At 44.8% G+C, this 204,274-nt stretch overlaps 2 protein-coding genes across 3 annotated transcripts; both read left to right on the top strand.

Moving 5' to 3' along the window:
• The first annotated feature begins 59,562 nt into the window (after positions 1–59,562).
• On the top strand, positions 59,563–161,045 carry SYNPR (synaptoporin). Of its 2 annotated transcripts, XM_038149051.1 has the most exons (6): positions 59,563–59,721; positions 59,811–59,876; positions 133,416–133,540; positions 149,794–149,992; positions 157,990–158,181; positions 159,188–161,045. In XM_038149051.1, the coding sequence occupies exons 1-6, from the start codon at positions 59,704–59,706 to the stop codon at positions 159,452–159,454; spliced, it is 867 nt and encodes a 288-aa protein (XP_038004979.1). In that variant the 5' UTR covers positions 59,563–59,703; the 3' UTR covers positions 159,455–161,045. The 2 variants fall into 2 exon arrangements, with proteins under 2 accessions (XP_038004979.1, XP_038004980.1); XM_038149052.1 differs by lacking the exons at positions 59,563–59,721; positions 59,811–59,876 and adding an exon at positions 119,454–119,675.
• Positions 161,046–165,111: 4,066 nt separating this feature from the next.
• SNTN (sentan, cilia apical structure protein) lies at positions 165,112–169,802 on the top strand. Its single transcript, XM_038149230.1, has 4 exons — positions 165,112–166,505; positions 167,109–167,143; positions 167,924–168,063; positions 169,466–169,802. The coding sequence occupies exons 1-4, from the start codon at positions 166,300–166,302 to the stop codon at positions 169,622–169,624; spliced, it is 540 nt and encodes a 179-aa protein (XP_038005158.1). The 5' UTR covers positions 165,112–166,299; the 3' UTR covers positions 169,625–169,802.
• The last annotated feature ends 34,472 nt before the right edge of the window (positions 169,803–204,274 follow it).

Genomic DNA, 204,274 nt, shown 5'->3' with positions numbered 1-204,274 from the left:
CACAGCTGCACCCTGCCAGATGTGGGCTTGGCATCAGGATCTGGATTTGCATCCAGGTGATTCTTCACTAGGCTGCATCTGCTCAAAGATTGCTTTTATATATGTATTTGCATGTGTGTATTCACACAAAACATCCATGCACACATGCACATATTTCCATTAATATATTTATGCACTTATAATTCTATTAAAATATTCATTTCATAAATACAATTGCAAAATTTTGGACTAAATATCAAAACCTGGCCATAAGTCTTGGTGAAACTAGGCAAATTGTTTTGTTTAATAATTTAGGTTATTGAAAGCATTCAATTTCAGGATCAGCCACTATTTAATTTTAATTGAATGAAGTTGAAGCTTGTAGGGTGAAGTTCAGGATTTTGTACACACAGCAAACATCAGCACCAAAATATTTGGACACTTCCAGGCACTTTTTCCTCTGTTTTGAGCTAAGGAATCCAGCAACTGGTCCATTCCCACAAGCAGTCTAATGTGCAAGGACATATTTCCATGGAATATATATGTTTATTCAAGGTAGTATATGTAAAATTATGCATAGTATAATTAAACCACAAATTTAATGTTCAGATTTAACTTTAATCTGAAATTTGAAAATTGAATACAAAAACTCAAACACGACTTCTTCTGCAATAGCCAGTAGGACACCTACAAAGGAAAAGCTTTCTCGCTTTTTTTTTCAGCCCTATCATGAGCCAGGAGTGAAGAAATGAGTAAATATACACAGTTGTCTGAACACCATCGTGCATACAGAAATGCCCGATTTTTCAGTGATACAGGGAATGACTCATTCCTGCCCTGCAGAGATCAGAAACCCAACACAGGGAGCAGGAGTCCCTCTGCTGCTCTAAGCTCCTCTTCATCCCTGGGATGAGAAATGTAAGCCCATGGGGAATGTTTTCCTTAAATCTCAGCCTCCATTCAATATTGTGGTTTATCCACTTCTGAGGAACTGCCTGCTCTGTTCTGGGGCACTTGACTGAAGCATGACAGGACTCCCAAAACAGTGTAATTTAAAGTACAATTTTGGCCAGTCAGTGTCAGATTTCTATCTCAGAGATTATTAAAATGTCTTCCTATCTCTTATTTTCTAAGGGCTAAGAGTAACTGGCTGTTAGTGCATCTCAGAAGCTGTTGTGTGTCAGGGTCCCCAGCTCAGGGGGAAAAACACAACAGAACATGCACGCAAACACACCCTTGAATTTATATTGAATATACAGTGAAACATCTTCACATCAAAAACCTGCAGTCATGCAATATGGGTGACACAGGAATACCCCAGAAATGTTTGGTATTCAGTCTGGAGCCACAGAAAATTGATACTCACATATTAAAAAAGTCTGCAGTTTTGAATACATGGAATGTACCTGCAGATACCTTTGGGGCAGTAATCAGTCAGCTGGGGAAAATCTGCTCTGTTTACTGCTTTTTGCATCCTGTATCACAATTTAACATTCAGATGCCTAGGCATCAATTTAGGAACAGAAATTTAGCTGCCAGTTTTCAAAAATATTTCTCTAACTCTTTGTATGGGAAGGTCTCTGTGCTGCTCATTGCGTCATCAGTTCTGAGGACTCCACAGATTCTGGGATGAGCAGAAGCTCCACTTGCAGTCTTTCAGACACAGAGCATTCACATTACTGAGTTGAATTTCAGGTTATCCTTTTTTTTATTTTTCCCTTTCATCTGAGTTGGGATGTTAGTCATCAGGGTTGTGCAAGCAATGCAGGGAATTCACAAGCAGCCATATGTCCAGAGTGACGTAGAAAAGATGAAATTCAGAGAATTATTAGTAAAGCAATAGTTAGTATCTACATAAATGTGACTTTCAGCCTAACATAAGTAGCTGATGGGTATTATAAAGTTGTTGGATTTCTTTTCTTTGCAATATACCACATGCTTGAGATAATGTGATTAACCTAGAATTACATACAAATCCAGCTATGAAGCACATTCAGCATTGCAGAGGTGAATGTCATTTGGGCATTGTTAAGCATTTCATTTCTGCAGAAATTTTGCTGCCAGAGGCCATAAACATTACCTGACTTGGCAAAATCCATCTGTGTGCTTTCCTCCTAAATGATCTTTTCAATTCTGGTAGTTCATCACGAATTTAAACACAAAATTCTGGAAACAATTTTGTTTAATAGTGTTCCTGGTAACTTGTTTGATGGTGGAAAGAGTCAAAGTCATTATGCACAGCAAGTACTCATTTCTGCAGTCAGTTTTACAGGAGCTTAGAATACAATATGCAAACACTACCTTTGCAAGTAAAACTGAGCATTTACAGAATCTTTGGAAATATGTGTGGAATTGTCCAAAAGTACAGGTCCTTTCCCCACTGGAAACCCCTTTTGTCTCAGGACCCCAGGTGTGTACTGTGTAGCTGGTAAACACTGGGGCTTGTGCCAGATGCATACAGGACTCTTGGAGCTTCCCATTCCTCTATTTTTGTGTAATTAGAAATAATAAATAATTTGTTGATACTCTGCCATTCTTTCCCTGTCACACCATCATGCACAGCACATCAGTTGTAAAGTTAGAGAGAAATAGCCCTTTTCATGAAACATAAATAATTTTATTGACTCTCTAGTTAATATCCCCCTACAATCTTGGGCTTCTGTGTGCAGGTAGTATGATGTACAGTTCAGTGATTTGACTTCCTCAGAAAGGTTTACTTTGCTCATAGGTCCTACCAGCCTGATGGTCCAAGGCTTAAAATAGAGCTGTCAATACCACTTTCCTTGGAAGAATGCAATGCTGTTAAGCTGTTATTCTGTGTAAAAAGGATAGAACTTCCAAAGAAAACATTCTGCTTAATTTGAAAAAAAATAGCACAGAAGCTATGGAATCAACAAACAGGCTTCTCTCCCTTTGCCTGGGCTCCTGCTGTGAGCTAGGCTAAGGGAATCAGCAATGTCCTGACAAGAAATTGTTATCCACCCTTGCCCTCCTCAAGCAAAGATGATTTTCTCTGATTTTTAAAAATACAAACAGCATTATTACTGAATGGATATTGAAGATGTTTTCCTGCCCTGCAGCCTCTGAGGCTGGGTATCAGCTCCCTAAAGGAAGCGAGAGCCTTGCCTGCGTGTGAGTCTGCTTTCTTTAGGGACTGGGTCTGTTCTCCCAGAGAGCAGATGAGCAGCCAGACATGCATTGACCTCAGGGAGCTGCAGCAGGGCCGTGGGTTTGGGGCAGTCTCCATGCACTCACTGCAGCCCCAGCTGCACCTACAGGTGCTGTTGCCTCTGCCGCCCCAGGTGTGTCCCAGCTTCCAGCTCCTGAGTGCACAGAGGTACAGAACTGGCACTGGCACCGGGCAGCGTCTCCCTGAAGCCCTCTGCTGGCAGTTCCCTCTTCCATTAGTCTCAGCCAGCTACTGAAAAGGCTCAAGAAGGTCTTCTTGACATCAGCAGGCTGGAGTGGGAGCAGTTTATGTGAAATGGGGATGTCAGCCCAAAAGCAGTGTGCAGAGGTGCACTGAGCAGTCACTGGAACGAGCAGCTCGCTCTGCAGCTGCATCAAACAAAGGCACCCGGGTGCTTCACAGAGATAATTGCAAATTAGCTTCCTTGGGCTGAGGCGTTAAACCCAGGCACAGCTGCCCCACTCCCAGCTCATGACTTGGTTTATATATTTACGAGCTGTCCAATGGTTATTAAACTTAGTGCCCTTGCTATTCAATGCTGAGTTGTTATAGCATGTCACAAGGAAAGAGTACTGGAAGAAGAATAATACACTCTGGTGTTGTGAAAAAGGGATGAGCTTCCTGGGCTCTCTGCAGAACCATGCATGCTGCAGGTGAGGAGCCAGGGGTGGTGGAATGGGCCCCTCCCTCACTGCCTACCTGGGCTGGTGACTGTCATTCTGTAGTGGCGTGGCTGCGTCAGGGCAGACAAAACAGGGAAGTTGTTTGCAGGGAGAGTCATAGCAGAAGCAATTGCTTTGTAGAACAAAAACCTGGAAGGGGCTACTGATGGAAGGCTTTGCAGTTGGGCAAGCATTGAAGAAAATGATGGAAATCCACCACGGTTTGTTGAAAGCTTGCAGCAACATAGAAGGAGGGACTGTACTGAGCAGAACATCTGGAAACCTTGACCCAGGAGATAACGATGTTGACTTTGCTCATTGTTGATTGGCAATTTTTTCAAGAAGAATCGTGAAAGAGGAGATTGTGGTTGCTAAGTAAAATCTGCTCTTTCCAGAAAGTTCTATTTATCTAGGATTTATGCAGTTTTTAGCATTATTGCCTTGTGTTTTGCATTTGGAATAGATTCTTCTTTCAAACATGCTGAATCCCACTCCAGCATCCCAGGCCACAACCTGCCATGTGAGAGGTATTTTAAACCCCTAAGTCCGGACAAATAGACTTGTCCTTGCTCACCCAGATCCTGTGCATGACAGATTTTTGGATTTTTCTGAACATGAAAAGGGCTCAGAGTAAATACCTTGTCTCAGAGAACCTCAGCATATGGTGGTCCCAGCACTGCACCACGTACCAGGGGCCCTCTTGCCCACGTTTGAATGAATGACTAACATTTGCTTTAAATTTTCTATGCTAATGGCAGCAGCAACAGTGAAGATTGTTGAAAGTTTCATATTTTGTATCTGTCTAGAGGGTTTTTGGTGAATCATTGAAGTGAAGATCTTTGTGTAAGATCATTGCTAAGTTATGCGCATCTTAGCTCTCCCCAGCAAGCCTCTGACATTTCTCCTGAACAAACTCCATCATTAAGGTGATATGCACCCTCACAGGCTCAATGAGCAACCCTACCCCCAAACTCAGCCCTAGAAATTTGAAAATCTTCCATCTGACTGTTTTTAAGTGAGCTAATGCCTCACGTAGCACGCTTTCTCTTGCATATTGCAATTCTGTTGAACACTTCATCTGGCACTTCACATTGTTGTCTTCAGTTCATCAGATTTTTTTTCTCATCTTCACTTTTCTAGGAACTTGAGCCATTTCTGCCATTGAGGTTTCTGCATGGGTGCAGGAATGTGTTGCCTTTACGCCCAGTGATGGTAATGTTTTCATGTCAATTTGGAAATAGACTGTCTACATTTCAAATTCTGAATTAATTTTCATTGCTTGAATGTTCCTGTACAGATCTCCTCTGCAACGAATCAACTTTGCCACCAATTTTGTGTCTGACTAGGTTGTTTATTTCAGTGCCTTGTTTTGTTCAGTCTTTCTGCCATAGCAATATCTGCAGTGCCCTCCTTACATGGCTCTCCTCAGTTGTTACTCAGCCATCAGAGAATCACCAGCTGGGATTTTTCTTGGAGGAAATGTGGACCAATGCATTTGATTTTCGCAAGGTCACTAGAATGTGATCACAGTAACTGGGAGGTCACCAAAATATCCATTCAGGACTTTGATCAAAAGGTGGGACAATACCCCTTTGTATGCTAAAAGTTGCTAACTTAAAAGATATTTTGTAAACGTTGGCAAATTTGTGAAAGTGAGGTACTTTTGGCAAGGAGGAAGTATGTAACTTTCTACATAGCATTAAATGCTCAATTTTAAAACCTTACAAATGATTTCAGTAAACCCCCCACAAACCCCTGAGCCAACAAGGGCTTTTGAAAAGCAGGCTCAGCATGGCACTGGACACAGATATTGAAACTGTTGCTTAATACTCCTTTTCCCTGTGTTGTAAATAAGAGAGACAGATACCACAGGACAGGAAATCAATTGGACATAGAAGGATGAAAAGTTGAAACGCTTTCACTGCAGATAGTGAAAAGCTGAAGCACGTTTGGTCTTGTTGGTTGGTCCTGCAAAGTACTGTGCTTCATACCAGATAAACATTTTGTTGACCCACAACTGCTCACAACAAGACACAGCACAGGGATCTTCTCTCCCACATACCCTTCACTTCCATCATCATTTAGAATAGTGAAGAATAAAATTTCCACTAGACCTCTTCATTTAATTTGTCTTATTTTTTTGGTCACTTGACAAGAGCTAAAACAATACATGAGCTTATCCAAAGATTGCCTCTCCATCAGAAGAGTGTGGCATCCATCCAGATAAGGGACAGGATGCTCCATGGGGATTGGGTATAAAACAGTTGCTCCTTGGTGATTAGCTGGCTCAATGCAGAGAATCAACCAGCATTTATTTAGCAGGTCGAAAGTCTCTTTGTGAGACTGCTGTGGCAGAGGCAGTTCTCACCATTTGTTTTCCATTAAAATTCAATTTGTTATCTGTCAATAAAATGCACTTCTGTTCCCAAACTAACTGCTCCCAGAAGTCATGTGAAACTACCTGTTCCACACATTAATTTGTGCCCACCTTGGGTGTCTGTGAAGCATATGGGAAAGGCAGAATATCAGGGCTCAGCCAGCAAGCAGCAGGGGCTGAGCTGTGGGTGTTCAGCTGCCTTCCTGGGAGAGATAGAAGGGAAGGAAGGTACTGAATGCACTGCTTTGGCTTTCTCTGACCTCATTCTACCTGATCATTTAAACCAACCTGCTGATGAAATGAAAGTGGGCCTGCCAGATGGTAACTGGAAGCTCTTTTTTAATATACTTCAGGGTATGAAATATACTGAAACTAAATTATGATCACTGCTAGTGGGCCAAATCTGCTTCTTCTACGAGGGAAAAGGAGAAGAAAAACACAGCAAGACTAAATTTCTGTTCAAACTTCCAGAACAGTTAGGATAACTGTTTCCAGGGGGCAATGACCATGTAAGTGACACGGGTTGTTTGAGGAAGTGCCTGTGGGAAAGGCTCTGACAAGGGGCAGTTGTCACACGAGGACACAGATGGCACTTCTAATGTCTACAGTGATTTCTACATGTGAGTGCATCATCACTCAGAGTGTAACCCAACCAACTATATGAGAAGCCAGAGTATGAAGCCTACAGATTGCAGGGCTTTTGAGGTTTTCCAGCTCTGCTGTTTGTCACCTTGGAGAGGTTTTTAACCATTTGCCTGCTGGTGGCCAATAGGATTCCTTGACCACAGGCTCTCCTGGGGCCTGAGGGCCAGCACAGAGTGCTGCCAGGGTCTTGTCCAACAAATGTGGCTTTCCACACTCAATTGCTCATCTCTCCTGTGTTGCACGCTTTCTGGGGAACAAATTGTCACTAGTGCTGGTGAGATGTTCACGTGCAATTCCTCTAGATGAAAAGGACAGTTTGGGTGAGTAGAATGGTAATTTGTCTCTGCTGGGAATAGTAAAAGCAACATTTGGCACCTGGGTGTTTGTCCTTGCTTTCTTTTCAAAGGACTCTGTCCTTCCAAGCACCTCACCTTGTTTGTTTTTCCACCGTCTGAAAAATGGAGCTCCATGGAATGATGCATATCAGACACAAAACAGAGCTAATCTGCAGCAGGAGAGATGCCCTCCAAGCTTGGAGCAGGTGTAACCAAGACTTCCTGAGTGACTGCTGCATTCATCCAGGAAGGCTGCTGTCTGACAAATGTGTTTGATTTCTCTGAGTACATCGGGGTGTTACTAGAGAAGTGTGTGATAGAGGACATCATCCATCATGATTGCAGGGAGGCATGTGACAGTGTTCCACAGAGGGAGCATGATTTACAAAGGTATAAGGAAACTATTGATATCAATTAAAAATCAGATGGGCAGTTTGAAGGAGAGGATAGGGATGAGACATGAAACAAAAGCAGAAGGCTGGACAAAGCTGGAATTCTCTGAATAATGTTCAAGGTAACCCTAATCTAATCTCCCTGACTACTTCAGACAATGAAAAAAGAGAAAGCAAATGTGTAGAAGCACAGTAAGCCTGACTAAAATGAAATTACATACTGTTATTCAGCAAGGCAAGGGAACAGAAAGAAAAAGCCATCAGGAACCATACTCCACGAGCCATTTATAAAACATAATTTGGAGAGCGACTCATCAGAGCAGCCTCCCACAGGACTCTGCAGCCACTCTGCCTCAGCAGCAGAAGTGTCCTGTCCCCCTAGGAGTAGCCTGGCCAGCTAATACGGACAGAGTCAGTACATTGCTCTTGTAGAGTACAAATCTAGCACAGGCTTACTGCAAGGTGTGTAAGGAAACCTTCCAATAAAATGGCTTTACTTGAGTTTCTGACATTTTGGCTGAAGGGTACCTGCATGACCCTGCTGCACAGAGGTATTTTGCACAAAAACCTCTGCCATGAGCTGGTCCACTCACAGAGTCCAGCACAGGAGAGGGAGGTGTTGGTCAATGTAAAATGGTGGGATTTATCCAGAGTCCTTATAGCACTGTTTGGGGAGGAAGGATCTTTTTTCCTATCAGAGGGATTTAAACACATAATAGCCCTCATAATCATTGCATGATCTCTGCACCCTAGTTCTGGTGGACTGAGGTGAACACCCCATGCTCAGTATCACAGAGAAGCTTTCCTGAGCTTCTGCCCGGGCAGGCAGCAGGGAAGCATCACTGGATTTGTTTTGGCTGGAAACAGTTGGTCATTTGGACCAGCATGTCTTACAAGAAACCATCACTTGGAAGAGGAAGGCAGAGCTGCACATTTCCTAGGATTTGTAAGACATCCAGATGGGGAGTTTTTCATGGCTGCAGCTCAGGAAACCTGGATCAGCTCCACAGTCCTGCCTCCTGCATCTCCTTCCTCACCATCCTCTCTTTGGGCCTCAAGATCTCTAGAGATGAACTCTTTCTGGGGTATTGTGCCACAATTTTGCAAATGGACTCCTGACCCTTGTGGCTGCTGCAATGCTACCAAGAGACACCCTCCCTGATTGGTTCTGGTGGTCCCTCCTTGCCCCCTTGCAGGTGGCTGGCCAGGGGCAATGCTGCTCCCTATATATGCTGTGGGTGGGTGGCAAATGTTCACCTCCGCCAAGAGCACACATCCCAAAATGGCAGAGGGAAAGGCACAACAAGAAATTTCCTTTTTTTGCTCCTGAAAGGCTGAGGGTGTGAAGCTTGAAATTTGTGCTTGTTTTCTGTTTTTTTCCAAAGCCTGATTATGGCCAAGAATTTTGTATAGACACAGCAATTTAGTTAGATTGATGGCCCTTGTCTCCCTTGTGACAAATGCCACGTCTGCCAGACTCTTGGCTCTAAACAGCCTTTACAATCATTCTGCTTTTTCTAAAGTTTAAATGCCCACTAGAGAAAAAATTAGTTTGTGATTTAGACTGGCCTTGGCTGAATTAGTTCATTCCTAAACAAGTGTAAAACACAAAATGAATACACTACTGTGGGAGGCATGAGAGCTCCTCATAAAGAACAGCTAAAGGGTGGATTTAAATTCACATCAAGAAAAACAATTAGAGAAGCATTTGGGGCAGGAAGGTAGTGTTAGAAAGCAGAAATATCCAGCAAGTGTGTTGTGAGAGTCCAGGCTGTGTCATGAGGACAGTGAAAGACAGAGGGAGGTACAAGTGAGGCAGGGAGGGATGAAACCTTGGTTTTCCAGCAGTAATCAGGAGCAGTGTGACAGAGTCTCTCTGAGGTGCTGCATCAGCATCAGGCTCTCGTGAAGCTGTGCAGTTTGAAGAGAAACATTCTCCTTGGTTCAAGGACACCAGAGTATAAATCACCTGTGGAAGCAGGAGCCGTGTCTCACCATCCAGGCTTTATTAGTGGGAAAAATTGACACTTGTTTTAGAGCATGCAGGATCAACTGGAAGGAACTTTCTTCACACATCAGAAATGTTAATTGCTGATGCCTCACAGGAAATTGTATTTGAGATCCCTGATTTTATACTTTTGGGGGAGAAAAAGTGCAGGTCATCCACCAGAGCCCCATGGTAAGGCATGTTGACACAGAGGCTTCCCAGGGTGGGGTCTCCAGTTAGCAGCAGAAGCCACCCACACATCATGCAACAGGTCTGAGTTACAGCTGATCCTTTCTCCTCCGTCCCTGTGCCAGGCACTGATGCCTGACACCAATCTCTCCTGTGGCTTTCACCCTCAGTCTGCTGCCCATGGTGCTGCCCACAGCCTGCTGCCCTCTCCCTTCTGCCACAGACAGGGCTGGGCAGTCTGTGCTGGAGCCATCCTATCCCAGGGAGCTGCCTGCAGCATTTTCTGCACAGGCTTTACTGGGCAGGAGGTTTGAACCAGTGCTCATGTGGAGCGATGCCTTGAGGAAATCTGTCACATCCAGCCAGTTGTACCCCCAGCACAGGCTCATCTGAAGTGAACGAGCTGGTTTCAGTCAAGCCCTTGATGAGCCAGAGCAAAGTCTATCCCTTACATAAAAACAAAACTAGATGGTTCCCCAGGGGGCAGAAAGTATTTGTTACTAGGAAAAGCACTGCAACATATCAATTTCTAATTCCCTTTGTTTTTATGAATCCTTCAAAACTCCTAACTCTACACATTGGAAAATACTGTTCAAGAATTAATCTCCTCTTAGGTGACACTTTAAATATCAACTCTGAGCCAAGAGCAAATATTCACAGGCAAGATATAAAACTCTGAAAACAGGATTTAATAATGGTAATGCTGACAAAGCCTCTCCTGCACCAATGAGAGTAGGTGCCTGTTGTATACCCAACAAACAGTTGGGCTTAAAAATAGATGGGGGAGAGCAGATTTATTATTACCTGGGTGCACTCCTGAAAGCTTCATAATTCAGAGACCTTCTTTTTCAGACTGATAAAAGTCTCGACCTAGAGATAGATTAATGATTCTAATTTCTCCACTTGTATTATTTTATTAGACTCACTGTGGTAAAGTGGTATTTTAATGGGGCCCATGTACCTATTTCTCCATGTGCCACAAGCAGCATGTGTTCCATTATGCCTGCCAGAATAATTTGGTTAAAAATGCTGAAACTGAGCCTGTTATTCCTCTTAGTACGAGAGACATGGAAAATACCTGGCAGGAGCTGAGTGTGGAACAAATAGGAATTTACTTAGAAAAGGAACTTACTTAGACTAGGAAAGTACCCTCAGGTCCATGTTTTATGCATGTGCATAAAGAAAGGAAAAATTCATCGATTTGCTTCAGAAATACTTTATGTCTTGCTGGAGCACAGCATGTAAGTTTCTGCTGAAGTCTATTCCCATAAAGTGCTTAAGCAGCTGCCTGTGTCCCACTAATGATAAGATTTAAGAGTCAGAGCTGATGTTCTCAGAAACTTTGCTGTGCTGAGGCCTGATGCATGTTGCTGTACTCTGGACACGGCTGGTCACGCAGGCTAAGGATGCAGAAAAGAAGAGCAGAGTGGTCATTACCTTGTGATCATTACATGATGGCTTGCTCTAGCTAAAGCTCCGGGGATATATTTTAAGTGTTATCAGCATATATACAAGGGGATTTATTTTCAAACCTTTCTCATGCTCTCAGTCATGTGAGTAGAACACCATCCCCAGAACCAGCAGAAATTTGCATGATCAAAACTAGCACGGGAACATTCTCCATCACAGTGATGGCTGTGAGAAAGCCAGCACCAACTCCTCTGAGGTTATCCAAATCTCTCATCCTTTTTTCCTCTTTTTCATCTTCAGTGGTCTGAGAAGGGAATTTTCTCAGACATACTTGATCTCCAGAATGCTTACTGCAGCTTGGTGCTGTTTTCCTGGCAGTGCCACAGAGCAGTGCTTTTTATGGGTGGGAGAGGAGGGGATAATTGGGCTCCTCCTGCTTGTGGTTGTAACATTCCGTGGTGTGGTGTAAATGAGGGTAAGAGCAAGGGAAACTCTAAAAATATTTGGCATCATATTTGTAAGACTGTCTTCTTTGGGAAGGAGGCCCAAGCCCCTGTGACAACCTCAAAACCAATGGTGTTTTGTACAAGGGAATGAGCCTGGCAGCATCAGGGAATTTGTGCAAAATTATTAATCCCCCACAAAAAAACCAACCAAACAAAAAACCCCCCAAAAACCAACCACTAAAAAAATATGGAGTGCTAATTTGGAGGATGAATGTCCCCTTATGTTTTCATTTACAATACCCATCAATGAAAACTGTCTGCTCCCGCAGGGTTCAATTTTCCAGCTCTGACAGGGTATGCAGGGCTCAGTCCTGCTTGGGGCACATCACAATGGTTATCCTCACCCCTGTTTCCTGCTTTGTCCCTAGGAATACGTGGCTTGGCAGAAGCAGCACCTCTGAGGGTCTGACCTGCATGCTGATGGACATACAAAGTCTAGAACTGAACACTTTGGTCTCAGAAATGAACCTAAAACAACAGCTTTGGGAAAAAGTTCTTGCTTTTTCTTTCTCCCATGCAATCGGTGCAGTTATTAAAATTTACTGTGGTTGCTATTTCCAGAGAAGATTTGGGAGCTGAACTGAGGGTTCCTTTTTCCAAGTGCTTTTTAGTGTTGACAGTGCGGAAGAGTCATCTGTGACAATTTTGATTTTTCTGTCATTGCTGCTTCCTACATGGGATTTATTTTTATAGACAGGATCCTTCAGAATATTTCTTTTTTTAAATTCCATTTTCATTTAGCAAAGTGGCTTCTGTGGGTTGTCCCCACTCAGATATTTTTACACCCTCTAGAAAGCTGAGCTTCGATGCTGATTATGGACATGAATCGCCATCTTCTGTGTTTTGCAAAATTTTAAATCCATGTTAGCATTGTGGATTTCAATAGCAATTCTGCCATGGTCCTTTCCAATGTCAGTCTACATGGATATTTCAGTTGCACACGATGCAACAATGAGGTTTTCTCTGGGGCGTGATAACCATGGATAAGTGGACTGTAAAATTCATTTATCAGATAAAACATCATCATCTTTTCTCTTCCTTCCAAAGATCTTTGTCCTCATCTTTGTGTCTATTTTTTTATTTTCATGTTACGTTAAAATTGTAGATAACTTGGGGCAAGGAACACTATGTTTTATTAGTAATACTGCAAGACATTTCTAGTAGAATTTATGTATTAATGCAAATATTTAGTATTTGTGAAAGAGAATCAGTAGTAGCAAATTTAAGCATTGAGCTGTCCAGGAGCTCATCAGTCCTCTGTGCTTCCCTAAATCAGATTAAATGGTGAACACCAGTGAGCCCTCTGATCACACAACAAAGTTTTCCAAGGGCATGGGATTGCATGTGCCATATGTAGTACAAGGCTCTGGGGTGGTGTCTGCCATTATAGTTCAGATAATAAACAAATGAAAAAAGAAATATTTCCATAGACACTGTAATGTGTACCAAATACTGCCTTTAAGTATGCAAATATATTTTCTAATATAGCCAAATTGATCTGTTACTATATTCTAAAGAAGATTTTGGTGCCATTTATGACACATAAATACCAATCACATACATATATCCCAATCCCTGCATTTAAACTACTGTTTTTACCTTTGACTGTTGCATGACCCTGTGAACACAGCATGATTTGGTGAGTACCAATGGCATGGGGCTGGCTGGACCCCAGGATCCAGACTAAAGCACTTTCAGGGAAAGGGAACAGGTTTGTGCAGTCCTCGACCCCCAAGGAACTCAGAGGAATCCGAGTTACTTAAAATTAGAGATGTAAAAAGAAATGTCACGGCACAGGATTAAACAGCTAATGGGAAAATTGGAGGGACTGTGAGTGTCTGCTGCACTGGGCTCTGTTGTCTCTGTTATTCCCAAGCAAATCTCAAGTTTTAAATCATTGTCCCCTCTTATCTTTTTCCTCATAAAAAAAGTGCAGTCACCATGTGCCTTCTCTGAAACCCTGCAGATGGAAATGTTTTCTTCTTCCCAAGGGCAAATTTATTCACATTTGACCAAAATGAGAACAATTACCACTAGTTGAATCAATTAAAGAAAAAAAAAAAGAGTATACCTGAAACTTCTGTTTTGCTTGAAATGGAAAGCTCTGATTCACTGTAAACAACTTAATTATTTTCTTTCATTAAAAATTCAAGTCATTTTTTACAAGAAAAAAAAAGCTAGTCTTTCAAATGAAGAGTCTGATATCAGTTTGAAAGTATTAAAGCAAAGTTCTCTAACCTTCCAAAAATATTTATTTTGGAAATTGCCAAAGCATCATATTTCCCCTTATTTTATTCTCCACTCCCTCAGTTCTTTCCAGTTGGAAGTTTCACATTTTTCCCCATTTGAAATACACCTTGTGCAGAGATTTTAATGCTTGTTTCAGTAAGATCATTATCCAAAAGACAACTTTTACTGCATGCAAAGGGCCAAAACATTAACAACTCCTACCATGTAAATGGTTTTGGTTTCTCACTTACAGCCCACGAGTTCTCCATAGGCTGAGACAATATCTCAGCCAGTTTTGATTCCTGACCTTTGTTACATTGAAATAATCCACTCTAGATGGATGCTGCTCCTTATTAATCATACTGGTCTTTCTAAACATTTAATCATCAATTTGACTGGGAAAAAAGGAGGATAAGAGTAAATTATTTTTTTTTGTTGGAAAGCATACATTTTTTGCATTAAGAAGTTGCATAAGATTTCAGCTAAATTTACTTACTAATTTCTAAAATGATTAATTCTACTTTAAACAGATGTTTGGGTTAAAAATCCTTGATTTTTTTACCAGGTTTTAGTTCAAAATCTCCCGTTTGAAGCTAAAGTTAATAATTAATGACAGCGAGCAAGCATGGCATGTGAAAGCACTGCCCCAAATTACAGCTTCAAAGTCACTGCCTTTTAAGGCACCTGCAGTCACACTGCTGCATCACTTTTGGGGGTTCAAAGGCAGGGAGTGACCTCTTGTCCTTCTCTGGAACCTTGAAACATTACATGAATCCCTTACACGAGTGCTTAGAAAATAAACCTTCAACATAGGCTGGCTACTGGCTGTTTGCATGCCATTTTCCATGTTTGTCTTGCTTTTATTAACTATTATAAAATTCAGTCTCTCAGGTGCAGCAGTACAGAGCATCCTCCAGGACACCTGGGCTTTGCTGTAAATAGTCCTGCAAGCTCCTCTGCAGCACGCTGTAACTGAAATAATCAATATGTATTCTAATAGACAGAGGCAAAGTGTCCTTAAAGTGTAAATAGGGCTGTGTGAAATACAATAAAGTAAATTTAACTACTAAACTGTGTTAACTGTGGCGATTTTTCTGCACTTGGGAAAGATAATTAATGTAATGATCCTTGGAGCTGTTGGACTTTCCACCATAGATCTTGAAGGTCATCGGCTGAGCTGGGATATTAACCTTTCCAAAGGTAAAGATAATCTTTTCTATTGGATTGGACCTCATTATTAATTTCCAAACTGTTCTCTCCTTGCAGAGCTGGTGCCACATGGGCTATTTCTGCAGTCTGGGTGCAGCCCCAGCATAAAACAGGACCTGCAGCTCCTGAGCACCAGCCACCATTTCTCCACGTCCTCAGCTCAGGGCTGGTTTTCTCCACAGCAGATGTAGTAGAAGAAAGAGTTTGGGAATGTAGCTCCCTTCCTCTAGGCTGCATTTGCCAAAAAAGGTTGTATTTTTAGGCTAATAAATAATTCCAAAGTAGCTGGTTTCTGATTAGAAATGCTATTTTCAGGGAGAGTGGTTTCAGATGAAGTTTTGAAATTTGAAATGAATAATTTTGATTTACTCTTCTTTTATTTTTTTGAGTCAAAATGCTTTATTTCATTACAGTTCAGAGCTGTTTCACTGAGACCTCGGTATAGTAGAATACTAGCTGCAATAATAGGATAAATACTAGACTATAGCTTTTTTCCTTTTCATGTTATTGAAACAAAATATAGTTCTGTATCACAACAACACGATCCTGTATTAATGAAAAGAAATACTCCCATGTTCTCAAATAAAATAAAACAAAAAACCCCCTATGTTTACAGGAAAAAAAATAGGTTGTTTTCCATCTGGGTATTTTTCCATTTAGAATGAAAACAAACCTCAGAATATTCTTCAGAGCTGAGAACCTGACCAGTGTCCCCTGAGATTGCCACGTTGACTGGCTCAGCTGCTGAAGCCATGCTAAATGAAAACACAAAATATCTTACAAGAATCAGAGTCAGCCTCTACTCTGAAGGTGGCCTTTTGGGGCCTTTCCTCTGAATTGAATCTGGTCAGGGCTGTGTTAATTTATGGTGCTCTTTATCGTGATAGTCACACAACACAAGCAAATCATAGGCTGGTAGAGAGAAACCTTATTGCAATAGAGAAGAAAAGATTTTGTCACCAGGATGGACAGTGTGGGTAAACATCCCATTAATTTGGAAGTAATAAACAGCAACAGAGATAGAGGGAGAAAATTTGCCTTACAAAATAAATAAATTTAAAAAATTAGACAAATCATTGACTCTGAAAAGGAAAAGGCAGAGACACTCTCCCTACAAATAGTGATCCCACAGGTTTACAAACTGATGTCCTCACTGCTGCTAAGGCCTGAAGAGCTTGTTGATCTTTAAAAAATATTTTAATTAGACTAAATAATTGGTCAAATAATACTTCTGAAATTATCTCACTGATTTCTGTAAAGACCTGAAGGAATTAGCTGTGTTGTACCAAATCCTGGGAGCCAGCAGCTTCTAAGGCTTATCTCTTGGAAAAGTGCCATGGTCTCACATAGTTTCATATTCACTTTTTAAACCATGGCCCAAGTTTCTGCCCAAAGTGATCTTACCCTGTGATAATGGAGGACATGTACAGTTTTGCAGAGGAGCAGGGATGCTCTAAATAACCCCTGCCAATAGCAGGATAGTTCACTGCCAGCTCCTGATGCTTTTTTAAATCAAGCAGTGCAATATTGATGGCCTCTGCCCAAGCGCTTTCACTAATTGCCTGCCACTGTGAACTCTGCAAATGCATGATAAACCCAAACTTCTACCAAAGATAAGGCTGGGATAAAGTTATGTTTTGTGAGAACAGGAAAAAGAGAGGAAACAGGAAATTGTGACAATTAAGGGTTCTTAGGAAGATGTTTTCATTGATTTCTCTGGATCTTGAAATGCATAATTTACCATCCTTTGCTTTAACTCATATAAAGAAGCTGCCAAGTGCTCATCTTCTTACCCACATTTTTAAGGCAGTCTGTAACACTTCCAGAGGAGCTGTGTTAAGGATTCAATGTTCTCTGCTCCTTTCCATTATGTTTACTATGCAGTTGCATTATTATGTTTCTGCTATTTCTCATACTACAGTATGTGATATAAAGTTCTCAGATCTTCAGCACAAAAGCCTAAGATATCATCTACACAAATGACTAATTAATTTCAGCTTCTGAAATTTGTGTTAAAATTGGTATTTAAGAGGGATAAATAACAGAAATATGAACATGGCTGAAAGCTGGTGAGATATATTCTAACATTACAGAGAGTTTGGAACCTGATGGAAGACTTCTTCACAATTGCATGCTGTTTCTTATAGGAAATAAGCATTAAACAACCTACAGATGAAAAGGACGAGGTATTTGAGCTGACATTTTTTTACCATCTGAGTTAACTGCTCTGTTCTTTAACTGTGAAGAAGATGACACTGCTTTCAATTACACACTTTATTCCCTGTTCCTGAGAGTTGTCACTAATACTAATTTGTCCTTGGAGATGTTCAGAACTTAGACTGTGCTGCAAATTATGATGAACAAAGCTAAATCCTTCTTTTTTATCCTTTTATTTTTCTTAATGGACATTTCCACTCAGAAGCTTTTTTGTGCCCTCTCTCCGGTGCCTTCAACATTTTCAGCCTTACAAGGAAAAAGTGAGAGGAGTTCTTCTCTTCCAGTAGCTTCACTCCATTTGGAGATATCAAAGCTAAAACTGCTGGAGAGGTGGAGGATGATGCAGACAGCTGCAGAGAGGGTCAGTGTGGGGCTTGGGTTAGATGGTGCCTGCTGCCCATGAGGAGGAGTATGAACCTGGCAAAGTGTTCCCTTAGGACAGCTCCTTGGGCTGGGAGAAGCTAATTTACAGCCTTTTCCCTGGAGAGATGGCACAAGAAAAAGCACACAGCATGAGCACCAGCTGAGGGCCCCCAAAGTGCCAACTGGAGCAAACATCAGGGAAGGGCAAAGAAGGTGAGGGTGGTCACTGCAGAGGTGTTTGCAGAGGGGGATCCATCCTGAGCTTGTGTCTGAAGCCTGTTCTCAGAGACAGCCCCTGAGCAGCACTGCAGGGACATGGCAGCAGTTTAGCACAGAGAGCACCGTGTTCCCCAGGGCCTCCCTGGCCGTGCAGGACTCACTGCTGCTGCTGAACATCAGCCCCCTCCCACCAGGCTGCAAATGAACAGGAGGAGACTGCTCTGATGTTGTGGAGGTGTCTGCCACCTCTGAGCACTCAACAATCCACTGTCCAAATGTGCTTGCTCATGTTGCCCCTTCCAGTGCCCAGACTCATCCAGAGCATCCATCTTTACAAATCTTCTGTGCTCTGGGCAATCTGCCCAGCTGCCCTGGGGTCTGGCTGCTTAATTGCATTAAGGGACAGTAATTTCCTGGTCAGACAGCCAGCCATCTCCCACATTTCTAAATTTCTGTTTAATTTCATTTTCTGTTTAAATTAATGGTTTTTTCTCTATGCATGTCTAATAGCAATTTCTCTCCCAACAGAGGCTCTTTGGGTTTTCTGCCTCAAGCATCAGCTCTGCAGCTTTTGGTGGGACCTCAGGTCCCTGGGTGATGCTGCCAGAAGATGCATGATGGGAATGTCCCTCCATCCCTCTCCTTGCTGCACCTGGAGAGTCAGAGCATCAGGACCTTGGCTTTTACTGTGCAAGATGAGGGAGGTTTTGACAGTGAGCAAGGGCACACTCCTTCCCAGAATGTCCATGTTGGGATCCGAGAGGATGGCAAATCTGCTTTGCCTTTCTGTTTCCATAAGCCCTGTGTTTGGAGCAGAAAATCCTCATGTCTCTCATGTAGAAGAAATTATAGGACCCTTCCTGCAAGGGTGAGCAATTTTCTTATCCTAAAACCAGAACTGTCATACAATCACAGAATTGAAAAATGGTTTGGGTTGGAAGAGATATGAAAGTCACCTAGCTCAAACCCCCCTGCTATAGACACATCTTCCACTAGATCAGGTTGTTCCAAACCCAATCCAATCTGGATTTCAACACTCTCAGGGGTGGGTCAGCCACAGATTCTCTGGACACCCTGTTACAATGCCTCATCATGTCCATGGGAAAGAGTTTTCCTAATGACCAGTCTAAACCTACTTTTTCAGTTTAATGCATTTCCCTTTGTCCTGTCACTACTTCACCCTGGTAAAAAGTCCTTCATGGACCCCCTTGGTTACATTTCCCAGGGATTCCCAGGTGCCACCCAGGGTGGTGGTAGGAGAGATGGATGCCCTCTCATTTGTGTAGAAGCTGTGGGTGAACCTTTCAAGGTGAAGGGCTGTCCCTTCACTCTTTCTTTTTAAGCAAACAACTGCAACATTTTCTGATCAGGGAGAACAGCCTGGCTTCACACATCTTGCCTTCACTCCGTGACTTCTCAATTTCTCAGAAACCCTCAGTGTTAACCCACCTTTGTAAAGAGCCTTTGAGATGTTTGGCTACAACAAAGGGATCTGCGTGTTTGCATTAAGCCATATGGGGAGCCGTAATCTTCATTTTGCAGAAACCACTCAAACCACTCAAGAATTAGAATGCAGTGCTAATAGGGCTTTCAAAGAGGGTCAGTTCATTGATATTACTGGAAGTCTCAGAGGTCAGCCTTCCAATGCACTCAACACTCCATGGCACAATTAAAATTGCTGGATCTCCTGCAGGTATTTTCCATTTTAATTTACCAGTGGAGCAAGATGAAGAAAAACTTAATGGACAAAACAGTGGGTTATGCAGTGCTGTGATATTTCCTCAGCCCTGTGAGATGCAAAATAAACTTTCCAGCAAACAATTTTAAGCATGGCTTTGTGTTTAGGACTAACAGGTTTATATGGAATGAGTCATGGTGCCATATTCTGTTTTTAAGCGCCGTGACGCATTCAGCATAAGCCTTTCTGAAGGTACAGCTCAGGACCTGCCTGCAAAATGCAGCTCCTCGCTGAGAGGGGGGGTCACCTTCAGGCAGGCACAGCCTTGCCTCCCTCCAGGCACTGAGAATTTGAGGGGCTCTGCCAGGCCAAGGGCTGGGGTGCATCAGGGGCAGTGCCAGCTCCCATGAGTGGGAATGCTGTAGTGATGGCGTCTTTGAGCAAAGCATTAGGTTCCCTACTTTTGGGGTAATTTTTCAATTCATTGGAAGTATGATGGGGTGGAAGAGTCACTTTTGGAAGTGAGAGGGGGCCGGGTTCCAGAGGCCCTGGCAAGGTGCCCTCACATGTCCCCTCCCTGTTTGTCCACTCATTTTATCTCTTGTTAAACATAATGGGAACAGAGACCAGCTAAATCATCTTAGGATTTTCTTCAAGTGATTCAGCAAAACTGGAGCCTGCAATAAAAAGCTTTTCTAACACAAATAATGACAAGATGGCTCTGTAGACACTGCAGTACTGCATTTGAACAAAGCACAACTTTGATTTTAATTTTCAAAAAACATTCATGCTTCAAGTCCACGTAATTTATCACCTTAGTCTTCTCCATGCAAAGGTGTTTTCGAAAGTATTTCTTTTTTAGCAAAAATGTATTAAATCACTGGCCCTGAGCTGACTTCTGCTTTCAGCTTGACAAGCCAAGAATGTTTCCATTTGGATAAAAGCTTGGAAAATGCCAGGAGATGGAGCAAACTTCCTGTCTTTCATCAACGGGAATCACTTTGTCCACTCATTTCCCTCCCTATAAGCATGGGGTGAGTCACACTGAGGTCCAACTCCCACAGTGGCTGGTGGCAAAGTGCCAGGAGGTGATTAGAAGAATTAAAACGGATGAGAATTGATCAAGCAAAAGGTAAGAAAATCCCAAATGCTTCTGCATTTGCAGCAAATACCATCAGCTTCTGTATTGTGCCAACTTTCCTGAGAAGTACTTAGAGATGCAATAAGGGTTTTTTTTTTTTTGTTAGTAAAGTCCATCACAAAGGCATTGAAGAGCAAATGGATGAAAATAAGTGTGTGCTTCCCACTGTAGCCGGGCCAGGTCCTTTAGTCCCCTGTAATTGCTGGTGTAGTTACAGTTCTGTGGTGCTGTTGCTGGGCCCTCTGCACTGGTGTTTTCTCCTCCACACACAAGAGCAATGAATCACAAAGCTTATTATTCCTTATCCAAGTTTTCCCTCCAGGGAATTCAAATGAAATACTGGCACGGGGGAAAGCCGGCTCACTGCTGGGGGAGGATGTCAATATCTTAACATCAATTTGGAAAGATAAGCTCCTCCAGATTTAAATCCCAAAAGACCTGTGACTGAAGTGCAAAGAATGATCCTTATGCCAGTAAAGACTGAGCAGGTGCCAGGCCTAAGAATCAACAAATTTTTGTTGCACCATCTCCATTTTTAAGAGAATTGTTTCAAAATACTGCAGTCAGCACCTGCCTCAAACAACCACTGTAAAGATTACCTAAAGCTGAAGCAATGCCTTGAAGTCAAATCATACGTAGGAAGGCTACTTATAATTAAGGTGTTACTAATAAGGTTATTTTAAACTCAAACTAGGTTACTGAAGCAGTTTCATAAAAAGCCCCTGCGAAACACAGTATTAGAACAATGCTAGCTGAGAACAAAGGACTAGCAGTCTGTAAGAAAAGCTGTAGACCATGAATGAGGCAGTGCCTTTTAACAGGCACTGTGCAGGAGCTGCCATGATCCAGTGAGGTCTGTGCCAGAGCCAGCCTGTGTGATGAGCCTGGTCCTGCAGCCTTCAGAGCCCTTCCTGTCTTATTTTCCCTCCCAGTCCCAATTTCCCTTTCACCACATCTGAGAAAATCCCTCTGGCCATGATAGATCTATCTTTTGCTTTTTGGCTCTGTGCCCTGCTGGGGAGGGGAGGAAAGCTGTGAAGGCCAAGTTGAAGCACTCTGTGGTTTCTATACAAAATGGAGTGGGCTGAGGGGTTAGGTTGGATTATAAAAAGTTTTATGTAAGGCTGAGTCCTCAGTCATGGTGCTGTCCCAGAGCTGGGTTTGGCAGTGCCACCAGATCCAGACCAAGACTGGATTTTCTCCCTTCCCTTGTGCAAGGTGGTTCTGACAGCAGCTCAAAAGCTTGCCAAAGGTTGTTGTCACTGGTCACTGGACAGAAGAGTGTTGGTGTCCCCAAACCTGGTGACACCATGGTTTTGCAGGCACCAGCTCCTGGCCTCAGAGACACACACCTCGGGAACCTTCCCCTGATCCAAAGATCATCACTTTCACACCCTAAAGATTTGGAATCCTGACAAATGGGGGTGAAGGTTAAGCCAGATTGGTCTTGTCTAAACCCAGTGTATTAAATGCACTGGATACACAGCTAAGCTACACAGTATGTTTTCTTTTTGTCTACCTGTCTTTCCTGAGTGTGGGAGACTTAGTTAGCAGTAGTGGAAGAGCAGCAGTGAGGATCAGACCCCCTGGTGGGGGTCCAGCATCATCATGACCATGAGGAATCATCTAAATTGCTCTTAATAGCAAAGTAAGCCAGAAATGTGAACATGGGGATAAAAAGCAACCAAAGCAAAATGAGCTTCCTATACTTTATCAGCTGTTTCCACACTGCAGTTGCAGCTGAGCTTATAGGGGATTTTAAATGAGATTTCAGGGCATGTGCCAATATTAAAATTAGTTTTCATGTAAAAGGGCCACAATTATCTTTGCTGATCAAGATTCTCTCTCCACCCCCCAGGCTCTGGATCCCTCAGGTGTCACCGAGGTCCCAAGGGTATGCACTCCCACAAGCCTCCTCTTATCCCAAGCAAGCAGCTGATCCTGGGACAATTGCTGCAGCTGTTAGCAAAGAGCATGGATCAGGTACATTACAGACATCATGATAATAAATGGAGGGTCTCACTAATCAACACTGGGCAACGACTCCCAGAAAATGAGCCAGATGTTGACGTTGCTCTTCAAAACTGGGAAAAGGATGAGCATTTCAGCCCATCCTGGGTTTTTCAAAAGAATGCATTTGAAGAAGAAAAAGGACCTTTTCCCCCTAATTCTCTATGCATGAAGCTACCTAGTTTCTCACAGGCAACCTGGGCTTACTGTGAAAGCAAACTATTCTAGACCAGGGCATTTGGAGATGAAGGCTGAAGCTGGGTGAGCTGATGGAGTAGCACAAAAATGCGGCTGCAATGTGCAGACCTGGCTGATGAGGGGCTGGTTGGGGTGCTTGATTGCAAACATTTGCCACAAAAGAGACCTGTGGCAATATTTGCCACCAGACTCTACTCTGGGAAGATGCATAATTAAATTCAAGTTAAAGTCCACAAGGTCCTGTGCAGCACTCTGTCATCTGTTTTAATCAGACTGCAGCAGATAATAAACCCCTTTGTCAGGGGTGCAACCTGAGGGAAGAGCAGACTCATATCTGACAAAAAGACAAAGTGCAGGCTCATGCTAAGTGACTGATCCACAGCAGCCCCTTGGGCCATGGGGGCTACTGGCTTTTTTCTTTAAAAATGGTTATTGCTGCAGCAAAAGTTGACTTCTGGATCTTGGAAGGCTTCTTTGGCTAATTCATTTTGGCCTTCTAATATTCAAATATTTGTCCATGACTGTACTCACCTGTAAATAAATTAGGCTGAAATATTATACTGCACCTGAATCAACTGACTTCATTGCTGGCAGTAAGATACTCATTTTTCTAAAACCCAGTGCAATAATCACTGGGTTTTTTTAAGTTCAGGTGAAGCAGCATTCTGGATCCCCTTGCTACCCAGTTTGTTTTATTCACTTCCCTTCACCCTCCCTAAAGTTATGTCTTAAATGAGAGCCCCAAAACTCTCATCAATTCTTCTTGTGAGCTTTATTTAAAGTTATGCACCCATGTAGGACCTAAGACTATTTATTTCTGTAAATAATTATTTAAACCAATTTTTATTCCTATACATGTACTGTCTGAAAAGTTAAATATCATGAAATATTTGGTTTATGATGGGTATTAAAGAATAAACATTGGGCCAGATAATCCAAGAAGGTGCCCTGTGTTGTTCTATGTTTCTATGAAAACAACTTACAAAGCCTTTGTAAAACCAGAAATGAGGAGGACAGGTTTTTCTTTCATCCATTCCTATTAGCCTGAGAAGCATGTTGAACAGAAGTTTCTTTCTATGCAATATAATTTTAAACCTAATTTTCATTTTAAGATGCAGTAATTAACAACAAAATCACTACTGATTGGTGTGGCAGCAGCCTGGGCTAGGTACCATGAGGACAAAGAGAACATGAGGGAATGCCACAAAAAATTTGCCCTAAATTACATGAAGCTGCTAAAAATTTAAAGCTTTAATTATTAGCTCATAACACCAAGTGAGAAAAGAAAATGCTGCCATAGTGACAAGGTGCAACACCAGCACTTCTGCACTTCTTAATCACGTTTGTTAATTATGGTGACACATGCTGTTGAGGGTCCAGCAGGCAGAAAGGCACTCACAGGCAAAAGCTGCTGACAGGCAGAGGGGAGGGCCCAGAAGGGACAGGGACAGGGACAGGGACAGGGATGGGGACGTGGACAGGGGTGCTTTACCTCGGGGCTGCTGCACAGGCAGAGCATGGAAGTCCCCCACTTACAGTCAGTAGGGGAGGGGCTGCTCTGTTCCCATCTGCCTGGTTTTGGGGTGCACAATACACAGGGAGAGCCAGTTTTTGTCCAGTTCTTATTCAGGCTGTTCCGTGCACCCACTGCTGTGTGTGGGCATCACAGGAGCCAAAGCTCCAGCACAGGAATGCACCCAGCTCTGCCCCACTGCCTGTGGGGAGAACCCTGCTGCCCAGAACACCCCAGGGACCTCATGGGGACCCCTTCTGCAAGCACTTGAGATGATATTAGGAAAGATGCTGTGTTGTAATACATACCTGGAATCTTCACATTTGCATTTCACTCTCATCCATTCACTCATATCGACCTTTTCCCAATTAGCTTCACTTCTGCCTTGACAGAACCAAGACAGCACGAAATATCCTGAATGTCAGGGACTTAAAATATAACCTCTTCAGATCACAGCTGAATTCTGACCACAGCTGATGTATCTAAATGACACTTAAAGGAGATAAATTATATACTAATAGATAATAACACATGTAAAGTTTGTCATAATTAAAAATGCAATTTACCTTCTTAGCCAGAGGCTATATATGTTGTATTTTGTTCTTTGCCATTAATGGTCTACCAGTTAATGTACTGGGTTTCTATAATTATCAACCCTCCTGCCATTATGGCTGTTTGAATGCTTGGAGATACACACTGACCCCTCGGCCCACAACTTGCCCCTTAATTTATCAAATAGTGGCAGCCAAGGCTCTGCCTATTGAATAAAGATGGAGTCACTAAAGGAGCTCTGCAGATGCTGCTGTTTGCAACAGAAAAAATAAATATCTGCAGCTTTGATCTGAGCAGTTACCCCTGTGCACAGCACACTCATTAATTACATCTCATGGCACGGTGCTGCGGACAGATTTTAAGAAACTTTTTAACCAAGTTTGGGAGCTGATTGCTTGTAATTTTGTGATCTGTGCATGGGGCTAGACAGCTCCTGGAAATATGTAACATATCCCTGAGATCTGCTGAAATATCCCCATGGCGCTGGCTCTGACGTGTCCTGTGGCAGGGCTGAGCACTGCTGCCCACACACCTGAGACCATCAGCAGCTGCAGGGCTGCCTGGCTCTGCCCCTGGCTGCTGCTCCCTCTGGGCCAGGAGCACCCTCCCCCATCAACTTGCTATATTGAATGTCAGACAGGTGTCATCTGTGGAGAAAACTGCACTAAGATCATTTATCTAGAATCTCTGATATTCCCCATTTTTGTAATATGCGCTGTGCATTTGTTATACAAAAGGAAATCTAAGGGTGAGTCATTTACAGAAGTGTAGTGTCTAGTTGCAAATATTTTAGACAACAGGAAGGGTTTTGTTGCATTGCATATTTCCCCAAGTTTTCTGGATATTTTGCTGATGGAATTTATTTCTTGGGATGGAAATTATGGCACTTTCAAAAACTGATGGCCCCTCTTCCTCAAATATATTTTAAAACTAAAGATCACTCCAAAACCCTGTAATTTTTTAATTAGATGCTAATTTTCAGCCATGTTAATATCTTCTGCAATGCTGAATTTTTCTTTCTCCTTATACCCCAAGCGAAGATTTTTACATTTTCTATCTAAAGAAAATTAAATGAAGTATGTTTGGATGTCGGGCATTTGATTCCTCTTTGGTTAGATCACAGAATCATAGAATTGTTTGGGTTTGAAGGGACTTTAGAGATAACTGTTCCCACTCCTCTGGCCTCAGGCAGCAGCAGGCACAGCCCTGACAAAAATGAAGGAAGATGAGCTTCACCTGCAGGGCAGAATTTGTGTCCTTATCCTCAGCAGTGGCAAAAAACACCATCATAATGGGGACCTCCATTATTGTAGGAGCTCATAAGATAATTAACAGCAAAAATAAAACCAGTGAACAAATTGATCCAAAGCAAAGAGACAGAGAGGGGAGCTGTCATCTGTCAATTAGGAAAATACCCTGTTATGTGCAGGGTTGCTGTTTTTAAAGCAAGGCAGAAGGAGCCAGGAAACCACCACAGCAACATAAAGGTGGTCCAGATGTTAATGGCAACCTGAATAGCTGTGTGAGCAGAACTTGAAATATGAGATAATGTTACTGTAACTAGGAAGTCTCGAAATACATAAGGTAAATGAAAAGAGACTTGTGGAAGCTGGGATGCTTCATAATTCAGAAAAAGAACTTAATAAAAAGCCTGAACGAGTGGGTCACATCTTTGGAGTGAGGAGCTGTGCTTCACAATTTTTACAAGTGGTTTGAAAATTGCTACATGAGTAGTGATTGCAAAATAAAAACATTTACTGATAAAATAGCTTGCAAACTGTACATTTACACAGGAACTAGGGCCAAAAATTCCACAAAACTAACTGTGAGAACAAAGAGGTTTTCATTTGAATCCAGAGTGCTGCCAAAGCACCCCTTGCTCACAAGGGCTGTGTAGAACACTCAAGAGAATGAAGTTTGTGTGTTATAAGACAGATAACCTTACATTTCTCCTGAAATTCAGCTGATGTAGATCCTCCATCTGCTCAGCTTTGCCCTCTGTGAGAATCCCTGCACTGCCTTGGATTGACAAAGGTGTGTGGTCCATCAGATGGGAATGTCCTCTGGAGACAGGCTGCCTGCAGAGCTCAGGGCAGGGACATGGGGCAGTGTCCCAGTGCCCAGCCCCTGTGACACGCTCCAAACTCTCACACACCTTCCTCCCTCACTCCTCTTTCAGATAAAGAAATAAAATATGAGTCAGGTTGTAGAGAGCCTCAATCACATCAAAAATGTGCTTCTGGAATAAAAATCCCCATTTTTTAGTAATTATAGTACTTAAATCCTAGTACTTAAATCCCCACCCAAACATTATTGCCAGGAAGGGCAGGTCTTGCCTGGACTCCAGCACCTTACAGCCTGGGCATTTATTTATTTCTGGACAGTGTCTGGTGTGTTTTCTGGTTCTCTTGTGTCTCTGAGATAATGCCCAGTGCAGCCAGTTGGTCTGAGAAAGCAGCTCCGACGGGGAGCCAGGGACAGGCTGGGAGCCATCTGGGTGCATGGATATCAGTAATGCCACTCATGTCCCAGGGTGATTAAGGCAGAGATAATAAGCAGCCAGATTTGCTGCTTTTGGGGATGTGGCAGCTGCCAGCAGGGAGGTGCAGACTGTGCAAACCTGAGAGCATCACCAGAGCTCTCGTCTGGCGCCCATCCCCTTCAGGGACCAAACTCTTTCTCCCAGGAAGATGAAAACTCAGACAGAGCTGGGCAGTGAAAATCAGCCTCTGGAAGACATTTTGTCTTTTCCTGAAGATTACGAGGCATCTGCTGTGCTCTGGGTTTCTGAAATGCTGCTAATGCTGGCTATCTCAGCTTGTAAATGGGGGTGAGCATCCTGTCAGGCTTGCAGGTGGATTGGGCTCATTTTCACCTGCAGACTTATGAGGAGGCTGCATAATCTTTTCATAGACCCTGAAGACTGTCTTGGCTCTTTCACAGGTTGTGGGAAAAGAGAGCACAGAGCAAGTCTGAGAAGAGCCCTGTACATTTTAATCACCTGATGTAACTGCAGATTTCTTAAAATGTCATGAAAGTGATGGTGAATTTTTAAAACTAAATCAGCAGCACTCTCTGTTCATAAATAGCAACTATCCCACCATTGTAAATTTTAAGAACATGAAGCGTAAAAAAATGCACTTTGAGGGGAAAAAGCAGAGAGGTATAAGAAAAAACTACCAAAATAAATTAGGAGTACTTTTTATAAAACACTGCTGCTTTATTCATCATAAACGTCTGATGAAGGCTGCTCACCAACCTGACAGGAGTCACCAGCACCACCACAGCCTGTGGATGCCTCTGTGGCCTCTGGGATGACGCAGAAGGTTCCCATTTCTTTGCCCTGTGGTGCTTGTGGGCTCCCTCAGCAGCACAGTGCTCCAGCATCATCACATCACAGTTTGGTTTCCAGGCTTTAGAAACAGCTCATGCAAGGAAAAAAAGCCCTTAGCCCAATTCTGCTTCACGAGGGTGGGAGCCTGAGGAAAGCCCAAGGACTCAGCTCCCCAAGCAGGTGAGGGGAGCACAGTGCCTGGAGTCTGGGCTCATGCCCCAGTTGATGTCTGCAGTGGATCAAGCACCTTCATAGAATCTACACCTCTCTACACAGAAACTTTTGACCCCAGAGAGTCCTCAGGTATTCCCACTGCCTGACGTTGTCTGGAACAAATATCCTCCAGCCCGGGAAAGTTGAGAAAGAATCAACTTTTTATGGGAAAATGTGCTTAGAAACAAACAAGAGCGTCATGACCTCAGCTGATTGTCCCCCTGCTGCAGGGATGTCCCTGACTCCTCTGGGACACCGAGGTTCCACTCCCCACCACCACAGGCATCCCCTCTCACCTCAGCACCCGCCATGCCAAGGCCAGCAAAGCCCTCAGCGCCCTCACACGAGAAGCCTTTGCTCTCCCAGACCATCTCCTGCCCGCTCCTGCTTTGCTCCCACTTCTGCCTGTAGTTTCGAGTTTTGGGATTTCAGCAGCGTCTGGCAGCTCCCAGCAGCAGCACCAGCTCAGCTAGTAGCTGTCACCACTGCTGTCACCCCGATCTGTCTGCCGGCCACGGGGAGCGGGAGGAGCATTGCTGGCACCATGTCTGCCCCAGAGCAGCCGGGAAGGGAGAGGGGCAGTTCATTACAGCCGCGCTTCCTTCTGCCCTCTTCTCTGCCTCTTCTATGAGAAACCCCCCAGTCCCTCTCTGGCTCGCTGTTAATCTTGAGAGCCGGGCTGTGCGCTCCCGAGCAGCCTGCAGGAGCAGCTCCCGGCGTGTGACTCTGCGGGGACAGGGAGGGCACAGCCTGGGTCCTGCCCATGCCAGACTGCTCACGGCTTCAGGCATCTCTCTGAAACTGCTCTCTGCTTAAACCCACGGTTTTCATGAGCTGAATCCCTCTCCCGCACATCTTAACACATCTGAGCTCCAAGAGGCTCACTACGCTGCTAAATTAATGCGAGAAAAAGAGCTGTCATATTTAAACTCTCCTTCTTCTAAAAACATTTCCTGAAAATGTGTAAGAGCAGGAACCTTCTAAGATATTTGTTAAGTGGAAAATACTGAAGTGACTTAATAACACCTTTATCTTTTCTCCTTTTCTTCTCAGATACATTCCAAGCTGCACCCATTGTATCAGCCTTCCAAAGATGCAGCCAGGCTGGTTCTGTTTCACACACGAAGCTGTCACACCTCCATCTTGTCAAGTGCAATCATCCAGTTAGGGGAGAATGTTTCTCCTAGACACTGGTGACAGGTGCCAAAGTCCCCTTGGGTTTGAAAGGTCCCCTTGGGTGCTGTGTGATCCTGTGTTACATAAACTCCTGCCCTGATCTACACCCTTGGTTGTCAGCCTGTGAAGGTTCAGGGTGCCTGAGCATCACACGGGCTGGGACAAGGCCTCGCTCGTCTTGCATGGCTCAGCAGTGCCAGCAGCAATGGGCAAACTGCTTCTCTCACCCTTCTTTCATTATAATAGATCTCCTTTTTATTACCCTTCCAAGCAGTTCTTATCATCTCAGACATCCTCATAATTTCTCGGAGTATTTTTAATGCTTCTTCCCAAGTTCCCTTCAGTTGTCTTTCACATGTCATAGCTCATATGGCTGGGGATCATTGGAGTGCTGTGTCTGTCTATTTGCTTCCTAAATCCTTGCAGATTTCTGGGGTGGTATTTCAGTATTTCTGAGCTGTCTTCTGTTTGTACTGTAATGTTTTATATGAAAATATGCTGATCTTGAGCTCAGTCAAGAAAGAGACAGTAATATGCCCAACAACTTGGGAGAACAACAACAACATGTGAAGAACCAAGTATTCAGAGAGTTTTGGGACATGAAAATCCAAAGAAGCAGAGAAGTCACAGGTCAAAGGCAATGTTGGTCCCTCCCTGGGCATGTGAGCTTCTGTAACATTATAGGCTGCTCTGTGGTGTTGAAGAGCCCAAATGTGCCTGAATGTGGGTTATTGCACAACAGATCTTTTCCTGTGAAACTCCCCACTTAAGCTTGTTGAACACCTGCATATCTCAATAAATACAACAAAATTAAAACAAACTAAAAGGCCACAAATGAATTGTGCTCCAAATGGAGTAAATGTATTTCTTGAGTGAGGCATAATAGAACCAAATCTGGATTTTCTGAGTCTTCCTATTGCATTTGCATTCTGGTAAACAAACAAACAAACAAAAAAGTAGTTTGCAGATGTGAGAGAGAGACCCTCTCCTCCACTTCTGGTTCTTTCTACTTCCCACAAACAAATCATTGTTTAAAATCAATGCAGTCTCCATATGGACAAAGAATTTTCCCTTTAATTTAAATATTACTGTTGCTGTTAATTTAAATATTACTGTTGCTTCAAAGAAGCAACTCGGTGTCTCGTGTCAACTCTTTAGAAGTCCCCTGCTCCTGATTTCTCTGTAAAAACTGGGCTTTCTTAGAAGGTACTTCAGCCTGTGTTTTGTGCAAAGCAGGCATGAGAATCTCTTTGATAGCAACATGAAGGCAGCAACCTCCTACCAAAAAACCCAGAAGGGCAGACCTGGTTTTCCTGGAGACAAGTCCGGGGCAAAGCTCTGCAGTGCCCTGATGCAGAGCCATTCCCACATCCCTGTCAAGGACCCTGCAGTCAATCAGCCAGGGCACATCAAAAACTGTCTTGAAACCAAGCTGCCTTCTTTGAAATAAGACGTGAACCTCTCCTGACAAGCAAATTTTCTTGGAAATTTTGGCAGGTTTCAAAGCAAAGAAAGACTTTTCTCTCTGAGCACATGTAGACTTTCACTGAACTATACTCTCAGAGACCAAAAGAGGCCTACTTCAAAATGCTGACAAGTGTCAAGAGGTGATTCCAGACTGATGAGGGAGCAGAAGGAAACACAAACCAAAGCAGAGTAGAGAAATGGGTCACACTGATGCTATTTATGTCAGGATACTATTGATTAAGCAACACACTCAAGTAATGCCTAGACAAGATACAAGCTTATGTTGTCCTGGCTTTGTTAGTGATGGTTCATTAAAATAGTGAGAAATAAAACACATTCCTGTATGAAACTCTCCAAACCCTGAAAGCATTGCATGATTTAGGTTGAAGGAAAGAAAATTTGTGCAAGCTGTCAATGCATTAGTGCATAAAATTTTCATCTTGTTGAACTCAGCACAATGTTACTGCAAATAGTTGGACAATGTGCAAATATTTGAATGGTGTGTGTAGAGAGAATTCTAAAATATCCCACTGCTACTTTTTGCTCAACTGCTTTTGAGCACACTCAAAATCAATGGGACAGTACTGTACACGACAGGGTACTTAAGAAATATCCAACATTTATATGATGGTGAATGGAAAATACGGGACTTTGTATTCAGACAATTAGCACAGGATCATCAAAAGAGGAGCCCCATGTCCAGCTGACAGCAATCCCCTTCGCTGGCATCAGCCACACAAGGTTGCCCTGCAGTGGTTGATATTTTGCCTCCCAGAGAAGACTGGGCCTTTTAGGAACATTTCAAAGTAGGGAAGTTGCAGGCAACTAAAGGAAGCCACAAGCAAAAATGCTAAAAATTTTAGAAGTTTCTATACGACTAAAAATATCCACATATTTAATTGGGGTAGGGATAGGGATAGGGATGATACAGCCTTTGTCATTAAACACTCTGAAAGAGCTCAAGTTCCCCTTGATGGAATGGGCCTGAGATTTGCTCTCATAAAAATCTCCCCTCCACAGGCCCCTACAGTCTTGGGTATGCTGCCCCAGAGCATTATAAGCCAGTCAGAGACCTGGAATAACACAGGACCAGCTACTTTCCAAAATGTCTTAATTTCCATGTCAGCCTCAGTTATGCTACCAAGAAAATCGTGTAAAATATGTAAAATAATCCTTTGTTTCTGAGGCAAAGGCAGAAGAAATGGAAAAAGATTATTATTAAGACTTTCTTTCAAAGTGGGGTCCCCTGCTAGCTCTCTCAAGCCCAGAGAAAATCAAAATGACTGGGGATGAAATGAATATGTATGGCTGGTTCTGTGCTGCACTGATAAGAGCCTCTCCAGCTCTGCTGGCAGCACCATCCGGCCTCATCCCTGCATCCCTGCTTCCCAGAGGCAGCACCCAGCCAATGGCAGCTGCCTGCACACTGAAGAGGAGTGTGAGGAGGAAGGAGCAGAGCCAGCATCACCGTGCAGGGGCTTGGGCTTTTGGAAGCCCCCAGGCAGTGCTCTTGTAGCCGGATGTGAACACACAGCCCTGCTGATCCCTCGCGGGGCCTTTCCCCTCTCAGCCCCACCATCTGAAGGGAGGGAGGCACAGAGGGACCTGCACAGCAAAGTGGTGGTCCCAGCTGCCAACACAATGGGCATCTGCAGGCTCGACAGGGTCCCCATCCCTAGGGGTGGAACTGAGGTGTCTGCAAGAGGCACTTGCCCTACCCCTTCAGCTGCAGCAATCTCGCTGCCCTAGAAAGTTAATCAACCAAGCATTGCTCTTCATCCTTAATGTACAACTGCTTGTTTTGGCCACTTATCCCAATCTCTCACTCACCCCTGCCCCCCAAACTGCCAGGGACCTCTCTGTTGGACACACAGTCCCATGACCAGCAAAGCCTTCAGGTCTCAGCATCACTCAGAGCTGTCCTCGGTGGGGCCAAGGGAGGTGGCATGCCATGCTGTGTCCCTCTGTGCCACACTGCTTGTCACCAACCACATCACCTGCTGAGGCAGCGAGCTGTGCTCTGAGCTAAGCAGGTCCCAGTGGCACTGTGCCACTTACAGCTGGGGCTTCTGGGCGAGGTCCTTCCCTTAAACACTGTACACAGCCTTTGTTTTGAGTGGCAAAAGCAGCTGAGTTTCCTCAACCTTTCTCTTACACCCCCAGCACCACAACATCCCCACTCAGGACATCTCTGTTTGAGATCAGGGCTCACCAGTGTCCCATTAGATCCATGTTGGGATTACAAGACACTCTCTGCTGCAACATCCTTGGTTCCCATTTTCATCATACATAGTTTATGTCCCTCAGCCTGTTAGCAGCACATAGATGGAGAGCAACCAGTTCCACAAAATATGCTCTTGACTTACAGCAGAAGTGCTCATTAAAAGCATTACCTGGTGTTTTGATTCTACGTATTTATGTCCCATATTTATACCCCAGTGGGATATTATTATTTATTATTTGTTCATTATTTATTTATTTATTTATTTATTTATTATTTATTCCCCAGTCAGATTTTCTTTGAGGTGAAAATGCCTCAAGCTTTCTTTCTTTGCTAAACTTCATAACCTTACACTGTTATCAAAGGCTGTGAATACATGGAGCAGGCTCAAGCCTGCACTGCTCTTTGAGGAACAGCACCTTACTGTCTCTTCAGCCTGCTGTTGTGCTAAAAAGAAGCTGGTTTCTCATGTTTAACTAACTTTTAGAAATCATCATCCAGTTTTCACATAATCATGTCTTAACTATCATAACAAATAATATCTCCTGGAGACACCATCACAAAGCAATTTGTGGATGTACAAATCTGTTAAACATGCCACATTTCACTTGTATCACAAATCAACTTTGAGAGAGATATAGAGTCAAAGAATCACATAATCATGGAGTTGTTTAGGTTTGAAGGAACCTTAAGGATCTTTTTGTTCCAACCCCTCTGCCATGGGTAGGGACACCTTCCACTAGACCAAGTTGCTCCAAGCCCTGTCTAACCTGGCCTTGAACAATTCATGGAATGGGGGACATCCTCAGCTTCTCTGGGCAGCCTATGCCGGAGCCTGATCACATTCACTGTGAAGAATTTCCTTGTACCATCTAATCTAAATCTCTCCTGATTTAGTTTAGAACTGTTCCCCCTTTTTCTATCACCATCTGCCCATGAAAAGGTCACAATTCACTGTCGAGTAACTCAAAGTAATAAACTTTGGTGAAAGCAATTAGAAGCACTGGTCTGCAAGTAGCTGTGATCAAATAGGGGAGGAAAAAGCCTTTGATTAACCCTTCCCCCACAAGCTGCTGTCCCCTGGCCCAGGAGTGCTGTTCCCATCCTGCCTTGTTCCTCCTATGGGCTGGTAATGAGCTGCAATCTCTGAGTTACCACGCAGAGATGCTTCTGGTGTATAAAAAAAGCTCTGTGTTTAAACTCATCCTCAGAGTTGATGCAATTTAGCACCACTGCTTTGCCTGCCAGCAGACCATGTTTGTGCAATATCAGGAGTTTCTTTACCAACAGCAGAGCATTAAGATGGTGACGTTGGCCCCGTTGGTGCTCCAAAAGCGATGCCAACTGATGAATGGGAATTTTGAAGACCTCACCCTCAGGCAGACCAGGAATGATTCACAGCCTGGTAACTCTGGAGCATGGAACTGCAATAGCCTGCAAGCCTACACCCCCGACCCGTGCAGAAACACTGGTTTACTTTCTTTTTTCCTTCATGTCCTCACATATTTGTTCTTCATGAACATATTTAACTTTCACATATTTGCCAGTTCAGCCAAGGACATTCCAGGTTAGAGCACATATAATGAAATACTGGCTTTTTTGGAGTATGTCTGAGCCTCAGCCACCAGCTCAGACAGAGGTAATTCCAAGTGCCCTGGTGCCATTTCTGCAGCCCCATTCTCTGAATGTGTGGCTTTCCTGGGGCACCAGGTATAGCTGTACAAGGCTTCAGTTTGGATTCTCTTATTTATCTTGACACACTCCTTTCTTTGCATTAGTTCCAGAACATGCAAGGCCTGTGGTCAGCCCAGCTGATAGCCTGAAACTCCACAGCTGTTTGCAAGAAGGGAGCAGGACACAACAGCTCCTTTTAGCAGCAACCCCAGCACACACACTACAAGATGTGCTGTTCCAGTACATTGCCCCTTAGGGTGTACCCCAGACCTTGGCATCTCAGCAGCTCTCCAAGAGCCCCTCCATTGTTTTTCCATGTCCCTTTTCTACTGGTAGAACCCAAACTGGATGTTTTGCATCCAGGTTCTTTGAGGGAAGGAAGAAGATTACTTCCCTTCTGCTGGGAAGGATTTCATGAATGGTTTTGAACGTACTCAGCAAGTAAAGTTAGGAAAACAATTTCCTCTGGCTTCTTCGGGGAAGTCAGATCCATGCATTTTGTGAGGCCACTTGACCTGTCCAAAAGAGCCAGATGCTCCACACCAGCCCTTTGCCGTTAGCTGCAGGACAGGGACCACTTTTTCCTCGGGCAAAGCAGAAGGATTTAGAGAGCAATTTTATGTGCAGCCATGAAATAGCACTAGAAGGAGGCTGGGGAAGCACTCAGAGATTTGGGAAGGCATGACAGACTCCCAGTGTGGTGATGGGTTCGATGGTCCTTATTTATCACCACCACCACCCACCGGCCTGGCCGCTGCCCGGCGCTCCCTGCGCATCCCCGGCCAGGAGAAGCGAGAGGCTGCTGCTGCAAAAGGAGACGTTCGGCCCCATCAAGTGGCAGCTGAGCAAATTGCAGGAAAACGCAGCTCAATTGCGTGGACTTTGGCATTAAATATTTATGAATTTTCCTACTGCCCTGTCACAGGCAGAGTTATGTTCTTTGGCAAACAAAAAGGCTGCTGGCCACTAGTAACAGCCCTGATTTAAATGGTTACACTTGCTCAATGGCTAACATAAGAAATACTCACTTGCTTTGCAGTAAGAAGTTCAATTAATGTAAGTATTAATTGTTTTTTTCCCAAGTACCGACTTTTATAACAGCTGTTCTTCCCTGAAAGTGTTGCCAGGTTTGTGAGGCTGTAGTGTAATATACATGCAATTATGTAGAGTAATTCTTAGAAATGTAGCTATGATTACAGTATGTGTCTCTTCTCACACAAATGAGTGTACAACTACCCCATGTTCTGCATAATTGGGTTACAAATTAAACTGTTTTGGGAAAGGCTGGGTTTAGTGCCAGTAAAGGCTGCAAATCACCCCTGACCCTCACAGCAGCACAGCCCAAGCAGGGACACAAGTGCAACCCTGCAAACACAGTTTTCCCACTGTTAGAAGCTCAGCACAAAATGAATTCTGGATTATTAGATGCATTTCCCATCACATGAACTACAGGCTTAGAAACCTCCAGTGTGTATTTCAGCACTTGAACATTGTCACAGCAGTAAATGGGTATGAAATGATGCTGTCACTGGCATTGAAGCGTTGTCCAGGGTTATGAATCCCAGGGCTTGTCATCAATCAATAGTTGAGATGCTTGACATCCTGCTTTCTAACGCTGCCTATACAGGTAGGGAAGAGCAGAGAACTGCTGTTAGCAAGTCTCAGCAGCACAGCTCAGCTCAGTTTCAAGTACACTCAAGAAATCTTCATGGGACAGAAAGTCATAAGAAAGCTGATGAGACTTGCACAGGAGGAACTTTCCAGCAGTTCTTGCTGGAAGGGTTCACAAACCACAGCTCACAGTCTTTCTCTTCCCTCCTTCACATCCTGATCCATCAATATAATGGTTTCTTGGCATGGTTAGAAGGGATCTGCCCTGCTGGGAAAGCAGCCCCCTCTCCAACTAGAGGTCCATGTTTCAAACTCAGCCAACCTGGGACCATTTGTTATTACCATCAGGACACTCAAAATCTTCCCACTAGTTAGGTATTTTCTTTCTCTAGTACCTCTGAAGAGCCTTGAAAGCAATTCTGTGATTGAATCTGTTAATTATTTTCTCTCCTCCTCACCTTCTGTTATATTCATGCAAGGAAATAGCAATCTAAACCCTCCTTCTTCTGTGCAAATGAATGCAGACCCTCTCAAGAAAACATCAGTTCCTTTGCACCTGCCTCAGCATGAGGTATCCTACAAGAACACTGTGCACCTCTGCTACTGAAAACCAAAACCTCACTTTTGATGAATATTGATCTTGACAGTCTTGCTGCTTTTGGACTCAGAGCACAACTTTTCTGATGGATCACACACATGGAAAGCCATCACGGGAGCCACACAGCTAGAACCATTCCCATTGCCTTGGACTCAGTAGCTTGTGCTGGCAGCTCGGAGATTTAATAGAGGGCAGGGAGCCGGCCTGAAAGCAAGGAGGCTCCAGCATCCTCCATTGAAATTCAAAATAATTCCAATAATCTGCTGAAAGGTCACTGAATAGTGAGTAATTCAGCAGGCAGCCGATAGCGTTCCTGGCAGGAGGCCTAGTCATTCTCACAGATAACTTGATAAGTGGGGCCATTTTCCCTGAAAGGCAAAGCTTGGGCTAGAAACACAGCCCTCTCACTGGGAGCTGGGATTTTTGGTTTAAATTCCTGGTAGAGGATTTCTAACACCCCCAAGGCACCCAGATGGATCCCAGAAAGAGAAAATGAGTGGATTTGTGCTCCTAACTGCTGCACCAGTGAATTACCACGCATCTGAAATAGCAGCCAAAAAACAATAGCAGTGCTGGGGAAAGCACTTCTCTGGAGGGAGGAAGCAGGGCTCTATTTCTGGGAGCATTTGGGCAAAGAGAGAACGTGCTCAGAGGGTGCTGGGGCTCAGAGACTCCCTCCTGCACTGCCACAAAGCCTGCCTGGTGCTGCCACCTCTGCAAGGTGCCCCCTCCTGTGCTGGCCTGTGGCTCTAGCAGATGCCTGATGCTCAGGGCATGCCCAGCCAACCAGGGGGTTTCCAGGTGATCCAGGCTGCTGGCTCTCACTGTCCTCACTGCTGGAGAGGCTGGCACTGCCACCAGCATCTCCTGAACACCAAATAATTTCTCTCACAGCACATGGGGTGATGCCTCCTCCTCCTCCAGGGCAGGGAAAGCAGCTGCTCTCCAGGCCAACTGTAGTTGACTGGGTTTCTGTGGGACATTAGGGGTCAGATTCTCAGCCAGCAACAAGGACCTTCATTCCTGAGGTCAGTTTTTGGATGAGGACCAAGTTCAGGTTGGGAAAACAGCTGAGTTTTGTGTTGAGGCAGGAGAAATATGCAACTGCTGCTTTGGTCTAACAAACTCACTGTTCTTTACATTCCCAAGGATCTCATACAAAACCTCTGATCTGCTGTAATAAATAGAGCATGAAAATCAGGTTTGGGCTGCAATTTTATCCATGACATTAGCTCTGCCTTCATTTTTTTTCTCCTGCAGGGAGAAGTCCTAATGAAAAAGGCAAAAGTCAATGCTGATAATCTGGGTAGTATTTTTCCTTCCTTTCTTTCAAACCTGAGTCAGGTGGATTTCAGCAAGTGGATTTATAGTTCAGAGCTCTCCCACAAGCCCTCATTGCATGCTGGCTAAGTCACCGCAACACTGACATCTCCTAGTGCAGCACCTTCCAGTCCCCAGCACCGGAAAGGATCCGCCTAACTCCCAATCTCACCTCTTCCTGCAGCAAAATGGCTGATAAAAATTAAAATAAACTCCAGTGATCAACTTCTTTCCTACCAAAAAGCTCAATTTTCTCAGAAAGGGTGCATGGGCATTATCTATATTTGATTGTTTTACGAGGTTTCTGGAGCCTGGGAGACCACTGGTGTTTCAGGCCCCAGGTTTGGGTCACTCACCCAGGATTTATGTCTTGCCCCTTTCACATCCTCTCCAGGCAAGGCTTTTCTTAGTCTTTTCTATACAGGCTGATACCCACCCTGAGGCATTTTGCCTGGGAACTCCTGGTTTTGGGACGCACTGGGAGCATCCCTGACCATACCCAGCTGCTCAGAAGCAAAGGGGATGAATTCATAGCCAGGCCTGTCCGAAGCTGTGAGGAGCCTGCTGGACTCATCCTGCTGAGTGCTTTGCTGTACTCACTGATCACAGCAGAGCATGGCAGCACGGTGGCTCCTCCTGAAGGGGCCTGGCAGTGAGCATGGGTGGGAACGGAGCCGTGGCTCCATCAGATCATCAATCATCCCTTCAGTGGGGCCGGGGGTGCCGCTCGCTCACGGAGTGAACAACCCTCACTTGCCAGAAAACCACGTGGCCCAAGCAGCTGCTGAGCGCTCAGCCAAGCAAATGCCAGGGATGGCGAGGGGAGAAGCAAAGCCTTCAGCCACTATTCCCAATGAAGGTAAGAACTACATTTAGGTTTGGTGGCAGGCTTGGTTATTACCCCCAGTGTAACTGAAGAGGGGGTTTCATCCGGGATGATTGGCTGACAAATGCAGCCCCAGTGGGAAGCTGCCCTGAGCTCTGCTGAAGCAGAGAATGGTTTCCTGAAGTGCAAAGTGCTGTGGGAACATCTGTGTAAATCCAGGCAAGTTCCTGGCTTTACAGAGATATTTGTTGTAGAGATCAAAGTAATTTTCTAATTCAGGAGAGAATTACTTAACTAATATTGTAGTGTGTTGAATGAATAGTGCCTGGAGAGTAAAATACTCCCTGGCTTGGCAGAAGTTCCCCTATGATGCTTATCTAGACAAAGTCAGACTACTTTCCAGAAATTCATAAGCAGCAGTTCCTTTGCATCATAAAAGTCTCCTGTTGCTCCACTAATATCTTCCAGAGGATTATTTTGGAAGAACTTGCAGGATCGAGGCCTTTGTGTCACTGCACGGTCCATTTGCTAGCTACAGTCCTATTAGTGCTCCTTTCAGCTCCACATGCTGTGGGAAATCTTGCCTGTTGCTAATGCTACTGACCTCCCAAAAGACTCTGAGGTCCAGCAGTGTCAAAGAGATTATAAAAGCAAGACGTTATTGCAATTAGCCAGAGTTGTTAAGTGCATCTGGCAGGTAATGAGTACGTGGCGTATGTCTGCACACCAATTCAGCAGTGTAAGAGTGCTGAGAAAGAGCTTGTGTTCTCTAAATGCTGTAGGTTTTATAGAAGGGAATGAGGCCACAGCTGCTTTTCAGAGAAGAGCCACGTGAGAGTGAAGCTGAGAGCTGCTGAGGCTGTGGGAAAGGACAGCCCCAGCCGAGCATCTCTCCCCATCGCTGTCATCCAAGTGAGGAAGTGGGGGCTGTCCTCTTGTGAGTGTTTGCCCCTTAGGGGGACCTTTAGGTGACAAATCCAGCCACCCTGGGGAGGTTGGGGCATCACCGTGGGAGGACGGCAGGGGACCCACACCTCGAACATGCGTGTGTGTCTGTGCCCAGCCACCACAAAGAGCCAGGTTGTGACGTGGGCTTCTAAAAGGTCCAGGACTGAACCACAGTTGTGAAGTGTCATCAGCTCCTGCTGCCAGCACAGAAGTCCCTGCTGGCTCCTCCTGCACATCTCCTGTCAGCAGCAGGAAACCCTCCTCTCTGGAGCTGTTGTGTCCGGGTTAATCCGAACAGTAAATGTACAGCTTGAGTGTGAATCAACATCATGATTCATCCTTCCTGCAATGGATCCTTTCACTATGATTAAAGAGCTATTCTGTAAGACATGAACTTCACTTAAGACTACATGGTTTATTTGGGTTTGGGAATACAGATGCGGTCCTGTTCAAACTGCCATGCCCGGGAGCCAGTGACAGAATATAAAAATAGCTTATGCTGTCAGCATGGCTTTTTCTTATTTGTATTCTGAGTATCATCACTTTGGCAGGCACAGGAAGCTCTTCTTGTTTGCATTTTATTTTGCCTGCAGAAAATTTACAGTTCAAATGACTTCTCTATGCTTCATCAGACTAATCGGATGACAAATTGGTTGAGCTACAGAGAAGAGACCTCAGACAACAGAAAATTGTAATGGAAGAAAAAATTAAATGCCTGCTTTAGGTAGGGGCAGAGATTTTGCTTTGTACCAATCTCAGTTTTCATTTTTCCCTTCTATGTTAGCGCAAAGCTTTGTGAAATGGAAATCAGATTATTTAATCTCATTACAAGGATCTACAGGCTTGACCTCATCATTTTCTTCAGTGACACAGAGCCTCAGAAATACTGTCCTTCCTTAACCAACAGAAACAACTACAGCCTCTATTTAATGCTGCACTTCCTACTGCCACTGAAGCCTCGTGAAGCATTCAGAACAAGGCTTATTTTGTCCTCATCTTATTTATCATTTTTGATGTCTTGCTGCTACCCAGAACAAGCAGCTTAACAGATACCCAAAGATCTCTCCCTTTTTCAGAAGGGAATGGGGAGATGGGAAGAGTTTTCTCTTCCTTGCTGTGCTGGCTGACCTTGCCTGGAGTGACACAGAGCAAAAGCAATGAAGATACATTGCCCTAGTTTTCAATAAGAGACTTAACACAGACTTAATGTCAGGTTTGGAGCTCTGAACTGCCCCTGAAAATAAGTTTGCTCTTAAATTTCAATGAAATATTATTTTCTGTGCAAGGACTCTCTTCTGGGCTGGCGCTCATTTCACAGGCAGAACTGTGGCACCATCTTCTGGATGACTCTTTAGACAATAAATAACAACCCACCTAAAGAGAAGATGTATCTTTATCATCCCTAACAATGAGAACAGCTTGAATATTCATTGACTGTGCACTCCTGATTACAGCAGGCTTTAAATCATTTAATTATGCCATTCATTTTGGAAGTACTAGGAGCTAGTCAAACTCTTGATTGCTGAATTTTGTTGTGAGGGAATTCAGATTTTGCATTTGAGAGGATATTTCTACCCACAGAGCAATAACAAGAAGTGCCCCACTTACTAAGCACAGGGGCATTACTGTTCCTGCTGTGAGGTTATGAACTCAGGCTATTCTCTGGTGAACCAGGAGTGAATTACTCCACCTCAGATTGTTAGCCATGAAAACTTTTCATTTTTGTAACAGGCAAATGGAAGAAAGAGGTGCAAAAGAACCTTTGAAGATTCCCAGCCTGGGAATGCCTGTAAATGTAATGCACAACCCAAGCCACCTGCTACTGCCTAACACAGGACTAAGGAATCAGAAAACTTTACAGACTCCTTAGAATCACAGCTTTCCTGAACACAGATTGTAGACCAGTAATTACAGTGAAACCCCTAAGGCATCCAACTACCTAAGGGTAGCCAGCAGCGCCTTGGCGCTAGGGAGTTTTAGGAAAAAATGCTGATGCATGGCAGCTCTGCTGCCCCTCAGCTGCGAGATCTGTGCACCCTTCCAGTGCAACTGATTTTCAAAACCTGTACTTGCATAATTTTATTTGGTGGTGACCACTGTAAATTCTGTAGCAGGTGAGATTATCTCTTGGATAGTTATTGACTGTGGGTATCCATCAGTTTTTTCCTCTTTATTTCTTATAACACTCTGATACTGGTTTTGATTCTTTTTTATTTAATAAAAATGTCTTTGGATTGTGTTTTGATTGAAGATAAGGAACTAAAGGCTGCAGAAGCTTTTTACCTCCTCTGGCAGTTACATCCTGAGAAATATGAAGCAAGTGGGTTGCAATTTTCCTCCTTTCTGTCTCCCCTTCATATCTCAGAGCTCTCTTGGGAACTCATTGCACCAGTATTCACCTAACTTTTGCCTGAAAGGTAAATCCAAATACCCAAACCATAGCCTGGGCTCCACAGCTTCAGAGGTGGCAGTCAGATACTTCTGTCCCTCCTACCTCAGGTGAGCTGCTTTTCCTTGCTTCAGGCTATATTTACATGTACTATCAGTCCTCATTCTTAAATCCAGAGTACTAAAGCATTGGCCTATCTAAAGGATTCTTTTTTCTCTCTGCTTGAAACCATGCCCTGTAATGAGGAAGCACAAACCACACTCCCATCCAAACAAAGCCAGAGATCCTGGACTGTGTGAGCTGTCTGGTGCTCTGCCTTTTGATACCTCTTGTATGTTATCTGTGGTCATTATAATCACACCATTTATCTTGAATTAGGGATAATTGGGTTGTTGTTCATAGTTCCACATCATGGCATGCACAATCATTCCAAAGGAAGGCCATGACTGGTGCAGCCTGACATTTACATGGTGCAATGTCAGGATGGAAATCTGCTGCAGCTCCCAGAACCAGCAGCACATTATCACATCAGATGAGATCTCATGCTGCTGTATCTATAAGCACAAGAGACAACATAGGTTGTCTCCTTCAGAGGCAGCTTGAAGATGAAATGTCTGGCTTGAAATGTGCAGGGAATCAGAGACCCAGCCCTGCCCCCAGGAAATTCACGAGACTCCTATTGCCACCAGCAATAGTTTCTGGAACTGTTCTCACACTCCTATAGCATCCAATACTCCATCTCTGCTGCAAACAGCAGCCACAGCTGCCCAGCTCACTCTGGTATGATGGGTAGGCCTCTGGCCACCCCCCACTCACTGTGCAGCCCTGCTCCTGTGCAGAAACCAGCTCCTGGAACTGCTCCAAGGTCCTCTCTGGTCACTTCGTGCCACTAACCCTGCACCACTGCTAATCCTATCAGAAGCAGTTCCTCACTCAGGTGTCCAGTAATTGAAAGTACTGGGAATTTTGACTTGCATGCTGTGTTATAGAAAAATATTATGGCAAGGCATTAAACTCTTGCTGTGAAATATAACACATGCTGGAGGAGAATGTCAGATATTCCTGCTCCTTTGGCTATGAGGGAATGCACAATCAGGGTACAGCAAGGCTTGGAGAAACATGGGCAAAAGGTGCCCCTCTCAGGTGGCAAAACAGGTATGAACTTGCAGGGAACAACCTCTGTCTCTCTCTCCCCAGACATAACTCCAGCTATAGAGAAGAGCACACTCCTGTTATAAATAACTATGAAATTGTTGGCTTTCATTATTATATGTTGACTTTTGCAAATTCTTATTAATCACAATGATTTTGATATAGTACAGTTTGTAATCACTTTTAACTGCTTTTGATACAGTATAATTTGTCAGCTCTTTGTGACAAATGCCCTGGCCACTGCGTAGCTTGTATTCTCAGAACATCATTTATAGATGATACTTTAGTTTGTAAACAGTGTGATAAACAAATATTATAGTTTTGGCTTTCACAAAATATTAAAATGGATACTATGTGTTGTGCATTATAATGTTAACCTTTGCAGAAGTAGCTGTAGTTGTGAAATAATAATTAATGCTTTTATTTTTGTAACTAACTGACAACAATGACAATAACTCAGATATTTTTGTGAAATAGCTAATATTGATTTAAAGTACTTGTGGAAATAGCTAAAACTGTCTGCATGGTCAGATAACATTTAAGACATGGATGTGATAAGGGCTCCTGCCATTGACCCTTTGACTATCAATGACTGTCACCTGCTGAAACCAAGGAACAGGGGGCTGTTGTAAAGAAGTGACACACAACTCTCAAAAAGACAATCCACATTACTGCATGTGTCCTGAAAAGGTGGATCAGGGGTCAAACTAAGCTAAAGAATTCCTGGAACATGCAAACGAGTTCAACAAAATGTTTGAATGTGTATAATTTTTATAAATATGTATTTGACCAATGCAATGAAAAAAGTATATAAGAGTTGTTGTGGTTAACCAGTGTGCCTCTGGCTATGGCTACCACCCAGTGCTGTTATCCCTATTATCCCTATTAAACTTCTAAAAATTTTAAAGAGTGAAGCCTGTTTCTCACACTCCTCTGCTTCATTTCTCTCTGTTCAAAATTAAACTCAAGCTATGTAATGGAACACAGATGTCTTCTCCATTTCTCTCTTCCCAAATTAGTCCACCTGCACAAAATAGCTCCAAAGAGAGCTTTCCATGTCATAGCTATAACATGTATTTGAGAAAGCATATGCATAGTGTCATTAAGGAATATGTACAATGAAAAATTGTGTCTATTTTAGCCACTTGCTATCCTTGGTGTTATTTTGATGTCTTTCTATGCCTGAATTCAAAGCAAAAGGAGTTCATTGGAATATACAGGTCCTTTGCTCTTCCAAGACTAAAAATCAGAGGTCCTGATGCTCTGGTGCAGGTTAGAGTGGGACCAATGGTGTGCAGATGATTTGCAATCTCCAAATCTAGTCATGTTTGGATCACCTTCTCTCTTTCACTTTCTTCACAATAATGTGCATGACAGGGTCTGACTGCACAGACATTCAGGAAGAAGCTTTTATCTGTGCAAATTCAAGGGCTCCTGCACAAGAAAATGTATTCTGGTCTGTACAGAAGTCCTTACAGAACCATTTCTTCTCCCTCAGCAAAAATACAATTACCTATGAAGAAAATCAGATGTCAAATCTGCTAAACATCCAATATGGACCTAGTTTTCTTAGCAAAGCTTTCAAACAAAGTGTTTTTTTTCTCCATTCCCAGAGATTACAACACATGACTAAGAGGGTAAAGTACTCTCCAATATAAGTAATAAACCCTGTCTCTGCTTCACTCTGAGTTAAATGCAATGAGCTTTGAAAATCTTATGCTCATCAGAACCAGGCAAGGTTTTTCTTCATTGTGGAAGAAAAGATGAATTGCCCAGATAGCAGCTTTGGACGGTATGAAGCTTGTTTACTCACGTCCTCTGGGAGAGGCAGAGACATGCCAGGGAGGAACCTGGGACTTCAGGGTGGTGTGGTGCTGTTGAAAACTCTGTTTAATAGGAGAAAATAGTTTATGTGTGGCCAGCACCAGAGCAAGGAATGAAAAGGGAGATAAAAAACAATGATCATATTTGTCTGAGAGATTAAAAGGGGCTGCTCTGCATGCTCTGGTGCTGACAGACATCATTATTTAATCATGAGCCTTGAAATACTTTGGGATATTTTAGATATGTGGTAGCTTGAGGAAAAGCTCCAGGTTTTTTTTAATTAAATGAAAGATTTCACCCCTACGACTGTATAAACTATTGATCCCTGTGTATCCTAAATTTGACCATGAAGATTCTAAGTTTTATTTCAGCAAAACATTTTTTAAAGTGCCAGAACCTTAGAAACCTGCTTAGGAATAATGAAACTGAGCTTCTGAAAAAATAAGATAGACAAACAAAACATGCTAGCTGTCTCTCCTGGATCCTCACGCTGAAGCTGAGGTGAAGCAAGAGCCCAAGAACAGCCTGGAAGGTGCAGACAGTCAAACCCGCTGTGTGCCGGCGCCGCAGCGGCTGCAGAAAGTGACATCTGGTCTGGGATAATCTGCCTCTCGTACAGGGGCTTTATGCGAGGGAAGCACCGCTGATCCCGGAGGACTTGTTCCAGATTTAGCTCCGTGTGGGATCACAACGCGACCGAGCCCGCCTGCAGGCCCCGAAGCACGGGGGGATGCACCGGTGCTGCAGCGCTGGATGCATTCAGTGCCTCACGTTGCGCTGGAATGGATGCACCAGCCAAGGAATTCCTCATCCCCAGGCAGAAACTGGGCTTGCCCCAACCTCTTGACACACGTCACAGCCCCGCACAAACCACATCAGGAATGGCCTGTGCCTTGGGGTGACTGTATGATGCTTTTATCCCCAGTCGTCTTGCTCTGTTTATGCTGAATAATAAGTTGAAACCTTCAAAACTTGTTCCAGAGAGTGAAGGGGGGAGAGAAGAAGTGCACAGTTTGTTTTCAGACACTGCACTCACTCCTCCACATTCCTCCTCCTCGACTGTTGTTGTCTGCGGATGGACAGACAGCGGGACAGAGCTCTCCTTTGTTTTAGTTAGTTGTAGCTAGCTGAAGCAAAGAAGTTCCCTGGACTGTGGTTGTTTTTCCTTTTATTTGGACCTGTTTAAAGCTGCTCTGGCCTGAACACCCAGAGCACCACTGGAAGCTCACACCTGTGGCCAGCATCTCCACAGCATCTCCAGCACCGGAGGGACTGACGAGAGACTGAGTGAACCGAGCTGCAGCCCGGGGAGGGGACTTTCTGACTTTGTCATCTCTTTTGGAGCAGCAAGAGGTTTTATTGTTTAATATTGTTTAGGTTTTATTGTTTATTAAACAGTTTTTTTCCACTTTTCTCTAAAGAAGTATTTTCTCCCAGTTGAAAACAGGGCTAATTAAATCTGCTTTTCTAGAAGAACCCCATTTAGAAGTTGTCTCCCAAATGTGCCCTAAACCAAGACAGCCTGCGAGAAGAGGGGCAGGTTACCCACCAGACACCGGGGCTCCTGCTCAAAATTTTGGTTTCAAGATCCTTCTCTCCAGAGCTCACACCACCCATTTAAAGCCTTTGGGTAAAAACTTTCTCACCTCAATCCTTTTATCAGTATCTGGACACTGTTTTTGTTGGTTTTTGGTTTTGGGATTTTTTTAATTTGGTCTTTTGCTATCCCAAACCCATTAAGAATTTCAAAACCAGAGGAGGATGAAAGCCCCCTTGTGCTCTCTGGCTCTGGCACAAGCAATGGAGATGGTAACTCCATTATGTGTAGCCAGGCAAGTCAAGGCATTATGATAGCAACATAGAGTTAGTTTGACTAAATAACATCCTCCGTGACAAATTGCCCAAAAAAACAAACAAAAAATAGTAATATTATTAAAATAGTTAGGCTTCCCTGATTTTCACTTTGACTTCTTTCTTGCAAACTTAGATGAATGTGTAAATATCTATATAATTAGGCAATTACAGGCAAAAATGATCCTGTCACCATGGAAAACAGGCAGGCTCCCTTTTTGATATATTTTAGGTAAGGGGTCTGATTCTCACTCATACTGCATTCTTCATGTTGTGCCAGCAAAGTAATCTTAGTTTTAGGCCCTTTTTGTTTTACTGAAAAGGTGTAAAAAGGCTTTTGTATAGGTGAGGGTTGAGAATGAACTGTTGTTTTGTGAATTAGAATTATATTTCACCTTAATTGCAAAAGATAGAAAGAAATAGCTCAAATACCAGAGAATTAGCCCATTAAAATACAAACTTCATGAATTTTAACATGTATTACTGACATGTTTATTGCTTATCAATAGCTGTCAATTTACGCTTTCCCCCCATGACCTAAATGTTTTGCTTTAAAAAAAAACAAAAAAAACCCCATGGATTTCCTCAAAGCAAAGTGAACTGGTGTAAAAGAATTAGATGAATGACAACTAAATCACCCCAAACCCTGCAACTCTTAGATTCACATGAAGCAGATTTTGCATTGAATGTCCGGCTTGGGACCTGTGAAAATAGTCCTAACAATCTATTTTCCTTCTGTTATGTGTGCGTGGTTTTCATTACTGGTAAGGGTTGTAGCAAAAAGAAAATACCCTTTAAAAACAAAAGAATGTTGTTCTGTTTTTGTTCATCCAGTGGCTTAATTGCATTCTTCCTTTGGTGATATGGTTGTTTGTGGCAATAGAGATTTTACTCTTTAGAGAGTAAGATTAAAAGAGCTTTCTCCCTGCTTTCCCATCAAAGGGAGAAAAAAGTATTATTAAATAATTTTTGATAAGCATTGAAATCACCTGACTTCATATTTTCAAATCAATCCAATTGTTTGAGTTGATAGAGTGTTTAGTATGACACTGTAGATATGACCCTGGTTCTAAATGAACAAGCCGCAATAAGATATTTAATATCAACCTTTCATGGTAAATACCGTAATTTTCTCTTCTGAGATGTAGCTGGCCTTGGTCCTGAGGGCTCAAACCCTTCAACAGTGAGTAAAAATGGTGAGGGATATCAGTCCTTCAGCTGGGGAAGTCCTGCCATTTGCTCCTTCAGTCTGTTACCTGCCCATGATTGATTTTAGAAAATCCTTTCCTCCAGCACAAGAGGACTGGATCAGGTACTTTTACACATGCATGTGTTCATCCTCTCTGGTTAAGACCTCATTAATATTTTAAGATTAAAAATTCCTTGTTTTAACAAATTCCTCAGAACTTATTCTTATTTTCCTTCATTCCATGTGACATCTCATCCCTCCATCCCTCCAAAAATAGCCTGGAGCCATCATTCACTGCCTCTCCCTAATCTGATCCCCCTCAGGACAGCAACAGGACTGTGGAGTAGAACGTGTTGGATGCCACACTCCAGTTTTCTCATGCCCAGGTTTGGGTTTTGAATTTCCAGGGTTCCTGTGTTAAAATCAGGAGGAGAGGAAAGAAACTGTCCCGCAGAGACTCATGAGGCTTTTGCTTTATTTATAGAGCATCCAAACCTAGAATATTAAATACTGCTGAGGAACGAGTCTGGGCACAACAAGACAGATTTTGGATGTGTTCCTCTCCATCACACAGGAAAAGATGTTGTCAAAACACAATTGAGCTCTCAGTCTAAACACTACCAGCACTATCAGATCCAGCCTCAGACAGAAACCACAAGACATCCTACATTTCAGTAGAGGATCTTAACACTCTCGCAAGAGCCCCCCTCTACCAGGATCCCACTCAGCTAGATTTTGTTTCAGGTTTGAACCAAAACCCCAGCACTAAACTCCCACTGCACTGCCACCATCTCACAGGGCTCTCTCTCACACCAGTGGGAGCTTCTGGAGAGTCAGGAGAGAAGAAACCAAAGAAGAACCACAGGCAAGCTCCCTGTCTGAAAGTACCAACATTTGCCCCTTGAAGCCTGATTTGCCCTTTTCTTTTCTATGCTGACATCTCCCACACCATGGTACCTACCCAGGGAAGTTGTAGGGATGCTAACATGGCCCCTTGGATGAAGGACCAGCAGCAGACACTGGAAAATGCTGTTCCTGGCCAGAGAGACTGAGCTTGAGACTTTGCCTTTCCATGGCCATATACACCACTGACTCAATGCTGTTATCCAACACATGAGCAGCCAGCCCCTGCCCTTCTAGTCACATTTGCTTAAGGCCAGAGCAGCTGGATTTGGTCATTTGGTCATTTGGTCATTTGGTCATCACACACAGCCCTTTTGTGGCTTACAGTGCTATGGGGAAACACTGCCAGTGAAGTCACTGCTCCTTTGAAGTGCTAGGACTGTCACCACTAAAGTATGGGGCACAAATATGCATCTCTGTGTATATATTTATATTTATATTTATATTTATATTTATATTTATATTTATATTTATATTTATATTTATATTTATATTTATATTTATATTTAGTTATATTTGTACATATTTATATCTATATCTATATTTATATTTATATTTACTTCCCCATCCCTGGAAGTGTTCAAGGCCACTTTGAGCAGCCTGGTCCAGTGGAAGGTGTCCCTGCCCTGCCATGACAAGGGTGTCTGAACTGGAGGGTCTTTAAAGTCACTTCCAACCCAAACCATTCAGTGATTCTCTGTGCCCACATGGAGATCCTCTACAGATCTCCAGCCTCTCCAGGAAGTTCTGGTAAACAGAGGTCATTGAAACAAACTCTATGGCCTTCATAAAGATCAGACTGCTCTAGAAGTTGCTCCTGCCAGGGCAGATTTGGAGAAAAGCAGTGCAGTATCACTACACTGCCTTTTGTTGACAATAGCCTGGGGGTAAAATAACTTTTTTTATTTCCTTCTCCAGCCTCCCATTCTTCTATAGGCCTGGCAAATGCTCTCAGACAGTCTGAGAGCATTTCTCCCAGAAAAGTTATTTCACAGACTCAAGCCTTTGTTTTCCATCCCCCAGAATGACTCTGTGAGATCTGCCATAGCCCCCAGCTCCCTCTGCACCTGAAGAGATGTCCTTGGAGGACTCCAAATATTTATGAAAACTGAAGCAGGAAATGTAGTCAAACGCCAGAGCGTGAGGAAGAGAGACAAGAGGTGATAACATACAAGCAGGAGAGCAGAAAGAAAGAAGATGCTGCATAATTCCCTTCTGCTACTACTTTTTTAAGGTCTCAAAACTCAAGATTTTTGCCGTGTCTAAGAAAAATTACCTTCAGCAAGAAAATAAAAATTTATGGTTTTGGGAGGCACATAGCTATAAAGGTGACCAAACTAGGAAAAACTCAGCAGTTCTACCCAAGTTTAGGAACAGCTCTGTCCATAACCCACTGCTGCCTTACACAGAGCTCTATTTACCACTCATCTCCCCTCCAAAAAACAGGCAGCAGTCCTGCTGGGGAACTATCCAGAGCTTTCCCCACCCTTTGCTGATTGACTTAACACAATTTTGAGAGGAGCAAACACAATCCCTCTCTCCAGCACAGCCCTCTCTACCTCTGCTCAACTGCAGCTATTCGGGATTTTTGTGATGGGCTGTGTCTGCTTTCTTTTTAATTACTGTTTTGCTTCTATCTCTAAGTTTTAAATTCCTCTTTGTCATTTTTCCATCCATATTTTTCATTTCATATTTCATGCTGCTTCTTCTGTTTGGTAACACCCTCTCACTGGGGGTTTTGTGTTAGTAGTCCCTGCCTGCTCTCTGTCCTGCAGGGTCTCCTGATGTTTCTCTTTCCAACAATATAGTGGGGTCTGAGTTCTTCCAAAGAAAACCAACAGTCACCTTCTCTGCAGCATCAGGGACTGATGGGTGGTTGGACAAAGGGTGTTTCTAACCAGATGGGAAAGCTAATTTACCCTCATGGAAACTGGGTGTTGCTTGGTAAGAAGGAATAATACCATGGCTGGCTCTCTGTGTTTTACAGCCCTTAAATAAAAATGTTAGGAGTATTCCTAAAAAACAGAAACAAATTGAGAGCAGGATCTTTCCCCTTTCACACTGTCCCTGGAGCAGAAGAGATCCTGACCAGGGTTTGACTAATGGTGAGGATCCAGTCTCTGCTCCACTTTTGTGGGCACCTGTGAAGATGTTGTGAAGCCCTTGGTGGGGAATTAGACTTCAGTGCAGCACAATGTGGGCTGGGAAGAGCTGGTTCTGTGCTGGGTGATCTGCACCCCTCCCTGTGAGTGCCTTGCAAGGCAAAGTGAACTCAAAAGGCTGTTGAAATGACCAGGAAAAAGTTTTTTCCTTTTTTTTTTTTTTTGTACTTTCAATGAAGCCTAAAAAAAGCCTTGATTTTTTTAATTTATTTTTAATTAGTTCCAATTTGGTGAAACACAATTTTAAAAACACACTATCCTGGGAGCAGAGAATGGATTTCAGTGTTCTCAACATTTCTATAAATAGTACGTCAGCAACCAGCATGACATGTACAACAGCTTTAGCCAGATTGCAAATCTGAAGGAAATTCAGATAACATTTAGCATGAGAAAGGGTTGTTATATTCATTTTTATGGAAAAGAAGGTCCCCAGATAATTTTTTTATTATCTATTGTTGTAAAAAGTTTATTTTATGACATTAGTAAGTTCCTGTTTTGAGGTGTTACCAATAATGACTTCAGCACATGCTGACAAATGGTTAGCAAAATTTCCAATTAGATGCAGAGACCACCTTATTAAAACCTGGAAATTTACAGCACTGCTTCTTGCTCAACCCCGGAGCCTGAAAAAGCACTTGGGAAAACTGTAGTCAATGCGAGGAAAGCAAAGATAATGTGTGAATGGCCTGCAAGGAGGGCAAGAGTGGGGGCTGATGTTCAGGGATGTTACAGGCAGTTTTTTGAGGGCTGGAGATTCTTTCTTTCCCATAAATTACACTTGTGTAGTTCATTTTATGTTTCTGGTTCCCAAAAGCAGGATGTCGAGGACAGCTCATTTCCTAAAAGTTTATGGAAATTCTATTGCAGATGACAGGAACTGGTGCTGTGCTCGGAGCTCCTCTATCCACCCCTCAGGTATTAATCAGGTGCCTTTGACAAGAACAGCCAAGCAGGTCACTGTCTCTAATGTCTTGCACACCCAAGGTTTCACCAGTGGAACCTGCTGAGTGTTTTGATCTGACTGGGAGCATCCCCCTTGCTGCTGTGACCTTGCCTGGGCTGCACAGCAGGTGATGCTTTGCCTCCCAGCCCGGCCTCATCTGCAGCCCTGTGCTTGGGGCACCCTCTGCAACGTGAACCTGAATTTTCCCAGGCTGGAGAAGAGGCTGAATTTTCCCCTCATGGTTTGTATGAGAGCTCAGACCAGCAAGCAGCAGTTCTAAGGAGAAAGAACTGCTGTTCTCTGAAGTGATGGGGCACCAGCTCCTGACTCCAGGCTGTGGGTGCACGGGGAGTTGGATGGATATCCCTGAAGAGTGATGGTGCTTGGGGTGTTTCCTCTCCTTTGCATTTTTATTAGCTGTCTTACACATCCAGCTGTGAAAAACACTTTCCAAGCTGCAGGGCTGTGCTGGTGTGAATTTGGTGATCTTGGTGAGTTTGTATTTTCCACGTTGTGTTACAGGAGATTTGCACCTACCACGCTGTCAAAGCTTTAATCCAGACTGAAGAAGGTAAATAAATGCTCCCCTAGCAAGGAAAGGACAGTGAGATACCTCCTGGGATGCAGAGATGTGTATGCAGGATGCCGACCTCATCCCTCCTTAAGGATGTAAGTGCTGAATGTGCTTTATACCAGTACTGGGGAGCAAAGTTTGGGTTTGGGGCATTTCTCCTTCAATCCTGGAGCTGGCAAAGTGAGTCCCCCCCCACCACCTGGCTAGTCCTGACCTTCTAATTCCTTATCCTGAACAGAGATTTTTCTCATGGAAACCAGCAGCAAGGTGGGTTAGGGTTTTGTTGTTGCTCTTGTGCCCTAAACAGGCACTGGGCCAGGGCACAGCTTGGGGACATCTCCCTCATGGGGCTGGGACAGCTGAGGGCATCATCTCCATGCAGGATGTGGTACAAGCCCCTTCCTCTGTGGTTAACCCAAAGCAGCTCTGGTGTCTGCAGCTCTTCCAGTGCACTGACTTCCTTCCCCCTCTTCCTTTAAGGAAAGAAAAAAAAATCTAGCACTTAAACATTTGCTTTGGTAAAGGATGAAACGGAAAAGTAGGTCAGATTTGAAGGATCCCAGCCCTGACAGTGTCCCTTCCAGAGCTCCAGACACAGGTTTTGGGGGAGAGACTGAATATGACTGCAGCAGTGCTTCTCATGCTCATTTGTGCTCTTCATGTTCCTGTGTATAAAATCACCCTCAAAATGCCCAGGACAAATTATATCTGATGATTTTAGGGGACATATTTGCCAGTTGCCAGTGATATATTTATGAAGTTACCCCTGTTCAGCTCCTTTGAAACTTAGCCGGGTTTTACCATGAAGCAAGGTTATTTTATTTTTTTAAATTTTTTGCTTTTAAATAGTCTAAGCTAAATTAGCTGGAACTTAATTACAGAATGCTTTTGATTAAAGCCAGACAATGTGCTCTGGAAGCCAGGATCAAAAATGACGAGACAGGATGGCAGCGAAAGATTAGGAAGGAAAAGAAAAATGACTGATTAGTTTTTAAAATCAATCAGGATTGCCTTTTGTACATGGAACAAAGGTTGCAGCCAAGTCAGGCAAACCTTTTGGACTAAGGAAAATTTGACTTTCAATCATATAATTTTAAATTTTATTTCCCAGGCATCTAACTGAAATCCAAATAGAAAAACTAAAGATTGTTTCTGCATCTGTTCTTAGAGATCAGGAGGGAAATAGTTACAAGCCTTGTGTTAGTTGTAGAAATCTTATGAAGATAGTTTGACTTGTAGACATGATACTTTTGGTCAACATCAGCTGTGCAGCCAAACAGCTGGCTGCTCTTGCCTTAATCACTGAACCTTTAGAAAGTGCTCCATAATTATTTTCATGCCATGCTCTGAAAATAACCCTGTTTAAAGAAATTGTGCACATTGCTAGAAAAACAAATGCTGATTCAACAAAGCTCCTTTCAAAGATACTTTTGTACCTTTAGCTTTATAATGAGCAATAGCCTCATTGCTCTGCTGGTTTTAATCCTGAAGACTTTTTATTGTCTGGCAACACATTGAGATGTGCATTTTTTTTTCCCAAGCTATTTTGCTCTAAAACAAGCATATGTGGGGTTCTGTATGCAGACTTTATTCAGCCTATGAGTGTAGAATATTCTGCAGTCCTGCAGCATTTCAAGTTATTTACCTTAGCATACAGCGAGGGGGGATTGATGTCAGTGCTTGGCCCTATCATCTGCACACAGGGAAAACTGAGAAATGAGATTCCCTGAGGAATTAGGTTTTATAAGGCTTATTTATAGCCAGGGGTGTACACCTAGGATTTGAAAATGCAATGGGGGAGGGAGTTTACGGGTGTTAGAAACTGTGGTACAGGACCTGGCTGGGACCTTAGGGTCTGGTCTCTCCCACGGATCACCATATGTGATTCCTGGCCACATGGGAGGCAATTCTTGGCTATCCCAAGGCCTCCTATTTTGTTTCTCTTCTGTTATTAAATTTGAGAGTGAACACAACAAAAAAAGTGAAGCCAAGCCATGAAATGACTGGCAATTGGCTTTGGGATGGGTGAGTGAACTATGTGCCAGGAAAAGGTGAAAAGCTCCCTAGTGCAGAATACAGCCCCAGGGGAAACTACTGAAACATAATCAAATAACTGGGAGATTTAAAAACAACTGAAAGATCCAAGAGATGGCACCAAGCTCTCCTTTCTAGGAGATAATGTATTGCAAACAAATTTGATGGAGACCCCGAGAGGATGAAGTGACCCTCGACAGTGTGGATCTCGAGAAGAGTGACAGGTAGAGTGTGAGACTGAGGCCTGGCTGGAGCTGGGAAATCTGGTGTGCTAAGTGCCATATGGTCCTCCTAGCGCGTGTGCGAGACCTCATTTCCACACCCAACTGCTCACAAAAAAATTGCACTGGTGCTATCACCAGTTGCCTTAAATTCGCTTCAAACTGGGTGACCTCACCATCTGGCCCTGGCTGCTGCAGCTTGGATGACCCATGGCTTGTAGGCTTTGTGCTCTGCCACATGCAAGGAAAGAGACTTTTTACTATTTACCCTTTGTGCACACACCTGTGTGCAGATACACCTGGCTTGCATTTAATGTCCAGCCTAGGAGAACAAGAGATTACCCTTACCCTTTCCACAGCAGCAGGTGGAAGTAAGATTTAAATCAAAGACATTCCAAGGAAAAGAAAAAAGCCTCAGTGTCCTTTCCATCCCCTCAAGGCTGGCTCCCAGTGCTGCAGTCCTGGACAGGGGCAGGAGCAGTACCATCCCTTAAGATAGTGTCCCCATCCTGCATGGCTATTTCTCCATTTCCACAGGGAAAATTTGATCCAGAGCCACGTGCTGAGGAGTGGTGCTGGCACAGTCATGCTTCCATGGATCTGCTGCTTTCCAGCCCCATGTGATCTGCAGTCCATGGGTGTGCAGCAAAAGCCTGAATTCACTTGGTCTGGTGATTAGACTACACTGTGGGAAATGATGAGAACACAGGTTCAGGCAGCCTGGGAGAAGTCTAACACACATGTCTTGGCAAAGCCCTTTGAGAAAAACCTTACCAAGGTAGAAATGAGGAGTAGGTGCATATTGATGCTTTTCCTACTGACACATAACATCTAACAGATGCAGTTCTCACACTTGCAATAATCAGGGAAGATTCCCACCTTCTACCCAAATGAAAAATCAAGGTATGTGCTTCTTAGAAACAGGGAAGAAATCGCTGCCTGTAGCAGGACAAAATGCTAATCCTGAAATTAGGACTTTAGCTTTTAAACTTGCCCTATTAGGACTTGGGCCAATTAAATTAATTTTTTTTTGATGAGCACTAAAGCTCCACCAGTGTCCCACAGAAAACTTTGGCCCCCAGCAGGACTGGCATGGCTGCTTCCCCTTAGAGCACTGCTGGAGCCTTTCCAAGGAAAGGAAAGGGCAGGAGCCTCCTGTTTGTGAGATTCTGTGCCTATGAAATACTCGGAGTCTTTCCAGCCTTTTTTTTTATTCAGCATGGAGATTTGTAACTGCACCTCTCTGGCTTTTATTGATTCCTGCATGTCAAGCCCAGCCATGCAGGTGTGAGAAGAGGGAATACAACGTAGTGTCCTGGGGTACAGCTTCTTGCTGTACCACCAGTAATTGCAGACCTATCATGGCTGCTAAGCTGAACAGGCATTTCAGAGTGCGTATTATTAGGTAGGATCAAAAAAGTGTGGAGCTTTAATGTCATTTTTGGAGCAAGGTTTGTACTAGGACACTCAAGAATGGGGATGGAGGTGCTCTTACTTCTGAGCTGACTGGAATAGTATTTAGAGACAGCAGCTGTGGAAGCCAGAGACACTCTGCCATATCCAAGAACAAATGCTAACAGCCATCTGGAAGAGTTCACAATGGCAAGAAGAGGCACTGAACACTGGCTATAAACCCAGGTTCCTGCCATGGTTCTGCAAGGATTTCCAGCCAGTGGGGGAGATGAGGTGGGCATGGCCAAGCACTGAGGAGCACCAAGATGAAACACAGCTGGGATGGTGGAGAGGGAATTAGAAAACCCCCCCAAAAACAGCATGAGGGAGCTCCTGCATCTGCTGAAAACCCAAGGGTGCTGACCTAGAGAACAGTGGGGAAATCATCCCAGTTTGCAACCTGCCAGTAGAAAAGGTTTTAGGAGTATCTACTTTTGTTTTCCTTTCTTTGACAATTTTTGAAAACTGAAGTTCAAGTGCTACTAAAATCTCAAGCTTATAATTGGAGGTAATTAATAAAGGGTTAGTGAATTAAGCTGCCAGTTCTCTATGGCAGTCAATGGAGATGGGGCAGATTTTTTTTCCAACACACTACTGATAAAATTAAGGAAAAAAATATTCTTAACATCTTCCCCAGTCTACTGCTATGTTATGCTTTTACTAAATGTTTCAGCATTTTTTTTCACTCTCTCAGGAGGTTTTTGAACTGCTTCAATACATCCACAGCTGTAAGTCTCTCCATGAAAGAAACCTATTAAAGGAAACAGCACATGAGAGTCACAGTAAACAGCAAGTGATGAAACTTCCCACAGCCAGGGGCTTTGTTGGTGGGAATACCAGACACCAGATCTCTGCAGGATGGAGAATGGTTACTCTGCTACTCTTGGGGACCAGGCTAATTCACACTCAACGATCCTTGTGGGTCGCTTCCAACATGGGATATTCCATGATAATTTCTTCTTCAGGCACAAGAACTGAAGGCAGGTGGCTTGCAGTGACCTGGCTCTGCATCTCTGTACCAGTGGGAGAAGTTCTGGCTGAAAGTCAGAAGGATGATTGTGCATCCCTGCCTGCTTGTGCATCTTGGAGATTTATGGATGCTCTGTCCTTCTGCCTCCGTGAGGGGACTCTGCCTCCCACAGCACCAGGCCACCAGCAGGCAGTTCCTAGAATTGCTGAGAAGTGTTTCATATTTCCTAGAGGATGTTATATAAATAAATAAATAAAAGCGGACTTGATAATATTTTGTAAGGAAAATTACCCATTTTCCTTTCCTGTTTTTTCTCCTAGGGTAGAAAGAAAGGAGCACAGAAAATACTAGAATTTTTAATTGAAAAAAATTTAATTTAATTCTGACCTGAAAGCTGGTTTTGATATGGCTAAATTTTTTTTTAAAATTTAAAAAATCTGGACCCAGTCCCACTGCTGCCAGACTTCAGCTGAATTCGTTCCAGAAATGTGAATTTGACACAAAATCGTCTGCCTCAAGTTCCAGTAAAAACTTCATAAATTCATCTTTTTCTGACTCCCACCTCACCCCCCTCCCCCCGTCTTGTTTACTCCAAGAGTGCATTTAGATTATTGTTTGGGGTTTTCATAATAGAGATGTAGTTTGAGCAAAACTAATTGACTTATTTAACTTCTGCAGATGGCTGATTCCTTACAGGGAGTAAAAGCTTCAGGTATTTTTTAGGCACATCTCTGACCTACTTATGGCCGAAATCCTATTTGAGCACTGGCGTCCTTCTGGTGGCACAACTGCTTATCAGGGTGGCAGTGAAACTGAACATACAAATGTTTGCAGATTCGGGGTCTCAGTCTAGAAGCTGTTGTGCTCTTAAACGGGTTGATGGATTTGTGTCCCGAGCCTTCACTGGGGCGGGAATTTGCTCCATCGGAAAATCCTCGCAGTGCCGTTTAAACGTCTCAAGGAGCTGGGAATGCTGTCGGTGAGCGTGGATGGACACCGGGAGCCTCCGCTCCTGCCGGGCTGTGCCGCCCGGGATGCATTAGAATTGTTAAGGCTCTGCTGGGAAATGAGGCCAGGACAACAGCAAGGCAGAAAACGCTGTTCTGCTGTCAAGGAAATGCTCGAAAAAGCAGGAGGGAGCGAGGGCTGAGAGCAGAGCTGCAGCCCTGCGGCCGCGAGGGAAATGAGCGAGTTCGTCCCGGGAGGGGCCGAGGGGACGGAAGAGCGCAGGGCAGCGGGTGCCATATATTGAAATATTAATATTTCCGTGCGTGCGCTGAGGAGGCAGTTTGTTTCCTTTCTTTTCTATTTTTTTTATTTCATTTTTCCCGATGCCTTCCTCCTCCTTCCAGCCAGAAATAAAATTTAAAAAAAAAAAAAAAAAAAGAAAACAACAACAACAAAGAAACAACACTAATTTCCAGCAGCATAACGCCGCTATAAAAAGTGCCGGAGCGGCGGCTGCCGGGGCGGCCCGGCGGGGGCAGCGGGCGGGGGCCGGGGCGGCTCCGCGGGGCGGCGCGGGGGGCGCGGGCCCCGCCCGGCTGCTCCGCCCGGCCTGCGCGGGGGCAGCGCCGCGCATCCCGGCTGGCGGCGGGCGGGAGGCTCCGCTGGGCTCCGCTCGGCTCCGCTCCGCGGGGCTGCGGCGCCATGGAGGCGGTGGACCAGGTACGCGGAGCGCCGCGGGCGGGGGGCGGGCTGAGGCGCGCCGCGGGGCGCGGAGCGGGCGCGGTGCTGACCCCTCTCTCTGCCCGCAGCTCGCCTCCGCGGGCACTTTCCGCGTGGTGAAGGAGCCGCTGGCCTTCCTCAGGGTGCTCGAGTGGGTGAGTCCCGGGCTCGCAGGGCTTGCGGGGGGGCTGTCGCCGAAGTGCGCGCCCGGCGGAACAGGTGGGAGCTGGGCCGGGCTGAGGGACAGGGACACGGGGGCTGGGGACGGGGACGCGGGCGAGGGGCCGGGGTCTCGCGTCCTACAGCGCTGTGGCCGGCGGGGCGGGCTGGGTTTGTGGGTGACCCCCCCTCCATCCGTGCGCTGGCTGTAAACGAATTAAAAAAAAAAAAAAAAAAAAACGAGGAAAATAAAATCCTCGTTATGCATTTAGCAAACTTGTTTCTGGGCCGAGCGGTGAAGGAGGCAGATAATTGGTGTGCGGAGCAATGTCACTGTGTGTTGCTCTGATGCTCATTCGTAGTGAAGTCTGCAGGTCAAATGACATCCATCGCCGGTAGGTCTGCGGGAGCAGAGAGCCTCTCTGAACGGAAAGTTCAGAACATGTCATGGAGGATTAATCACATTCCCCTAACGCCGACTGGCTGGGGAATTATGTAAGGCGTGTATTTTGGGGGGCGCATCCCTGTGCGGGTGTGTTTATCCACATGCTGGCACCTGCAACGTGCAGCCCGGACCAGGGTGCCTCTGAGGGGATGTTTTGGTGTGCTGGGGGCAGCTGCTCGCCCCAGACTCTGTCCCTGCTCACCAGAAGCAGCTCCTCTTCCCCGCTGGGCACCTTGAAGCGTCAGGTCCTGTGGAGTTGGGTGATGGTGATGTGGTGGTGCCGTGGCCTGGGCCAGGGTGGCCCCAGGGTGGGGTCACCCGCACGCAGCAGTGGATGGACAAGGTCCCTTGTGCTCTTTGCCCAGAGCTCTACAAACCCACCCGGCGCCACTGCTCCTGCCTGAAGGAGAAGTCAGGACATCCAGGGGCTGAGCCCCAGGCGCTGGTCTGAGGGTGCTTCAGCCGCTCTGCAGCGCTCACTGGGGGGCAGAAGAACGGGGAGCAGAGCTGTTCTGTGGCAGATAGCTGCTGGGAGCGTGGTCCTTTGGATGTCTGCCTGATGAGGCTATGTCTGATGGAGCTTGGGAAGCGAGCCCTTCTGGGAAGGACTCTGGGCTGATGGGCATGGGCTGTGCCATGGAGAAAACTGTTCCCGCCGCAGCCAGTGTGTTGGCATCCTTGGGACAGCGGGTGGGAACTCTTCTCTTGGCACTTTCCTGGGTCTGTAACTTCTTCCAGCAGCCAAATATAAAAGCTGCCTTTGTCACGGCTGGAAGCCACAAGTAGAGCTCTTCTGGCTGCTGCAAGTGCACGTTGCCTGTGTGTGTACACAACAGGCACACGCGGCTGTGTGTAAACAGAGCTCTTCTGACACGGCCAGAGTGGGCCAGCCCTTGGCAATAAGGGAGTACAGGAAAAGGGTGCAGAGTGTGGTAACATTTGAGATGATCTAAGAAATTACTTTCTCTACATTCGACATTTATGTATAAGTAGAATTAAGCACTGCTTAGTTTATGGTATTTCAGAGTGTGGAGGACCTTATTTTTTTTAATATACTTGAAAGGCTTTTTGGATTACTGGAATTCCATCTCTGTTCAATTAATCTTATTCTCCCATCTTCCTTTGCTTCTCACCATGCCTCCAAACTGCTGTCCACCTCTCTCTACCATTTCCAGTCCCAACTAATTGTCCACCTCTCCCTCAGACTCATTTTATCAGCCTAGCCATAATTTTAAACTTTAAAAGACCAAATGCTCCAGTCAATTCTGTGTCCTCTTCCATGTCCGCCAGCAGCCTCACAGACCTTGTTGCACTTGATCAGAACAGTTAAATTACACTCCTTAACACCTCCCACTTGAGTCCTAGATTGCATCTGCAAGGGAATAAAGTTCATAACCCAGCTGGTGACGCAGGGATTCTGGGTGTTGGGTGGCTCTCGTGCCTGGGGGGAGGCTCTGTGGTGTCGCAGCACAGATGGCAGAGCTGTGGGAGTTCCTCAGAAAGTCTGGTAGGGTGGAGGTGGTGCAGGCTGAAAATGTCCTCAGCTTGTCCATGCAGTCCAGCCTTGAATTGTCACTCATTTGGGTGGTTTGGGGTGGCTCATAGTGACTCTGGGGTGAGCACATCCTTACTCGTGAACCTCTGCTGCTGAAATTCCTGTGTTGTGGGTGCACACATTTGTGGGTCTGGAGGCAACTGAAGTGGCTGTGGGTTTCTCAGATGTGAAACTGTAACTGCTGCAGAATTAATCTTTAGGTGTGCAGATTCCAGTTTACCTGCAATCTGGCTCAGACCTGGACTTCTGTCTTGAGGAGCAGACACCTTATCTGACCTTCTCAATTTCCTACTTTGATGGTCACCTAACACCCAGAGAGAAGCTGCTGAGATAAGGCTGAGTCTTCTGAATATTCATAGCACTGTAATATGTTTTCATTTGTGTTTCCCATGTACACTGTAATCTTATTTTCAGACAAGAAATTGCATTTAGAAGCCATTAAGAAACAACATTGGCTCAGGCCTGGGAAAGGTTAAGAAAAAGAAAAGAAACCAAGAAATCAACTTGTAGCAATTAAGCAAGAGTTGCATTTTTTGAACTCTACCTTGGCAATAAAGCATGTGGATCACAAATCTGAACTTGGAAAAATACAGCTGCACTGGGTGAGGCCTGGGTGTTTCCAGCTTTGAGTCAACTCGTGACATGTGCTGGGGGCAGGGAAGAACTGTATAAAAGCTGTATTTGTTCTTGCTCATCTTTAGTCCCTTGGCTGTTACTCCACAGATCTTTGCAGGAGAAGAATGTTCTTCTGAAGCTTATTTCTCAGACAATCCACTGTGGCGCTACAACCAGTAGCAATGTCACAAACACTCTTACAACTTCATTTGAAAAATAACTCTCTTGTACGTGCACCTGACAGTAATGAATAAGGAAGGAAGAAAGAGAAGAAATACGTTCATTCATCTCCCTGGATTAATTTCAGTCCTGTGATTCTCTGGATGTGTTTAGACTGCTTTTATTGGGGTCTGCAAAAAGTGAGCAAGACAAGCAAGTTTGTCACTTTCGGTGTGTTTGCTTTGCACTTGCTGCCTCTCTGGAGCCCTAGAAGAGGAAATTAAATGAAAAGCAAAGCTCTCCTCATGCAATGTGATGGAGCTACCTGCTGTACTCAGGCTGTTACTGGCAAAAATATTTTTGTAAAAATGGGAACTTTGTATCCCTAGGCTGTGGGGGAGCAGAGAGGGCGTGGGTGGTGGGGGGGGTGTGTGGGTGTGTATGTTTAATTACATTGTGAATTGCAACAAACAGCTTTCCTTCTGCAAACCCAAAGCAACCTGACACTTGTCCAGTTTCCTGTAGAGTAACAAGAGCTACAGTGCTGTCCATAATGTCTTTCCCTGTATTCCTCCATAAATAGCAGGGATGCCGAAACTTCACTGTTGTGCCAGTCAGGAGATGATTGCTTGATGGTTATCTAGAGGTTGTTGTTTTAAAATACCTTGCAGGGAGCTCCCATCTCCACCAACTTGCAGCTGTGTCTGAGTTGCTATGGGCAGGGGGTATTTTTGGCACAAAGGCCAGGCTGCAACTTTGTGTAAGCCAGTGCATCTTTTATCAGGGCACTTGTGAATCGTTCATGTTGCAGGACAGATCTTGTGGATGCTGTGGCTTTTCCTAACAGGACAACTTGGAAGTGAATGTTGGGATGTTCAGTGGACTCAAATGTGTCTGAGTTGTTTTATTTTTTGCCTTTGTGCAAAGAAAAAATATATTGCAGGCCTTGTATGACTGGCTTTCGTCACTGCTCATGAGCATCTCCGTGGGATGTACCAAAGAGTTCAAAAGCATTGGACAACAAATCTCTGGGGGGAATTGGATGAAGATTGTTTGAAAAATCTGTGTGTGGTGCACATGGACCGAGCTAACCTTGCTTTGCTTCCTTGCCTTCATGCTGTGATCACTTGACTGGTGAGCCAGGAAAAAGACCAGGCTGTTGCCTTCCTGGCAAGAGTCAAGCTTGCTTTGATGGTGTAGATTCTGAAAGGGTTAGCACCTCTTGCCTTGCACGCAGATGTGTGTTCAGAAGGCAAAGGGAAGCTGAATCTTGAAAGACTGATAATAAGTCTCGTCTTTTGTCCTAGTGCTGATTGCTCATCTGGCCGTGGAGTGCTTTTGTTGGATTATATTTGCATGCATATGAATGGACATAAGTAGCTGCGTGCTTTCAAGTGTGCCCTAGAAAAGCCTAGATATCTTGAGATGCTGAAAATAAATGGGAAAGAAAGAAGAAGGTAATGCTTGCATGAAGCATGTGTGATTAGCAGTTTGCTCTGTTTAGTGTATTATGGGCCTGAGATGTTTTATAGTTGTTTGAGACTTTTCATCACATTTGTATACATGTCTTTGGCTTTTGCTTAACCAGAAGGCTGCTGGCTACTTTGGTATGAGCAGATACTTAGTTGGTGGAGCAGGGTTATCTGGCTGAAGCTTAATGCTCCTCATGGATGCAGGGTGGAAGAGTTGAGTATTTGATCTTCTCTACCCACATATTGAAAGAAAAGCCTTAAAAAAATATATATATTTCTTATTGCCTGGTGTTTTTGTATATACAATGTCAGGATCAGGTGCTGCATATAGTGCTGGGCCTATCCATCTTGATGTGTAAGAAGCACATGCACATGCTAAAAATGTATTGTCAAATCTTTTGATGTCTGCCTGGGGATATAAGTACTTAGCTGTTCTTGTAAACTGGGTCCCAGTTGCTGCCTCAATGGTCTTGTATGTGTAGTGTCAGGTCAGTAAAACATGTGCCAAATCAAAAAAATGTAAATCCATTTCTATGGTATTTTAATATTAGAAAGGTAATTACCGTGTAACTAACCCTTCTCTGTAAGCTGTCATTAATTGGATGATTTCTTATAGGCAGCTTAGCATAATGCATGCAAAATACACTGCAGCTTTGGGCAGGCAAAAATTGCCACGATGAACCAACAAGATGTGAGCATGCAGGGTACCTGAGCCCTGGGAACAGGCTTCATTTGTCCTTGGCTTTGGGCCTGCAACTTCTGAGCACTTATTGGGGTAATCTGCAGCAGGGAACTCTGTCAGACAAGTTATTTTTATTAGGAAGAGCCCAGGAAGTGGGTTTTGCTGTCAGACATCAGGCTCTGTGGTGTGCAATAGGAAGGATGTGAAAAGTTGTTGTAGTCTCACTGGAGGCAGATGTGGAAGCCATATGTCACTCTGCCAGTGGGACTGGCAGAAAGGCAGCAGAAGCACTGGCAGTGCCCACGTGGTGTTTTACCTTGTGGTCCTCAAGTCTCAGCTACTGTGAGTCTCATGATTCTGAGACCTCTGGCTTTGATAGAAGATACAGTTTTAAATCAAGGTAGCAGAAAAAGATGGGAGGTCTAAAGACTTAAAACCCAGAACACAAAGAACAGAAAATCTGCCTTGTGGTCCCATGTTTTATGCAGTCTGCAGAGAGCTGACTGCTTTGCTGTTCACATCCATGATTATCTGCATGCATATCTGGTTGGAAACTGAGAACTGTGCTTATCAGCAAGTTGCTGTTAAAATGGTACAAATGCTGATACAGGGGAAGAGAAAAGGTCAGCAGTGCCTGACCACATTGCAAATAAATGACATCTTTCATCTGGAAAATGCCTACCATTTTCCATTTTAGGACCATGTTGTGATCACGGAAGAGCTGATTTTAAAAGGTCAGCTAATAGTTCATTTAAATCCTGATGTTTCTCAAGCAGCCCAGAGTGCAACCTGGTATAAAATAATTATGTAGGATTAGCACATATGGTTGAGAGACAGGGCTCCAGGAGCAGAACTTTCTGGAGTTATTTGCTGCTGCTGTGGAAGTTCCTGGGACAAAATGGTAAAATATCATGGCAAGCCATTTCAATGGCTGCTCTTACCCAAGTGAGGCTGTTTGAAGCATTAGGAATAGGAGATGAGGAAAGAGACTCATTAATGCTAAATTTGATTATATATGCAAACCAGGTTTCTATGAAAAGAAGAACAAAAATGATCTGACTTTCAAACTAGCAATAAGATGTGTGGAGATAGAGGGTTCTGCTGTTAGACAAACACAGTTAAAGTCTCCTTGACAATTTCTATGAGGGCGATGTTTCAGTCATCACTCCTGTAAATCAGCATCTGCATAATTGGAGCTCCGGGTAAAAGCCCTGCATGTTGACATCTCTGGATTCAGATGTTGCAGTTGGGAGAGGACAGGCTTGGAGATGCTTCTGATAAAACCCTTTTTATCATTTGGATGCTCAGGTCCCTGGCTAACCTGCATTCATGGCACTGTGTGTGGTCCCAAGGGGCAGGAGATGTTGCTTGGTGAAGTTCTCCACTCTGCTTCAGGGGAGAGGACCTTGTCCTGAGCAGGGAAAGAAGAGAGGCAGACAGCAGGTGGCACTGGGCTCTGCACAGGGCTGGCTGTGGAAGACAAAGCTGCACCTCTGCAAGCCCAGTTTTCCCCTTGGGCACTGAGTAAAAATGCTTCTTAGCATGGGCCTGGGGTGCAGTGTGGAAAACAGCACTTGGCTGGCTGGCTGTCCAGCCCAGCGTCTGCCAGAGGGGTCTTCATGGATTTTAATCCCAGGGGGGTCTACAGAGTGCTGTTAAGAACATTATAGAAAGGAATATACAGTGTGGGGATGCTGTGTTTAAGGTGTTTGTTCAAAGTGGCATATGTGCTGCAAAGTGTGACATTGTTGCTAAGGTGACAGCTTGCTTGCTTTTTGGCAAAAGCAAAAGAATACTGAATATAGGCAAACTGTAAGCTTTTGCTTTAATCTGCACAGTTTAATCTTCTGGCCATGGTAGAGACTTCTCAGGTTTGTGTTTGAAAGCATTGTTTTCCCATTCTGAATATTTCACTAATATTTCACTCAGTTAAAAAAGCTAATAGTGCTTCCCATTCTTAAAGAAAAGCCCTAAATCACATAAAATTACAGGGATTCCAATTATTATAATTTTAGGTATAATTTATGTCATTGAAAGGCTTTGATATATAACATTTATTGAAGCAAGGAGGCATTCTCTAAGAATATTTTATATGAACAGAGGTACTAGGTGTTGTGTCATTAGCAGTCTATGGATGCAGGCCCATCCATGAGTGAATGCTCCAGATTTTTGGATATTAGGGCATTTGCACTCATTTGCAAGTTCTCAAACCAAAGCTGGAATGTTTGGTGTGGGGAGAGCTCCTGTGGGTGAGGCTCAGAGGTTGGTTGTGGTGGGAGGAAGCACAGTCTTGTGTTGGACAGCCTGGGTTCTGCTGTGGTGAAGTATTTTCACAGTGCTGCCAGGGGAGAAGGATCAGCAGAGGATTAGACTGGTGTGGCCCCTAAGGAGAGAGGGTTTTCCAGATGAGCAGCCATCTGTGGCATGAAGCAAATGTTATGGACCTCAGTGTTGAGAGCAAAGAAGAAAGGTCTCACAAGATGAATGTCAGCTTTGGCCCTTAAAGCAGAGGGGTAGGGACATGACCCAGGAAAAAGGCTCAGGAAAGGCTGAAGTAATGTGCTCATTGCCCTTTATTGTTTTACCTTTCCTTCTTATTTTTTCCAATGTTCTAATGGATAGATAATTGTGTTTCTCTGAGCAAGCTGTTCTGTCTGTGCCTTTTCCAGAATGCCTTAGCATCTGGGAGAAGGCTGTGTTAGAGGCAGAGCCTGTGGGAGCTGCTGAGCAAATGCTGTGGGGAGCAGAAAGTGCTGCAGCCTGAGGCTTGGGATAAACACTGTGGGGAGCTCTGGGGGCTCCAGGTCCTGGAGAAGTGCTGGTGCAGATGTTCCAGCCCAGTTTGGCAGGGTCATTGGGAGGCAGAAGTTAGTGAGGATGTTTTCAGTGATCAGACCATGACACAGGGGGCTTTTGCTGGATTGGAGAAGCCACTTTGATAAGAGGACCCCATCCTAGTCACTAAAATGTGCAGGAGGGACGTAGTGTTAAGGAAGCAGGAGAAAAACTGAAGCAGGAAGATTTCAATGAAGTGTTATACATTTTCAGAGGAGAGGTGTACAGCCCCAGACCTGCTGTCGGAAATAAATCTGATTTGACTCTTGCAAAAGTCCCAACCTGTCAACTTGATCTTTATTCTATGAGAAATACCAGAGCCTGCTGTGAACAGCCTGACTGAATATTCACTAGAAGTACTCAAAACTCTGAAGTATTGAGGGTGAAATTCTGCTCAGAAGATTTCAAAATGAAATGCTACCCAACATCGGCAAGATCATTGATACATCAGGAAGTAATTTATAGTAACAGCTCTACAGTAGCTCTTTGAATTTCAAAGAGAAATTTATTGTTTGCCCTCAGTCTTCTCATTTCCTCATGTTACTGCTCTGCCCTCCTGTGTAATTTCTCAGGTGATGCAAATCCAAAATATCTAGCTTGAAGTGATAAGCCCCAGCTCAAATCCTTTGTCACGTACATGTTGGGTGCTTGTATTGGGGCCCCATGTTTGACACTGCATCTGACAGGCTTCATATTAGGTGAAAAGCCTCTCTGGCATCCCAAATAGTATTAAAGAAGTAGCAAAATCTTCCTTTTTAGGTTCCCAAAAACCAAGGAGACATTTGGCTTCTTGGTTCAGCCTCCCTGAGGCTGTATGGTCTATGGCTGCCTTAAGCATTCAGCCCAAAATACCCCAGGAAGCCAGGAAATATCTTACAGCTATTGAACAAGCAAACTTGAGCATTGCTTGAACTGTTTTCAGAGTAATCTTCTCCCTGGTTGTGTGCTGGAGGTATGCTCAAAGCAAAACCAAACAGGACAAGGCCCCCAGCTGCATGCAAGTCTAAAACCACATCGTTGTATACCCCTGCTCCTCCCCACACAAGGCATGTTGCACACAAAACACTTCTTTGCATCAGTTTTCTACCCCATTTCAAACAGCCTTTGTATGGAGGGAAGAGTGTCTTGAAGTGGTTGAACGTGGCAAGGTCACACCTCCCTGTTGGGACTGTGAGGGGGAATGATGCTCTTGGGTGTATCTTGTGCCCTGCCCAGGGGGCTTAGGTTTGATACTGGAAATTGGCTTATTATTGCAGAATATATATATATAGCAATAATTACTCTTCAAAGCTGAATTTCACTTTCTCTTAGTGTTTTTTTAGGGACTGTGCTTGAAAGCCAAAGCAAGCGTGGGATTCCCCCACCACCAAATCCAGAATCCAGCGACTGATAAATCCGGCAGAGCTCTCCTGATTGCCATCTCCAAGGGCAGTCAGCGTGCTGGAATGGAATTAGGACCCGGTTTGAAGGAAGATGCCTGCCAAAAAATTAAACAATGGATGCCTTCCTGTTTCATTTTAACATTTTAATTAAATTCTTCGCTGCTGTGTGCCTTTGATCTTGGTGAGCTGATGCACATGGTGTGTGCTGTTGTGTCATAGCAGCATTTTGTTCTAATCTTTCACGCTGATGTAAGGATGCATTTGAGGGTGGATAAAAGTGCAAAAGCTGCTCACTGCCAAGTGCTGAGTGCATTGCAAGCTGCCTTTTCCAACTGGTGACCCACGGGCATGTGGACAGAGGGATTACTCACAAGTATGGCTCAGTTGAGTTTCTCTCTAAACATATTCACTCTCTTTTCTTAATCTTCTGTGAGCAGTGCTACAAGAAGAGTTTCCTTGATGGAATTACTCATTGAGAGGGTTGATGCCAAGAGTGAAGATTTTATTGTGAAAGGAATTTAATTTTAGGTGGAATAATTAATAAACTTTGATTTTTCAGTCAGAGAGCAGAAGCAATGCTGTATGTTGCACATTGGGCACATCCATCAATTAATCCCAGCCAAGTGCCCAGTTTGAGAGCATTTGGCAGGCAGCTGGCTTTCCTTGCAACCAGGCACAGAGCAGCAGGAAAGGTATTGGAAGGAGTTTCCTGTGGATTATAGGCTGGGGCAGGTGATTGAGGATCATGTGGAGTATTTGTCCTTTATGATTTGGGTTGTACCTAAGATGTCAGGGAAGAAATTGTCGTTGCTACATCAAAAGGAGTCATTGGTAGAGCTGCTTTGGGAAAAGAAATTTCATTTACTTGAGGGAAAAAATAATTCTTAATCTCAATTTCCTTTGAAAACTGGGACTTTGGAGAGAGCATAAACAGAGGAATATTTGTGATAGAAACAACAATATTTCAACACAAAATATTTCTGTAAAGAGATATTCTCTACAGAAATGGTTGTATTCTCCTCTGCACACCTCACTGAGATGCCCTAGGCTCAGTCCTTCTGGGGGAGTCAGTGATGGGACCCTTTTGCCCATTGGAATGGTTTAGTCTGGCTGTGGCACCTGATTTCCAGAGCAGGCACAGGGTGAGAGACCAGCCCAAACTCACTGAAGGCACAGCACTGGTGTTCCCAGGGTAAATGTTGCAAGCCCTTAGCACTGGCACTTAGAAAAGTCAAGACTTTTTTGAGAGATAACAACTCTTTTGGGAAAAGTGAGTCTAAAGTGCAGAAAATCGTTTTGGTTGAAAATTGTCATCTGACATGTGAGTCCAGGAGTGCATGCTGCTGCTGTAGTCTATGCATATATTGTGTGCCTAGCCCTTTTTCGGGCCGACAGTGGAGTTTTTCAGAGCTGTGCAGGGGCAACACAGTCCACTCAGCAGAGCATCAGCATTCCTAAGCCCCCGTGTGTTGCTGCGTTGGCTGCATGGGCTGCCTGGTCCTGGGGCTGCTGTGGCAGCCTGTCACTCGTGGCAGGCAGCTCTGTGAGAGGGCGCCCGTTCCAGCACAAAATCTGTGCCTGTCCAGATTGTGAGGCCCTGGCAGGCAGCAGGAGCTGGCTCCACAGCGGGCTGACATATGCAGGGGATGCTGGCTGTGCCACGGGGTATGAGCCTCCTGCCACTGCTGCTTCCCAGGCAGGGATGATGCCATGAAAATCAGCTCCTTGCCCGTGGTCCTCCACGGCCCAGTGGTGGTCCCCACTGCAGGGACCAAGTGCTGTCACTGCTTTTTTTTTTTTCCCCTTCTCTTTTTTTCATCCTCTCCACCATGGCTTTCACAGCAGAATGACAGCAACAGGAGATGGAGACGGGGTTTGGGTCTCATGGCAGAACTGATCCAGCACAGCTTGTGTTGCTGAGAAATCAAATAGAAAAGCTCTTTCTGCCATGTAGCTCACCATGGCATAGTTCACTCATTTCTAAAAATGGCTTTCCCTCTTCAAATTTATGTGCTCGTTAGTGCTGGCCACCCATGGGCGCAGCGTTGTTTGTTCGTGCAGCTGGAGGGGCTCTGACAGAGCTCATAAATGTTCTTTGTGCAGCTTAGTCCCCCAAAAGTAGTGACTCAGCAGTGATCAGACATCTCTCATGGGACAAACAGTTCCCAGCTATTCCCAAATTGCACTGAAACCCATGTGTCACTGGGCTGCCAAGAGGCAGGGCTTGAGTACCCCACATCTGTATTGCTTCTGCACAGAGAGATTGCTAAGCATGTCCTGGGTTTTAGGACAAGAGTATTCTTGCTTCGTTTGAAAGAGAATTTATTTTTTTTCTGGGGATTTTTACACTCCACCCCATGATGCACTTTGGGATGCATTCAGCTTTCTCTTCTGAATAGGGCTCCAGATGATGGAAATAAATTATCATAAATTAGAATAGATTGCACTCTTCAGCATCTCTACATCTGTCATTATGTTTCTTTAACAGTTCAGTTTAACATTTATACACACTCTGACAGCAGCTACTGGTGTGTATGCTATAAATATTGGCTTGCAGAAGACATTAATGGAGTTTAGGTAAACGTTTGATGCCGCTGAGATTCTGTTCCATATGGTGGTATGCAGAAAAATCAGATTCTACATGCCACATATAGTGGTCACGTATTCCTATGGACTGGCCTCCTGGCATTGCAGCAGCTCGCTACCCCACCAAGAAAGCTCAGGTGCCTTCAAAGAGGAAGGTGAGATTCTTGCAGTCTATTCTGGTTTTTGCCACCTGTATTTATCTGGGATATTTAAAGCCAACATATAGCATGTAGAGATGGGAAGTGCTTATGAAAAAGAAGCATCTCACAGAAGCAGCAATCAGGCAACAAGATGTGGGAATGCTCTGCTTTGAACATATCCAAAGAAAACCATGGGATTTTCTGGCCCAGGTGCCATTTTGTTAGTCAGTAATTGAGTGGCAGGGTGAAAACTTTATGCATTGGCTGGTCACAGTTGCTAAACCTGTAATTTTTTGCTCTACCCCTGATGCAACTGTCACCAAAACTACATGGAAGGAGTGTGGCTTGGCAGTTTGGGGAATCTGGCTTGCATCCCTCTGACTTAGAGGAGGACAAACAGCTGGGACCATCATGACAAGAGGCAGGAAGAAATATATTCTGGTTCCTCTAGTGTTCCTTCTGCAGTTCAACAGAATTTGGGTGTCTCCCATAGGTTTGGGGCTTTTGCTTTGTTGGCTTGGTGGTTTGTTGTTGTTTTTTTTTCTGTTTGCTTTGTTGGTTTTCTTTTGTTTTGCTAATTGCCACACTTTGGTTAGTGTAGCCTGCTGATGTGGCTGTGTCCTCTGCAGTTTCTCTGATTTACCCCACTTTCAGACTAGAAGGAAGGTCTGTGCCAGGCTCAGCACTGCAGAGGGGCAGTTGGGGTAAAGCAGCCCAGCCCCTGCTCCTGATGTGGGGCCCTGGGAAACATCTGGCTCGTGCTGGCCCTGGGGCACATCTGCTGCAGAGAGCAGTGCCTGCTGCATTTGCCCCTGTGTAATGCAATGCGAGGAATGAAGTAACCATAGTGTACAAACTGACTCAAAGCAGGGCAATCTGAGGAGAAAGTGCTCTTCACACTGTAAATTGCTTAAGGTCTTTGTGATGCCAGTGAATTAAAAATCTGAGAAGAAAAAACCCTCCAGTGCTGTAAGTTCAAGATGAATCTTTCAAAAGCTGCTGGTGGGGAGGGCAAGAGATAACTTATCTGAATGGAAATGTATTTAAACTCTGTATCTTGTACAGTTCTGTGTTGCTGCTAAGCAAACAGTGTGTTCCCTGTCACTTGGAGAGCTGGAGACATTTTTGTATAGACTGAATAGGTTTCTGTGTTGATGTTACCCCTTTTGATCATAAGCATTAGTCAGGTTTTCAGTCCTTTGCAGGTTATTCCTTTTAAAAGGAGTTGCTTCAGATGATTTGGTGACTCTCTCTTGTTTATTCATACTGGCAGTACAGAGAAGCCTGGTGTGCTCCTGCATCCTGTGAGCGTCTGCAGCCACCTTCCCCCTGACTGGGCAGAAAACCCTTTCTTACTTTTGTAGTTTCCAGGTTTTATTTTTGTTCTGTCTGCTTGTGTGGTTCTTCTGCCTCAACTTTCTTCTGCTCTTTTGGTCCTGCAGAGGAAAAAAAAGTTTTGTGAAACCATTAGCAAAATCTTTCTGCCCAGAGCAAAACCTTGCCCGTGAATTTCCTTTGAATGCTTACTTGTGTCTGAGCTTGAGGCTGGCATTTAGGTCTCTTGAATGGTGTTTCAAAGGAACTAAACTGTACTTAAAGAAAAGCAGCATTTACATTGGCCTGATGCTAAAGACATTTTAGCCTAGCCAACAAGATTTTATGGTGAGCCTTGGTCCAGCAAGGAGCCCTTCAGCCTTCTCCAAGCTGAAAGAGAAGCTGGACTCCGGGGAGCAGTTTCAAAGCATTTAAACTCTTTTATCATTGTTTGTTGTGTTTGTTTTTTGCATCTTTTGATTGTTTGTGGACTGGACAATTTAGATCTGCAGTCTGGGTGTAGCTAGGACAGGTGTGAGTTTCTCCATGATGCCCTAATATAAGCATGCAGAATTTGGGAAGGAATGTGCAGTGAGAGGAGATTCATGTAAACAATCTGCATTGGATCACTTGTCATGAGGATATCTCTTTGAATTATGTATTTAATTAACTGCATTTAAAAAAAATAGCTCTCATCTACATTGTAAAGATAATTTTGGCTGGAGAAGAGAGAAAGGAGCCTTCATTCTGGATGAGTTTTTCTGTTTGTTTTCAAATACACATTATGTTCTCATAGGAAAGTAGTCTGTGTACTTCTTTTTCATCAAATCTTTTAGCTTTCACATATGGCTGACATTCATAAATTCTAAAGCTGTTTTTTTTAAGCTTTCTACCCCCATTGTAAACCTGGAGATGACCTGCTCCCAGTTCCTGCTGCCACCTGTCCCTGGCTGAAAGGCCCTTTGGGGTAGGATGGGAGAAAAGTCACACTTTTTGCATTCCAATCAGTGCTGAATCTCAGAGTTTAAAAATATCACAAGTGAAAAACATGGATGTGAGTCATACAGAAAGCACCCTTCATTTCTCAGGAAGTAAAAATATCAGAAAAACACATTCTTCAGATGTTTCCTCCTGTTGAGAGGTAGCCTCATCTAAGATTTCTGTTTGAAGTGTTGAATCATAAACATTGGTTCCCTGCTGTCACAGTGACCACTGGGTATAGGAGACGCCTATTAAACATTAACAACTCACACTGTGCCAGAGCTACATCAGTCACGAGGGTCTGGGTGAGCTTTGCATGAGGAGCAAAATGTGGAGAAGGCTGCGATGTCATTTCTTGGGTCAAGAAACTCCAGTGTTCCATCCCAGTCTGCAGTGAATGCCCCACTTCTGGAAAGTTCTGTGCTCACTTTGGACCTAAACACTCATTCACATCTAACACATGTGGTGTCATATTCCAGGGCAGCATATCTGCATGTTGGGGGACTGATCTCTTTCTTTTTGGTCATTGCCATTGCCCCTCAGGGGCTGAGAGACCATGTATGTGTGTATGATATGTTTTGTATCAGCTTGATTTAGTTGTATTTGTGAAGCAAGCATGTTTTAAAATGCATATGCATTTCGCTCTCTTTTTACAAGATTAATATTTGAAAGGCTATTTAATACAAAAATGCCTAAAATTGTTTAAATCTGAGGCATGCTGGAGAGATCAGAGAACTCTTATCAGCTGAATTAGTAATGTTGAATTAGAAATGAGAAAATCCTTTTCAATTTAAGTGGCTTTTCTCAGAACTTTTTGCATGTTTAATATCCTCATTCATCCTTCTCATAATTGTTCCAATTTCAGCACTCCCTGAGTATCCATGCAGATGTGCACAATGCACACTGTTCAGGCCCTGATCCATTCAGCCAAGCTTTACATCCCTGAGGACCACCAGGAAGCCCCCAAACCATTTGTCTAACGTTTTCCTCCTGTGGATGCAAAGATTGAGTCCTTCATGGATAGTGTCATACTTGTATTTGAAAATCCTGCTTGTGCTGCTCTCTGAGAGATTGAAGAGATCATGAGTGCTCTTCAGTGTAGACACTTTACCATTATCTTCCAAGAATCTTTAAAAAAAAATTGAACTGGAAATAACATTTGCGTAATATTTTGTAAGAACACTACCATGAGGCTCTTCGGGGGAATTACAAGTACTGCTGTTTTTTTTCTTCAAAACTCTTGGAAGGGGTCAGCCTCTCTCCAGTGCCCCTTGATAACAAGCTGCTGTGAGAGCTTAGCAGAGCAATGTGTGTCCTGGTCACACCAGATGGATCTCATTTGTGTTGCTGTTCAGAGTCATGATAGGCAGCAAATGGAGTGCAGCCTGAGGCAGCACTTTGCTGCCTGAATTTGATGCCTGATGAATTAGGGAGATAAATAAGGCAAGAGTCCACCTTTGCTTTTCCCTTTGAGTGTGCACGTAAGTGTTAGGTGGCCCACGTTTGAGAAGACAAAGTGAAATGAGCTTTCAAATATTTCCTTGAAGTTGTCTTAATTATTTCATTATAATGGTAAAGAACAAAGCAGAAGAATCAATACGCCTAATTATTACATCTAAATGCAAGAGAAATTAGTCAGTGAACTCTCCCTTCTCTGGGGAGGATTAATCTTCCTATGCTCTATTTCAAATGTCTTTCAGAAAAATGAAAGGCTTATCACCTAGGAAACACGCAGTCCTAATCGCCCAGGTCTGGCTCTTGGATTTATAGATGGTGAGAGGACTCTTAGTTGGTCTTCTGAAGCACAAAATTATGTTGTTTTTGCTTGTATGTAACCATTGTAGTTGAATTTTGTAGCTGGGTGATTTGAATGACGAGCGCAGTTGGGGCATGTGCCCGTGTCACCCCAGCAGGCCTTGGCCAGCTCCGGGCGAGCTGTAGGGACCAGCCCAGCACAGGCAGTGCCATGTGGAGGGGTTGGATCCCAATGTGTGCTGCCAGTGAGGCAGTGCTGATTAGCTCAGGTTCTCAGTAATAAGTGGTGTACTGATGAATCTGTAATACTTACAGAGCTATCCCACTGCCCTCTTGATCACTGTGTGAGACTCCAAAACAGGCAGCGTTTGGCTGTGGCCTGGTGGCACACAGCCACAAGATGATTACAGGTGATCCTGGCAGGACCTGATTCTTTACCCCTGAATTAGTCACTGGATTGAAATAGCAATAATGTTTCCTGCATACAGGGCTTGGTATGGCAGTAAATTCTGGTCCTAGCTCCTTGCTGTTGTCTTGTGCCAAGCCAATAGCATTTTGTGATACTTTCTGCTAGGAAATAAGAATTTTAAGCTGTGACACAGATGTAAGATGATTTCACATGAAGTGTTGCATTAATAAATGAATCTTCAGCCTCTGCCCTACGTAAGGTCTGACTTTCTTTAGATTTTGTCATTTGCAGTCATGTGTTGTGGTGGTGGGAATACAAGTCTGGAAGTACTAAGATGTGCTTCCCTAAAATAATTCCAGATTTTTTGCATAGGCAGATCATGCCCAGGAATAGAAGGCTTGGGTTTATTCCTTGCCTGCAAACCCAACTTAGTGTAAAGAAGACTCAGTAGCTGAAATATGAAGTCTAAATACAAGAAAAAAAGGGCCACTTCTTTGCATAACGCTGGGGAAATCAGCCTTACAGTTCACAAACTGAGATGACAGCTTGCTGTAGGGAAAACTTCAGTCCATCATTATTTTGCCTATTTGGGTTGCTTAACTCATGGCAGTTTATTAATTACTTTCTATTTTGCACTCTTTCTAAAAGAAAAATATCCAACTCATTATGTATCACCCTTGCACCTTTCTTTCTTCTCAAATTACTCTGCATCGTGGTCGGTTCCCATCTTCCCTGGCTGTTGAGTTGATTAACTGGGTGATGCTGACTGGAGGGCATGGGATGGGCCACTGATGCACCACCTGATTACGTGGTCATGGAAACCCCTGGAGGTAAGACCTCTGTTATCAAAATAAATTGGGATTTTCTGCCAACTAATGGTTGGCGAAGCCTGCACTAATGCTAGATTCTGATGGATGATGTGCTATGGAAGCCAATTAGCCTTTGCTGATAAGCTAGACTTTGATTAAGCTCTTCCAGGCTTTCTCATCACAAGAAACATGTACTACTCATTGAACATGCAAATGTATTTGCAGTGTGTAATTACAAAATTTTCTAAAGGAGCGACCTATTTTAAACAGGGCTTTTGTTTCACTCTTATTCCTTCGTTGCACTCACCAACTCAATCACACAGGCTAATTCAGCAAACATAATTGACTGGTTTTAGGAGTTAAAATATCCTGCTGTTGAATGTTTTGTGCTTCAAATATCAACTATAATGAAGACCTCTGTGGTGGGTATGTAGTTGTGCTGCCTCTCCGAAAGACTTGCCCTTTGCAGTGAGCCTTTGGGATGCAGAGAGCTGGCAATGCTGGGATCTGCAGCCCCAGCCAATTTAAAAGTGATCTTGTCCCAATACTGCTGAGAACAAACTCTTTCTCCTGCCATAGGCTGCTGAATATGCAGCTCTTTTCAGTTGTTGGAATTCAGTTATTGATCCAATTAGCTCCTGACCTGTTTACAGGGTGATTGTTATAATTAAAATTGATTATGGCTATGTATCGTGACTTTGATCTTTGATGCTGGGTAGTTGGATATTATGGCCTGCCATTATGTAGCTGATAATGGATTGTGAAGAGCATCAAGGAGTTAATGTATCTTCACACTCCTCAGGGATACATTTTCAGTGTTAGATTCTCCTTTGTGGTGCTGTTAACTGAATGACAGTATCACGTTGCTTACCCAGGCATACATATTTTGATAGCTTTAGTCACTTTGTCTGAGATTGTGTGAGCTCCTCTATCTGCCTCTGTCCATACCAGGGTGCTTTAGGAGAAAAACCTAGGAAATGGACATTTGGTATCCAGGTGTAATTCACAGATGTAGCCGTCAACTGAACCAAGGGCATTCCTATAGCTATCTGCATGTACCTCCTAGTTGTGATGCCTTTAGTTTATTGCATGCCTAAGAGCATGAAAATCAGAGTTGTATTCTGTGGTACACTGATGGATCAAAGTTTAGCACAGTTACAATTTTCTAATAGAAATGCCTTCACAAATTCTCCAATCGGAGCAGCAGAAACACAGAGAAGTGGGCAGTGCAGTGTTCCATCTGCACTTTCCCTGTTGTACATCTCATCTCCTGTGGTGTGGCTGTGGGGTCAGAGGGAAGGAACAGAGCAGGTTCCAGATGCACCATCTCCTTTGGCTTCTCCTCCAAACTCCCAGTGCTGCACTGACACCTGAGGTAGGTGTAGTGGTCTGTCAGGGCATGTCCCTCCTGTCACTGACCCTCTGAGATCTGTGGTTTTTAGGATAGAGAAAACCAAGGATTTGACTGCTGTACAAACCTGTAGTTGAGAGTGTGATCCTACAGGAATAATCTGTATGACGCAGGTTTTTACCCCTTTTGCAGATCATGATTGATGACTTCCCCTTATGATGCCTTAGCACTGGGGCTGGTGGGTTCAAAAATGCTGGGTACAAGGAGCATGGTTGTTCTTCCCTTGTGAGGCTTTGCTCCCCCAGTCTCTGCCCTCTAGCTAAACCAGCTTCCTCTGCTCATCATGTGGATACTCCCAGGACTTCAGTTAATGACCACATAGCACACTTCCCACTCTAAAATCATGTGCCTATCCTCTTCCAAATTAGCAGTTTTCAGATATCCCACTGGACATTTGGCCTAAAACAGTCTGAACACTTCTACTGTTTTATGGTCATCACCACCTTTCGTGATGGGCTCTGGTGAGGCCACAGTCTGAACACACACCATTGCAGCCTTTATTAAAATTCCATCTATGGTAGGAGCGTTGCAAGAGAAGGTTTCAGGACTAATGTTTGAGTGTAAATATCTGAATTATAAATTAAATTCTGCAGCATTTTGGGTTAAGAAGAATTTTTATGAAATCTTGAGAATTGTCATTCTTTCCCATTCTATCAATAGTAACTGCAAGCTTGAGCATATGCTGCAAAAGGCATTGAGGTGAAGTATTCACTTAGAGAGAGAACACAAGAGCCTTTTTCATCTGAGGCAAATTAGCAGAAAAGGAGACAACTTCCAGCAAACTGTGGCTTCCGATCTACAAGCTGATAAAATCTGCATATTAGTCACAAGTTATTTTTCCAGATTTCTAGTTCATTCTGTTTTCTGAATTAAAGATGCTGAAATTCCCTTTCAGTCTTTCAGTCTGTTTCATAACTAGTGTACTTGGTGGGGAGGGGAGAAAACAGAATCATTACCACCACCATTATTATAGCTCACATCTGGCAGGTTGTGAATTGGCTGGGGTTTTTTGGGAGTAAATCTAATGCAATCTTTATTGTAACCATGTTCTGTAAAAATTGGATTTTTCTCAAAGAGAAGGTGTTACTTTATGCCAAAAATCTGTTGGATTATTAAATCCAAACCCTTCCAGTTACTGGGGCATGGGTTTGGGACTCAGCATCCCAGCACATCCTGTATTAGCACACTGGACTTTTTAAAATCTGAGGTAGGTGTGCACATTGTGTGCAAGTGTGAAAGCACAGAGCCATTCTGAGTCTTTGCAGTGCTGGATGTGTGTCTGTCCAGGGCTTGCTCCATACTGAACTAATTGCTGTGAGGATTAATGGTACTTCACTGATTCCACTTGCCTGTCAAGGGGTTTAAGTGCCATGAGCTTTTCCCAATTGCAGGAGACATCCCTGGCTGGGAGAAGGGGTACTTCATCCCTTGCCTCATTTTGTAGCAGTGAAATCAAGGGCTTGGGGGAGGCAATGGTTCTGTATCAGAAAATACGTCCCTTTTTTGTGCAGCAGTCATCAGAGAATCAGCTTTCCTGCCAGGAGTAGCAACCACTGGCTACAGCATGGGCATTGCTGCTTAGGATAATTCATAAGAGTATTTTGGCTGCAAAGCTTGGCTTTTTACAACTTTGTAGCATTACAGGGACTGAGGACATTTCTTGAGCTTCACTTCAGTCACAGAAGGTGTTTTCTGCACTGTTTTGGCATATGCTACTTTGTGTAAGAGTTGCTGAGCCCGAGTTTTTGCCTCATCATGACCTCTGGAAGCATATTGCTGTTCTCAGTGTTGCCCGTAGAGCAGCTGGCACAGTCAGAGCAAGTGCCATAAAATGAGTTGTCTCTCATGGTTTTTAATACTCCTCTAGTTTGGTGCCACCTTTGGTTAGTGTATGTAAATTTGTGATTGGCTTTTACTGTGCTGTGTATCCTAAATTTAAATTGTATTCACTTCTGTAGCGTGAAAGAATGCACAAGGGGGAGGGTGCATCAAAGGTTATCAGAGAACATGTACAGGAGTTGCAGGTTGGGAATATTGGCCTACAAGCAGAAGACAGCAAAGGCCTGTGATATGGTACAGCTCATGGTTCCATTTTAATTGGGTTGGTTTGTGGCAGAATATGGTTCCACTCTTTTATGCATTATTTTTCCATTATTTTTCTGCACTTGTGCTTTTCACTGTCTGTCTTTTCCCACACCTCTCTTGTCCCATTTTCACTGCCCTCAGCCTGATCACTGCCTAGAGATGTACATGCTTTGGTCCATCACTCATGAGGAGGATTTTTTTTGGTTGAAATAAGTCTTCCCTGAAGGGTTAACATATAATATTTTATTCTTCCAATTCACTCTGATTGCTGTAAGAGTTGAAGTGAATCTGCACATTTAGATACAGCAAAGACTGTTTTTATCTCTGATGAAAAACTGAAATGCCATTAAAGCAGAATGTTTGCAGTAATTTTCTGTGTATATGTGCATAAAGGCCATAAGGAGAAGTGGACCTTATCGATTTGATGGCACTCATTATCCTAGAGCTATTTTTTCACAGGGTCCTTCTACCGTAGTTCTAGACTATTTTTCTCTTAAAATTTGCTCTGACATGTTTGTGTTTTGGAGGAACTTTCCCTCCACAAGATGAAACACCATCCTGTCACCTAACTTATTTCTTTGGTTTTTTACTTGTGGCAAATTCATGGAAGTTAAATGCTGAATTCATGGTGGGCTTGGAGGAATGTGTGATTGCCTTAACCCTTGTGCACTGTTGTATACTGAAAATGTCCTCCGTTTATTTTCTGTTCAGGCAAACTAATTGATTAAGCCATGCAAGATTTTACATCCCCAGTGACATTCCATCAATAAAGACAATGTTTTCTAACATCTATATCATTGTGGGTTTTTTAAAAATTATTCTTATTATTTTCAGTTTGATCTTCATGTTGGTTTTGTCTGTTGGTAGGTGGAGCAAGTAACGATGTTCTGCAGGGTTAAAATGTTCTCTAACACTGCTGGGGTATAAATTGTGATATTGTTGCATGGAGTATTGAGGCAATGGGTGATTTCCATGTTCCCAAGATTCTGCTCTTCTGGAAGACCAGTATATATGTGAAACATCTCGTGGCTGAAGGAGGACTTCAGGAAAAAAACATGTCAAGACATGCTCTACAGAAGCACCTATGCTGGAGGAGTTGGCCTAAACAAATAGACTTAGCCAACACCTTGGGGTCTGCACCCACAAAATCCAGGGGGAAATCTTGCTGGGTGGAAATCTTGCTGGGCCAGGTACCCATTATCTCTGAGTCATTCTTACTAGGTGGCATCACCACGGTCATGACCCATCTCCCTGACCTTGCAGCAAATCTGCCATTGGCAGTGGATAAGAGTTTATTTTTCTCATGTTACTGTGATAAGAGATTTACAGTCATGGCTCTGGATGCATCCAAGGCAGAGACTGAGGGATGAGTGTGTGTGCCCAGCATGGAGCTGGGCTGGTACCCATCACCTGGGCAGGATCCACGCTGCTTTTTGGAGCAGTTGCAGCTGAGATACTGCTGTGCTGGAGTATTTTGATCTCTGGAAAATATTTGGTTGCCATTCAGTTGGATTTCCTACAAAAATAACCCCAAAGCATTTTGGATGATGGGAGAAGCTTAAGGCATAGTCCACAGGGAATCATCTCCTCTGGAACTGAGCAAAGGAGGTGAGATAGCCTGATTTGGTGGTGATTTTGGCATGTGGCCTTCCCCTGCATCTCCTGGAATCAGGGAGGCTTCTGCTTGGGTGCTGGGATTCAGGAAAGCCTGCAGGAAACCTTCCCTAAGCTAGGGAATTACTGTGCCCATTTTAAAAATTAATCCATATATTCTTCATTTAAATTTATCTTACCTCTCACATGCTTAAAACTCCTCTACCTGAAATGTGCAATGGAGAACCATTCTGCAGGGATCTGTAGGTTAAAAAAAATTTAAAAAAAAAGCAACAAAAAAGGTATTTCCATGGACACAATAATTTTTATTTTCTAAAATTAGAGACTGTGATTGGACTCTGTGTCCCCCAGGAACTTGTTTAGAGCAGATATACTCTCTAAAGATTTAATGACCAGAAGCATTTTCCTCTTGTTTCACAATTACTTTTTTTTTTTAAGTGAATACTCATAAAACATGGGCAAAATGTAAAGCTGAAAGGAAGAGAAGCCAGGAATACTAAAGAGAGAGAGAGAGAGAGTGCTTGCTTGAAAGTGTTGGCCAAGCAGCTGTTCATGCCTCCTATTTAGCATGAATGGAAGACATAGCCCTGATTAAAAATGGTAGGTAGCAGCTGCACAGCCTGGGCTAAGGATTACCAGATGGTTAACTCTGATTGACTTGTCTCCATGGAGCTCAGTGGGGAGGGAGGAATGGAATATCTGAAATGTGATGAACATGCTAGGTACACAATTTTTTTATAATGAATGTGCCAGATTTGTTTACATGCTTCTTGAATAAAATATGGCTGCTAGTTTGACTTAAGACAGACATCTTTAGTACATGCTATGTTGCAAAACCTTGCTCTTTTGATTGTAGGTGTGATGATTCCCCCTCATCTCTCCCCCCCACACCCCGGTGCTGTGATACAGCATAAAATAATTGGTTGACAGAATGTTGATTCTGCAGCACGGGGAGAATTTGCACAGATGGGAGTCAAAATATGTCTCCTTGCCTTATGCTAATGCCACCACAAAGGTTAGGGAGAAGTTCAGAACTGAATGTGGAATCCTTGTGCTGCTTTAGCTGTTGCAAAGTGTTTAAAGTCAGTACCTGGAGGAAGAAGATCTGGATCCAAATGCTCTGTGTGTCTGCTCCCTCTGTTTTACAGCAAAAGGGTACCAGCATTTGCTACATATTCATCATATTATGGTGCCTGTGTGGCTGCTTTCCCTTGGCGTGTGCCCATGGTGGCCAAAGTGGGATTTTTTTCCTACCCTGGAAAGGTAGTCACAGATATCTCTAAAAATACTGTGGCAAGAGGATGATGCATCAACATGATTCCAAACAGCATTTTCTTCAGGGGCTTGGCCACATTTCTCACAAATGCCAAACAATTGTCCCTTGTTTAAACATGTTCTGCAGAGGCTGTAGCCATGTGCAAGGTGGTGAATTCCTCATAAAACTGGCTTTTGGGCTGGTAGGAGAAAGTGGGAGTTGGTCATTCAAGGGCCAGAATGGCTCACCCACCTCTTCTGGATGTCCCTGGGAAGCAGCGGCCCCATGACTTGGTTTCCCTTCCTCTCCCTTTGATCTCAGCTCCTTTTGTTTGGGCAGCAGCTCTCACAGTGTGTTTTTGGAGAAGTCCTGGAGCTGTGGCACCCTCAAGGCCATGGGTTTCATGGGCAAACTCCCTCACGCTTCAGCCTTTATTTTCATGTGACTGCCCTGACTTGAACAGGAGATGAAAAATTGCAGGTAACTAACAATAGAGGCTGGTAATTTGGGAAGTAATACTTTGGCATGTAAAATCAGTAATAACAGTGAATAATTTAGAAATGCCAAGATAAATACCATGTTTGAGGCAATGTGTCGCCTCCAGCTGTGGGGAGTAGGAGACATTGATCGTGTGGTTCTTTATCCTCTGTGTTGAACATTTTTGCTTTGTGTTTGCATTACTTTTTAAAAGCAAAGTACAAATATGTCAAAAAGATGGAGCTGTAGGTTGTGCCAACTCATTTCCTCACATTTGAGTATGAACGGAATTGTGATGCTGATTTTTCTTCATAAATGCTTTTTACCTAGAAAACATTACTTCTGAACCTGTGACACTTAGTACTTTATTATTGGTCTCACCTGAATGTTGTCACTGTATACAAACACAAATAAAATGCTAGTTCAAGCTACTGATATTGATAAGCAAGTATGGGATTTTTTGTGTGGTTGCTTTTTTTTTTTTTAATTTTGGCAACATCAGAGCTTCCCTTCTTCTTCCCAAAATACAAAACCAAACCAAGATGCCATCTGATTTTCTTGAAAGTGGCAGAGTCTTAAAAGCAATGATTTAAAGTCTCATTATTCCCAAACAATAGTGCCAAAGAGGGGAGGTTGGGCAGGGGATGGTGGCCACAACCTCTACCTCTTTGTGGGATAAAATGTTTGACTGTGGGTTTCATGATCCTAGTGTGAGGAGCATCCTGGTTCCAAAGGCACCACAGCATTTTCTACATGTTTCAAGTGCAGAAGGAAAAGCTTATGAGGAAAACAAACCCATTTTTCCCAGCTGAGCATGAAGACTGTGAAGTTTGTGGTGGATTTTGTAAGGGCTTTTGGTGTCCCCTTGGGAATTGAGCCATTTGGATGCTGGAATGTGGTGGACACCCATGCCTGGCTCTCTGGAGATAGCAGGGTGGTTGTCAGGTGTCCTTGTATCTCCTTTCTCCTGCATGCTGCTAGAAGGCTGATTTCTGGGGAAAACTCATCTTCAGCATGGTCTGCTTCTCAGTGTAAACAAACTGGATTAATCTTAAGTGTCATGGGCCAGGTAATAGATGAAGGTGATAAATCTATTAGTCGCCACACTGAAAAGGCTGAAATATTCTGCTCTTGTGGAGGTTAAGCACTGTTTGTGAAAATACACATTTGTGGTTGGGCTGCACCTTGCAAAAACAGCAAAAGATGTGGCCAAGGAGAACTGTCCTGCCTGGTGTTGGATTTTAAATTTTCTGATAACAGGGAAAGGTATGGAAAAGTGCTGGTGTGATGAGAAACTGCTGAACAAGAGGGAGACAAAAGAGGTTTTTCAGGTGTAATGGGCACATTTAAAAATAACTCGGCTGTTTTGATGCATGAAGGGGAAAACAGCTGTTTGAGCTAATGAGCCAGCTTGGTGTGGCTGCAGGCACCCTCAGAGAACTGCAGCCTTTGGGAGCACAAAGCTCCTCTGCCAGCCTGGAAGGGGGGAAGAGAAGCAAAGGCAGTTTTGTGAGAAACTGAGGGAATTGATGAGAGGTGCTGGTGCTGTGCTTGCTCAGCAGCATGAGTCCTCAGTGACCCTTGTGATGCTTGCAGCCCTCTGAGAGCCAGGAGGACACAGGGGGATGGGATGGGGCCCTGATTACACAGCTGGGCATCTCCTCGTGTGGCCACCACCATGTTCTCAGGAGGCTGTCTCAGAGTGTGTGCCATGGGAGGAGAAAAATCTGCCCTCTCCTCACACATGAGGGTAATTTCTGCCTCAGTGATGCTTGGCAGAGCCACGTGTGAAACAGCCTTCACGTCTCACTGAAAAAAGACAAGACTGCCAAAATTTTGTCTGTTTTGAGTCAGGAAGGAATGTTTAAATCTTGAAAGTCTGTTTGCCTTGAAAAAGATACCAACACCCCAAAACTCAGATCTGGTCAACTGAAGTGCTTTGATTTTGATGCGTTACGCTGTCTTTCTCGTGTGTGTATAAATTTTGTAACACGGTATTTTTCAAGCAAAACTGTTCATTTTGAAAACTCAGAGCAAGGATTTTGACAATGTAATAAATTTCTGTAGAGAACATGTCATCCTTCCTGTCTACAATTATGTGGGAAAAATCAAAGCTTTAAGGGAAAAACACACATGCGCAATAATAGTTCTTTGGGACTTTCCAGCTGCATCATTTAATACATCATTTCAATTTTAATAGAAAAGGAAAGGGCTAGTATAGACCAGTGTATTTTGAGTATCAATGGCAATTCCTCTTGGGGCTCAGTCAGCTGCTCTCTTGTTGGTGGGAGGGGAAGATGGACCTTCTGCTGTCCCAACAGCATTTGGGGGAATTCTCGGGACCATCTCCCACCACTAACCCCACTGACAGGAGCCTTCAGAATGATGTGGCTGATGTCACTGTCACAGTCCCAGTGGGACATGTGGCTTTGTCTGCTAAAGGGTGGAGAAATGTAGAGGCATTTGAATGCAAAGACAAAACTGAGGAGGCAGCAGCTCTGCAGCCTTGGCTCTGTGCAGGCTCCTCATTGCAGTTGGAAAGGTAAGGAAGGGGCACAGGTCAGGCTGGCAGCTCTTGGGAAGAAACTGGATTCACAAGGTGATTTTGGAAGAAATGACAGGTCTTGGATAGTACAGGTTTGCACAGAGCCTCCTCATGGGTGCCGCTGTTTTCCTCCAGAAGCAGCGGGCACCTGTGTATCAGCTACAGGGCAGAGGGGACAGGAGTGAGTGCACCCTACCAAAGGTGTGTTCCCAAATGGAGAGGAGCCTCTTGTCCCTTGGGGGGAACATGCCATGTGCAGCACTGTGTTCAGTACTAGTGTTGTAGCTACTATCCCTGAGAGAGCAATCTGGCCATCAGAAGGGGGTCAGAGTGTGTGGGGAGGAGGGGCAGAGCTGCAAATGTTTCTGAAGCTGCCCTTGAAGATAAGTGTTGGGGGTCATGGGTTTTTGTGTCATTTACTGCTCCATGTTGTAAATACCAATAAATGTGAAGAGAAGTGTTAAACTATGTTGGTGTGGCACAGTGTTGTGTTTTGGTGGTACAAGGATGCTTGATGAAGTCTCTGCTATAAAATATTTTCATTTTATTGAGCTACACATCAATAACTGATTGATGGCAAACAAAAATTATCTGACTGCTGCTCATGACTCCATGGTAAATGGAACAGATGCAAGTGGGTTTTCATTTTAGTGTTGTGTGCTGAGCTTCAGACTTAGAAGAAGCAGTGCCATCCAAACCTTTTTGCATTCTGTATTTTAAAGAATTCATTAATAATCATTTACTCTCAGCAAAAACATGTCGTCTCCATGTCATTCTATCACTGATAACTCATTGCTTGACATTTTCCCAGCAATATTTATAAGGAAACGTTTTGTCCCCAGTAGCATAAACACTGTGAACTAGGATTTATGTGTTGTAAATCAAGGCCTGGTACTCTCTACTGAGAATAACATTTTCCCTTGAATAAAAGCTCCACATATCATATGACTGCAGCATCCTGCCCTCTGCACCACAGGATTTGTCTTGGAATGAGCATGATGAATTAATTGTTTGGAACTCAGCCTCTATGTGTGTAGTAGTTTTATGGATGCTTGGGTGACTCCCTAATACTCATGCAATGTAAATCAAATCTCTCTTGCTGGCTGAGTGGTACCTTGAATATAGACAGTAACAGAATTTGTCTTCTTAGAAACTGCCTTGTTTATTAGCATAAATTGACTGTTAAAATGAATTGTTTGCATGGATATAGAAAAATGTGACAATCAATCAGTTTAAGACAAGTAGACATTGATTTTGTGTAAATCTAGTCCATATTTTGTGATTATAAAGCAATACAGAGTTGGCTGAAAAGAAATTGCCTCTTTAATGTGTGTTTGCCTTAGCCATATTAAGTTAAGAAGTAAAATCTTGCCGTTGCCCTGCTGCAATATAGGATACATCTATAAATAGATCCGGTGGCTGACATCCCTGCCCATGGAAGGGGGGTTGGAACTAGGAGATCTTTAAAGTGCCTTTCAACTGAAGCCATTCTGTGATCCATTATATGTTTTTTATGTATATGTGGGGAGAAGATGTGTGTATTTACTCATATAGGTGCATGCACGCATACAGAAATTAAGCAGAGAGTGCATGTGTAGGAATGGCTTTGAAGTGTCTGGCTTTGAAGTGTCACCTCTGAGTTTGACATCTGAACCAAACCTTAACGCCACAAGATTTCACTCTGCTGCAGGTGCGTGGATGTGCCAATAGTAGGCTGCATTAGATGAGGCTGGATTAAATCTCATCAGTGCTGTACAGGTCATGAGCAATATGGGTTGGCCTTGGTTGCCCTCCATGCCCCACTATTCATGTTTCTTTTTGCCTGGATGCTTCCTTGCATCCAAGCTTTGAATGCAAATCATCAAGACCCTTTCTGACCTGGCTATAGAGTGAGCCAGGGGTCATGCATCATGGACATGTGCAGACATCCCAGCATTGCTGTCATGATGTCTTGTGATCCCTAAAGTTCTGTATTTAAAGCTTGGGTAGCCCGGGGAAGCTGGGCAGCAGGTTTTACATGCATCTGTGCCTTGCATCCCTGCATTTTGTGTACAAAAGCAGCATTACCTCTGTGGACTGCTTCTGCAACATGGACTCCAATACTGGTCCTGGGGCTGTGTGGAGCCACACAGTACTCAGGGCCATTTGCAAATGTGGAGAGGTGCCTCAGCACCTTGCTCAGGGCCCAGATACGTTGTCTTTTCTTGTGGTACAAAAATCTCATCACGGGGGATTAGAGTGTTTAGTTCTTCATTGTGTGGTTGAACCAGTTAAGCTGCACTTGGTTTATCCACGTGCCCAGATATCTTGATGAATTCATCCCGCCCTACAGCATGTGCATATTCTGCTGAGAATTAGATTTATGTTTTTAAATTTCTGAAAAAAAATCCAAGTAAACAGAGTTGAGCAATTCATCTGGATTAATGGGGACCAACTCTATTAGCCTAATACAACACTAATCTGATTCCAAACTGTTAACATATTAAAGCTGCTTAATTATATGTTTGTTTGACACAATGTGGTAATCCTGTATGATTTAGGGTATATTGTCACAGCTCTTGACTTGCAGTGCCTCACCATTGATAAAAACACAGTTAAAACCCTTTAATGTGAGTTAGGCACTAACTTCACTTCACTCTTTGCTGTATTGAAGCGTGGCTTGTTGTAAGGGCTGCCAAGCATCCTCCTTGCTTTATAGAAATGCTCACCACCTCTGTTCCATGCATGAAAGCAAGGGGCAGGAAAGGCTGCTGTTTGCTTATGCAAGGAATGGGTGTCTGAGCTGGGAATTTAATCCAGGGTTCCTGAGGAGGACGTCTGGAATTCCTTCTAGGTTAAATCAGTAGGTTAAGGGCTAAGAGCATATAGCACTTTGATGTATTTGGGCAGTTCTCTGGTGTTGTGCAGTATTTTCTATCTGGTCTGGATGCAGCAATGTTCCAAAAAGTGAAAAGCTTCCTCACATCTGCTCACTGTGAAGAGTGGGATAATGAGATGCAAAATCAAGGCAGAGCACAAGCCCTCTCTGCTTGTTTGAGCCAGGCACTGTCAGAGGAGGAGATGCCTTCCTGGGGAAAATGGCTCAGCCCTTTCTGAGGCTCCCTGTGCAAAGGGCCTGATCTGGGCTCATGCAGAAGCTGCTGCCCTGGTCCATGGTGGGAGCAGGACCAAGCCTGGGACATTTCTGCCTCACTCACTGTGCATTTCTGGCATGTTTTATGTTTTTCACAGCAGAGTCCTTGTTTGGAATACAGCATCTGTGTGACTCCGCAGAGAACCAGAGAGGGGAGAGATTTGTGACTCCTGGTGGTAAATGAACTAAACACACCAAGGTCACTTATTATTGAAGATTGCACTGGAACAGTTCAGCTCATTTGCCTGTCATAAAACCACAGGTAGCACCACCTCTGCTTTTCAGGCTGTGAAAATCTCTGCTGTCCCAGATTACAAGGTTTTTTTGACATTTTGTACAATACTCTGGAGATTTTTCATTGCTATTAGGCAAGGTTGGTCTGCAAATTTTACGTAACATCACTGAAATCAATACAGATTGGAGGCACTTTTACTTGCTGCTTTTCTTTGAATTGTAATTTTTCAGATTTTTAAATGCAGTTGAAAATCTTCAAGCATTTCTTGCAGCTTTGGTATGATAATTTTAACTTAAACTTGATATGGGGCTTTGGTGGCCATGCAAAGTGAAAATATTCCTGATATGGATGCCATGTAAAGTGACATTTCTGGTTTTGTGTCTGTCTCTTGAGTTCAGCATCTGCAAGGCCTAATCTGGAAAAAAAAAAATCATCAGATTCCAGGGATTAATTTATATAAAGATAAGGACAACATTCTCTTTGATCCTAATGGATAGTGTGTGCTGTGATGGTTCCTTCAGTTGACATTATAGTGACAATCTGAAAGAATATGATGACATGAGGACCTGCCAGATGGATGCTATGAGTTCTGAGGTGTTTGACAAGGCTCTGGCATTGGGATGGATAATCAGAGGGAGAGAGAAGAGGAACAGAAAGTCCTGATTTTCATATGATTCTGAAGGTTTCAAGGCCACTAAATTATTTCACTCAGCAGGGCTTTGCTTGCTTCATGGAAGGACCTGGGGCTTATCGACCAGTAAAGAAGGTCTGTTCCCAGTTAGAGACATTTGCAGCATGGCAGCTCAAATCAGAATAAACAGAGAGTTTTGAGTCCCTCGGGGAGTGTCTTTCATATGCTGAGGCAGTGTCCACATGCTGCAAGAATATTTCCTCGTTGATCATCCTCAAAGTGTGGCAATGTCTGTAGGCACCAAGCACAGTGGCAGCATTCCCAGTGCTGGTGCTGGGTGCTGGTTTTGTGTATCCCTGCTCCATGCATGACATTTCACTGAGAGCCTGGGATAGATTGTCTCCTGTGATAACATGTTTTTTTCCCAAAAGTTCTGTAACTGATGCAGAAGTATTAGTAACTCATGCTTTCTCTCTAGTTCTTAGATTGATTGTTAAATGTCATGCATGTACATGAAGATGGAGACTGGAAAGATGATATTCCCCATCTGAGTAGGTTTTATTTCTGTTGCTCCCACTTTCTGTGCAGCACCATTTGCTCGGACATCAGGATAAGTAACGGTGCTTTTCAGGGCTGTCACTTACCTTTTTCCAAGATACTCTTTAACTTTCATGTCTTATACCCTGTTTTACACATCTGGGCGCTAACTGTTCTTCAGCTGAAATGGTGGAGTTGACCCAAACCATTTTCCCTCTGGAAATCTAGACCACAACTGCTCAGTGCATTGTTTTTCATGGTAAAGCAAATGGTAATTTGCTTTAAAAAACAAAAAAAACCAGTAAGTTTCCCTATGGGCTGGGGCAGGCTTGGGTCTCCTTGTTCAGAGACAGCACATGGCACCCTCAAGCCAACACATCCTTCATGGGAGGAGGGCTTAAACTTCTCAATTGGTTTGGGTTCTTTTTTTCTGTAGGGTGACAGAAAAGAGACAGAGTGACTGTAAACCCAGGGGAGTTAACCAGAGACGCCTGAACGGGAGCACTGACAAACAGCATGCGGTTTTGGAGGGGAAAGTGCCGGTCTTTTCTGGTTATATGGGTGGTGCGTGTGACAGTGGTCCCCGTGAGTGATGAGCAGGCTGGCAGAGCGGCATTTTGGGATCAGATCTGCGTTGATCAAGAAGTTGGTGACACCTGGTGGCGGGCGCTGGCCAAACCCGGGCTCCGCCGCCTGACCCAGATTCTGTCCTTGCCCTTCGAAGGGGCTGCTGCAGAATTAACGCTGTTTGCTGACCAGGGCAAAATGCTCCGCGTCAGGGTTTTCCCTGGTTTTGCGGGGATAAAACCCGTGAGAAGTAGTTGTGTGCAGCGGCAGGAGCATCCTGACTCTGCCGTGGCTCCGTGTCTGCCCAGACAGGATCCTGCCCCTGACACCATCCATGCCTTTGCCTTGCTGCTTGAATTCAGCAGATCCCCTCGTCTCACATCACCTGGAGTGTGTTACCTGTAAAGGATGAGAAATTCTGGGAAGAACAGACTGTAACAGGGGTCAAGTTCAGCTGGCTTCTATCTGGTATATTTTGGAGAAAATAAATGCCATTTCTACATATCAGAATTCTTAGGTTTCGTATCACTGGTATGTGCATCATCTTACACAGGGAACCAATTAAAAATAATATAATAGCATGCTTGCATTAATCCATACCAGCTGTACTTTCCAGTCTTGGAAGAAAACCTCTGCCTGGTTTTTTGGAGTCACTGACCCTTTTTGTTGTAAGGGCCCTTCCTGCACCCAGATGGAGCTGGCCAGGATGGTGCACGCATGGAGCAGTGCTTTGGGATATGCAGCCACCACTGTGCAGGGTGGTGGTCACCCCTGCAGAGCCAAGGAGTGCCAGGCTGCAGTTGGTATCCTTGTGCATCTCAAAGAGTAAAATGTGCTGTCCCAAAACTAGGTGAAATGAAAACCAATTAAAAGATCCTTGAAGATTTCTTTAAAGTGACTTTCCATCCTTTATGGTTGCATCTTCAGAAGTATAGCAGCATTATATCAGAGAAACTACATGAAAGGGTTCTCAGGAAGGTAATATTACTGCTATCCTTCCCCTGTGATGACTTTATTGCAAGAGATGAACTATAAAACACCTTTCTTGGACAGCCTAAGATGCCAGTGTTTTAAAATCACAGAAGTGGAGACTTTTCCAAAATCCTGTCAGTTCAGTTGTACTAAGGTGTCTTTTCAGACATAGTTTAATATTTTGGAAGAATTTCATGCTCAGTTTAATTAGTTTCCTCCAATTGAATTTGGATTTTTCTTGTTGACTAAGTGATTCTTTCCCAAACTGCCTGAGGCATCAAGTTGATCTTGACAGAAATGCTGAAGTAAACATTATTATTTGGTAACTGTGACTGTTTAGAGCTGCACCACTGGTGCCAAACTGTTACTCTCTATGACAGCTCATTATCTCCCTGTTTCCCAGTTCTTTACATATCTTTTTGTTTATTCTGGTGGGCTGAAAATTGATGTGTGTCCATTTTTTTTTTTTTTTTTGTATTGCTGTTTTCTGTACTGCAGTGAAACCATGTTTATTAAATGCACAACATCTTGTGTGATTTTAGTGGTGCTGAGGGCACTGGGGAGGCATGTCCTGGTATAAGCTTATTTAGTGAAGCCCAGGCTATTATTTATATATCTATCAATATATAAAAACCATAAGGTATGAGCTATTTTGTTTGTTTGGTTTTTTTACATATATACACATTTATAATAGTGTGTGTGCAGCTGAGCCTGTGCATGGATGAAGATGACCACTGATTCCAGTCAAGGTCAAGTCTGTTCATACCTGCCAGAAAAAGTCAATAAAAAGCATTCCTGATCTAAACACTTAGAGATGTCTTTTTGAGCTCTTCTGGCTTCTGGACAGTAACATTTAGTAACATTTTCCACTCTAGGTGACTTTTTTAATCACACACTGGCCAAGTGTATCTGCTGTAATCTATGGGTCGTTGTTGGAATTGCTGTAAATTTTTTGCAACTGTTCTAAAGATTTCTTTCTAATGCTTTTAATCTCAATAAAGATGAAAATACTAAGCACTGAAACTTGTTAGCACTGCAGCTTGTTTCTATACAGTATTATTCAGATGGAATATGAAGATCTAAAAGCCCATGTTTAATTGGTAGTTTGTCCCAGTTTGGTTTGGAAGATGGCCTTTCAGGCACACATGTCAGGAAGATGGAGCAGAGGGAGAACTGTTCTTTCCTTCTCTGGTTTGTGTTTCACTGTGCATTGCTGCAGCTGGGGCACCTTGGCAATTGATCTTATTTTGAATGGGAGTTTCCTGATTTTGCCCAGGTAGCTGTATTAATTTTGGATCCCATAAAATCTTGACAAAAGCAAACAAAAAAGTGTTAGTTCTTTTTTCTTACATATTAGGGGGAACAGTGATGGGATCATAATTGCAGAGACTTTTCCAGGTCATGTGATTGTACCACGTGGATGGAGGACTCCAAATACAGGATGTATTTTTCATAAAACATTTCTCAGCTTGAACAGCTCATGCAACATCACCAGGTTGAGGAAAGTCAATATTTTAATTACTTTTAAAATATTTTAAAGGAAAGATGTTGCCTTTTTGTCTGTGACCTGGGACAACCTTGATTCTGATTTTTAACCAAGCAAGCAGCTATTTTTATGCGTAAGCAGAGTCTGTAATCTGCATTACTCAGATCAACAGATTATGGCATACTTGGAAAAAGAACCAAAGCAAACAAATTGAAAAACCAGATATCTGGCCTTATCTGGGCAACAAACTGCCTTGCCACCCTCGTGAGAAGTAGGGACAGAGCCCTGGAGGGCTGCAGGTCCCTGCAGGTGTGGTTTAAAAACCACTTTGGAAAGCCACTGGTTGTGGCAGGTGCTGCAAAATGCCACTGCAGGGCAAGGATGTGCTGCTCTCAGGGCATCCAAATATCTCTGCCCTGAGCAGACTCCAGATGCAACAGGTTGCTCTTGTCTGCCAAGCCTTGATCAAAGGGATTCTGCCCTTGCAAAGCACTGGGCTGAGAAGCTCCACTAACGGGATCTGCCTGGGTCTCGAGCCCTTGCGGTGATGCCTTTTGAAGCAGTAACGTAATTTTATTTATTCAGATAGGAAATGCTATTTATCTCAAAGCTCCAAGATAACAAATGCACAGCTCAATGTGCTACAGAAGTGTGTGATGGTGAATCAGGGCCTTGGAGAGCTTCCAAACAGCTTCAGTGCTGGTGGTGATGCACTACACGAGCTTGTGACAGAACCCTGTTTTCCCTGAATACCTGGATGGAGTGAGAATGGCAGGGAAAGTTCAAGGGGATGTCTCCAGGTTCCTAAGAAACTTATCTGCTTCTCCTTAATTCTGTTTTGTTTATGTTTATTTGCAATAAATTTCACCAGGGAAGGAAATAATGAGTAATTTTATGAAAATGCTGACAGTTATTCCAGACCAGAATATTTTTCTCCTAAATCTGATTTTCTCAGAAGTGCTGGTTTTTTTCTTCAACGAGCCAGAGTCATTATATTCTGTATGTATCCACTGTCATAAAAATGCTGACAAAAGAATTTGCCAAAATAGCATTTGCTTGCATAAATTTAGCATATAAAAACCTACTTGTGATGAAGTTGAATACAAGGAAAAGCTATTTGCTATGAGGAGCACTGGCCCCCATTTGCTGTGCCATCAGTTATAGCTCCAGGATCAGAGACAACCAAAGGTGCTCTTGTGCATGGATTAGTGAATATTTATGTGCACTGTATGGCAAGAGTGGTATTTAATGATATTTTAAATAGTGTGGAAGGGGTCTGTGTTGCTGCAGTGAGACACTGAGATGCTGAGGAGGAAGGTCTGACTGCCAATCTCCTCTCTTCTGGGATACTCCTCCCTGCTGGATCAAACTCCTGTGCTTGGCAGCAGCTGTGGAATCATAAGGATTTTAGAAGATTTTGCATGGTTTTGTCCTGTAGTACCCAAAATGTGGCAAATCGCTCAGTCCCCATTCCTTTGCCTGTTCACCTACTGCCACAGTTTATTATGCCCATCCCCAAAGCACGTGCTGTCCATGGTGTAAGAATATGGAAAAGGAAAAAAAAAACCAGCAAAAAAGCCCCAAAGTCCAAACTAAAACAACCAAACAAAACCAAAAAAATTTGGGGAAGTTTAAAGGCTCAGCCTTATATTGAGTGTGCACAGCTCTCAGACTCATTTCAGTCCTCTTGCTCCTGTCACAAGGGGAGCTGTGCATGGGGGATAATTCCATATGAAGAGAATTTATCTGGAGAACTTCAACCACCCTGATAATTAACGGCAGGTACAAGGGGATCAATGCAGATGTTCAGAGGTGAGTGAGGAGGAAGCCAGATCTTCTTCAGCAGCGAGGACTGATGGAAAATGAGCAGCTGTGGGTAAAAAGCAGGATTGTGTCCAGCCATTCCTCAACACTGTGTATATTTGGAGTGATTGTGCTCGAAGCCTGGCCCAGAGGGGACTGTCTTCATGGATGGAGAGTAGAGAAAGAACAAATGTGTTTTTCCCTGATCCAATGCTGTTTTCTCAGAGAAATGCTCTAACAGACTGAGCTCAGCTGCTGGAATGGCTGCTGCTGCTGTGAGGTAGGGATAGGTTAGAGAAAGTCAAATTCTTCTAAACTGGCTCTGCCCCAGCATGGTTCACAGCTTTGAGGGTGCTGATGTCCTGGGCAGAGCACACAGGCAATGCCTTTTCCTGAGAGCTGCTCATGTTGGAAACACCCAAGAAGAGCCAGGTGTACAGGCAGCATAGACAGGAGCTGGAGGATAACTCTAGAGTGGAATTGACACAAGGAATGTTTGCAGAGAGCTCTTTAATGAACTTTACTGTCTGTCCTTCATGGGCTTTGCAGTGACTGCAGCTTTGTAACTCATTTAGGAGACTTCCTTTGCTTTTAATAGACTTTCTGTGCTCTTTGGTGTTCCAAGCTATTCTATTACCCAGTTCTCTTCAGTGCCAGGGGAACAGTGCAAAATCAGCTGCTGTCAAGAGGTGAACAGTGACATTTCTGGGCACAGCAAATTATCCCACACCAAGCTATCTCTGTGTGTGCCAAAAGCACCTCATGCTGTGCACATTGTGAGAGTCAGAAAAGTCAAAAGTGAGTTAAAAAAGATACTTAAGAAGGCCCATCTGGAGTCCATCACAAGAAAAGCATCATTCTGGTGTTCCTCATTTGGTGCTCCTTTTCTCAGCAGGTAAAAGGGGGGTGCAGGCAGGGATGGTGCAGCATGCCCCTGGTCTGGCAGGTAGCATGACACCATCTGCATCCCAACTCTCACAGGTTTCCTCTGCAAAACTCTCTGTCACTGTTTCATCTTCCTGGGCTTTCCATGGTAAGTGCCTCTCTGCATTGCCAGCTTTTCGTGGCTGGACTGGCAAAGCAGTGCCTGGGGAGGTGCTCCCTGAAGTCAGACTGGTGCTGCAGGAGGCCTGCATATAATCCCACACTCACACCTTGGGAAACTTGCCCCTGGATATTCTGTATCAATTCAGGTTAAGGGAATTATAATTGAAAATATTTTTCCTTGTTACCTGTGTTTTGACATTGTTCTCTATAGTTTCATTTCAGTCCTCATAGTTATTAAAAGCATTTTAGTCTGTTTTCTCAGTGAGTGCACAAATGGTGGTCACTTACAGTAGAATTTAAAGCAAAGCATTTTTTTCTTTCCATGTTTGTTTAAGCAACTGTGACAAACTCCCTGGCTTTTCAGGTGCACTCCCTTCTCTCCTGGAGTGCATCAAATGAGTTCTCTTGTCACTGCTGATGATCAGAAAACTTCTATTCCTCTCCCAAGTGCTACACTCCTTACCTTGCCTGTGAATCCTGCTGTTGCTGTCTGGCACCTGTGGGTTGATCTGGGCTGAGGAGGTGTTAAACTGAGCAGCCACCCCAGAGGTGAGGTGTGGCTTTGTGACACACTTCAGTCTCCAATTCATATGCCACCCAGATAGATACACAAAATAATGTGCTTGGTAACAAATTCTGATTTATTGAAGTAGAACAAAACAGCAGACTGATAAATGGGCAAAGCAGTACAGCGATTGTAAAGGATTTTTTTTGTTCAGCATCACAAGTAACCTTCAGTTCTTCCCTCTGAGTCAAGCTGGAATCTCCTTCCCTTAGTTTAAGATGAAGCTTCTTGCTTGTATTTTCTAGAGGTTGCAGCACCTACCTTCTTCTTCTGAATGGAGAAGGAAATTACTGGGACAAGAAAAAAAACCCCAAGTCCTGCATCATCTCCGACAAGAATGCAGCACTTGTACCTCCTTCAGAGTTTTTCCTGCATTTGTATATTGAACAGTCCTGGCTTCTCACTCTCTCCTCCCCTTTCCTTAAGTGTCACCTGGCACAGATCATCTCTGAGAGGGAAGAGCTTGAGATCATTCCATCATTGGGGTGGAACCTTGGGCAGACCCCATTTGCCCTGCGGAAGGTGCCCTTGGGTGAGTGCTTAGTGCTGTGCCATGATTGTCACATTTCTCTCCAGGTTCCAGCACACTGCTGAGGTAGTGCAGAGCAGTGTGAGGCATGGGTGTGACATTTATGAGGTGAGACAAATTCATCTTGCTATGGAATTATACATTTCACAGACACAGAGGAGTGTTTTCTTGATGAGGTAGATTTAATTTTCTTGTATGGATTTGCACTGTCAGGGCATTTCTTCCAGCTTTCCTTTGACAGGGAGGACGTGTTCTTGATGCTGGACTGCCACTGAGAAATCTGGGCTCAGTTCTTGGCTGGGTCACAGACTTTGTGAGATGCTGGCAAACAGTTCCTTCTTGTGCCTTGGCTGTGAATGGGAAGATCATTTGCTCTTCTATCAGGAGCTCAAGGCTTTTCCTTTTAATAATGCACCAGCCTCAATGCTATGATGTAAATAAGGCTTTCTTTTGCATATTTCTGTGCAGTAGTTTGATGCCTTGGGAACCTATAAATTAACACACACTTTCAAGGTAATATTAGTATAGGAGGTAGTATAAAGGTTGGAGGCCTCCAGGGGCAGATATGGAAAATGTCCACAAAAGCCCACCCCACAGGGTGAATATAAATTTAGCAAATTAGCATAATTGACAAGAATTCCCAGTTAGAAGCACAGGTGATGAGGTAATTCCCTCTTCTGGTTCAACCCTTTTCTGGAGGCCCCCCCTTGGTAATGGCTGTTCTTTGTTCATGAAAAAGGATCTTGAAGAGCTCTTCTCAACCTTGGTAGTCAGATCCAAGAGAGAGATGGAGAAGAGAGAACTAAGATAGGATAGGGGCCCTTGGAATGTGTTTTGTGTATCTGACTAGGGAAAGAGCATGAAAAACTACTGGGAAAACTAGCCAGTAATAAATAGCCAAAAATAGGCCACAAATATATGTGTAAAGAATACAGAGAATATATAAAATAAAAAGGCAAAAAAATCAGCATGGCATAAGTTTGATCCATCACTTCCAACAATCTCCAGATTTTTCATTCTATTTTTTTTTTATGAGCAGCATTATCCAGTCTCACGTTTTCATTCTCTTTTGCCTAGCAATGATAAAGAAGAGATACACGTGGTTGTAAAGTACTTTCAGGGTGAGCTGGGGTGAAGAGTTTATCTGTTACAACTCTCCTCTTTGTAATCCTGAAAGGTTAGTTGGAGCACTAAAAGAGCTCTTTCTGAATTATATTGGAGGCAGTGTTCAGCTCATAAATATTTGTGTTTCATCACCATATCAATGAAAATCTGGAAGGCTGTTATACCCTGTTGGTTCTGTCCTCATTGACTGTAAAATTTTAATTGGTTTTACTTCTGGTGCTTGTTAACCCATATGTAATGTTGAGTTCCAGGGGAGATGAAATCCCTTCCAAAATTTTGGAAATAATTGTTTAAATAGAGGCATGTTTTTTGTGATTAATTTTTTCAAGACAAACTGTTTTCTGCTCTTTTCAGGGGAAAAGCCTCCCACTGCCTTTATCCATATCCTTAATTCAGCCAATGTGTTTACAAAGATTGAGCTTTAAAATCAAAGCACCATCGGGACTCAGCTGTAACTTTGCCTGCAATGACAACATTGCTAAATAACTGTTGTGTTATTTGTGCTGTAAGCTCTGTGGAAGTGTCAGCCTTTGCTCTTTTTTTCTATAATTCCACCTGCTCCAAAACGTGCCCCAGCTGACACATCCACCCTGACCTTCCTGTGGGAAGCTCAGGCTGGCTCTATCTCCACAAGCCCCAAACTGGGACCAGAGTTAATGAGAAGCCTGGGGAGAACAAGTTGGCTCTGCAGGAGGGGCAACTGATGAGCAAAAAAGGCTCTGGAGGAGACTGTTGTGCACCACAGGGTCAGAATCATCTAATTTTGCAGTGCTGTGGTTATTTCAGAAATCATGTGCTAATGGTCCATTTTCCCCATCACCTCCCAGCCCTTAATGCATGTAAAATTGTGGGCAGAGTCTGACTTCCATTTGATTTCAATGCAGTTGGTTTTAGTCATAAATCAGTGTTGATTCCCTGAAAGCTGAGCGAAAGCAATCATTTTGGCACCCCTCAGTATCCCTGTCTACAGAGCCTTGTTTAAGCCTGTGTATGTTTGAAATCATGGACTGCAGAATATTACTGAATTTTGTCACTGACAGTCCCTGTATGGAGAAGCCATAAAACTCTAGTTAGAAATAATGGAAACAAATTTTAATAAAATAGTATACTAGTACTATGTGATTGGCTGAATTAAACATATAAACCTGTGGTTTTTTCCTTATTTCTCATTCTTTCCTTTTCTGGGCACTGCTGGTTATTTGCAGTTTGAGTTACTCTAGAACATGAGCTGTGGTGTCACCTATTGTGTGTTGATTTGGCACAGCCTGGTTTTTGGCAGCAGGAGAGGGCCACAGGGGTAGCTTCTGTGAGAAGCTGCTGGAAGCTTCCACCATGTCCAACAGAGCCCATCTCTGATGGCCCTAAACAGGGACATGCTGCTGGCCCAGTTAGAGGGATAACTGGATAGGAAGGAGGGAAGGGGCTGGGGGGACAAAAAGTGTTTTAAGGACTTATTTTACTTCTCATTGTCCTCTGACTGTTAATAAATTTACTTTATGTCTTTAAATTTGAACCTGTTTTGTCCTTAGAGTGTTTTTTCCCAGTCCTCATCTCAACTTATGAGCTCTTGGTTAATTTTTTTTTCCCTCTCCTCTGCCCAGCTGAGAGCAAGAAATGGTGAGCAAACAGCTTTCATGGGTACCTGGTGTTTGGCCAGTGTCAAACCATGACATAATGGAATGACCTGGCTCATAAAACATCCCTAACCCAAAATTGTCCAGTATGAACAACAAGATGTGACCTCCAAACTGGGTATTAAAATCACACCTCAGGTAAGAGGCAGCAGTCTGTTTACAGCTGTAATTATTAGTCTTAACTGGAACTGGCAGGCTGGAAATGTAAAGGTCTTTCCTGAATTAAAACCTCTTCAGGCAATGGTAGAACCTTACAGAGCTCTATAAAACCTATTGTCTCTTTGATCTCAGTCTCAATTTTAGGTTTCTACAAAATTAAACAAAACTATGCAAATATTTTTTTAAAAAACCAATTAGTTAGATTACAAATAAAGCAACTTCTTTTTCTTTCATATAGAATGTGCTGTTTATTAAAGCTTGTATTCCTGAACTTAAAAATATATATACTATAGTCCTCTATACTTTCATGATAGAAGAAAATAGATTTGTTTACTATCTGGATTTGCAGATACAAGGTGATTGTCAGCTAAAATGTCAGCTGATAAGATAATTCTTTAAAAATACTTGAAGCCTTGTGAGATGAAGTGAGTTGCAGGTGCAAGGCAGAGGGATGATCAAGGGAGTGACCCGGGGGCTCAGGGAGAACAATCCATCATCTGCCCAAAGGCCCAGCCCCTCTGCATCAGAGACCCCGAGCTGGATCCCTTCCCTCCCTGCCATGGGAGGCAGCACTGCCTGCATCCACAGATTCTGGGAGAGACAGCTTCTATGGGCATGGGAAACACCACATGAAATGGCACCTGCACAGCTCCTCCACAGGGTCCTCCTGGATGGCCAGCTGTGCCAGAATATCACAGCAGTGTGTGTTAGTGGGGGGCAGCCCTGCCCATGGCAGAGGGCTCGGAGCTGGGTGATGCCTAAGGTCCCTGCCAACCCAAAGCAGTCTGTGATTCATTCTGTGATTCTGTAAGTGTCATGTTTAATATGGTAGTCTGTATAGTCAAATGCACACAGAGATTTGTCCTTTGAAAGGTTTGAAGACTCTTGTTTACCACTATTGATTTGTGCCAGCCTTGCTCTTATTTTAAATCCATCCAGGCCTTGGTGTTCTTTGGCTTTGATGGTTCATACTCCTCAGATAGCAACTTCATTTATAACCTCATGATAGCCCTTGTGTTTCCCAGTAACAAAAAGGCTGTTTTACACTTAAAGTGATTAAATTGTCAGCTTCTGAGCACACATTGAAAAATTATCTATGTCAATTGTCTGTTCATGGTTTTCATGAGAATTTGCAAATCAGATATTTTGTTGCACAAACACATCTAAGTTGTTGTAAATGCATCCAGGCAGGTTTGGCAGGTATGTTTGGGCTAAAGAATTACTAAAATATGCTAAAAATCTGGAGGGTGGCTGAGACCAGGTTCAGATTTGGTCACTGACATTAAAGAAATGTTGATTTTGTAATGCTGCTTAAACCTTCTTTGGCTTAATTTCATTTTATGGAAGGGTGTTAGTATTTTGTGTTTTACTTGGTAGGGAACAAGTCCTTTTATGTGCTTTATATTGTTTCTGATTATTACTCATATATATGTACTGTTTATCCCTTTCAATTTTCATAAGCTCTTTTTTTTTTTCCCTGAGTGATCTGTACTTCAGAGTCAGCATCTATGAAAGAATTGTTTTTTTCAGGCTGGTCATGAGACTTTGCAGCAGACCTCACAGATGAAGTGTGAATTCAATGAGCCCAGCACAGTCCTCCAACACCAGTGTACATGATAGCTAGAGTCACAGTTAGAGGATGATCATGAAGCTAGAGAAAAAAATACCTCTAATATTAGTATCCTACTTTAATTTGTTAGTAACTATTTGAAGAATAAGAACAGTATCCATCTTAGTTCTCTGCCCAGCTGTATTTAAAGGCAATAAGTACATGCTAAATTGTTGACAGAGTGAAGATATTTTATCTGCAAACCTAAATGTTGCTCAAGTTTTACACAGCCCCAGAGTTGCTCTGCACAGCCTCTTGGTGAGTCCAGCCAGTGTCCAGAGAAGGAGCAAGGAGCAGTGATTGATGGGTTGAGGAAGAACCAGCCACACCTGGGGTGCACTTGGATTTGTGAGCATGGACATAATCACCAAACCCACCGTGTCTGAGGTCAGTGCAGGTGATCTGAGGTCAAAATCACATGCAGCCATTGCTTTTAAGGGAGGGAAGGAGCAGCAGTTTTGACCAAATGGTTGGTGCAGGTGTGAGCTGAGCAGGGGATGTGCTCAGGTAAGCCAGACCTGCCTGGTCCTTGCTGTTGATTTCTCTACAATTCCTGCAGATCTGTGGGGCAGGACTGAAAACATGCACAAGGTAAGTCAGTGAGAAAGGGGATCCCAAAGCATCCCTTGGGAAGGTGCAGGAACAGCTCCACAAGTCCCCTGGAATGGGACTCTGCAGGGAGGGGATTGGTGAGGACAGGGTGCTTCACAGACTGGAAGTAAGTTTTCTGCAAAGTGACCAGGTTGTAAGTGGGACTACAGCAAACTGGGAGAGCTGAGTGATGGGCAGGTGAGGTAATCTTTCCTGTCTTGCTCTGGGAAAGCATCAAATTTTGGGCTTCATCCTAAAAGAAAGAGATAGTTGGGAAAACAGAGTTAAGAAAGGGATACTGAAAATGAACTGAGAGTAGAAGCTGTGGGGAGAAAACTTGTGGGGTTCAGGCTATTTACTGTGGGGGAAAAAAAGAGGTAACTGGAAGGAGGGAAGATCATTTTTGAGTTCTCCTGGGCTGCTTCAGAGAGGAGAGGAAGGGAATGGGCAGTTCTCTTGTCTGTGCTGGTTGGGAGAAGAAGACATGCTATTAAGGGATATACAGTTTTAAGCAGCAGATGGAGAAGCACTGGGGTAGTTTTGCCCCAGGAAGTTGTGGAGCTGCAGTCACTGGGAGTCAGAAGTTAGATAAACATCTGCCAGAATAGATAGAGCTGCCTGGCCTCTGCTCTGAGGGTCCTTTCAACCCTCTTTGCAACGATGACTTTGAAATCAAATTCTGCACAGAAATAAGACAATGCACGGACTTTCCTCTGCAAAGAAGAAGATGCAGGGTGTGCCCAGGAGGAAGAGATGTGGAATAAAGTGGTTGTGGCAAGGGACAAAAACCTGAAACCAGTATTATTTCCTTCCTTCTCTTTAAATATTAATAGACCTTTTTTTTTTCATGCTATTAAGATAGCCAACATTATTCTAAGCTGTTGCCCAAGCCATTAATGCACTGTGCTCTGAGTTATACTTTGCAGGTATTTTCCTTGTCCTCTCAAGAGATTTTGTTATGAAGTACCCTCATGGGCAGCAGAGCTGGGATATGATGCAGTGTGGTACTTTGTGAACAAGTTCCTTAGACTCTGGAAGGAACAGTGAATTTCTGGGGCAAGACCCCTTTGCTTCCTCACTCAACAGTAAACAGGCCTGCAGGATGACTGATCTTGATAATAATAAAGAAAAGCACACTTTGTGCACTGGGGAAATAATAAGAAAAGGATTTATGAGTGATTTGGTGTGGAGTTCTTGGGGCCATAATTCTCATCCATGGGAGCTCTCAGTACCAGGGACACTCTGAAAAAGTCTGTTGAAGTTAGCAAATATATACCATCCAAAAACCTTTGCATGTAACAGCACAAGAATGTCAATTTTGGGAATTACAGTCCGTCCCACCTCTCCTGAGCCAAGTGCAGTGAGCTGAGGTCCAGGAGATGTAGTGGTGGCTGTTGGAGGTGCTCTCTGGAATGTAAATCCTGTGGTTCATGAGGTAGATGTGCATTCAAGCAGTTCTGTTTGCCCACCTACAGGGGTTCTCTCAGCCTCTGGTCATCTGCTTAGAGCAAAAGCTATAAACTTGAAGGTTTCACCTGCTTGGAAGCACTTTCCATCTGTTGAGATGCTTAGCCTGGACAGCAGAGTGTCAGCATGGTCCATGATTTCTGGACTCTGTGATCAAAGCTTCCTGATGAGTAAAGCCTTTTTATCTGCATCAGTGATGGGAAGAGAACAGGCTTTGTTACCCCCCACTGCTGTCAAGGGACCTGTGTTATTTGTATTGCCCTGTGCACCCTGGAATGCAGAGAGCCAGGGCAGGCCCAGGCAGACCTGCTGCTGCCTTGGCAAGAGGCTGTCACACACCTCCAGGTCTTCAGTCTTAGGAAAGACAGAGCAGGGAACTGCAGGCTCTCGGTTGGCTCGTTAATGCCTGTGCTTGTCACTCTGAGTGCAAATATACTTGGTGGCTTTTGTGTATTAGCAGGCTTTTGGTGTTGGATAGGCCTGTGGAGAATTCAGAAGCTGCCTGAAAGTCGTGGGTTTTTTCCCTCGTCTCAGATATGCTGAGGGTAAACAGCTCTGCCCTCTAGTGCCATTTGCCAGATCTGGTAAAGCTGAGCACATCAGTGAGCCAGGGAACACAGAGCATCCCTTGGAGCACTGACCTGTGCTGGTCCAGGCTGCTCTGGGCATCCCCAGGAGCAGCTGGAACAGGACAGGAGGGTTTTACCCCATGCCAGGCAAGAAGGCATGGCATGTATTGGCATACCTGCTGCACAGCACCCCCACGTTCATTTCTGAGCTCTCCCTCCAACAACCCTGCTTAGTCTGATATTTGCTTTCCCATTATGTTTGTTATGCCTTTGGGAGACATGCAGAAGAGCTAAATGATTTCAGCAGCTTTGCTCTTTCAGCCCCATAAATAATGAATTCATCAGGGTGAGAAAACACATGCAGAGCCCTGCAGAGGAAAGGGAATAAAGACAGAAGCTTGAGATCCAAATGCAGAGCCCTGTGGCTGTGAACTGGGAACTGCTCTTTGGAGTGAGAAGGTGTCAGGGGGTGAGTATGGGGTTAATTGCCTCAAGAAGAGGCTAAAAGCAATTAGGAGTGCAAGTGAGTGCTAGCTGAGGTTGGAAGTGATAAGCTGCTACCCGCTTGGCTTTTGGAGAGGGCTATTAGTTTGAAGGAGATGTTTGTTTTATCACCTGTAAGTCCTGTCTTCAACTTCAAGCATCAGATGAAATAATTTGGTTGTGGCTGGCACCCTGCAACATGGCAATGGGTACAAATACATTTTGAACCTGCTGGACAGCCTCAACTTGATGGGGTAGGATAGTGGGGTTTCAAAGAATCTGCATTTCTGGAAGTTTTATAAAAGTAAAAAAATAAATGGAACTTCTCAAGTCCCACACTGCCCCTGAGTACTGAGAGTACTTGCAGAGATGGTGTATGTTGCAACTAGACACCAGAGAATCCATCCATCCCTCCTCCTCTGCTGGGTCAGTTGAGAGCTTCTGGTGTTTGTAAGAGCTCTTTCCTTGCTGGTGCTTTGAGTGCCCTTTCCAGGAGAGAAAATGTGCGGCTGGATGTGTGAGCCTGGCTGGTGTGGAGAGCCCAGCTGCCCAAAAGCCAGGTGTCTGCAAACCTGGGCTTCACCAGGAGGGTAAATGAGGTGCTAGAGGTTCACCTGGGGAATCTTAGCAATGTTCTGCTGGCTGGAGATCTTTGTGTTAACTCTGTTAAATTCTTTTCTGGAAAAATGGCTAGGAAAAATACACTGGTTTGCAGTTAGTCCTTAAAACTTGAGTGCTCTTGAACAGCCAGGGAAGCACATGGGCAGCTCTTGAGTTGAGCAAATGCTGGTACTTAAATTCTCGGATCCATCTTAGCTTGGTTTGCACTGATAAGAACTAGGGCATTTTCATAAAATTTGGTCCTCTGCCTATAGCCATATCTCAATAGTTTTATAGGTCAGCTGCCAAGATAACCTAATCTTTTGTGGAATTGAAAATTTGTTTGGGGAAGTCTGGACAATTCCATGTGGAGGCGCTTTACTGCTCAGCAGGTGATGAAGAGGAGAGAAATTTATGCACACAGCCTGAAGATACTGAATTTCTGACCTTAACTGGTGCTTGGAGTTCTTTCCTTGGTATCAACACCATAACTACTTGACTTTTGCATAAATAACCTTCCAATATGCATGCACTGATTTATTTTTTTCCCCTTGGCACTCGGGCCATCTCTGACAACTCTTAAGACCTCTTTTGACCTGTTGTATTTTTCTCCTTGGTCTCTGAAGCAAGTGACATCTACAGGATTGTGCTGTCTGAGTTCCTTCCTTCTCCCCACCGATTTTGAACGTCATTAACTTGTCTTACCCACTTTGACTGGGGGTAAACACTGTGTCACTGTGGGTTTGTGAACCCAGCTGGCTGTGCTGAGCAGAGGCCTCTTGGTGCCTTCAGAGATTCACCCTAGAGCTGACAAATTATAGTGGGGGCGAAGGGAAAGAAAGAGGCGTTAGTAATTCCTGAGTTCAGGAGGAGTTCAGCCAAGAGCTTCCCCCAGTAACTGTCAGTTTCCTTCTCATCCCCCTTTATGTATTTAGTCGTAATGATGAAAGTTCAAATATGAATGCAATTACAAGATAATTTTGCAGATCGTCATTCCTAGGAGTGCTACAGTCATTACAGGCTGAAATAATACAAGTAGAAACATAATAGCAAAGAGAGAGAGGAGTGAACAAAAAAAGAAAATAAGATTTTAGGTGAATTTTGGAAGGAAACAGAGCTAATGAGTTGGAGCTCTAGATGGCAACAGCAGGCATCATTTTTCCTAACAAGAGGTGATGCATGTCTGAAAAATGAAAGTGAATTAAAAAGTTGCCTGATGAGTGATATGGGGGTGGAAAGGGCTAGGAGTAGACTGAAACAACTAAGGTATCATGAGATTTGCATGTACTTCATTTTATTCTGAGTGACTGATACCAGGCGGTTCATAAAAGCAGGCTGCTATATCTGTGTAATCCCTAGCTGTCTTTATTTTTAAAATAGTATCAGGGTTGAGCAGTTTTGTTCTGTTGCTGCAACAGAGTGGCCAAGGAAGGAGAACAAAGGTGGCAGCAGAGGGTTTTCCCCAGCCTGGAGACCAGCACCAGGATGTGCCAGGCTTTTGGACCACTGGTGTGCCCACCCTGACCCCATGTCCTTCTGGAAGTTAGGTCCACAGCATCAAACCAGAGGCGTGTGCATTTTATGGGCTCATTTATCCTCCACCCCATCCTATCAAACCCAGAAGTCCCTTGGGGTGGCTGCAGCCTTTTGCAGCTGCTGTGCCTTTCTTTTTTCTTTTTTTTCCCCTTTTTTTTTTCTTTTTTTTTTGTGAATTGTGGTGAAGCAGGCTGACAGAGCCAGGAGCTGTGTAATTAGTGGGAGCAGGTCCCTGTGTTTGCACGGGGCAGTTGTTAGCAAGGCTGTTCCAGGCTGAGCTCACCAGGCTGTGCCAGACGGAGCCGTCGGTGGAAACGGGCACAGGTGGGCTGCTCAGTGAGATGGAAAATAATTAGGAGAGCATTAGTTTTAGGTTGAAATAAATGGATTGTCCAGCTGTAGCTGCTGTAGAGAGGAAGCTGAATGTTAATTAGACGCCACCAGTAATTATGGTGATTATGTATTTTTTGAGTGGCTGTTGGGAATAGTTCAATTCACTTCCACAGGGTAACGTGAATGACATTTCTAATCGGTTTAAGGAAGGGAGAAGGTACTTCTTTTGGTTTTGTTGGGATTTTTTTTTAAACAATGACAATTGCAATAAAACAAAGCTACTGGAGGGTGCAAAAAAAGTAAGTTGTTTGATGTAACTGCTCAGAAAAAATGATTGTTCATTGAAGTAGGAGAAAATGCTTTGTTTGCTGCAAGAAATACATCCTACTTTTCTACAGAGAAAAATTAGACTCTGGTAGAGATGAGACTTAAACCTGTTTTTCCATCTCATGGTGCATTTTCTTAACTGTGAGACAAGCAGACCTCTTGAAAATAACTCTGAATTTATTTTGATGGCTTTCAGGCCTGTTTGATGCTTCTCTCTCCTTCTTGCACAGATAAAGGTGATGCTAGTAAAATTAATTGAAACAGTGATTTTGTAAGAGACCATTACTTATATTACTTGCCAAGGGCCAATTTTAATATTTAGATCAGAAAACTTATTTTACAGGCTTGTCCATGCACAGGGCCTCTCTGAAACAGTTGCTCCATACATATTTATGTAGGCATTGTGATAAATCAAGTGCCCACATGCGAATCTGTTCAGCAATATCTGTTGTGCTCTATATTCAATTTTTCTTTCAGTTTTTTCTTTCAGTTGTAGATCATGCCTCTCACTTATACCCACTAGTTAGGACGTGAACGCATTAACATGCCACCCACTGTGTCTGATAACCTAACTAACACCTGTGATCTCAGACAGCCTCAGCTCAAATTCACTCTTAGCATTATTTGTCAAGATTCTTTGTAGACTAGATTTGCATAAATTGCCCACGAGCATGTACTGAACACCCAGACTTTTGTGGAATACTTCAATGGAAATGGCTGGTGGGGGAGAATGTTGTCTTCCATGTAAACCAAGTGCTGCTTCCGGGGGGTTCTCATTTCAAGAAATAATAACCAATACTTGAATCTTACACACACAAAATGTGCAAAAGCCCAAGGACAGTGAGCTGCTTTGCACAGAAAGCCTCTGCTGGTTGGACAAGGACGGTCTTCTGCCATCCACAGGGACGGTCAACCTAAAGCACTTGTGTGGCTGCCTAGTGTGAAACTTAAAAAATGCACCATTCGCCTTCGTTCACAGGGGAAATACAGTACCTCAGCCCCTGACCTTCCTGAAGCTGAAGTCTGGAAGAGCCTTGCTGATGGTGATTCAGGTAAGACATTGCCTGGTGTTTGCATTGGCTGTGTTGCTTTCTATTAGGGGCACAACTGATTTTTCTGAGCACCGGGACAATACAAGATACCCTGATGACACACAGTAGTCAGCGTGTCTCAGACAGAACTGAAGATGTCCCCAGCACAGCATCCTACACTTGCACTTTTGGGGACATCAGTTGGAAAGGTTTAACCTTTCACCACATGGCCCAACCCTTGCTTTCCTTCAGCTTTGTTCTCCATGGGGGGTTTCTTCAGTGGTCCCTGGTTGTGTTACAAGGGACCGCCTACTTCTTTAGGTGTGACTAGAAGCCCATCCATTACAGAGTTGAGTGCAGTGTCCTGCAGAATGAGCTGGGCACATACAGACACTCCTATCCCCTGTCTGCTGGCATAGGGGGAAGTCTGTGGTGTGCCCTTCTTAGAAGCAGCTGTGTTTTGTTCTCTTAATGGATGCAGTTATGTAGGGGAGAGGGATTTGCACATCCCATGGAGCTGGAGCAGTGGGTGGGTTGATTGCTGGAGCAGTAGAGAGCCCCACATCTGGGAAAAGCCTTGGGCTAACAGCTGGCTGAAAGCTTTTGGTGGGTTGGATGCATCTGGGAGCATATGATTTGCCGAGGGGAAGGCTCCTGTTTCCACTGCAAACACAACAACAGCCTGTGCTCTCCTTAATTACTTCCATCTAGGAAAGTTGATGGCTTCTTTGATTGAACTATGTTTAATGAAAAATAGGTAGCAAGATGAATGTTTTGCCCTTGTGTCTAAAATCCACTGATAATTAGAACTTATGGAAGCAGTAATGTACTTCCTTTTCATTTTTCCCTGACCAATGAGTCAATTGAAATACATTTTCATCCTTTTATCCATAGTACTTTAATTTGGGGAATACAGAGACCCTTGCACATGTTTTCTTGCATGTTTGGATCACTGTGCAAATGGGAAAGTTGGGCTGGCCATGATTTACCTGCTGCTTATACAGCCTGTGCTCTCCTCTTCCAGATTCATCCTGAAGAATCTACTGCTGTTTGATGGGAATTCCTCAAAGCACAGTGTCACTTCACGAGGAGAGTAGGACAGCCTGGGACTCTCGTTCCTCTTCTTTGAGGATGAAGTGTTGACAATTTTAAATGGACATACCACAAGCAGTACAGTCAAGAAAAGACGAAGAAAGATTGGGAGCTCTGGCAGGTTTTGAATCTTTGAAGAATGAGACCCCAAGGATATTGATCTTGATATTAAGGTGTTTATAAGAGTGATTGCTTTGCCATGTTCTCCTTGAGGACTTGGCTGAGCATCCAAGGAGGGGACATTGATTGTCACCTCCACTGAGGCAGGCTGGCTCATGCCACCGGATCTGTTTTGTCACTGTGAGCTCCTCTGTGTGCTGTGCCATCACCAACACTTGTAGGAACAATAGGAGATTTTGCTGCTCCTGTGCCTGGCAGCCTCAGTTTTCCTTGTTTGTCCTTGACTCTCCTGCTGTACTTGGACACAGGAATAGTTCTCAGTCACACTGGTGGCTTTGCTTCAGGCCTGGTGTGTTGGTGCTTCCCTCCTCTGTCCTTGCCATGCCTGGCGCAGCTGAGGCTGTGAGCTCTGCTTGCTGGCAGGGAGGTGGCACCTCATTGACAGTGCCACCACTAGGGTGACTTTGGCCATAACCCAGTTTCTCTGTGTCTTTGCAGCTTTCTGAGCAGGGAGGTCTGTCAGCCTGATGGTTCATTTGCACAAACACCATGGGTGAGAAATCTAACACTGTGTTGGGCCATGTTTATTTTAAATCTCAGGGCTGCTGAGAGCTCTGTCAGCCAAGGCAGTCCCCCAACCCTTGGGAGCACCAGGGCTCTCCAGGCTGGACGTGGTGGGAGCTCTCCTGGTTTGCCTGGGAGCACCGTGGTGCTGCTTTGGCAGCTCAAGCAATGACAAAAATGATTTTTCTGTCTTCTTGTCTTAAAGTGAAGCAAGTTTAGTGATAGTGGGGAGAACAGAGTAATGCAGCTTGGGAAGAGCTGTCTTCCCAGAGGGCTCTGACAGTACACACAAGGGATTTTTAATCCTGGGACCCCTCTGTACTTCTAGTCAAGGTGTCTCAGGTTTGCACAGGAAGCAGTAGTTTCCTGTGTGGCTGCAGAGCATTGTGCTTGAGCTGGTCCATCCTTGCTGTGGGGTAGGAGAAAGGGTGAGCAATTTTGTTTTTTATACATTTTTAAACTGGTGCTCTGTTTCTCTCACTCCTGTGTTGATGGACATTGCTGTTGTCCATCCCAAGGATGGCTCCAGGAGCAGGCTGAGTGAAGGTTGGGATGCTGTACCCCTGTCTCTGGCTGTAGTAGGTGGGGTGGTGGTTCTCCCAGGAGGAAAAACACCTCAGAAGAACCAGTCTCCCTTGATTCCCACATGGACCTGGTGGTGCAGTGAGTGTGCTGATGTGCTGTGCTCTTGTCTGTGTCAGTCCCAGCACAGGCAGGGGCTCTCCAGGCAAGAAAGATGACTCTGGAGCTGGTCCAGGTGCATGCAGAACCCTGGCACTGGGTCCCTCCTGGCATGGGCACCTTCCTCTGGGACACCACTTTGGGAAATGTGTTGTTTCCCATCTTTTCCTTGCCAGCTCTCAGCAGTTTCTGTGTGTGCCCACAAGAGAGCAACCCCAGCACAGGGTTGTTGTCTCCAGAGAGACAGATTGTAGGGATGAGTGTGAGGTCAAATCTGTCTTCCCTCACCCCTTCCAGCCCTACCACCTCATCCCAAACCTGAGCTGAACAGTGAGTTTAGGCTCTCTATCTCCTGGGCAAGAGAAGTATCCCACAGGGAAGGAAGGACATGCTGGAGGAGAGACCAGGAGACCCTGGCTGTGTCTTCTACAGCAAACCCAGTGCCATCTCCAGGAAAGGACCATGCCATGAATTAGCAAGGGACATCAATCCAGGATGTACAGGAAACAAGTAAGGCTTCAGACAGAGCTTAACTATTTGGATGGCTGAAAATCTGGTGCTTTTTGCAGTTTCCTATAAATGCATAGACAAATTGTACTCATCTTGGAGAAGCACAGAATCATTTAGTCTGGAAAAGACCTTTAAGATGCTGGAGCCCAACAGACATTTTAGTGTGTATCTTTGATGCTTGAACAGGTAGCTGGGTGTCTCGCTGGGGTTTTTTATGTGAGACTCTGTCCCAGTGTTTGGGGAAGGAGCAAATCTGTGGTTTTTGGCTTTGTGAGTGTCACCTGAACCTCAGGGCTGGGAGGAAGTCCCAGGGTAGGCAGGCACAGCTGGGCTTGGAGGTCAGGTTCAACTATACAGCATCAAATACCTCAATTGAACTGCCTGGGTCAGGAGGGAGAGATGGGCAGGGTTGGCCTTTCCTGGGATGGACACAGCACAAGGGACTGAATCTCCTGCTGGAAGGACCTGTCCCTCCCCTCTGTGTTCCTTTGAGTTGTAGGAGCAGCGTTCACAGGCCAGGGGTGGCACCTTGGCAGCTGCAGCCCCAGTGCCTGCAGAAATGGGCTTTGAAAGAAAGCTGAGGCAGGAAACAACTCCTTGCTATTTTTATCCTTGCACCAGCCCCCGGGGATTTCAATTGACAGGATTAGTTATGAAGCCAATATTATGAGTTTAACTATGAGTGAAATAACACAACTTCTGTGGGAAGGAGAGTAAAAGAGGCAATTATACAGTAGTTTAATAAAAGCACTGCTGGCTGGGCAGCTGAAAACTTACAGTTGACAGTAATTAGATTTTTCCATTCTTCCTGTTAAATAGCTATAAAAATTACAACAGAAAATAATCCGATTCTCTTTTATTTCGTGCTGTTTTTATCATCCAGTCAGTATCCATTTGGCCTTCTGGTTGTTCTTTATATGGTTTTAGTATCTGGTGTTTAAGACATGCAGAAATGGGAAAATGTTCAGAAGATGCAGAAAGCACTAGGAATGAGAGAATGGTAATAACACTTTTCTGAGCATGAGGAATCCAGGGCATGCTTGAGTGGACTGTGAGGGCTTTCCAAATTAACTAACTCTGAATAACAGTTGGACTTCTAACCACAGGACTTATTCCAAATCATTTAGAATTACAGTAAAAAATGAGATGTTAGGAATTAAATCCCCATTTACGTGTCTGTTACTGTAATGTGCCAGGTGTAGATAAGCAGGAGGGATGGAGGGAGGTGCTATGGCACATCAGTCTGCACTGGTTGCTTGCTGCCTTCATCTCCATGCTGGGATGGGAGCCCATGCTGTGATGTGGTTCTGGGCTTTGCTCCCACCTTGGGCTCCGTGCTGGGATGGCAGAGTGAGTAGTGGGGGTGTTTGTTGGCTGGAAAAGAGCTGGACTTGGACAAAAATCTGTGATGTCCCTCAGATCTGCAGGGCATCTTCTCTTCCCAGTCTTTGCTGCTCTTCCACAGACCTGCAGTGCTGGGATTTGTGCCCTGCAGTGCTGGGGCTGTACAGACATCTCATGTCCCTGTTGTTCACATCCCAAGTGATGCTTCCTTGTCTGCTGCCCTCCTTTCAAGCACTGTCCATTTTTTTTTTCTCTGTGTCTAGACAGCAGTAAGTTTTCTTTTATGGCATTAAAACGTGAATTACTTTAGAAATACACAGTTGTTAAACTTGCAGGGTGAAACTTAATGAGCCAACAAATGTGTAGTATTTGGCTGCTTATGATCATAGCTTGAAAGTGCAGCACAGCACAAAGGGAGGCTCTCTCAGGTTTGCTTTCACCACTGAAAGCTCAGGATGGGATATTTGCTTGGAGATTAAAAGTATTCTTCCTTTTACTCTCCTTTACCTTGTCATGTAGAAGATCCAGGTATGAGAAATGGTATCCTGGTTGTGATGTTGTACAGGGAATTTAATGCGAGGTGGTGTTTTGCAGCTCTGGTGCCTGGGATCTCTGACTCTCAATAAATACATTCTGTGGCAGCACACCTGACCTCGCAGCACAGCATGTCTCTGGTTTTATTGCTTTTACTCTGTCGTGGCAGGAGCATCACAGTTCAACTTCACACATGTGTTTCAGTTTTAAAGCACTGTGAAGGTGCCCAGAGCTGATAGCAGGGCAAAGGACACCTCCAGGTTTGCCTCTACCCTGTTTACTTCTCCGAGTTGAAGAAATGTGCCGTGCTTTTGGCAGATGCAAGTGCTCCAGATGGTGCTGGGAAAAGTGCAAATGAAAGACTTGATTTCGGCCCTTCCTCACTTTAATAAAATCCTGTTCATCTCTCCGGTAGAGGCTTTTTTGAGGGGCTTTTAAAAATGTATCCCCTCTCTTTTTTGTTTTCTACCCTTACCTCTCAGCCTGTGACTTTCAGCTCATCCCTGTGTCACTGGGAGTTGTTCTGCTGGTTGTTGCAGTCTGCCATCCAAAGTGGGTACCTTCCAGCATGTTTTCTGGTGCTATTCTTTAAAAGGTGGATATAATCCATTAACAGTGTCTGACTTTCTGTGTTGGGGCCTGTTGCCAGGTTGAGCCAGGTGGATAAGGTAGTGAATAGTGCGTGGGGTCTTGACACCTGGACATGTGCTGGTGAAGTTCAGACTTCTAGTGTGTGCTGAAACAAATAATCCTGCGTGTTCTGGGTTCCTGCTGGCCTTTGTGGCAGGGACGGGGGCTGCTCCAAACAGCTGGTGCTGCTCCTGGACTGTGTCTGCTGCCCCTATAGGCATCATCCTTCTGCAAAGCTCTGGTGGAAGAGCAAGAGGCTGGAAGGAGTCACCTTCTGGGGCTGGTCCAACCCGTGGGCCACTACCTGGATGTAATTTTGGCTTGGGGGGACAAGGGAGAGGAGAGCTGTCATGTCCCCCCTCAGTCCCATCTGGAATGGCATGTGTGCTCCCAGGCGTGTGCTGTGCTGATGCTCACACAGTGCCCGAGTCACCACCCTGTATTAGCTTATTCCAGCACATTTCCTTGCTACAAAATTAGATCCATTTTGCACATTGCTGCTGCACTAGGAATTGAATTGAAGGGGTATTTTTGTTGGTTTTCTTTCTCTTCTCCCCCCCACCTTTTTTTTTCCACTGGAGTAAATCAGGAATAAGTCAACAGAATCAAGCCCTTAGTGCTTTCAGCAACATGCTCATTTAAATTGGATGCAAGAGGGTGTCTGTGTTTACATTTGGCCTGCCAAGAATCTCTGTTTCAGAAACTGGCTTACATAATATGTCAAAATTGGTTTACTCATTAGCATTGCAAACTGCGTGAAACAAGCCGCAGATTGATAAACTCGCAGCAATATTTGCATCCGGATCTGAGTGGCACAGGGGGAGGGGAAGTTCATTAGGAAATGTTCCATTTCCACAAGAAAAACAAATGGTTTCCAGTTATAGATCTCAGACTTTGTTAATTTTCTGTCTTTCCAAATTTAAATAAAGATTGAGAGGGAAATGTGAAAATCTCTGTTGGCAATCGGGCAGCCTATCTTAATATTCCCTGTACTGGTGTGTTGTTTACAGCAGCAGCTCCAGGTAGGCTGACTATCCTCTCCCAGCTGGGGCTCCAGCCCCTCTGTCAGGCTCCAGCTTTTTTGGACACCACTACAGCCTTGATTGATGCTTTCTCTGCAGCACAGGTGGGATGGACACTTTAATATTATTAATTAACTTTTCCAAATGTGGAGTGGCCACCAAAGCAGTAGTGTGGTCCAAGGCACCTTTGGTGGTGCTGCCTGTTCCTGGCTTTACCTGGGCTGGGCAAGGGTGCCATCCAGCCTTGGGCAGAGCTGAGGACTCTTGATGTGGAAAAGCTCCAGTTCGGGTGCTCCATGACTGATGAAATTCCTTCTCCACAGTGCAGTGTGTGATTGTAGAGGTGTCTGTAACTCTGCACACACACACAGGAGCAGGCATGAGCAGGGGTTCTGGGATAATGTGACCAAGCATGTTAAGAATAAAGCAGTGGAGCAATGAGAGTCTCTAAGGGTAGTTAGTGCCTTTGGGCTTCTGCTATGTTGGATACTCCATGAGTATTGGGACATGGTGGGAAGAGGCAGCAAAGAGTGGTGGGGAGCCAGATATTAGTCAAAGTTTCTTCACTGAAAGGGTAGCCAAACATTGGAATAGGCAGCCCAGAGAGGTGGTGGAACCTCTATCCCTGGAAATGTTCAAGCAATGTGTGTGTGCTGCTTTGGGATGTGGTTTAGTGGTGGACTTGGCAGTGCTGCATTAAGTTGGGCTCAGGGATCTCAGGGGTCTTTTCCAGCTTTTGTCAGTCTGAGCTGTCCTCATGCAGATGGCTCCCCTGAGTCCTGCTGTATCTGGGGACAGGTCTCTCCCCAGGCTGCTGTCTGTCCTGTTGCTGGTGTCACTGCATCCCTTTCAGCAACCCTGGCCAGGAACCTTGCACAGAGTTCCTGCAAATCTGTTAGATGTATATTGCTTTTCAGTGGTACCTAAAGTAGTTTGGGGCTTAAATCCCAGGATTTTTTTTAGTTTGCTTTGAAACTCCTAATTCAAAAATCTGAAGTAAAAAGCTCTGAAGTAAAAAAGTAAAAGAAGTAAAAAATATAGCACAGAGACATGGCATAGCAGTGCTGGTGTTGGCAGCAGCTCTTCTTGTGCTCGGTGATGCTGTGTGCCCCATCCAGTATTTCAGATGAATTTTTGAAAAGGAATCTGATAAAGCTGGAGAAAGGACCAGGCTGCAGTGCTGCAGGGTCTGCTGCAGCCTGACAAGTGTTTTGCCTTGTCAGCAAACACCAGCACGTTCACTTTCAGCAGTGTTAGACCTGATCCACAGCATTCATGGTGCGTTACCAGTTAGGGAAAAAAAGCAGCCCTTGGTTTCTGTATCCTGTGGAGTCTGTGTTACAGTGTTGTTTGGAAGAAGTGTGTGCCAGGACAGGTCCTCATCTGCTGCAACCCATTGTGCTAAAGCTGCATCCCTACATCCCACACAGGTGCACAGATATTTTAGAGGGCTGAGACATGGCAGCTCTCAGCTCAGCAAAACTCTTTTAATGTATGTTTTTCGAAGTTTTCAGAAGACTTTAGTGAATTTAAATAAGCAGTTGTTAGCTGTGGGAAGGGAAAATAAATTTTCTTACTGGAAAAGGAAATGAGAGGTGTTTGCATTTCACTTACTCTCACACCTTGCAGCAAGAGGCTGCTCACCACAAGATACAGCACATTTGAGTGCCAGCTGGAGAACTGAATGCAGTGAAGAAGGCCAGGAGCAGTGAGCTGCAGCAGCTGGGGAGCTGAGGCAAGCTGAGTATCCTCCTGCCATCCTCCACCCATGTGCACCCACAGGCTGGAGAAAAGCTCCCAGGGCTGTGGGAGAGCCAGCATCACTCTTTGTGCTGATGCAGTGGGTGGTAAGTTTTGTGTGGTCCTTGGTCACCTTTGACCACGTGGAGGTGAACGTGACTGCAGCCTGCAGCTCCTGCCTGCATTTGTAAGGCATCAAAGGGCTGCTCACAGTGCAGGGGGAGGCAAATGCTGCCCAGTTCTGCAGACCAGAGTCACTGTGGTGTTTAATCTTCGTGGCTGGGGCTCAGGCAGTGTGCAGGTAGCTGGTGAACGTTTTTGTGTAAGTTAAAATGCACCACACAGCAGAGCAGTGCTTCAGCCTGAAGAACTCTCTGGGCATCACAGCATCTCCTCATTACAGCATCCGCCAGCATCAGGCTGTGTCTGCTGGAAGTGCAGGGCCACATCGACAGCAGTGACATCTGTCAGCCTGGCTGTGCAGCTCCTGCTTGTGGGAAAGGGGCCTGGAGTACTATGCTCATAAAGGGTTGTCAGAGCCTCCTCTGTGCCTGGATTGTGCTAGAAGTGCCAGCCCCCCACAGATAAACTCTATTATCAGATGAATTCAGCCTCCTTTGTTTTTTTGTCTTCAGGATTTTCCCTGTGAATTCCAGCATTTACTGTAAATCACAAACCACTGGGGAAAAGCAATTGTGCTCCAATTTTGCAGTGCAGAGAACTGCTGTCACCTCACAGGTGTATCTGTATACCAGCATGTAACTTCTGTCTCCTAATAAAAAGGAAATTTGCTTTATGTCACATGTATTTGTAAATGTTTGATTCTGTGGCTAGAAAAGAGGATAAACAGTGATCAGCTCAGCACTGATCAACAAACAGCACAGTATGGTTTAGTCTTGGTTACACTGAGTGGTGTTGGGGCACAGGTAAGTGCAGAGCTGACACCTTTCCAAAAGGGATCCATGGATCCCTTCCTGCTCTTCACATGCTGATGTCCTGAGCACAGAGCAGGGAGACGTGGGACTGGCCTGAAGCCCCTCTTGTGAGGAGGTTTGCTGTGACAGGATGTGGGGTCTGTCTCTGTTTAGCTGCTGGGGGGAGCAAATGTGGCACCTTCCCAAAGAAGTGATGTTTGGCTGCCACTGATGCGTCTGGCTCACAAACAGGTGCCTGAGCTCATGCCCTGATACATCCTCCTCCTCCCAACACACATGTGGCATGGCAAAGGTTTTGTTTGGGTGGATTACTAGCACAAGAATTTTCCCTCTTGGTGCAGGGCAGCCTATGGATTTCCCACTGGTTTTCTCTGATACACAAAAGGGGACAAAAGCTCAGATTCCAGGAGGACGCTTTGGAGGTCTGGTCCTGTGCAAGCACAGGGTGAGCTCAGCCCACATGGAGGTATGGGAGACTTGAGAAGTCTTTTCCCCTTTCTGCATGGGCTCCTTGCTGCAGCTGCAGGGCAGCTGTCTGAGGTGCATCTCAAAATGTAACAGAGTCCAAACAGCTCCCAAACCCCACAATGAAGAAGCACTGCTCCAGTGACAGTTTGGAGGATCTCCAAGCTTTTTTCAACTTTACCCCAAAACTGTGGGCTGATTCGTTTCTGTGGAGCACACACGAGGGCCAAAGCAATGCTGCACTAGCAGTGGGTGGGAAGGGGCTGCATCTCCCAGCCCACCACGGTGGTACCTGCACCACCACCAAGCAATCAGCCCCTCGCAGAGGGGAAGCAGTTTCTCCACTCAGGCTGTGTGTAGTCAGTGTCTAATAATATGAGCATTTTGCCATCCCTCTGCAAACAAGTCTGAGGCTGCTGCCTGATTGGTATATCATCTCACTTTCTCTCAGCATTGATTTTCTTGCTCTCCTTATTTGCTTCATAAAAAGCGAGGCAAGGAGCTGATGCTCGCTTGCTCCCTCCCTCCTCTCCCTCTCTCTCTCTCCTGTGAGAAGCTTTTGGGAGCCTTTATTTTTAGTATGAGACAAACCTTGCTTTATTTCAGGAGACGCAAGTTGGATTATAAATCCTTTTGTAAATGTGTATGGTGATTTTTGCTCCGGTAAGTTATATGCATCTCTATTTATTTGTGTAACTGTACTGGCTGGGGGAGAAGTGGGGTATTTCAGGAATTGTGAAGCCCACAAAATTGTGTTTAGGCTTGGCTTCTTTGTAGTCTCATGCTGAGCCAAATTGTTCTGTGATTTTTAGATATGTTGAAATATTTTCAGTTTGTGTTTGGCTTTGCAGAGAGGGATGCCTGCTTTGAAAACTTGTTTTGCACTTCATTTTACTGCAGAAACATGAAGAATGATGATTAAAAGGAAAAAGAATTCTTATTTATTGTGTTCCTTCTGGCATTTTAAATCAAAGATGCCTCCAAAATAATGCTGCAATATTTGATCGAAAAAAAAATCAGTAAGAGCTATTTAATATTGATTAAGCTGAAGTATGAAATCTGACTGCCTATTACCTTAGATCAATCTAAAGTATGACAGCTTGGCAGCAACATGCTCCTCATCAAAATACGTGAACGAAATAAAGAAAATCTTTAATTAAGAAAATAGCTTGCTTTTCAGAGTGTAACATCATTAGTACAGGTCAATAGACTGTTGCTCTGACTTTCTGCTGCCTGCCTTGGCTTTTACAGCTCAGCAGCCTCAGCCCTCTTGGTTAACTTGGAGACCTCCTTGTTACCTGTGAATAACAGCGAGGTGCAGTTATTTCTCTCTTCCCATCACAGCTCCTGGTGAGCTTCCCAGGCAGCACAAGTCAGGGACTGTAACAGGCTGAGGAAAACAAGATGTATAGCTTTAATTCTTTCAGACTACCTAATACTTGAGTTTGCAGCATTATACTGATTAATTTATTGACACTTTAATTCTCTCATACTTGAACCGTATCCATGGGAATCAATAGCTTTGGTGCTCCAGAAGTCTTTAAGAACTCCAGCTGTAGAACAAGTTGGAGCTGCTATGAGAACGTTTGAGTATGTATCTGCTCAGAAAATCAACAGATTAAACCTAGAATAGTCTGCTACTCTCATGATACCAGAGTATGCTAATAGATATATAAAGTGTACTTTAATAAGATGTTAGAAGGCTGTAACTGAGTTTATTAAACCCACAGGAGAAGGTAAGGATGTTGTGTAAGCCCAAGCTAAACTCTTCTAAAATCAGAGAGAAATTTCAGATTGGCAATAACTGCTTAGTCATTTTAAGCTGCTTTTGGACAGCTTTAATTATCCATCCCCCCTCCTTTTTTTTTTTCTTTTTTTTTTTTTAAGTAATAGTTCATGTGCCTTCTCACCTGTTTGAAGAGCAGCTGTTGGGAATATTTGGTGGTGTGCTCCCCAGCAGTGGCTCGTGGGCTCTGCTGGGACTGTGCCCTGGCTGAGCTGATGCTGGTGCCCAGCATCCCACAGGCAGCCAGGGCACTCCACAGGCGAGCCCATGTGCTTTGTTCCTGAACATGTAGTTAATAGGCACTCAGTTCAGAGGCTTTCTGGTGTTTTTGTGATTGCTGTTTCATAAGGACCATACATATATTTAGAGGCTGCATAGCTTGAATGCGGGTGCTTGGCACAGAAAACGTGGTGCATGAAATGTGCCACCATGTCAGAGAACAAGGAGCGTAACAATAATTGTCTTTTTCGCAGTCCTTTAGCTCCTCAGGTGTGGAGGGTGTGGGTGTCTGAGCAGTGCACATCTCACACGCTTTCTAAGCATGATCCTGCTTGCCTGAGGACAGCGTTGGGCATTTCTAGCTTTGCTCAGCCCTGGTATCTGGCTCAGTGCAGTCCTTGAGGTGAGCAGGGAACGTGTTTGGGTGACCCAGGAGGAGAGGGGCCTGAAAAGCACAGCTCCTGCTCCTACCCTGCAAAACTAAAGGCCTGGTTTTTCTGTGCCATGTAACTCATCATAGCAGGGGTGCCAGACTGTCCTGAAGCCAGGTTGTGGTTTATTAAGGAAGGCAGTTGATCTCATCCTAATAGCTTTGAAGCAGGAAAAGTGGCTTGAAATGGCTGGTTGGACTGCAGGCAGGGGCAAGTCTCATCCCTGTCCCTGAGGGCAGGTTGCCAGCAGCCAAGGGACTTAAGGCATAAAGTGGAAATGTGGTTAAGTATTTTGCTGCAAGACTTTTTCTTGGCAGAGGAGCTTTTGGCTGAGCAGAAATGATCCCATCAGCCCTGCATCTCTACAGGGTATGGCTGACACAAACTCAGGGGGACAGGAGAGCTTGCCCTGCTCATCATGTCATACATACAGAAATCTTCAGTGTCCATGGGGTTTTGTCTCTGTCCTTTTGCCCATCCTTGTGCTGCAATGTGTGGTGATCCTTCATCTCCAGCTACTTGGTGGTAGCAGGTCTGGGGGCAGCTGCTCCCCAGCCCAGTACCAAAAGCACCCCTCAGCTCTCAGACCTTGGAGCAGCCTCCATCACCTCCCCAGGAGTGTGATACCACTCTGCAAGATGACTTCAGGCTGATGTACAAACTAGGCTTGATGCAACTGCAGGGACAGGTTCACAGCATGGTGCTTTGCAAGCCTTGGGACTGAAAATGTGAGATTTGTGCCAGTGGGATGGAGACATCACTGTCCCCTGCTAGGAGGTGTGTCAGGGTTTGAAACATTATTTTAGGGGTGTTTGGATCACAGGAGCTTTATTTCCTTTCAGACCTGTCTTTCTGGCTGCTCCTCTAGCAGCTCAAACAATTCCTAGAGAAATTCCACAAACCCTTTAAAAAATTGATTTCTTAAATATCTGGCTCCTTCTGAATGTCTGATACTCTTTTTAGCCAAGTCCTTGGATGTAATGAGTACTTTCCTCACCTCTGTTGATCCTGTTCAGATCAATAGAAACTGTACAGGGGGAAAGGTATTTGTATTGATATTGGGTGGCAGCTGCCTGTCAGTGCTGGTGATTGCAGGTGGTACTTTATTCTTCATGTTACTCTTGATTAAGAGTTCCTGTAGAATTACATGAGCATTTTTTCCCAGGGAATTTTTCCATGAACATAGGATGATTGATGACAGCCTAACCTGGAGTTTGGTTTTTCCTGATTTTGCTTGTGGGCCCTCTTTTCCTCAGCAAGCTGAGCACAAGTAATTTCAAACATTGTGAATTTGACTCATTTGTGCATGGTGGGCTGGAGACTCAGCCCAGCTGGTCTGAGCAGAGCTGGGGTCTCTGGGTCCCTCCTGAGCTTGGGGTACCACTGTGGGATGCAGGCATTTGAGCTGTGCCATGGACTGGGAGCAGGGAAGGGCCAGGTTTCTGTTCAGTGCATCCCTGCTCCCTCATCCAGAGCCAGAGCAGGCAGCCTGCTGTGAGATGAGAGATGGAGCTGCTGCCTGCCAGCGCTGCAGCCGTGTCTGCACAGGAGGCAGGATTGCTGGGGAGCCCAGGGGACACAGAGCTCCTCGCTCTGCCTCTGGTGGCACAGTGCCAGCCCTGAAGGAGCTGGAAGGGCCCATGGGTGTGTCTGGGCTGCAGGCAAGGTTGGGGCTGGGGACACACCCCCCTGTGGAACCCTGGAGTTTGCTCAGCCTTTATTTCCTTCAGTGTCCAGTGCAGATGGAGGGTCTGGCTCTGCCTGTCCTTAGTTTGCAGATGTGACCAAAAGGTTGCAAAGAGCCCTTGCACCTGCAGTGAAACTCTTTGGTAGCTGAGCTCTGAGGCCAGAGACGTGACAGTACTGTGAAACTCTTCAGCAGTCCTCCCCTGTCGTGTGCCATCTCTTATTTTGGAGGGGAAAAAAAAGGCAAGGAAAGAAAAGAAAACGAGAAAGATGTGCTGAGCTTATCTGTAGAGACAGAGACAGGTGATCAGCATGGGGTATCTGCAGTGCTGTGCCTTCCCTCTTCTCTCTTTTCCAAAGTGCTGTGTGTGTGTCAGGGCTGTCTGTCCATCTGTCCGTGCACAGGCTGGGTGGGTGGCAGAGCCCTGTGCCACCTGAAGGGCTGTGCAGTGCCTCATCTGTCACCGAAACTCCCCGGCGCCGTGGCAAAGCAAATATGCTGCAGCAGGCTGGAAAGCTGTAAACATATGGGCACTAACAACAGATTAAGTGAGTGATTTAGTCTAAGGGGCTTGGTAGATTACCATAAAATGTATCTTAATTAGAAAAGCAATCAAAGTTGCACAGAGTCAATGAGGATGAAACGTCTCTGTTGGCAACAGTGAACGTTCTGTCCCCCGTTGCAGGGGATGTGGATGGCAGTGAATGCAGCTCGTGCCCACTTTGGGGGGTTTCCTGGGGTTTGCCCCGTTCAGCCCAGAGTGCAGGCTGCCTTCATGCTGAATTATTTGTTATTTGACAGATGAGACCATCCTGTGAGCTGCTCAGAATGAGTCTGATGGTGGGCTCAGGTTCCTTTAAAAGCATTAACAAACCAGAAGCTGCTGAAGGTGAAGGAAGAGACCATTTGCACATTTTCCTTTAAACTCTGTACCACTACCCAAGATACATCTAAGTGTTCGCAGTGTATAGTACAGCTAGTCCCAGATAAAGGATTGGGGCTTCTAAGTGCTACCATAACACAAATAATTAATAAGTCTATCTCCCTCACTGTGTCCTTATCTTTTCAGTGAGCATGGCCATAATTAGCTTTCACCTGATTCTAAGTTTATAGCATGTTCAATTGCTTTTTCCATTCTGCTTGTGTTTTCTCTGCTTCCTTATTTTAGTGGTCCTGGCTTTATTCCACAGGCCAGAGTCTATAGATTAAAAAAAGCTGGATATTCATCTCCAGTAGAGCAGATGTAAAGATTGCAACAGCGGAAAACATATTGATGCATTATTGGTTTTGTACTAGTGTCTGTTTCTTTTCTGGGGTCTGGGAGGATTTGAAGTACATTGAGAAGTGGCACAGAAAATTTGCAGCAGCTGCTGGCAGCTGAGAGAAAGGGAAGGATGACTGGTTGTCTCAGAATTAAATATTTTGAACCATGAAGGAAATGGAGAACATTCAGTCAAGAACCTGATTTTTGAAAACTTTTTGTGTTTGGAAGCAGGTATAGGTACAGATTTCATGGAACACGAATTAAGGGGTGTGAATAAAAAGAAGACAGGCAAGAGGTGTGAAGCAGCACAGGAACAGGAGGATGCAGGGGAACAGGACAACTTAACCTGTCCAGATGAAGTGTTTCAGAGCTAGTGAGATAAGGACAGTGTTGTTAGCATTTCCTAAGTATGTTGCATTCAGGTGTTGCTTTTTATGATTTAAGTGTGGGAAGGAGAGCAATATCATCTCTGGGGACAGAGTATAAGAGGAGTGGCAGAAAAGAAGAGGAGAGGGAGGTTTTAATTTTAAAAATGTTTCTTGCTCAAAATGTTCCCTGTGAATTCCCAGAGCTCAGCAAAGCAAACCTTCATTTATAGCCCATCATCTTAATTATTAAAAAATAAATTATTTTTACCATGTGGGCTGATATTTAGCCAGGAGCAAATTCTTATTCCAGCCTTTTGCACAGAGGTGGGTGCTGAGGTCAAAGCCAGCTCCAGTGGATTTTTCCATCCAAAACTGGTTTGAGATGAGGCAATAGGCCCCATGTTTGGAGACAGAGCCAGGGCAGGCATGTAGGACAGCAGGTGACAGGCAGCAGATGACACCAGATAGTTACACTGGAGCCTAAGGAGCTGAGAGGAGCTACTAATGGCCTCTGATGAGCATGGACGTGATAATAATGAGGTTAATGCCCTTTCATTCACCCAGAAACATCTTCAGGAATGTATAATCCCTGCTAGTCAATGGGCAATCATTAGGTCATAAATAATACAGCGTGATTGAAGGACAAGAGCCTTTCCTGTAATAATCATTTTCCGTCAGTGCTGACCCAGGGAGGGTTTGGTTGCAGCCCCCTGACTGTGCCACGCTGCAGGGACCCAGCTGTCAGAGCATTTTCTGGTCAGAGGAGTGCTCCAGCCTCTCAGTTCTGCTCTGTCACCAGAGCAGGAACACTCTCCTCAGGAGCCCGGGTCCACGGAGTAGTGCTGGGAAAGGAGCTGAAGCTAATGGGAAGTACAAAGGCACAAATTAGGCGAGGCAGCAGTTCCAGGAGCCATCAGGGAATGTTGCCAAGGGACAGTGATGCCTGGTGGTGATGCTGGGAGAGCTGGGAATGGGGCTGGGCTCCCTGGCTGGGAGAGGTGCCTTGTTCCTGTCCCAGCCCCAGCCCAGGGCAGATGTTGTGCACACTAAGTACAACATTGCCTTTGCAAGCTGGGTTGGTGGTCCCTGCCATCCAGTGCTGCAATGTGGTGTAGCCTTGGCTGTGGTTGAGTCCCTGTGCCTGTGTTGGCCAGCCAGGCTTTAAAGACATTAAGTTCAGGAGCACTTTCCCTTCACAGAGTGCTTCCCATGTGTGCATGTCACTCAGCCATAATGTAAATCCCTGTGGTTATTAGAGGGAGTAAATCCTGCTCAGTAATAACTTGGATCCTGCTCTGTATGCATTTATATTACATTATGGGCCATTTTAAGCCCAGATGCTTTTGAACCCACCAAGCAAAAGAAGAAATGAGCAGTCGTCCAACCTTTTTTATTTTATAATATTTACACTTGTTACACAATAAATCACATATAATCAGGCTGTAAAGTCTGCACAAAACCTGTTGTTTTCTGGAGGGAGCAGAAACAGAGTTATATTTATGCATTAACCTGAGTGTTTGGTGGGTTGTTGCACATTGCCTGTTAGTAAAATGAGAATTGACTTGACCTATTAGAAAAGCTCTCTTGTACCTCACCGAGGCTTTCCATGGTTTTGCCTGTGGTGGTCACATGTGGCTGGGGCCAAAGCAGCTCATGAGACAAGAGGAAGGGGGCAAAGAGTGGGAGTTGCTGCTGTCCAGGACTCTGGGCACTTGCAATGCTCTGGGCACTGTCACAGTGTGGATCCTGGTAGAGACTGCCATGGTTGTTTGTTTTTTGTTTTTGCTGGAAGTCTGGGACCAGAAAAGCTCTCAGGCCCAAAAAGGAGCACGTCTCTGCTGCAGTGACATATGTCACAGCATGAGTCATTCAGGGATTATATGTACAAATCCAAACATATCTGTCCAACTTGTGCTCCCGTGTCCTTAAATGAAAAGGGCACAAAGGGGAAGCTGTGGAGGCTGCAGAGGAAGAGCCAGAACTTCCAGGCTGTTCTACAGCCAGAGGGGAAAGGGCTGCAGGTATGTCTGTGATACATCCCAAATAACCCAGTAGTTACCCCAGGTACCCCTAAGGCTGTTTGCAGCACCTCTTGGTGTCTTTTGTTCCATGGAAGACACGTCACCAACGTGTCAATGTCCATGTGCTGAAAGCAATTTATACAATAAATTTTAAAAACCCTCAGGACCTAGTGAGGTTTGGTTACCTCAAACCTTTGACTAAGGGTTAGAGGTGATTGTGTAGGTTACTTGTGTGAGTACCTCTGTACTTCAAGGCTTTTCACTGAGTCCAAGAAGAGATGCTCTATATGTGCCTCTGTTTTCTGCCTGTTAACTCTTCCATGCATGCTGCCAACCCAAGCATTAGCTTTCAACTTTGTGGCTGACCCATTAAATACTGGATGAAACAGCTTGCATTACATTTTGAACTTAATAAATAGGAAAGGCATTACACAGATTCTGTCGGGCCATCTGGAGGAACAGTGTTCTTTACCCCAACGAATGGCTATCTAATCCTCTCATATACAGTTGGGCTTTATTCTATTAAAATATAATGAGAAAAGACTACCATATCATTATTTGGTGGAGCTAAATGGGATTTTTAAAATAATCAATGGAAGATGAATGAAAAAGATAAAGGTTTCCTTCAAAGCAAAAGAGAGAAAATTGTCTCCTTGGGATTAAAGTATTTTATAACCAAGTTATTATAAGATGATCTTTACTCACTAAAAATACCCCAATTTCATTTCCATAAATCTTTCCATTAAGAATCAAATCAAGTTGTTGGGTTTTGGTTTTTTTCATTAAAAAAAAAAAAGCTAAGCATTAAATGAAGTGTTGTGCTTCAAACAGAGGATGCTGTGGGGTTCCTGCCTGCTCTGGGGTCAGGTCCTTCCATCCAGCTGGTAACATCAAGAGCTGTTCTTTGCAGGTGCTCTAAAATGCCAGACAGAGGTTTACTGCTGTAGATGGCCTCATGAGGACCCCCACAGACCTGTGGGGAAGTCATGGAGCAGATTGGTCTCCTCCAGGTGGATGACAGTGGCATATGTGGTTCTTCATGCCTGAACTTTGAGCTGCTCCCTCATCCCCGGGGTTTTCACTCCACACAGACCAGGGCTGGGTTAGGGTTAGGAGGCACAGGAGCTTTCTTAGCAATGCTGCTGTTTATTTATAAGGTGAGGACACTAAATCCCAGCAATCAGTGAACTGTGGCTTTAGGGTTTGTTTCTCAGCAGGAGCAGAATATATTTCAGCTTTCTCCCTGTGTAGTTGTTGAAGGAAAATGACTCCAGCTAGTTGTCACCCCCCGCCCCCCCAGAACTGTGTTGGCTGCAATGCTATCCACCTCCAATTCATCAACCAGTCAAGTTGATATAATTAGGAATCCCAAAGTCAATAATCTGATAATCTCCAGTGCACAAAGGCTTGTATGTAGGAGAAGTGATTCCAGGAAGTCTGCAGCTCAGATCTGTGCAGGAAAAATGCCAGATTTTAAAAAAGAAACAGGCAGAGACCCAGAGGAGAGAGTGCTTCCTAATCCTTCACTGGTGACATATTTTGGGCCATCAGTTCCGCAGTAAATGTTTCCCATACAGTCATTTAGTGCCTTCAAACCTTCCCTTTACAACCTTAATAATAATGTTCAATTACTGGTTCTGCCCTATAAATAAATAATCTCAGTTTAACGAGGCACTCTGCTGGGTGAGCGATGCCGGCTGCGGGGGGATGTCTCCAGAGCCCTCCAAGCAATGTGCTCCCTCCTCACTCCACACACACTCCTGGCCACTGTGGGACGTGTAAGGCAATGGAACATTTGGCAAAGGTTTTGCGGTCTCTCTGTTATGGTGGTAAGGAGAAAGGGAGGTCTCAGATCCAGAAATGATGCCAGAAAAATAGGTCTGCTTTTAAAACACACTGAACATGTAAAGTGACTAATAATAGTGCAGGTGTTTTGAATATTTCAGGTTGCTCTTTCAAAGTGTCAGGAGTTCCCCTCAGCTCTCCGGTGTTAGGGCAGGAGTAGGGGACTGGGGGGACCTCTCTGGGGAAGCATCCAGCAGGTTCATTCCCATTTTCCTTCCTTGGTGCCAAGAGAAAGCATTGGAGACCAAACCACGTAGTGAACTGCATCCTTCACAGCCTGTTTTTGGCCACCACAGCTCCAGGCAAGACTAACACTTTCTTTTTAAGATCTTGCCCTCCTGGAGGACCCACCAAGGAGCCCTCAGGCAGAGCAGGTCCTCTCTTTTACAACAGGATCATTTTGAGGTGCACCCCCAGCATAGCTTCATCCTGTCAGCCAGCAAGTTGCCACAGGCTGCTGCACAGGGCAGATGTTCTCCCACAAAAAGCAAGTGTTTTTTATGGAAGTTTCATCAATTTTAAATGACAGTGTTGTCTTCCTACAGGGATGTTTCAGCTGTAACACGCGCCGCATAAGCCTTTCAACTCGCCTTGTCAGGAACTGTTCTGCCTTCCCCTGGTGTGCAGAGCGAGCCTGTTGCTCAGCAGGCATTGAGGGGAATTGTCACAAAGCCAAACAGGGAGAAGCGATATGAAATCATCCTGTTTTTCCCTTCCACGGTGGGATGAGTGATGTCCAGGGTCACATGCTGAGGCACTACCAACTGTTTAATTCACAGCTGGGACTTGGGCTCCCTCAGGGCACCTCCCACCCCAAGTCCCTGGCTGCTGGGTTGGGACAGGAAGGAACGAGCCTTGAGCCTGGATAAATGACAGCACCTGAATGCTGAATTACAGGATTCACTGCCACTGCATTGAAACCTGGCATCAGAAAAAGGGAGGTGGTCCCATAAATCATATGATGAACCTTTCCCTGCCCTGTGCTGGTGTGAGAAGCAGTGCTGTGCTCTGCTGGGTATTACGTTGCTATTTTTTTCTCAAAGTGCTAAGGAACCAACTGGTCTTTAAAACATGCTTGTATGATTTGACAGGGAAGGCTGGTTTATTGTTGCACAGTACCATAATAAATATAATTTCTGTTGGTTAATTTGTATTGTGGGATTGTACTTCTTTACAAAAATATACCTATAATCCAGGCCAAAGCTGGAATATCGTCATAACAGGATCTGGGAATGGTGCTAATCACTTTACAGAAACTCATTGCCTTAGCAGCCTTGCGTCTGAGATCATGAGGAAGAAGGCTAGACTGGACATGTGAGATGTGCATTGCTCCAGGCTGTGCTGAGAAGCACAAATAATGCTCCTTGCTCTCCCTCCCTTTGGTCTGTGGCCTCACTGGGTGGGTTGGTGACTGCTTCCACAGCACACACAGAATTTGGGGGATGCTTGGTGTGTTATCCCACGTGGAATGTGGAGCACTGATCCAGGCTGGGGACAGGCATTTTCTGTTTCCCTGCAAGGGCCCAGGCACATGTGAAGGCACCAGCTTCCCCACTGTATAACAATGGCCAGGCAGTAGCTGCAGCTGCAGGAGGGATGGGAGCACAGGAGAAAGCAGGGTTTGCCCTGCTCCCACTCCTGTGGGCAGGAGCAGCCTGGCACCGCCAGGGCAGCAAGGATTTGTTGCCTCAGTGGCACCAAGTTTCTCCCATTCCTGCTGCAGGACTGGCTGTCAGGCCTGAGCCTTGGCAGGCAGCAGCCATGGGATAACCAGGGGTAACTGCGTGGGGAGATTTATCTCATGTCAAGGGGAGAAGCAGGATGTGTGCACACTTGCAGATAGGCCTGGTGCTGAGTGTGGATTTATAGGCAAAGAGTAAATAGGAACATGGGGAAACACTTTCCCTTTCTCCATAAACTTTTCAATTTCAGAGCAGCCCGATTCAATAAAATTATCTCACAGATGGAGGTTTTATTGAGTCTGGCCCATAAAGCTCCCATTATGGGGTTTACAACTGCCTTTTACACAAATCCTGCTCTAATAAAATACAGTGGTGTTTACAGTATTCCTGAAATGGCCGCAGAATTACTGTGTGCTCAAAAAACCAGCTAGTAATTCTTGGCTTATTGCTCTGGGCACTCCTCTGACAACATAAAGCAGCACAACTTGGGGTGGGGGGAAGGGGAAATGCAGAGGTAGGAGGAGAAGAGTTATGCTGCTGCTTGGCCACAATACCCCAGGGAAATACCATTGATTTACAGCCCTCACTCTGCATTCCCTTGATGGAAACTGTAAATATGCTTCCTAAAGGTGCTTGGTGTCCTCAGCATGCAGCTGTGGGGACTGGCTGGGCATTACTGGCAGCTGGGTGATCCCAGCCATCACCTGATCCAGCCTCAGCAGGGAGCCAGGCTTGAGCTGGCTGAGGCACTGCTGAAGCTTGGTAGAAAAGCCTGCAGCATGGTCCTTTTTCTTTCCTACCTGCCTTGTGGGTGCTGCCTGATGCTTGGAGCAGAGTGTGTGCTGGGTAAGGTTGGGAGCTGCTGGTTGTGCCTGGAGGGGTTTGCTGAAAAGCTTCTGATTAAGAGCTGGTTGTGGGGCTAAAGTAGAGGCTGGATGCTCTCCACAGGGGAGGGGGAAAACTGGGAATTCTGGAGGAGATACTTCCTGGGAAGGAATAGCCTGAGCTGTGGTTTTGGGCATGGCTCTGTGCCCTTGGTGAAAAAAACATGATGACACCCCTTAGGGTGATTTCTAATGCATGATTAAAGGAGATGCATTTCAGTTGCACCTTTTTCCTCTGCTTGTCCCCTTGCTGAGAGTGTTAGCTGAGAGGTGATGGCTCTTCCTTTATGGCAGGTCTCACACTGCAGGCTTTCAAGCTCCCTCCTTATTTATCACTGTTAATCTTTGTGCCTATGTACCTGCAAAACATTTGCATTTGCAACTCTGTTAATTAGGCCAGAAAGCAGGTCAGTGTTCTCTCCTGTTCTCCTTAATAGATTGTCTCCTTCTTAATATATTTGTTTTCACAAATTGACCTGAGGTGATTAATGCTGATTTTCAGTGCTGTGATACATGTAAGGGCAGAAACTTCTCGTGTGTGCAGAGGAAGTGTCTCATTTAGGATGAAGGAACACTATTTAAGTTGTAGTGAAAACATTTATTTTGTGGCACATATTTAACAAGTCAATTCATAGTGAAGTTCAGCTTTCTTCTTTTGCAATGAGCACAGCAAAAAGAATTGATTCAATCAAAATTTTTATTAACTTTTCTTGTCATTAGGTACCTAAATACCTTTGCAGATCTATCCTCCATATATGATATGCCGTGATCACATTGGAAGTGAGTGGCAGGGTGCAAACTTGCTTTATTCTCCTGTTGCTCCCTGTGCTCCATCTTGCTCAGCACATCACTCTGCACCCAGGGAGGGGCTCCCTGCCCCAGTGCTCAGGTGTCACCCCTATAATCTGTCACTCTCCGGGGAAAAGGTGCACATGCAAAGCTGAATTCCAAGGAGGCTGGTGAAACTTGGGGCTTTGTTTATGCTGCACATTGGGAGAACTAAGATTAATGGCATGTTTTACAAAGCCTTGTGCAGCAAGAAATAAGATCTAGTTTTTCTATTTATTATATTTTCAGTCTGTTATTTTGCCATTACATCTGCTTGCTGGATTATTTTTCAGTGTCCAAAAACGTGGTTTCTTTCCCAGATGTGAACACTCTTTGTTTGCTCTGGGTTGCTGATTTTAGCTGATTTAATTGTGGCTGGGATTGGGCATTTGCTTGCCATTTCCCTGATCTCCCCTTCTACAGATCTCACAGTAACTCTGTTAAAACTAATGGAGTACTTCAGGGCTATAGTGCTGCAATCAACAAAATCTAACCTGTCCTTTAATTTAAATTACAACTGCATAAATAAACTGTCCCCACTTCTACTTGGGGTCTTCCAAGGAAGCCTACATCAGTGATGTTTGAAGACATGCCTGCTTCCATTTCCTTTCTTTGAACCCTTGCTATAAAAGCTCATGTGTCTCTGCCCTACATACTCCCTTCTTCATTATTTTTCTCCTGGAAGACTAAGATGTGTTCTAGGTTTGCGTCAGAACCACCCGAGCTCTTTCTTCCTTTCCAGTTTGCCTGACTCCAGCCAAAGTCAGGAATTCCTTTCTGCTTTGCAGTCAGTTTATTTCACCTCTATGTCCACTTTAGATTATGGTAGTAATTTAGGAAAAGTAATTAATACCAACACTGTGGGTTTTTTCTAAGTCATAAATTAACTGGGGGAGGGGCAGCTCAGGTCTGTGTTTTGCCACATAAAGCGATGGCAGCTGTGTGAACTGTCTGGGTCTGCTGTTGCTGCTTCTGGTTGCACCTTTGAAACGCTTCTGCCAGTGTTTTGTTTGGGTTAAGAATCACTCATTATGTTCAGTCAATATCCATCCTTCTCTTCTTGTCCAATCTCACCTGTCAGTGGGGTGATTTAAATAACTGCTTGGGTTGTGAATCCCAAATAGGGTTCAAGACAGAAGGGAAGAGCTGAGATGGCTGGCGTGGACAAATGGTGATGGGTCTGTCTGTGTGGCAACAGAGCTTCATGTGTCATGGCTCTTTGCTTTTGGGAAGGGTGCAGGAATAATGTATGGCAATGCTTTAAATGCAAGGAGTGATGGATAACCTGACCCGAGGGGGGCTGGTGCTGCAGCTAGAGCTACTGCATGGATCTGCTCGTGGCGGTCACTGAAACGAAATAAAATTAAAATGTTGTTTGTTTTTGACAGCTTTTTGCAATCTTTGCATTTGCAACATGCGGCGGGTACTCTGGAGAGCTGCGCCTCAGTGTGGACTGTGCAAACAAGTCCGAGAGTGACCTCAGCATTGACATAGCCTTTGCCTACCCCTTCAGGTAACCCCGGCCGGCGCGCGCGGTTCGGCTCTCGCGGCTGGCTGGCCCAGCTGCACGGGGGGCTCCCTCACCTACAGCACATTGCAGTTAAGCACCCGTCTGGGGCTCCAGAATTTTCCTCTGGTGTGCAGGAGGGATGAGTTTGGCTAGACCTGGGGCCATGGAACTGCTGGGAATGGGAGCTCAGCAGAGGAGAATTCCTGATTCTCAGATTCCAGAGCCCTGTGGAGGCCAGGAAAGCTGGGGGAGTGGAAAATGGGAGGCACGGAAAAATGAAACAACACATCATCCCAAGATGAAGAACTGTAGTGTAGCTATTAACTTAAGCTGGAAATGAGAGAGGTTTCCCATCTATTGCAGTAGCAAGGATCTGAAATAGCTGCTCCAAGGGAGGAGGAAGCAAAAAGCCAAAATGAGCTTGAACCATAATTTTGAAATGCTTTTTGAAAATTTTATTAATTGCCTGTTTGCATCTCTTGATATCTGAATGCTTTAAACCTAGTGATTTAGGAAAACAGTTTTTATAGGGTTTTTTTATGTTTTTAAGTACATCTGAAAACTACAGTGTAGTTATACATATATATATATAATAATAATATATATATAGTGTTCATGCCACTTAAGATCCTGCTTCAAAAGAGCATCTACAAGCTTGTTTTTAGATATGTCAAGTTCACTGCAGAAACCGCTCACTTTTGTATAAGTGATTTCTTCAAGGAATTGAGATGATTAAGGAAAGAATGCATAATTCAATCTCAAGTCTAGTACACTATGACTCTAAAATAATTTTTCTTCCTTGGGAAATCACATGCTGTTTGGCTTATGATTGCTGTGCACAGACCAGACTTGAAAGCATCTATTTCTTTAACATGTTCTAAGATACAGCAAATTCTAAACAGTGGGAACTGAATTTGATTCCTTGAAATCTTGTTCTTGCTTGACATACATTTATTACTCTAAAAAAGCCACATTTCCTGGTATTACAAATGTTTATTTTTTTGGCTCTAATATGTCCACATTTTCTTTCATTTCTGCTTAGTATGCGTAGGAGAGTTCCTGAAAATTGAGTTATGTTTGTAATTTGATTCACTTCCAAATAGGTCATTTCTCCAACATTCATTACAAATACACCCTGTAGTGAAGTGCTTTTAGTTTGCATGATTATAAAATAGACTTTTGTTTTAAAAGTGAATAAAACAGAGAGAAGTAGCCCTCAAATATCTCCTGGTGTTCCACCAGGCACGTCGACCATTGTTTCTAGAAGGAAGTGGCTGGATCTGCAATTTCCCACAGTTTTACTTATTAGAAAACTGGAAGTAATTGATGGGTAATGTAACATTCCAGCATGTTGCAGAGATGATGCAGAATAGGGTTCATTTGCAGGAGGGATCCAGCTGAGGCTGTAGCTGGCCCTTGAACTCAGCATGCACAGATGGGGGTGGTTGGCTACATGGTACAAATACACCTGAAATGTGCAGGTGAGAGGGGAGATGACACACAGCTGCTGTTTTAGGAGAAGCATGAATATACTCAGATTTTGTGCAATTTGGGATTTTGTTTGCAAACCTGAGGCATGTGCAAAAAGTATCCAGAGATGTGCAGATTACATGAGGCAGCAGATGTGTGCTTGGAAAATCTGCTACTTTGGAAGTTGGTGTCATCTCAGTGTTTTATCTAAATATTCCTGTGACTTTCTCATGTGTTCGCTATTTTTGCTTTTCTCCAGTGCTCCTTCCACAGAATGGAGATGGGGTGCTCTAAAAACAGAAGTGAGATTATTTGGGAAAGGTAACATCTCAGAGCAGTGAATAAGCTTGGAAAAAGCAGCTCAGAAAAGTTGAGGCTCTCTAATCAAGACTGTGCACCTCAGGCTGAAGCTCATCTCCCTGCATGGGCTTGTAGGCATTGTTAGGTAGGATGAATTTCCCACTAGTTGTCTTGCATTCAGGTCCATCTTCCCATGGCATTTTCCTTTCAAATGCCTTCACAGTCCTGATTATTGGCTGTCAGCTGGGGGAGGTGTAGGTGGAAGGAGAGAAGCTGCTGAGCATCTGACACCCCGCTGCTGTTGGGGCTGTCAGCGGTGACACTGAAGCAGTCAAAATACCTGAGTGCTGCTTTTTTATGAGCTGCACCTTCCAGCATGACTTGAAACAAAGAAAGTTGTGCTACCAGCTGCTTTCATTTCTCTTGCTGGGAATTTGAAGCTTTATTTTCTTCTCCCAAAAAATGAACTGCTAGACCTTGGCCAATAGATGACAAGTGTCAAGAGTTAAAAGCTGGTAAACAAAGTGGTAAGGCTGAACAGGACAGTTTGGCAAAGCAGGAAGGCTCGGGTGTTTTGGAAATGAGATTGAAGGAACCTGAAAACCTTCCTATTAAAGCAAGATCAGAATGGGGAGGGAGCTTTCCAGACTGAAAGGATGGACATTGCACTTGTGACCACATGTTTCTGGGGCCAATCACCTGAACTAAAGAAAAGGAGGATGCAGAAAGGCAAAACCAGTGCTGGTGGGGTGTGGGGGTGATTCGTGTGGCCCCAGGTCAGTCTTGAATGTACAGAAGCAGCACTGCACTCCACAGCAGGTAGCTCCAGATGCTCCCAAAACAAAGGAGCATCTTCACACCTGCTTATTGAGATTTTTCTCAGCCCCAGCCTACAAACTGCAAAAGTGTCCAGCAAGAAATAAAAATGAGTCCAAGAGAAATAATCAGTACAATTAGACAGGGAGTTTTGAAGCATACTTTTAAACTCAAAATAATTCTTTCTTTCTTTCTTTCTTTCTTTTTTTTTTTTGTTTTTTAAAGTTATGGTTTTGTGGAAGTTATGCTTGGCTCCTGTGTTATCTTACTGCTGCTGTAAATCTGGTGGCAGGAAATTGTGGAGCACCAAAAGGAAAATCCAAAGAAATGTTTTCACAAGGTGGCTGCTTCTCATTTCTGCTGGAATCACTTTCTTAGTTGTTTCTGGACCTGGATTAATCCGCCCTTTGAAAAGGGGGAAGTGAGGAAAAGCATAAAAGTGTACTAATCACTAGCCACTGCCAGAGTAACCTGGCGCAGTGGAGCTTTTGCACTGCTGGGAGACAGGATCCCATGTGGAGGTGGTGTCTGTGCAGGGTGCTTGTGTCAGGAGCATGAGGAGGCTGAGCCATTCCCACCTGAGCCTCTGCTCCAAGCTCGTGCTGCTGGGGTGCAGTAACCGCTGAAAGTCCCCCCAGTATTGATGTAATTGACCCAAATCTGGCTCCACCATCTCTCCTGGAACAGCAGATGAGATGGATGCTTTTCCAGCCACAATTACACTGATTCATTTAAGCTTCCTGCAGCCCACATCCATGACCCTGTAGTCACCCTGCAGTGTGGAAATTAACTGAAGTCTAAACCCTAATGTCCTCCAACAGTGTCTCCTGGAGCTCTGCCACACTCTTCTACAGATCCTCTACAGACTCTTCCATGCCTAATCTGATATTTATAAAGATGTTTTAAATATTCACCTGAGTTGTTTTTCTCATTTTGGCCTAATTCTAGTTTTATCACAGAACATTTCTTCCTTCCTCATGTTTTAAAGCACAAATCAGCCATTCTTCTGGATACCTGTATATGCATTTTGGAAGTTTAACAAGTTCAAATACAGAATCAATTTCTCTGGCCCTACAGTAGCAGTTTTTCTCCAGCATTAGGATCTGTGCTTGATACAGTCTATTGCAAATTTGGCACACATTAGGGTGTTCATTAACTTGACCCTCACCCAGGCAATGATTCTTTGAGGGGGTGGAAAAAAAATTCAGCATCTTGGGATTATTTGTTACTCTCACAGTCCATCACCCTTTCAGATTGGATTTGTCACTTATCCAAGTGCCCTGAAGCAATATGTTTTGTCTGTAATAAGAGTCCTAGTGAAGGTCCTATTTGTTTATTATTTCCTGTGATCCCAGAAATATTTTTGTCATGTACTTGGTTTTTCCTTGGGCTTACTTTGATAATAAGTGGTTGAACAGTACACCTACGGGGTACATACTTGTTACTGGTATTCACTATTTTAAGATGTTTTTTCACCAGTCCTCCTAAAGGCAAGTATTTCTGTTTGCTGAACTTACCGAGTCTGCTCTGGTGATTTTTTGCTAGCTAATTATTCCTATCACAAACTTGACGTTTTATTTGCAGCTGTCAGAGTTGCACTGAAACATTTGGGCTTCTTCAACTACTGATTTAAATGAACCTTTGCACCTCAGAAGTGCTCTCATGATGGTGATGGTGTGCTGGGAGAGGTGCTCTGTGCTGAGGCCATCGCCTGCCCTTTGTGGTTATGCCCTGTCCTCGCCGGGGGGGAATCCTGTGCCAGAGCCTGGCTCTGGGTGATGCTGGTGGGGTCTGCGGCTCGTGGGAGCCCCATGAGCAGAGCAGTTGTGCTGGTTGGGCCTGCAGGGCAATGGCAAGAGAAAACATCTCAATACAAGCCCCTAAGTTAAGTCTTGAGGCAGACCCTGGACTAAAATCTCTTTGCCTGTAGATTTTGCCTACATACGGAGTCTATCCCCAAGTTAAATGCTGCATGGGAATCAATTTGGAGCATCTCTTGTCTTTTCTTGGGGCATTCATCCTGAAAACTACTTGAAAAATATTGGCCTGGAGGATGACATTGTTGGATTTTAAACAGTCTCACCTAAGCCACCTTCTCAGATGAAGTGTGTGCAGAGGTGTTAGGAACACTGAGCCACAGTTACCAGAAGGACAGAGTGGGATTTCCTGGTGGTGCTAATGTGAGACCCTGATGAAAATATGTCTTTGCACATCTTTGTATCACAGTAGTGAGCAAAACAAATGTTTTCCATTTTATTCTAAATCACCTATTAGTATCTTTTCAGTGTGCTAGTAAAGCTGTCTCTTCAAGTGGTCCTTCCTTCTGAAGGAAAAGGAAATTATGTTTTATGGGAGCTTTTCGTTCACTTTAAGCATCTCATTTGAATAAAGACGTTCCCATTGAGCACCCTTGAAAGTGTTCACCTCATCTGCATGCAATGGGCAGTCTAGTCTTCCATTTGAAATATGACAGCCAGATCTAAATTGCCTACTTAGAAGCTACAAATTATAATTAAGGAGAAAACATCTAACTTTTTGAGCTTTGCATCTATCTTTCTTTGGAAAAGGCCTCTGCTAATGTTAGCACATTTCTGTGCCAGTGTGTACTATCCTTCTAATTTTTGTCATCCATTTGTAAATCTTGCTTCAGAATTCAGTGAAAAACATTCTGGCTGAAAGATTGTGCATGTCTGTAATGGCTGGGAGACTGAGAGCTGCTGATAAATAGAAATTCTTTCAACTAAGTGGTTGCCTGCAATGCTGACTTTCAGGCAACTGTGGTGGGCTCTGCTCCCAGACCTCTTGAGAGGTTGGAGATAGGAAAGAATAGTCCCAGAGTCAGCTGAACTCCTTTAGGTTTGTGCTTTATTTTGGATGTCTTCACCTTACAGAAGATGCCCCTTCTGCAAAACCAAAACTGTGGTCTCATAAACCTCCTGTGCATAGACAGGAGCAAAAGCAAGCCAGCAGGAGCTGTGCACTGGCTGCAGGTGTGAGCTGTGCCAAAATGCAGATGCCCCAGCTCCCAGGCAGATTTGGCAAAGCTCCTGGGAGGGTGAAAGGTGCTAGTTAAACTTTGCATGACCCATTCCAGCTTAATGAAGGCATAAATCTCCACCCTGGAACTTCTTAGAACAAAACTTGGTGCTTCTGAGAAGCAGATTTTGCACAAGCAGGAGTTGCAGGGATGATTGGATGGAGTTCAGAAGACCATGAGCTGTGCCACAGTGGTCCCTTCTGGATCTGCGATAGTGAAAGCTGCATTGGTTTAGTCCCTTTTCTTGCCAAACTGTGACTGCCTCATCTGGCACTTCAGATCTGGGGTTAACAGCTGAACTGATGAGGAAAAATGTTCAGTAATACATCAGCTAAGCTGGAGATTTTCACCAATATCCCTGTTACATAAACTGGCTGTGTAGGATGGGCACTGAGGGCTCAGTCATGGCTTTAATTATTTTCCACAACTATTTCAAACTCTGACCTCAGCAGAGCTTTTCATACCTAATTTTGACCTCTTAATGAATAATTTGCCTAATCAGAACTTCTACTGTTAGTGGAAAGAGGAAATTGTGTGAATGAGGAAGAAGATAATGTTGCATCCTGCTGGGTAAAATTCAGCAAATCTTTCAGGTTACAAATATCTATGATTGTGACACCTTCACAAAGTATCTTCATATTTAGTATGACTTAATGATGCAAACTGAAGCACTGAGATGTATTTTTAACTAGGAAATAGACCTTTTTTTTCTCAGTTGTGATTTTTACATTCTGGTAATTAATAGGGCTATCCAGAAAACTGCAGCTCAATTTTTCAAAATCTCCCAATGGAAAGCCAGTTATAAGATTGTGTGCCATTCTGACGTGTATGCAAGAACTTTGTGAGCTATGGCCCCAGCACTTCCCTGGCAGTGAAGGCATCAGAGACCTTGGTCAAGTCTCTGTAGTGAAGCAAGTCTGGAAGCAGCCTGAACATGGGGCTTGCAAAGCCAAACTGAGCACTGATCAATGAGCTGTTGGTTTAGTTAGAGCTGTTTGCTCTTAGATTGTCTCCTGGGCTGGGGAAAAGGTGATCCAGGTCTGCAGAATAAGTACTTTTCTTTTCAGCTTTGAATGAGCATAGTTTGTAATAGGAAAGAATATTTCACATTTTTATAACTGGCTCTAGTGATTAAGGAGTGCATCCCATAGTTCAGAGCCCTGATGTGATTTTTGCTTGCTTGTGCATGGCTACAGACTGCTGAAGTAATTGAAAACTGCAAATCAGTGTTCTCCAATTTCCACAAGTCCTCACTGCCTGTGAAATACTGTCTTTAGACAGAGAGAACAGTGGAATGGGAGAAAATGGGCTTTTTTATTTGGACAGCTGTGGTCTGCAGTAACAGCTGTCCATGAGTGCAATGTACAGTGTAATTCCTATTGTCAGAGTTTGATGGAATTACTGCTGGTTTGATTAAAACAGATAAAAATACAGATGACTTTGTGACTTTCCTAGTTTTGAGGGCCTCCTCCTGACCCCAGTTACAGTCTTCAAAACCCACTTTGTAGAAATCTTCAAGATTGGCAAAGAATGGTCATTACTGCCAGTTTGCACTTTGGGAACTGTGGATAAAGGCAAGTGTCCTTTCCTCACAAGTGAGGGACCAGAAGTGCTTCGAGTCACCCTTTGGTCCTGCATGAGATCTACAGAAATCTGATAAAATCAGATTTACCAGAAATCTGATAAAACCACATTTTTAGCTTCTCTTTGAGGCTGACCCTGTGCATGTGGTCCTCATCACAACTGTGTTGTCGAAGCAAGAGACCACCCACCACCCCCACAATTTCATGGCTGGTCTGGATGCCTTGGCTCTGGGGCAAACCATTTTGTAAACAGCCAAGAAGCTGCAGCCCAAGGGTGGAAGAGCCTCTGCTCATTCAGGGCTGTCAACAGGGACTCACTGCTTGAGGAGGTCAGGGGAGGAAGATTTGCAAAACCATAAAGTCTCCAGTTAATTGCAAGGACAATTGTTAACCAAGGACCAGCTGATGGGTCCAGGCAGTATTTTTGTGATGGGGCAGCAGCTCTGCAGACAAGATGACTTCTCCAGGTGTTGAGGTCATCTCAGTTGCTGCTGCCATCAGTGTTCTGCTTCTACTCTGTAGCTTTTAATCCCTTAAAACTCGAAAAAACCACATCCTTGAATGCTGAACTGGGGCCACAGAGGAGGCTTGTCTTGGTTCACAGCTCTTCAAATTGGTCAGTTCTTGTCTTGTTGTCTATGTACAAACTGCAAGAACACAGAGCTCATGGACACACAGCTGGAGGGGGAAGGAAAGTTGTAGGAAATTTCTGGAGGTTGTGTCTGCTGCAGATAAGGGAGAATGCTTTCTTAAAACTTTGTAAATTGTAGAGCTTTTCTTTTGGCACTCAAAAATTGGATTTTTCCTGAATTTGGATAGTCTCGACTGGCTGATTTTTTTTCATAGAGGTTATATTTCATGCTTAACACTGTTTTAGTGCCAGAAAAATTCTTCATTAATTCTTTAGGCCAAATTTGTTCTTTAAGTGGAATTTTACTTTGGATTTGTTGCAGCTTTTTCACCATTTGAATTTTTAATATATATTCATGAATAGTCTCTGCAGTATTGTGCAGTGATGATGTTTTATCTGTGCCTGCCACAAAGGCTTTTCCTAAAAGTCAGAATTTAGGCAACTTCCCTTGCAAATTTATTTTTGCACATTTTCATGCTGTCAGTACAGAAGCAACCAAAGCAGCTACCTTTTGGCTCTGCTTTCTTTGGCATTTGATCCCACACCCTGTGTGGCACATGGTGACCCAGCTGGGGGACAATCAAACACATGCCCTTCCCCTTTCCCCTGCTCCAGAATGTGCATTTGCTGTGCAGGGGCCCTGAAGATTTCCCCAGGACTGTAGGGAATGGGATGCATGGGATGTCTTTGGTCCCTTCTCACACCTGAATTCTACATTAATTTATTTTCCAGGAGATAAATGCAATATTTTTCATTCAGTTGACCCTGGAGAGGATGTGCATCCAAGCCCATGCAGCACAGCCCCACTCAGTGCCTGTCCTCTCTGGAATCACACCTCCTGGGCTAGTCAAGGTGTGAAGGTGCTGGCAGTTTGGCTGAAGGTCCATCAGCAGACCCAAAAATGTGCTTGGTTCCTGCCCAGTGCCCTGCTCAGCCTGTGCTGCAGCCCACCAACTCCCTGAGGAAAGGATTTGTCATATCCTTCCAAATGTACATACTGTGACTGGGAGTTTCACTGGAGTCATCCCATAAAACCCTCCAGAGAACTTAATTTGATTGCTTTAGGAACATCAGGACAATATACTTGAGAAAAAATTATAGTCAAATACAAAGTAATATTGAAGTACAACACAAAGGAGTAAATGTTGCTGCATCTTCTGTAATTGCTCTTGTATTTATATCAGCTGGTCTGGGGGGTGGAATTGCTGCTTTCAGGGTCTAGATGAAGATGTGTGTAACACTGCTTGTCACAGAGTGAAGCATTTGTGCTTTCAGGTGGTTCAGGCTGAACACCAGCTGATGCCCAAGAATTTGGAGTACTTTCACATGGAGTTCATAGCCTGTTTGGTGGTGGAAGGGAAGGTGGACTGGAGGCGGTGTGAGCAGCTCAGGATGTGTTGGGGTGCAGGAATGGCAGATCAGCAGTCCCACACTGCTCCATGCAGAAACACTGCCCAGGGATTTGATACATCCACTTCTCAGGAATGGTCTTATTATATTCAATGGCTCTTTTAGGCCTTTTCTTTATGATTCCTACTGCTAGTGTTTCATCTGTAGATGTTTAGATTTCTGTACATTTTTCTCCAAATGGAAGTTTTTGTTTGGCTCTGACAGGAGCTTCTTAGTTTGGAAGCTGTTCCGTGTCTGTCCAGAGGAGAGGGCAGCAGGAGGGACATGAGAGCCATGGGTTCAGCCTGGATATCATGATGGGACCAGGTAACTCTGGATAGTTATTTATGTGGTGATGTGAATGTATGCCAGTGGCATTTCCAGGTCCTATAATTTGCCTTGTTCCATTAACATGATGGCTTTTTTAAAATATAATTAAGGGTTATCTTCCTTCAGAGATAGCAACAAGGTTTCCCAGAGACCAGAAAGCAGTTTGTCCCAAGAAAACAGCTCAGTGTAGGGAAATCAGAGTATATTGCCACTAGTCTGTTCCACAAAGAATGCAAGTGCCCAATCTGGGAAGGTATCTGGGCTGTAAAGACTGATGGAGCATGTCTTTGAGCACTGTGCTCTGCTTGCACAGCATGTGTTCCTGAGAAGAGCTGTGAAATTATCTTGGGAGATAAATCTGGGTCTTGGATAAAGGCTTGGAAGTGGGGTTGGGATCACCCACTCAGCTTAGCAAGCACTCCCAGCAGCATGTGTTCTATAATGAGCCTTTTTTGTTGGCTTTTTGGTGCTACGATGGAGTAGTAGGGTTTGCGCTCCCGCTATGTGCACAGCCTGGGGAGGCTCATTCCCACATTCCCATGGCTGGCACCAGTCCAGCTGTTTCTTCCCCCAGGAGTGCTGTGCAGGCTGTTTCCCAAGGGCTTTGTGCACTTAGTCACTGGGAGTGGGTCCTGCAGGGGGATCTCGAGCTGGGCTTTGGCACCAGTGCCTCCTGCCCACCCCCAGTGCTGTCCCTGTCCCAAATGCCTTCAGAACCCACCCTCAAAGGGCTGGTGTAGCTGCTCTTCCTGGAGGCCTGAGCACCTCAGGGGGTCTCAGACTTGCTGTCTTAACAGGAGAAGTTAAATGTGGGGTAGAGGGATGGAGCAGAGGGACCCACGAGGTGCCCAGCTCTGGGTAGGCATGGTGGTGAACCTGCTCTGAGCTGCCTGCTCGGGAGGAATTGCCCCTGTCCCAGGGCAGCACACAGTGTGGTGTGCTGGGACAGCAGCTGGGACAGCAGTTTGTCCTGGTAAACCTGTACTCTAGGGAAATAGTGCTGGCCAAACATCTGCAGCACAGCTATGTGCTAGGGAGGGCTAGGAACCTGGCAGGCTAGGAAATTGAAAATATGAGGAGGGAAATATTTTTTATTATATTGGCTGGACATAATCCAGAAAAGAGCGTAGGTTGCTGCAGCTTTCCTGGTTAGCTTCCCAGCAGCAGCTTTTGGGGTTTTTTTTTGGTCATGCTGCTCTGGCCATGGATTTGGATGGGTATAAGCCACTGAAGTCAGCTGTGACAAAGGGGAGATCTTTAGGATGTTCAAATGTCCAGGATAGGAGCTAGGAATAAATGTTTGTAAGATGATATATGTATTTGTGTGAAATGACTGGTAGTGTTGAATAATTCTAGAGTGATGTGGGCTTTGGAATTCATTTTTTGGTAATAAACGGAGAGGATTTATTGAGCGGACGGAAGTTCAAAGTGAGATATTTTCAAATACTCTTTGATCAGCCAACTCTATTCCTTCTTCTTCAAGAAAGGAAAGAAACAAAAGACCAGGCTTGGATTGCTGAGTCAGATGGTGAATTTTAATTTTGCTTTCTGTCTCCAGATAAAAGTGAACAGATTTTTTAGGGGCAGGTATGGGTGGAAACAAATGTGCTGCTGCTCTGTAGGGGAGGAGGGTACTGAAGGCACCCTTGGGTGCTGGGGAGTCTGGAATATGATGTTTTTTGAGACAGCTGGTAGAGTGAGATATGGAAAACTGCTGGGATAGTTAGGAAGGATGGATAAACATCTCAGTTTTGAAAGGTTGTGGTATGTGCAGGCAGCACTGAGATGTGTGTCATGGCAGATGAGCAATGTAAAGGTGAGGGATGGGAATAGTTGAGTAAGGTAATTTCTTCATTAGGAAAAGAGCTGTTGGAGGACAGCTTGGGGAGAGAAAGAGTCTTGTCATTGGTAGCAAAAGGATAAAAACCTCTGATTTTACCAGAATAGCACCAGGTGCAAAAGAGCCAGGGAGCAGTCACTTCCATGGTAGCTGCGGTCCTGCTGAGGGGCAAACCCCATCTCATCCCCGCAGTTGTCCAGGGCTTGAAAAATATCTCAGCTATTTGACTTTGGAGAGAACTTCAGCATTAATGGCGTCAAGGTGTTCAAATGTGGTATTAACAGGCTGCCTGCCTGAGACTAACTTCAGCAGCTCCTGGATGCCGGGGTGCAAAGGTTCAGATCCTTTGGGAATTGCTGGATCATGGTTTTGATGGTGCACGGTCCCCCCCTGTCAGAAGTTTGTCCCTGCAGAGCAGATCTGGGGGCAGGAGGAGGATGAGAATGCAGAGCTCACTCCATCCATCCTCCTGAAGCCTGGAAGGAAATCTGTTCCTTGCTGTGTGAGCAGCCTTGCAGATAGCCAGGATTTTAACACCAAACACTCAGGAATGCCCAGCAGTGGGGGAAGTGTTCTTTGCAGTGAGAAGAGCAGGCTGGGAAGAGTGTTGGAAGAGTCAGTGGACCCCAGTTTCCTTAAAGAAAAGACTTTTCATTTGCAGGCAGATCTCTGCTTTGACCTGACTATTAGAGATGACTTTCACAGTGTTTTCCTTAATGTAGGTAATATCTCTAGAGAAGTTTTACAGGAATGATGAGCTCTGTTGTGTGAAGAAAGGCTCCCATTTATTTGTATTCTTCCACTAAGCCTACCAAAAAATCCATTTTTGGTGCCTCAAAAAGGTACGTTTGCCCAGGGACTGGCTGGCTGGAGGCACTGGTGTCAAAGCACACCAGCATAGTCCTCTGAAATGAGGGAACTCCAGTGTTTTCAGGGCTAGCTAAAAGAAATGCCTTTACTCTATATCCCAGAGAAAGGAAGATGTAAACCCTTGTCACGTTTTTGTGCCTCAACAGAGCAGTTTGACTTGCTGAGGGGCTCTGTGCACGTCAGCATTTCACTACTGTATTTTGAAATTTCACTTTCCCCTCATTTTGGAGATTATCAGCCAAGATAAACATTTCCCAAGAAACCCCTCCACAAGTACTACTGCAATAACTCATTTCTAGTGATTTATTTCTCTCAGGGATTTGCAGACAGTAAAGACAATTGACAGTTTGAGTGCCAGAAACAAGTTGGGGGAAAATACAGCCCAATGAAGATAATGGATCTCTGAGTTTTTGCAAGCATGTATGTGGGTGTTGCAGATTTTATTCCAGCATGTTGTAGACAAGTTGGAGGGTGGATTACAAGATGCTATTTTCAGAAAATAGGACAACCTGCCAAAACAGAGCTTTTTTTTTCTTGCCTGTTTTTCACTAGATCCTGCTAAAGGAATGGAGAAACACTAACCCCCATTGAGAATTTTTGGAGGCAGAACTTTATCTGTTATTTATTAGTCCACACACTGATCAAAGCCCAGAGGGAAATCTATGCTGGTTCATCAATAACATTGGAGCATATTCTTGTGTTAATTGCGTGTTCTCTTGGCTTCAAGTCTAAGCCCTGTGTGCATTGTTGAAGGGAGTGAATCAGACAATATTAGATCACTCACCCTTCTGCTGGTGGAGTGAGACAGGTCTTTGGGGAAGTTGGCTCATGACTATTTTCATGCTCAAGGATCATCAGGGGAATTAAGCTGCTAAAAAAAAAAAATGGAGGGCTATGATTAAAAGAAAGCTGTGGCTTCAATATTGAACTGAGGAAGTTCAGGAAGAAAAGGGAACTTCACATTCACATGGAGAGAGCACAACTTTTGCTCCCCCATGCACATGTAACAGCTGTAGCTTTGTTCAATGTGTCTGGCTTCATGTATTCTTTTCAGAGCAAGGGTAATTAGCATCTGAAAATGTAACTGCTCTTCGCTGCTGTGGAACAATGTAAAAATCCCCCTTTTCTCTAATACATTCCTGCCCTCTTTTGATCTTGTCAAGCTCGACAATACAGCTGTCTTGTCATCATATTTCCCACGGCAATGGAAAGTTTGCCAAGTGGTGGAAGAAACCTTAGAAGCCCTTAATTACTGTGACTTCATCAGTGAAACTTGACTGCCTTTGGTGGACTTACTTCAGAGTGAAGTGAATTTGAGGGAATTTGGGCCCGGATGGCTTGGCCATGGCAGCTGCTGTTAACAAAAGGATGGTGCTGGTAACAATGGGCAGTGAGGATGACCTTAGTGCAGGTCTGCTGAGTGTGGGATGCAAGGTCACATTCCAAAGTCAGGAGCTTTATTTCTGAATTAATACTCAGTGCAGTACAAGGCAAAAGAAACCCTGGAGGAACTTACAGGGGGAAAGGTTTCCCTAATTAAGTAAATTCATTATTGTTGTGTTCTTTATTTGCATTGGCCATCAATCAGTGAAAATCATTCCTGTTAATGCAGCCTAACAAATGTTAACAAAGTGCAAAGGGTCACTCTTGGGGCTCCTGGTTTTAGCAAATGGAGAGTCAAAGGTGGAAGGGAGGGGTGGTGCTGGAAGTTGGAAAAGCAGCAGAAGGAGGACACTGGCCAAGGGTGACTTGAAGGAAAAGGTGGGGTATAAACAAAGAGAGAGAAGAGAAGATGAAAGAAGTCAGAGGAAGTAAGAGACAGAACAGGTAGAATTGTATCGAAAGTGAGAGGCGGAGGCAATTAGTGTTTTGTGAGTCATCACCGAGCCATCCTGCCCCCAGAAAGGCTGACTCAGCAATGTCAGTGGGGAAAAAAAATCAGAGTTTTCTCTTGGAGATGCCATTCCAGATCAAAAAGGTTTTGATTAGTGAAACTGGATTTTCTGTCACTGATCCTCCCCTGCCTTAAAGAGATTTTTCAGATGTATCATGTAAAGTCAGCATCCACCCTAACCACTGCAGGGCTTGGCTCCCTCACTTCTCTTGCCTGTCACAGCTCCTCTTCCCAGGTCTGAATCATGGTCTATTTTGGGGCCCTTTGCACAACAGAGATCTCGGTTGTTTTGACAGAGGTGAGGTGGCCACAAGAGGCACCAATTACTGCACATCCTCTTAGAGACCAAGGAAATCTAAAAGGAAAAGCAAGTGAATAAAAATAACTTGATGGAAGAAGGTTTCTGTGATCTTGTATCCCTGACAAGTGCCTGGCCACAAAAGCACTGCTGGGAAGGTACAAGTGGGGTGTTAATGTATGAACATTTTTTTTTCTGGCTTATGATTCAGGACTAAGATGCAGTCAGGAAAACAGAGAATAGAAAAGGAAAATGGTCTCAGTTGCTTTACTGTGTTTTGTAAAGGGTGGTGGTTGTTGATGGTGAGACTGGGCTGTGTTGACAGTGGACAGTCAGAGGGGCAGGGGTGGGCAGCATCTCAAAGTCTGAATCTTGGTAGAAATATTCCCTAAGTTATTTCCTCTTTGGTACGCCCAGGACTGTGAGCTGCTACTTGCAACACCACATGTTGTCCACTCTGTGCTTCAGGGCTGCTGGGGAGGGGAAGAAAACTCTGCTATAAAGACAGTAAAGTCAGGAAACTGCCCATTGGCGTTAGGATGTCTCTCGTGTGTTCAGATTTCATCAGGCTTTGCTGGCTTTACGCTGGAAAGGCGATTCAGCACTCCTCATCTCTGCAACCTGGGCAGACTTGGTTTTTGTTTTCATCCCATCACTACTACAATGACAGGGAGTAAAATCTCTGAGGCAAATAACTGGCATTATTTTCATCAACCACTGATGAAAAGGTTGTGCCTACGTGTTTGGGCACATTTAATCAGGACCAGCAAAAGCAAAAAGTCATCCAATCCTCCAATGACCATTAATCCATCTTGTGATTTCTGCTGTGGGTACTTTGTTTTCATCTGGGGAATTAACTTTTTATTTAGCCAAATATAGTTATGGCTGCTGCTCCCATTGGCTTGCTGTTGCACACATTAATTGCCCTTGAGCAGAGGAATGTCTCCCAGAAGGCTTAATCCTTTCTCAGCACCAGATCATCAGTTCTTTAATTGCTGCTGGCTTCGTCCCCTTCACTCAGCCTGTGCAGGGCAGAATAACGTGATCCCTCATTGGGCTCCACGTCCCCACTGATGTGAATCTGGGCCATGCAACAGGACCTGCCAAAATGACCCCTCCATGGATCCTCTTTCTTTTTCTGAATCAGAAATTAAAATTATTGCAGAAAAAAATTCTGTCACAGGAGGTTCCAGACAGAACTATAAATCTATTAGCTCAGTCACTGATAAACAGTCATGAGTATAAAGTTAGGGCTTAGGTTGCTTAAACCAGGGCATGCAGACTTTTTCTTTGATCCAAATTGTGTATTTCTGCTGCAGCTTAATTTTAAAAGCCTTTAATGTAGAAGCACAGTGTGGCTTGCAGCCATATGGGCTAACAGCCACAGGCAGCTCTGCGCCAGACAATTTGATGCAAGGAATTTGTGAATGTCCACAGGTATCCCATGGGCTTAGTACTGAGGATAAGACCTGTTTTCTGCTGCCTGGACTGTAAGAATTCAAGAATCAAATTGTTTCTCATGTTATCCTTTTTCAGTTGTTGCCATGGCAAAACCCCAGAAGGGTAGGGGAGGGTTGTACCAAACCACTGGAACACAAACTTTCTCTGGGGTTGATTAAAAGATGTGTTCATGTGCTCAGTCTCACCTTGGCACTCGCAGGGTTCTCCCCACAGCTGCCAGTTACTCACAGGTATCAATGTGCATCAGGAATGAGGCAGAGCAAATGTATTCATCTTTATTCAGATAACAGTACCCATTTTCTGTGCTTCACCTGCTGCTCTATGGGATGTTTTCCAGGTTGCATCAAGTGAATTTTGAGGCTCCCACTTGTGAAGGCAAGCGCCGGGAAACGCTCGCCTTGATCGGGGACTTCTCCTCTTCGGCGGAGTTCTTCGTCACCATCGCGGTCTTCGCCTTCCTCTACTCGCTGGCTGCCACTGTGGTTTACATCTTCTTCCAGAACAAGTACCGTGAAAACAACAGAGGGCCTTTAATTGTAAGTGTTTGCAGCATTTGCAGTGTTTTCAGGCGTAGTCTTCACCTCTTGCTTTTTCGGTTGTTGAGGTTGTGGCATGGTCTGGGAGATCCAGGTGTCCTGCTGCCCAAAGCATCTCTGCATTCACCTGCTTTTTTGTCTGAATGGCGATGCAATATTTTAACCAAAGGTAATGGAGGCTGTGTGCAGGAGGAGTTTAGTCCTGTATGTACTTGTGAAATTCTGGGCTTCTCTCCCACTGCCCACAGTGGTGATGATCACACAAATGATGAACACGAAGCTGAGTGGTAGCAGGATTGAGATCTCAGCCCAATGATAGCAGAGCTTCATTGATGGGGAAAAAAGGGAAGAGGAGATCATCAGAGATTGGCTCTGTTGGACGTGGTGGAAGCTTCCAGCAGCTTCTCACAGAAGCCACCCCTGTGGTCCTCTCCTGCTACCAAAAACCAGACTGTGCCAAACCAACACACTGGGACCTTTCTTGTCCTAGAAAATGGTGTGGGAATGTAAGGAAATCCTCACAGAGGAGACAAAGAACAGGCAAAATAAAGGGGTCCTTGCAGAAAGAGTAAATAAATAGTGCCTTGCTTCTTCTTGGTATCAAGTGAGATCTCAAACTGTTTCATCAAAGGATTTGTTACAGAATTCTTCCATCTTAATTTTCTTGCAGAAAATAATTCCTACTTTTGACCAACCACATTATCCTCAGCAGCAATAGGAAAAGGAAAGAGAAACAATGGTATTAATATGTCACATCATGATGTGGCCACTTGCCTTTGTCCAGGACTTTCCTGAAACAGCTGCTGCAGTTGTGTCTGTCACAGGATGCAAGGCACAATCTGCTATAGCATTAACATCACGTTGACTTAATTTGTTCTGTGTAATGGATTGGAATTGAATCCACAGGTTAAATGTAACCAGTGTCTGTTACCAAAGCCTCTGTTTGCAATTTCACAGTATTTAAACCAAGGCTATATGACCTTATTTTTTCAGAATATAAAGATGCTTTTGAGTTTGTCCTACAGCAAAAGCAGCTCCTGCTGGTGAGTGGTTCTGGGAATGGCTGAGGGTTATGGTCAGGTTATGTCTGACAGGAGGAGAGTCCCATCTTCCCCAGCCAAATGCTGTGCAAATCCCATGCACTGCAAGCTCTGTTGTATTTGGTATTTTTAGAAAAAAAAAAAACCAACTTTTTTTCCTGGAGCACATCCTTGCTGGTGTCCCTGGACACTGTCCAGTGCAATGATTGCAGCACCACAGCCTGGCTGAGAGCAGGTGTGAGTCCCTCTGTGCAGTGGAGTTGTAGGGAAAATGCAGAGCCCCAGCTGGAGAAAAGGCTGGCAGCTGTAGCCAGGAGGAATTCAGTGGTCAAGAAAAAAGAAAACTTGGAGTGAAAAGGAGCTTCTTAGGGCTGCAGTGCTCACCTAAGGGATGTCACATGCTCTGTGAAGGAGGCAGGCAATGTATCCTCCAGCTCCAGGCAGATGCTGCTCTGAACTGACGTGTATCAGATCAGATGTGTGAGCGTGTCTCATCCCTGAGAGTGTTCCTTCCAAAGAAAAGTGCTGCAGAAATCTGTGGTGCAGCACGTGTTGGTGCAGGAGGCAGGGCAGCCCTCGTTCTGTTTCTTCACCAGGCAGGATCAGTGCCTTGTCCAGACTACCAGTTTTTCTCTCTTTGTGAAGAGTTTGAAGATGATAGTTTCATCCATCCTTACTTTCTGCTGCAGTGCCTGATCACAATTTCATGGTTAAAACCATTCCTGTTTTAAGCCTTGTACTTCCTCTTGGCTTCATATTTTCTCAGTCTGGGATGACATCTGCCTTTAAGCAGCACTCTCTCAGAGCTGCCTTTTTCTCCTGACAAATTTTCAGGATTTGAAAAATGAGTATGACAGGAGAAGTCAAGAGAGGAAAAAGCCCCTTTCAATTGAAATTTTATAATATTTTTTCAAAAGGCCCCTGCAGAGGCAGTCAGAACACTGCCAATGCATTACCAAATTGCAGAAGCCTGGCTGGGTGCAGAAGATACAATTGTAAGGAATTTAATGACCATTAAGTCACAAGAAACTTGCAGGGAAAATTTCATTCACAAATGTTTCAAGTTTACTTTGTTTATACAGATACAGGAAAATGAACTGCACGTGCTGAGATCTCAGCAAAGCGTCACTTTAACTGGGGAAAAATATTTTAGCATTCAGCATGGAGTGAGGCATGATAGCAAGGAAATATTTCCAGTGGGAGAAGCAGATAAGTGCTCCCTGTCTGTTTGGATGGCAGGGGGGTGTTTATTCACTATGCAGTAAACCATTTCTGTTGCTGACATTGCCAGTCAGGTTTTGGGGATAAAAGTCTTCCTTTTGGTCACACAGAGCCCTGGTTGTGTTACTCATCCATTCCCACAGGGAATGATGAGTCCTTGCACTACACACCCTCTGCTTCCCCTGCTGGCTCCCTGAGGGATCCTCTGAGGGGGTTCATACACATAGATGAGCCTAAGAGAGGACCTTGGATTCCCAGTTTCTGAAGGAACAAGGAGCAGGGTGCCAGGGATTCAGTACCTCATAGAAACATGGTGTGTGTTTCTGAGCTCTGCAAACCACAGCTGTGATTTTCATTCCACTGTGAACTCCCACATGGTGCACGTGTGCAGCAAGGAGCTGGGGTCTCACCTTGGTGGGTACAACGAGGGCAAGGCTGCTTCTCAAGTGACTGATTAGTGCTCAAGAGCCAGAAACTTTTAAAAGAAATTAATTGGAGGTGGTGACTTGGATTTTAAAGAATGTGATGTGCAAAATGCCACCAGTTTTCAGTACATCCCCATCTCTCAGACCAAACCAACCTCAGTTGGTTTCCACTTGTTTAACACCACATGCCTGGGGAGGCACTGCTGGTTTGTGATAAGAGCAGAGATGTTGATGCTCTGCTTCAGGTCTGTACATTTGGAGCTTCTTGCAAGCAGAGAGTAACCAACCCAGCTGTGCTGAAATTGTAGGGGATCAGGGATAGGATGCTTCCATATGTCTCTCAGAAAAGAAAGAGTAGTCACAGTCAATGTGTACCAGTCACCATCACTCAGGCTTCTTACTTTTCCTATGGTTTCTTTTCCCCATATGTGTTTCGTTTAAAATCCACATGCTGACAACCCTGTGTGCCTTCAGGTTTGTCTCTGGGAAGTTACAGCTTGGCCATGAGGAGCCACATGCAGTCATGTATAAAAGTAAATCCCTTTATCAATATTCCAGTCAATTAATATAAATGCATACAATTATTCAGCCAAGAAAGGTGGCTGACATAGCCCTGAGAAGAGGTATTTCATTTTTATAGTGATTACTTGCTAATCTCATTCTTATGGTGCATAAAGATGTTTATATCTTAAGAAGATGAGATCTTTCCTTTGCATCTGGAGTCCCATGAATAATCACATTATGCAAAAAGGCATTTGGTTCCTTACATATGTTGCAGATGGAGTGAGTTAAGTACACTGGTCTGCTCCTTGGACACCTCTTTGATTAAAAATGTTGTGCTTCCTCACCAGTGTCCAATTGTCTAAAAAATAGACAGGAAAATAATAAAGAGCCATCTATAAAAACAAAGACTGAATCCTTTACAGTTGAAAAATGAAATTAGGAAGAACCTGAATATTTCTCTGCATTTCAAAGAGCTGTTTCAGCCTGCTCTTGTCATCTCCTTTTAAAGCACAAGCCAGGGTGACCTTGCTGTACATGCTGGAGCCTCCCAAAAGGCTCTGCACTTCCCTGTGAAGCAAGCTTGCAAGGCCTTACACGAAGCATGTAATTCTTTCAAAGCTTCATTCGGCAGAAAATCTGGGGTGGGACCTTGTTCAAACCAAAAAAGAGCTAAAATGCCACTGTGGGAAGGCGTTTGCTGCCTGCAGCAATCTGCTGTTGGCCGCTTTCCCGGCTGGGACCAGGGCTGTGCCTCTTGCTGGGGTAGTTCCTGAATTTCTAGGGTGGTTGTGACTGTGAAAGCAAATCCTCTGAGTGGTTTGCCTCTGCTGGGTAAAGAAATCTCCCTCTGTTGCTGCGTGGCTGGCCATGAAACCTGTTGGCAGTGCTAGACAGGCTCTGACTCGGAGGGTTCGTGGACCTCAGCACTTGAGGAGCTGCTCCCTTGGAGGCTGTAAATGCTTGACAGGGTTTTCACAAATGGGAAGGTTTTGTAGCATGAGCCCTGCATGGAAGTCAGTTACAAGGCAGCAGCTGCAGCTCTGTGAGGGAGGAGGGATGCCAGGAGCACTCTGGCCAGGCCAGAGCTGAGGCTTTGCCTGTTTCCAGCCGTGGCAGCCCAAGCCCATCCTGCCTGACTTGGCTGGGAGGGAGAGCAGGGCACAGAGTGCACGCAGGGACATGTGTGTCACAGCCTTCAGGGGCTGATGAAGCCACTGACCAGCTTGCAGCAGATGAAACACGTCCCCTTTCTGTGTGAACGAGCCGCTTCTGCAGAGGCTCTTGGCTGGGTGAGGTTGTGCCAGACACTGGGCAATCCAAAACTGTGCTCAGGAGGCTTCAGTGACTGTAAGTGACTATAAATGCCCCTTTCAAAGAGGGGCATTTTGCAAAAAACAGTAAGTAGCTTGATAGCAAGGAGAAATATTTCAATTGTTATAAAAAGAAAAAGCATTCACAGTTCTATTCTAAAATGTGTAATATATAAAATTGTTCCAAGTAGACATTTTTGGCAAACTCAGTAATAACAAGTTTCAACTTGAAAAAGGCAGCAAGAATTTTTTTTTTCTTTTTGCACATACTTCAGGATCTTAAAAAGTCCCTCCTTGTATATTTGGAGTATTTTAAATTTCAGTTTTTGCCTTTCTTTACGTGTTCGTGTTTTCCTTCTTTCCCAAAGGCATCTGTAGGCAGAGCAAAGTATCTCAGCTGAGATCTGAGAGAGAAACTTGGTAATTAGGAGTGTAGTGTAATCGTACAACAGTACACACTCAAGAGATCTGGACATCATTTTAAGAGAGCAACTACAAAAGATTACTTTGTTCCAAAGGAAAAAAAGACTCACCCATGCTATAGGGATATTAAACATTGAAATGCAAGATTTGTTTTAGTATGTTTTGGTATGCAGGCACTCTGGCCTTAATTACCAAGGAGAAATTCCCCAGATAGACATTAAGCCACAGAACAGCTTAGCTTGAAATTCACTTTTATTTTCAGCATGTCATTATCTTGTAACTCTGTTCCACCCAGAGCTGTGAAAATGTTCAGCCAGCAATGCAAACCCACTTGAAAACAAGAGAGGCTCAAGTTCCAGCCAAAGCTGAAGGTTTGCAAAGATTCAACACAAAGAGGAAGATGCAAGTTCACTCTAGTCATAGACTCATACATTTTGCTCCTTGCATTGTACAGAGGAGGCAGAAAAAGTCCTCTGAGAGCCTTGAGTCTGGCCATGTAGCCCTGATGAGAGAACGTGCTGAAAAAATCCCGGTGTTCCATTTGCCTTTCAGTCCTGTCCCCCTGGCCAGCTGTTGGCCAGCTGTTGGCCAGGCTGTGTGGTTTCCTCTTTGAGTCTCACCATGCCATCTTTCACTTCTGGGTCTGTGTGTTTCTTGCACCCAACCACACTTTACAGTTTTTGGGAGTTCTTCTATACAAGAGCTGATCCTGATAGCCCAAGAGCAAGAACCCTTTCCCCAAGGCTCTGACCTGCTCTGAAATAGGGGAGTTTGTAGCACAGAGGGCAGGGTTTTAGACTTTGTGAACAGCCTGCCACAGGGGAGCAGAGGAAGTCAGGAGAAGGGTGAAGCATGGGGTGTGATGGGAAAGACAAGACCTGAGAAATAACATGAAGTACTTCATGCCTTTGGGGCCATCCCCTCAACTGCACAGTGCCATGGGATCCTCTGGAAGGAGTTACAGCCCAGGACATGGGCTACACCAGCAGTCAGAATCTGCATCATGCAGATGAAGTAATTTGTGCAATGAGCCTCTCCAACATGGGGTCAGGGCCTGTAAGCTCAACAGCAGGTCTGTACCCCTGCTGCTGTCACCTGCTTCAAGAACTTTGCTTGCTTTTAAAATTTCTCTCTTTTTAGCAAGTTTGATCTCCTGTGTTGCATTAGTTTTAGTCAGTTTGTCTCTGTTTGCATCAAATTTCTACCTGCTGTTATGCATTTCTTCAATTGACACTGCCAGTGCACTGATTACAGAGCTGGGTTTAGTTTGCTTCAAGTGTGGTGGCACTGGGAGAGAGTTGCTTGGCATTTGGAAAATACATTCCCCAAAACTCTGCTGTGTCCTCCTCTCTTGTGTCCGTCCAAAACTGCATGGGGGCTTGGCATCTGGGTTGATAGCATGTCAAACCTCGCAGCAAATAAAGAGCATCTCCCATCATCATCCACTGCTCAGCAGACATCTCTTGTTTCTACCAGCTGGAATTTTTAGGGAATGTTTGCAATGGAACTGTTGCCTCTAAGAATCTCTTTCTCATTCACTGCTAAGACATATGAGATACAATAATTTCTTTTGCTGGAAATCTCCCTGAGAAGAAGAATTACTCTGGGCTATATGCCTGTGCCCACACGGAGTCCCTTTGGGTGTTAAGGGAGTTGTCAGCTCCCGGGCTTCACGCTTTTCAAGAGAGCCCATTTGGGCGGCATGAAGGAGGTCAGAGGAACTCAGAGCTCGGTGGCAGACACAGGCCTGCAGAAAACAAATTGTTAAAAGAGAAGGATGTATCCTTTGGGAAAGCATCCAAGCACAGTTAATTCAATCCCATCTGCGTCAGTGGAGACATCCTTTGTTCGAGGCTCCCTTTATTGGCTGGTGCCTCGCCCGTCCTGCCGGGGGCTCGCGCCCTCCACCCCTGCGCTGCCACGGAGAGCTCCTTCCCCAAATGTCAGGTGTGCTTGTAGATGAGAATGGTGCTTCCTAGGGATTGCTTATTTCTTTGAGAAGCAACCTGAAACACTGGGTTCTTAATGAGTGTTTTCCCTTCCTTCCAGCACACCTTTATTTTGCAAGGGGGAAGGGGAAGCAGCCCCATGGGAGGTGGGATATCAAGACGCAGCGATGCAGTTAGTGGTATGTTAGACTTTGGCACCTCTGCCATCTGTTGTGGGCTGACAGATGGGATGAAATATGACAGCAGAAAGGCTCTTCTGTTTTAGCAAGACACAAGAAAGCTTGAAAAATCACACCTCCTCCCTCCTTTCCCCCCAAACCCACACAACAACAGTGTCACTTGGCCACTTGTTCTGGCTAAGACAAGGAGAAGTTTATGCCTGTGCATGCTCCCGAGAGTCTTTCGAGGGGAAAGTGAGCAGAGTGGATCAGAGCAGAGCTGCTGGAACCTGGAGGGACCACCCCACCTTCTCCCCTCTTTTCACATGGATGGGAATTAGGAACCTAATTTGCTTTACCAGGCCAGGGAGGAGTCTCTGCTTGGCAAGTCTCGCTGTTTACTTGCTCACTCATGGTAATTAGTGGCTGCATGGCTTATGCAGCAGGGACATTTGGCCTTACCTGTGGCTGGTGAGAAAACTCCTCATCTGGTACCTGAGGATTAGCCAATTTCAGGTTTTCCCTAAGACAGAAACACTTTCTATTGGAAACCCACCCCGACTGTCTGTAGGGCAATCCCAGGGCAAGACCCAGCCCTCAGGAGGGCCCAGCTTCTTTACAGGCGTGTGTTATTTTGTAATTCATCCCAATACATCGGCCTGGTGCTGTGAACAGCCACATTTTCAAGGCAGCTCAGCATCCTGGGAACCAGCCATGTGTTTGTGGGAATCTTGCCTCGAGGCCAAAGGTGCCAATGTCAGCCAAGGGGCTCTGCCCCATTAGGCGTGTCAAGCACTTCTGAAAATTAGCTCTGTGGGTGATGACAGTAACACAACCTTCCACTAAGTAACAAGCTCTTGGTATTTCTCTCCTCTGACATAAGCTTTTAGTTTTCTGGTGATTTTTAATATTTTTTCCTTTCCAATGGACACACCAGTATAATGCTTCTAACTAATTTGTCTTTTAGGATTTCATTGTGACAGTGGTCTTCTCATTCTTGTGGCTAGTGAGCTCATCTGCTTGGGCTAAAGGACTGTCAGATGTAAAGGTTGCAACTGACCCTGATGAAGTGCTGCTGCTGATGTCTGCCTGCAAACAGCAGTCCAACAAATGCTTGCCTGTTCGCAGCCCTGTTATGTCAAGCCTCAACACTTCGGTTGTAAGTGACTTTTATTACTGCTCTCCACCCTTACCTTGCAGTGTATTTTCATCTTTTACCCCGTGTATTGACCTAAATTGACTGGTGTAAACCAGTTAGCTGACATGATTTAATTGGAAGTGCAGTCTTGCTGCAGGGAAAGGCAGGCTGTGACTCACAGCAGCTCTGCCATGGAGCAGCAGCAGGGTGAGTGTGCAGGGTTGGGATGGGGAAAAGGCAAAGTGGCTGTCCAAGTGCATTGGTTGCCCTTCTGCTTTTAATTTGCTCACTGCAATTCTTTTGCATAGGGGTCTGCATGCTCCTTTAGAAGGAAGTGTTTGTGCCTTACAGATTCTTCTAAAAATCCTCAAAAAAACAACATAAAATTGGACTTCAACACATTAAAAAAAAAAAGAAACAAATACAAAAAAATCCCTCTGGGCCATCTGACCAATTAAGAGCTCTCTTTTTAATTAGTTTCTTTCAATTTTATCTTACCACCATTTCTTTAAACTAGATTATGTTTTTAAACAAAAAAAATTTTTTGCTCTAAAAACTCGACCTTTATTTTGAAAACAAAAAGCAAAGCAGACACCTTGTGAGCTACAGCTAAGGGAGGTGAATTTGGGAATTTGCTCCAAAGCTGAGAAAATTTTCCAGCGGGTTTTGGGAGAATCAGAGAATCATTTAGGTTGGAAAAGATCTCTAAGATTATGGAGTCCAACCACTAAGCCAGCACTGCCAAGTCCAGCACTAAACCATATCCCCAATGCCACATCTACACTTACCCCACAGATGGTGCCCTGGGCAGCCTGTTCCAGTGCTTGACAATAGTTTCAGTGAAGAGATTTTTCCTAATAACCAATCTGAGCCTCCTCTTGCACAACTTGAGGCCGTTTCCTCTTGTCCTTGGGAAGGAGGGGTGGGATCAGCTTTGCCTTTCCTCAGGACCATGTGGGCTCCATAACATTAGGTTGAGCTGCGAGACTGTGGCTGCTGGTGACGAGCTCCTCTTCTTCCCACCCAGGTCTTTGGCTACTTGAACTTTATCCTCTGGGCAGGCAACATTTGGTTTGTGTTTAAGGAGACGGGCTGGCACTCCTCAGGCCAGCGGCACCCTGCAGACACCATGGAGAAGCAGCCCGGTGGCTACAACCAAGGGGGCTACAACCAAGACAGCTATGGGCCAGCTGGTGGCTACAACCAGCCGGGCTCCTATGGCCAGGTGGGTGAATATGGCCAGTCCCAGAGCTATGGGCAGAGCGGGCCAACCTCCTTCGCTAATCAAATTTAGGGTTCACGCAGCGCAAGCTCTTGCATCCCTCGCAAGTAGAGAGTTTAACAGGTCTCAAGTTTCAGTGGCACCAGATTTTTAAGGGTTCTACATAAATTAATACTACAACACGGTGTTTAATGTCCATTGAAGGTCTAAGCCCACCTCCTTTGGCAGATGGGAGGTGGCCAGTGGGCTGGAGTTGGCCTTTCTTTCCCTGACTAGCCAGACACAGGGGATGTGCTCCTCGCCGGTGACCTGGAGTTGCTGTTGTAGTACGTACTGTAGAGATAACTTTATGGTAGTTTTGTATGTGTTGAGATGGTAGAAGCTTTTTGTAGCCTCAAGTCTGTAGTATTTAATATGCATTATATAATTGAATTTCCTTCTGCATTTTGGTGAAAAACGGAAGTGTTTTACTATGATTTCTACAGATTATTCTGTATATCCATGCATGTAACATTGCACCTAAATTTTCAGAACTGCCTGTCTGTGACTCTTCAGAGAGTTTGTTTTGGTTATATCTTTTTGTTTCAAGATTTTACTATTATTTCAGTTAACTGAGTCATCCATCTGTAATTTAGTGCATGGATAAGCAGTTTCATACTACCAAATGTCTGGACTGTGTAAATGGAACTTCTCGACTTCTGCCACTACATTTTGTTAAATGTCTGTTTAAAAGAAGTATGCATCTTTTATATATTTTGCAGAGTTGAATATATGGCTTACCCAAGTTCTGAATGCTTTGTAACTAAACTGTTTTTCCTTGAAATGGCATTCAGTAGTATATATGGTACCTGACCAATGTTTATTCCATTTAACTCAGCTAAGTATTCCTTCTATAAATCACTATTTCTATGGATGTTTTGTGAATCTTTTAACGTGAGCTGTGGAGAATAAGGACCAAGTAACTGTGTTATATGTTTACAAAGGTATTTATTTAACTAAGATAACAGAGGTGCAGATATCAGTATACAAAATCACGTGGAAACGCCCTGTTGCTTGATACAGCAACATGAAAACCACACGTATTATTGTGACCTTACAAAGCATAAATATTCCTTTATGCCCTTTGATGAGAAGAAAGCCTTTCTGTCCGTGCTGTTTCAAGATTGTTAGATATCCCTCTGTTAGATTGCTGCTCTGAGCGTTAGCTTGGTGCTAATGGAGAATGTAACTGGATTGACCAAATAACCCAGGCTCAGAGGAGCTCGTCCTGAAAGAGCCAGAGCCAGACTTGTAGCCTGTTTGGATCCCTCCCTGGGAAATTCAACCCTCCCTCACCACTGCAAATGGGATGCATTGACACAAATGAAAGCCTGAAGCACAATGTACTAATCAAAACTGATCATCTGCATTTCTAGATCAAAGTGTATCAGTATATAATCTTATTGTATGAGCTGTAATGTTGAAAGCATCTTAGCTTAAAACAGCTTAGTCTCTTCTATGATTGTTGTAACCAATTTATGGCTACTCAGTGGATGAATCTATATTGTGATATCTATTTGACCCTAATAAAGTTATTGCATACAATGCATGTTTTCAGAGTATGTTAATATTGAAAATGTCACTGCCAAATAACGAAGACAACTATTAAAGAAAAATAACTATTCCTGTGCCTGACCTTATTGGTCATATTCTTACTGTTTTCCCACACTTTTATGGGGATTGTTTTAATGTACAGTGGAGTACGACACTTCTGCAGACACCTGTCATTAAAGGTCAGTATCACGAGTTTTTAAAAAAATTAAAAGTGTGCAGTTTAATACCTGCCTGCCTCTTTACCTCTCTTTCCACTGTCAGTAGGACTAGCCCAGTACTGTGCTAGCCATCCCAGTTGTGAGGATTGCTGGAAAGCTATGTGTGAGTTGTAGAGAACACAAACTGGAATATCTAAATGTCCTCCTATTCCAAATGAGGGCGAAATACAATTTTCTGGGTTAATGAAAAATGTTTTTTTGGCTCTTGGTTAATTTGTTTGGGGTTTTTTGATTTATGTGATTTTTTTGTTGTTTTTTGGGGTTGTTTGTTTGGGGGAGGTTTGTTTTTTTTTTTGATTGGTTCATTGGTTTTCTTCTTTTAAGTTTGGAAAAACATTAGACATTTCCAAGTCAGGAGAAAGTAAAATCTGTGTGTGTGGTAGGGGGTGTGATAGGATGTGTGCTCTTCATACCCTCTCCCACATATGCCTGCTTCTACTATTTTTTTTGTTATTTTTGTTCTTTTAATTGTCCCTTTCTATCAGTTGATGAGGAATATCCCAAACTGAGCTCCCATATCTAAGCTTCTCCACTAGAAATAGTTTTTGTATCAACTAGCTTTCTCTTCATGAACTTTTCCACCCAAATCAGCAGGGTCCCATTCCTAAACTTTTCTGTCCAAAGCTGAGGGATGGAAATTGGTTTTGTTTTGGTTTATTCCTGCATTTCAAACCAGATAAAATTCTTGTGTAACCATGTGAGCACAGGACTGCAGCTTTCTGGAGTTCACAGCCCTGGAGAAAGGGCAGTTTCTGATACAAGGCTTAGAGCAGAATTAAGTTTATGTCATATTTTGGGTACTATTTGTGCAACTCCGGGTCTAAGGTTTTCTCATGAAGGGCAGAACTGGTGGAAGAGTTAACAAAAAGTAGTGTAAGAGGCACATATTTTTATGGAAGACTTGCCCTTGCTTTACCCAGCTGGCCAGATCTTTACAGGTATCTCAGCTCCTTGCTGCTGTACAGAACAGTTGAGCCAGTTGTTTCCCTTTGGGGACTGTAATCTTCACTCTGAATTAGGAGGGAAGAAAAATCTCTTCATCTATAGCTTCTCAGGTTAATAAAGTATGGCAGCAGCAAAAGTGAAAACAAAAATGATGCATGCACTTGTCTGTGTTATGTAAGAAAATGTATTTGAATGTTTCCTCTGTCTTCCTCTAGATTTGAGTCTTATCACATCCTTTTGCAGTTGCTGAGAAACTGAAAGTTTATTTCAGCTGGGGATGGTGACTGCATAGCCAAGGGTTGAGCAACTTAGGAAAAAGACTGTATTTGATGTTACCTGGGTTTAAGACAAATAGTGAAGTAAACTCAAGCATCCTTTGTGAAACTGCTGCTGGCAGCCTCATTGCTTCCCTGCTTCATCATTAGAGTATCTCTGCCAGTTAGTAAAATAACTAGGTCAGCCTGGGAGAGAAAAAACATGTTCCTTGATCTTTGTGCTGTCCCTCCTGTTTTCCCATGTGTTTCTCTTTATAGCCCATTTCTCAGCTACCCAAGTTAGGAGCATATTTGCATTATCAAGTGTGAAGCTGTGGGGGAGAGGCAGGTACATCTGGTGAGTGTGGTGGGGAGGGGAGAGCACAGGACTTTCTCTCCAGGTGCCTCAGAGGCCAAGGAAGGGCCATGTTCACCTGCTGGTTTGGGTTTCCCCCATTGCCCTTGGAGCATCAATGCTCCAGCTCTGCAAAATGCATCCCCTCCCCTGGGTACCACGGGCTCTGCAGCCTGCTTCACTTCCTGCCCAGCACATCAAGGAGACAGGGATGAGTTCAGATGCAAACACAGCCCACAGGGCTCTGTCCTGGCTCTATGGGGTGTATTTTTTTTTGTGTGATATTTTTCCTGATGACCAAATCTCCTCCATTGTGGCCATTGAGCTGCACATAACAGAGCCTCAGTGATGGCTAAGACATGGAGAAAGTTTGTGCTCTTGTTGCATGATTCATGTTGCAATTGCCTGACCTGATTAGATTAATTATTTCAAATCTTCATATGCTCTCAAATTGAAAGATCAATCCAGGCTGTAGCCCTGAATCAATCTTGGCTGAAACTGTGATGTGCTGTTATAAGAGGCAGTGGCATCAACATGCACTGCAGCTCCCTGTAGTCTGCTCCTTACAATATCTCCAGAGTTTCACAGTTAATATGACAGACAGATTAAGAACTACTGATTAAAAACTGCCACTGTATTATTTAATCCTTTTTTGAAAAAGTTCTTCTCATTATGCCATATCATGTCACAAGCAATTAGTCCTTTGTCCACTATTTTAAGATAGATTTGAGTCAAAATTCCTTATGTATGTGAATGGATGGTCTACTTAGCTAGTGCTCTTCCTAACTTCAGTATTCTTTTTTAGGATTTCTTTTTATTCCCTACTTCTGCTAAACCCAAGAGCGTTTCCTTTTGGAATTCTCTAACATCAGCAATAATTTATATTTTGCTATTAATATATCTGGTGCTGATTATCCCATCATTTGTCAATGACATCTATCCTTATTATGAAGACCTTAGCATTTTGATATGAAATTTTAACAGTTCAGTGGGGAGGCATCCTGTTTGTTGCATTTACTTCCTGTTCTTACATTTTATTGTTTTGTCCCCCATTAGATTCTAGGTTTTTAAGAATATAGCTGCCTTTCTGAAATCTTAATGTCCAATAATAAAACATTTCTCAGAGGGAAAATTACTTGGCTGTAGTATTTTCAGGATTAAAGTTCATCTGGGTTCCATCTCCCCTGCCATGGGCAGGGGCAGCTTCACTATCCCAGGTTGCTCCAAGCCCCATCCAACCTGGCCTCGGACACTTCCAGGGATGGGACAGCCCCAGCTTCTCTGGGTGAGGAATTCAAGCTATTACCTGCCTGGGTGCAAGGTAGCAGCTCTTCTCCTGCAGCTGCTGAAGGGTTTGCTGGTGAAATGCAGCCTGAGAGGTCAGGAGGTGTGAGTGTGTCTCCCGTTTCAGGTATTCCCTCCTGCCTGTGTCCCTGGGATCCAGCCCTCCCCTGCCCTGCCCTGCCCAGGGCCATCTCTAAGGGAGTCAGGGCTCTGTCACACGCACACATTTCACAACATCAGCCTTCTGAAATGCAAAAAGCATTTCCTTAAAAAAGGGGGGGAAACTCCAGGAAAATACCAAAAGTGAAGCAGAGGCTGTGGCTTTTTGCAGTGGCAATTATTTTAAGTGAACTGCCTGTAAAGATTTTGCAGTTTGAAGTGGCAGGTTGCGTATTTTGCACAGACAGGATTGTTAATGTGTGAAACATGCTAAAAATTGACCAATAAAGGCACCTGGATATTTCAAACATAAATAGTGTGCACCAAAATAGCTACAGAGCAGATGGCCTGGCTCCACACACACCTTGCTGACCAGAATACTCGAGCAACACACAGCCAAAATCTCAGTCTTCAAAGCTGATCATCTGCAAAGGCAAGGGTTATCCTCATGCTACCCTTATCTGTCAGGCACAAACGCTCCTGCACACACTAATTAGTGTATCCTGGAAGGATAATGAACCCCAGCTTTGTCTGAACTTGCTACCACCCCAGCAAAGCAAATCACCTGTTCTAGAGCTCAGGTTCTCAAAAGTCGGTGAGATTGAAACAACTGTGAGCTGAAATCTGATCTACAGTGGAAAGATCCCAAAACACAGAGGGCTGGGTTTGCCAGCCCGCTCACAGTACTGCCTGCCACTCATGGACAGACAACTGAGTCTGTTTCTCACTCTCATTTTTTACCTTGGACACTAAGACCAAACATCCCCATTCCACATACTGACTAGAATGTAATGCTTTTCATGCCTCCTTGTATGGTTCAACAGATGTGAAAGGGAATTATCACTTCAACACGATATCAAGACTCTCTCTTTTTTTTTTTTTTTTTTTTTAGCTGATGGCAGATTACTCAGCCTGAATTCTTGTTTAATTTTAGTGTGTTAATTGATGGAATAATGAGCATTGATTATATGTGTTTTGGCTTCGTCATTGCAATTACAGGCTCTGTTTTATTCATGAGCCAGTCCTAAAGAATGCACTAGAGATCTAAGACAGCTTAAACCTCTCAGAAAAAGGCTCTGAATTGTTTGAGTAATGACACTCTTAGATGGAAAATTAAAGGTTCTCTTTTCCCATGCTTTTTAAGATAATTAAAATCCAGGAACGGTAAGGTGGTGAACATCCTTATTCATTAGCCTTCAGTAATTTAGCTTCTACTAAATGAGGAAAACATTTTAATTCTCTAGGCCATCTGTTGCAGTCTCCTTTGTGCGTCCCGTTACATAAAGTCTCATCATGGATAGTTTTAACGTCAGCCTTGTATCCTTGCACCAGGAACGATGAGCTGGATGAGGTAGTTGAAGTCACCACCTATTAACAGACCACCCTGGAATTAAAGTGGCTGCTTTGTCTTTTAACTTGAACCGATCCTGTCTAGACACCTCTAGGCGAAGGATCCGCAGAGAGGAGCCCGTGCATGGAGATAGGCAGTGTGACAAGCTGTGTTTTCTAATAGCAATATCCATGCCAATAAATAACAAAGTTCACTGGAGCCCTTCCAGTTCTGCTAATGTGCGACTGCTCTGCCATATGGCTCCGAGCTGCCTTTGGAAGCAGCACTCTCTGCTCGGGTGGGAAGCACAGCCCAGGCTCCCTGCTGGGTGCTGCCTTGGAGGAGGTTTGGAGGCAGAGCCGGTCTCTTTGCACTGAGACAGGGAAATAGAATAAATATAAGAGTAGGAGTGTGCTCACCTAGGATAAATGCTGGGTCAGGAACCGGGAAATGCTTGGATTCCGACTCTGGCTGCAGGAAAAACTCACTTTATAGCTTGGGGCAAGTTACATTATCCCACAGCAGGAATGTTTCTCATTAAAATGATAATTTGTATAGATGAATGGATGCAGTGTGGAAGTTATTCCTGACACAAAGTTACATCCCCACAGGTCTAAGAGGATCCAGGTTCCACTATGAGTTGGGTTTGTTTCTGTCAAATTCCCCTGTAAAATTCAAGCCCCACTGCTTGCCAGCCCAGCAGCTTCCAGGGGCTGCTGTAGACCAGAGTATTTCACTGGCTCCAGGATGCCCAGGTAGTGTTTGCATTATTGATAGGCATGGCTACAAGCAGGCTGCTTGCACGGGGCAGAGCTTCCATCCACCTGCTTGCTGTTACCCCGTTGCTTGGAGATCACAAACACCCTGGCCTGGCGATGTGTGGCTGCAGAACCAGTGTTCCCAGTAAGAAGCAGTACTCAGTCAGTCAGCCAGCTCCTGCTTCCACCAAAAAAGGCCCTCCAGCTGCTGCAGGCATGCCCAAGGGGTAAGTCTTCTCTTTGTTGTGGCATCTGGGTGATCTGCCATTTGTGTTGAAGCTCATTTTCTGGGTGTGTTTGTCTCTATCACATGCTCTGTAATTAGCTTCCAGCAATTCAGCACAAGGTAAGCAGGTTTTAGGTTTTGATTGAAAGCAGGGGGGTGATTCTCACAAATGTGAGTCCTGCTGGAAATAAAAGCTGTGTGCCTGCTCCAAACTGAGAGCGTTGGTGAGGAGGGGATGGCAGACCCCTCTCTACTTTCCTGGGAATGGGAATAAAACTGAGAAACCTCTGGGACCTCTTTCATGTTCATAAAGAAATTACATGAAGTGTGTTGCAATGTCCCTCACTTAAAAGTAGTAATCAGCTTTAATAACAACTCCAGGCCACTCACTTAGGTGAGGGATTAGAAGCTGTGTGATGTTCTTGTGCTTCTTGTAGAGGCCATTTTCCTTTCCCCTGTGAAGGAAAGACACTGTCCCTTGGGAAGCCCTGAGTTCCTGGGTGATTAAATAAAACAGAAATGAGCAAGCTCATTCATGGAGAAATTCAATACCCGACACAATTTACCAAGTGATAATTGTGCCTCTCTGCTTTCTCACCACCAGTGTACCCATAGCCAAGCAGCTGGCATCAATAAAAGGTAAGGGGAGCCCTTCATTGCCCCTTTGGGGTTCAGGTCCTTCACAGCCCATGTGCAGCAAGTTCTGGCAGTGTCACAGGGCTTGCAGAGGCCGTGCAGATCCTCAGCTGGTGCAAGTCAAGAGGGTCTCATGGGTCCCCGTGCCTTGTGCTCCTGTGTTGTCACATTGCCTCTTGTTCTTGCCTTTTCATAAAAAATCACAGCATAAATCATCTGTGTGAGCCCTGCTAGCAGAGGCTTGTGAGCATCAGTATTTCAGAGTCATGCCCAAGGGGGGATGAATGCAGCCCAGATCCCAAGGCTGCCATAATGCTGAAGTGCAGCACTGCTGCTCAGACACGGACGCTCCTGTGCAGCCAGGGGCCAAAGGGGCCACGTTTTCCCTGATGCAGGTCTCTGGGAGTGCAAATGCATCCAGGAGATGGACACCATGGCCTGTCCCCGTGGTGTGGCAGGTCCTTGCTGGGTGCCCATGGTCAGGATAGGCCAGGTGGGTCTCAAGCCCATGCTGGGTCACAGCCCTAGCTCTGAAGGAAACCTCCCTTCAGGGTGTGATTGCATGGGATATGAGGCATGTTGCTGGCCCATTCCAAATAAAATCTGGGCCAGATCCTCTGTGGGTATAAACAGGTTCAGTCTCATTAACTTTAATGAAGCTACACAGATTTCCACCCACCCAGGATGGTTTTAACAGATTCCTTTCAATTATATCTCAAAAGCCTTTTTTTCTTTTTTTTTTCTTTTTTTTTTTTTTTTTGGATAAACTTTTCCTCCCTCCAGCTCTGAGAAAAGGCTCAGACCTTGAGAAGGCTTTTGCTACAGCAGCTTTGGTGTATAACAATTATGCTGACCCTGAGAGCAAGCTCAGCAAATCTGAAACCAAGAGCTTACTGCAATCCCAGTTTTGGCATTTCATACAGGTGAGTGGGTGGCACTGGGACAGCCCTGGACAGTCCTGGACACTTTGGGTGCAGGAATGGCAGCTCAGGCTCTCTCCTGCAGCTTGGCAAGCATCAGTCCCTGGGGTAAGCCCAAGTGAGACTTCAGGGATTTGGTACAAATTCTGTGACTGAGTTGCTTCATGTTGAGCCTGTGTCTAACAGAGGGCCAGAGGAGGGGGACAGCAACAAACCACAGCTGACTCCTGCTTGACTGTGTTTAAAGAAAACAGAACAATTGCAAAAAAACCCCAACCAACCAACTAACTTAAAACCCTAGGATGATGACAAGAGGCTGGTTTTATGAAGAGAAGAAACTCATGGCATTTCATGAGGTGTTTGGTGGTTTGGCAGAGCCCTGGGAGCCAGCCCAGTGCCACAGAGCCGTGTTCACTGCTGTCACTGGTGGGGATCCTGGGACACAGGGGCAGAAAGCCCTCACCCACCTGGCTGGGTATGGTGCAAACCATCATAGCAGCACTTGTGGCCGTAAACTTCCCACAGGGTTTTTTCCGCCTCCCTAAATTAAAAAAAAAAAAAAAAAAAACAAAGCAAGATAATTACAAAGTAGTAGTAGGAAAAGCTCTATAGGACTAAGAAAAAAGAGATCAAAAAAGTAAATGAGAGAGGTAATACCTTTACTTCCAAAAATATCAAAATCACATGACTCGTTGGGGAGGGGAAATTGGCACCACATTAGAAACTAGGCACGTTATTGAAAAAGAATTGAAAATATTACTGAAAGCAATTAAGCTTGGGATCCTGAGATGGTTTGGAAATTATTAAGCAAAAAAAAACTAACCTGGAACTCTAGCAAGGCTTTTTCATTAGGAAATATAAATAATAGATTTGTTACAGAATTTTAATAATTCATTCGAACAGGAATGCCCAAGAGGACCAAGAGTAGCAGTATGAAAGTAATGCCTGTAAAATCAACAGTTTCTGAGACCTTCACAATACGTTTTTGTATATATTTGAATATTAAATTTAATAGGGTTGGTCAGTTGGTTGTTTCCTCCTCCCAGTTTTATCAAGACACAGGACTCCCTTTTTTTCCCCAGCAGTTACCAGCTATGTCATCATCACTGTCAGATTTTCAGTCATAAGTGTCTTTTAGACATAAAGTAATATTCTGGATTCTTATAGAAACTTTGAGGACTGGTTGTTCTCCTTTCTGACTGCAATAATATTTCTGTTTGAATTTCTTTGGATACCTTTTGAAAAGCAAATATGAATATTGACATAACAGCCTGAATGGGAAAATTAAAAATACATTCATGTTTACATAAGTAGATGTCTTTTTTTTTCTAATGATGCAATAAAAAAGAAACTTCATGCTTTTTCTTTTTCTTTTTTTTTTTTTTTAATTTAAAATCCTCTGTAGGGTCAAGAAAACAAACCAAAATACCAGGAAATAATTTCTTCCTTGGATGAGGAGTCAGAGAACAAAATTAATTTTGAAGACTTCATGATCTTGTTAGTCAGTCTCACTCTAATGTCTGACCTGCTGCAGGAGATCAAAAATGTGAAAACCACAAAATGATCTGTGATTTTAAAGAAGAAATGGCCTGGCACCACATGAGGAAAGCATGAGTGAGGTACACAGAGATACCACCGTGTGCCTGGATACCCTGTGCTGGTCCCTTTAAAATGGAATAAAGTTGTGTCCAAACCTGGCTGGACTTACTCCTCTCTTGAACCATCCATGAAGTCAGTGCTCAGGGATTTGTGTCCTCTCCACTCGTGCTGTGGGACAGTGAGTGACTGGCTCCTGCTGGGGGCAAGACCAGTTAACAGCTGGGGACAACCCCCAGCCCAGTTTAATGCCAGGGAAAGGCAGCCCGGGCTCTCCCAGACCTCTCCACCCTCTCCCTATGGTAGTGTGGGACATGATGGAGAGACAGCTGCCAAAATGTGCAGCTGCCAAAATGTGGAGCTTCCCTGGAGTCAGGGCTGCCCAGCTCCCTGGGCTCTCCCAGTCACCCCAGGGGGTTTCAGCCCTGAGCAGGGGTTACCAGTGGTGGGTTTCACAATGGGCAATGACCACAAAAGCTGTCTTAGGTAAAGATTGATTATAGTCTGTGTGGTTTCCACCCCACCATTAACTCTGCTGAAGAGAGTGTTTGTTTATTTTTATTTCCTCCTCCAGCTGCTCTCTTGGTTTACAGATCACAATGGAAGGAATTTCAAGTCCAGCATTTCCAGGGCATCTCTGGTAGTGCTGTGCTTGGATGACCAGGGCAGTGACCCAAACATGCCAGCCAGCTGAATCTGCTGTTCCATGAAAATGTGAAAGCAGAAAGCAGATAAGAGGTGATCCAGACCAGGGGTGGTGGGAAAAAAGGGCAGCCAATAAATTGTTTGTTTTGGGACTGAGTGACATGGGTTAGGGCCAGAGCCTCAGTATTAAGAGGTCATCATCCTCATATTTGGTTTGATTCCTACCTACAAAGTCCTGGTTCAGAGCCAATATTTATCCCGCTGTGACATCCCTTTGGGACACAAAAAGCAGTCTCATGCCCCAGGAACAGAACAGCCCCTGTAAGGATTTAATAAGAATCTACCAAGATGAACGAGCCAGCAAAATGTTGGAGCCTTTTAAATTTTTTCTTCTTCCTTGGCTGGAAAGAGGAAGACAAGAATGATTTAGCTCTGGTGGATGAATATTTAACAGGAAAGGATCAAACCCTCTAGTGTTAAAAGAGGGAAATTAATGCCTGCTGAGTAATGAGATTTAACTCTTTGACATAAAAAGGCTCTTAGTGTTTTCAGGAGCTAAGATGATGTTTTGTGATGGATTCTGGTGAAGGAAAGACTGCAAGAGAAGACCAGCAGCCCATTGTTTGGAGAAGGAAGGTCTCTGTGCAGTGTGGGATGGAGCTAAAAGAAGAAATGCAAACAGATATGGTGGGTTTTGAAATGAAGCTCAGCAGGTAAGGTGCTGGGTTTGGACCTCAGCCAGGACAGGCCTGGTCTGGAGGCTAAACATTCTCAACTGTTCCTACTACAAATAAAACCTCTGATTAGCAAAGCCCCTGCTGTGATGGTGGGTTGCAAGAGCAGGCAGCATCCAGCCTGTGGCAAGAAGTGACAAAAGCAGCGTGCAGTGCTTCTGTCTGTTCTGGCTGTTTGGCTGCTCAGGGAGCATCCCCCTGCTGAGGGACTGGTGTCCCAGTGCTGGGAGGGTGACTGCTCCCGTGGGGGGCCCATCAAGCCCCCCAGGGGTGGGATCACCCACGATGGTATCACGGTTTAACACTGATACTCTGTCCCTGCTGGTACTCAGTCACTTTGTCATCTTGTTTTTTGGCCAGATAGATTTGTGAAAGCCTAAAGTATCAGCTGAGGCTCCTTTTCTGGGGTTGGAAGCTGGACTGAATGTGAGTCTCTGGGCAGGTTTTCCATTACTCAGGCAAAGAAAGCACAGCACAGCCTTGAAAATATTGTTTGGGAGCCACTGGTGATGCTGGAAGCATAAATTTCCTAATATCCCTCTGTCACAAAAAGAAAAAAAAAAAAGACTGAAAGGAAAAAATATTGTGAAGGCAATTAAGAAAAAGTTCTTTGAAATTGCTAAGGCTCTAACAGAGTTTTTGTTGTTGCTGAAATGTTTCTAGATCTTGCATAACTTGAATTAATGACTTAAGAGCCTTTTATCAGCCTTATTCACTCTGTCACCTCATCATGTGCAAACCTTTTTATCCCCATTCGGTGTGTTGTGAGCAACATCCTGAGTCCCTGGCTTGGATCAAAAGCCCCTTGTGCTAAGCACAGTGAAAATTCACAGTAAGAAGCAATTCCTGAACAACTCAATAGCAAAGATATTCAAATGGTAGGGAAAGAATGAGAGGCACAGGAAAACCAAGAGCCTTGTGAGCACAGGTAGCACTGGGCTCCTCACGCAGAGGCTGAGGCACTGGGACAGTTTCTGCAAGAGTTTCTGAACAAGGTGAATGGGGTGTGCAAGGCTAGATCTGCATCAGTCCTTGAAAGTCCCACCTGATGCTCAAAAGCAGAAGGAGATGCTTGGAAGAGCCCCAGCATCTTCCTCAGTTACAAGGAGCAGAAGTTTGCACCCTGACTGTGGGAGATGCTCTTTTATTAACTCAGGCTGTTTGTGCCCTGAGCACTCTCAGCTGTTGGCTTTGAAGCTGATCTGGTGCAGACAGCATGTCTGGCTGCATCCTCAGGGAGCAGCCTGTGAGCTTGCTCCAAAGGCTACCGTTGTGCTTTATTTTGTCCCTAGCTTACTCCTGTTGGAAGCACAGAGAGTTCATCATTGATTTCTCAGAGCAGAGCCCAGCAAGGGCTCAGGAGCTGAGCAGCAGCTGAGTTGATGAGATCTGCAGGTTCCTCTGCCTCAGCAAGTGGGAGCATCATGTCAGGGTCTGATACCCCCAGAAGTGAAAGTGAAGAGCAGCCAGTCAAGCCCTGACCTCTGTGTGCTTGGGGTCGTGTTGGGATTTGTGATGTGAGAGTGTTCAGGTGTGAACCTCGGGAGGTTCTGTAGACTTTGGATCTCAGCCTTAAGTTCTGTTCTGAAAAGTCTGAATCGTCTCTGCAGTTACAGGAGCTTTCAGGTGACTGCCAGATGAGAAATGAGGGCTGGGGAGAATTTCAGCCTCAAATCTTCAGCTCCCATTTCCAAGTATCAGCTCAGGAAGGCAGGCTCATTCTCATACTTTAATTAGCACAGCTACAGCTTCTCCCCATGACTTCTTACTTTCTATCTGACCTTAACTCTTTGGCCTGCTGAATTTAGAAAGTTTTTAAAACCTGGCTTTAGTCTAATCTCTGAGGGACTCTGGCAGATTGCAGGGGAACTCTCCCATCCCAGTGCACTGACTTTGGGGAGGTGAGTCAGGGCAGGGCTTTGCATGTTGAACTTTCTTCTGGGAGCCCAGGGACACACACACTGTATGTACAATTTTTCTTAAGTCTTTCAGGGAAGAGAAGTGCATTTTTCAGCTGTCTTGCTGTTTCTGTACCTTCAGTAAGACCTCATATCTGGGGCACTGGAGCCTGGATGCTGAGGGAACCCTGCAGCCTGAGACAGGTTTTCTTTGTCTCTTCCTCCCTCAGAGGAAGTGTTGTGTTACTTTTTCATGTAAGTTTAAACTTGCCCTGGCTGCATACACTTTGAAAGTACCTGCTGCCATGTGTCCTTGCCCAGGAAAGCTTCTCAAGTGATTGTTGTAGCAGGTCTCTTTGCAGAGAGGTAGAGTTTTGCATTGTAGTCTGCAAAGAAAGTGGTTAAATTGTGGCTACATGGTAGGAAAACCTTCTCCAGGAGTGCTGGAAAGATGCTGTGTGATACAACCCCTGAGGAGCTCACACAGAGCAGAGGAAAAGCTTTGTCCCTGCACTCACACTCTGCAAAGTGTGATAATTTGTGAGCCTCAAAGGAGCAGTCTGAAATGTCTCTTGAAAAATAGAATCTCTTTGTTTCAAGCTCAGTCAGGGAACACAGATGCAGAAGAGGTGGTGGTTTATGGCCTTTTGAGTTGACAGCTTTTAATCCTGCATTGACTTTTACTGCAGTCAGTGATTTACAAGGTTTCCAGTGATGCTGTCTCCTCGCTTTGCTCACCTGCTATCCCCTCCCCCTGTACCAGGGTTTGTATCCCTAGAACTGAGTCCTCATCCAGCAAAGTAAACAGCAAATAATGTTCAACAGCCTCTGGGGCAAAATGCAAATTTGGGTTCATAACAAATGAGTGTGGGATTGTTTCTCAGGGATCCACTGAGTCTCAAACAGGGTCTGGAGTACTGAGGGCCTCTGGGCAGGGAGGGACCCTGCTGGATGCTCAGCATCTCTCACTGCAGAGCAGTGTGAGCTGCAGCTCTTGCAGGGATGGGCGGCAGCCTCACATTTCTGACATCCATAACCCAAACCCTGGAACCAAGGGACCAATTTCCATTTGTGATTTCCTCTTCCTTTCAATTCCCCTTGCCGTGATCCCTCTTTCTTGGCTGCAATCTGCTGGCTCTTGATGTGTAGAGGAGCACAGAACGTGGCACATGCTCCTGGGAAGCTGCTGCTGGAGCCAGGGGGAGGGCAGGAGCTCTCAGGTGGAGGGAGACAGTTCCTCAATGGGGATGTTTCTGCCCCTCCAGTAAAACCAGCAGCCCAAACAGATGCAGCAGCTCATCAGTGGGCAAAATCAAGCCTCTGATTGTCCAGAGATGATCAATAAATGCTGTACAGGATACCAGGAGCTCTTCCACTCCTGCAGCCTCTCACACACTAGTGTGTGAGCCTGGTTGGCCTCTGGGCACTCAAGCATCACTGGAGCAAAGGAGAACAAGCACCATGGGAGCTGACTTTAGTGAGTCTTGTCTTGCTGCATGTGATCACTGGGAGCCTTGCTAAGCATTAATCAGTGTCACAAACTGGAAAAGAAGCTCTCTGGAAAGGCAGCTTTGCCTGGATAAACTGATGGATGCCAGGTCTCTGCTTGAGTTTGGAAAATGAAGTTGGGCAGTCCAAGTATTCTTACAGTGGGGACAAGCAGAAAGATCTACAACCCAACCCTGAGCCCCTTCCTCCTCCTCCAGTGGTTGCCCAGAGAGTCTTCCCACTATTTCTTTGATTTGTTTTCCCAGGAGTATGAGATTTGTTTACTTTGGCACCTGGGACTGTTGGAGGAAGTCTGTGTACAGATGCTGACCCATTTGCTGGTGAATTTTTCTCAATCTAGTTGTTCTGCCTCCATCCCCACATAACGCTCTTTTGAGGTTTGTTTGAAGAAAACCTGCACTAGCAGACACGTTCAGGTTGAGCATTAAATGGCAGCTTTTTTCTTTGAAGCTGGCAGGGCCAAAAGCCACACTGGGCATAGAATATCCACAGGTGAATTCCCTCTTTTCTTGGGACACCATAGCTCATGTCATGGCATCCCTGGGTTTATACACCACTCCGTGGATTATATGGTGTTTTGCCTAATTAATTAATGAAACCAAATTGCAAAATTGCTTTCTTATTAAACTGATCTCGCTGCAGAAATAAGGCTGATTACTTCCCTGACAAATTTTAATTAGGCAGCTACAACAAACTGTAATAAAGAGCACAAATTAAAACCAGATCTTACTAGATGTGGCTTTATCAAATGCTGTGTTAGTACCAGGCAACATACACAATGATTAAATTATATTTCATTTTTTTCTCTTCTGGTAAAAACCTATCTTCTTTCTAAGGGAAGAAGCCTTTATATAAAAACGTCACATTAATAACCAACACATCAGTGTTTATTGGTAGTTGATTTCCAGCAACAGCTCTTGCACATTCTGCAAGACTCAAACACTAAGGCACTCTTTATTTCTCCTCTAAATTTATACTTGTAGAACACATGACCCAAGGTTACTGCAAAGCCTCTGAGGACAGGAAAGGCTTTATTACCTGCAGATACACTCCTCAATTTGTCATTCCTCTTTTAGCTCTTTAGGGCTTGGATCCAGCTCAGCTGAAAACAGAACACACTTTGATAAGGATTTGCATAAGAATTGTAAGCAGAGGCCCACACAAATTAAGCATTAATTAATGAGCACCTAAAGCCTTCTGCTGAATGCAGCCTGAGGCCGAGCAATGCTGGGAGTGCTCAAGTGTATGTGAAGGAAAGAGCTGGTGAGCACAGCAAATTAAAGAGAAATGCTTAATTCTTCTCTAATACCTATTCCAGCCCTTGAGACTGTAGAAGAATTGCAGATTTTTTTATCCCTGTGAGAGGATAGGAAGGTCAAAAGGAAAGTTCTTCCACAGGGAACTGAACTCATCCAGAAGCTCCCAGGCTTGTGCTGTGCCCAGGATGCTGGAGCAGCAATGGTGCTCTGAGCTGCCCCCCAAGGAGGGAGAGGCTGCCCCACAGCCTGGGCAGTGTGGGGGTGCAAAGTGGGGCTGGGGGTGCTGGGGTGGGTGTTTGGGGTCTGCTGATGCCCTGGGACAAGCAGGCAGTACCCGGAGCTGCAGCAGAGGGGCAGCTTTGTGCTGCCTGTGGCAGGGTCTGGGATGGGAGCCAAGAGACCACTGAGGTAACAGGACAGTGAGCTTTGGTCTTTAAAGAAGGCTACAAGAGACTGGAGACCTTTGAATTCTCCAGTGACCCTTTTCCTTATGTTTTTGGGTGCATACATATAACACATTGGCAAAGGACTCCTGGGGGAACTGGCTTGTAGCTTTCCTGGGGGGCAGCCACGCTCTGGACACACCTGCTGCCCCCACCCCACCTGTTACAGCCAGAGCCTTCCCGGGACAACATTTTGGCTCTGGTTCTCTCCTTTTTTTCCAGCCCTGAGAAATGTTTAGCAGCTCTCCCTCAGGTGTTTAACTGGCAGCTCTCAGCTGTTACATATTTCACATCAACTCAGGAGTTCTCATGAAAGGAAAACAGCCTTTTTTTACAGAGCTCTTGGGACAGAGGTCAGGGTGGTGGCCTTCCCAGGCTGAGCAGATGGAGAGCTGTTTTGTCCTGCCTTACAGGTATGTGGAATACCTCCTTGCACTAGACATCTGTTAATATGCCAGAAAATGAATGCTGCTATTAATTGGAGATGGGAGGTTGCTGGTGTCCATGACCTAGTGCAGTTGTGTGGCTGTCTTGAGCACAGAATTTCATCCTGCTAGCCTTAGAAAGGCCCAGGGAGATCTTGTTTCTTTTTTTTTCTTTTTCTTTTTTTTTTTTTTTCTGAAAGCAGCAAGAGCTTAGGAAAGGCAGGACTGTCCCCTTGAGCTGGAGGCCACTTGATCTGTCTGTGTGCTGTGCTGCAATCTGGGAGCATCTTGCTGTTGACAATTGTTTCAGAGCAAGATTCCTGGCTAGATGTGTGCATCCTGATGGGTACCAGGGGCTAACGGGGGCCAAGAGGTGCCCTGAGATCGATTGGAGCACGCAGTTCAGTTTGTTAATGTAACAGGGAGAGCTTGAACTGTGGCGAATAAGCGACTGCTTTGAATCAGTTGTGTCCCTGTTGCTGCAGCCTCCCGGGGGTCTGTAGTGACTCAAGAGTGAACGCTGCCCTCGGGTCCCTTTGGGAGCTGTGGTGGCTGTCCCTGAGTGCTGGGGCTGCGGTGGAGATGGGCTGGTGCTGCCCCAGGGGGGAACGGGAGGGTTTGGCTTCCCAGGAACTTGGTTTGCTCTGAAGGAATGTGTTTCACTTGTTGCTGAGATGCTTCTGCTGATGTACGTCTATGGGGCCCCACAAGCTGCTGGGCTGCCTCCCTGCACATCTGCCCTGGAGCCTGGTGCCCAGAGAAAGGTGGCAGAAAATGGGGTGAGGTATTAGTTTATGTAGACCTGTGTATGGATATAAAATATAGTGATTTAAAATATATATTATGTATTTTGGCTTATCTATACACAAGCTGGAATATTATATATGTGTAATATGTACACTATAGAACCACTAACATACATGTGCTACACATAAAATATCTCTATGTGCATATAAACATATGAAATCTCTGCCAGTTTTCACTATTCTGACTTATCTCACCTAAAAACTTCATTTTGTTTCTAAATGACTTTCTAGGCCACTTATGACTGCAGTGAGCAGTAAAATCACTGGATACATTCCTTTTCTGTTGAAAAACTGGGGCTTAGTCCTAGTCTTGTGGGGTTTGGGTTTTTTATCCCGCTATTTATTAATGCATTAAAAGATCCTCCTTCTCATCCTGTGACATCCGAGCAGCTTTAAGTGCCTTGGAGAGGGGCTTTGTTAAAAGCCCTTTGGCATTAAAATGCTGCTAAATGGAGCAGGCAATCATTCTGCTGGTGTGACAGTGCCTTCCTCTGCCAGGAGACATCCTGGTCCCTCCCTGCTGCTGCTTCTGACAAAGCTTTTCCCCAGCTTGCAGGTACTGGTCTCCTAACCTTTAGTAAGCTCTCAAACCTAGTCTCACAATCGTCATTTCTCTTGTCTCTGGTATTGATGCTAATGAGAGCAGGGCTGTCACCCACCACAGGCAGCTGTGACTGGGATCTGTAGTGGAATATCCTTGGAAAATATTTTTTTTCTCTTTTTTTAAGATCTGTGAGCTGACTACTACTTTACTGCCAGTGAGAGTGTGAAGAGTACAAAGCCAATCTTATTCATAACTTAACATTTCTATTCTCTCCTTTCCTGCTAGTTAGAACCCAAGGGGGGCCAAATATTTCAGGAGGGTTTGGGACTTTGCTGGCACACACCATTTTTTATTATTATTTTATTTTTAAATATCCTTTTCCCTTTTTTTCTTTTTTTACCATCGCAAGCTCCTCCGCTGCAATCCAGCCCATCAGTTTGGGGGGAGGGGGGCCGTGATGGCAGCAGAGCCTTGCTGCTTTGCCATTTTGCCTGTGATGGCAGCAGAGCCTTGCTGCTTTGCCATTTTGCCTGTGATGGCAGCAGAGCCTTGCTGCTTTGCCATTTTGCCTGTGATGGTAGCAGAGCCTTGCTGCTTTGCCATTTTGCCTGTGATGGCAGCAGAGCCTTGCTGCTTTGCCATTTTGCCTGTGATGGCAGCAGAGCCTTGCTGCTTTGCCATTTTGCCTGTGATGCGCTGCTGCGCTCCGCCTGCCTCTCGCTGAAGGTAAAATCACCGTGGCAAAGTCATCAGCTCCTTCTCCAGACACCACCCACACCTCCCCCAGCTGCAGGAGGCAGCAGCCAAAAGCTCACGTGGTGGAAGCTCGGAGACGCTGCTCCAAAGCCGTGGGTTTCAATTATTCATCCGTTAATGGCTCCCTGGGGAGGTGAGGAAGGCTGGGACTGTAAGGAGCCTGTCTGGAAACACGAGTTCAAAGATACCAAGGGCTCCTCCTGACAGGAGCAGATGTGCTGGAGATGCCCTGTGTGAACCTGATTTCACAGCCCCAGTGACCTGGGCAGGTGGCCAGTGGGAGCAGGGCAGTGACTGTCCCCTTGTCCTCAGCCCTGGTCAGGCACACCTCAAATCCAGGTTCAGTTTTGGGCCCCTCACTCCAAGAAGGGCATTGTGGGGCTGGAGAGGGTCCAGAGAAGGGTCTGGAGCACAAATTTGATGAGGAGAAGCTGGGGGGACTCAGCCTGGACAAAAGGAGGCTCAGGGGGAATCTTCTCGCTCTCTACAGCTCCCTGAAAGGAGGCTGCAGTCAGGTGGGGTCAGTCTCTTCTCCCAGGTAACAAGTGACAGGACAAGAGGAAACAGCCTGAAGTTGCTCCAGAGGAGATTTAGACTGGTTATTGGGAAATGTTTCCTCACTGGAAGGATGGCCAGGCATTGGAACAGGCTGCCCAGGGCAGTGGTGGAGTTTCCACTCCTGACAGTGTCCAAAAAATATGTAACTGTGGCACTTAGGGTTGTGATTTTATGGTGAATATGGCAGTGTTGGGTTAGAAGTTGGATTCAATGAGGGTAGAGGTCTCTTCCAACCTAAGCTCTTCTAGGACTCCCCACACACAGACTTGTCCCAGAGACTGTTGAGTGACTGCAGCACCACAGGGTAAGGATGCTATTGCTTGAAGTATCCAAAACAAAATTGTGGGGAATATTTAACAAGCTTTTACTTTTTTCCCCAACCAGTTTTCTTTGCTTTACTGCAGGGCTCTTAATTTGATGAATTAATGTGAGAAGTGCTAATGTACCAGCAAAGACAGCAGGCAAAGATCTGTCTGCTGATCCCAGACATGACTGATTTCAGCTGTGCCACTGAGCTTGGTATGTGCTGATGCCACTAAAAAGTGCCATAAAGATAACAGCAGTATGTGTGCAGCCTCACAGGAAGGTGTTTGTAGCTTTTCACTTCTCCTCTCCCTCCTGGATAAGGCTGTGGGCAATTATCTCTGGGAAAGGAGTGCAGGATGCTGGGACTCTGCTCTCAAGGGCACTGGACAGAGGTGCCCACACTGTCAATGGTGACACTCAAACCTCCCTTCCAGAGGGTTTATTTTAAAGCTGTGGAGGATGAAGGCCATCCTGGAGCCTGCTGCAGGCTGTGATTCTCCTGCACTGGCTGCCCAGGTGCATCCTCCCAGCATCAGCTTTGATTGCCTGATGTGGAACCTGAGGAAAGAAGCTCTGAGCTCCAACACCTGCAATTCAGCACCAGAGAGATCTAGATCTGAAGACAAGTCATGCTCCTGGTACTGTGTTTGAAAGGCCAATTTAAAGTGTCCAAAGGGCAGACGCTGCCTTGTTCCTGATGTGTTTGACCAGGCAGCTCACTGGCTCAGGCTTTCCACACATACCCTATATAATTTTACAAAACTTATTTAAAGGGCATGTAGTGATAGAAGGGGAAATGGCTTTACACTGAAAGAGCAGGTTTAGAATATTAGGAAGAAGTTCTTTCCTGTGAGGATGATGAGGTCCTGGCGCAGGCTGCCCAGAGATGTGGATGCTCCACCCCTGGAAGTGTTTGAGACCAGGCTGGATGGGACTTGGTGATTTAATGGAAAGTGTCCCTGCCCATGGCAGGAGGGCTGGAACTAGGGGATCATTAATATCCTCTCCAACTCAAGCCATTCTGTGATGGAAATAGGGGTCTGTCGTTGGGTTCTTACAGTGCTTCCAGAAGCAGCTCTCACATGGTCACTGTGCTCAGTGATGTGTTGGTTCTTTCACAGCATAAAATAACAATCATGGTTTGCATATGGAAAAACACCTTTACAACTTTCTGCCTGGTTGAACTTGTCCACAGCAGGTTCTCAAATGATGCATATTGAAATGGAGCCACCTTGAAATGCCTGTGTCTCAAGAGACTCCCCCCAAGCAGAGAGGACAAGACTGCTCTGTTGCTTTTTTGAAAGATAAATGACCTGACTGCAAGTGACAGTCTGCTCACATGAGGAGTGTTTAGTCATTTGGCATGAAGCAGAAAATCTAAACCATTAAGGTGTGTGGGCTCTGCAGTGCATAAATAAGTTACAAATTAGGGATTCTAAGTGGCTGCTTGCCCCTTGCATGCAGTGCTCCAAGTGATTGCTGTTCTCTTTGTCTAATCAAAGTTCCTCAGCTCAGAGCAGGTTTCTAATTTAAACACTGGAGTGCAACATATTTCACTAAATTAAATCATGGTGGAAATCTGTGTCTCATGCACAACAGATTCTACCCCCACCTTGTCTATGACTTTTTCCCTTGACTCTGTAGCACATTTTCCTCTGAAGGGTAAATGATTCCTGATATAAATATGAATAACCTTGGCTTTGCAATATTGCATCCTCAAGCAACTCAGGTAAGATGTCTTCTAGAAAATGCTGAAAGCAACTTATAACATGAAGCACATGTGCAAATATTGCTCCCAAAAGGAGCCTTCTCTGAGTAAATGCCCCTTTATGTAAACAACTGGTAGGCAAAGCAGTGAAAGTGGTCATCAACACAGGGATTTCCCCTACAGCCCTAACAGCATGTGCATCTTTCCTGCTCTGCCCTGGCTCTCAGCTCTTGGCAGCCCTGCCTGCAGGGTTGAAAGCAAACTTTAAGCCTGTCTGATGAAAAAACCACCATGCTACAGCTGGCTGTGATCCAAATTGGAGAAGGCTTTGATTCCCTCTATAGTAATGGAGAGATACTTCAGGTATCCGAGGCTGAGAAAGCTTATAAATGTTAATTCCTGTGCTTGACCCAATGAGAGGGAGAGTGTGCTGTGCTTGCTAAATGGTGACACCCAGCAAAAGGTGCATCCTGGGGCTGAGGGATGCAAACAGCATCCTGTAAGCAGAGGGAGAGGATATGGCAATGTATGTGCAGGGGAAGAAGATTACCCTTGCCTGCAGTGATTTAACTTAAAGCCTGACATAATTGTGTGCTTGGGCTGTAACTCACAAGCAGTGCCTTTGTAGGGTTTCTTTTTTCCTCTGCCAGAGGCAGAGACATCTCAATTGGCTGTACAGCAGCTGCCGAGCTGCTGCACTGGGCAGATGAGCACATTATTGCACAGCTGATGCAACTTGGCTCAATTTGCTGAGCTTGGAGCTGTGGCCACTCAAAAGATGCCTGAGATATCACAACACCCATGGGAATGGGAATGCTGCAGCCAGCAGATACACTTCTCATGTGGGAATTATTGGTTACTGGGCTTATCCTACAAGGGTAGTGAAGCAGACCTTTGTATGCATGAAAATATTCAGGTATATGGTTTTTAAAGATCTGTGAAATTGTGGCTTAAAAAGGATTCTTGGGAGAGGATTATGGAGTTAACACCTCCTGGGACCTTGTGGGAAAGGGGTCAGCCCTGTGCTTTGCTCATGGAGGGGCTCTCATTGCCTTTTCTGAATCAGTTCTGGCTTTTATGGAGCTCAGCTGCTTATCTGGGGTAGAGTTAAATCTTCTGCTCTGTGCTTTTGGCCAGGTTTTCCTACAGAGAGTGGTGCTGTCTTGTCTTTTGGCAAGCGTGGGGACGGTGGTTGGGCAAAACCTCTCTGTCCCTGCCCAGCCCTGAAGAAGCAGCAGGCAGAGGTTTGTGTACAGAGGAGCTGGACTTTCCTCTGGCTGTGACAGAAGAGTTCAAGGGCACCTGTGTCAGGAAACACTCATATTTCAAGGCAGTTCATTGCACAGCAGGGACAGGGCTGGTTTTATTGATGGTTTGATAATCGTTCTGCCTGTTCTGTAACCCTCTGTGCACAAAGCTGGGGAAACTCCTCCAGCCTGCACACCCTGGCCCCGGGCAGGGAGCAGCATCATCCCAGCAGCACCGGTCTCAGGGAGAAGTGCCCCACACCAGCCAGCTGGGAGCAGCAATCGGTGCTGAGCTGACCCAATCAGGGGATGAGCTGCAAATTAGATCTTTCTCAATAAGCAGTTAATTTACATAGCGTTTTCAGGGCTGTTTGGTTTGGATTTGGTTTGTTTTTTTTTAATCCAAGTGATCAACAACTCATCGCTTCTGGATGTGTATGCTTCAGACAAGGGACTGCTCACAGATCATTGACTGGAATTGTTCCTGCCTTCTGGTTTTGATCTAAACCATGCGCTGATGACTGAGAGAAATATTTTTAAGGACAAGAGGATGGTGGATGCCATATTTCTGGTGTAAACTGAATAAGGAGGCATGTGCTAAAACTCACGGAAATTTTGTGAGCATCTCTCAAAAATGCCAATCTCTCCTTGGCATGTGAATAATCCTTAATAATGAATAAAGCTGTTGATATACCAAAACAAATGTGAGGGAATAGTTTGCCAAAGGAGCAGATGCTGTGTTGCATCCCATTGTATGGTTAAAACTCCCAGAAAATAATTATTCCCAAACATTTTGCTTTTCTATTAACTGAGAATTCACAGAGTTGTCTCATTCTGCAAAATTCTAGTTCCTAAGAAGAAGCAGAGAGAGTTAGAAGTAAGACAATAATTTCTGTCTGTGAAATGAAAAATTCTGAAGCATTTTTTTGGTTGGTCAGTTGTTTTTTAAGTAGGAGAAGATAATTCTTTTTTACTTTAGCTTCTTTTAATCATTAAGTAAATTTCTTTTGAAGCCTAGATTTTTTGCATTTAATTTTTCTTTCACTTTTCCCAGTCAGGCCACTATACCCGCTCCCCCCAACAACATTATTTTAGGAGATGCTTGCATTCTAGTGCAAAATTACCCTGAGAGACACTCCAAGGAGTCTTTGCTGTTCTTGTTGCTGGGATCAGAATGTGAAACCCCTCCAGGTGTGTTGTGTAGAAACAAATCAACCTTTGCAGCATGCTGGCTGTGCCAAACCATCCCTGTCAGCCCAGGCATGGTATAAACCCCAAAACTGTCATCCTCCAGGGGAAGCCCAGCACCACCACTGCTGCTGTAAACTCCTTGAGCAGAGTGTAACCTCCTTTACTCACATGGGGCACAGGGCTGCTGTTCTAGCTTGGCAATGTTTTTATTTTTCCTTTGCCATGGAATGGAATAAAAGAAATAAAAAACCTCCCATGACAGATGATCGTGTGTGCGAAGTGGAACAGGAAATAACTGCTCCTTGCTCAGCCTGGAGAAAAGGAGGCTCAGGGGAGACTTTGTTCTCTCCAAAACTCTCTGAAAGGAGGTTGTAGACAGGTGGGGGTCAGCCTCTTCTCTCGGGTGAAAAGTGACTGGTCAAGAGGAAATGGCCTCAAGTTGTACCAGGGGAGGTTTAGGTTGGGTATGAGGAAATGTATCTTCACCAAAAGGGTTGAAGTGTGAGAACAGGCTCCCCAGGGAAGTGATGGAGTCACCATCCCTGGAGGAGTTTAAAAGATGCATAGACATGGCACTCAGGGACATGGTTTGGTGGTGGGCTTGGCAGTGCTGAGTTAATGGTTGGATGTGATGATCTAAGGAGGTTTTTTCACCCTGAATGATTTTATGATTTTTGCAATGGCTAATGTATTTGCACTGTTGCTTTGCAAGCCTGTGTTAGTCAGCCTCCATCCCAGCGTTGTCTCCATTTACACACAAATGCTGCAGCCCATGGGCAGAGGTCTCAGTGTGCAGACACAGAACAGCTTTCAGGGTAGTGAGATGATTGAGATGTCTGGATGAGCCCCATCCAAGCATGGCCAACCAGGCTGTTCTGGGGTCTTAGTCTGCAGCTCTTCAAGGTGCCTCGTATGTCATGGGAGGGCAGGGGTTGTTCTGCAAGTGCTAGGGAAAATGTGGGGAGCACCTGCAGCCCCAGGCTGGGCTGCCCTGATCAGCCCCAGGGCTGCTCTTTGAGTTCAGGCTTGCTGTTTCTCAGACACTGAATTGCACCCATGGGCTTGGCAATAGCTGTGTGGGTTTTAACCCTGATAGCATAAATGAAATTAGCATGGTTGATAGGCTCATTATCCAGTCCTGGTCCTTTCAGTACATTTTGCTCTCTAAATGGCAGGTAGGACTCTGCTATGTTGCAGAGACAAGTTTATCCAAAAGAAATGACCAATAACTCATCCCAAATTGCAGTGAGCACAGGAGAGTACAAAGGATATTACCAACTACTCTGAATCCACAGTGCAGAGCTGCTCCAGGCCCCAACAAAACAGATAAGCTGGGAGCTTTGGAGGTCTGTCCCACCAGTCCCACTGTTGGATGCAATTGCCTTTTACTGTTGGATTGCAATTTGCCTTTGTGAGGGCTCACAAAGTGGCTGCTCATCAGTGTTCTCTTCAATGTCAGTTGTAACCTGTCAGGCGTTGAAATAAAACAAGCTGTTGGCACGGTGATGTGTATTTATGTCACCTTCTGTGCACATCATGGATCCTATAGACCACGGGAATCTACATAATCAATTTACTCACTGCAAAAAGCTGCAATTCACAGGACTGGCATGGCCAAAATATTAAAACTCCCTTGAGAGGCACTGCCCACCATCTAGGCAGCCAGATCCCTGCAGATTCCACCCTTTAGCTGTCAAAATGGGTTTCCTTTCATGTTGCAGGTGCAGCCCAGGGCTGTGGCATTCAAACAGTTTGAATCTCTTTTAGCAATATGAAATCCAGCGTGTTAAATGATTTTTCTAAGGACTTTAACCGTGGGGGGAAGTGGTATAAACATCTTTAGCCAGAGATGCTATAGGGGAACTTGAACCCCCTATTTGACACACAGGAGTCTGTTTGCCATTATTTTAAACACAAAGATGCCCTGTGGAGGCAGAGATGCTGCAGGGCTCCAGCTGCCAGCAATGTTTTGTGGTGGGGCACTGGGAGCAGGGGCAGATGTCCCAGTTTGGACTGGTCAGAGGGAGGCTGAAGTCACAGATGCAACATGTTGCTGGTGGAGGAAGACGTGGAGGAAGACACGGAGGAATTGCAGGTAGAGGAGGCTGGTTGGTGATGGCAGTACCTTGAGGTGCCTCCCACAAGGTGTTGTGACCACCATCTCACCACCACCTCAGCAAAGCAGGCGTGAGAGTCCCTGCTAATTGCTGGAACCTCTGAAATTTAGAGGTGTGTGCTTGTTTTTCAATCTGTTAAATGGGCTCAAGAACTTTGCTGTTGCATGATCCTGTAATGAAACTGTATTCCTTCAACCTTGAAAATCTTTCTCTTAACTTCTCCTGGGACTCTGGGAAGCTTTCCTTTCTGGCCACAGCAAGAGGGGCTCCCCAGACTGTGCTTCCTCTGGTGCCCACGTGCTCACTGAGCAGCTCACAGACAGATGTTGCAACTAAAAACGTTGAGGTGACAAAACGTGACCAGTTTGTGTATATTTGGGGAAGCTCTTCCATTCCCCTGCTCTGTAGTTTGTTTTTTAAAGGATTGGCATGGTTCAGAATCTCCCAAAAGAAAAAAAAAATCCTGCTTTGCAGTCCATCCTAATTCACAATCCTTCCACACAGCTATCATTTGCTCAGGAAAATCAGACAGTAAAATGACTGTGACTGCCTGCTTCAGAGTGAGTGATTAGGAGAGTGTAACTGAGCTGTAGCAGAAAAGCTGAACAAGGATCCCCGAGTCTGATGGCAAATGAGTTGCTGGTTGTTCATAGGAACTTCTTTATCTGAGATTAATGACAGGAGGTTAGTGGCATCTTGCTCGAGACCCTTTTTTGGCTCTGGGACACTTGCCAAAGTTTAGACTCCCGTTCTGAGTGTTGACAGGCGGAGAGAGCACTTCAAAATGTGTTATGGACATAATTAGTTACTGTTATCACAGTTTTCTTAATTAGAATATCATAAAAAGGGGAAGTGTGATGATTTACACAAGGAAGATTGGAAGAGCAGCAATTCTAAAGGCTAGAGAATGAGTACCAGAGAGGAATATAAAGGTTATCTGCCTTTGGGATGAGGGATGCTGCTCACCTGGGACTTTCAGAGGTGCTCTCAGTATTGACTGGACTTTTTTTTTTTTCCATCAACTTTCCACTAACTCAGCCAAACTGCAGGAGCCTTTGTTCAGCAATTACTCATTCCTGCAGGATGGCTCACCTGCTGCCAGGATCCTGGCTATGCTGATAACTTGCAAATGTTGAAAGGAAGCTTTACTTTTGAAAATACTTCTTCCTTAAGCTACATTTTCCTTGCTGTTTCTAGACAACAGAATCCAAGACATAGAAGTTACTCATTCTCATAATTGTGGAGAGAAATTATAGCCCTCTTTTAAAAAGAATGCAAGCAGCTAAAGAAATCCAGTTATCACTCTCTTGCCTGGCAGTTCCTTATCAGGGCTGTGCCTCGCTTCCCAGCCACACCAGCCTTTACAAAGGCAAGCTCCCAGCTCTCCCAGAGCACAGTTCAGGAAGAACTGGCTGCTCCCAGCCTCCACACCTGGTTGAAGGCTGCTTCTTCAAGCTGTTTTCTATATACCCCTGCTGGTGATGAATTCAGACTGAGCTGTTGCAGCCTGGCTTTGTCTGCCATGCTGAGGTTGTCTTTGCTGTTGCAGGGAGGAGCATTGCATGCCCTCAGTTATTTCTTTGGGGCTATGGATCTCAGGCTTGCAATGAAATTTCCCCAAACTGCCACAAACCCAAGAGCTGTTTCTGAACAAGCTGGACTTGGAGAAGGTGCTTTGGAGGAGAAGGTGCTTCAGTGCTCATGCCTGAGCTGTGCCACACTGCCTCCCTGCACCTCCCTGCCCTGCCACAGAGAAGCACAGGCAGGGTGTAACTCACAGTCAATAAACCTGTTTCTTCTGTTGCATTAATCCTTTGTCTCCAGGGAGCAGCCCATGCACTGATCCCAGCTGGGTGTGCCAGTGGCCCTGTGCTGCACCTCAGTCAGCTCTGCAGGTCCCCTGGGCCCTGGCAACAGTCCCTCTGCCCCTTGTTCCTCAGGAAGAGCCCCTGGCAATGACAGGGAGCACCATGCAACGATAAACACACCTTGCACAGAGCTATGGTACCAGGATTCATTGGGATAAATTAATCCTCTTCCTCTTCCCCTTGACAAGTTGTTTCTGGTGTGACTGAACTTAAAATACCCAAATGAAATTCAGTGTGACTTTTTTCCCCCCCATAAGGTAATGACTGAGTCATGGTTTTCTTGGAGGCAAAAACTATTCTTTTCCCTAATGGCATTCCTTGTGCTCAGGGCTGCACAAACTCTCTCCTCTCTGCCTGTGTCTGCCCCCTCCAGCACTGTGCACGGTCACACATGCACTTGTTGCGTGGAGGAATGATGGTTCTGGGAGCCAGGAGGTGTCTGTATCCATCAGGGGTAGCTGAAACTACTGCTACAAGTGCTCTCTGTGTTTAATTTCTGAGAAGCAGAGGGGGAAGTGCTGGTTTTGGGGAAGTGCAGGTTGCCAGACACAAAACCACAAGAGCATCGCGTTTGTGGGGACTTTCTCAAGTCATGGGAGGCTGAAGTTCAGGCTGTGTCACAAAAGAATTACAACAAGGTATAAATACTGAGAAGCGTCCTCTTGGGACTCCTCTGGCTCTTCAGGATTGGCTCCAGGGAAACAGTGCCCCACCCTGAATGAGTGTGTGCCCTGATGGCAGGGGATGTCGCACCGAGTGCACAGGACACCAGCAGGATTCCATCGTTTGTGCCCTAATCTCACCCCTCCAGGAGGAGATGAGCGTGGGAGCAGGCTGGCTCCCAGTTTCACTCCAACAGGACACACAGTTGATGGGATGTGGGGAATGAGCAAATTTCTTCTTTACCTTCTCCTTGTTTGTACTTTCCCAGCAATAAGGTGAGCCCAGAGATGCTGTGGTGCTTTTTGAGATAGTCTGGCATAAATCTGTGAAGAATTAGTATTGTTCAAGCCTTCTCCCAGGGAAATGTCCCCTTTTGCCTTCTGTGCTGGATGTTCTTCAGGTGTGGGCTACCACAGCCCCCCACTCTGCAGAGCTGGCACCCAAATTCCTGCAGCTGGTGATGTCCTGCAGCTCTGACCCAGGGCTGATTTGGGGTTAGGTGCTGCTGGTGTTGGTGCTCCAGGGAGCCCTGTGCCTGCTGTGCCTTGGCTCCCCCAGGAAAGAATGGAAAATCAGGGTGGGTTAAAAATTCAACAAACTTTGCACATTCATCGGGAAGGGACTGTAATTTTTGCGTTTAGCACTCTGTTAGATCTAATGGAAAGCTGATATTTTTCTGTAGGTGTGAAATTAACCTTTCAATAAAACTAAAAGCTATCTTGAGCCTTTTCAGGATGAAGTTTAAAATAGAGCAATTATGAAACTTGCTGAAAGACTGCCAGGTTTTCTTGTTGAAAACTGCTGCAAATGAATTATGTCTCCCTTGTGATTTACAGCACAGTGTGAAGGAACTATAGTTTGTATTTAAATCTGTTTCCATTAAAGACTATTTGCAGCTTAAAGAAATTTTTTTTTGGACAAAATTGTCAAACTCCATCAGATAAAATTCCTTTCAATGCTCAATGCTACAAACTGCTAAACATGACATTGTTTATGAGTGCCATGTGTAGTAATTGTATGCCTTGAAAGAATATTTTCTTTCTGAGTGAGGACGGCTGACACTAAACAAATTAGCTCAATTTCTTGTTGAGACTGCTGGAGGCAACAGGGGATGAAGGGGGATTTTCTTGCCTTAAACCCCAGCAAAACTGGGATTCTCCATGCCACGCTTCCTTATCCTCATTTAGATTAAAAAAGAGAAGCTGAAGCCATGTAGGTTTTGCACTCACACATGTCCAGGCACTCGTGGTGCCTGGGTAGGGAATGGTGTTTGCCAATGGGATTGTTACAGGACACTGGGAAAACTCATTGAGTCAGCAACCATTCTGGAAATGCAGCCAGCTTTGCATCCTACTCCTAGAAACAAGGGATTAAACACCAATTAGGAACTCACTGCTGTCTTTTCCTCAGTAGCATTCATTGCAGACAGCAAAGAAGAAATTCCGGAGGATGTGGAGCGTGGGGAGGATGATTGGTCACAGTAACACAGCTGTAGTGTCTGGAGTGGAAGCTGCTCCACTGGCCACCTTTCTTGGAGATGGATGGAATTTTTGGTGAAATGCAGCTGATGGGTGTGAAGGATAGGAAAATCAGATGTGTCTGCAAAATGGGATTTTTAAAAAAGGAGTTAACACTAAAAATATTCCTGTGTGGAAAGACCTCATGTCACATTACAGATACCATCATTTCATGTACATTGACACCTGCAGCTTCAGTTGCATCCTCATAAATTCACTCCTCAGTGACCTTGAAAGCTTGATAAAGCAAACCAGACCTCCAGTTCTAGGTGCTTGTTAAAAATATATTCCATATAATGACAAGGTAATTTTATGATGTATTCATATGTGAGGTCAAAATCAAAAGAGCATTTATGTCTGGGGTTTTTTTTTAACTCTGAAAATAGTATGTTAGAGGCAATAATCAATCTCCTGTTGAAAGCCACCTCCATCCCTAGCAGAAGCATCCCCTTTCCCAGGTATCTCTCCTCCTTTCCCTGCTGCAGTCACGTACCCAAACCCTGTAGCACCACCTGCTTTGTACATTATCCACTTTGCTTCCAGCTATGTGTGAGCTTGGGTCAGGCTGGACTCCACCATAAACCAGGTCGTTTTTTGCAAGCAAGGCACTTGGGCTAAGTTTTACTTCACAGATGGTGTTCCCAGCCTTTATTTTTCTTGAAGATGCTTGATGGACTGCTCTCTGGCACAGAATGAAGTACATCTGGGGACCTGTCCTGGTAAAGACACGAGCAAATTATTTGCAGTCACCCCTGTGCCTGTGCATGTAATCGAAAAGAAACCATTAACCTGTCAAAGTAACTGATACACTTGCAGTCTCCATAATTATCCTCCGTAAATGCCTGTCAGCTGTGCAAGGCTCATATTTTGCCATCCATCCCAACAGGAGACAGGCTGCTTGCCTGGCTTGTGGGGGTGGGCTTGGTGCTTGCCATAGCTCCAGCAAGGTGATGCTCATTTGCATCCCTGGAAACCTGCTCTGCTGCATGTAATAGCTAGCAGGTAATTGATTTCTTGGTAAAATTTGTCTGAGTGTCACGATTCTTGAAAAACACAGCAAAGAGGCTTCTAAAAGTGATGAATCACACTTGTGACTGCGTTTCTGTCAGTCTTGCATCAACCTAGTGGTGAAATTTGCTGGCTGCAGGTTCAGCTGTTCTGGCGCTGAAGTCAGCACTGATTTAGATGGTTTAAATTATTAAAAGTATTTAAATGATGCTGTGTCTCACTCTGCTGTCCCAGAGCTGTCTGTGCAGCCCCATGAGGGGCCAGCTCCAGAAAACACAGGGGACCTGTTTCACTGTTAATAGAGTCAGGATGGAGTGAATCAAGCATCAGGCACAGGAACTGAGGGTGGACAGGACTCCCTAAAGAGCAGGAAAGGGACTTTTGTCATGGATGTGTTGTGTGTTGAGTCAGATGACAAAAGGTGAGTCACTAACACTGCAGAATGAAAAGCTGGAGTGCAGTGCTCACCATCAGTGCTCCAGCTCACAGCTGTGGGCTCCTGAGGACTCAGCTTGACAGTCACAATTGTGCTGTGGAGGAACACTGGGATTTTTGGTGTATTTTTAGCATGCAGAAAATCACTAAAGGCTGTAGAGGAGAGAAAACAGATTTTTTTTTTTTTTCCTAAGGGAAAAAAGTGCTTTTTTTCCTCATGCAAATACTCTGCAGGAACTTGAGCAGTGGGAATGCTCCCTTCTGCAAGGGTGTTCAGATGGGGAGGGTTCTGCCCTAGTGGATAACTCTGGGAAATTCCTTGCTCTGCTGTCTGAAACTGCTCGACTGCACTTTCAACCATATTTATAAGTTGTCAAAAGGCTGCAACAGACACTGATATCTTGCCAAAGTTATTCTTGGAAAATGAGCTATACCTGGGCTTGTGCTATAAACAGCAGCAAGAGTTCATCAGGAACTCCTCAGCATGATAAATATTGAAAGCACTGCCACACCAACAATCAGGAGCTCGGCAGCAGCCATGGGTTTGAGCTGCTCCTGGTTTACGGGTCATTGCCAGTAACAGGGGGAGGTTTTGGCTGCCACTTGATAATTGAGAGTTCCCCTGTAATACTTCTGTCTTTAGTTCTTTTCCTGCAGTCTTGTCAGAATGGCCAAATTAACTCAAAATAGGGCAAGGGGTTTGTGTGTCCACTATGCCTAAATATTTTGCTATGTGGGCATCCACAGCTTCTCTGGGTTACCTGTTCTAGTGTGCCTCCACCCTCATAGTAAAAAACCTTTTTTTCTTTGTATCTAATCTAAGGTGCAAGAGGGAAATGTTTCTGATGGATTTCTGAAATTGCCAGATTCTTGTAAAGCTACTAATCTTGGAAGCTGATAAAAGAGATGCAAAATCCCATTGCCTATTTCGTGATCTAACACTAGCAGCACAAGAGGCATAATTTTCACAGAAACCTCCAGAGCTTTAAGTTTTTTGTAGTTAAGAAAGCAATATATCCTTTAGCACACCTCCCCTTTCCAAGGTCCCTCAAAACTTCTCTCCACATGAAAATCCTTGCTCAATAGAACACAGCTGAGAGGCAAATAAGTGAACACAACTCTCTTTACACTGTAGAAGAGACTTTGATATCAACTTACCTGCTACTGCTGGCAAGCCTTTCTGCTTTTGAGTTACTTGAGAGCATCTTGAGTTGGTTGTGGCTGCCTCATCCCTGGAATTGTTCAAGACCAGGTTGGGTGGGGCTTTGAGCAGCCTGGTCTAGTACAAGGTGTGCCTGCCTAAGGCAGGGAGGTTGAAACTGGATGAGTTTTCAGGTCCCTTCCAACCCAAACCATCCTGTAATTGTATGATGAATGGTGCCTGCTTGGGCTGTGCTGTGTGGAGCTCCAGAGAGGTTAAGGGGTTGTGCAAAGTCCTTCACACCCACCACTTGCACTGTTTATGATTATTTCCTGCCCTCACCACTGGATCCTGTTTAGATGCACACATGTAATAGAGATAAAAGTTCTGCTGATTAAATTATGTCTCTGTAAAGGGGAGAAGAAAGTGTACAGTGTAAAAATTTCTAAATTTCCCATCAAAATAGGGGTAAAATCACAGTACCTACAGATGTAGATGGCCTGCTCCAGCTCCCTAGCAGCAATAAGAAGCCATTTAAGCTTTTTGGAGGTGGGATGGCTATCATTGTCAATTATTTCATGGCTAACCTTAGGGAAAAAATGCCTGTTAAAAACAGATTAAAGAGAATAGGCTTCTATATTTAACAAGGCCAGACAATATTAATATGCAAGTGCAGAGACATGGCTAATGAATTGGATTTGTTATTACTAAGACAATCTATAACTTCTTTGAGTGCCACAAGTGGCAGGGAAGTCATTGCTGAAGTGACTGGAATTAATGAGCTGTCTCAGGAATTTTATCAAGTTCTCTCTAAAAGTCTTTCCCTTGCTTCTGAGGAGATGGATGCATTCAGAGAGAGGCAAAGAAAATTTTTCTTTGTATCTGCTTAAAGGCTTGAATGTTCATGAGGGCCCTGAGCTTAGGAAGATCTTCGTGCTGAATTTTTATGGGAGCTTTGAACAGCATCAGGCCCATTTACAAAGAAATGGATCTAACCTCTCCAATCTGCTGGTCTGCCTCCTGCAGCTCCAACCCGCCAGGACTCTCTGGTGTATGAGCATGGTTAAAATGAGCAGTGATGTGGATAGACTGGACTGGATGCAGGTTTTGATGTAGTTTTTTAATAAGGACTCTGTTCTGCAGCTTGTACAAGTTATTGTTTTGTGTTTTCCCAGGGCCAGATTGATTGAACCGTCCTACACCAAACTGATTTTTTTTTATGTAGCAATTATAGGGGTTTTAGAAGAACATGAAAGCCCAAGGTTTTCAATGAAATTTGTCAGTGACTGGATCTCAGGTGGAGCTGCCTCATACCTTTGTTAGCTACACTGAAAGTGAGGAAGATGTGAAACCCCACTCTCCTCTCCTGTAGAGGACAGCTGATGCACACAGCTGTCACAGAAAGTGGTTACCCCTCCACATGTCCTACCTTGCAGTAATTGGAGGGTAAATGCATATTTATTAGAGCAGCTGTGCTATGGCTGACTTGGAGACAAGTTATTCACATACCCATGTCACAAAATGTTCTCTTTACAGGTTTTTTGTTCCATGTTCTCTTATCTCAGAACTCTTGAGGAAGACTCAGGTTCACCCCCTTTTCTGCTGCTGAGCTCTTGGTTGGAGTGAGATCTAACAGGGGCATCACACTTCTTTAAATAGTATTTCCTTGAAGAAATTGAAAGGTCTCAAAGGCTCAGGGTGCATATTTGAGTGAATGTATATATGCATGTATTCATCATTTCCCGTGGCAACTGTCATCCTCTTTTTAATAAAAATTTCTCACACATATCTACAGATATATATAAATTGCATGTAGGAGTTGCTCTCTCCTATATCCTAAGAAGAGTGCTGAATAAGTAAGGGAAGATACAGGACAGAAATGTGCTTTCCTGACATTAACACTGAGCCTGTGTTTGAAGGTGCCATCCATAATCAGCGTGAGCAAAGAGCAGCAATCTTTCTCCTGGTTTTGCTGCTCTTTTACACTCAGGACTGTGAGGCATTGCTCAGCAAGCCCAGGGACCTGCCAGGTTGCAGCAGTGGCAGCTGAGGATCTCTGCTTCCTGCTGGGCAGCAGTGCTAGGAGAGCTCTGCTCCAAATGCTGCTGAGACGTGAGTGGAGAGGAGGTGGCCAAGGGCAGGGCAAGTTGCAAGGCAGCCCTATGCAGACAACAGACACATGCAGAGAGGAAAACAAGTCCTTTCACAGGGTTCATTCTTGGTTATTTTTATTTTAAAGATATGAGATAAGGGGCCTGAACAAAGAAATGGAAGTAAATAGGTAAGAACCTCGTGATGCCTAAAGAGCTGTATGTGCAGAACTAATGAATGGCTTCAGGGTTTGCCATCAGTCTTTTTAAGGTGCAACTTTAGGGTCCAAGGGGTTTTATCCAGTTAGAAGAAAAAATACCTGTTTTCAGCATTTCAAAGTATTTTTCTAAACATCAGATTGCAAAGCGTGATTTTCTGTGCTGGAGACCCCCAACACCAAATGTGCAGGGCTCTGTTATAGCACCCAGTACCTCACAAATCCTCCAGTTTATTCCAGACCCAAAGGGGTCTCTGCTGTCAGCATTGAGCCCTGCACAGGGACAGCAGGTACAGGTGAGGTTACCTGCTGTCCAGACAAAGATGACCCCAGGGCCCAGAGCTGGGCTCGTCTGGGGGAGAAAGAGTCTGCCTACCTTCCCCAGAAGAATGCAGGCACCAAATGCACTTCAAATGTGAGCTTCTAGCAGGCACTACTGACATTTAAGCTATAAAAACCACTTTTGTTTCCTGATGAAACCTTATGAACCATGGTTTGACACCTTTTCCACAAGCTTTGGAGCTGTGGTGAAGGAGGGAGGATTAGCCTTGAGGCAGGTCATGAGCAAGGACAGAAACTGGGGCTTGTTCATCACTCAGCTGATCACTTCTTTTTCCAGGGCTAGTTGTGAGATACGTTAATTTGAACTGGCAGCAGATTTTGCATAACTACATCTCAGAACACCAGTCAGCCCTAACATTAGCCATGGATTTTTGTTTTCGTATTATTAAAACCTTATAATGAAGTTTTACAGTGTAGATATTTCTTCAAGCTTTGCTGCAGAGATGTCCAATGCCTAGTAGAGAACAGACTCTCAGCAAAGGGTGAAAGCTGGGATTTTATTACTATTAAGTATCTTGTGCTTGGGCTTAATGTCTTCACAGTGTAGTACACTAAGAAATGTGAGGATTATGTCCATAGAACTTGCAGCCTCCTTCTTTTCACGTGTGTGACAGAGCTAATGAGAGCTTTTATGCAGGAACAAAGCATTTACTGTTGATACAGGAACAATTTCTGTGACGTCTTTTTGTCTAGAATGTATGTATTTTATCCTCTCTTTGTAAAGGTAGTTCCACCATTGTGGTTACCATTCTCCAAGGAATCTTCCCTGGAGACGTTGCATTTCCCTTTGGAAACCACAGCTGTGGAAAACATCTTCCCATGTGCCTGTGGAGGCTGAGGCACTGCTGCAAACAGCACAGCTTTGCACAGCTTTGTTCCTGCTGTTCTGTGAGGGAGCTGCCAGGGGGAAGGGGGTGCAGGGCCTGGGAAGGGCAGGCACACCCAGGCAGGAAGGCAGCGCTGCTGGAGGAAGCGGAGTTGCAGGGTCTGCAGGAGTGGGAAGGAGCTCGATGAATGAACTTTCTGCCCAGCAGCTCTTGTAGCTGAGGTTGATGCCTTGCCCCTGCCTGCTAATCACAGCTCTTCTCTTGCCAGATGTGAGGGTCCCTGGGGGTGTGATGCCCCACGGGAGAGGCTGTGGGTGACAGCAGGAGCCTCATCCATCCAAGGGACCCCTGCACTGGGTGCATTGTGATAAACTCCCTGCCTGACAGGCTTCACATCTTTATTTTCCCATCCTCGTGTTGGTGATGCTGGGAATACTGGTTCTGTGTCATTAAGACACAGCAGGTCTGGCTCAGCAGGCTTTTATTCCCAAGGGTTGTCTCTGCTGAGCCCTGTGGGGTCCCCTCCCTTGAGCCAGGCCTGCAGGGTGGAAATGTGCTCTCACAAGTGCATGCCAGTGGGGGATTTTCCATGCAGTGAACATCCCTGTGGGAAGTGTGAGCATCCCTGGGTGCCCCCAGGCAAGGGATGAGAGAAAAGCCTGTGAGCTGATCCTCACTGGAGACCTGTGCTGGAAAAGGCAGGGAGATGAGGAGGGGGCATGCCCTGGCTGGGGCTTTGTCCCTCTGTAGCAAGGGTAGGGCTAACTGTGTAAGGCAGACAGCACAGCCCATAATGCTGGGTGTCAGGAGATGGAGGGGCTGCACACTCCTGCCCTGCAGGCAGGTAAATCAGCTGCCATGAGCAGTTCCTGCTGTAACCTGTGTGTCCTGGGAGCAGCCAGCAACATCTGGTATCTGGTACCTGCACACTCAGGGCCCATCACTGGTGCTGGTGGCTCCTTGGAGAGTGGGAATCCTTGTAGGGACAGCCCAGAGGGACTCCACGTCTACAGCATCTTAACACTTTCTCTAAATTCCTGAATGAAGAAAAACATACAGTGCACTACAGTTTCATTCTGCAGCGGGTCAGAAGCAGAAGCTGGGGAAGTCATAAAGCTTCATCCTGTTTTTATTCTTTTAATATTGCAAACTGCTGTGTTCTTAGCCTTGTTATGCTTAATGATGTTTCAGTGCTTAAAATGTAGTTCTAAATTTTATGTAATAACTAAATAAATCCCCACTGGTGCTTGAGGAACCCTCTAAAAAGGGTTCAGCTAAGCTCCTTGGTCATACTGGGCAATAGCTGGACCAATGATTTGAAGGTGGAAAATGTTAAAGCAGCCCTGAGCTGGCTTTAATGTGATGGGGGAAAGCCTGGTGAGACACTTGCTGGCCTCAGGATGTCCCCACCCAATGCTGTGACAGAGGAATCACTGAAAGTGAAAGGAAAGCTCACTATTCGTTCACATAAGGACTTCACTGAAATTTCCCCAAAGCCTTTAACAAGCAAGAAACACATCTTAATAAGCAAGAAGTACAGAAAACCTCCTTAAAACTTTAATTGCTGGTCTGTAACTCTGGAACTGGCAATCTCACTTTTATTGGGTCTGCTGAACAGCTGGATCGTCAGCCACTGAAGATATTAGTTTGTAATTAAAATGCTGCCAGTTCCTTAATTACAGGCACTGCAACAATATCATTCACCACTCCAATTTTTTGCCTTTCTGATGGGGAGCATGAGTAATTATTTTTCTTCAAGACTTTCAAATAAAATATTATTGGAAGGATGCATCCATGGTGTCTCTGCTAGCGGGGGGAGTGTGCCTTGGTAGTGCAATGCAGTGTGAGTGTTCAGCAGGTGACTCTGCAGCAAAACTGCTTCCAGAAAGAATAGCATCAGGATGAGGTTTTTCAGCCATCCAGTCTGATCTGAGAGTAGAATCTGAGATGATAAATCCTGTGATTGGTCTCTCCCCTTGGCTGCTGGAAAGCTGGGGTGGCTGCACCGATGGTAGGGAGTTAATAACACTGCCTGCGAGCTCAGGTCGTGTCTTACCTGCAGCTCTAACTCTTCATCTCCTGTTTGCTACAAGGAAAACCAGAGCACAATCAATAGGGACCTTTTTTAACCTGCTCAATATTTTGTCTAAATGAGGAGTAGCAGACGTGTACTCTAACTTTGAGGTTAAAAAATTCCCAGTGGGTGAATATTGGAACCGGGACCCACAGAGGCAGTGGGACCTTCATCCCCGGGGACACTCAAAGACCCAGGTTCAGGCTTGGAGCAACCTCACCTAAATATGAAGCTGGCTCTACTTTGGGCAGGAGGTGGGACGAGAGACCTCCAAAAAGTCTTTTCAGCTGAAATAATAGAATGATCCCATGTGGCCAGTTTAGGTACCTTACTTTTAAGTGTGAGCTAAGAGAAGGCAAAGAGGAGCAGGTGCAGGAGGGGATGTGGGGACACGCAGCATCCACACAGCGAGTGTGGGAGCTGGAGAGCACGCCAGGAGCTGCTGCGGAGCCCCAGGAACTGACAGCTCCGTGTGACTCAGTGTCTTTCTGGCTTGAGCACACCATCCACGGAGCTTTACAGCTTTTTAGCAAACAAACAAAACCTGCTGCCGTTTCACGCCCTGGGGACGGCTGCTGGAATTAATGAGCAGGAGAAGGACGGGGTGCTGAACCCAGCCTGCTGAGTCTGACGTGGTAAATCACAGGCACGGAGGCTGGCAGGGAGCAATTTGGAAATAACACAACTGGGAATGTTTCTTGTCTCATTTGCGCTGATGCATCCGTGCAATCAGTACATTTTGGTCGGGTGCTATTATTCCTCAGTGAAATTGCAGCTCTCTGCTCCATGTGCCCAGTCTCCTTCCCGCTGATCCCCCAAGGGATGAGCAATTGCAAAGCAAACAGGAGGAGGAAGTTTGGCAATGGGTGGTAACAGGGCAACGTGAAATAGCAAGGTAGCTGAACTTTCCAGTGCTTCCCCAAGTGTCAAGACAAATAATACCAAGTATTTTCTCCTCCACAGTGGCTCTGTGTTTCTATTGTTGGTGGGAGCGTGGGAGTGGAGGCAGCAGAGGGGACTCTGGGCTGGCTGGATTGAGAAGCTGTTGTAGTGACGGGTGTGAGGCTGTGAGCTGCTGTCAGAGAAAATGGGAGTCACTGAGATGTGTGTTGGTTTAGTCAATTTAAGCTTTCAGATGTGCTTTGTACAGTGTACCCAGCAATCTGCAAGGTTTCCAGCTGCAGGGGATGTGGGTGTTTGCAAATGTACACATATGCCTGCCTGCATGCATGCACATAGAGAGGCTATAGGTCTTGTCCTGGAGAGGGAACAAGGAATGGACAATCACAGTTAATTGGCTTTGCTTTTCCTTTCTTTTTCCTTCCTTTCTGCTCTTCCAGGACAATAAGCCCGCTGCTGGCATCCCTTCCATGGTCACTCCCTGCAGGCAGCACGGTGGTTTGATGCTGCAGCCTGTCTTTGAGCACTCTGCCCTGAGCATTTGTTGTGCTCTAGCTGCTTGTCCCCATGGCACTGTATCCCGTGGTTTCTGTTTGCCCCCAGCCAGGCTTGGTCTGCAGCTGACTACATGCAGGTTATAAGGGCTTTGAAATCCTCTGCCTGCTACTTGCATTAGCAGGAGAAAGTAAATATTCCCACTGCTTTTTAGCAATTCCCTTCCTCAGGCTCTGTTAGTGGCATAAACCATGTATCAGCTGGCAGCAGGCTGCAGCAGCAACTGGCACGCTTGAAAAGCCTGTGGCATTGGATTTAAAAGGATCCACAGGCCAAGTAAACACTGGCAAGGCCTGGGCCTGTGGGAGCAGGGAGCCCTGGGCAGAGCCTGCAGTCCCTGGCTGTGTCACCGAGGCTGGGCTTGCACAGCACAGCCTCGCTGCTGCTCCTGCAGCCCAAACTGCAGGGAAATGCTGTGCTGCCAAACAACCCTGCTGCTTCCCTCAGGATTTTGGTCTCTAACTATGCTGTGATGTTTTTGTTCTTTCTCACTTTTTTTTTTTTTTTTGATCTGAGTAGTTTTGCAACTTCCCTGCATCATTTTCTGCACAGCCCCCTTACCCCGATTGCAGGAGATGTGTGGTTTCCTTCCTAAAACTTGCTGCTTGGGTGATGGCTGCAGCCCTTACATGATATCTAGCAAATTAGCATCATGTGAAAGGCCTGAGATAGAGGTGAACAGTTTTCTGTCATTGATTTGCTGTAGGATGGTACAGTGTTAGCTGATGCTCTCGTAGGATTAGGGTCTGGGTTTAGTCCTATCAAGTTTAGGGAATGGCTCTGCCTGCATCTTGAGAGATGATGCAGTGGAGCACAAATCCCCTTTTTACCTCTCTACATTTGGTAAATATGCTGGCTATTTATTGTATTGGAACAAGATTACACAAGGGTTTTTCCCCATGTGCATTGAGATCCTTTGCCATCCCTTGGTGTGCTTAGTGCAGAGGCTGGCAGGTTTGGTGGGTCAGGCAGAAAAGAAGAGAAAGGGAGAGAAACTATCACAAGCTAAATACAAATACAAGCTGTCTATTCAAAGAGGGATTTGCTGGCTCTTAAGCCATCATCCTGAATGTGTAGTACTGGCAAGTCAAACCCAAACACATCCCAAATATACCTCTCTGCTCCCCCAGCTCCTCAGCACTGCTGTTCTGCTCAGGCAGGTCTTGGATGGCAGTGCCCATTTGGCCAGAGCAGCTCCTGTCCCCCCTCACTGCCACCCTGTGCCCCATGTACACAAGCAAAGGCACCCACGGGCATTGCCAGAGCCCGCGCAGGGGAAAGCTTCCCTTCACTTTGCTGAGTGCTGTGGGCTGGGAAAGGTTGGTCAAAGTGCTGGGAAGAACCTGTTTTTTCTATATAAGAAATTGAATGAATTTGTGCCCCTGACAAGCTGAGTCTCGAGGTGCAGAAGTTCTCTCATTCCTCCAGCGAACTTTGTTGCTGTTACACACCAGCAAATAGTTTTGCTGCTCACATTTTATTTGACTGAGGCACAGGTCTCCCAGGGAAGGTTTCTGTCATCAAAACCACCAGTTTGCCTTCAATCATGCCTCAAGTCACCTCAATAACATGACATGCCAGTGTGTCAGAAGGGCATAAATCTCACAAACTTTGAAAAATAACCAGCACCTGTTAGCCAGTGAGAGGAAAGCCCCAGCATAAGCAGTCTCCTGACTGCAGGGCATTTGTGGGTGTGTGGGCAGGTACTGGATGCTCCCACTGCAGATGTCCCCACTGTAGTTCTGCACCTTGCTGGGCACAGGGGACATTGATAACATGGTATGGTGGTCCCAGAGCTCCATGACCCTTCCCATCCCTTGCAGCCACAATAACAGAGAAAAAGAGAATTGATCTGAAAGCTCTCTGTGAATTCATGCAGAGCAAGTCAGAAGATGGTGATATCAATAGGCACTAAGAAAAAAAACAAGATTTTTTCCCTCATGTTTTCTCACATATAAGTTAAAACATCCTCACCTCTGAATTTCCACTAAGTATTCAAAATTTGTTTAATTTAACTGGGAGAAACTCCACTGGGCAGTGGTGGCTGTTTCCATGTGTTGTGTCTAAATTTGTGTCTTTATGCTTGGTAATCTACCAGAGGCTTCTGTTTCCAGCTTTGAAGCTTAGTGTTGTTTGGGAGATTTGAGCAACAATACAGAACTTTTGGGAAGATACATGGTTTGAAATAGGAGCTCATGGACAGGATTTTGGTGCAGCAAATGTAAATGTGAATTTTATATCTTATATATATTATATATAATGTAGTAATATTTTATGTAAGTCCTTGGGAAGGTGTCTACAGTCAGCTTGCCCTGCCACATCATAAATTATATATTTTATTTTTATTCCAAATGGGCTCCTAGTGGGGCCTATTTGTTACATGCAGCACACACTGTTATGTCCAGCATACGCTTCTGATGAAACTTTTGTGTTGAGAAGAGCCAAATCCTTTCCTCCTTGGAGATAAACCATCATTTTAAATTCTCTTGATGGTGACTTTGCATTGTCAGCAAACTGACAAAACATGAAAAAAAAAAGGTTGTTTAGGTAGTTTACTTTTTATTTTCCCTTTATTGTAAAAGCAATTTAAAAACACATCTTTGCTGTTAAATATTTTAGGAACTCTCGTGCACTATAATGCTTTTAGCAAACTTTCGCCTAGTTTCTCACTATGATAATGCAAATTCAGAGCAAACCAGTATGTAATGATCCTGAAACAACTCTTGCCCTGGTTTCAGTCATGGGGGGCTGGATGTGTTGGAGGCAGCAGAATCTTGCATGCCAGAGGGAGCTTTGTTCCTGCTGCAAACACTGTCAGACTGCTCTTCCAGCCCTTGCATTGGGGAGGCAGCGTGGAGGGTCTGGGATATCATAATCAGCAGGAAAATGAAGTTTTGGGTACACTTGTGTTGCATCATGTGACATCCCAAAGAGTGGAGGTTTTGGGATTGCACCTTCTGCTCCTTGGCAGTGTTCTATGTGTTCTGGGGCATTTTGGAGAGAGGCTTTGAGAATCAGGGTAGTTCAGGCAAGACAATGAAAATGAAGTGTGGGGGAGAGCAGGGAAAACCCTCTTGGGGCTGTGCTGTGCAGGCTCAGGACCCGGGCTCCATGAACATTGTGGGTCCCTCCAGCTCAGGATATTCCACAATTCTCCAGGGTTTTAACCCCTGCAGACGGTGGCAGGACTGGCTGTGCATGGGAAACAGCAGCAAAATGAAAAAGGAAATGTCTGAAAAGGGCTCACAAGTCTGGGAACAGGGCCAGTGGGATGCATGGATCCCGGGAATGGGCTGGTGGGATGGGATGCACGGATGGATGCACAGATTCCGGGACAGGACTGGTGGGATGGGATGCACAGATGGATGCACAGATCCCGGGAAATGACCGGTGGGATGGGATGGGATGGGATGGGATGGGATGGGATGGGATGGGATGGGATGGGATGGGATGCACGGATGGATGCATAGATCCCGGGAAAGGACAGGTGGGATAGGATGGGATGCACGAATGGATGCACAGATCCCAGGAAAGGACCGGTGGGATGGGATGGGATGGGATGCATAGATCCCAGGAAAGGACTGGGGGGATGGGATGGGATGGGATGCACGGATGGATGCACAGATCCCGGGTAAGGACCAGTGGGATGGGATAGGATGGGATGGGATGGGATGCTCGGATGGATGCACAGATCCCGGGAAAGGACTGATGGGACGGGATGGGACGGGATGGGATGGGATGGGATGCGCGGATCCCGGGAAAGGACCGGTGGGATGGGATAGGATGGGATGCTCGGATGGATGCACGGATCCCAGGAAAGGACCGGTGGGATGGGATAGGATGGGATGGGATGCGAGGATCCCGGGAAAGGACCGGTGGGATGGGATGGGATAGGATGGGATGGGATGCGCGGATCCCGGGAAAGGACCGGTGGGATGGGATGGGATGGGATGGGATGGGATGGGATGGGATGGGATGGGATGGGATGGGATGGGATGGGATGGGATGGGATGGGATGGGGTGGGATGGGATGGGATGGGATGGGATGGGATGGGATGGGATAGGATGGGATGGGATGCACGGATCGACGCGCGGATCCCGGGAGGCGCCGCGTCCGGCCGGCCCGGCCTCTGCTGCCCCCTGCCGGCCCCGGCCCGCAGCGCCTCCCGGCACCGCGGCCAGCCCCCCCCCGAGCCGCCGCGGTTTGTGGCCCCTCACAAAAGCTACGCAGACACAAATGTAACAAGTGTGGGAAAACGAGTCTGTCCTCAAGTTCCTTCCTCGTGGGTTCCTCCATTATGTGCAGCTCCTGCCACTCAGCCAGCAATGGCTGCCCAACACAACCAGCGCTGTCTCTGGCCGGGACAGGTCCAGAGGTGCTCTTTCCATTGAGCAAGCCCTCCATCGTTTCACCCGGCACAGAGGGGTAAGCCCCTCATCCTTCCCTTCAGGATTCTGCTAGCCCAGTCAAACTCCACATCACACTGCATCCCTGACTTTAGGATTACTCTCGAATATCAGGGAAGCTCCTGGGTACAAGGATGCTGAGCCGGCTGGCATGGCCCAGTGTCCCGTTCTCCAAGTGCCTTTGGCACATCACTGAACAACCTCACACAGCCATGCCATGCCATGCCATGCCATGCCATGCCAGCTCTAGCTGGATACTTTTCTGCTGCCAGCAGGCAGATGAATCACACCAGGCCAGAAGGACACAAGCCAAAGCCAAACCTGGCTTTGCCTCCTGGCTGCTGTGGCACTGCCCAGCACACTGAACAGCCTTTCTGTTCTACCTTTGCAGTGCCCAGCAACACACAGCCCTGTGTTGTGTAGCCCT

This window comes from Motacilla alba, chromosome 12 (genome assembly GCF_015832195.1).
Source record: "Motacilla alba alba isolate MOTALB_02 chromosome 12, Motacilla_alba_V1.0_pri, whole genome shotgun sequence".
In the NCBI taxonomy this organism is placed as follows: Eukaryota; Metazoa; Chordata; class Aves; order Passeriformes; family Motacillidae; genus Motacilla; species Motacilla alba.
The sequence above is the reverse complement of the archived record's forward strand: the minus strand, read 5'-3'. Positions and strand labels throughout refer to the sequence as shown.

Excerpts from the sequence above, each read along its gene's own strand:
- SYNPR (XM_038149051.1), top strand. Across the intron at positions 59,877-133,415 it reads TCCTCAGGGTGCTCGAGTGG|CTTTTTGCAATCTTTGCATT; the intron begins GTGAGTCCCGGG and ends TGTTTTTGACAG. Across the intron at positions 158,182-159,187 it reads CAAGCCTCAACACTTCGGTT|GTCTTTGGCTACTTGAACTT; the intron begins GTAAGTGACTTT and ends CTTCCCACCCAG.
- SNTN (XM_038149230.1), top strand. The coding sequence starts at position 166,300 with ATGGCTACAAGCAGGCTGCTTGCACGGGGCAGAGCTTCCATCCACCTG. Across the intron at positions 167,144-167,923 it reads GCAGCTGGCATCAATAAAAG|CTCTGAGAAAAGGCTCAGAC; the intron begins GTAAGGGGAGCC and ends TCCTCCCTCCAG. Across the intron at positions 168,064-169,465 it reads AGTTTTGGCATTTCATACAG|GGTCAAGAAAACAAACCAAA; the intron begins GTGAGTGGGTGG and ends AATCCTCTGTAG.